Source organism: Ctenopharyngodon idella, chromosome 12 (assembly GCF_019924925.1).
Source record: "Ctenopharyngodon idella isolate HZGC_01 chromosome 12, HZGC01, whole genome shotgun sequence".
NCBI classification, from domain to species: domain Eukaryota; kingdom Metazoa; phylum Chordata; class Actinopteri; order Cypriniformes; family Xenocyprididae; genus Ctenopharyngodon; species Ctenopharyngodon idella.
This window is the reverse complement of record NC_067231.1, coordinates 16,824,650-17,084,517: the sequence shown is the minus strand read 5'-3', so window position 1 is coordinate 17,084,517 and position 259,868 is coordinate 16,824,650. Positions and strand designations below refer to the sequence as shown.

The 259,868-nt window shown below is 37.7% G+C and overlaps 2 protein-coding genes and 1 long non-coding RNA gene across 28 annotated transcripts; all 3 read right to left on the bottom strand.

Moving 5' to 3' along the window:
* Window positions 1–2,551: 2,551 nt before the first annotated feature.
* fshr (follicle stimulating hormone receptor) lies at window positions 2,552–14,164 on the bottom strand. 3 transcript variants are annotated; one of them, XM_051915518.1, is made up of 10 exons: window positions 13,678–14,162; window positions 10,493–10,564; window positions 9,889–9,963; window positions 9,699–9,770; window positions 9,323–9,397; window positions 9,096–9,176; window positions 7,412–7,480; window positions 7,236–7,310; window positions 6,835–7,020; window positions 2,552–4,196 (listed from the first exon to the last, which is right to left on the bottom strand). In XM_051915518.1, the coding sequence occupies exons 1-10, from the start codon at window positions 13,860–13,862 to the stop codon at window positions 3,074–3,076; spliced, it is 2,013 nt and encodes a 670-aa protein (XP_051771478.1). In that variant the 5' UTR covers window positions 13,863–14,162; the 3' UTR covers window positions 2,552–3,073. The 3 variants fall into 3 exon arrangements, with proteins under 3 accessions (XP_051771478.1, XP_051771479.1, XP_051771480.1); XM_051915520.1 differs by lacking the exon at window positions 2,552–4,196 and having other exon boundaries at window positions 6,880–7,020; window positions 7,106–7,310; window positions 13,678–14,164; XM_051915519.1 differs by lacking the exons at window positions 7,412–7,480; window positions 9,096–9,176; window positions 9,323–9,397; ... (2 more) ...; window positions 10,493–10,564; window positions 13,678–14,162 and having other exon boundaries at window positions 7,106–7,304.
* An 18,868-nt stretch (window positions 14,165–33,032) lies between these two features.
* On the bottom strand, window positions 33,033–35,292 carry LOC127523900 (uncharacterized). Its single transcript, XR_007932967.1, has 3 exons — window positions 35,065–35,292; window positions 34,356–34,680; window positions 33,033–34,183 (listed from the first exon to the last, which is right to left on the bottom strand). It is a non-coding gene; the product is annotated as an uncharacterized LOC127523900 (long non-coding RNA).
* Window positions 35,293–54,491: 19,199 nt separating this feature from the next.
* nrxn1a (neurexin 1a) lies at window positions 54,492–247,908 on the bottom strand. 24 transcript variants are annotated; one of them, XM_051914378.1, is made up of 24 exons: window positions 247,528–247,908; window positions 244,009–245,296; window positions 237,443–237,460; window positions 236,349–236,378; window positions 235,579–235,590; window positions 172,185–172,486; window positions 171,269–171,292; window positions 169,898–170,059; window positions 161,705–162,149; window positions 154,851–155,234; window positions 139,965–140,168; window positions 136,731–136,757; window positions 126,380–126,502; window positions 124,288–124,669; window positions 123,992–124,182; window positions 122,670–122,855; window positions 116,871–116,990; window positions 100,429–100,461; window positions 98,614–98,795; window positions 84,028–84,199; window positions 79,325–79,414; window positions 77,734–78,050; window positions 60,421–60,502; window positions 54,492–56,391 (listed from the first exon to the last, which is right to left on the bottom strand). In XM_051914378.1, exons 2-24 carry the CDS (start codon window positions 244,718–244,720, stop codon window positions 56,090–56,092), a joined length of 4,500 nt encoding a protein of 1,499 aa, XP_051770338.1. In that variant the 5' UTR covers window positions 244,721–245,296; window positions 247,528–247,908; the 3' UTR covers window positions 54,492–56,089. The 24 variants fall into 24 exon arrangements, with proteins under 24 accessions (XP_051770338.1, XP_051770339.1, XP_051770340.1 ...); XM_051914379.1 differs by having other exon boundaries at window positions 237,443–237,457; XM_051914380.1 differs by having other exon boundaries at window positions 60,430–60,502; window positions 247,528–247,907.
* Window positions 247,909–259,868: the final 11,960 nt, after the last annotated feature.

Sequence of the window (259,868 nt, the reverse complement as noted above, 5' to 3'; positions counted from 1 at the left end):
TCCAGTCAAACAATGAGTCCAGAAAGAGGTATTAATTACGGCTGATATTATTTCATAAGCATCCATCAGACTGTCATGTCTTGTGGGATGCGTTATTCCACACATTTTGGATAATCTATGTATACAGAATATTCGCACAACAGTGCACAGAATATATTATACATTTTGCAGTAACAGTGAGAGTATTATGAAAGTATACAGTGTTTGTTGCAGTTTTTATGACCTGCTTCGTGCTTTTGGTGGATTACAGCGCCATCCTGTGGTCAGTTGTAGTCACAGACTCTTGAAATTCCCAGAAAACCTGACCTGATTTTAAACACTGTTTTTATGTTTTTAAAGGGATAGTTCACCCAAAAATGAAAAATTTGTCATCATTTACTCACCCTCATGTTGTTCCAAACCTGTATGAGTTTTTTTCTTCTGCTGAACACAAAAGATATTTTAAAGGATGTTGGTAACCAAACAGTTGATGGCATCCACTGACTTCCATTTTTTTTTTTTTCCTACTATGGAAGTCAGTGGGTGCCATTAATTGTCTGGTTACCAACATTCTTTAAAATATCTTCTTTTGTGTTAAACAGAAGAAAGAAACTCATACATATTTGGAACCACATAAGGGTGACTAAATGATGACAAAAATTTAATTTTTGAGTGAAATTAGCCATAGTACTACATTCGTATTATTACGATTTATTATAAAAGCATGTTTTATGTAGAAAGTTGGTCATCATTAAAATGTGGAATGGAGCACACTCAGCACAGGCATTTAAAAAAAAAAAAAAAATGAAAGTAATGATTATGTCTTAAATATCGATTTTTAAAAATGATTTTTAAGTTATAATGGTTGCAGTATCTTCTATCTGTCTTCTCTGTGTGTGGCTTTCTCACTGTCCACTGTTCCCTTGACTTGCGGCATTGAACCCCTGGCCTTGATACATGAGCCATATCTTCATAACAGATTCCTCTTCTTTGTAGACTTCCTCAGCCCATTTGAGGTTTGAGTTCAGGGTGCTGTGTGTAGCGCAGCTGCTGTAACTGCCACACACTCCCATCGCCCCCCTCTAACACCGAGGCAAACATTGCTGCCTAAAAAAACCCCAGCAGAACAACAGCTCTCTGTCTCAGAGCTTAAACATTATTGCAGGTGCAAAGATAAGAACAGAGGCAGGACTTGGACAGAGTGAAACTCACTCCTAACTTGGCGTGTACCTCAGTTTGTGTATAGCAGCCTGCTGTGCTTTACTTTGTTGTGGATGTCCAATGAAGAATTTATTACATGTACTGTAAGTCCATTCGACTTAAAACTCCCATACTCTCTCAGACATCCTCTCTCATACTGCGGGTGGCCAGCGAGGTTATTGTGACCTTGAACAAACCATTCCAGTGCTAAAGTACTGAAATATTTGAGATAAGAGGGGATGATGGCAAGGGCTATAAATGTCTTCTCAGTTTCAACACGCATGAGAACTGAAATAATACAATAGACAAGAAAACTATTTGAATGGACCTGAAGGTTTTTATAATTATGTTGTGTAATTACATTTTTGCGATGATTGTTCTTATTTAAAAAAGTGAACAAATATACAAAACGCACTCCTCATCTTAAAAACTCACTCCTCAGTTCTCAAAAGCTCCTCAAAATTTCATTTTTTTAACATGTTGTTTATTTGCCAGCAGTATCAGCACAAGCCTTAAAGGGTTAGTTCACCCAAAGATGAAAATTCTGTCATTAATTACCCACCCTCATGTCGTTTCACAACTGTAAGACCTTCATTCATCTTCGGAACACAAATTAAGATATTTTTGATAAAATCCAATGGCTCAGCGAGGCCTCTTTTGACAGCAAGATAATTAACACTTTCAGATGCCCAGAAAGTTACTAAAGACATATTTAAAACAGTTAATGTGACTACAGTGGTTTAACCTTAATGTTATGAAGCGACGAGAATACTTTTTGTGCTCCAAAAAAACAAAACAAATTAACGACTTTATTCAACAATATCTAGTGATGACTGATTTTAAAACAATGCTTCATGAAGCTTTGAAGCTTTACGAATCTTTTGTTTCGAATCAGTGGTTCAGTGTATCAAACTGCCAAAGTCATGTGAACCATTAATATTTTGAATCTTTTCGAAACACTTATGACGTAATGAAGCCTCGTTTACTGAAGTTGTGACTTTGGCAGTTTGATACACGCTCCGAACCACTGATTCGAAACAAAAGATTTGTAAAGCTTCGAAGCTTCATGAAGCAGTGTTTTGAAATCGCCCATCACTAGATATTGTTGAATAAAGTCGTTATTTTGTTTTTTTTGGCACACAAAAAGTATTCTCGTCGCTTCATAACATTAAGGTTGAACCACTGTAGTCACATGAACTGTTTTAAATACGTCTTTAGTAGCTTTCTGGGCATTTGAAAGTGTTAATTACCTTGCTGTCAATGGAGGCCTCACTGAGCCATCGGATTTTATCAAAAATATCTTAGTTTGTGTTCTGAAGATGAACGAAGGTCTTACGGGTGTAGAACGACATGAGGGTGAGTAATTAATGACAGAATTTTCATTTTTGGGTGAACTAACCCTTTAATGGGATAGTTCAACCGAAAATGAAAACTCTATCATCATTTATTATCAAACTTGTATGACTTTCTTCCATGGATCACAAAAGATATTCTGTGTTTCAATTACTTTTGTTATTTTTCATTGTATGGAAAAACCACTAAAACATTTTTCAAAATTTCTAAAATATCTATCTTAAATGATTACATTATTCATACTATAGATATAGCCTAATCTCAATTTTTGAACACTAATGCATGCGGAATATGTCAAAAGTCAATCAAGCAGCATTTCGTGAATGGTGTGAATACTTCTAAAGACATCTGAATAGGTTGGCTTGAGAGGTCAAGCACTATAATATCTTTATGAGACGCCTTTACCCAATTTCATGCCGTAGAAACCTTCAAAATTTTTATATCTAGATTGCACATTTTCCTTATTTATCCTCTTTTTTGCCTACAAGCAGCATACGGTTTCAGCTGGTCACACCAGAGTTATGGTGGATTGAGTTAGTGGTCAGTGCACTTGGGCGATGTGCACCAGAGAGTACAGTGTTCCATCACTAATCTTTGGCGAAGGCACCATGGCTCCGTTTTCCCCCAAAGAAATCTCTGTGCGGTAAATGTGTGCACGTGTTTTGAAGCAGCCGAACCGGCTAGTCAGAATGAAGAAATCCCTCTTGAAGGTTTTAGTTAAGAAGGAGTAGAGAAATGGGTTTGAGCAGGAATTTATGGGGTAAAAAAGCACCAGCAAGACTTTGGCGTGAGAAACTGTGATTAGCGGTAGTTTTAAGGCTGCGGAGATGGCGAAAAATGAGATAGGCGCCATACACAGGAAGTCGGTGAAGATGAGCACGGCCATGCGCTTGGCTATACGCATGTCTGCGTTGGCAGGAACGAAGGCAGGATTGTGGACGGTCAGGTAGATGCGCATATAACAGACACACACAACCAGAAAAGCGGCTACGTTGAGTAGGAGCAACAGCACTACGTATCCTTGTGAAAGCATTGTTTCTACATCCATGGGCAGGCAGATGCTCGTCTTCCTGTAGCTGCTCACTCCCAACATGGGCATCAGAGCAGTCAGCAGGGCGAAAATCCACCCCGCTGTCATTACTGCGCAGGCATGGCGCAGGCGCAGCTTGCGTTCCAGATGCATGGCATAAGTGATGGTGTACCAGCGCTCCAGGGTAATGGCAGTCAGGGTGTAGACGGAGAGCTCGCTGGAGAAGACCGTGAAGAAGCCAGCCACATGGCAGCCTGCTCCCGTCTGCCAGTCGATGCCATAGTTGTAGTAGTGGGACTGTGTGTAAATGTCTGCGCCGGCGATAAGCAACAGGTAAATTCCCATGCAAAGGTCTGCGAAAGCCAAGTGGCACATTAGGAACCTGGGAACGGTTAGTTTGTAGTGACTGGTGAGGAGCACCAGGAGGACAACAACATTTCCCACGATGGCCAGTATGCTGATGAACCAGATCAGAACACGTAGGAACGTAAAACCCATGATGTCCTCGCAAGGGTTGAATGCATCTGGTGTGGGGTAGCAGGTCACTTCTATCACATCCTTACAGTGGTCTTCGAAAAAATCTGGCTCCAGGCGGAGGGCACCAGGATCGTTACACATTTGATTCTTCACAGACCTATGTGAACACAAATAATATCTAAATGTAAAATAAGTTTTTAGTGTTAAATGAAGAAAATGAAAAATTCTGTCACCATTTTCTTACTCTCATGTTGTTTCAAACCTGTATGACTTTTTCCCTCAATGTAACAGAAAAGGATATGTTTAGCAGAATGTCCATGCTGCTCTTTTCCATGCAATGAAAGTGAATGGTGACCTTAAAATGACAAAAAGCATCATGTGTGCACTTAAAAAAGCACTTATGTGCAATATGTGCAATATTCCAAGTCTTCTGAAGCTATATGAGTACTTTGTGTGAAGATGTTGTGTGAAGAAATATGTTGAGTCAATATCTTTTTACAGTATTTTGGCCTAAACATTGCTTATTCTTGTTTTTCTTGCAACCAGTTGACATGCCAAATTTGAAAATGTGTCTATTCAAACTGCATGAATGATAAGAGCAAAGATGGAGCAGAAAATATATTTAGTAGAAACATTTGGTCTCTTTAAGATTTAAAAAAAAAAACACTTACAATATAGATCATCAGCTGATAGACTACAGTTATGGTACAGGTATGGCCAATTCACTCTAACATGAAAGTTCAACCTGATCTCATGAGAAAATGTTACTATTTTACGAGGTGGCAGTTTTAGATTAAGGCAGCGGCTATTTGCACTAAGTGAAAATAGCATATTTTCTCAGCAATAGATTCTATTTACACTAAGTGACAATAGCAGCATTTTCTTAGCGATATGCTATTTACACTAGGTGAAAATAGTGATAGATTCTATTTACACCATGTAAAAGTATTAGCAATAAGAGTAAATAGTAATTAGATGCTATCTATACTTTATATTGGCAGATACTATTTGCACCTCAGCATTTTTTGTACATTAACAGGATGCAATAATATCATAGAGTGTAAATGATTATATTTATTAAAATTATTTAATATATGCTGCCTTATTGGGAGAATAAAAACCCTCCCTACACATTCCCCTAATCCTACCCAATAAATACTTTAAATATTATTAAACACTCGTTCGCAGTTTATTTCCACTTTTAGAACATTATTTTCATTTTTATTGAAAATAAATGCGAGCTTGGCAAAAGGCAGATTCGAACCCGCATCGATAGTGTCAAAAGCCAGGTCTGCGACCTTTACTCGATACTGCTGTGCCAGAAGATGTTGAATTATGCCACGTTGGTGGGCGGAGCTAGTGTAAAGAGCATTTGCCAACAAGGGACACTATTTGCACTTAGTGTAAATAGGCACTCTATTTAGGGCAAATATCATTTGTATGATTTTTAGAAAAACAAATCCTCATGTAGACATAATGGCCCAACCCTAACCCTACCTTTAAACCTAACTCAGTGGGTTACACAGATTGTACGGAAATGTAAGAATGAAATTACGAATTCATACGAATTATCCATTAATTTGGTAAAAGGTAAAATAGTTGCGAACTGCCACAAGAGTGCACTGGAACGCACTAGAACATTCGGTCTGATTTTCGCATGTAATTTGTCTGTGACTTAGACCAATGCAAAAAAAAAAAAAATGAAAATGCAAATCCACTTTGTGACAGTAGGTGGCACTTATAGAAAAGCAGAAATTACCCCAATGCACAGAGTGCTGTGCAACTTTTAGTTTCACACCGGTACCCTCTTGTCATAGAGAAGAAAAGAATTCGAACTACTTATCTTCAAACAGCTGTTCAGATTTTTATATTAGCCATACTGTTAATCCGTCAACATCAAATACAAGAGTACAGAGACAAGAGAGCCGGTTCCAGATGTCGCTCAGCAAAAAAACAAATCCTAGTTTTATGTAACCGCAGTAGCTCCAGGCATGTGACCAAAAGTGCATATCTTATTGGTTGGCCAGCTTTATTCGAAGTGCGATGGGAATTACAGTAATAATATTACTTTTTGCAGTAACTAGTAGTGTAACTAATTACTAATAAGATTTCAGTAATAATATTATAGTTACCATCCATGAAACAGCTCATTACTTAGTTACTTTTGATGCCTCAACCCCTACTGATTTGAAACCCAACAATCCAATAGATGAATACAACACTTTTACTTAAAAGCCACTATTAATCACCATTGAGTGTTTGTAAGAACTTCTGACTGCGATCTAATGTGGATTTTGGTCAAACGATGAGGCAAAAAATATGTTGTTAGTAGTAACATTTTAGAAGAATTTTATGGGGAAGATATACAATTCTGTGGGGAGCGAGGGATCAGTAATATAACTAGTAGTGTAACTAATTACTGTTGCCAGAAAGTAATAAGTAAAGTTCTTTTGAAAGGGGTAACTAGTAACGAGTAATAAATTACATTTTTTGAGTAACAAGCCCAACACTGGTCATAATGGACTCATTAACAGCTGCTCATCCAAATTAAAATGTTTATCACACTGTATATTTGTCTAGTTGTGAACAGGCCTTTATGGTGCTTTTTGGTTATTTTGGCAGCTTTTTTGGCACTATCTATTATTTACAGTGTATGGAAAATAGCAGCATACACATCCTGCCTAATAATAACTCTTTTGTAAAGGAAAGAAACCACACAGGTTTATAGCAATTATGAGGATGAGTAAATCATAACAGAATAAACTGTTGTAATTGAATGTAATTTTGTAATTGACTTGTGCTTCTTGAAGTTTTTGAAGGCACAGCAGTGGCTGGGGTAGGTCAGATTGGCCTGCGTGAGCTCAGTAAACAGCTCCAGGCTTGGAAGCCTCCTTAGAGAGTAGACTGAGACGGCTGTCAGAAGCTTAAGGGTCCTCAGCATGCTTTCCGGTAGTGTGTGGACGGCAGTACGTGAGATGTCCCTGTAATGACAGCAGCCATTTCAGTGTCCAATGCAGGATCTGATGTGCATAGATTGAACTAAATGTACACTAATAGTGTACAAACCAGGTAACTGAGGTTAGTGTGAGTGTAACAGGAATTGCTGTGAGAGCTTGTCCTGAGGACATAGAGTGGGTGTGTGGTGCTCCAGCTGGTGAGTTGTGTTGTTGTTGAAAGCAGAGTTGTTCATGCTTACAGAACGATGGGGCCTTCAGCTCCTATAAAGGCGTAACTGTGGATATGATTCAGCTGCTGGTTTCCCATGAGAAAGCTGTGAGAAAGAGAGAGAAAGGGATTAGACCAAAGATTAGAGGTTTTATATGAGATGCTAATTTATAAATATATATATATAAAAAATTTAACTGAACTCACAGTTTCTCAATTTTGGTACCGTTGAATGCATAGATGTCTATCTCACGGATCCCATTCTTTGTTAATCTCCTGCAAGAGTACATTAAGTTAGACCAGTTTCCAAAAGTTTGGGGTCGGTAAGATTTTTTAAACGTTTTTAGAAGAAGTCTCTTATTCTCACAGAGGCTGCATTTATTTAATCAAAAATACAGTAAAACAGTAATATTGTGAAATATTATTACAATTTAAAAATAACTTTTTCTATATTTAAAAAGTAAAAAGTTTCCAGCATCATTACTCCAGTCTTCTTCAGAAATCATTCTAATATGCTGATTTGGTGCTCAAGAAATGTTTCATAATATTATCAATGTCGAAAACAGTTGTGCTGCTTAATTATTATTTTATTTTATTTTATTTATTTTTTTTAATTTTTTGTGGAAACCATAATTAAATTTTTTTTTTGAATTCTTTGATCAATAGAAAGTTCAAAAGAGCAGCATTTATTTTAAATATAAATATTTTGTAACATTACTAACTTTACACTTTTTATCAATTTAATGCATCCTTGCCAAGTAAAAAAAATATTTTAAAAACAATTTAATCTGACCACAAACTTTTAAATGGTAGTGTATATATGTAAGAAATAAGGTACGAGAGGCTGTGCTGTATCGTGAATAAGTCACGGCTGAAGGGCGTTGTTAGGCACGCCGCAAAGCGGAGTGCCTGCAACCCCTTCAGCCATGATTTATTCACGATACAGCACTAGCCTCGATACCTTATTGCTTTTATAAAACGGTTACCACACAATACAAATATTAAAGCCAAGAATATGTAACAATGCAACTTTCATGAAGTAAACTCTTACTAAAAGCCTTACTTCCACCGGAAAAAAATAGTCCCTGACCGTGAACAGCAACAGAAGTTACATTATTATGCCAATAGATGGCGGCAAAGACTGTCTTTACGAGTGTGTCAGTCAGTAGCGAAGACTTTTACATTGAAGAGACCGAATTGTTGTGAACACGGAACAAGACGCAACTGACAAATGCTTTGACTAGCACTGTCAGTCACGGGAAAACCCCTTAACTGTTAAAAGGACAAGATAATACATCGGACATTGAAACAGATTTTTTTATTATGAACATAGGACTGACCTGAAGGAAAATGCTAGATCTAAATGCAGGTAATAAACTCACTCACTCAATCTCTTTCTCACAATACTACATAATACAGTAAGCTTCAATGAACAATATCAATTGAGAAAATACAGTTTATGTTGCTAAGAGTGGTTGCTAAGGGTGTTGTGTAGTGATACACAGAACCGTTGGGTGAAGCGGTCATAGCCGTGTTTTATCATGAATAAAACACAGCTATTGACTAAACAGAATCAAGGACAGGAACTAACCGTTATAAAGTAAAATTAGATTTTCAGGTGCGGTAAAAATTTTAATAGTCAATACATGTAATTTTGTTGTGTAATATTATAAAAAAAAATGTTTGTTTGAACAGTTTAACAGTAGTTTAAGTTGTTTTTGTCATGTACTCCAAGCCTGACTATTCAATTTAAATGTAAGTATAGTGTGATAAATCAATAATAATGCACACTATAACCCTTTACCTCATTCATAATAACCCTTCACATCATTCATTCCTCTTATAAAGAATAACTTTTTGGGAATAATCAATCACGCAACTGCATACTTACAGCTCGGTTATGGTGGCACTGGTCAATCCAAGGAAAGCGTTACTGGGAATCCTCTCTATGTGCATGTTATCTTGTAGATCACTATAACATAGATTTGATATAGCATAGATTTTAACAGTATATAGATAATTTCTTTATATATTTACAGATAGTAAGTTTTGAGAATGAACATACACCTGAACCAAAATATACATTAAGACAGTGGAACAGCATGAGTAGAGACTTACAATAGAAATTCAAGAGCAGCAGAGTTGATTTTTGAAAAATCAGGCAGGATTTTAAGACCAGTGTTTGATATAGTCCTGGAGAAACACACACACACATACGCATTCAGGAAGATCAGATTAATGAATGTAATACGTCAGAGTGACATTTGTATTTTGTCTTTGCATCTGTAGCCTTTGTTTCCTGTGAGAAACATTTGATATGGATATTGACCTGTGTTTAGGTCATTTTGCTTTTACTGAGGTCTTTCAGCACTCTTACCATAACTCAATGCTAGGCTGAAACTCATGTGGGAATATACTCCCTTTAAAGTGCTGAACCACAGCATGAAACCACAATGACTCAGAGTAAGCGTAATGAAGACAGAAAATAACTCACAGATACCGTAGCTTTGGAAGTCTCCAGAAGGCATCTTTGTGCATCATAAGGTTTTTGGATTTTGTAATAGTTCTATCAGAGAAATGGATACGTTATTTTGCGTTTCATAAAATTTACTGCACCATTTGATTCAAATGGGTTGACAAGAATGTGATTGGACGTTATTTCCACACGCAGTGCAGCAACATACATTTCCTGTAGCTCTGTCAGGTTGGAAAAGGCAAAGGCTTCAATTTGCTCAAGAGCACCATTCTCGGACACCACTCTGAGAAGGAGAATAATAATCATGTAGCGATATATATTATTATGTGCAGTTAATATGAATGTCTAAAGCTTTATAAAGCTGATTGCAATACATCAAATTGATACAAAATCTTAATTGCCATGCACAATTTTCACTTATTTGCTCTACTGAAGTGCATAGGGGGAATTTAAATCACTATGCAAATACTGATTTGAGAAATAAAATAGATTACATTCACAATAAAGAATCACACATGTCAATTTCTCTCACAGTGTTTTCCTGTGATACATATGTCCAGTGTTTGGGTCACTGTTAAACATCATGTTCCATATCAAAGTCTAAACATGTTCAATCAAGACTAAATATCATCTGTTTATATGCAGTTTTGCAAAACTAAGCCAAAAGCCAAAAAGAGTTGTGGGCATTCAGTAGCAATGTCTCTGTTTTTTGATTGATTGAATTCTTTCTAATCTCCATGTGCATTCTTGCTGAATATGCACTTCCATGTTTCAATAGTAAACATCTCTGTGTCCTTCACTCTTGCACTTACATTCTCTTCAGCTCATGTAGTTCAGACAGGGCTGCTCGGTGAAACACGCTGATCTGAGTCAGTTTGATCTCCCTGCGCAAAATTAGATAGAAGAGATGTGATTTATCATCCAACAATTCATTATCGTCAATGTGTTACAGTTATAAATATCATAATCTATTCAGAGGTGAATGTTTTATGAGCAATCAGATATAAAAGCTGGCATAGCTATATCAGATATGGCTGTTTTGTTTAGTTTTGCATCCACCAGATCGCCAATTATTTAATTTCAATCTACACTCTAAAAAATGCTGGGTTAAAAACAACCCAAGTTGGGTTGAAAATTGACAAATCCAGCGATATGGGTTAAAAGTTTGCCCAATGTGCTGGCCAGTTTTATTTAACCCAACTATTGTTTAAAAATTATTATAAAACAGTTAGTTCCTGTCCTTAATTCTGATGGGTCAATAGTTGTGTTTTATTCACGATAAAACACGGCTATGACCACTTCACCCAACGGTTCTGTGTATCACTACACAACACCCTTAGCAACCACTCTTAGCAACGTAAACCATTTGTTATCAATTAATATTGTTTATTGAAGCTTACTGTATTAGAGTTTATCACATGCATTCAGATTTAGCATTTTCCTTCAGGTCAGTCCTATGTCCTTAATAAAAAATCTGTTTAAATGTCCGATGTATTATCTTGTCTTTTTAACAGTTAAGGGGTTTTCCCGTGACTAAGAGCGCTAGTCAAAGCATTCGTCAGTTGTGTCTTGTTCCGTGTTCACAACAATTCAGTCGTTTCAATGTAAAAGTCTTTGCTACTGACTGACACACGAAATCTCCCATTTATTTTTTTATGTGTTGTCCATCTCCACCCTATTATTGATACCAGACTGGCTGAAATCACACTCTCATGGCACTTCATAACTATTTTACATTTCACAGAATTGCTGGCTATATAATTCTCATGAATTTGGACCATGACGCTTACTTTTTCCAATGTTTCTGTACAAATCACAATGTACAAATTCATACATTTTCTCATGAGATCAGGCTGGCTCAAATGTTAGAGTATCAGAATGTGTGTGTGCTCTTAAAAACTCTTTCCAAGTGTATTTATGAACTATATATATATGAACTTTATCCTCATGAAAGTTAGTATGAACAGAATGAGTCATAGCAGAAACTAGGTCATTCAAGATGTGAAATGTTATGAGAAATGTGAACACAGTTACCAGTAGCCTATTTACAGACAACTGCAAATGATCTATTTGCTGTCAAGCATTTTGTGTAATTGTTTTTGCACACTGCCATTAGTGTCTGTGTGTTCTTCCTGTGGATATTCATTCCTGTAATCCCTCTGAAATGCAGACAGCCCAATTACACAAAGCACACTGAGTGCCTTTTAAAGTAAATGATGCTGGTAGGAGAGATACAGATGTTAAAGATTAGAAAAATCACTATATGTTTGTTATATCATAGTTTGACTTTTTTGATTCTTGTTATTTTCACTTATTTTGTCCCTGACTGAGTTTGGGGTGGGGTTATCTGTATGGCTGACCAGTGGCGGATGGGGGGGGAGTGTTTGAAAGCGAACATTACATTTATTTTTGTGATTTCATTTGGTCCTGTAAGTGGTGCAGAAAATACACACTGCAGCTTTAAGAACTCGTCACACATTACTGAATCAGGGTTATTATTGTTAACTAAAACTAAAACAATACAAAACGTGAAGTAGTAAAAAACTAAAACTAAATAAACTCAAAATGAGTAAAAACTATATAGCCTAAAGTGAAAACAGATATTTGCAGTTATAAAGAGAGAAAACATCTGCAGAATTCCTATCAAGCACAGGACTGTTCGTTCCCGCGGTGCCAAGTAGAAAGTCTGGCGCGCTAAGACACACAAGCTGAAAAGCTCTTGGTGCTCTTTCCAAAATGGAAAAGTAAAGAAGCCTAAAGTAATGAACCCAAAGCGTAGACAGACATTAGTGTGAAATGTATGATTAAGCTGAGCATCTTGACATAGGTTCAGCTGGGCATCCTTATCCAAACTGAATGACAGTCGGATCAAAACAGAAATACAACCCATGATTAACCTGCTTGAGGAGCCAAAGATAGTTTCATCTTCATGTTTACCTCTCTCTCTCTTTGACTGGCTGAAATGAGTTGACTAAAATAACAAATGACTTCATGCGATACATTTGACATAAAAACAACACTCCCCCATATCAGGGTTGAGAGTTCTTTTGAGGGACGATAGCCTTGAGATTACAAAAAATATTCCGGGACTCACAACAGATTCCTAGTCAATTACATTTTCTCCAAAAGCACAATAACAAGCTCTGGAACAATAACATTGTCATTAAGATTCTCATATTTTTAATAAGGCTGTCAAGCTTTTGACTGGTGTACATTACTTTAATTACTATAAGACATTCATTAAAATGATTATTTATTTGATCATTTTATTTAAAATAAAAGCCTGAAAAGTAATGCATAATCAATTTTCATTAAAAAAATCTTGATTAAAAGTTCCTATATAATCTTTTTAAATAAAAAAAGCTAAATAAATTAATCCAATACGTAAATAAAAAATTGCATATTTCATTTTGTAATTTAATACTATTTTATAGTAACTTTTATTCATAATAATTTTAATAAAAATTTATTATACTGATTTATGCAACTACTTTTTCTACTTGAATTTAACCATAGCAGTTTTATTTTGGTATTATTTACTGTATATAGCATTTATAAATATTTTTAATTATTTTTATTTAAATTAAATTATTTTATTTGATAAGTGCTTTTGTCATTTCTTATTAGTTTTTGTTTTATTTTATATTTTTAGATTTGGTTTATTTTATTTTATTTTTTGTAATTTTAGTACTTTAGCAACTTTTAGTACATTTAGTAACTTTGTTTATTTCAGTTACATTGCTCATTTTCGTTCAAGTTTTTCATTTAATATTTTTTTTTATAGTTTTAGTTTACAATAACAACACATATATACTGTAGCTTCAACATCCAAAACAACTTTATGGAATCAAAATATTTGAAGTGAACATGAAGTTTAAATGTAATAACGTGGAATTTTGTGTCTTTTGATATTTATTACCTTAAATTCTAGATCTAGATGTTTATTACTTTACATGCGTTTTAACATGCATTTGTGTGTGTGTTTGTTTATACTCACACAAATGTGGTATTTTTCGGTATATTTCTTGGCATCTCATGGACCTTGTTGCCCAGACAGAAGAAACTGCAAGTTGTACCATTAAATGAGCAGAAATGAGATCCAGCAAACATGCCTTCTGTGTATGGAATGAACCAGCCGAGACTAAAGCAGAGCATCATAAACAAGACCATCCTCTTTATCATCTTCTCTTTTAGGTGGAAGGGTTTCTACAGTGTTTGTGAACTGAGGCCTTTAGTGTAGCGTCCTGAAGCAGCTCCTGGTCTCCGCTGATGTTCAGGTGAGGGCTGGGCTGTACCGCCCAAATCAGTCTTGGTTAGGAGTCTATTTGCGTGGTGTTTTCTGGTTGTAGTGGTCTGTTCTTGTGAAGCCGCAGGGAGGCTGATCTCTTTCTAAGAGGCGTGTTGGTCAGAAGCTCTACAGCCAGAGCCAAGAGAGACCTTGGGAGAGAGGTCTTCTGATAACAAACAAATGTTTTGTTCATTCCTCCCCTCCAAACCTAATTTCTCTCCTCCTCTCGCCGTTTTCTTCAGAACGTGATTGCGGTCCTCCCCATCTATACTGAGCTCCAAAAGTCCTAGAAAAGCTACATAAAAAACAGTCTTCCTGTGGCAATATTCATTGTGAAGTTACCTTTGTTACTTTTTTGGCAATATAAGAGCAAGCTACTTAGTAAACATCTATTTTCCTTTTTACATCTGTGCTTGTGCACAAATTCCCTTTCTGGAATCAGATAGATATGTAAGGGAAGCACATTATATGAATTATAGCCGGTTTGGTACTGGTTGGCTTGTGAGTGCTGGTCTCCCTCAGGGAATGACCTGAGCTGTTTAGTCTTAGAAACTTTGTTTGAGTCTAACATGTGTAAGTTTGATAGTAGTGAACTACGTGTTCAGACACTGACACCAAACACACATACACACACACAATTTTCATGTTTTATGGGGACATTCCATAGACATAATGATTTTTATACTGTACAAACTGTATATTCTAAACCTACCTATACTTATATTCATTTGCATATACAGTATGGCATTATAGGATGGTATTTTGGTGAGATTGTCGCCTGTTTTTTTATTTAAAGGGATAGTTCACCCAAAAATTAAAATTATCCAATGATTTACTCACCCTCAAGCCATCCTAGGTGTAAATGACTATCTTCTTTAAGACGAACACAATCTTCTGAGATATATTAAAAAATATAATTTTGAATATAATTTTTTTCTGTTTTGAAGCCCAAAATAAATGCATCCATCTATCATAAATATAATTCACATGGCTCCAGGGGGTTAATAAAGGCCTTCTGAAGCGAAGTGATGGGTTTTTGTAAGGAAAATATGCATATTTAAAACTTCAAAACACGCCCCCCCGTTCACTACCATTATAAAGCTTGGAGGAACCAGGATATTTTTAAATATATCTCCGATTGTGTTAATCTGAAAGAGGAGAGTCATATACACCTAGGATGGCTTGAGGGAGAGTAAATAATGGGATAATTTTCATTTTTGGGTGAGCTAACCCTTTAAAGCGGGCCATAAGACTCTTAGGGTGGGTTTCCAGGGTGGGCCATGCCCCTTTCACAGACCCCCTGTGGAGCCAGGCCCAATTTTAATGCCTGTATATTTTTTAGTTTATAAGCACATATTTAATTAAATGATATAATGTTATTGTATCAACCAAATAGAAATTATGGTTTAGGGTTTGTAAATGGAAAGTAGATTATTCACTTTGTAATATACACTCACTTGCCTTTTTATTAGGTACACCTGGCTAGTACTGGAATGGACCCCCTTTTGCCCTTAGAACTGCCTTAATTCTGTGTGTCACAGATTCAGCAAGGTTCTGGAAACATTCCTCAGAGATTTTGGTCCATATTGACATGAAAGCATCACACAGTTGCTGCAGATTTGTCAGCTGCACATCCATGATGTGAATCTCCCGTTCCACCACATCCCAAAGGTGCTCTATTGTATTGAGATCTGGTGACTGTGGAGACCACTTGAGTTCAGTGAACTCAATGTCATGTTCAAGAAACCAGTTTGAGATGATTTGAGCTTTGTGCCAAGGCACATTATCCTGCTGGAAGTAGCCATCAGAAGATGTGTATAGTGGTCATAAAGGGATGGACATGGTCAGCAACAAAACTCAGGCTGTGGCATTGAAACCATACTCAATCGCTACTAAGGGGCCCAAAGTGTTCCAAGAAAATATCCCCCACACAATTGCACCACCACCAGCAACCTAAACTTCTGATAAAAGGCAGCACTAAAAACAAAACAAAAAAACTTTCACTGTTTTTAGTTTCACTCAAACCATCCTTGTTCACATTACTTAAAAACTCATGTAACTACATGAACTTAATTTAAGAGTTGTTTCTACTAAAAAATGAGTATTGTCAGCTTTACTTAATAAGTGTTTGTTCAGTCAACTTAACTTAACTGAGTGAAACGCACAAATGAATTTTGACATAACTAACTGGGCAGTGGATCCATAGTTCCCAGCATGCTTCGCAAGGGACTGCATTAGGAGAGTAAATTTAGGGATTAAAGTGTTATTTTATGTGTTTTTCAGAATGGGAAAGATGATGTTAGTTTATTTTTAATGTTCAGTTATGTACATTTAGAGGAGTTTCTGTAATGTTTTGAATTTGGTGGTTACCATTATGCAGAAGAGTGGCACCTGTGTTTAGGCTATGAGCCTCATATACACATATTTATAGGATGGAATAGGCTACCTGCTCTCAATTAAATTGAGTTTATTCAATGAGTTATTTTTTGAGTGCATTTTGTAGAGCAAATAGTTAATTTAATAATGTAAATTAAGTCAATAAATGTGTTCACCTTACTTAATAAACTTTTATAAATTTAACATAACATTATCAAGTAAACTGCACAAATATTATGTAACAGTGACAAATTCAAATGATTTGAGTTTACTCAAAGAAATTTTTTTAGCTTTACTTTTTCTTAACTAAATTGTTATTTGTACAAAATACTCAATATAGTTGCATGGAACCACTTGACACTGCTTTTTTAAGTAAATCCAACAATTCAAGATCGATCCATGAGCTCATTTTGCTTATGCCAAATTTTGACCCTACAATCTAAATGTCACAGCAGAAATTGAGACTAATTTAGACCAAGCGACGTATTTCCAATCTTTAATTGTCCAGTTTTGTTGAGCCCGTGCAAATTGTAGCCTCAGTTTCCTGTTGTTAGCTGACAGGAGTGGCACCCGGTGTGGTCTTCTGCTGCTACAGACCATCTGCTTCAAGGTTCGACGTTTTGTGCGTTTAGAGATGCTCTTCTGCATACCTCGGCTGTAATGAGTGATTATTTGTTGCCTTTCTATTAGCTCGAAACAGTCTGGCCATTCTCCTTTGACCTCTGGCATCAACAAGCCCACAGAACTGCCACTCACTGGATATTTTCTCTTTTTCTAACCATTCTTTGTAAACCCTAAAGATGGTTGTGAGTGAAAATCCCAGTATAAATCAGCAGTTTCTGAAATACTCAGACCAGCCCGTCTGACACCAACAACCATGTCATATTCAAAGCCATTTAAATCACCTTTCATCCCCATTCTTATGCTCAATTTGAACTTCAGCAGATTGTATTGACCATGCCTGTTTGTATTGACCATTCAGTTGCTGCCATGTGATTTTGCTGATGAGATATTTGTGTCAACTAGCAGTTGAACAGGTGTAAATTTTGATATCTACTCACAAAATGCTCATATACAGTGCTCAGCGTAAATGAGTACACCCCCTTTGAAAAGTAACATTTTAAACAATATCTCACTGAACACAAAAACAATTTCCAAAATGTTGACAGGACTAAGTTTAATATAACATCTGTTTAACTTATAACATGAAAGTAAGGTTAATAATATAACTTAGATTACACATTTTTCAGTTTTACTCAAATTAGGGTGATGCAAAAATGAGTACACCCCACAACAAAAACTACTACATCTAGTACTTTGTATGGCCTCCATGATCTTTAATGACAGCACCAAGTCTTCTAGGCATGGAATGAACAAGTTGGCGACATTTTGCAACATCTATCTTTTTCCATTCTTCAAGAATGACCTCTTTTAGAGACTGGATGCTGGATGGACAGTGATGCTCAACTTGTCTCTTCCCCATAGGTGTTCGATTGGCTTCAGATCAGGAGCCACTGAATCACTTTCACCCTGTTCTTCTTCAGAAATCCAACAGTGGCCTTAGATGTGTGTTTAGGATCATTGTCATGTTGGAAAAGTGCACGACGACCAAGGGCACGGAGTGATGGTAGCATCTTCTCTTTCAGTATAGAGTAGTACATCTGTGAATTCATGATGCCATCAATGAAATGCAGCTCCCCGACACCAGCAGCACTCATGCAGCCCCACATAAGGACACTGCCACCACCATGTTTCACTGTAGGCACCATGCATTTTTCTTTGTATTCCTCATCTTTGCGACGCCACGGGAAATAGTCACCCCAGTTTAGCTTTCTACTTCTTTAGATAACTGCAGTGAACTTGCCTGCCGATTTTCTTCAACCCTTCTCATCAGAAGACACTCCTGTCGAGGTGTTAACTTCCGTGGACGACCTGGACGTCTCTGTGAGATGGTTGCAGTTCCATCTTTTTTACATTTTTGTACCACTTTTGCTACAGTATTCTGACTGATAAGTAAAGCTTTGCTGATCTTCTTGTAGCCGTCACCTTTCTGGTGTAAAGAAATTATTTTCTTTCTCAGGTCTTGTGACATTTCTCTTCCATGTGGTGTCATTGCTGACAGCATGAAATGGGAAGGGGTTTTAACACCCTTTTATAGTCAACTGTCTGCTGGACACCTGTGTAATGAATAATTAGACTCACCTGTGGTTGAATTCTTGTTAAATTAGACATTTGTAGTCTAAAATTTAGCTTTGCTCCAGAGACTTTCAGCGGGGTGTACTCATTTTTGTCTCACTCTACTTTGAGTAAAACTGAAAATTTTGTTCTCTAAGTTATATTATTAACCTTACTTTCATGTTATAAGTTAAACAGATGTTATATAAAACTAAGTCTTGTCAACATTTTGGAAATTGTTTTTGTGTTCATTGAGATATTGTTTAAAATGTTACTTTTCAAAGGGTGTGTACTCATTTACGCTGAGCACTGTATATGATCAGTAAATTATGTGTTAAATAGTTTTCATTTTCAAAACATATTTCTATACATTTTTTCTGTTAGTTCAAATATATTTTTCACACCTTGGCTGGCATTGGAAAAAAACCCTGTTCTATTGGAAAAGAAAAAAAAAAAAATCAATGTTGAGTTTTAATTGCTGTGCACCGCTGCTGTGTGTGTACTTGTATTAAAAAGTGCTGTGAACATGATTGGAATACAGCTATGCCAGAGAGCTTTATAAAACAGTTTGAATAGCTCGATAACCTTGAGGAGTAGTTAGTAGGGGAAGGGTGGTTTTACTCAATGTTAATTTTAAAATTCTGTTTCTTTGGCCTGAACACAGAATTCAGCTGTAGTGACTTCAAGAAAAACATAATATAAATTAATGTTGTTGTTTTTTTTTTTTAATGTGGTTCCCTTTGAGCACCAGTTAAATAATGATTATGAAATTTTAATTTAATATGTAATTCCCACAATACAGCTGAAGCTTTAGATGCTTTTGAACGCACATAGCTTTGTAATGCCGCAATAATTAGAAACGATAGTGAAGCAAAGTGAATATTTAGGTCAATTCCTGTTTCATTACTACAGAGTCCCAAAAGTGAGAGTGAGGGAACGAGGGAAATGAGTCTGTGTCGCTGCATCTGTTTGAAATACGTAATTAAGCCCTCTCAGCAACATTCTTATTTTACCTTGATGATAAGGATGGTGAAGGTGCTAAAAATAGCTGGGTGGGTTAGGCAATCAGAAGACTGTTCCTGTCTTATCAAGCCCAGGTGAAACACAACAGAGCGCACAGGAAATATCTGAGCTACTGTAATAAGAAATGAAGGACGCATAGATGAATAGCTTTGCATACAGTGCAGTTAAACTATTTAAAGGGTTAGTTCACCCAAAAATGAAAATTCTGTCATTAATTACTCACCTTCATGTCGTTCCACATCCGTAAGACCTTCGTTCATCTTCAGAACACAAATGAAGATATTTTTCATAAAATCCGATGGCTCAGTGAGGCCTGCATTGCTAGCAAGACAATTAACACTTTCAATGCCCAGAAAGCTACTGAAGACATATTTAAAACAGTTCATGTGACTACAGTGGTTCAACCTTAATGTTATGAAGCGACGAGAATACTTTTTGTGTGCCAAAAAAACGAAATAACTTTATTCAACAATATCTAGTGATAGGCGATTTCAAAACACTGCTTCATGAACTTCGAAGCTTTACGAATCTTTTGTTTCAAATCAGTGGTTCGGAACGTGTCAAACTGTAAAAATGTAATTACAATTAATATTTAAACATGAAGTAAAAAATATATATTTCAATAATTTTATTTAAAAATATTTTCTCTGAACCCAAGTCTTTTTTTCTTATACAACTTTACTTCTCACGTAAATTAGATATTTTCACTGGAAAGCAAGACAAAAAGACTAAATAATAATAATAATAATAATAACTATTTAATTCCAGTAGAAAAACCTAAAAATCTAGGAACTCTCATTCTGGCGTAATAATCAAGGAAATTTGCTGCCGTACCATGGGTGCAGCAGGCGCAATGATATTACGCAGCGCCTGTGACCCCCTGTTTGCACAGGGAGCGTGCCTTGCAACCATGGAGACATTTGTGAGAGACGCCTGCTGCAGCCATGGTACGACAGCAAATTTCCTTGATTATTACGCCGGAATGAGAGTATAGTTCCTATTCATATTGGCCTAGAAAATCGCAATTTTTCATTTTCCGTCAGTCTTAGTACACGATGTAACTACAGAAGAGTCAAGTTTTAAATAGGAAAAATATCGAAACTCTTTGGTCATTTTTGAGCGAGATGCTAACGGTCTAATCAGATTCAATGAACTATGCTAAGCTATGCTAAAAGTGGTACCGCCAGACCCGGAGATCGGCTGAATGGATTCGAAAACGGTAAAACTCAACTGTTTAACTCTAGGGGAGTTGGAAAATGATCCTATTTTCAAAAAAAGTGGAGTGTTCCTTTAAACTCTGCACAGAATGCTATATTTTAAAGTGATATAGAGGAGATTAGGAGGATAAACAGATATTAAAAGGAAACAGAGGTTTTACTGAGTTTAACGGCTCTGGCCGAGCTGTGATATAAACGAAACGCTATTGGCTATTTTAAAAAAGAGGCAGGGTTGTTCGATATATATCGCCCTGTCTTCCTGTTTCAGTTGAAATTACGTCAACACATTGAATAATGCTGCTTGTTCCAAGACACTTCAGTGGGACTTTAAGCTAAGAGGAATTTACTTAGACTGCATATTAATCTTATAAAAAGGTTTAATTATATAATATTATAAAAAAGTATAAAAATTTACATTTAATAAAAATATGATATGTTAATTGTATATGTAATATAAAATATAAAATATTATATTAATTAAAAATGATTGAAGTTAATGATTATAAGAAAATGGTGTTAAAATGGTGTACAAATTAAATTTATTTTAAGACATTTTCTCAAGTTTTTTATTTATCTTACGCAACTTCTCAAGTAAATTAGATATGTGTACTGGAAAACAAGACAAAAAGACTGATTAATAATGATAATAATAATAATGCTGAAGTATAAGACATGCTAAACTGCATATCATCAGCGCTGCAGATTGACATTGACATTGTTTGCTTTGTATTGTCATTAGCACAACACGTCAGCAGGGGGCAGGAGAGAACCATAAGAGACTAACCAGGCCTAAACATCAACCTTCTGTGTAGTAGCTCATGGCAATGCTGTTCTAACCTATTGCTGTCAACCTACATTTGTGCAACTGTCCATGGGTGCTTACAATCCAGAACCTTGTATGATATGTTTTGATTAGCGTAAGTAAGGTTTCTTATTGATGTTTTACCGACCCTTTAACTAAATATATGTTTTATGTGTATATGTATGAAATGGAATAATCTTTCAGCGTTTGCCCTCACAGACAGTCACCTCTAGATGTTGTATTTAGCTTTGAGCCAGTTGCAGCTGTGATCTGGATGTTCATAGCCTGATGCCTATCTGCCTGGAGCCTTGTGCTGTCTGCCTACACACAGCGTAGGCTACGGCATTCTGCATTCCTAGTGATGTGCTCCCTTGCTGATGAGATCTTCAATTTTGTTCTCGCTTCCGTGGATACTGTAGCCCCAAAAGATGTAGCATCTGATAATGGGGTTGAAAATAAGATCTACATATTTCTGCACAAAAAACAACATCTGCTCGGAACAACAGTGTAAGATAAATGTAAATTAGAATATACAGTACAACAAAACAAGAGTTATTTAATTCATGAGCACACATATACATCCTCTGATCTTGTCCAGACCTTTCTGCGGTTTAAGGAAGAAAAACCTCGCAGATCTCATTCTGTTTTCAAGACCATCAGCAGAGACATATTGTGGCTTTCTGTGGAGACATGATAAGATACGCTCTGACAGCTACCTGATTCTCTTCACACTCTTTCATTGGCAGGAGCAAAAAAGCGCCAAGGGCTCAGGTGTACGGGGGCTTTGGGATAATGAAGGATTTTATAACTTTTTCCCCCTCAAGCATGTCTGAACATAGTGGATCTTGTCCAAAAAGCAGCATGGTAATGTACTGCTATATCTGTTGGCTTTTCAATTTTAAGGAGGTATCTGTTAGTAAAGGTACACTGCAGAGTCTTCTGTAGTTTTAATTCATTTAATGTTACATGACATTGCAAATGTGTGAAATTAGCTCAATAACACATCTTTTTAAAGTTGGCATGAAACGAAAGTTGCGATAGTATTTTCTCTCCTATTGTGACCTATAAGTGAAACGGCTTCTTGAACAAGAATAAAAAACGTAGGGTGGGACTTGATTTTGCCCATTAGTAATTGAATGGATGGCTGGATCGTTGTTGTTTGCTATTGCTGTGATTTAATGTGATTGACAGGTTGTCCTGCCCTCGCGCAGAGAAACATGTCATCATAGAAGAGAATTTAAAAAAAATAAATAAAGATGTGCATGGATATATCATTCACAGTAAACCCTAATGCTCAAAATACTTAATTGGTTTGAGTAGGACAAACTTAAATTGAACAAATTAGTTCAGTTAGAACTTTTTTTTTCTTTTGAGTTCACAGCACTGACACATTTCAAGTAAACTGAACTATTTCATTGTTTTGAGATGTATGAACTAGAGGCAATAAAACAGCAAGCACTTTTAATCGTTTTCATACACAGTTATGATTAGGGTCAGATTATGGATTAATAAAGACATCTTTTTTTTTTTTTTACGTCTCCTTGCACAATATTATGTTGTGATCTCAAAACACTTTTTACGAAAGTGCATGATTTGTAAACAAATACATGTTGGACTTTGCATCGCTTAACCAGCTCCATTTGTTTCGCTTTTCTAACATAACAAGTTTGCTTGGTAGCTCAGCTGGTACGGAATTGTACTTAGGATGCTGAAGTCTTGGGTACGAATCCCATGAAAAATGACTCACGATAAAAGAGCTTAAAGATGAGAGATCAAAAACAAGCTAAAATGGCATGATTACGAATGCTTTTTATGTCACATTTGCTTTTGTTAACACTATCAGGTAGGTTTAGGTATAGCCTAGTGTTGGTGGTACGTTATTTTAAAACGCAATGGAGCATTAAGCAGCGCCAGTCACCGGACATTTCAAATCAGAACTGCAGTGATACGTATAAAACCAACGTAGTAAAAACGAACCATATTCACGTTCGTCTGTTTTGGAAAAAAACTGAACACACTTTTAGCACCACTCAGTAGACATTTCACATTTGAACTGTCACGAAACGTACATGGCGCTACGTATTTTCGTTCTGCAAAAATGTTCTCACAGGTGTTTTTCTTATGAGCCTGGGCTGAAAAAAAAAAACAATTAAGGTGCCGTTCACATATCATGTGTCACTTCTATTATGAGCGCACCTGCCGCGCGGCTACATTTGAAATAACGAATTTGAGTGCGCAAAAGACGCGATATGTGAAAGGCCCGTAAAGCTGCAGTCTGTAAGTTTTGCCTCTTTGTCGCCATCTCTGTTTAAAACCTGCAATTGCAGTTATCATCTTTACGTAGGTTGTGCATTGGCACGGCTCCTCAGCGTAGTCTTGAAAGTATGATCAGAATAAGAATTTTCACCGGAAAATGTCATCTGAACAAGTGAGTAACATGTCTGCCACTTTGTTCTGACCAACTGAGGAAAAAAAGCATTACAATAAACCGCGCTACCAATGGTGATTAAATCTAATGATCGCTTAGCTTGGATCACGTCAAACTGTGCAAATTATTATTATTGTTATACTTTGTCCTCAAATTGTTAATCTTAACAACATCAGCATTGCGTGACTGTGTATTTAGTGTGTATTAGTGTTACCTGTAGATTTCAGTTTATGTAGCCACTCCGCAGTCCGAAGAGTGCTTATGACTACGGGTGAATCTCCAGTTGTCACTGATGATTGTCATTTGGAACTTTCTGGATTACAATCCGCCATCAAAATGATAAGTTTAACTAGAATGTACATTGAATGTACAAGGCTATAAATGATCCGCTACCAGAAGCATCCTCACATGCAGCATCCTCACATATAGCTACTAGCTGGGAATCGTTCTTTATGTAAACAGACCTGACGTTTTGATGCAAAGACAAATGGCTGCACGCTCGAATTTCCCGCAGAAACCTACCAGTACCACCAACATTATTACAAGCTTACCATTGTGAATCGGGCTAAGGTAAGGAGATAGTTTTGAACATTGGCTGGTTATGTACTTGCTCAAAAAATGATTTTGGATCATTTTTAACCAAAAAAAAGTTATGGACTGCAGCTTTAAATTGTCACTCTTGATTTCGTAGTGACTTTAAAATGAAAATAATGACTATGATGTCACCCAGACTGTGAGTCACTGAAAACACAAGGCTTCTTTTCTTAATATCTAAAAACGTCATACTATAACAGGTGGATACTGTTGTGTGTATTGGCATGTGCTGGCAGTGAAGAAGCAGGAAAATTGCATCTGTGGAGTAAAACTTTCTAACAATGGTTGTTTCGGCAGTTGTTGACATCAGCAGATGACATGCAGCAAAACATGTTATGTCTTGGACTGGTGAAGTCAAATAAAGCCAGTTCTTTTTTCCTCGGGTCTATTATTGTATTATGAAAGAAGGGAGCAGTAAATTCTTATGAGCGACATACTCCTTCACGCTCTGGCAGTCCTCTCTTTCTCTGTCCCTCTTTTTCCTCTCTCTCCCATCTCACCTCAATCAAACCCATCAACCTCATTAACATTCCACATCCAGGAGCAAACCAAGCGTTCAGCTTTGAGAAGAGAGGACAAAGTAGCATGCTCTCCTGAGGAAAACACATTGACATTTTGTCAAGTCAGAGTGTCTGTGCAGCTCTCTTCCATTGAACTGGGTTCATTTTAAAATGATGCCGTAAGGAAGATTTTCCCCTGTTATACTCCCACTATTGCTTCTCTTGAATAGTTTTTAAGATTCCTCATATTCTCAATTATTTTGAGATATAGAGTAAGCAGGGCACTGTAGGCCATTTTATTCTAAATGTTAGATCTCTGTCCCACTTTATATTAGGTGTCTACAATGTACTAACATAAACAAACAAAAGGTACAATGTACTTATTGTGTTCATGTTGAGGTGGTTAGGACAGATTTGGTGGTATGGTAAGGTTTAAGGGTGGGTTATGGGTTAAGGGAAGGGTCAACATTGTAATTATAGATAATTATATGCAGGTTTTTAAATATAAGTACAATACAAAAACATGTATTTACACAATACGTGCATTGTATCAAATAATTAAATAGTTAAAGACACTTAATATAAAGTGGGTCCAATAGCTGCCTACCCTCACAGTGTTGTAGATTGATATTAACAATAAAGATAATAAACAATTAAACAGGTTTGAACAAACTAGTCCATGCCAGCTTGAGTGAATTCTGTACATATATACCAAATATTACAATTCTGAAATTGGCTAATATAATATAATATAAAAGTTGTAATATTTGTATAGAAATTATAAATATAATTTGTAATATTGATAATAAGTAGTTAAATGGTTTATTAAATGTTTTATTGAATATTTTTCATTTTTTAAATAATATAATATGTAAGTTGTAATATTTGTATATAAATTATAAATATAATGTGTAGTGATTTTTTTAATGTAAAATTTCACTAAAATGTTTATAATATAAATTGCAATATTTGGTTTAAATGTGAAAAATATATATACGAATATTATATATGCTATATTTGTAAAATAAATGTACTAAATGATCCCAGATGCTTGAAACCCAGTGTATATAGATATTAATTATATACATATATACAGTCAAACCAAAATGTATTTAGACACCTTGAACATTTCATTCATTATTACAGTTTATTCACTATAGTTTCAAAAAATGGTAATAAAATATGACAAGAACGCAGAGTTAAACTGTGTCAGAAAAATTGATCTTAATTATGTCAGATAACACTTAAGCAAAACATGGTCAGGTCAAAGTGAATAATTCTTGGTTCCAAATTTTTATCAATTTTACTGGTAGTCCACTGTATGAAGAATATGTCACAGTTTATTTTGCTTTCCTGACTTATATAAATAGTAAAATACTAGTAAAATATACCAAAAGTATCAAAAACGTCTGAATAATTTTTTGTTTGACTGTATATAATATTAAATTAGATAATATTATTGATATTTACATAGTATTCATCAGCATCAGCCAGTTTCATAGCTTTGCATCGTTTGAGTTATGTATTAGTGACTTGACAACAGCTTTATGAATTCAGCAGAGGCTTAGAGAATCCAAGTCATGGCTGAATGTTTCTGCCATGTCCTTCATTTCATTACACAAGTCCTTCATAGTCATTACCTCTGCCTGAAGGAGGCTTGTGTTACTCTTTGACTGCACTCCAAATAATCCTGTTTGATCAGAGAATAACTATTCTGTGTCATTTAATGAATACTAACTGGGCTGAGTTGAATTCGAATGTCATTACACCTCTGTGTTTGGATTTCATTAGTAAATGACTTAAATATAAGACTGAAGGACTTAAAAGATTTTCAAGCACCTGCTTGTTTAGATGTTATACAAAGTTATTTTAAGTGAGGCCACATGACTAGGTTTTGTCCTTGATTCAGAGCAAACATCAGCATACATGATTGCCTTCGTAAATTTCTGTGTTTTGATTATACGGCATGCATGGCGGGTTGTGTGTCTTGACGAAGCCGGCCGAAGATGTGTGTAAATTTACAGGCGGCAGCTTTAACGCCACTGAGATCAATGACCAGAGGTGAAAACCTCATCAACGCTTACTGGCCAAATGGTGACCTTCTGCAATAATGAACAGCAATCAATTTTACAGCATCCTTTAAACTAGCCATGGGGAAAGGGATATGCTGAAAAAGCCTTTCTCTGTGAAACACGAGGGGTTAAAAGTACCTCAAGACTGCATCCACAGCAGCTGACTTGAATGAATACATAAATCATATAAATCTATGAGGAAGGTTAGGTGGGGTTAAGGCAACTGCTAACATAAAGTGTTCAATATTTCATGACTTCCAAAGTTCTTCTTAGGATTTGTGATGCAAGAATTTGCTTTTGTGAACAGCGAGTTATTATTTTAACCACTAAATGTCTTGGTACACACCTGGCAGCTCAGATTTGAACTCCAGAGGATGCTGTCCACAGTCTGTCACACTGCAGGGATACATCTCATGTGTGTGTTTCTTTGTTTTCCCCTTTATTTACACTGCTCGAATGAAGTGAAAGGTTTTTTTTTTGTCTCTTATTGTTTCCTTTTTGCACTGATGTCGTTTCGCCCCTCTCCCTGAGGAGGATACTAATGTATTTTATTTTTTTTCTACTGAGATGAGTCAGCAAATCACACCATTATTTCACACTAACTTTCCTGGCTGTAAATTCAGCTAGACGTTCATAAACTCTCCCTGTCGGCTATTTATGTCTGAGGTGTTTGGGGTGTAACAATGAGTTGGTGAGGTTTCTTGCTGAATTTATGGTCTGCCATGTCAGAGTCTCACATTGAATTGGCCCCTTGAAGTTTCACTCAAGACTCTGTTCTCCTCTACTTCTAATGGAGAGAGCGAGCTGGAGAGCGTTGTCTGAGTTGTTAGTTGCCGTCTCTGTTGAAGTTTGCTGTGCAAAATCTGTCCTCTCGCACAGAAGTAACACAAAAAGTCTCTCTCAAAGAATTGTCTCTGGAGAGAAGAATCTAAAATTCTCTTTTAGGAAAGTACAGAGTCGTGCTTTTAACCCCCCATACTTAAAAATAGAAATGTGGGGTTTCGTGACTTTATTATGTGTGGGGAAAGCTACGGAAACAAGACATTGACAGCATCATCTTTCCAATTCAATCACCCTTTTGTGTTCTCAAGTCAAACCCAGATGTTTGTATACTTACTCGATGGAAAAAAAAAAAAGTGTTCTCTGTTTGGTCTTAATTTTCTCTGACTTTGTTAGCAAGGCTAGGTCAAATGACCCAGAAATAGGCATCATTGAAAAACAGCAAACATAATAATGCATGTGATATATGCTGTTACTTATATACCTTCAATATTAGTCATTTATGCTGGATGATATGGCAGTCATCTGGTTGTGTGCTATGGATGTTGCTATATTAGATTTTCACTACATGATTATTGTGGCAAAAACAATTCGCAATAGTGATTTTATCGCAATATCTATATAGAAATTTTGAAAAATAAATATCCCTCATCCAGACATTTCTCTCTGTATTTAGCATATTGGCCTGTTCTTAGAACAGTCTGATTATCTAATTTTAATTTGCTAATAATGGTAGGATACTGATATAGTGATAAGACCATAGTTTAAAATGCAGCATTGTGTGAACACACACACACACACACACACACACACACACACACACGCACACGCACACACACAATAATTAAATAAAATAATTCACACTCAAAATACTAGTGTAGGGCGGCAGAGAGCGAGTTCCTGCAGACTAGTGTGTCTAATGTGCAATACTGCCACTTACTGTGTTGGAGTGTAAACCACGTGGCGCTGGATTATTTACAATATTATCATGCGTAGTTTATCATGATATCAATATTTCATTCTGAAGTGCATTATTCAGAATTGAATCAGTTCCAGGATTTGAATTAAATTTGAATTAAGGTGGCAAACAGAATGCAAAACTATAATCTGAATGAGAATGTAAGTAGAATTAAAATACATTTAAATAAAAAAAATTGATAGAAGTGTAATTTTATTTAGAAAAGTAATAGATAAATAGATAGATAGATAGATTGATTGGGGTTGGAGCTTAACTCTGCTGGACAGCGGCCCTCCAGGACCGTGTTTGGACATCACTGTCATAAGAGGAGAGCATCCAATGTTTGTATAGGACTAATGCATCTGTTACGGGTACCTGTGGTCACAATGACGTGCATCTCTGATACTTCTCACATGGTGCTAATATGCTTCCTCACACCCATCTCTGTGTTATTTTAATTCACTAATAATGGTAGGATACTGATAGGGCCTCTTTACACTCTTAAAAGAAAAGTTTCAATATAGAACGTTAAAGGGTTCTTTCAGGTGCTTCATATATAGAACCTTTTAGAAGTTCCCATCATGGGATCATTTTATGGATTTAGTTTTCATTAATTAATTTTAATTAATGTATGAATTAAACAGCTCACAAACATACTTTATCACTAGCAAAAAAATGAAATGAAAGTATTGTGCAGTAATTTAGGACATTTCTCCTTTTACAGAACCTTTTTGGCATACAGAACCATTTTGGTCAAGAAACTTCTCTTTAGTCAAGAGTTCTTTACAGAACCCCATTGAACCTTTTTTCTTTTTGTAGTTTAAAATGTTGCATATTGAAAAGAAACATTATAGAGCTGTTCGTCAATTAAAATATGTAACACATTAGTAGTACATTCTGAGCTATTTCAAGGAAAGAAAAAAAATTCACTATCGACACTCATAGTAAAACATATGTGCTCTTCCTCTGCCTCTTGCAAAAGTGTAAACATGCAAGAATAGAATGAAGCAGTTAAAATATGTATGTCTAAATAAATGCGTTAACTGTGTTAAAAAAACAACATTGTTAAATTCAATTACCTGCATGTGTCATTGTGTTAACTATGATAGCCACTTTGGCATTTTAAAATTTGTATCTCGTCTTCTTATGCAACTGAATCATTATATTCTCACAGCAGGTTTTTCCCTTTACTTTATTCTCAAAATATCTGGCAGTATTGAGGACTGAGAATACTGGTTTATATCTAAAGGACAGTATTCTAGAACTTTACGTCCAACGTACGGTTCCATCCCGACTGATGTTTTCCTTCTGTGTTTCTCATGCATTTGAGGCTCACGGCCCTTTTATTCAAACAAACAACTGCAGAACGTCCCTACCAAGACACACTCAACCCTCTACAGAGAGGCGGACTTCAAAGCACGGCTGTCAGCCACTAGAAACCTCGCACCTTTCCTTTCTAAATGATTCATTCTTTACTCTGTCTCTCTTTTTAATCTGCTCTAGCACAAAACTCCCCGTGGATTCAAGAAGGAGCTGAATTTCACTCAGGCATTCTCTCTGTCACCAGGAGAAAAAGGACCATTCAGATCTGGCGTAACCTTCCAAAAGTGAATTGCCTAAACTCAATAATGCTGGAAAGAAATTTTGGGATGGACAAAAAGTTTTTTTTTTGTTTTGTTTTTTTTGTTTTTTAACACCCATCTCCTCATTTTACATTCAAGGATGCCAACATATCAGTAGTACTGACACTATTATTTATTGAAGGAAATGAATGAATAAAATTTCATGCTGTGACAGACGCACCACATACACACATGCACTCACAACACAAGCCAAAACTGTCAAAGAATTCATTGACATTCAAACCTACCCGCTGAGCCACACGTCCTAACCTGCACGCGTTTAAAAGCACCCGCACACAATCACACTTATTCACCTTGTCTGTTTTTTCCCTGTCTTATTGCTCCCAGAGACCCTTGCATGATGCATTAGAGCGGCTGTCACACAACCGGCTGGTACGGAGAGGGTGGGACCGGCTGTGATTGATGGCATGAGGATAATGCATGATTGGCTCTATGACTAATGATCATGGTGAGTGAGAGTGACACAGTGGAAAAGAAACATGAAGTCAGGAAATGATTATGACGGGCCAAAACAAATGACAGCTACTCTGACATCACCCACTGCCCGATGACACGCAACAGAGCGATGAGGGCAGTCAGAGAGATTGAGCTGTTGCCTGCCTTCTCTACTGTGATGAACAATGCGCCATTTACCCTGGCTTCATAGCTTCACTTCACACTGAATACAAGTGCACAGAAGTATGTCAATACAGAAAAATTTGTTTACCTGAAATGATGCTCTGGGGCTTATGCTGGTGTCATTAGCTTTGCACCAAAACTCTGTGTATCATCTGCATAGCGCTTTGCACAATGCAAGATCTTAAGTAAAAATTGAAGTGAATTACCTCAAAGGGAAAATACTAAAAATGAATCAAAACTCCTTATGATTAATTATAAATATTTGGATCAGTTAATAGAATTAACTTGATGTAGCATAATTCATTTTACGATCAGTTAACCTGTTCATCCAGTGAACACTCAGTTTTGATTGTCTGTCAGCTCTCAGAAAGGATATTTTTCATGGCCACAGAAAAATAATTCTTTCTTAGCATGTAGAGTGCTCAGAGCATGTAACAAGATCAGGAATCGTTAAAGTGACATTAATCTGCAAGCAGAATCAGAACTAGAGAACTCATATGCATTGTGCACAAAGTTTTATTAACCTTTTATGCGGTACGGTCCCACATATGGGATTTAGAACGTTCAGCGACGTCACATAACTGCCAGATTCAAACTGTGCTTTCGCACTTTGGCTGCGAGACGGATGCGCTCAGCGCTTGTCATATATCGCAGTGTTTTCAGCCACATAATGTTTTTTTTTTTTTAAGGTTTCAGACATTTAAATACACATAAATACACATAAGCACCAGTACAATACAAATGTACAAAACAATACATTTAGAGTTTATAAAATACACACTGATATCAGACATCAGTGGAAGCAGCAATAACAATCCATTCAAGTATAATTTGCCGAGGTTTATTCATATCAAACACACATAGTGGGCTGTAAGTAACTATAAAGTTTACTCTATTATTCTCCCAGTTCACCAGCCACTTGTATATATTTCGGGAGAAACTGATGAATTCACTTGCTGTAAATCCGACTGACAGGACTCTGAACTGGGGGGCAAACTAAGATGGCAGCGCCCATCTCGTGTTATAGATCAAGATAAAGATCATTTATAAATGTTTTTAAATGACAAAACACACTCACTCATATTTGAGAATCGGAATATCAGATAGTTGATGACATGGTAAGCAAGTTTGTGAATATTTTAAATAAAAAGGAAAAACAAAATAATAGCGATAAATCTGTCATACAGCGTTATTGTGGCTGCGGTGTGTTACGTGACAAGCATGACGCATCGCCATGGAAACAATAAGGGTTCTAAAATAACGGTTGCTTTAAAAAAAATTCACTCTGCGGGGCCAGCTAGAATATTTTAAACTCACGTGTGAAAGGGTTAACTTAACACACACAGGGTTAGTCTAAACAAACACATACACACAATCACGCATACATTGGGTAAACAGAAAAGTGAAAATGACTGAATAAACCAAAGTGAAGCAGGTGGAGGAATGGACAGTCACAAGTCAGTTTAACCAGCTGAAGGAACCAACAGTTTCTTAGTTCAAAGCAAAGGGGTCTATAGTATGCCAAGCCTCTGTTTAAGTGTACAATATTGCAATGTCTTTGCAGCTGAAGCAGTCTCGTGAAGTCTCTGAAGAAGGTCTTGATGGATCCATTCAAAGGCTAAAGTTGCAATCTCTTGAACTTGCGATGTTATTCTTGACTCTGTTGTGGTTGGGAGAGTCCTCTCTTCTGAGTGAGCACATGGCTGGTTGTAAGTTGGGGTCCACAATCCAGAGACAAAGATGAAGAGAGTGCCGTGAAGTGAAGAGAAGGGAGGAACTTGTTTGGATGCTCTATAGTCTGGGAAAAGTCACACCTCTCAGGGTTGGCTTGACCAATGAGAAAGGTGGAATTTCCAAACGGGAAAATTCCTCTTTTGGGAGGTTTTATGGTCCTTTGTCTGCGAGCGTGGTTAGAATGGGTCTGGCAGTTTTTGTCCATTTACAGGTATACTCTGATTAATATAACACACACTGCATTCTATGAGGAGGTGATATACACCAATGTGCAGGGCGTTTCATAAGGCTTAATTCGATGTGAAGCATGATACCAAGAAAGTTCCATTATCTAGTGGTTCATTTTTTAAATTCATTTAGGCTGCACGTCTTGACTGAATGTTTTTTGCAGGTTTTATTAAAATGTTTGGCAATGTGGACATCTCTGTCCTGTTCTCAGTTTAGCGTACTGGTAACTGGAGAACTGTTACAAGCTTTTGTTGGAATCGACTCTTGATTCGAGAACTTTTGTCAAAGTGTACTGTTGGCTTGAGAACACAGAATCACTTTTGACACATAAGAAAAAAAAGTCATAATACTAAGTCATAATTATGAGGTTAAACATCAAAATTATGACATGAATTATGACCGTACAGTATACTGATTCAAACATTAGCATGTCACACATAAGAAATTATCATCTCTTCCTCTACTAGATGTTGAAAAATATATTAGGACCAACTTACTGAATTGTGTCACATACTTATAATCAACATTTCTCTTATGTGGCCATCTTGATTTATTGTCTTGTCACAATGCATTCTGTTATTGCCTTCTCTATTAAGGATACATGCAATGTTGCCTTGGAATTTGGCCAGAAGCAGGTATCTTAGGAGGCAGCATAATTAAGTTGCATACTATTTGGAACAAGGAGTGTGCCTATGCCTCAAAATTCTGCCTACAGAAACACTATATTTTGTGTTTTGCATATGAGACCTGCGCACATTTCTTTTGATTCTGTCGTTTAACACCCTGATGCACCTTGGATGATTTTTATTGGATGTTTTCAAGGAAACACACACAAACACAGGTAAATACACACTTTAAAGGTTACAGCTGATAGGAAGCCCAATTTATTTTGTGATGGTAGGTGAAGACCGTCTGGGCCTCTCATCCGTCAAGCTCCTTTCAAAATGTCAATGTAGTTCCTCAGTCAATCACCCGCGACGGTAGAGGTGTCCCACATGCCAGTCTGCCAGGTACACTCAATGCATGAGAACAGCCTCTCTCATCTGTTTGACTGGCTGGCCCCTGCGCTACAGAATGTAAGAGTGTTTATTCAAATGTAGCACACAGTCATGCATATCATTGTGTGGACTCAACAGATAACATGAGTGGGGAAGCAGTTTTTTTTGACAGAACTGGCAAAATTCCCAACTATTATCAGTACCAGCCGAGTGCAGAGTAAACTCAAACAGAATAACTTACTGGAGCAACTCTTAGATTCCAAATGTTGAATTTTCTCTGAAAGGGATAGTCCACACACAAAAAAAATTAAGTCATCCATGGATACATTGATTTGGACTTTGAGTGCAAGTCTCAGTCAAAAGGCTTCATTGTCAATCCTCACATGTGCAGGTATTATAATCTAGAACAGTTTCCTGGCACCCTGCCATTCATATTCCATCCAGAGAAATGTCAGGGCTCTGCAGTCTCCTCTAGGGTCAGTGCTCGGGTAGACAGACAGCCCAGAGGCTCAGCTGTGCCATCGCCAGCGGAAATAGAAGAGGTCACTTTCTGACCTGTGAAACACCTGAATGAAGATTTAGAAATCAATAGAACTCTCTCCCTCAATGTTTTGCCATTTTTATTAGGTCTGTTTGAAAATACAATCCTCTCACAGAGACCAAAAAAAGTAATAAAGTTTTCTTCTTGGTGGCTAAGGATAAATTATGGTGACCTGATATATAGCATAAAAATAGCACAAAAATGTAGCTGGGAGCAGTAATTTTTGGTAACACTTTACACAAATTTTAGTAATGCACTGATTGTATGAGAACGTGTACAACATTTATTCATCTAATTGTAATTTATAAATACAGCATTGTTCATTGTTAAAGGCACAACATTTTTTTGCAGTAAAATATCCAAAAACCACTAGGCCAGTGTTATATATTTTGTTCAGTTGAGTACTTACAATATCCCAAATGTTTTCCAACTATTTGTAAATCGTGAGAAAATCGCGATTTTCACCAAGGATATGGGACGTGGCCAGGAGTCGCCTGTCAATAGCGTCATATCTGCGTTACCCCCTGTTTCCGGTTTTATTTTGTAGAAACCATGTAAACACCAAAGACACTTTAATATATTACATGTTTTATTAGACAAGGGAACAACTGTTTGTTTACATTTATAGACAGAAAACGAATTATTGTTAGCTCAACACGTTTAGTCTTATTGTTTAAATCTAGTTTTCTGAGTACTGTGCTTTTACCATGCCTCAGAGAAAAACAATTTTGTCAAATGGCTAAATGACATTTTCTCCATCATACAATACGTTTTAAAATTAATTGCATGCCATTTATTTTTCAACACAAGCCACACAGCATTTATTAATGATATTCTAATATTGATCTAGCGTACTGCAGTGTTCAACAAGTGTCTCACAGCAGCCGCCAAACGACAGAGTAACATTAAACAGAGTAACAAACAGAGTAACATTATAACATCATTTTCAACACAGTCAAATGTCTCTAAAATGATAAACAGCGCTGTGTTACCTCATACGCTTGACCGGAAAAAGCGGAAGCGGCGACTGAGGCATAGCTAATAATAGTTTCGCTGCTCGCGAGGCGTGTGTCGCGTTTATCTCTCATTAGCAATCGCTCCTGCAGCCTCGTTCAGCTCCAACAGCACTCGCCCTGCTCTGCTTCATACCGCAGTAACGCAGTTTTTTTTTTTTTTTTTTTTTTACATATTGTAGCTTTAATTCATAATGCATTAAGTTGCCAATTTATAACTTGAAATGTTAAAAATGTATTGCTAAATGTAGAAAATAACATTGACCTAGAATAATAAATGCTGTAAAATATGTAAAACTGACAAAACTCAAATTGTAACAAACTAAACCTTAGTTCTGAAGCATTCCAAAAAAACAGATGTCACACTTTTGAGCTCATTAGGCACTGAGGAAGCAGGATATTGTAAAATTTCTTACTTATTAGTTTTATAACTATGGATATGAAAATATCTTTACGCCGTATCTCTTTTAATCAGCGTGCAGAATCAATTATAAGCTGATGGCATCACTGCCATGGCTTTAAAGCATGCTATCTTCACCAGAACACCTACACATTGCCTTCTATAAGATTTGGTCGAGCCTCAGGCAAACTTTCCCAATTTACCTTTCAGGTACAGCAGGAGGGATGAGAGGATAAAAAGAGAAGTACTTCAAACTGGAAGGAGTGCTAATAATAAAGATGAAAAGAAAAGGATGGAAGAAATGACAAGCAATAAGAAGAAGATGATGTGTTGTACTTGGTGTCCTGGTTTAGCCATCCCTTTCATGCTTCTGTCTGAGTGATAAGCTTTTTCTTTGCCCCGCAGAGAAAAGAAGCCAGCTCTTTGTGTCTATTTCCACGCTGCAGAGATCACGAGATATGCGTTTATGATTAGTGTTCTACGCAGCAGTGGCACCAGTAACATAACATTAAAAAAACACTGAAAATACAAACACGACCTGCTAGACTAATTGCATTGTGTAAGATGATTATATTCCATACGGCTTTAAACATGTACATTCTGATAATTATGAAACCATCTGGGATGTGGAACCAATCACAAAGTAAACACTATCTTGTTGCTTCTCAGCAAGTGCATCATCACCCCTCCTCAGTACTGGAAGCGTGTGATTTGATGGGAAAGCTTGCCATTCCGTCCTCTGGTTGGAAATCGTCCAACTGCAGTGATAGGGCCATCTCATCAAAGGACAACAGCGGAACCATACAGAGCCCCTGCCGGTAGGCCATCTTGTGAACATAAACTGTATTCTTTTATTTTCTACGGTGGTGTAATAGGTCTATCTTAAGCAGCTTTGGAGATGGGACATCATATGGAAGACAGGCAATGTCATTGACATCCAACCGTGTTTATGATTGCAAGGCCATTGGCATGGTGCAGCCTGTCTTGAAATGAGATTGGTAACTGTGGTTCCAGGTGGAAAATCTCACTGTTTAAGTATTCACAGTACTCAAGGTCATAGGATATGGCTTCTTCACGCTTACATGTTTAGCGTGAAGTTTTAAATTGCATTTTGCTTTTTACTATCTAAGGTAAAGCCATCCTATCACAAGGGTTATCTTCAACAGCAACACATTTAGCAGAATATAACTGGTTGGATATTATGCTCTTGAGAGCAAGACATTTCTGATGGCTAACGCGAGAGATATATCCAGGGCCTAAAACTAACTTTTTGTCACACCTTCCAATGGCTGGTGACTTAAGAAAATTTATCAGCCATAAATATTTTTTTTTACCAGCCATGAAACATGGATTAATCCTTATTAAAGTTACAAAAGTTATTCAGACAAGAGCAATGAGTGATTGTTCTTTGTCTTTTGTTGTTTGATTAACATTAAAAACACAGACAGCAACAGGAATATGAGGCTGCTATCACTTTAAGAGCATGGATCCAATATACTGTTACACTATTTCTCAACTGTTTACTTTCAGTTCAGAGTTCTCAGGCAATTGACACTTCGCTGGGAGTTTGATTGACAGGCGATCTAACCAATCATAATGCCGAATCCACCGTTATGTCCGACAAAGCAGTCAGGAGAGTAAGTAGATTAACGTCGGTGGACTTGAACTTGAAAAATGGTGTGTACTGACGTCTTTCCGTGGTTGAAACAACATTTCTTCTGATGTTAATTCATGTTTATTTGATGCCATAAATGAGCTAGTAGAAAGAGATGATCGGTTCACGAGCCGCTTGAACTGAGGTGCTAGAGGGATCTGTCACTACACATTAAAGAGCCACAAAATGGTATTTGTTTAAATTTATTTAAAAATTACAAAATTTGAAATTTGAGACTCTGTTTCATATCAAAAGTAACCTGCTCTGTCTTGTCTGTCGATGCGTTGTCAGTGTCCTCTTTGCTCCGCAATGTATTTTTCACTGCGTGAGAACATGATGTGTGGCGGGAGTACGCAATGGCTTGTTGGACATAGCAACAGTAACTAAAGGGGGCGGGTCTTTGCGAACGGTCAATTCCATATTCACGTGCTGTCTGAGACGCACTGCATAACAATTTGCATACTATCTGTCTTAAATAATATTCGAAATTAGAATTAGTGTGTCCCAAATTGTAGTATGTTGAAATTAGTGTTTTAAAGATACCGGGATTGCCTACTTTTTTCCGGTTAGAATCCGAAGTGCAGATCCGTGCCCACTCTAATGACTAGTATTGGATTCGATTAGAACTACAAACACGAATAAAAAGTGTTAAAGAACTACAAACATGGCGAGTCCTACGGTTAAGTATAGAGGTTTAGATAAAGGGGTTTGAGTGATTAATAATCAGTATCTAACCTGATGAAAAGATATTCAATGTTATCCACATTATATTTGATTTGCAACAGCACTGTGAACTTTTGTAAAGATATATTTGGTCATTAACTTTTAAATGACACAACTGCAGATCAACGTGCTACCACATTTCTCTCCGAAATGGTAGGAAATGAAATTAAATTGAATGAGATTTTAACTGTGACAAGATGATTGATAGGACAGTTTAAATGGTGACAGGATGCACGTAACTATGACAGAGCATTCGTTAATGATGAAGTATGTCCCAAAGCTTGCCTACTCTTCTGCTACACACTCAAAAGTATGCACTTTTTTCTTCACAAAAACAAACTAATTTCTTCACAAATACATATATATCACCTACTTATGATATAGTAGGAATAGTATAAGTAGGCAAATTGGGACGCAGTCACGCAGTGACAGATTTATGGGCATGCTTCGAATGTTGCGCACAGATAACTTCCCACACAGCGCTCAAGTAACAAATTGAGTTCCCTCTCGCGTCTTCTTGAGCTTGAATATTTAAATTGGCAAACCTTTCGTGAAGATGCAGCGATGTTTATTCATGTTCATGTTTCACAATTTTGCATTGTTAGAATTTTTAAAAATGTTACTGGCCAACTGGCGACTGGTTTCATATGCTCGCCAACACTGATTTCTACTTGCATTTGGTGCTTGACAAGTGTTAATATATCGCTATAGCATCTGTGCTGATACTTTTCATTCCATCTATAGATATAGTTTTTAAAAAACAATTTCTATTATATATATAAATCATATATATTTCATACTGCACTACATTTTAAAGAAATAGTTTGCCCAAAATGACAGCTGTGATAACTATGAACTAGAAAAGTGTCAAGACTCCAAAAAATTCCCTTTGTGTTCCACTAAAAAAATAAATCAATAAATAACAGCACAGCTTGGAACATTTGAGGTTGAGTAAATGACAGATTTTTTTTTTGGAAAACTATCACTTTAAATCACACAAATGAATCATTCATTTCAGTACACTCACAATGCAGTCCTTTAAGTCAGTTCACTTGGCAGCCATCTTGGCAATGCCCCCAGGCAGCTATTTTCTATCTAGGCAACAGGCATGCAGTAAAGCATTATTTACTTGGTAAGATTTAAATCTGTTGGCAAAGCTTATGTTTCAACATGTCAAATCACCAATAAAATCAGACAAATATTTTCATGTAAATTTTGGAGTAAAAGAAGATAACATTTCTATAGCCAAACTACCTGATAGGTCAATGTCACAGTATCTTAAACCTCACATACTGATTTATATGGGATGGACATTTTTTTTTTTTTTTTACTAAATACCTCTGCAATTCTCTCCAAATATAATAAAGTCTTGTGGAGCAAGTGGTCACTTAAATATTTTTCAGAAGACTCCATACTTTTAATCTTAAGAAATTAATTCTCATGGGAGAAACCTCAGGGTTCAACACGGCTGGATTATTTAAAATGTAGTCACTGACATCTTACTGAACACTAACGCTTCCTAATTAGTCCCAGACCCACTGAAAGGAGAAAAAAATCCTGGATTCTCTCCTTTATATTTTGTCACATACACAAAAAGGACAAAATGGTCAAAATAACACACTTGATGGGATTACCTGCATGTAAGAGTAGACAAAAAAACAAGCGAAAACAGATTTTGACCTGTCTTTTCCTGCTTGAAAATGAACTTCTGAAATCTGTCAGTAAAGGAAAACCCACAGTGCTGTAGTACATGTATGTTTGTCATCCTAAAGTACACATATCATGTAGGATATGTGTCTCACAATTCATCTACTCACTTTAAAAATGTACAGTACCCAAGTTCATCATCATCTATCAGAATTCCCTGATAGATGACCATGCTGCTTGAACATTAGTTGAAATATATGAGCTGATTTGACTAAGTTTAAGATGGAGAACGAGGCACGGATCGGTCTGACCGCTGCCGGTGATACCGGAACGCTCGTGCTTCTCCGCTTCCATCGAGACAGCTCTCCCCCGATAAGGACGTCAACCCCACTCCAGTGCACTCCGCCACAGCCATGCATGAAATATGACACTGCAGACTGTAATAACACAATACACAGAGCATTCAATTACAGCACTGCCATCACCAAGGTCCTTCTCCTCGAGCCAGGGGCCAGTATTTACACCGGTCTGCCTATAGCTGTCCCCCCAGGCCTGAGTTATTGCCCCCACCCTGTGCACTAGAGCACAGATGAGTCTTACACTCACATCCTCAAAAGCACACAAAACGTCTGCGCCAAAGCCCAGCATACTGATAGCAACCACCTCACATTTAATTAAAAACACACAATTATTTCATAATGATTTATAGAGCTGTCAGCAAGCTGGGAAGGAGATAGAGGAAGGAAGAAAACCTCTCATTTTTTCTCTTGTTTTGACAGGTAAGGCAAAGCAAAGTCAATTGTTTTTTTCTCTCCCTTTTATAATCTGCCAGGCTCTTGAAGACTTCAGCAAAATGGTGAACCACATCATATTGTGACCTGTTATTTGTATTCATTGGACTTTTTTTTTCTTCTTTTTTTTTTGTATTTAGAACTGTGGAAGAAAGATAAGACAAGCTTGCCTTTGTGGCCCTGAGCATATGATGAGTCAAAGAACATAATTATACAGAGATGGGCTTTTTCACAGTTAATTACACAGCTCTCATATCTAAAATTTGGGAAGATGGTAATATTTTTTGCTACTTTCGGACTCCAATCATTTCAGCAGTCTTTGACAGATTTGACGTGTTGGACCTAAAGGAATTAAAGGGATAGTTCACCCGAAAAATGAAAATTCTGTCTTCATTTACTCACCTTCAAGTAGTTCAAAACCTGTATGAATTTCTTAGTTCTGCTGTACACAAAGGAAGATATTTGGAAAAATGTCCATAACCAAATAGATCTCGCCCCCCATTTACTACCATAGTAGGAAAAATAATGCGCAAGATCTGTTTAGATACTGACATTCTTCCAAATATCTTCCTTTGTGTTCAGCAGAACAAAGAAATTCATACAGGTTTTGAACTACTTGAGGGTAAGTAAATGATGACAGACATTTCATTTTTGGGTGAACTATCCCTTTAACCCAAAGTGTTTCAGGACTCTGTGCCCAAGATGAGTGATCGCCTCAACAAAAAACTCTCCCCGTTCTTTATCCTACCCAGACGGAGCACAGCAATCATTCAGTGGCTGGGACACCTGTAACAAGCTAATGAAAATATGGAAATAAAACTTGCTGAGAGGTTGACAGATGAATCTGGCTGGGTACAGCTAAGAAAAGGTGAAACTCGTTTCAGATAATATCATGGAAGTAAGTGGCACATATCCTTTTTGAAATAGTCCTCTATACCCTCAACCACACTCTCCCTATGGTGAACGTGATTTCACCAAGTACAACATGTTCCTGCATCAACATCTTTGTCGATCCTGGAACAACATTCTAATCAACCAATCAGATTTGAGGGACAAGTTTACCATTTATGTCAAGTTTAGGCTTACAACCTGGGTTAGGTGCTTCCACAACAGTGTTATTCAACTATCATTTCCCTCTGATTTTAGGGATAAGTTATGGGTAGGGTTAGGTTTAGGGGTTGGGAAAAGGTTAGAACTACATTTTCAGATAGGAATGTTGTTCCAGGATCAACAAATTATGTTGATCCAGGAACATGTCTTACTTGGCAAAATCACTGTGACCTCTCCCTATAGTGAGAACATGGAAGTGGAACATAAAGGTGCGGAAATTGTTTTTGTTAATGGGATTTGAGTGACAGATGTAATTGTGTCCTTCCCACTGTTCAAATGAATCTTACCATTGCTTGCTATAGCCGTCCCTGACATTTTTTTCCTATTGAGGGCGACACTGTCATTTTCTTTCTTTTTTTATTGTAATTACTCTGCTGATATCACTCAGAGTGATAACAATCTCTGCTCTACTGATGCAGTGAGCAAGCAACAAAATCTCCAATGATCCCTTTCTCGCTACAGATGTAAACAGTTGTCCGTAGGGTTATCTGTCATTGCTGTCAGATAGCAGATGCAGCCTTTGATAAATCATGCTCGCTACTGAGAGTATCCAAGTTTATCGAACTCAAGAAATCATTGCCTCGGCTTCTGAATAAATAGATTAAATCTCACATAAGGTCACTAAACAGAGCTAAGCAAGGAATTTTAAAAGAGCTAACACTATTTATTCCCTATGTGCGTATATCCACTATAGTTTAAACCAAGTTTGCTATATTACAACGGATAGTTGCTGGATCTCTAATTTGATTGGATAAGCAAGGTGATATAGATCTGTATATGTCCCAATTTGTTTTTGCAAAAACATTTTTTCTTTTTTACAGTTTTGTGTTTTCTATTGTTTTTCAAGTTATTGCAAAATTTATACATGCATGTCTTTTTGAAGCCGTTTAATGTGAGATCGATGCGCCTGCCTCAAGCCCTGTTCACACTGCCAGTTACATGATCCGATTCTGTTTCAATAGAAAGCTGTTCTATATGATTAGTCTGTAAACACCAGGGGCCTCATTTATGAAACGTGTACGCTCAAATCCACACCACCATTCATATTTATAAAAACGTCTTTGACCAATGAGGTTTGTTCTCACGCATCAAGCAAGTACGGTTGAGCTTCTGTTTCTGTTCGCTGATGTTTATATAAAAGCCTAAATTCAAACTGTGTATTCCAGAAAGCAGGTTATGTGACAAACCCGGGTAAGTTTAGAGTAAACGGATAACCTTAACTTTGAGTTCCTTTGAGTTTTGAGGTAACATTCAGGTTATGTAAATAGCCAACATAAATAACTCCAAAGCAGGGTTTGTTTACTTCAGAGGTATTCCCTGATGATATATCACCAGGGCATATATATTTAGCAATATTATAACGTATGCCCCCAGTTTCACAGACAAGGTTTAAGCTAGTCCTAGACTATGGCCCTGTCCCAAATGGCACACTTCATGTGCACTTTCGGTCTTGTGGACTTACAATGGCCGCTGCGTGCGTGTGTTCGTTAAGTCCACTTTGCGGCTGCTATGCGCCCTCGATGCGCACTTCTGCTGAGCACGCAAGACTGTGAGCTACGCAGAGGAATTTACCCAGCAGTCAAAGCGGCATTACGTTGTGAAAGTGCGGACTCAGGGGAAGAGCGTGAGGGTTTAGGGTGCCATTTGGGACAGGGCTAAATGCATGTTTGAGCTATTTTGACTGAAAGCAACTTGCACTGATATGTCTTAAAATTTGTCAGTGCCATTTTTTTGTCTAAAGACACACATCAGTAATGTTTTTTTCTAGGGTATGTTTATAAAAGCAACTTAAATACCCTAATTGAAATAAGGCCTAATCCTGGTTTAGCCTAAGCCCTGTCTGTGAAACCGGGCCTATATGTTATAACATAGGCCTATGCAATGTTTATTTTACTCTTATTTATTGAATTTATTTTAAACCTATTATTGTTTGTTTATTTGTTTTTGTTTTTTTTGAAACAGAACGTTTTCTATAAAATGTATTTCTATAATAAATATACATAATCTCACCTTACAACAAATGTGATCAAGCTAAATGGCTAAACATAAAAATAAACTTATACAGCCTTTGCAGACCTGATTTTTTAGTTCAATCCGTCTTTCTTTTTTAATTTATAATTACCATGAAACAAACAATATTCTTGTTCACAGTGATAAAAATGACTAAAGATTAGATATTAAATAAATAAGATTAAAAAATGATTGCACAACTGCCCCGTAGGTGGCGATATGCACTAAGAATGTAAATCGCCATTAAACAAAACGAAGAAAGGAATATGGCGCGCTTCTTCTTAGCGTCTCTTTTTTGAACAATAAGTTAATTAAGACAGTTAGTGGTAGCTGCGTGGAGTGTCAATGGAGGGACAGAACTCTCAGATTTCATTTAAATATCTTCATTTGTGTTTTGAAGATGAACGATAGTCTTACGAGTTTGGAACGACATGAGGGTGAGTAAATGATGACAATTTGTTTTATTTTTTTGTGAACTTTAATTAGGTGGCGTTTACAAGGCAAAATCTAAAACGTTCAACTGCGCACAATTTCAACATCATTTGCGATTAATAAATTTAACATTTGGAAGAGAAGGGTACGCACGTTTGTTCTTTCTCTGAATCACAACTAATGTTAAGCTTATTTGAGAAATAATCGTAACATCAAATGTAGGACGGTTTCTACGCAACATCCCATGAGGTCCCAGGGGCGTTTCTGACAAATGTTAGAAGATATTTACAAGTTTTGTTTCCTACTTTAGATTGTAGGCAAACATCATCCAGCGCTCTTTTAATTTTCTGGCTTATTAATTATGCTATTTTGGTGTCAGAATAACTGCTAACAAGTCTACTGTCCAATTTTAGGCCTTTTTGCAAACCATGACCAATAAGATCAAAAGAGTGAGTGATTCCTGAATCTGCCATCACTAGTTCTGATTCTAAACAGCTAACAGAAAAGAAAAGAAAAAAACAACAACACGATTGCTGAAATATTGTCAAGGGAAACAGTTTTCAGGTCTGGATACAGTGATCTCCATAATCAGAAAAGGATTTGTCAGTAATATTATAATGGAGCACTGCAGTATTTCACTGGAGCTCTAGAGATGCCTCTGGCAGTATGAGTGAGTTTAAATTGTATATTGATAGTTTGTTCATCTGGTTAATGATTTAATGCACTAGCACTTCTCTAGTGTAATGTAACAATACTGTCCAAGCCTTACCTCCTGCCTTTATTTTCATCAGCATCTCCAGCCTGGTCTCATTGTTAATACGTAGGTATTAATACGTAACTTTCAAAGACACAAAACGTACATTTTTGTACGTTTAGAAAGGTGCTAAAACGTACAATATTGACGTAATTATGGCACTAAAACGTAAAAATACTTACGTTTTTACAGCGAAAAAACGTAAAATATTTACGAATCTTATCATGTCTTAAAGATATATGTATAATTTCCCTTTTATCGTTTTGTAGATAAATGTAAGATCCCTAAACCCCATCCCGAACCTAAACCTACCCATTTTATACAGAATGTTAAAAGAATAAAACATAATGGGCAGAAATGTGTAGGAAAATGACAATTTTAGTAAAAATATAACATTAAAACGATATTTTGAGCCACTAATCCTACACCTATCCCTAAACCTACCCATAACAATTTCTTTAAACTACCTACTAATATAAATAAAAGAGTGACAGACAAACAAGCGTAATCACAATAATTTATTTTTTTTGCGAAAATGTCAAAAGTGGTACCAAAAGTAGTTCAAATGATGATGAGTTCCAGTCAGTCTTCTCTTTTTATAGGGTACAGAGCAGAATTTAGCTTATTAATCCATGAAAATATGATGAATCCGGCTTCTCTCCGTGAAGGCGCGACACTCATTTCAAATGTCAATCCACTGAAACACGGCATGTCGCAATCTGTGACGAAGCAGGTGAGAACCAATGAGCGTTTGATATCAGTGCCGTAAACCATGTCGTAACGCTTCTCGAGGGTGGCGCTACTTTCAATTTGAATCATAACGAGCGCGAGCTTTGACTGTGATGGTCGCTGTTGCTGAGAATGAAGATGAAGATCGGCGGATAAAGGGCTGAATTTGGATCTGTTCCTTACAAACATATGGATTCTAAAGATTGGGAGTACAGCGAACAAATAAAATTGATGTGATTTGTGAATTTATGTTGTGTTTTGGTGTATCTTATGGTTGTATTGTCAGTCACTGCATAGGAGAAAACGCCTTCTGTGTCGCACAGCTAACACACTAAATATTACAAAATGGTTAAACAATTACAGAAAAATTATTCATAAGGTTTTAAATTGTAGTCTTGTTTAACATTATGCAATCCTCTGAAATGAGCAGCACAAGTCACGAACAGAAATGTTATTTCATATTAAGTAGATGAGTAAACTGCTTTCAATAAATTCGACTAAAAACAAAATTAAATCATTAAAGCCACGATTTTAATATTAATACATGGGAATTCATATACATTCACACTTTACGTTACATGATTTACGTTTTTATTGCTGTTAATACGTAAGTATTTTTACGTTTTAGTCCTCTAAATACGTCAATGTTGTACGTTTTTGTGTGTATGAAAACGTAAGTAAATGTACGTGTGGTAGAACCACAATTTACGTAAAAATACACGCGTATTCTCATGAGATCACGTTGGCATCTCGCATGTAGACCGGAATGGTGCTTAAAAACTTCCATTGTGGACATCAAAGCAAGCCAATTTCACCCTTTAATCTAAATCATGGAGTACATGAGACTTCTTTATAGGCTACTTTTGTTTATAGGCTACTTTTGACACATTTGTGCATTAATGCCTGCAGAATCAGAATGAAAGTGACAACAATTAACTTAAAGGGGGGGTATAATGCTATTTCATGTATTCTGACTTATTTACACTGTTAAAGAGTTGGATTCTCATGCTAAACATGACCAAAGTTTCAAAACACAAGTTGGACGTATGACAGAGTATTTCTGTGGCCCAAATCCTCATAAACTTTGCTGTCTTTTTTTCGAGTATGTGCCTGTGTGACATCAGAAAGGTCGGAATTCCTTGTACGGGCACTTCTCCCGGAAGAGAGCACGCGCACACGTCGACCAGAGCGAGAGAGCAAGAGCACGCCCATCAACGCGCGTTCGGCTTTACGGAAGTCGTCGGCAGCGCTGCACAGCTCACAGGACTTCACGAAATCAACAATGTGACCAAACAAGTGTGTTTTTGGTTGTGAGGGAAAGATAACCTTGCTTCCCAAAGAACCCAGTGTTAAGTGGAGCTGAGAGTTTTGTGCTCACGCATTACATTGATGCGCTCTCGATATTTGTTATTAAAATAACCATAGAAACTGATAGTTGCAATTACTTTTTTATTGGTTAAAATTAATGGAGTATATCTCGTGTTTTTCCGTGGCTGCTCGAGCCCTCAGGATCGGCGCTTATGGTTTCATAAACAAGGCCCAGTTCTACGCTGGATTTACAGATCGTTTGAAACTGAAAGATAAAGCGGTCACAGCGGTAATGATCCCGGTCATGAGTCGGAACCACAGGTGGTGAGTAAAACTGCTTCAAATGTCTGTTTTGTTGGCAATAGGTGCCTAAGTGCATATAATGTAAACAACATGAACGTAGTGAATTCATAAATTCATTATTCATCATTCACTATACACTATATTCATTATAGTGATTCAAAAGTTATCCAGGGATAATGCGATGGTGTATTGTGTGTGTTTAAATACATTTGTTTAGCTGACCATTGATAGCTTGCAGACGATTTCTACGCAAAAGCTGCGCGTGCTTGTCACTCTTTAGCTCTGCTCACACGAAACGCCTCCAGGTGCTCGGCTGTTTTCGGAAAGACTCGGTACAGCGTATCTATCTTTTATAAATATGATAAAACTATAGACTTTTTGGAGATATGAAGGATGCACTACTACTCTATAGGTACTCAAGATTAACATGAGATTGGCAGAAACTGTGTGATACCCCCTTTAAGTTTGGTATTTCAGTGTGACATACCATGACACAGAATTGTTAGAAATAAGTACTAGTTACATCATTACGCAGTGGCATAAAAGAACCGCTAAATTGGTGGCTGCATCTGAAATCATATACTCTCTTGAGTAGGTACTTATTTAAAGTATTTTTAAGTATTTTTAACATAAGAGCGGGATATACAAAACGCTGCTTGATATTGCAAACTGGTATTTCTTATATAATTTTCATGTTTTGTCACTGGTTTGTATTGCAAATAGTTTCACCGTTTACTGCACTTTATTCTTCTAGTTATTTAGCCTAACTATATAAGCTAATGAATCGGAAGCCTTGCACAGTCACAGAAAATAGCCTTATCTTACTTTTACATTGCAAAATAAGGTGGATAGCGAGCAAGAGGCGAATTAACGACTAGCTCTTTTGAATTGGAAAATGGCTCAGAGGAGTCGATTCCATTTGATGGAGTAGTTTGGAATCGTCTGAAATGGACTCGATTCCCAAAACCTCAGAATCGATTCCCAAATGGCAGCACAGAACTGATCATTTCTTCCTCTGTTAGCTTCAGCATGAAGTAAAAGCATGCGTGGTGTGTCCCATAAAACAGTAACAATTGCACTTACAGTTTAGAGAATGTTAAGACCGTTTCAAAAATAAGCCAAAGCAATTGAGGAAAAACTGTAAATAAAAGGCAATTTCAGCTCATTTCGAAAAGTACAGAAAAATCTGAGGCAGGCTAGGTCTATCTATGTTTGCTAGTGAGTGTAAAAAATGACCTATAAAAGTAGATTCCCAAGGACCCATAACGCTCCACTATTCCCGGCAGTCCCTCAGGTCAAACCCTGCCGCTGGCATTGTACCAAATTAACAAAAAGCATGTTAAATTAGAGCTATGATCAACTGTGTGTTTTGCTGAATTCCCATGTTAGATTTGGCTCTTGTTCTGACAGCATGATGAAACGCTGACTCACCAGTGGCTCCAAATGAAAATGCTAAATTAATGATTGTCTCAGTACAGATTTTTCATGCCCCTTCTGCCCTGTCCCGTCTGCCTTAGTTTTGATAAAAGGTTGTCCCACCCCTCCCCCAAAGGATTAGAAATCTAGTTAATGTGTCAGTAAATTGGCTAATGACAATAAAGTGTATTTGTCATCGTGTGAGCCACACTGGTCAAAATGTTTAGGCTAGATGTGTTTTTTTTTTTTTTTTTTTTTTTTTTTTGTCAATCATGGAAATATTTGTTGCGTTCTCTACCTTTTTTTTCTCCTTTTTTTTTTTTTTTTTTGCACTGACTACTTTATACAAGAATGTCAGTTTTGCCTAGCTGAATGCTCTTGAATGAGCTTCTTGGATACAGATTTCAACAGTAGGTAAAAATTTACTGGAAACATCAATACTGTAATAGACAAAGAGAAAAGGAACATTTGTATTTACAGCACAGTACATTTATTTTTGTAGAAATGTGTTTAGGGCTGCAACAGTTATTTGATAAAATCGATAATAATCAATAATGAAAATCATCGACAACGATTCTCATTATCGATTAGTCTGGTCTGTCCACCGTGCGTGGAAAACTTCTGTCAGTCGCGTCGAATTACAGCACTGAATAGCGCATTTCTATGTACAAAAATAAATACATCTAAAAATAGTGGAGGAAACAGAGTGAGCTGCTGCGGGAAAGGTACGTCGTGATCCAAGCTGCTCAAAACATGAGAATTCTTTATTTTAAGCTTCATGCTAATGCATTAGCGTAATGGCTTGCCTTTTCAGGCGCTTTGACAGATGCATGTGCGTCCTCAGCGCAAAACGTTCATTCTACGGCTATATCCTTATCTGTAAATGTTACAAATTCACGTGAACATTTCCATTTTTCATAAAGGGTTGTCCAGACAGTCAGCGTTAAACTTTAGACTTTACTGAATGAGCACCGGCGCGCGCACCCGCGTAGACTGGACGCAGTAGAGAGGGAGACGATTTATAATTTATAATCAATTTTTTTTTTTTTTTCCAGATGACCAATTACAGTCAATAACAACAGAGACTGTTAAGTTTTTTGGATATTATGTGTGAATAATGACTATTTAGTTATTATTTTCTGTTTGTTATTTGCCTAGTAAATGGCAATAACATTTTCAATTTTAAACAAGTTTTTGACAGATTCCTAAAATATGTGTGTTCTCTCTTTATTATGACAGGTAGTCTAATAAATTAAGCATTGTATGTTTTCATAGAAATTTAATTGGCACATTTGTTTGAAGTACATTAGGCAGGATGTTCAAATTGTGGTTTTTGTTAAAATAAAAAAATATATATAAGATTTTTATCCGATTAATCGAAAAAAAAGAAAAGAAAAGAAAAATCAGCCAACTAATTGATTATCAAAATAATCGTTAGTTGCAGCCCTAATTGTGTTACATGTAAACTGAAAATTTTATTAAACTGAAAAGACCATTTATCAATTAAGCAGACATCACAAACAGTCCATGTCATAGATATTTATGGATTATACATGCATGTATGACAGATTATGATAATTGAATGGATCATTTTGCATGTAATGGCTCACACGATGAAAGAATAGTTGTGAAGAGTTTGACAATTTCACTGAGGGGCCATTTACACAAGACCATTTTCAACTAAAAATGTTTTTGCCGTTCATTTACTGCATTTTAGCGGCCTGAAAATGCAAGCTTTTGAAATCGGGTTTCAAAGTGCAGGTTTTTTTTTTTTTAAACAATATCGGTATCTCCTACATGTAACAACAAAAATGTGATTTTGTGAAAACAGTGACATCATGCGCATGCGTATTACATGTTCAGTCTATAGGCGTGTAGTGTTTCTTTACAAAGTGACATCGCCATCTACTGGCCTGGCATGAATAATACATATATTTAAATTATTTTCGTGGGAAAATGAAACTTTTCAGTTTTTAGTACATCGTTGTCGTGTAAACACTCTAAAAAGCAACTTGTCCGTTTTGATCAACAAGCCATGTGCTTTTAGTTGTAGTGCAAAGAGGAATTAACAAGACATTAATTGTTCAGAGATCTGAAATTACTGTTTTGAAAAAAAAGTTCTTATTCGGGAATTAAGCCAAAGCGATTGAGAAAAACTGATATCATAGCATTAATGAGGCATTAACGAGGGCTACAGTGACGTAGTAATGTGCTCTGAACACAGACAGCAGTGGGAGTGTTTGGAACAGTGTGTTATGAGCTGAAATGACGTCAGCTCGGCACAAAGACAGTGGTGTGATGAGACTTTTGTAATCACTGCTTTTTTTTTAAACTATTTTTGAGTCAGCAAGAGCTGCTCAAGTACATATGCGTTTGATTTCTTTTCACAGCAGATACTGTTAGAAAAGTACTTGTGCATAAAAGAGCAAGTACAATTTAAGGTGCGGTTTCTGAATTTTTTGGTGCTCTGGGAATTTGCCTGCTCACAGATCTAGAGGAATATAGATCCATCTGTTATGTAAGTCCATCATCAGGTTTATTAAATATTGATGTGTGTATTCTGAAGAATTCCTTTGCTTTAGCCCTTCAGAATGAGAACCGCATCAAGAAGCTTCTGCATCCGCTCAGCCCTTCAGCCATTTTCACACACTCATTTACATATGTCATTATTTTTAGTGAGTGATAATAGTATTATTTACTAGTCGGGTGTTGTGTAAATCATCTTATATTCACATTCGAAGTGTTTTTAAAATTTGTACAGTGTAAAAGAGACACATTTCTCTAACAAATGGGAAATATGCATGTCCAAAGGATAGTACATTTACAATATTATAAATAAAAATATTTGGTTTAAAGGATTAGTTCACTTCAGATTTAAAATTTCCTGATAATTTACTCACCCCCATGTAATCTAAGATGTTCATGTCTTTCTTTCTTTAGTCGAAAAGAAACTAAGGTTTTTTAGGAAAACACTCCAGGATTTTTCTCCATATAGTGGACTTCAATGGGGTACAGCGGTTTGAAGGTCCAAAATTCAGATTCAGTGCAGCTTCAAAGGGATCTACACGATCCCAGCCAATGAATAAGGGTCTTATCTAGCAAAATGATCAGTCATTTTCTAAAAAAAAAAAAAAAAAGTATATACTTTTAACCACAAATGCTCGTCTTGCACTAATTTCCACAACTTTACGCATTGTGTAATCATGTTGGAAAGGTCACGCATGACGTAGGCGTAAGTACCAAAAAAACTCAATCTTATTTTCTCCTCCAACTTCGAAATCATTCAACATTGTTGTTTTACCTTTTTTTGTAAAGGGCATTTGACTTGGTCTTTGCACGTTTGCTTTGTAAACACATTAGATCGGTACTTCTTCCTACGTCTCGCGTGACCTTTCCAACGTGATTACGTAATGTGTGAAGGGGACGCTAGTGCAAGACGAGCATCTGTGGTTAAAAAATATATACATTTTTATTTTATTTATTTATTTTTTGTAGAAAATGGCCAATCGTTTCGCTAGATAAGACCCTTATTCATCGACTGGGATCGTGTAGAGCCCTTTAAAGCTGCACTGAAACTGAATTTTGGACCTTCAACCCGTTGTACCCTGTTGAAGTCCACTATATGGAGAAAAATGCTGAAATGTTTTCCTCAAAAACCTTAATTTCTTTTTGACTGAAGAAAGAAAGACATGGACATCTTGGATGACATGGGGGTGAGTAAATTATCAGGAAATTTTAATTCTGAAATGAACTAATCCTTTAAGCACTCATATATGAGTAATTGTTTCCAAGAAGATGAATTCAGTAATATTTCATCAACGTTATTTTTGCATACTACATGGAAATGAGAAATTAATTCAAGTCCATTTCTGTTACTGAAAACATATGGGAAACTGTCTCTCCATTTTAAGGAATATCTTGGTTTAATTAAATATATTTTTAGACCCAGGTAATGAGAGCCATTCATTAAATTAAGCCCACCATAGAAAAGACTTTTTTTTACGCCACCATTTACAGAATGGTAATGGATTTCTAACTGCTTAATTCATGTTCATATGCCAGGTCGATTTTAGAGGCTGAGGAAAAACATCAAGTTGAGGACAACAGAACAGGGTGTTTAATTCAAGGTGCTATGTCACGAAATCAATCATATAGCACCTTCAAGGTGACGCCACATGATAAATGAAGTCAGTACTGAAAGAGATGCAGTCTTTTTATATTTCATCCAATCTTAAAACCACGTGATCGCTTAAAAAAACGTAAAAAAAACATTTTTAAAGCCCAACGCTACATATGACTTGTATCAATTCTTTTGGTGACAGAATATATTCTTCTACATTTCTGCTCCCCCCCCAACTTTGATTATAACAATTAAATAAAACCATCACAGAGGTTTTCTCAAGGCTGGCCGTGACAAACCTCCAGCCCAGCTGCCCCTCCCTCCCACACTCCCTCTGCAAAGTGTGTTGAAATGAGGCCTGATGAAAAGTCTATGGCGGGTGTGAATAATTCATGAATCATAAATTACAGCGCATGCCTCCCTGTAGGGGTAGTTATTTCACACCAGCTGTTCCGTAGCCTCCTCCTGTGCGGAAAATTAAAGAGAGGCGGTATTCTGAACCGTCCGTCGCCCTGACCGAGTCTCAGAGCAGTCCACCTCTGCCAGAGCTTTTATCATGACATCTTGTTCTTCGATACAAAAGAAACAGAACTGGGTGTTTTCTTTGTTACGCCGGATCGATGGCTTCATTCAATATCTGAACACAGAACGTCTGGCCCCTTAAGGCTCCCTGGGAGATTTTTTTTTATGTGTGAACCATAAAGAAGCACAGTTTTTGTTTATTAACAGGACATTATAATGAAAGAAACAACTAAATAAAACAAAAAAGTGCTGATGCTGAGAAAAAAAGTACATTTCTGATGTAAGTGGTGATTTAAAGATAAAGATTCAGCAAAGTATTTTCTTGCACCGTTGACTGAATATAACATGGCAAAGCTGTTTTCATAAGATTTATTAAAGGGTTAGTTCACCCAAAAATGAAATTTTTGTCATTAATTACTCACCCTCATGTCGTTCCACACCTGTAAAACCTTTGTTCATCTTCAGAACACAAATTAAGATCTTTTTGACAAAATCTGAGTTTTTTCTCCCATAGAAAGCAACGTAATTACCATAATTCAAGGTCCAGAAAAGTAGTAAAAACATTAAGATGGTACAGATGATACACTGTAAGATGATACAGTGGTTTTACAATGTTTTTACTACTTTTCTGGACCTTGTATGACGGTAATTTCGTTGCTTTCAATGGATTTCGGATTTCAGATTTCATCAACATATCCTAATTTGTGTTCCGAAGATGAACGAAGGTCTTAAGGGTGTGGAAAGACACGAGGGTGAGTAATTAATGACAGAATTTTAATTTTTGGGTGAACTAACCCTTTAATGTTTTTAACAAAAAGAAAAGTAAAAAACAAACAAACAAACACCATGGCATTCTATAAAGCCCTGTAATGTGTTTCAAATATAAAGAACAAAGAACAAATGCTTTCATAGGTCTTAATATTTTATTTATTCATTTGATTTTTCAAAACTATTTTTTCATAATAAATCTTCACTTTGAGGTCATCAAAGAATTGTCACAATAAAAACAAAAGAAGGTATTATAGAAAAATTGTACACAAATAAAAAACACACAAAAACAAAAAGCAACATTTTATTCAGAATGTCATATAGTTTATACCTCTTGTACATTCCACACAGTACAAGATAGCAGAGAGAATGTTTGCGAACACTTTTGAAGGGCGGTTTTCTTTAACTTTGTGCTTTTTATTTATAATCCAATACTCAGATTTGGGGGGCTGAATTCATTTGTTACTTTTTGAGATTATGATATTGTCTCTCGTTAGACTCCGAGTCCTAAATACCATGCATAATTTGTTTGGTCACTAAGACAAGCAAGAGGATATTGCTTAAACAGTCCAAAATCTTATTTTCAACATGTCTGTTTGCTTTCCAAAACCTATACTCATACTCTTGTCTTTTAATGTTGACACAACAGCAAAAAAGAAATTTAAAAAAAAAAAAGAAAAAGAAAGGAGTATGTCAAAAAGAACAGATGTTGGAGATGCACATAAAGGAGGGAAAATAAAATCTGTATAGCTAATGGCAGAAACGGTTCTATCGCTATAGCAACACATTAACATTTAATTTTCTGTTTTTCATTTGTTTTCGCCTTGGTTTTTTCTTAAAAAAAAAGTTTGAAGAGCAGGTATACTGTAGTTGGCATCATCTATATAACAGGCTATAAAACACCACTTCAGCCACAGTCCAGAGAGCACACAGATAGTCTTTGCACCGTATATAAACATGTAATAAGATACTTTACGTGCATGGAGTTTTTCCTCAATCTATCCCGAATGGCCCCGGTATTCCTCGCCGTCGTCATCAGCGTCATCTGTCATCGTTTTGACAAACATACAAACAGAAGAAAATCCAACAACCTTTAGACGTGGATTGATATTTAAGGCCTCCACAATTCTCTTTGACACCAAGGGTTCTTTCCACCGAATGGAAATCAGTTCGGATCCTACTAAGGAGCGGTCCTTTCTCATCCAAACGCGCAATACTGCCATCAGAAAAGGGAGTCAAATACTTTGGCTGATTTAACAATCATAGGTAGCATCTCATTTGTAAGTCCTTCGTTCCTTTTCCAATCCGTCCCATCGGTGAATGTCTGTTTGGATTGTTGCAGATGGTTTTTCTGGCTTTTAGAGGGAAAATGTTCCGGCAACACATATACAGGCAACATAATATGAAATACACTTAATTCTAACCAGCGGCCTTGTCTCTCAGCGATCCACAGCTGGAGTGAGTATGTCGAGTCTTCTTGCACAGTACCATTTCATTTTGTACACACTTTTCAGCTTAGTAAAGTTCTGGTGTGCTTGGTTATAAAGTATGTTTTGTTGTTGTTAGTAACAGTATATTGTGTCTTAGGTCAAACTAAGACAGTTTTGTCTTTTTCAATTTTTTTTTTTTTCTCAATTACTATACACAGGTGGATCTCCCCTCCCCTTTTGCGTGTGAGTTCGGAGCACAGGATCTGTGGGTGGGTTGTAAGGGGGAGGGAGAAAGTCTGTGAGATCAGACGTAGTACTCCTTGTCCTTGTTCTTTTTATCTTTTTTATTTTTGGGCACGCCAATGGGCTTTTCTTTGACAGCGGCTCCGTTGGGCTGCGTGGCAGAATTACTAATATAGTTACGGCTCTCGTCCACGTGGTACGAGCCCTCGTCGCGGTTTCGGTATTTGTACATGGCATAGAGCAGGATTAGGATGCAGAGGGCGGCGGCCGCTACAATGCCTACGACCATGCCTGTGGTGCTGCTGGACTCCCGAATCACCTCCGGGCTGGGGTAACCCTTGGCCTCGGGCAGTGGGGGGTGAGCTGTGGACACACAGAATGGGAGAAAGAGAGAGAGGCCGTTCATTAAAGCAACAGGGATATCCATTTAGCTCTTATTATACAGCTCTCTAGAACGCTTGATTCTGATTGATAAATCACAGAATTCAGCGGTCAGATATTTCCTAATATTCAGCATCGTCCATGGCAGCTGTATATTAGTCTGCTCACTTGGGTAACTGAAACAGTTGCTACTTTTGTCTCATATTACGCCTCAGACTCGCTCTCTCATTTCATACAAATGGCTCCATATTGCATCTCAATTATCAATATGTAGTGAAAATGAAATCAGAGGACTTAAGTATTAAAAGCCAAAAATTCACCGTATGCATTTTCTATTCTAAATGCATCTTAAAGATCTTATTGTGAACAGTTTAACATGTTGCATTTTTTTAAATTTGTTTTGACTTCGTAATTCTTAATCAAAATGCCATAACTCAGTCTTCCTGTAAAACGACAGACTTCTCTTTGATGATGTATGCAGGACTTCTCCAATCAAGTTATCATTTAGCTCACATTAAAATTTTCCTCCATCTAATCAACAACTAATGAATAGAACCAAGTCTGCACTCTACATTTTTTTCCTTTTTCGATAATGTTTCACTCTGATGTACTGTATGTCGCAACACTTACATGCCGCTACTTCCATTATATCACAACTTTAATATTACTGTAATATTGTTGCTAGATCAATTTTGTACACTGTAATGGACTTTTTTTTTATTTTCTTTTAAAGGCACACACTGCAAAAAATGCTTTTCTTAGAGTTTTTGTCTTGTTTCCAGAAAAAATAAGTCAAAATTAAGTGAGTTTTTGCTTAAAACAAGCAAAATCTTATTTCAAACAGAAAAACAAGATTATTTAATCAGAAATGCTTCCTGATTTAAGAATTTTTAGCTATTTGGACTGGAAACAAGACAAAAAAATCTAAGTAAGAAAAGTATTTTTTGCAGTGTAATATGTAAGGTTTTAGGATTAAAATATCCAAAAACCACTAGAACAGTGTTATATATTTTGTTGACTTGTGTACTTACATTATCCCAGATGTTTTCAAAATGTTTAATCCAGAGAAATAAGCTATTTTAACCAGGACACGGACCGTATAGCTCAACACGTTTAGTCTTATTGTTTGAATTTTGTTTTCTTGATTATATTAATATGATATTCTAATATCGATCTAGCTTACTGCACTGTGCAACAAGTTTCTCATAGCAGCCGCCAAGCGAACACACAGAGTAATGTTATAACATAATTTTTAACACATTTAAATGTATCCAATATGATAAAACAGTGCTGCGTTATCCCACATATGCTTGACCAGAAGAAGCGGAAGCAGCGACTGTGGTATAATAAAAGTTCAGCTGCTCTCGAGCCGTGTCTCGCGCTTGTCTCTCTCATTAGCAATCGCTCCAGCGGCCTCATTCAGCTCCCACAGCACTTGGCTTTACTCTGCTTCATACTACAGTAATGTTAATAATCTCATCTATGAACATGATTTCTGCCCGAGTCCTGTCGGATTCTTTTCCCCTGGCTGTGAGGTGAAGATGACATCTCCCATGATTCTGCGCTTAATCTCTGCGTCATCAAGCTATGCCTTGAATAGGCGAACTCTAGCGGCGAAAATTTACATATTCTGCCTTTAAGATAAGCAGATTAAATTCTAAAATAATTTCAACTCACAGTATTCATGTGTGTTGGGATAGTTTATAACCTTGTCTGGGTTTATTTTGCAATAACATACAGCTTAGTGAGCATTTACCCCTTTCTTAAAAACCATCTACTGTAAGTAATTGTTCCAATCCGTTGAGTTAATTTAAAAGATTTCACTACTGTAATGTCAACATTGCAGCTTCTTTCACACTAGTAATAATATTATTTAGTTTTGAGTCTACGAGAAATACTAAGAGGAATGAAACTAGAAAGAACTTGAAAGAAACCCAAAAATCAATATTTCTTTGCCAAATTGATTCCTCTCCTGGCGAGATTAGATATCCCACTGAGAAACTGCTTCACAGCACCGTACAGTCACTTCAGTAAACAGAATATAAACCACAATAACGACACTCAACCTTGCAATATATGTATGTACTGCTGCTGAACGGACAAACTTGTACTGTAAGCTTGCGCTAACACACTTTGCTTATCAAACCATTACCAAACACATCTGGCTGACACAGATAGAGCGATCAGAATGGATATGTTGCACATTTTCCATGAGCCGTGACCAGTGAGTGAACCTCGCTTCCTGGCTATTTATTCCTGGCAGAGAGAAGAACGTGGTGGGTGGAATAGTGTGGTATAGTTTGTTCTGATCTATGTCTCTTGGAGAGGGGACAGTGACTGTGAGACAGTGCGACTGCAAGCTGAGTGTAAATGCTCGGCAAAACAACACTTGTGACAAAGCCGTTTACAGCTTAGGCCCGATCCACTGCAACTTGCAGGTGCAGGAAATGAGATGACGACAAAGTACAGCAGGGAATTATGGATGGTGACCTCTGCTCAAACATCTGTTTTTAGAAATGTCGCATGGAAGGAGGACACTTTGAAGAGCCGTAACAATTTATCTGAGACCTTTCAGCTTTGGCCAACATTTTACTTTTCTGCTTTTTTTCTTTGCTTATTAGCAAGATCGTTGCATGATTTGTCAGCGTGTTTTTCCATTATGTCATGGACATGCTTTCATTGCCCTATGTATAATATGACTGCTGCATAGGCCACTAACGGCTGTAACTAAGCCAGCTGAAGGAATCCAGATTGGGTTAACCTTTGTGTTTCATTTTTCATGTCGAAAGTGGTTTGCGCAGTCGACTGAGTAGCCAGGATGCACCCGCTGCGTAGAGAAATAGGAAAAGCAGTATGTGCTACGCTAGCATGCTCGCTGGCCTTTTCTGAAATTATACCTCAACAAAATTCGCCAGGTCTCTTTAACTCGCACACAATCATGAGTAAAATACAGATTTTGCTTAAAAACGGGTAAAAATTAAATCATGTGAGCTGAAATTATACAGAAGCATAAAGAAATTTGATGACAGGCACAAGTTAAAGTTTGTTTAATATAATGACCTATTTAAAAACTCATCTAAGCAATGAGCTCCCTCTGTGCCAGAAAGGAAATTAAAATACTATATTAACAGCACATAAACAGGGTGAAGGATTGAATGTGGTTTAATGAGGTATTAATGTCTGTTTAAAGAGGCAAAGGCAGATTATACAAACATATATTTCAGCACACGCTGCGAACACTTTGATAAATGAGCACATAAGCAACAATACAGCCCAGGTAACAGCGCGTCCTAACCGGCAACAAAACCATAAAAGCCCTTTCAAGTTAATCTGAGCTCCTGTTCGAACCAGCTGCGACAAGCGTTGAACAATCGCTACATTTTGTCAGTCGCTCGGTTTCTATTTCTGCACCGTAGCGCCGGATTATTAAACATCAAACATGGATGAGCCTAGGAGAGGTTGTTTTTGGAAGTTGAGAAACATCGGATATGACAAATCCCTCAAGATCCAGAAGGAACACCATAAAATGGATGCTGCCCAATCATGGAAGTGCCGAAAATACAAGACGTGTTCTAGGTTTTTACGCTCTTCAGCTCGCCCTCGCTGTTCTGATTGGCTGTGGTTTTGTAGGGTTGAATTTTCACATTAAGCATGGGTAGGAAAATGACTTTTTGCTGGAATCTCGACACGCATGACACGGCGGACACATTTCCCAGGCTGTTTTCATTTTTCTGGTTTACAATGTGTGTCCGCTTGGCTGAATATGTGAGAAATTATTCCATTTGATGTTTTAAACACTATTTTTGTACTCATGAAGAAAGTACATTTGGTAAAATGTCAAATATGATGTTTGTTTCACCCCAAATTATAGTGATAGGACACTACACAGAAAATATTTCATTTAACTTGTACTGTAATCAAAAAAACAGAACAGAACAATGAATAAATGGAGAACATTTTTGGAGGAAAAGAACATGTGGACAGTAATAATATAAAAGAAAGATGACTAACCTAACCCACCTGAACTTGGGTCGCAAGGGTCGATGTCCTCATCGTCACTGGGACATTCTGCCGACGCTACCAGAAGATCATCCTGTACCAGAGAGACACAAAAGAGATAGAGGGTTAGTCAGAAACACCTTGTGGCATCATTACAGTTTTATAGGGCTGCTGTGTCATCTAAGGCCTCACGCTGTGAGAGAGAGAGAGAGAGGGGAACGAAAAGGAAATGTCCTTTCCACTGCCACTCTGACATCTCACAGGTCCTCTGAGCTTTGACTCACAGGCGTGATCAAAGGTGTCCTAACTGTAAAAGGTCACAACTTTTCCAGAAAAACGACCCTTTCTGTGGATTATAACATGCCAAATCACCTTATAGTACAGTCTTGAGAGACTTCACATCAAGGCAGTTGGAAATATCGATCAGAGCATCACAAACACACACACAAAGATTTCACAAATCCCCTGACGAATACAATTTTGCCGGCAGTTGCTTTATAAAGACAGGCACGCAGAAACATGTGGTGTGAGAAGCATCAAATCCGCTCACATCCATCCGTCCCGCTGGAAAACAATCTCATCAAACGTGCCTTTTAATCTGAAATAAAACCATAGGAAGCAAATCTACAGACAAGCCCTATCAAGGACAATGCACGGCGCTGAGACGCTCACAACATATACTCAAGAAAATCTTGCCTCTGCTCCAGTGATGGTTCCGAAGGGAAAGAAAGCCATGTTGAGATTTCACGGTTTGAATTCCAAAGATGGTATCCGACTGTGGTTTAATAGCTCAGAACGTCTCTCCGTGCAGGAATTCTCCATCAACTATGCAAAAAGGCAGCAAGCTTGACGTTCCTCTCAGCGCTACAGCAGAAAATTCCATCTGACGATGTCGCTTTGGTGGCATCCATTTAGTGCCAGTCTTCACACTTCTCTCTCTCTCTCTCTGCAATTAGCCAGAGTGTGTATACATTTGCCAGCTGGCCAAACGTGTACATGCATGTGTGCTTGTCCCAATAGAAACGCAGGGCTGGCTGAGTGTGTGCGTGCACGCGCACGGGGAGGAAAGACATCGATTTGTCTCTCTGAGCTCACACAGTCTGCCCACAGGCTGCGGGGCAATGCCCACGCCAATCAGGACCTTTAACCATCATCACAGCCACGCGGACCACACGAAACAACACGGAAAGAGAGAGAGAAAGGGAGAGGAAAGCAGGAGTGGGAGGGCACCCTGCACAGTTGTTTCAAAGTGGTTGCCGTAACCACATGGTTGCCATTTTCCTTGCAGCAATATCTGTTCAACTCCCAGCTCTCAAACACCCTGCAAGTAGGTCAGTGCGGGTGAATAATTTAGATCCCTGACGTTACAGTGCTGGTTTGTGTGCTGCTGCTGGAAGGCTGGGAGACATGGAGGTAATGTGTTGCAGCAGGAGTGCACAACAGAGCCCTTGCTAAAGGCCGGCAGCGGCATCTGTCTGCCCGACTCTAGAGATAGAAAGAACAATAACGCAGAGATCCTGGGAGCCACGGGTCGCTGGGTGAAGTCATTCATGCCGCGCCATCTCTCATTCTGTGAGCTGACATAAGACTGCAACAGTCATGGATATTGAGATTAGAAGTAAACCGAAATGTGGTTACGTCTCTGATAAAAGGCATGGGGGACAGGTACACAAGCTTAATAATGCATAGGCTTGAGCATGAGTCACAACTTAGACTCAGCGTTCTCTTCCTTGACATGACCACCGAGAGAAAGGAAGGAGTTCTAGAAGAGGGATGAAGATGTGGTGTAGTGGTTAAGGTAGTCCACAAGTGGAGATCCTTGAGCTATCACCGTTGTGCCTGAACAATCATCCCAAGTTGTAAGTAAAACTTGGTGGTATATATTGAACATTCACAATGTGTGTTCAAAAGTTTGGGGTTAGAAAGATTTCCAAGTTTTTGAAAGAAGTGTCTTCTCTCACCAAGATTATATATTATATATATATATATATATTTATATATTATATATATATATATATATATATATATATATATATATATATATATATAGCAGACTTTACTCTAGTCTTCAGTGTCACATTAAATCATTCTAATATGCTGATTTGGTGAAATATTTCTTATCAATTTTGAAAACGGTTGTGCTGCTTAATAGTTTTGTGGAAACTGCTACATTTTTTTAGTCTTCTTTGATGTAGAGAAAGTTCAAAAGAACAGCATTTACTTGTAATAGAAATCTTTTGTAACATTTAAAATGTCTTTACTCATTTACTTAACTGTTATAATATACTGTCAATTAAATGCGTCCTTGTTGAATAAAAGTATTAAAGGGTTAGTTCACCCAAAAATGAAAATTCTGTCATTAATTACTCACCCTCATGTCGTTCCAAACCTGTAAGACTTCTGTTCATCTTCGGAACACAAATGAAGATCTGAGAGCTTTGTCTCCATAGACAGCTACGCAACTACCACTTTGTCACTTCAAAAAGTTCATAAAGAGATAGTAAAACTAATCCAGATTTGAGTGGTTTACTCCAAATTGTCCAGACACTCGATCGCTTTATATGATGAACAGATTTAATTTAGGTTTTTATTCACATATAAATATTGATCAGCGAACATAAACAGCTCAACCAAACCCGCTTCACACGTGAAAATGAACCTTATTGGTTCTCGCACGTCAAACCAACATGCTTGAACTTCCGTTTACCATAACTGATGTGCGAGTTGATGAATGTTTATATGTGAATAAAAGCCTAAATTCAACCTGTTCATCGTATAAAGCGATCGTGTCTCTTCAGAAAATTTGAACTAAACTGACTAAAAAAATTACTGCCCCTAAACCTTTGAATGGTAGCGTGATTCCACTGATTCTGTTACATGAAATGTTATGTTTTCCAAATAGCACGTCATTAAACTAGTTTTGAGATCATTGTTTTAATAGCATCTCTAATGAAAACTTCAATAGCAAAGACACAGTAAGAATCGGTTCATTTCTGTAATTTAGTTCAAACTATCCGTTTCGATTAATCAGTTAAATCAAGTCAGTCATATTTGGCTACAATTACTATTTAGGTTGCAAAAATGGTAACAATATATATACACAATATAAATAGAATATGATCAAAAGGCAAAAACTGATATATCATCCAGCTCTAACTGTATGGTGGGGAAAGGAATCTGCTAAATGACTACATGACATTGTGACTGGCTTTACATGAACATGCTCCACCCAAACCTTTGTTAGGATCTCTATTTAAATTCCTCTCACACAGCTGAGCGCCAGAAGCCATTCTTCTCTTTCACTCTCCTTCCTCTTTTGGAAACACTGCCCCTCAGCAAAGTGTCAAAACTCGGATTTAAGTCTTCAGATGTGGCGTTACACAAGCACTTGAGTGTGAGGCTGTTTTCTGCAGAAAAGTCACATATGACTAAGACCGAGCCTTCAGCATCCATCTGCCTGAGCTCGCCGATCTCCTCCATCCACTGCCCACTCAACAGCTGTGCTGAGGCGGATGAGCAGGACAGAAGCGGCCTACATTATGACAGTCCATTTTCCTCCTGCTGAATAACTACAGTGCAGCATGTTAGAGACGGTAGGTGTGCTATCAGAGCATCATTTGCACACACACTCACATTCACAGTATTAGACTCCCTGTTTTGCTTGCTCTTAATTACTGCACTGCCAACAGGCACAATAAGGGATGTGACAGCGCCAAAATGGGCGGGGGAGTGGAGGGAGAGAGAGACAACGATATTCAGTTCACCTGTGAACACAGAGGGGAAACCAGCTGTGCCCTAATGAGAAAGGAGTTACCTCAACTCAAACGCTCTCACAAAACACACTTTTCAAGCTCCACCTCCATTCATCCCTCTCCAATTATCTCTCAGCTGCCAGACTGATCTATAGAGACACAGACTAAAAGTAGGACCTGACTGAGCCAGCTGTACATGCCCTGGATAAGAGAGGCACAGGAAGTGGGTGGATCTGACCTACTGACCTCTCCAACCCGAAACCTTATTACCTTATGTAAGTAGGATCCAAATTAACTTCTTAATTCAGCAAATTCTGCAGCCATGAATTTTTTATAATGGCTATTTTCTCAGAATTGTGAGATATAAACTTGCAATTCTGTGTTATAAAGTAAAATTCTGAGAAAAAAAAAAAAAGACTGACTTTTTCCTCAAAATTACGAGTTTATATCTCACAATTGTGACTATAAGGTTAAGTCTGACGTCACACGGCAGCGCTTCCAGGTCCAAACGCTCTATCTCATACCACAAGAAAACAACAAATGGTGCTAATATACACACACAATGTGGTGTAATACTGTCAAAAAATTATAATCATAACCTTTATCTCCATACCAAATTCCCAGATGGCCAGACAGTGATTCATCTTTTATAAATTGTTAAAATATTAATGTCTGTGATGCTGTGAGCACGGAGACTGTTGTGTAGACTGTAAGTATTTTAAATGTTTAACTTTTTAAAATGTTAAACGTTTAATATGAATAATTAGCGCTCATAAACAGCCGTCCCGATGGCATTCTCAAGTGAAACGAGCCGGGGCTTGGACCCAGAAATGGCGTTACTTACGACACTATCACAAGTGGATATCACAAAATTCGGACTTTATAACTTGCAATTGTTACTGTCACAATTACGACTTTATATCACACAGAATTGCAAGATGTAAATTAAGAGCTTGATTGACAGGCGATTTGACCAATTATAACCCAGAATCTGACAAACAAACCAGACAGGAGAGTTAGTAGATTAACGTCAGTGGACTTGAACTTGAAAAATGGTGTATTGACGTCTTTCCCCGGTAAAAACAACATACTTTCTGATTCTGATGATCATTCATGTTTATTTATTGCAATAACTAAAGAGATGATTGGTTTACTTCGCTTGAACTGAGGTGCTACAGCGATCTGTCACGACCCATTAAAGAGGCAGAAAACGGTATTTATTGTTAGAATTTCTTTAAAAAATTACAAAAATTAAATTTGAAAACCAAGAAAAAGTAACCTCCTCTGTCTTGTCTGTCGGCACGTTGTCAGTTTCGCCTTTACCACGCGATGTATTTTTCACTGCGTGAGAACATGAAGTGTGGCGTGAGAGCGCCATGGCTTGTCGGACATAGCGACAGTAACTAAGGGGGGTGAGTCTTTGCGAAGGGTTATTTGCCAGAAAAAAAAAAAAAGATGTTTTTGTGAGAAGTCGTTTTTTTTTTATTTTTTTTATTCAGTAGTGGAAACAAGGTTCCATAGATAAAACACTTCAAGTCCTTGTTCTTATAACAATTTACGCTCAAAAACCAATATAAATTTCACAGCCAGTCTGAGATGACCAGGCTCAGACACTCACATTCACCTCTATCTTTCCATCTCTATCTCTTTTAGTCATGAAGATGCTAGTATTCCACCAAGAATAAGAATATCTCAGAACAGTGCACCGTCTGTTGTTGTTGCCATGGTGACATGAAGATTCAGCCTGTTCAAAATGATAGGAAATAAAAACCGAATCGCCTCGGTAGCTCAGCTGGGACCTGCAAAGCAAACCATTGATTTCTCGCTGAAATCTCTTTTTCTTCTTCTTTTTCTCCATATTCCTTTCCTCCAGCCAGAGTGAGAGAAAGAAAGGGCGAGAGAAAGCACAAGAACATCAAAGTCTGCCAGCTAACTTAGCAGCCTGCTAATGAAGTGTGAATATTCATAGAGAGGTCCTGGTGCTAAATGCAGCCTCACTTTGCTGAGAGATGTGTGTTTAAAATACCGAGAGCTCATACAATGAATAAAAAATGGCCACTGATGCACTGCAGTATTCTCTAACAAGAACAGTTGAAAAAAAAAAATCACAGGAAACACAATGGAGATACGCCTGCTAGTATACAACTAGCATGCACAGGAATATATGGAGCTGGCCCACAGGGCCTCCATATGTGCTTACTGACATCCTGTACATGAGAATCAACTAGTTAAAGATTCAAAAGATAAACAATCTGAAGTGCAGGTTGAATCTCTCCATTTTTCATCCTCAAATGCCGTACTAAGATGAATAATAGAAAACCCAGACCTTTCAAAGAGGATGGAAATCAAGATGGCTTCCTGTGCAATTATTCACATATGGATCAAGAATTCAAAAGCTTTACAATATCCTGGTTAATTATAACACCTCATTAATAATCTTTCAAAATTTTATGGTTTACTTTTTATTTCATGTTTCTGGTCATATTGTGAACGACACATTGGTGCATTTTATTCCAAAGAAAAAAATAGTTTGTCTTCATATATTTTAATCGAATTGTTTGATAATGTTAACCAATAGTCACATAGTCATTTAGACACTGCTTTAGAAAAAACTCGTTCGGTCTGTTTTATAACTTTTCATGGTCCAATCAATTCCAGATAGATAAGATTAATTCTCGTCCTACTTTTTTTCTCGCTTACTACCATGTTTCACTTAGAAATATACGAAAAATTGCTGAAGAAAAAATGGCAATTCACATTGACTTAAAAAAAATAAATAAAAAAAAATTATTTTATTAAAGCTTTTAATAACCGTAAATAATAATTTGATCAATTTAAGTATAATTGTCTTCTATATTCTGCAAAGAATAAAAAGTGAAATATAAAAAAAAACAGGCAAATGCATCAAGACTGACCGAGAAGTTCTCAAAGTACTCTTGACTCACTCTGAGAAGACATGTGAGTCACAAGTAGCCATTACAAGCAACTCCCAGGGGTCATCCAAGTGGGAATAAATAAATCTGATCATACACGCTGCCCACAGACAGAACACGCTGTTACAGACTGAAGCTCTAGATCTTAAACAAAGAGTGAGAGAGAGGGGGCAACCTGCCAACTTCACGCAACACAATACACACACTTGTTCACAGCACACTGGGTTAAACTTTACTGGAGGACAGCACTTGATCTTCACACACTTTTAATGAGGGGCAAAATGAGATGCAAATCAAAGGACAGTACAAATAACAGCATCAGTGGGCGGTCGAGACGACAGGAGGAAGCGTGTTGTTAAGGATGAGAAGAAACCGGCATGCCATGAATGACTCTGGAAATGCGAACTCGCCGCAACAGATGTGGACATTGGCGACGAATGACGCTCACAAAAGCACTGCAACTTTTCTTTCTTTTCCCGTAACTCCCTCACCGCTGCCCCAATTCTCTTTTCTCTCTGCCTCTCTGCCTCTCTTTCTCTCTCTCTCTCTCTCTCTCTCGCTCTACATGCAGAGCGCTGCAGACAAATGGTGCATGCCTCTTTCGCTGCATGGATATGACAACATCAAAGACTCTGCATGCGATGATGGCTGGATGGAGAAGGACCGTGAGAAAGAGAGACTACCTGGGATGAGGAACAATGCCACCTCGCATCCATGATGGCAGCCTGGCTACACTGTCTGCCTCCTCTATACAGCTTTGCTTTTCTGTTTAGGTGAGAGTTTGTCCTCTCCCCCTCTCTGATCTCCCCGTCCCTGCTCTTAGAGCAACAAAAAAGCCCCACACCAATAAAATAAAGTCCGCTTTGTCAGATCAAAAGTGATGACTGGAGAAGTCCTACTTTGGTAAGCAGATAGGAATGATAAATTGTCTGTGCATCAGGAGAGACTATGAGTGCCTTCTACAGACTAGAAGAGAGAGAGAGAGGGAGGGAAGGCGTAAGCGAGGGAGAAGCGAAAACGAGAAAGATACACACGGAGAGAGGCGGGAGTGAGAGAGGGAAAATACGGTACGACTGCAAGCCGATCACCTGATTCGTTTCAGCCAATCGCCATCGCCGCTGAGCTTGAGGTTGCTAAGGGTTTGCTCAGTTGGAGATATTTTATTATAGCATTCTTTAGAAAGAGATTGATGTGTGTATGTGGAGAGGAGGGGGGTTGCACACCTTATGCCCTGCCATGAAACTCCACAGAGACACAACCCACAATCCAACATCAAACACACATGCACACTCTCAAAATACATCTCTCCACAGCGAGAGAGCGAATGTTACACAACGGATGGCAAAATCTCCATGTTTTCATCTCCACCGGCCCTCCTGCTCCTTTGGGACCTTGGGTTATTCAGCTCCATCTAAATGCCTCCGCCAGCTAAACTAACCAGCGTGAACGCTCATTTCACTCGCATTCAAATGCGTGCTTTGGACACGTAGACGCCTACTGAGAAAGGAGGGGCGGAACAGATAGAGAGAGATACGCGGTAGGCGTCTTTTTTTGCACAGTGGTCAGTCTCAGAGGACTCTATTTGTCCCCTGCGTCTGCAGAATCTGTGCACGGACACCAAACGCAGCCATACATTATGAATGTGACAGAATTTATAAAAAAGGAACAAAAGCGAGCCAAGGTCTCACACATTGGAGATTAGACATGATAGCTTGGAACACAAATATCTAGTCTATCATGAAGACTATACAAGCGACATGAAAAACCCTTTGTGAATTAACAGGGTTGTCATTACCCAAAAGCACACAGATTAATAAACGTTTGCAATATCTACCACCTCCAGAGAGAGAGAGAGATAGAGTGGGGGAGGAAAAAAAAACCCCAGGAAAAGTAGCTGAGCAGCAGTCCATTTTATTACTCGCTTTGTGCCAGCTCAAACAATCGTATTGATTGACTGATTTAAGCGGTCAGTGTAAATGAGCACTGGGACAACAGTGCATGCAGGGCAAGTCACAGAATCCATTTATTGGACAGAAGTTGGAAAAAAAGCACAGGAATCTGGACCAGTTTAAATCTATCTGCTGAACATTGTCCTGCCCTCATGATGCAACAGAATGAAACGAGTTGGTACCTCATTAAAGTACATGTGAATCTTGATGCTGGACTGTTGTATTTTGGGAATTGTGACACATACATCACACAAACATGCATATCTAATTGAGGTCTTTAAATAATAAAGCTAATTATAATTACTACTAGCGCTGGGTAATATTTATCACAATATTCTGGCAATATAAAAATAAGCAACATTATGCAATTTTATTTGAGCATATTTACTACTTTTGCGATTGATTTGATTCATTTTGTTTCAATGAATCAACTCAGAGATACTGTACAGTAAGTTTGCAGTATGGCCTTTTTTAATCTATTAAAATGGTTTAGTACAAAATAAATATTGCTGTTCATTATTATGTACTGACATTATATATATAAATGAAAATGATTAAAATGATAAATGATATCTTCCCTGTGTTCCTTTAGTGAAAACACTGGATCTAGTTGGCAGTAATTGCTGTTTGGTCAAAATGATGGTTCCTCTGATAACAAATAAATAAATAAATACAAAAATAACCCCTATGAACTGTTTCAGAACAACAATCAGAAACAGAGATATTTTTAAGCTCTAAATATTACTGAACTTACCACATTTTATATATATATATATATATATATATATATATATATATATATAATGTATAATATGGTAGTCCACTTTATGAAGAATTTTTGGTTATAATATGTCACAGTTTACTTTATTTTGCTATCCTCACATGAATGAACTATAGTGTCCTGCACCCACTAGTAAAAAAAAAAAAAAAAAAAAATTATATCTAGTGTCTCAATATTTAGTGTGACCTCCTGGAAACTTCTCATCAGACTTTTGAAGGTTTTCTTGGCCTTCCAGTCTTTTTCCATTCCATTTAGGTTTAAGAAAGCCAGGTTCCTGCTATTGCTCAAGTGTAAGGGGAGGTCACTAAATACTTGCCACTTTAGCCTATAAAAGCAGTTTTTTTTCCTGATTTTTGTTTTTTAATACTGCATACAAATTTACTATGTTTTCTGTTTATATTCTAACTAAGAGACTGAGAAATAATTACATATGGTCATTATATCATTGCTAAAACAACATCTAATGGTGGCCTAAGACTTTTGCACAGTACTGTGTGTGTGTGTGTGTGTGTGTGTGTGTGTGTGTGTGTGTGTGTGTGTGTGTGTGTGTATATACACACACACCCACCCACACACATTTATTTATATGCTATATATAAACATTGCTTTCTATTTGACATTTCATACATTATCAACATTTTAGAGACATTTTTCAACCATTTTTATCCCCAAAGTATAGCTAGGTTAGAAAGACACATACACACAATTGAGTGCATCATTTCAAATCACAAAGGTAAAAGAAAACAAATTTAAACACAATTTTCAAATGCAATTTCCATATATATTCCCACTATGTAAGAACTGATTTGTAATGACACCAGGACCACACACTGTAAACACATTACAGTAATTCTCAGTAAATATTTTCATCAAGAGCGAGAGAGAGAAAAAAGAGACCTATTTTGCATCTGATGGAATCAAATCTACTCAGCACCAACACAGGGCATCTATAAATGCATGACACTCACGTGGCACACACCCACGCTGCCATTTTCTAGGCAGAGAAGTGGCGCTTCACTGCCCTCTGCCCATCTCTAGATCTAAAAGATACCCCAGGGTGTTTAATGACATGCACAGCTCACACAGGAAATGCTAATTTATTATTTAAAGCCCAGCACATAGCCCGATGGCCCGCCGCAGCAAGATGTCCCTGTAGATCATAATAAACACACGGGTTCCTGGCATGCCAAATCCCATCGAGCCAAACACCACGGCCACTGATGTGAAGGGATATCAGAAACACAACATCAAAAACAAGACAGAACAGCCACATATCCATAAACATGGTGATGTAACAGGTAAAATGCAGAGAAAGTACACTTTACAGAAGAAAAACCAAAGAGAAAGAGTGGGACAGAGGATAAAGAAGATAATAAAAAAGCTGTCACTTCTGAACATCAGTCATGCGGGTGGTAGTCACAAAGGAAATCAACTTCTGATAGAAATATTAAACATCTCATCTGTCAGTCACAAGCAGACGGTGCATGCATATGTTTTTCTAAGCATGTTGGGATCCTCTGAGACGACCTCAGTTGTTTGTTTGTTGTGGCTGCTGTTTGAACAGAAACGAGTAAAACACGATGCTTGGCTTTCTATCATTAACGCTTCTTTAAAAAGCTTATATGCTGTGAGCCAGTGTCAGACAATAGCAAAACCAGTTTATCTGAGGATAATCCAAGCTCCACACGTCATTTTAAGATTAAGCATGCTCACAGAGCAGATCTGAAGCCATTAAATGAAAAAAAAACTGGTCATGCAAAGTATGCAAAATTATTCCAAAGACTACAGACCTCATTTACACTACACACAAATTTGCTGTATTACAAGGAAATTAATTGATCTGCATGAAATATTATTTCCTTCCGAGCCATTCATTTGTAAACCATTTGTACAATAAAAATCATCTCTATTATCTAGAGCGCCTTTATCTTCAAAGGCCACGCTGACAATCTGGGACTCAAAATCTCATTTAATGCTGGAAATGAACTGAAAGTTTCAGGATTTTGAAATTTAAAACAAAGCAGTTTTATGAAACGAAATAGAACAGTTGGGATTCTGCACTACAGCTCACTAATCAAAAAATAATTACATGGGTCAATGGCAACATTTACTTTTTTGTCTCATCTCTTAGTTTATTCAAAAATATATAAAAAATGCAATTCATACATAAAATGACTTGAATACACATGAGATGAGCACGTTTAATTTCTGAATTAAAATTCATTTTGATCTTTTTTGTTCAGATTGTAAAATATAACATGGTGTGACTCCTCAAAAACAATATTTATTAAAATAACAAATGACATTTATAAATGAATAATTAATGATATTTGAAAAATTATATTGAGAATATATTATTAAAATATATATTTAAAAACATTTGGAAATAATAATGATTAAAAAATATAAATTGGTGTAAAAAAGTTATTTATTTTTATATACCACATTACAACTTTATTAAAGGATTAGTTCACTTTAAAATGAAAATTACCCCAAGCTTTACTCACCCTCAAGCCATCCTAGGTGTATTTGACTTTCTTCTTTCTGATGAACACAATCAGAGTTATATTAATAAATATCCTGATGCGTCCAAGCCTCATAATGGCAGTGAACGGGACCAACGAGTATGAAGCTCAAGAAAGTGCATCCATCCAACATAACTGTACTTCACACGGCTCCGGGGGGTTAATAAAGGCCTTCTGAAGTGAAGCGATATGTTTGTGTAAGAAAAATATCCATATTTAACAAGTTATAAAGTAAAATATCTAGTTTCCACCAGATTGCCTTCCGTATTCCGTACTTAGGAAGAAAGCGTAATGCCTCTCGCAGTTCAAAACGCTTACGCTACGTCCTACGCCTTCCGTATTCAACTTACAGAAAAAAACCTAACTGACGCGACGTCAGTTACGCTTTCTTCCTGTTGAATACGGAAGGCGGTCTGGCGGAAGCTAGATATTTTAATTTATAACTTGTTAAATATGGATACTTTTCTTACATAAACGCATCGCTTCACTTCAGAAGGCCTTTATTAACCCCTGGAGCCGTGTGGAGCACGTTTATGATGGATGGATGCACTTTCTTGAGCTTCATACTCATTGGTCCCATTCACTGCCATTATAAAGCTTGGACGCGTCAGGATATTTATTAATATAACTCCGATTGTGTTCATCAGAAAGAAGAAAGTCATATACACCCAGGATGGCTTGAGGATGAGTAAATCTTGGGCTAATTTTCATTTTAAAGTGAACTAATGCTTTAAATCATTAGTTGATTACATTTAATCTTTTAATTCTTCAAAACCATATAAAAACAAACATAAATACCAAAAATACATTTTGTACAACTTGATTTTTCCTCTCTTTTTAAAAGATTTTCCTTTTCTTTGTGAACACTTGTACGTCACTCACCCATATTATATAATATAATCAAATAATAATTCATGTTAATTTTTCAGCTTGTTCAATTCATAAACTTTTTATACAGATTGAACAATTACGTATCTATATAGCTAACAATTCCTTAGCACACTGCGCAGCAATTTTCACGCTCTCAAGTGACACTTAAATTCCTTTAGCCCTTCTTCCAGATCTCGGCTAATTTGAGGATGTTTAAGGGGGAGACCTCGGCAGACACTCTGGAAAAGTGTTAAGAAGATGGAGAGCCCAAGAAGTTCCATTAGCTCTTATTACAGAGAGCTCTCCGGTCTAATGGCTGCTCCTGTCTAATGGGCATCACAAAGGCCTGTAATCAAAGAACCACAAACTCCTCTTTGATTTCATATCCCTCTCTATCCAGCTTTTATCATTAATTAGATATTAAAAATCCATCTTAAAAAAATGAAGCAGTTGATTTGGACAGCGCAGCTGTGCAGAGAGAGAGAGAAAGAGATTGTAATGGATGATAATGGAGCGCAGATGGCGCAAACTTAGAGAGTGGCATAGACACCGCTGTGCCGAGAAGAGAGGAGTCTCATATTTCCATGGCAACATTTACCATCATTGTCGGTGTGCGGAGGGCGGCAAGCCCACCATTTTGTAATGCAATCCACAGACGAGGCCATGATAAGCCAACATCACGATTGGGCGCTAATAGATCGAAATATCTGTTATTGCACAACTATCGCTTTCACACAACGTGCCTGGAGTGCCCTTGAGCAGGGAGGTAATTTAATATGCAGTGCCAGAATCAGTTTTAACCATATCAAATTACGATTTTATTGTTGTGGAGGCTAAATCACAGTGCGTAAAGTCACGCACGAGGGGACGAGACTGAACTGGCCTTGGCAAGCCTGTCAATCACCCCGCTCAGCCTCCTGCTCTGACATGTAATTACAGTGCCACCGTAATTAGAGCTCACTGTCAGGGCCCTGAATGATGCCTCGCGCTCGCGTCGTAAAGAGAGAGACCGAACGGAGAGAAAAACCTGCAAGTTGTAAAGGAGAAAAGCATGCCCACCTACACGGCGCTCATCTCCCCTACTGATTTCTCCCCTTTATGGCCCTGTTCCATTTGCCTGTGGGTTCTCTCTGTTCACACAGACTTATTGACAGACTCTAGTCTCCCAGCATCCCCCGGCACTCTCTCTCTCATCCTGAGCCACAGCACATCCACAAAAGAAACAGGCCAATCACTTTGTGTCTGAAAGCAATTGAACTGTGCCGGGCCGAAACCCTTTGTCGGTTCGATAATGTGCGATCCAGCCACGGGCACGTCTTTAAGTGCCCTGGTCTTAGTCTCGAGGCCTCTTTTGCTTGAGAGAACATGGAGTTCAGTTTAAACCAGCCTCGTTGCTGTCTGGGTCACTTATTGAAACGCCACTTATAATGTTTGGATGGTAAAAGAGAAACTGAGTGAGTGTGCAAAAGGAATAAAGAGAGAAGCCGAGAGTAATGATGTAGACAGCCAATAACAACACAGAGCTAAAACACAACACACTGACCCAGACAACACACAGCCTGTCTGCTTCAATCTGATCCCACCAATCGGTTCCAACACTTCTCCATGGCCTTTCCAGTTGTTTATGATCACTGGATAAATCATTCAAAGTCAGACCTATTCGCTAATAAATCATTTAGACCAATTTATGAAGTGAAGAAGCATTTGCATAAAGATCGCACAGCATAACTAGCGTGACATGTTTAATGACAACAGAAATTTCAATGACTTTTCCAAGCCTGTAAATCACAATTTTGAAGTTGCACTCAGCATTGTTTACCTCATTAAAAACATTTTATACACAAATAACTAACAAATATTTCTTCGTCTTGGCCCAATACCCATGCTTGCGGTCTTGATGTGGCAAGAAGTAAATGCACAAGACTGTCCCAAGTCGGAAAAATGTCAAAGCTCAGTGCCCTTAATGCACACTAGCTCCACTAAATCCGCTTTGGAGGGGTATTGCCAAAAATGTGTGCCAAAAATGTTAAAAACTTTACAGTGTAAGTTAAATAAGTTAAATTAAAGGGTTATTTCACCCAAAAATGAAAATTCTGTCATTAATTACTCACCATCATGTCGTTCCACACCCGTTAGACCTTTGTTCATCTTCGGAAAACACAAATTAAGATATTTTTGATGAAATCCAAGACTTGTCCATAGACAGCAATTTAACCACCACTTTCAAAGTCCAGAAAGGTAGTAAAGACATCGTTAAAATAGTCCACGTGACTGCAGTGGTTCAACCTTAATGCTATGAAGTGACGAGAATACTTTTTGTGCTCAAAAAACAAACAAAAATTATGACTTTATTCAACAATATCTTCTCTTCTGTGTCATTCTCATAGGTTGCTTAAGTCCAGCGCCTCCAGGTTCTACGTCAGAACGCCGACTCCTGCGTTAGCATCACACGCTTGCATCGTGCTGCTCATGTGTACAGCGTCGGCCAATACTGAGCTGGCGTTCGGACGTAAACACGGAAGCGCTGCACTGAGTTCACTACGTCAGCAGCGTATGACAACAGCTCAAATTGTTAAATAAAGTCATTATTTTTGTTTTGTTTTGCACACAAAAAATATTCTTGTCGCTTCATAGCATTAAGGTTGAACCACTGCAGTCACGTCGACTGTTTTAACGATGTCTTTAGTACCTTTCTGGACCTTGAAAGTGGTGGTTAAATTGCTATCTGTGGAGGAGTCAGAGAGCTCTCGAATTTCATCAAAAATATCTTAATTTGTGTTCCGAAGATGAACAAAGGTCTTGCGGGTTTGGAACGACATGAGGGTGAGTAATTAATGACAGAATTTTCATTTTTGGGTGAACTAACCCTTTAATTAGATAAATTAATTAAAATTTGGTAGTAAATTTTAGTATTGGTACAGGGATGAGTATGTGTATTTTGTAAAACATTTTTACAACTGCAACTGCTTTTGGTCCCACTTTATATTAGGTGGCCTTAACTACTATTTACTTACATTTAAATTAATCATTTGATACAATGCATTTATTGTGTACAAGCATGTTTTTACATTGTACTTACATTTTAAAAATACCTACATGTAATTACATCTGTAATTAATTTCTGTAATTACATTTATAATTACACTGTTGACCCATCCCTTACACCTTAAAGGGATAGTTCACCCCAAAATGAAAATTCTGTCATCATTTACTCCCCCTCACCTGTATAAATTTCTTCATTCTGCTGAACACAAAGGAAGATATTTGGAAGAATGTCAGATCTGTAACTAAACAGATCTCACCCCCCATTGACTACCGTAGTATTTATTTTTCCTAGTATGGTAGTAAATAGGGGGCGAGATCTGTCTGGTTACTGACATTATTCTAATTCCAAATATCTTCTTTTGCGTTCAGCAGAACAAAGAAATTTATACAGGTTTGTAACTACTTGAGGGTGAACTATCCCTTTAACTCACCCTTAAACCTACCCATTCCACCAAACCTGTCCCTAACCTTACCCGTATCCCACCTCAGTAGCAGCAAAAGTGTTTTGCAATACAATATGAACACAATAAGTACATTGTACTTATTCTTTGATGTAAGTACATAGTAGTTAAGGCCACCTAATATAAAGTGGGACCCTGCTTTTTATCACTTAATTAGAAGCACCACAATTAAATGGTGTCATCTGTTAAATAGCCACAACTGAATAGACATTTAGAAGTAGTCCCAAGTATTGAAAATAAAAATGCGTCAACAAACGTCTGTAAAAACTTTTAAATGTAAACTTTAAAATGTATGTTTTTAAAAACACTATGTTCTAAGTGTGTAATCAAAAGTTCTACGCACACTTATGGTCTTCACACCCACTGAACACTCGGGCTAAATACTCAGTAACCCACCTGTTCTCAGACATTTTTACTGGAATTAAGAAATCATAATAACAGTTTACAATAAGGTTCATTTGTTAACATTAGTTAATGTATTAACTAACATGAACTAACAATGAGCAATACATTTGTTACAGTATTTATTAATCTTTGTTAATGTTAATAAAAATCCAGCTGTTCATTTTTTATTCATGTTAGTTCACAGTGCATTAACTGTTGTTAACAAATACAACATTTGATTTGAATAATGTATTAGTATATGTTGAAATTAACATTAACTAACATTAACTAATAAATGCTGTAGAAGTATTGTTAATTCTTAGTTTATGTTACCTAAAGTAATTAACTAATGTTAACTAATGAATACCAGAATCATGTCTGAGTGTTAACAGTGCATTTTTACAATGGCAACGTTAATTGAAAACTTTTGCTGTTCCATGACAAGTCCAAAGCAACTGCCATAAACAATCACTGAGTGCATGTGTACAATTCCCAGTTTGTCATGAACGAAAGAACCCTAGTGTTTTCCAATCCATGTCACATTCTGACAAGGAAGAAAATAAGATATCAAACACTCAGCATCAGCTTTCACAGGATATTGAAGTAGAATAAAGTGGCCGCTGACCTGTGGAGTTGTCGTCTGTTTGCCCTGGCGATTGGATGCAGTTGTAGTGGTGATGTCGGTGATGGAGGGTGACGTTTCTGAGCGGTTGCCCGTTGCGGATGCGCTGGACTGGGGCGTAATAGAAGAGGAGGGCATATCTCCCACCAGCCGGGCACTACCCTCCACACGCACGTTGGGGTCGCCCTCGGCGGCCATGTTGAGCACTTTTAGGCCATTGTAGTAAAGCCCTGAGAGCTGGCCCTGGAAGGGCCGACTGCCCTTCTCCCAGCCTCCAATCTTTATGGTGGTCTGACTGTTGAAGATGGTGAGCTGCCGACCTGCCGGAGAAGAACGTTACAGAAAATACAAGAGGTGTTCAACGGCCCGCTCCCCCACGCCGTAGAGACGCACACATACACATGCACACGCTACAAACATAGACGCGCACACGCACGCACACACACGCACGCACACGAGAAAACAGAACTGATGGAAGTCCTGATGGTAAAACACACAACAACCGTAACCTTATTTTCCCCGGGGATCATGAAGCAATAAATTACACTAATGCTAACAGCAACACTGGTAATTTATCGACTGTAATTTAATGGCTGCTGTTGGCACAAAGTAAATAAATGAAGGGGATGAGAAAGCTGGGTCCCAAAAAAAAAAAAAAAAAAAAAATCAATGGGACTTTGCTAAAAGGACAATCAAATATATACTAAGATGAGAGAAAAAAATATTCTTTATCTGTAAAAACAAATTTCCCCTTTTACGTGAGAAAATTACTGTTAATCTTTCAATAATACAGTAGTTTATAGCAAATTACAAAGCCTGTATGCACAGGTCTAGTAAATTTTATTGAGATTGCCTTTCAGCAAGGGCAATGGCAATTAAAATTAATTAGACTGAAATAAGGTTTATGTGAGAATGGCTTTACAGCTACATGACACATTACAAATGATTCATCATGGTTATAATTCCATTGAAAAGGGAAAGCAAGAAAACAAGCAAACTTGAAAACAAATCACTTTGAACGATTCAATTTGTTACATACATTGCAGCATGCATTCAAGTCTTTTCCCTTCTTGTGTGTTTAACTTGCTTGTTAAAGGGACTTCATATCTGATGCCAATAATCATTGAAGCTATTTAAGAGACATTTGCTTTGGGTTTTTAACTGTCCACTTTAGCAGTTTCCAAAAGAAATATGTTTAGCATGACAAGTACATATGCATATATAAATTAAATAGTGTGTATATCACTATGAATTCAAATGGACATATACTTTAATTAGTCATTTAGATTATTACAGCTGGAAAATAACATTATTTAAATAAGTATTTTAATGATGTAAACATATTTTGTTAATGATTGAACTAACTTCAGTTATCAGTATATTACCAGTCCCTTTAACCTCTGACAGGTTTACAAGTACAGTATAACAACACATTATTGAACTGTACAGTGCAAATATTACAAACTACATTTGTTTAATTTTTAAACTTGGTTATACAGGGGATTTATGTTTTAGATGGTTTATTTGCTGTGCAAAATATCACTTGCTTATGATCAAATTATCTTTTATTTAAAGTTTTAATCAGTGTTTTTACCTTTGTCGAGTAGCCATTCGTCAACTACTCGACCAAGCCGATATGGGATTCGCTGTCTAGCAATCGCCAGGCGTTCGTTATCAATGTTGCCTTTAAAGTTTAAAGAGACATTTCATTGTTAAAAATCTGAAAGGTCAAAGATTAAAACCTACAGTGAAACATATGCCCTAACTGTCTGTTTTTTTCTTTTTCCTCTTCTTTTCTTTCTTTCATTTTTTTTTTATTTGGAACACCAAGGTTGCATACATAAGAATGATGAAGCTTTACAGTCAATTAACTTTAAGCAAACAAATTAAGCCTATTTTAATAGAAGCACTGTGCTATGTTAAATATGCACCTACTCTTCTTGTGTTAAGAGAAACCAACCAAACTCAATCACGTTTAAACAACATATCACTCCTTTACATAATACATTTACAAAATAGTAATCCTTTTAAATCTTTTTAGCAGATTTTTCATCTAGTTATACATGAAAACTAGCTCATTTTAATCTAAATATTTTCATTACAGTACATTCCAGCGTTTTGCAACCAATTTGATTTTAGCTTCACATTTGCTGTCTAATCTAAGGTATTTTCAGTCATTTTTAATATGATAAATCTCACATTATCAGATCACAATACATTTAAAAACATCAAAGTAGCAGAAAAAACACTCAAAGGATTAAAGCAACAGGAAGATTATCAGTTCATCAGTAATGCATGTAAGATCAGTCACTAGTCATGTTCATGCTCCCCATGTGAATTTGAAATTGCTCTGACAAAAGCTTTGACCTCAGAGATGTCCATATGCGCACAGTTAGGTACTAGTTCCCTACGGTGGGCGCCAACTTGAGCGGAAGCTGTGCTTAAATGTAGATATTTATGCAACATGTCCAGGTTGAGCAAACTACAGTAGCTCTATTGAATTGAGATTATTTGAAAACATTTACTCCTCTCCCATTACGGCCCACACATAATTACCACTCCTGACTTCACTGGGAAATGCAACACGAACCTGACTTGCTCAGATTTCCAAAGAGTATAATTACGCCTCACAATTTTTACCCTATGAGCCATTAACTTGTTATTTGTCAATCAAAAAACGAGTCTCGCTCTCTCTATATGCGATTAAAGAACGATTAAAATATGAATGTATGAAAATGTTTCCTCGACGAGACGTAACAAGAGTACCAAGTCAGCCTGAAGGCTATGATGTGAGAAATTCAGCGAGAGAATTACTTGCAAATTTCCATTCTAATGTGTCCTCATTTCCCAAATAAATGATGTGCACGAAAATGTTCACTAACTTTAAACTGACAGAACTTAAAATCTGGTCTTCATCAAACAACCTTCTTCAATGAAACAAGAGAAATTTAATGTTTTTCATTTAATAAAACTGAATATGAAATATTTTTGGTTCTTTTTTGTCATCTGAGCTTATTAGTTGGATCTCTATTTACTTTAATTGTTTTGAAAATAGACATTATTTAAACGTTGTCCTTTTATGTTCTACAGAAGGAATAATGTCATACAGGTTTGGAAAGACATAAAGGTGCGACATTTTGGTGAATTATTTCTTTTAGGCACCAAAGTTGAAGCTTATACCACCTCACATGAGTATGGCTCCAGTCGACTGCACTTTTGAGGTAAAGCTCTTTATTCTGTATCCGACACTGAAATGGCATGACTAAATTGCTTCTCAAACACAGTACAATACTGTTTTTGATAGGTGATTGCAGAAGGAGAACACCCGCGGACAGGGAAATAAGGCTCCCTTAGGGCTGCACATAAGGACGGATGGAGTGCTTGATTCTGGACTTGAGACTGAGAGTTCCGATATTCTGCTGTGAGAATGGAAAGAAGCCCGAAACTCGGTCCATTACTATGATTCCCCCTTTCTTTTTACTTTCATTCATTTGTAATTTTCCCCTTCTTTAATTCTCTCGTTTTCTCTCCCTTACCATGTGCAGTCAGGTCTAACTGTGATTTATGTCTACTTGTGCACTTTACCTAGAGTAATCAAGAGTGAAAGGAGTAATTTGTCTCAAATCATAGCTTAAAAGAAACAAGACAAGAAGGGGAAAAAAAACAAAAAAAACAATAGGAGCTCTTGAAGCGGGATGGACTGGATGACTAAGGGCAAGTTGTGTGCATGATTGCTTGAATGCACATAAACACACACGCATGCCCACCCACTCATATACATACACACGCAGTGGTCATGTTCTGTTTAAATGAGGGGGCAGTTGCCTGGGGGCCTCTCTGTAAAGTGAAAATGACTGCCTAGTTAGCTTAGCATGCTAACAGTCTGAACACTCTGCCTTTGTAAATATTAGGCTAAGACACTTTCCTGTTTCAGCAAAGGCATTTAAATAATTCAAGAAAACATTTCTGTGCTCTTATATCTGTTCTGCATCCATTTGTAATGTTAGAAAATACACAGTGATTTTCAAAGACCGCATCAACACCTCAATTTATCCCTCCCCCCGCCAGTCTAAACCTCATGCTGTGGCCATTTTGTGCCCAGCAGTAGCTGTATGGCAGTAATTCTGTTACGAACATTACAGGAACATTCCACTTTTTCATTTTATTTATTTACTAAATATGGAAAAGGTCCACTTAAGTACTTTTTAGATGGACATGAAGCATAAGTAATTTGCACTTTTCATCAAAATCTGTGATTACCTCAGCTGTCAGAACTCTTCACATTTTTCATCACTTTTGCTGAAAACAGTGACTGTAGTAAAGCTATTTCACTCAATCCATTCCTTACCAGAGTTTAAGACACATTACATTCAAGAGATAGTTCAGTCAAAAATGAATATTCTGCCATCATATACTCACCCTCATGTCGTCTCAAACTTGTATGACTTTTTTTTTTTTTTTGAGCGCGTTTTTTTTTTAATTTGTCTCAGTATTTTTTGTCTATACAACAAAATTCAGTGGGATCATATGTTTGTTTTAGGCTCCACTGACTTCAAAAACAGTCAAATAATTCAAAAGACCTTTTGCATTCTGCTGGTATTATTTTGATTTTTTGCTTTAAGCATTATCCTTCCCACTAGTCAGTGCCGGACCATTCTACTGAAATCATGATGAAAAATGCAATACAAAATGCTCCTGATATGCATTCAATGACATTTAGATTGAATTTAGATTTAATTTAAATTTAAATTTGAGTTCATTTAATTTAAAAAAGTAAATTAGACAAGACCTAAGGGAGATGGGAGTTGAATACATGAGTTTCATTTTGAAAACCCCATCTCTTAGTTTAAAACTTAGATTATTAAGCTACTATATATAATTACTACATATAAATACAGTCGGTTAGGTGAAATATATATCAGTATATTTACATATACTAATATACACATAATCATTAAGATTACAAATTTCTTTGTACGCCAAAGCTATACAAGTTACAGAACTAATTCTTCAAGATAAACAAGCTGCTCTTTTTGTTCTCCCTCGAACTGGTTGTCAATTTAAATTCTATGCATTTATTATCTCGTCTAATGCGGAGCTGAGTCAATCAAGCGCTGATTAAAATGAAGCGGTCATGACTAATTTTCTTTTTTTAAATATTTCAGTGGAAAAGTTTCTTCCACTCTGCCACGGACATAAGATGCATTAGTATTCAGGCAATCACATGCGCACTGCTCACTAAATCCACCGACACAATGGAAACAGAAAGCAGAGAGAAAATGGCACATTACAATGGCTCCATTTTAACAAGCAATTGTCTTCCACTCTAAATGATATACACTGCTGGTATTTGGGTTGTTTGTTTACACTAAAACAATGAGAGGCGCTTGACTAAGGTAAAACAGTTCCTCTCTTTGTCTCTGTTTCTATTTCTATAGTCATGCTTCCAAGAACTATGTCTATTTCTACTATATTTTGTTTCATCGTATGTCCTAGTTTGTCTAAGCTGTTGTAAATACAAAATGTCAACTCTTGGATTTGGATAATCCTGTTAAGAATCATATTCTCCAAATTGAATAATACAAAATGCAACCCATGTATCTACAGCTGAACCGAGCGTGTCTCACGAGTATACATTTGCATTTTCCCTGCACATTTTGAATTTAATGACGAGCCGTATTGAACGCAATGATGAGCAACGGACGACAACGTAGCACTTATGGGAAGCACGAGATTTTCCAAGCTTCATTACCACTTCAGTCGTCGAACACTCAACATTTACCATCAACCATCTCTCACGTCTGCTCCCAAGAAGAAAAGAAGTTTGCGAGAGCAAATAATCTCTGTAATGGAAGAGATGGTTTAAGAAGAGCTTGAAGTAAAATACAAATTAAAAGACTAATACAGCCGCCTCCTTTTCATCATGATTGACAAACGAGAGCAATGGGATTATTTCTCATCTCTGATCTCTTGTCAAGCTTTTGTCAGGGCTTTTCAGGCGACTGAGAGGCTGGTGAATTTGATAACCCTGGCTCTGACATTTTCAGCCTTCTAAAGCCCCAAGAGCAATCATCTCTGCTGACATTTGGAAAGGATACCAGGGTTACTTTTTTTTTAACTGTGAGAAACCACAATCACAGACAAAGGCATTTTGTCCTTAACCCTGTGATTCAGACTCTTTTTCCTGAGCTCTGCCAGCCTTTTATTGTTCCCATTGTGCATAGCTGCATGGCTTAGATTGTGTGTGAATGTGTGTGTCTGAGTGAGAACATGCGTATAAAGGCTTAGGGCTCTTACCTGTTGGGTAGCGCTCAATGACTGGCAGATCATCCACCTGCAAGGTGGCGTTACCACCACTTCTCGTAAAGCGAACTATGTGGTACTTTCCATCATTTACAAACTTTGAGGTTTCTTCAATGTTTATGTCATCGGTGCCCACATTGAACACCACTCTGATATTGCCTTTTTCCTGTAAAGATAGAGAGAGAAAGAAAGAGGGAGATAAAAAAAAAGAGGAATTTAAGATTCTATCACAGTCATTCTGTTCTGATTCTCTCCGCCAAAATAAAGCGGTCAAGTTATATTTTAGCACATAAACATCACACTTTATGAACATCATTCTGTGTTTGCAACCATTCGGAAGACAATTTTTGATTATTAATAAAGGCCCTCATAAAGAGGCAGCTATACTCCATCTTAACTGGCAGAATAACAGATGTACCAAATTTATTGAGGACCAAACAAGGTGATAGTTTATCAGCCTGTGCACAATTTCTCCTGACAGTACAATGCATCAGAAAGATTTACCACCACTTTAATTCGCCAGCGAAAGGCAGCATTCATATTTAATAACAAAAATATCTATAATTTATGTTTTAATGAGGATATTACATGAAGGAAATTAATAGTAACAAAGAAACTGATAATAATTAGTGAGGATAAATTTGTTATGTCTGTGTACATTAAGAGAATGTTACAGTTTTGGTTCAGACATTTAGTAAATATTATATGAAATCCAATTTAGTATGTTTTATTGCATCAGCTATGCAATATGTAAGTGATAATGTACAGTCAGCGACTCGTTATGACAAAATAAATTCTGACAGTTTGATTAGGACACCATTACACAGAGGGAGGGTATTGTTTCATCCTGAAGTAGTTTATTTCGTATTAATGACCGGCTGACTGTACACTGTCCTGCTCATTACATGATTACTTACCAATTAAAGAAATAAATGGACATCAAATATTGATTTTTGCTGAAATTATTTAATCACATGAGAAGAAATGTAATGCTGACTGATGTGAGAGACAGACTGTAGCTGATGCCTGGTATAATGTTAAAAAAAAAAAAAAAAAAACAGCTCAGTGCTGATTATACAAAAACATAATATGGATTTTTTTTTTTTTTAAGAATATTGAGGTCAAAAATGTTTAATAAATGACTGCTAAACTGTGTAACTGCCTGTTGTCGAAGGCAATTGATAGCTGTGCAAGTTTCATGCCTCTCATATCAGCCTCTTTCTTTTCACATCATAAAATAATTTAAACTCAATCCCTTCAGGGTGATACAAAATCCCCCAGCTTTGTGTTGGGATCTGATTTCTTATATATATATATATATATATATATATATATATATATATATTAGACAGACAGATAGATAAATAAATAGATACTGTAGATAGATAGATAGATAGACAGATAAAAAACATTGCAGATGGGAAGACAAACTCACACGCTACATTTAGGGTAAAAGAATATTACCAGCAGCAATCTGTAATTTTAAAGGGGGTGGCACGACTGCTGCAGATGTCAAAATAAAATTTACTGTGTCACACATTAAGCCTTGTAAACTAAATAATACTACTTTTTCATTCCCGTTCATGTTCAAAAGTTTCTCAACAAGCCTGCAGGCAGATAACATAATCGAATCACAGGAAATCGCAGGAAAAAAATAACCTTATAAGATTTTTTCCCCTTGAAATCAGCGCCTCAAGGCAATATGCTGGTCATACAGAATAATGTGTGACAGTCTCAGTGAAACGGAATCTAATCTGTATTCTGATGCAGGGCTTGTCATTTTCAGTGTAAATTCTCATCAATGCATGTTGCTGTCTTATTAATGTGAGCAGTGAGATTGAAATCACTCTGTGTTTCACATCCACACCACTAGATGGCCTCAATCCTTAATGGTTTCGTATTTGATGCAGCTCAGTGGGTGGGATTCACTTTTGCTAATTACAATAAAATGTATTCATGTGCAAACAATCTCTTCTCATGAAAGCACTTGCTAATAATACCAACTCGATCCACGGTGCTCGTCTTATATAAAACAGTAACTATGCCCACTCTGTGCTCTGCTTGATGACCTATGTGCCTACATGCACTACTTAGTTAACTAAAAACTTGTTGCAAACTTGTTATGAAAGCTATTACAAGCCTGCACATGAGTGCAGGCAATCGTGAAAACGGTTATTTGACAAATTTACGACAGATGGAGGCCATTAGCTTAAAAACACTGAAATAGTCTGCTGTGGGAACGTGTGGTCCTTCCGATTGATTTGTTGCAGATTGCAAAAGCTACATGTGGCATTTGAAAATAATGAAATGAGGTGTGTATGAGAAGATCCCTCTGCGAATTCCCCTAATTCACACCTATCTGCAGGAAGAGAGCTAGCAGAGGACAAATCGCAACACCAGACTTCATTATACCCTCCCAGGAGATGTGTGTTTTTGTCTGGATACTCTCAAGCTTTCTTTTTCTGTCACACACACACACACATGTTGTCATCTCCAGCTGGGCCGAAGCTAGATGTTCCTTCCGCCTCTCACACCCCATAATGAAGACAGACTCTGCCCGTTAGCCCCATCCTCTTCCCATCACTGGGAACAATGGGGCAGCGTCTCCTTCACCCTCCTCTGCGCTCTCTAACAGCGTTTCTCCAGGGCCAATCTCTCTCTCTCTCTGCCCATCTTTTAAGCTTTGTGGTCACAGAAGTGATGTGAGAGCTTAGCCTGCACTCCAACGGGCTGTGACACTCCACGCCCCCTTCTAATTGGAGAACGACCTCTCTTTCACCCTTCCGGTAGCTGACCTCATCCTTCATTCTGGGTTCGGTGGCTGGGACCAACACCAAGGGTGGCAGGCCTTTTGAAAACTCGGAAATGACAGAGTTGAATCAACCACATTGTGGCCAGGGGGAACATATACATGCTAATAAAGTCTGTAAGTAAGGCCTAAAATTAACACTTGGCAAGCGCCAAATGCGGGTAAAAATTGCCATTGGCGAGTATATGGAACAGTGTCAATCACCACTTGGCTGGTAACATTTTTATGAATCCTAACAATACAATGATGTAAAAACATGAACGACGCTCGGGACAGCTGATGGGGCAGTGCTGCATCGTAACGAAAGTTTGAGCCTTGCCAATTTAAATATTCAAGTACAAGAAGACACGAAAGGGAACTAGCTTATGGTTTGGGAAGTTTTTAGTGCGCAGACATCCGAAGCGTGCGCCCAGAAAGCCGTGTCTCAGACAGCGTGCGAATACTGAATTGAGTTCTCTTTCACATCATCTTGCGTTTGAACGGACTAATTCACACAAAATTATGTAAAAAATAAAATGCTTGTCTTGGCGAGTGTCCTAGTATGGCTTATGTCAATGTAAACAGTTGAAAACGACAACGCAATTAATACAACTGGATTCTCATTAGACTCAATGTGGGTTGTTATAGCAACACTGTTCTCTAGAGTTCTCTCGTTTCTTGTAGGCAATTAGGTGACAACCACGGCGCCATCCTGATTGACAGAGCATTTCATCTACACTGGAACTGTGATGATCTCTCCTCGCCAGACACAAAATAATCTAGGTTATTCTGAACTTGAGAATATGGATGTAAAATATAAATTAGAAGTAGTTTAGAGGAGCAGTTCTGCTAAATATACTTTACATTTCCTTTTTTTTTTTTTGACTTATTAATGTTTTTTACATAGGGGATATATCTATTTTCATTCACACCATAAATGAAAAACGAAACGAAAATGAAAATACTGTCAACAGCCAGGGAAATAAATAGTTTTCACCATGTTTTTAAGAACAAAATGTTTTATAAATCAGACAAATGATGATATAAACAAAACATTTGGAATATAGATAGGACTAAAACTGAAAAATTTAGTGTAAGTGCTACCGAAGTGGAGATTTCTGGTTCAGTAAATGAGAAAAAGCTCATTTTAAGAAAAAGATATGTACAGTAATTAAAATCTACAAATGCAGATAGATAGAGTGAGTGTAATAAAATAAACATTTAAATGTTTATAGTATTTTGGATGTTTTCTTTCCACTAGTCTGAAAGAAGACAAGTTATGGAAACTAAATAGCTCAAAATATCAAAATTGACCAATGCCTGAAAAAACATCGGTTTTGTGTACAGTATCATTATATTGGATTCGTGCAAGTGACAGCGGCCTAATATTCCCGCTTGTGTGTGTTTTTAGTATTAATCAAACAACAAAAGACAAAGAAAAAAATCTCTCACTGCTCTTGACTGAATAACTTTTGTAACTTTATTACGGATTAATCTATATTTAATTTATACGGTGAAGACTATCCAGTGTTATTTTATATTTGATTACTTTATTCAATTTCTATATCTACCCGAAAAACCTAAAACGCACTGTTTATTTCATTTGTATCCTATTATCTTTATTTTTTTTAATTAATTTTTTTTGCTGACTGTTTACTTGTCTTTAATAATGTTTTCACTTTATATTAGTTAGACTAGCAGTTTTAGCTGTGGTATCAACATTGGAGAATTGTGAATTTTTACTGGTATCTAAAATTTTGGTGTCATTACTGCCTGTTTTTGCAAAAACAGTTTCATGGCAGGTAAAAAAATATTTGATATATGGTAAATTTTCTTAAGTTACCGGCCAATGGCAGGTGTGGCAAAAATTTCTGTCCTTAAGCATTCTTTAAAGTTAGTTCTGACTTGGACGGAGGGGCTCGGACCTTTCCAGAGGGCTTCTTCCTGCAATCTTAAAGTGGGCATGGTTTAAAAGAGACACCCTACGTCCTACATTCAGTCTCGGGTGTAATAATGTCCCAGTTTCACAGAATTTTCTGTTTAAAAAAAAAAGGAAGGCGGCTCTATTATGAATGCCTCAGGGGCTAAACATACGGGAGGGAAAAGCAAAATTGAGCCGTGACACCAAATCCCAGATTACCACAGAATAACAAATGTTTTGGGTGATGTGCTCAGGATTCTGTGTTCGCTAAGTGATCCCTAAAGTGAGCGAAGGATGGGGTGTCATTTAAAAAGAGGGCCCGGTTCCACATGACTGCATCTCGGCCTTCCCTGTCCGTCTCCAGCTTTGTGTCACCTCTCCACCGAGGCCTGCAGTGCTGCTCTAAATATAAAGAACTAATACAACTGGATTCTCATTAGACTCAATGTGGGTTGTTATAGCAACACTGTTCTCTAGAGTTCTCTCGTTTCTTGTAGGCAATTAGGTGACAACCACGGCTCCATCCTGATTGACAGAGCATTTCATCTACACTGGAACTGTGATGATCTCTCCTCGCCAGACAACTTGAGAATATGGATGTAAAATATAAATTAGAAGTAGTTTAGAGGAGTAGTGCTGCTAAATATACTTTACATTTCGTTTTTTTTTTTTTTGACTTATTAATGTTTTTTACTTAGGGGATTTTGGATATCTATTTTCATTCACACCATAAATGAAAAATACTGTCAACAGCCAGGGAAAAAGTAGTTTTCACCATGTTTTTAGGAACAAAATGTTATATAAATCAGACAAATGATGATATAAACAAAACATTTGGAATATAGATAGGACTAAAACTAGAAAATTTAGTGTAAGTGCTACCGAAGTGGAGATTTCAGGTTCAGTAAATGAGAAAAAGCTAATTTTAAGAAAAAGATATGTACAATAATTAAAATCTACAGATGCAGATAGATAAAGAACATTTAAAAAAAATAAACATTTAAATGTTTATAGTATTTTGGATGTTTTCTTTCTACTAGTCTGAAAGAAGACAAGGACTAAATAGCCCAAAATCTCAAAATTGACCAATGCCTGAAAAAACAACGGCTTTGCCTGTAGTGTCTTGCTTTAAAGTGACGGTTTCACCCGAAAATAAAAATTCATCATCACTTGATTTATTCACATATTTTTTTCTCCTCTGTGGAACACAAGCTATGAAGAACATATTTTGGAGAATTAACTGTTTCCGAATCCACTCAATTGACTTCAAAATACCTTCTTTTGTGTTCCAAAAAGAAAGTGCAGGTGCAGGTTTGGAACGACATGAGGGTGAGAATTGAAATTTCTTTTTTGGGTGAACTATCCCTTTAAGCTCTAAATAAATCGATGAAATGATTGTGATAAAGGCAGAATGTTCCATCAAGAGGAGCCAAACACACACACAAAGGGCCCGGGCGGTTGCTCCGGAAACCTGGAGGACAGAAGAGCCACTAATGATGTGTCTTATTTAGGAAAAGGTGCAGGCAGAAGCTTATGGAGTATGACGGAGTGTGTGTGCCACAGCGGGGATGCTGATCTGCCATGGCATTCAGCTTAAATGAGCTGGTGCATCCAGGAAACCTCAGCCACTTTACATAAAGAGCCTCTCAGTAATGCTCAAGCTAATACCAAGGGAATGCGCTTAATTGGATAGAACACCCAGACATGCAATATACGCTCTCATAAATAACTTGTGTTTGATATTAGATCAAAATATCACGCTGTGTGTGACACGCTCCAGAGTGCATGTGCCCTTATGTTTGAGTACTGCAGGTTTGGTGAAACAGATAAATTTGTTGTGTCCGCAGAATAATTCCACTTTGGCAAGCAGTTCTTGCTGTTTCACCCCCTCCTCCTCCTCTCTTTCGTTGTGTCTCTCTCTCGCTCTAGCGTTCGCTTGCTCTCACAATCTCTCTTTATCTTCTGGTAAGGGCTGGATCTGGTGAGATCATGAATCTTTTTGGCAGCAGAGAATTCTTTTCCAAGTTCTCTAAAAACTGAAAATAGCACTATGTCCTAGTTCCTCTCGAACCTGAAAACCACATGCACTCTATGGGCGTTGTCTACACAAGCCATCCAAGAAGTCACGCATATTGTCTCCCTACTGCAGCGCTGAGCTACGATTTCCTGAGGAAAAAATCAAAAAAACAAAAACAAATACAAACAGCGGCCTGAATGCACTATCTCTTGCAGACAATATCATTTCATATTACAATCGACAAATCCAAGACGCACTGAAGTGCTGCTATTTTTGTAGTGATCCTTGTCAACTTGTCACTGGTCTTCAATAGTAACACGTTCTTTCATGCATTGACTATAATCTGAAGATAAAAGCGTGGTAAACATTTTTTTTAAACGCAAAAGGAACGAGTGGGCTGAGTTTGTCACAAAGAGAGCGTTTAAAAGAACACCTGTCTCTTTTATTTTGATGAATAAATTTAAATATTCGGCTTTTACTTCTGCTGCCATCTGTCTGCTTATCCTTTCAGATACTAAAGATAGCAAAGGCACAGTTTGCCATATGGCGCACTTATTCAAGAAAAAATGGCTGACGAAGACCAAACATTAAATCGTCTGTGGCCAGTCAAACTGTTCTCCACGCCACTCGTAAATTGCATAATGACCTGGCATACAGTTTGACGGTACGTAAAAATGACAGCGTGCATGAATGACTTGTACTCAAATTATGCGGGTAAGTGGATGGAGGAAATAAGTGTCGTTGGGTTTCAACTGAGAGAAGCAAAATGGCATTTTTCCAAAGCACTGGCTGTTTGCATCTAAGCTGCTGGGTGGAGACAGGCTTAGTCCGCACTGACGGTATGAGGTCAGCAGACACTTTGCTGTCACTCAGAGCCATGTCACACGTCACTCATGTCTGACCAGGTATGTCCTGCCCACTCAGACACAATTGAAGCAGAAAATCAGCATCTGTCACTCTCTTTCACTTTCACCTTCATCCAAATGCGATTGTGTGTGTGTGTGCATGTGTGAGCATATGAGTCTCTCGGGCTGCCCTGAGTCACTTTGCCTGGGGACATCTAATATATATTCACCTGTATAAAATATATATAACGAAGAAAAAAAAAAAAAAAAAAAAAAACACCCTGATTCAAACATACATATTAACTTTCAATTACCCAATTTTAAAAGGAACAATTCACCTGAAAATAATTTTTCCATCAGTGGAACACAAAAGGTGAATTTGTGAATAATATCCTGGCTGTTCTTTTATTTTTAGAAATAAAAAAAATTGGTAATACTTTAATTTAGGGTCCAAATCTCACAATTAACTGGTTGCTTATTAGCATTTGGCTTGCTGCGATAGTCGGTGTTACCGTTGTTCAGCCGCAACACCGGTTACATCACTTGCCCACCGCAGCACCGCCCCCACCATCGTTTTGATTTTTACAGTAATAAAAATCATTTAGTTTAGTTAGAGAACAGACACTACAATTAAAAACTGAATGTGTCTGCTAAATTAAGCGTGAGCCGAACAAGAGTTGCAGCACAGATCAGCAGCAAGAGTCAGATTTCATTTATTACGATAGTGAGGAGCTGACTGACAAGACGATGGTGGAAGATTTGGTTTCAAAGCGAAATGTAAAAGCGCCTGATTAAGCGAGTTTGTCATTGTACTGTTTTGTTGTTGAGTTTTTAACTAAGAATAATAATGAACCCACCATTCAAGCAGTTGCCACCCCCAAATTGCAGCTAATTCGAAAACGCGCACAGCCGCATGGGCATTCATAATGGTGTGTTTCCACTGGTGCCGAGCGAGTGGAGCAAAGCAAGCATTTTCAGTTCACTCCTATGGAAGCTGAGCCCCCGTTCCCAAACCTCCCCCCATTACGATACCAGTATTACCGGTGTTATCACACGTGGATTAACTGGTAGGAAACTTTCCTCACCATCACATCTCTAATTAGCAGGCATATTACTAGAACATTGGCTGTTTATGAGTACTTATAAAGCACATATTAATGCCTTATTCTGCATGACCATATTCTACATCCCTTAATCCTACCCAATACCTAAAATGAACATCTACCTTACTAACTATTAATAAACAGTAATTAGGAGTTTATTGAGGCCAAAATCATAGTTAATATTTAGTTAATAGTGAGAATATGACCCTAAACTAAAGTGTGACCAAAAAAATTGTACGAATCCCAAGCCCCCTTTAAACAATAGCTTCATATGAACAAGTCGAATGCACTATAAAAATGGCACAATGATGCTATAACTATTAGTATATTACTTTATTAGTATAATACTAATTCTTGGTTATTGGTATTAGTATTACTTTACTATAGAGGTAATGACACCACTACAAAGAAGATGGTGATACGGCTCCAAAACCCTAACACCGTGTCCTAACCAGACGCGACGCCGCGACACGCGATAAAAGGTATCTTTTCCATGTTAATCAGAGTTTTTGTCCTAATTAGCCGCGATGATTCTATTTTAGAAACGGTTCCTATTTTTCTGCGACGTCGCGGCTGGAACAACAACACAAAGTATGGCAATAATAATATTAAGTACTGTTTATGTGCTTTATTTATTGTTAAAAGCGTCTAATGTCCGTTTGAATATCATTTTGTGTTCTCAGCTTTGTAGCTGTATTTAAAGTAACCATGGATAATTCACCTCAGATCGTGAAAATAAATAAATGGTCACAAGAATGCTCAAACTGTCAGCTCATTGTGAACAAACAAACAAATATTGTTTCAGTCATTCAGTATGTACTTTAATGTTTAAATGGTGTAATATTTATGAATTTGATTATGTACTCATCCATTTCATTGTGACTGCCATGTGCTTCCTAAGAGAGCCGTCCTCGCACTCTTCTGATTGGCTGTGGTTTTTGATTGATTTTGTCACGTCGTAGTCGCGTCGTGTTTGGTGTGGACAGACAAACTGCTTGTCGCTAGAATCCTTTTGCATCGCGTTTGGTTTGGACACGGTGTAAGACTATAGTCACATGGGCAACTTTGATGATCATTTTGTGGTGATTTCTTGTCATTATTTAATGCCTATTCACTTCCATTGTATTCTTCAAATATTCACGCTTTGTGTGCTATGGAATCAAGAAAGTACTCTGACATTCAATTTTGGGTGAATTATTCCTTTAACTTGGTCAATGTGCCTGTTCTGCTATCACCAACATATCAGCACAGGTGCTCTCTGAAGGCTGTTTATATTCACCTCCTTTCTCTCCTTCTCTCACACACATTCTCTATCCCCTTGTCAGTACTACTGTTCACACCTCTGTACCTCTCTCTGCTGAGCTAGCTGTGATCGCCACCATTCTTCAATTGGACTGATGTGCTCATTAGACTGCCCACACACTCACACAATCTTTTGGCATCGAGAGTGTGAGAGGTCAGAAAGTGCTAATGATTTGGTCAAAACCCCGGGGGTATAATCACTTGGCTTTGACTCGTTTACAGTCATCATCTATTTCTCCTTTACTCCTGTCCTGCTTGGCAGCTTGCATGGCTGCCACAAATGGCCAGGCCGTCCGCAGGGCATTTGGCCATGGGTTCGAGCAGCTGGCAAGCTCATCCTGAGCAGAAGAAATGTATTTAATAGGCCATTACCCCTAAAATGCAACATTATGGTGAGTGAAAGAATGTATACGAACGTTTTCTTTTCCTGTACAGTGCCTGTCTCACCATTCCTTACAGTTCTCCCTCTCCGTCTTGTTATTTCTCTCTCTCTCTCTCTCTCTCTCTGCATGAGCAAGTGGCTCAATGATTTGGGGTGAACGATGACTAATGATAATCCCCAGTGATGGTGATATGATGAGATTTAAATGAACTCTGTCACAAGTGTTTAGGGTCATAAGCAGAAATGGGGCGTGGGGGGAGGGATGCCACTGTCTGTTTGAAAAATCAGGACATCAAGGTCCGCTCGTTAACATGGTCAATGATCCTAAGTTAATTCACTTTCAGAAAGGCAGTCTCTGGATAATGATATCCTCCCAGTCTACAGACAGGTTTATCAAAACATTCCGTTACATCACCGAACAGTCTCGCCATTAATGTCAATACTGACATGCTTAATCTTGTCAGTGCCTAAATATAATTAACGGAAATGGAAGGGAAAATCTTTTTTTACATTAATTATGGGGTAAAAATGGTACTGGATATCTGTAATGATTTCAACTGCTTTATGGATGGTTAGAGATGTAGGTACAGCTAATTTACCCTCCTACACAACACTGATTCATTTAGTAAATACCTTTTATGCTGGCTTAGCAGTCATCAGTCCAACAAGCATCAAAAATGGCAGACGAAGCACTGCAGAGACTCCACCAGTCACACATTAGAATTAGCCTAGATATCCACCGCTAATCGCATCAAGACATTAAGGGCCTTTAATTTGCTCATAAACATTCCCTGCCATCCCTATGCCAAAAAGCCATATATCAGTCATGGATGCCTGATTAATTGTCATGCCAATATATGGAAATGTATAATCTGTGATAATCTTAATTACAGGCATTACGTAAAGTGTTACATATCTTGGTCTTACGCAACTCCGGCGAGTTCATTTTAAGACGCATTTTCTGAAGACATCATTACTATACCACCTTTAACTCTCAAGCAATGTATCTGAGCCGAAATGCGAGAAACACGATGTTTCAAGTACATGAGAGTATAAATCATAACCACAGTCTACTGGGCATTTGATATCATGCTTGTGCTCTGAGCTGATCGATACACGTACTGAATTCACGTATCCGCGCTGCATATTTACGTACATAGGGCACAGGGTTCAAACTAAACTTACTGTCGATACTTTAGATTTAGTGTGGAACATGTATTTTGTTAAAGAAGAATTCAAGAATTCAAATTCTGTAATTTTCTTTCTTCAGTGAAGCAGACATTTTCATGCAATTAAAAAATGATGGGGACTGGAGCTTTTAAGCATCAAAAAGGACACAAAAACATCATAAAAGTATCATAAAATGACAGATTGCTGTGACAAACATGATATTTTTGTTCTTTTGTGTGTTATTTTGCAGCTTGACAGCACCAGTTTCTCATTTACTTTTATTCATTATATTTAATATATCAGGCAGGCTTAAAAAATTGAGTTTTCTTTATGGAAGAAAGGAAAATCATGCTGATTTGGAACGACATGAGGGAAAGTAAATAATGACAGAGTTTTCATTTTTAGCTGAACTATCCCTTTAAAGAAAAGTGTGAAGTACGTCGGGGCATTGCAGCACTGTAGCTGAAGTCATATACAGACAGCAGCACGCATCGTAAACTCCAGGGCTCAGCTGGAGAAATCATTACCTCACCTCGCTCGGAACGCATTTGCTGAGGCAGTTGTGCAACAGTCACGCCATGATGCCACCCCTGAGAGAGCTCGCTGATTCTTCTGGGAATCAAGTTTGTGATTACAGCAGGAGTGGGCGTAAAAAAAATAGAACGCACAAAAAATAAATAAATAAAAAACATAACTCTTCGAAGCTCAGTGCCAAACACTTTCCTGTCCCCCTTGCCTCCACCTCCTCCACCTCCCACTCCTCCAGCACAGCATGTCATAGGAAATGCGGGTTCTATCAAATAGCATCCTCAGAGCAAGCGTTGGTAGAGCCTTCTATTCTGAACATTATACAGATTTTATTCATGAGGGCGGTCTGAGGCGCTGGAACTTTCTAAAACAGACCAGCACTTTGAGTGTTGGAGGAGGCGTAGAACACTATGATTACCCTAATGATCATTCACAGGGCTCTTCGGGAGCGCGATGATTGGTGAATTTCTACTCTGGGGTTTGAGTGAGAATGAATGAAGAGCGGGCATTCTCAGGAGAGTCTGTGTAGGTTTAAGCAAGTTCAAACAGTTGGGTCCAAAAGTCTGACACCATATTGAAAATCTGGAATTTTTTTTCCAATTAACTCTTTCCCCGCCAGCGTTTTTTTTTTTTTTTTTTTTTTTTTTAAGTTGCCAGCCACCACCAGCGTTTTTGATCATTACCACAAAAATGTCATGGCCCTCAGAATGTTTTGTTGTATGAATATCTGAACATGCAATATATCAAAAGAACGAACAGACCATCTGCTTTTAAACTAAAAAAAACATGTTTTATTCTAGCTTCATGCATTCTTTTTTTATCAACACTTGGATATGGATAAGATTCATAAAAAAAAAGCAGCATTTTGTGCAAAAAGTAGGGCTGAACGATTTTGGAAAATAATCTAATTGCGATTATTTTTACCAATATTGCGATTATTTTTTAAACTCTTGATCCTCTATGTTATTCAACAAAGACAAGCAATAAATCATTGTAGGGGTGGGAATCTTTAGGCACCTCACGATTCGATTTCGATTCCGATTCTGGGAGTCACAGTCCAATTCCAAAATGATTCTTGATCTTTTTTTTTCCTCATTGATTAGTCTTATTAATAACACTTTTTTTTATTATTTAATTACATATGTAATTATTACTTTTTAAAATAATTACAAATTAAAAAATTTTATTAAAACAATTGCATGTTAAGAATTTTAAATAAACTTATATAAGACAGGGCTTAAATTAAGCCAGGATTAGGCCTAGGATCTAAGTAGCTTTTATAAACGTGCCTTAGAAAACACACTGGTGTGCATCTTGAGACAAAACAATGACGCTGATATATTTTAAGACATGTCAGCGCAAGTTGCTTTCAGTTAAGACAGCTCAAACATTTATTTTAGTCTGGGACTAGCTTAAGCCTTGTCTATGAAACCGGGGGAAAAGGTAGTAAATGATAAAGTAAAAAACATTACAAGCAATAGACAGTGCTTTCAGTATTTAAGAATATCTGAATCTTTTCTCCCATCTCTACTGTATAGTATGAACAACACAATATTAGATTAAACATAAACTGTGCTTTTCTGTAGGCCAGGCAAATGCGTAGCATGCCAAGTTGATGCTTCCTCTGCAGACTGCTACTCTCGCATGTCACATGACGAGCGTGTAATCGCAGCTTTTGTGGTTAAAAAAATAAATAAAAAATAATCGCATTTTGTCATATCGCGATATTATCGCAAATGCGATTAATCACTCAGCCCTAGCAAAAAGCTGAGGAAACCGTGTTTTTGGTCAAAGACTCCATCCAGATCGGATTAAGAACAATAATCAAAACACAGATGAAGTAGATTGAGTCCATCAACACCCCCAAAGCTTCACAGTCCTATAGCTCGTCCTGGGTCGATATTTCATTCAGTAACATTAGGCAGTTTTGATTTATATGTTATTTAATGTTGTAGGACACGTTACATATGATTACACATGAGATCGTTTGTTTCTGCGTCTTCTTCGCATGTGCTTTGATCAGGAGATTCAGTACTCTTTCAGAAGATGTGTCATACTGCCCCCTAGCGTATAACAGAAAACACGGAAACACTGAAAATTCTGTGTTTGTGTTAAAATCTGAAATAATGTTTAAACATTTGAACAAATTTAAAACAAAATTATGACTCAATATTTTAGTTCTCTAAACGAGAACATTTGTGGCACTGATCATCTGACTCTTTGTACAGACGGTCAGATGTTCTTTCAGCTCACTGGATAATTCTCAAATCACGCTTGATGATCATCAGGTTTGACACAAACTGGTAGAATTCATACAGCTCATTGCGGTTTTGTTAAAGTGAAAGGAGTTTGTACTAAATACTAAGAAAATCTGAAATTCATGTAATTTATTATTACTTAAATTGCTATGCTGATAATATAATTCATAATGAAAAAACTGTATTAAATTAGTAAAACATTTCCACTTGTGTTCTCAGACTTTGTGACCCAACTGTAAGTGTTTGTTTGTTTGTGTAAGACTCACAATCTGAAGCTGCAGGTAGTCTCCCAGGCCGGAAGAGCTGTCCACCCTAACCAGCACTGCATCCTTCTGCTGGGTGCTAAAGCCGACAGCCAGTCGGTCAGCTCGTGTGCTCGGTCTGTCGTTGGGCGGCCATGTGTACACAATGAGCCCTCCGTCACGTCCGAATATGTATGTGGTTCCCGCTGCAGAATGAGGAAGAGAGAGGAACAGAATATTAAGTGTAAGAACATCAAAGTAAGTGAGAAAACTATTTCCATTTCGCATGTGTGTGCGTGCATATGCACGGCTCTGCTCCATTACACAAAGCGCGGGAGTATCTTGATGAACCCATCAGCGTGCCAGACAGCCCCTGCTGGTCCCTGATTGGCTAAATTATAGCCCTTATATGACCCTCGGAACGCTGATGTCACCAGGAGCACCTGTGTCTGCTGAAGCATGAGCTAAACAGAGTCGCTCTTGCTACAACCACTCAATGCACGCAGCCCCCCATCCGAGCCCGGGGCTGATTGAGCTGATTACAGCCGCTCTCCTCACCCGCCGACACACCGGACAATCAATCCAGCTTCACGGCCCCCAGCCCAGCGACTACTTCTGCATGTATTTATTCTGCCAAAGGTGGGCAAACACGGCACGGACCAGACAGCTATTCCTGCTCAGCGAGACGCATGCTAATGCCTGATGGAGCTAATTACAGTGTCAGAAGCAGGTAGCTTACTGTGAGCGGGGTCACTGTGATTCAACGCCTTCAGGAAGGTTTCTCGGGTATATCGCTGTTGCTTTTTGCAGGGAGAGATAGAGAAAAATTGTACTAATGGAGTTGATCTCATTAACTGGCGGACTGCGCCAGCTCTTTTGATCAGGCGTGACTTCAATAGCAAAACGGGCGAAAGCGCTTCGATTGTGGCAGGTGCAGTCGGGGTAATGTTCGCAGAGCAAAGAGCTCATCAACCTCAAGATAACAGCCTCGGGAGATGCGAGACGCACTTCAACACTCTCCTCTCCGAGGAGCATGACTGCTGCGCTTCTGAGCTCCAGATGCAGATAAGACGGGCGGCGAAGCAGCACAGGGAAAAAACCCAGAGGAGGCCGGAGATGAGTTAGAGGCCCCGAGTTAAAGTGCTGAGAGCGGTTTCAGAAGGGCTGGGTTATTTCCTGGCACGTTTCTCTATTTGCAGAGCCGTGCTCATTAGCTCCACTCTCTGTGATTTTCACCAGCGGGCTCTCGTCAGCCCCCTTGACCGCATCTCAATGAGACTGTTTCACACCGTGTCAGCGATCGGCCTGACCCCCTCCAAAAACAACACCCCCGGGGCAGGCACATTCGCTGACACGGGTACACAAATGTTCACAAGCGCACACGGATTCACGCGCAAACTAACGCCCGGTTAGTGACGACTCCCTTGACGGGCTTGTTCAAAACGTAGGGAAATGAGCTCTGCTCATTAGCGGGGCTCAGATGGTTGAACTTCACACACACATATGTGCACAGGCCATCATAGATGTGAAGCGGATAGGGAGAGCCAACGGATGAGATTTAGGCTCTGTTGAAATCTGTTTCGTGCGAACCGCTACGGCTGCCTGCCTCATATCTGTCGCTCAGTATGACGGCAATTCGCAGCTGTGGGTGAGTGAATGGATTTGCCGGGAATGGAAGCGTAAAGCTGTGCAGAGATTTACGGGCACAAATGGGCAATGCACGGTGCACTGAAAGTTAAAATCAGTGCAATCAACTTTTAAAAATACAAGTTGACATCTGACTCATGAATGTATTTAAAGGGACAGTTCAACCTAAAAATTCTGTCATCATTTACTCACCCTCAAGCTGTTCCAAACTTGTAAGACTTTCATCTGTGAAACACAAAAGATATTTTGAAAAATATTTCACCTTATTTTGTCAATATAGTGGAAGTCAGTGGGGACTTAAACAACCCCATTGACTTTCATTGTATACAGTTGATAAATAAACAAAGACGTAATTCAAAATTTCTTCGGTTACACTTCATTTAGGGTGTCCTTGTTACAGTTATTAGACAAGTAAATCCTTAATAATATTATTAACAACATGTACTTACTAAAGACAAAGAGGGTTTTGTTGAGGTTTAGTTGCTTGCAATTATGCATAATTTACTCTTATTAGTATAGTATATGTGTAAAAAGACACTGTAAAATAAAGTATTACCATGTCTTCTTTTGTGTTTCACACAGGAAAAAAAGTCTTATATGTTTGGAACAGCATAAGAGTGAATAATGACGTTTTTTGGTATGAACTATGCCTTTAAGGGACAATGAACATTGTAAAATAAACCCTAGACAGGGTGATCAGGACTTCATCCAAAGGGGAGTTTATTGTGTGATAATGATAGTTTTACTGAACATTATCTGTTTATGTGGCTACTTAGCAAGTAAGTAATTAAAGTGAAAATTAATTATTGATTGGAGATGAAAAGATTTTATTTTGTTAGAAGAAAGACTGTGCAGTGCTACGGGAGACAAAGAGCTCAAGTATTTCAGAGAGCTGTAAAACAATTCTGTTTAAATACCCGCTGGATACGTGGAGGAATGGCATAGTGACACAAAATATGGTGCACAAGTGGGAAAAACGGGTTTGAATCTGGCCTGCGTCAAGCCTTGATCCTGTTCTCCCTTTTTCTCTTGATAATTTTCTGTCATCTCTCCTCGTTCTGCTGGATTCTGTGTTCGTGCAGTCGGCTCTTATCCCAACTACTTGGGCGCTTCTCCAAGACACCCTCTTTTCTTTCTTTCTTTCTTTTCTTATCTCTCTCAGCCTGACTTTTCACTCCCATCCCTGATGTGGTTAAGGAGCTTGCTGCCCTCCCTCTAACGGGGTTAAACCTCTTCTCTGAAGTCTATTTTCTGATGCTGTTAAATGAGGCAGGCTCTTTGTGCAAGCCAGACCATTAGCCCCTTAAATATGTTCAATCATCTCGGCTGGGTGGGCAGCTGGGTCTGGGTTTTAAAGAAGACCCTCGCTACCTAACAACCGTGCGGGTCTTTCCACTCCACCGCCCTTCTAAGGTCAATCAGCAGGAACAAGGAAAGGAGAGAGGGCCGACTGCCTCCCCATAGAAGAGCTGTGTGTGAATGCTTGGGAGAGCTGTTCTAATGAGATAGATATTACCTGGCCCTCTGGAATCCCATCATAGCTGTAATCTCCTTTATGTGCTGAAGAAATTAAATTACGTACCAGCTTCTTCTTCTGCCAGGGTCTCGGAGCCTCCATACGGATCCCTCTCTACTTTTATACACAAGCAATAATACTATTTTGCTTAAAGGGATAGTTCAGCCAAAATTGAAGCCCTCATGCTGTTAGCATACAGGTTTGGAAAAACATGAGGGTGATTAAATAATGACAGACGTTTCATTTTTTGGTGAATTATCCCTATAAGTCTCTTTATTTGCACAAGGCTATAGAAGTTCCCATGAATGTTTCATCCTTTATTAACCCTCATGTTGCTAGCATACAGGTTTGACATGATTTGTCATTAAATAATGATTAAATATTCATTTTTGGATGAAAGTTTGCCTTTAAGACTCTATATGCAAAAGTTCCCGTAATGGTTATCATATGTGTTCTGACACATTGAGACATAGTGAGTTGGAATCAACATTGTGTAATTTCCCGATCCCCTCGTCCCCTCTTCAAACAATAATTTCATGCGTAAAAACAGTTATGAGAATGGAACAATTCATATTTCATCATCTGATTTCTCAGATCCATGTTTAAATGTAAAATCAATGACATCCAATACTGTCATTGTCTTGGGGGCTTATAAGTAGCAAATCATACTGCTGAAAACACAATATTTATAAGCTGTGCTGAGCTGACTTTCCATCAATAGACATTTCAGAAACACAAAACATTGTGCTCGTGTCTCGGAATGGGGAATGAATTGAGCTCCCACTCTATTCTGCTTCAAGTCCCTAGATGCCTCTTTCCTGAGAACAGACGTATTGTAAGGGCCCTGGCAGTTTGGTCTAAAATTACAGTGCATTGTGTTGGGTTGCCCACCTCCTACTTGCATGCTAGAATGAGGAACATCAGTCAAACTCTGCAGGGTTGGAGTCATTCACCCGGTGGGCAAACACACACACACACACATACAAACACGCAGTTCTGCACATCTAGTGTGTACACACAAATACACAAACACACACGTGCACCCCACTGGTATGAAAATTCTGTCAAAATAAACAGAAGGCAAAGTGAAGACCCCACATAGAGAAGTATACAAAAATCTAAAAGTAACACTTCAAACCACCAAAAACGAAATGACATACTGTACTGTAACCTTCATGAGTTTCAAGATCATTGCACGTGACTTAAGGTTATTCGAACGTATAATCATCGTCAATTGAACCATTTACATACATTTCAAAATGTCTTAATATACGCTTTGTTTCCTCAAAGGAAATTAGACAATACTTGGTTTAATTTTTCTTTTTTTTCCTTTACATTTTGCTAGGTTTAAAAGAAAAAAAAATCCTCAGATTTTTGGACACCACTGTATTTTTATTTTTTATTTTTTTACAGGTATGTGGTTATTGTTTTCTGTGTGTTTTGTTAGCTCATCCACCTGGCACGTTATGGACAGATTTTTTTTTTGTTCAATTATGCTGAAAAGAATAGGTGTGTGTGTGTGTGTGTGTGGGTGGGAGTGAGTGTGTTGATGGTTTTTTATGTGAAGCAATTATAATGTTTACGTGAAATATGAGTCTGTGACATTGTATTTGTTTATTAAACATTCAGCGCGAGCTGTGCTGCAACTACAAAACCGAGGCTTCTGCAATAATAAACAGGCAATTAAAAAGTGAATTACTGCAGCTCCAATTACCAGACTGACACCACAGAGCTCCACACCAACTGGGTAATTACAGGCAACAGCTCGAGCGGAACACTGGCCAACCTAAGAGCGTACGGATGTGTAGATGAATGTGTGTATCTTTGCATATGTGTGTGTTTGATGCTGTTAAACTGGCCGTTATCGTCAGCAGAAACAGCAAGAAAGAAACGTTCATAAATTTGACTGCGGTTTCTCCCTCCCTCACCAGGAATCAACTTAAGGCGCAGGTTTCAAGGCGAGACGTCATGTTTATGACGGGTCTAGAGCAGCGCATGGTTTTATTGTCTGCCCGTGAAGGAATCCTCCGGGTGAATGACAGAGACTCTGTCTCCGGTTGCGAGAGTTTAGGCTCCATGGTGGGTGGGTGGCTGCCTCGGGACGCAGTCGAGAGTCTACACGGACAGCTCTAATACTGTTCAGTTCCTGCACGCCTCATGGGTTTGATTTTTACATGCATCATTGGCACTGTCAAAACATTTTCCTTTCCTTTCTTTAATACTCTCTTCAGTTTTTATTGTCAGACCTGAGGGAGCTGAATGAATCAGATCTAATAAAACAATAAAAATCCATTGTGAAATGTAAAGTCTTCTGAATTATTTCATGTTTAGTGCAACGCAATTCAAGGACAATAGCCTGGCACAAACTGAATTTTCTACAAATCTGGAGAGCATTGCATTATACAGCACATTACGACAATACAATTTACCTCTGAGGATATTCGCCGCAGCCGACTCTATGCTGCTTCGCAGAATCATTCAATACAATGAGGCCTGGCTGGAGAAAAACCAGCAGTTCATACGTGAAAAGAGACCACTGAAGAGTGAAAGAGGCAGGGAGCACTGGGGTTTGTGGTCGTGGTAGAGCTCTGGTATTTCTCCTGCTGACCTTTCCAGGGCCAATTAGGATAGAGCTGAGAATGAGCGGTCAGTGCTGTGCTGGCTGAAAGCCTGTCTGCTGTGGCACTTTAGTGGATGTTGTTTTGATTTGCTTTGTGTTTTTATAACGAGCTTTCGGCTCCTGAGCACCTCCAGGGGGTTTAGGAGACGATGAGGCTTAGGCTGAGGGTGTGTGAGTGTGTCCATTCTCCTGCGAGTGTAAACGTATGTGTTGATCTGTGTGTATGATTTGCATTTTGTGTTTGCAAGAAGAAAAGTAGAAAAAAATAAATAAATCAAAGACGTTATGACAAAAAAGGGAGAAATAACAGTGAGTAAAAAGGAAGGAAGGAGTGTTTAGGAATGAGAAAGGAAGGAAGGAAGGAAGGAAAAGGGGGAGGGAAGGAAAGAAGAAAAAATGAAGAGGAAAAGAATGAAGGAGGAAGGAAAAAAGAAAAAAGGGAGGAGGAAAAACAGGAGAAAAGGAAGGAAGGGGCAAAATAGAAGGAAGGAAGGAAGGAAGGAAAACAGGAGAAAAGGAAGGAAGGGGGAAAATGGAAGGAAGGAAAATAAAGGAATGAAGGAAGGAAGGAAAAGAAAGAAAGAAAGAAAGAAAGAAAGAAAGAAAGAAAGAAAGAAATGAAGGGAGGAAAAGGGGAAGGGAAGGAAAGAAGAAAAATGAAGAGGAAAAGAATGAAGGAGGAAGGAAAAAAGAAAAAAGACAGGGAGGAGGAAAAACAGGAGAAAAGGAAGGAAGGGGCAAAATAGAAGGAAGGAAGGAAGGAAGGAAGGAAAACAGGAGAAAAGGAAGGAAGGGGCAAAATGGAAGGAAGGAAAATAAAGGAATGAAGGAAGGAAGGAAAAGAAAGAAAGAAAGAAAGAAAGAAAGAAATGAAGGGAGGAAAAGGGGAAGGGAAGGAAAGAAGAAAAATGAAGAGGAAAGGAATGAAGGAGGGAAGGAAAAAGGAAAGAAGGCAGGGAGGAGGAAAAACAGGAGAAAAGGAAGGAAGGGGCAAAATAGAAGGAAGGAAGGAAGGAAGGAAGGAAAATAAAGGAATGAAGGAAGGAAAAGGAAAATAAAGCAGAGAAAGAAAGAAAGAAAGAAAGAAAGAAAGAGGAAAAAAGAGGAAGAGGAGGAGGAAAAGAGGAAAGAAAGGAACGAAGGGAAGGAAAGGAGAAAAAAATAAGAGGAAATGAATGAAGAAGGAAAGGAAAAAGGAAAGAAGGGAGGAGGAAAAACAGGAGGAAAGGAAGGAAGGGGCAAAATAGAAGGAAAGAAGGAAGGAAAATAAAGGAAGCAAGGAAGGAAAAGAAAGCAGAGAAAGAAAGAAAGAAAGAAAGAAAGAGAGAAAGAAATGAAGAGAGGTGAAGAGAGGAAAAAAGAGGAAGAGAGGAGGAAAAGAGGAAAGAAAGGAACGAAGGGAGGAAAAGGGGGAGGGAAGGAAAGAAGAAAAAATAAGAGGAAATGAATGAAGAAGGGAAGGAAAAAGGAAAGAAGGAAGGGAGGAGGAAAAACAGGAGGAAAGGAAGAAAGGAGCAAAATAGGAAGAGGGAATAAAGGACGGACAGAAGGAAGGAAAATAGGAAGAGTGAAAGAAGTACAGAAGGAAGCAAGAAAATTAAAGAAAGGAAAAAACGAAAGAAGAAAGAAAGTGCTGTGTTGACGTTGAGGGATGAATTCACAAATAACTCTTTTATTAGACGGAAGCATGTGTAATATTCTTTGCAGGTGTGTGTGTGTGTGTGTGTGTGTGTGTGTGTGTGTCAGTACGTCCAGTCTAAGCCTCCCTGAGCCCCATGTGTGAGCTACAGTGACATAATGAGAAATCTCTCTGGAGGTTTGGCTTGACTGGGTTTAGATTACACACCCCAGCTATTGTTCCTTCTATCTCTCCCTCTCTTTCTCCAGATTCTCTTAGGAGAGTGTATAGCATTTAAAGAATCAATCACCTCCATACTATCAAGGGGATGATATGTCTTTCTCATATAAACTCGCACACACACACACACACAATGCACCCACTATAGAGTGTATCTTGCAGCCCTGTGCAGTCACTCACTGTCTCACTGTGTTTTCTGGTGGAGATGCTGTATTGTTCCCGGTGGAATATCACTGTCAAGTGCACGTAGTCTCTGACCACTCTGCTCATCCCTTTGCCTCTTTTAATTCCCCCTATCTTCCTCTCAGTCAGGACAGCCTACGCTTTAAATTCTCAGCCTCTCAGAGTATCATATTTAACCAAGCACATCACCATTCACCAGCAAATCCACACCATCCTTTCATCACAGCAATTCAGGCCTCTCAAACTATAGCTCTGACATAAAAGAGAGCAAAAAAGATAAAGGGAGATTTACTCAGCCCCATCAGCTCGCTTACTCCAACCCTACTCACATTTGCAATGATGGAGAAGAGAGAAAGCACGCTAACGCAAACTCATTAATAGCCTTCGGAAACATATGCAGGCAAGTATACGCTCACACAAACATGCTTTTTTAAAGAATGAGGGGGAGTGATGTTTAACCTACACTGTTCAATTTTACACTGCAAGTTACATATGATCCATTTTTCTGTAGGTGTGAGAGAACGCAGCGTTCTTCTACTGTAGAACTCCAACTTCTGTTATATTTATCAATGTAACTGTAGAGGAAAGGGGAGATAAAAGTGCAAGACTGCAGCAAAATGAGAGAAAAAAGGGGAAGGGTTTGACTTTAAAAACACTGTGAAGCCCAGGGTAACTTCTGATAATTTGCCTCGCTTTCCACTTTCATTTTCCGTTCCCAACCAATCATTTCGGTGGGAGAGAGGGCACATTTATTGGTGCACACGGACAAGGGCGCCCGCACACACTTTTCTGCACTCCACATAACCTACTGTTAATGGTTTTTAAATGGTAATTTTGCTGCAACAACAGAACTCGTGCTGTTCTCAAACTCCTCGTCGCGGCATACTAAAACAGGGCTGGAAGCAGGTAGGGCTGAACAGATTTGCAGTTTGGCTGAGAAGGTGTCCGCTGGTGCTGTAAATAGCGTAGCAGACACATAGCTGGAAGCGGCTTTGGTTTTAGTTTATTATTATCAGAGCTCGTGAATTATGCTCAGCTGTGAACAATGTCGCCGAATATTCTCGGGCAAAAGAGGTCCGGAGGTTTGAGAGGTTTAGATTAGCTTGGCCGGGAGGGGGGCGGAGGCAGAAGCAATGGACCCTGATGCGCTGCCTCGCCGCCTGGGGGGACGCATACGAGCAGCGGGGCTCTGTGATCTCAGCACACCCTGCCATTAGAGACGCCAGCTGTGTCACACACACACACACAGAAAAGAAGAATATGACAAAGACAGAAGGAAAGAGTGATAGGGAGAGAGGCAAGGAGGTAGAGAAGAAAAACTAAGAGCCTTTCAGAAAGGATGATAAATGACTCGTCTCACTTCACAAGCTTCCGCTCACTTCCTCCTGCCTCTATTCAATAGTGTGTTTTTTTTTTATCAAAGCATAATCTGTGAGGATAATGCTGAGAGGCAGCCAGGTCTCGTTATATAAGTGCAGTGGATCACATACTGACAGCTCAAGCCCCTCTGCACACACAGCGTGGAAATCGCCCTGATAGTTTTAAACAGCCAGCCGCAACGAGACATTACAACACAAACTGGGGGGAAAAATCTGGTGCAATAAAGCAGAAGGTGTTCAATTTATACTGTATACCGGTCTCAGGAGTAGTGGCCAGTGGGGTTTAACGGCAATGTCGAAGTAATAGAGTTTCAAAGGAAGTGTAGGGGAGTGCACCAGTGTAGAAATCGCTGGATGGCCCTGGGGTCTAATAGTCGCATAAAAGCCACTGTCCTTTCTAGACCTAATACATTCAATTTGGCTGGTTCGCTGAATTAAATCCACACATGCACACAGAACATGGTACGGAGACCGTGATGCAATTTGAATATAATTTCATCATGTCAAAGGTCAGCTTGAGTCAGCGTGAACGGATGTGGCCTTTCGAACAGGAGAGGTTAAGGATGTGGCCCCGGTGCTTACATAAACACAGCCCCCTCGATGGCCCCTAGAAATAACACAGAGACGCATGTTTTCAAGCATAGTCAGCGTAAAGGGAGGCTGAATCGCTGGTCGCTAAGTGATTATGGTGCAGCCAACATTATGCTCTCAACATTTGTACTCTGCATAATGCATCTGCATAATGTTCACAAACACCTCTTAAAGATCCCATTTGCATCCTGACCACATAATTGCGCAAGTAGACTTCCACCAGTTACCATGAGATTACAAGAGCATGATATTGTTTCTTATGTGGAAATCTTGACACAGCTCTAGGAATGAAAGGTTACCGAATGCTACATAAGTGAGAGGGTGAATGTGGCAGTCGAAAAAGCTACGCACCATGTCCTGCCCGCAGGGGGGCGTGGGATCTGGCGGCAGGCACGAGGTGATGAGGCATATGTTGAGGGACGTACAGCTCCCCAGGCCCTTCTGCCAGAGCCAGGGCTGACCCCAAAGTCAGCGGTGGCAGCCAGAGAGCCAGGCGCAGGTTGATGCGGAGCAGGGTGGAAGCAAGACCTCCAGGAGCCCCGCTGGGCCACAGACGCAGCATGCTACCGGAGTGCAAGGACTTTAAAGAGGGGCGTCCTCAAACCACCTGGAAACCCATGTCCCGCTCAAGCCTCGGATCCTGACCATGCAAGAGCCCAATCGCTGATGGAGAGGCAGAACGACAGCACGTGCTGAATCCACATGGAGAGGGAACTTCCACAGAGTTCTCCGAGGTATGGATTGAAAAACGATTAGGTGAACTTCAGATAATGATCCTGGATTAAATTCCGCTCCTCATGGTATTCAAAAACACAAAATCCTGCAGGAGAAAAAGGAAAGAAACCACGGAATCCGAGTACTCCAGTAAGGTAGGCGTAGTGGTGTATTGGAGAAGAGGGAGAAGAGAGCGAGCAGCCTTTGTTACAGACCTCCCAGCAGTCCTGGACTTTTCCAGTGCACTCTATCGCCTGAATCCCAGCTGTATCCCATGAAGACAAGGCTGCATCCCTCGTTATCCCCGTGGAGAGAATAGGAGAGGAGCAGGGAGACTACCAGAAGCGATGGCACACACAAGACGAGATCGCCGCTGCAGCATTTAACTCAATACAGAGTGCCTCTCCCCCTCCCCAAACGACAAACACACTCTCTCACACACACCACACAAGAGCTGCTGCTGCTGCTGGCTGGCTGAGACCGCACTGCCTCAGAGGAAACATTAGCAGACACACCAAAGGAGAACAGGAAGAGAGACCCAAGAAAGGGCAAGAGTGGTCAAGTGGTCCTCATGTGAGAAGGGTGGTCAGAGTTTCTGAAAATGTCAGCATGAAGAAAGTCCTTCCTCTTCTCTTACTTGTCACAGCGCCTCTGTAGCGGAAGCGTTCCTAAGCAGCATGCTTAGAGGAAAAGACCCTCTGAATGTAGAGAAGGGGAAACAGAGAACGGTGAGGCTTGGCTGAGTTTTCCTCCCCCTCTTTTTCTCTCTCCCTCCCCCTCGATCATCGGGGAGGCGCGTGCAGCTGTGGAAGGGGGGGTCTCATGTCTCGTCCTCCTAATCGTTGTTTCTCTCTTTCTGTCTTCGTTTCTCCTTGACAGAGGGGTGGCTCGAAGAGAGTGTGGGCTCCCTCTCCCTTCACAAACTAGTCAAACCTTGATATACTCCTCCCTCTTCGGCCATTGTGTAGCTGTATGAGTTCTCTTACTGGAAGGACAGTCATTGGGTGCGTTTCAGTACCACGGACAGCGCCTGCCTTGATTCAATAGCATTCTTTCTTTGCAAAATGCTTCAAGGCTTCAAGTAAGACTTGAGATGTAATTGTAATCTTTTTTTTTTTTTTTATCTAAATCAAAGTGTTTTATAGTTTGTCATTTTGTTTTCAATTAAACTAGCACAATGATTCTCAACTGATTTTGCTTCAGAACCCAAAATTGGTGGTGATTAAAGGGTTAGTTCACCCAAAAATGAAATTTCTGCCATGTATTACTCACCCTTATGTCGTTCCACACCCGTAAGACCTTCGTTCATCTTTGGAACACAAATTAAGATATTTTTGATGAAATCTGAGAGGTTTTTTTTTTATTTCCCATAGAAAGCAACTTAATTACCACATTCAAGGTTCAGAAAAGTAGTAAAAATATTGCTAAAATAGTCCACATGACTACAGTGGTTCAACCTTAATGTTATGAAGCGATGAGAATACTTTCTGTGCGCAAAAACAAAATAAAAATAACGACTTTATTCAACAACATCTTCTCTTCTGTGTCATTCTCCTACATTGTTTATGTTCAGCGCTTCCAGGTTCTACGTCAGAACGCAGACTCAGTATTGGCCGATGCATGCGTGTGATGCTGATGCAGGAGCCGGCCAATAATGAGCCGGCATTCTGACATAGAACCTGGAAGCGCTGAACATAAACAGCGTTGATATTGTTGAATAAAGTCGTTATTTTTATTTTGTTATTGCGCACAAATTTTTTGTTTTCGTCGCTTCATAACATTAAGGTTGAACAACTTTAGTCACGTTGACTATTTTAACGATGTCTTTACAACCTTTCTGGACCTTGAATGTGGTAATTATGTTGCTTTCTGTGGGGGATAAAAAAAAAATTTATCAAAAATATCTTAGGGGCCATTTACACGACTAAAAACTGAAAACTTTTTGTGTGTTTTGGCCATTCATTTACACGACAACAGCGTTTTGGTGGCCTGAAAACGCAAACTTTAAAAAAAAAGGTCTCTGTGTAAAAAAAAAAAAAAAAACGCAAATCTGTGAAAACTATGGCGTCATGCACATGCACATTACATGTTCAGTCTATAGTGTTTCATCGCCATCTAATGGCCTGCCAGCAGATTACAGCGTTTTTTGTCATTTTCATGGATTCGTATGAATGGGGATCGTTTTGTCAATGGTGTTGTCTGTACGCGGAAAAACTCAAAGGAAAAACTTCTCCGTTTTAAGCATATCGTTGTTGTGTAAACGTACCCTTAATTTGTGTGTTCTGAAGATGAATGAAGGTCTTATGGGTTTGGAACGACATGAGGGTGAGTACTTAATGACAGAATTTCCATTTTTGGTTTAATTTTACGGTTTTTGAAAATGAGGGCAAGTCAGGCAACCTGATCATGCTGCCATCTGCCTAATTTGTACGAAGTGACATGCATGATAAGTCAAAATACTGCTTAGATGGATGCCCAGACTTTGACATCTACAACAAAAAGACACAGGAAACATTTTCTTAAAGGTACAGTTAACAAAAAAATTAATAAATTCTGCCATCATTTATTCAACCTCATATAATTCCAAACCTGTATGACTTTATTTCTTCTGTGGAACACAAAAGAAGATATTTAAACTGTATTTTTCCATACAATTAAAGTCAATGGAGTACAAAACAACACTGAACCCCACTGGCTTTCATTGTATGGACAAAAAACACATTTTTCCACAGGTTTGGAATGACTTATTGCCTTTGCACGACCATTGCATGACCAGTCAACAATCCACTAGTTGAGAACCACTGGTCTATTTGAAGACCCAGTCTAGTCTACTAGAAAGTGAAATGGTGTGTGTAAATAAATATCATTAGTCAAAACCCCTAAATCTGTTACTGTGAGTTTTTCACTAACAAATAAAGCAATTAATTAATATGGTGATTATAAAATTCATCCTCTTCCTAATGTGCACCCCATGCTGTGCAAGTGTGGGTTATAGAAGGAAGTCTGCAGGTGTGCTTCTCCATAGAGACTCCAGTTGGAGTGTGAAGAAAGACGCTCTAAAAGTGACACTGGTGTCATCTCCTCTCGCACAAGGAGATCGTTGCTTCTCCCTCCTCTCAGCTTTGAGCATCGTTAGCACTGTATAATTAAAGTTGACAAAGCCGGGTGATCAGAGCCGCCTCGCCAGGGGCTCAAAGACAGACTCCAGCAGGAGCTGAAACTGCTCTATTTGGAAGACAATTTTATCACTGTGACTTTAGCAATACCCAGTGTTGTACATAATGAAACATCACATCACAGCTCCAGAGGTTTACGAAACAATTTGGAAACCAGACTGCTGCATTCATAGTGGGCTAATTGTTCTCTGCGATATTAAAAGAATGTAAGAACCCCGCCTGCAATATGAGCATGTGCTTCATTTTCTGTTTACAAGGCTGCCACCTAATGGTGAAGGCTGGGTGCTGCTTTAAGCAGAGGACCCTTGCCATTCTACGGCAGTCACATGTTTGAGCCAATCCATTTCTTTTTTCAGCTGACCTCAAAAGCAGATTCAAAGGAAGTAGAGCATGTTTTAATACTGCTGCTTCCATTCTGTGGAGGAAAAAAGGTTTCAAGTATTTTAAACAGTAGGGGACACATAAGTGGAAAGGTCTGTTTTTCCTTCCTTCCCTTCCGTTTCGCTCCAGCTTTTGTGTCGAATTGTATTATGTTCTGTTGTTCTGCCCTGCTTTTTTTTAATTTTTTTTTATAAAGAATGGAGGAATGATTCACAATGTGAAAAGAGAACAAATAAATAATAAACCCCACAATCATATTCCTCTCATTTTCCCTCTCTCTATCTGTCCATTGACTACAGGAAGCATGAATCAACCCCCACCCATGATGCTCCAGTAACCGATTGGATGTTGTTTATTAAGAAACAAGATCTTCGATAAGCAAAAAGCTAATTAAAAATGAAGCACGTCTTTAAACACATATTGTTCGGTTAGTGAACAGACGAGTGCGTCGCAGTCATAAATAGCGCGATTCATCAGATTTAATATCGCATTTCTCACGTGAGAATCACGTTATCTCTTCACGTTTTTCCTCTATAGCGGTGGTCATTTTTAATCACGTAATTCTTACACCTATTATCTGTGCTCTGCGTCATTAATAGGATTTACACTGAGCAAATCAGTTTTGCTTTCAGTGAACAACCTGACATTTGTCTCTGCCATTTCTCCTTGCTAGTTACAGTTTTCTGAAGTGTTCTTTGATAACCAGCTCATACCAAACTGCTCGATAGTAGACATACAAATCTGAAATGTGTCCATGTTTGATGAGACTAATGGACAAATGCTCCGACCCAACGCTCAAAATTAACTTTTGCCATAAATGCCAGTGATGAAGAAAATATACCAACCTAATATTACAAGTCATGGTAATATTACTGTTTTTTTAAAAAAAAAAAATAATAATAATAATATTAACAATTAAATATTTCTACATTTGTCATTTTGAAAATTAGATTTCATAATGACAAATTACTTTTTTCCTTGCATAAAAATAGAAAAAAAGAAAATTTACCAGCCTAATATTACAAGTCATGGTAATATTACTGTTTTTTTTTTTTTTTTTTTTTTTTTTTTTTTTTTATAATATTAACAATTAAATATTCCTACATTTGTCATTATGAAAATTAGATTTCATAATGACAAATTACTTTTTTTCTTGCATAAATTCCTAATATTTCCTACAGGCCATGAAACCATATTATCTGTATTTGTATTAAAAATATGAGTATGAATAATTATTAATTAAAATTTGCATACATGTGTCATTATGAAAATTAGATGAGTTAGTTGTTTTTTCCTTGCATAAATATAGAAATTAAGAAAACTTACCAGCCTAAACATTTCTTATGAAATTACAAAAAAATTATAATTAAATGAAATTATATTTTGTGTTATTTCTAATAAAAATATTTATGTTATTAACCAAAAATATTACTAATAATTTTATTAATCTCTCAGTGGAACCAAACAAAAACATGAAGATCATAATTTTGTTAATATTTGGTGGATTAATGCAAAGACTTTTCTTCATATGTGACCCTGGACCACAAAACCAGTCATAAGTCGCACGGGTATATTTGTAGCAATAACCAACAATACACTGTATGGGTCAAAATTATTAATTTTTCTTCTATGCCAAAAATTATTTGGATATTAAGTAAAGATCATGTTCCATGAAGAGATTTAGTACATTTCCTACCATAAATATATCAAAAATTTATTTTTGTGAGTGGATATGCATTGCTAAGGACTTCATTTGGACAACTTTAAAGGCGATTTTCTCAATATTTTGATTTTGAATTTTTGATTTTGCACTCTCAGATTCCAGATTTTCAAATAGTTGTATCTCGGCCAAATATTGTCCTATCATAACAAACCATACATCAATGGAAAGCTTATTTATTCAGCTTTCAGATCATGTATAAATCTCAATTTCAAAAAATTGACCCTTATTACTGATCTTGTGGTCCAGGGTCACATATGTTCTTAAAAAAAAATTACATTTAACCATGTATTATATTTTAATCACATATAAAAAGTCACTGGTGAGTAACTCTCCATTTTCACTTGCATTTGGCGTGTGGCAAGTATTAATTCTGGAATCTGCACCCTCCCCCTGTAGTGACTTGTGTATTGATCAGTGTGTGTGTGTGTGTGTGTGTGTGTGTGTGTGAGAGAGAGCGCGCTTGCATTAGAAATAGGTCTGTAGTATGTGCAGTGCAGGTCTTAAGGTGAAATGGTGTGTTTATGTTCAGAGTTTGTGAGCCTCAAACCCAGGCTTTACTCTCTGCCACTATACTCAGACAAAGCCTCTTTTTCTTTGCACTGCCTTCACGGCCTGATGATCACTGGGCTTGGGCTTCTACTCATCTAAATGAGCCTATGTATGTGTGTGCGTATGGGCACATGACCGCGCAGGAACATTAATATTGTGTGCACATATACTGTCTGTTCATTGCACAAATAAGTGCACAGTAAAAGACTGATTCAGTCTGTAATCATTAACCCATGGGCTTACATACAATAACAAATGTGAAACGTGAAAATCCACCAATTTATTTCATTTATCAATCTGAATATCACTGTATATATGAGGGGGGGGGGGAAGAAAATGTGTTTCTCTTTATAATTCTAATTAGGTAGCAAAAGCGATCCTATCTTCCTCTCTCGTTCTCATCTAAAAACACACACTGAATAGATTCCAGCGAGGTGTGGGGATGCGGATGATGTAATGCAAGCCGTCTATGTGGTTTCTTCCTCCTGAACAAAGGCGGGCTCTTATCAGTTTGGCAAACCCGCAGAATGGATTAGCTGTGCATGGCTTGAGCCTGTAATAGATCTTCTCCGTAAACCATCTCAAGGACTTTCACTCTGCTTCAGATTCCTGGCACTCAGCACTTTCACAGGCAACAAGCACTGGGGCTTTTCACACCAAATTCAGTCAATGCTCTTCTTGAGATACAGCTCAATATTACAAACCCATTCATAAATGCCCACGCACACAAATCCAAGAACACTTGTTTCCTCTAGATATAATTTAGATCCATGAAAACAGTCTATTAAGTCTATTTTTTTCCTCATTGCAGTATATTGCAATGTATAACATGGCGCAGATCCCACCTATGCACTGTCCACTAACCCCCTCTAGTGGTGTAGCAGAAGAATGCACTATTTTGGCAGTATGCATGCAGTAAGTACAATATAACTTTGTTCAGAAAAGAATACTACACCTACTAATGCATACATTTCTTAAAAAAAAAAAAATGAAACATTAGTCTTTGGTAACAACATTGTCACATAATCTCATCCATGTTGCATCTTGAATAAGTTATCATCTTGAAATAAAAATGACTTCACCTTTTTAATTCAACTATGTTTAAAAACATCTTTTTTTCAGTCCAATCAAAAAATGAGTCAAAAAGTAGGTCAAGTCATGCACAGTGCATTGAGGGATACAGTTTTCTGTGCAGTATGATCACTACATGTATCATGTATAGTGAGAATATTATGGTAGATATGAATTTTACTGCATTCATAAAACAGGATGATCTTTTATATTTGCTAATGTGTATATTGGCTGCAACATTGAGTGTGACAAATAAATCATAGGTAATATAAGCCATAATTTTTATCTTAAAAGCAAAATAAATACCCTTTTTTATGCAACACAAACATTATAAATGCAAAATAACCGATTTTACTTCAGAGATGATAACTGCACTTACTCTCTGAATAAAACAGGTTATGTGACAACAATGTAGCATACTACTTTTCAAAATGCTTATTGTTCAAAACGCATAAACGCTGTTGCACAGTATTGTGCTGGGAGCATGTGGTGTATTCTGTGCAGTACACAGTAAGCTAGTATTCTGTTCCAAAAATAGCCACTTTCTAAGGGTCAGTGAGATTTCATTTTAATTCAATGTGACATGTCACATCTGAAGCATCAGTAGAATCTCACATCTTTTGATCTTTGTCTTTGTATTAAGTATAGTGTATGAGGTCTGAATATAAATTTGTGTTTATTTTTCAAATTTTACATATTCAATACCATTTTCCAAAAATATAATAGTCATCAAACTGGTTGATGTTTTTAGAATACAATAAATAATAGTAGCACAAGTGCTCTCATCCACTGACAAACCAATTTGGGTGGTTCTGGATCAGTGCGTTGGGTTTTTCTACAGTATTTGAAAAGCAAGAGAGCTAATAGACTCACGGTCATTGCAGAGCGGCCCTCCAAATGATGTCATGCTGCAGTCGCAACTGAACCCCTCCCACTGCTGCAGACACACGCCCTGATTGGAGCAAGAATCCTCTTGACAGGTAGTGCTGGGGCCTGAAGAGACCGATGACAGAGTAGAGAGAGAGAGAGAGAGAAACAAACAGACAGAAAGAAAAAGAGACGGGTATATAAATTCACAAGCCCCTTACAACATAAAATCCAGAGTAGTGAAAGGCTTTTATTGCAGCAGAAACAGCCACACAGAACCGTCCCATCTGCTCACTCCCCATAGTGAGGACAAAATCTTCTTGTTTTAACTACACTCTTTAGGGATCTAAATTGGGCGAAGAAAATACAATATAAATATATTCAAAATGCACAAAAGTGTGTTACATTCAAATATTACTTCTGTAAAAGAAGATTCATGAACCATGGTGATCATTGAATAAAGTCCTGTGCAAAACAGAGCTTATAAGGTACACTCAGTCATTTTTTTGTTTATGTTGCACAGGCTAATAATAAGACTGCATCCGAAATCACATACTGTCTGAGTTTGTACTGCATTTGATGAAGAACTTACTTCATGAACGTTAAAAAGTACATCCTAAAATTATGCATATGTTTAGTATTAATAGAATCAGGACACACTTTAGCGAGTATGGTGACAATGACATATGATGTTACAGTAGCTGTGTCGCTGTTTTCTTCCATTTACGAACAGTAAAGTGTCCACTAGATGCACACCAGGCAGTTTTATGAATACCATTAGGACATACTCCTCATTCGACCAACTGCTTTTTGCATAATACTGGATATTAGTAGGGAAGCAGCCATATTTAGATGCCCTGTTAGACTTATACTGACTCCTAGTGGTTTAGATGTACACTACCGTGTAAGAGTTTGGGGTCAGTAAGGTTTTTTTAAAGGGTTAGTTCACCCAAAAATGAAAAATTCAAACCCGTAAGACTTTCGTTCATCTTCAGAATACAAATGAAGATCTTTTTGATGAAATCTGAGAGCTTTCTGTCCCTCCATAGACAGCTATATAACTACCACTTTGATGCTCCAAAAAGTTCATAAAGAGATCGTAAAACGAAATATGAATTGAGTGGTTTAGTCCAAATTTTCTGAAGAGACTCGATCGCTTTATATGATGAACAGATTTAATTTAGGATTTTATTCACATATAAACATCGAACTTTTTCTCTCTATGGAGGGACAAAGTGCTCAGATTTCATCAAAAAGATCTTCATTTGTGTTTTGAAGATGAACAAAGGTCTTAGGGGTGTGGAACGAAATGAGGGAGAGTAATTAATGACAGAATTTTCATTTTTGGGTGAACTAACCTAACCTAATGTAATAAAATAAAAAATAAAAAAATGTTTTATGTTTTAATATATTTCAAAAGGTAATTTATTCCTGTGATCGCAAAGCTCAATTTTTAGCCATTACAGTCTTCAGTGTCACATGATCCTTTAGAAATCACTCTAATATGCTGTGCTCAACAAATATTTCTTATTTGAAAACAGTTGTGCTGCTTAAAATTTTGGTGAAACTGTAATTTTTTTCCAGGATTCTTTGATGAATAGAAAGTTAAAAAGAACAGCATTTCTTTGAAATAGAAATATATTGTAACATTATAAACATCTTTACTGTCACTTTTAAACAATTTAATCTTTCCTTGCTGAATTTTAATATCAATTTCTTAAAAATTACACAAAAAAAAAAGTATTATTTTGTTACTGACCCCAAACTTTTGAACGGTACTTTAACATTACACAAAAAACAAATATCTGTAGTAGATGTCATTGCAGAAATGTGCTATTTGTCAGTCATGATTAACTTATTCCACAAGAAAACATATATAATAATAATAATAATAATAATAGGTAGGCTGCCAAGATAAATGGATCTCAACATGTCTGCCCCTTATGAGGTGACCTGCACCATGCAAAATAAATGAGCTTGTATTAGACTGATATGACTGGAGTGTGTGTCTCATGTAAGTATACATGATTTTTAAAAAGTACTATTCATTTCATTAAGTGTAAAACTTTTTTAACAACAGTGTTAAAGAAAAAAATCACTGAGTGCGCCTTTAATCAGTCTCATTACTCAAGAAGACATTAAATGTGGACAAGTGACTTGATTTTAAAGTGCAATCCAAGCATTGCACCAGAGGCTGTATTGGCGGTAATGTGCAGTGTATTGGCTGCAGTAATAATACAGGCCCCCGTGTGATAATAACATCTGCTCCTAGTATTGCTGAGGTGAGTTTAAAGCAGCAGCACTCCCTGGGGGCTCGGGGCTGTAAGATAAATGGGGGCCGTCTGGAACAGCTCATTTTGTGTTCGGTCTACAGAAGCGAAGCGACGGGGCGACGGGCCAGGCATATTACAGCCTGCGGAAACACTTCTGTTCTCATTTCTCTCATTACTTCAGCCGGCATGTAAAACAGGCCCCTGGCCCTCAAACGCTCCCTCCTCTCCATCACTCAGCCATTTGGCCAATCAGTCGCACATTTGCGGCTTGGCCACTTGACTCGGAAGTGAAGCGAGTCTGGCAGGGAGAAGGAGGAGGAGAGAGAGAAACGCTACGACAGCCGCCGGTGCGATCCAGATGAGCGCCGCTCCTCCTGTCTCACCTGATCTGTCTGAGCGAAGCTCATTTAAAGTCTCAGGCAGAGAAACAGAGGGTTGGCTCGTTCCCTCGACAAGATTCTCTCAAACCAAGTGTTATATATCTGAGCGGAGTAATCTGGCTTCGAACTCACGGGAGAGATTCCCTAATCACTTGGGAAATTCCATCTAGTTTTAAGGCCCTTATCGGGGGTAAAGGCTACAGACTATTTCCGTCGCATTTTTGTGTGGAAGGAGTTGAGACTGCATGCAGTGGGTGGGGGGGGGGAGGCACTGTCAGAAGAGGAAAGGGGGGACGCATGCCTCCAGTAAACAACAGAACAGATGTACGCTCCAATGAAAAGAGAAGTGACGGGTAAGTGAGGGACACAGGACACTCTGAGACATTTTAAGACCGGGGGGCTGTAAATACAAGGTGTGCGGACGGTGCTTGTATTTACGGTGATGGAGTTACTAGAGCGGCTGCTGGGCAAACGTGATCTACGACATCAGACGGTTACACTGGAGGAGGGGAGGAGGGGGCATCGGTTAAGACACACATACTGTATGGCTATCTACCTTGCAAGTCAGCTTTCAGCAATGCAACTTTTGTCAGCCAAACGAAAAAGAAAAACAAAACAAAATATATAAGATGTTAGTAGAGGCACTGGAATGTCTGTGATTATAACAAATTAAGTTGTTAAAATGTAAGGGAACAGAGAGAGGAAATTAAGAAAGTAGACAAAAGTAGACAGAGACCCAGGGGAAAAGAGAGGTGGAATTAGAGATGACAAAAAAAAAGAGTCAGTCAGGAACAGACATGATAAAAGCCAGTAAGCGTAGGTTTGGTTTGAACAGAAGGACATTTTTCAGCCATGATTATACCCTAAATGTGATCCCAAAAAGGTTTTACTAAAAATGAATATATGTATTCATAATCAAAGGTTTATATGAATTTTTAAAGTTGTGGTTCTTAGGAAATATCAGACACTCCTTTACAGTTGAATACTTTGATGGATATAAACACTATATGTGTGTGTATTTTGACTAAAATGCTGAAAAATTTTCCTGGAAATGTAACAAATAGGTTTTCTTTTAGCAGTAGGGTTATGGTTAGTCTGTAGTTTAGATTGATTTAAAAGATTTATTTGAAAATAATATCAGTCTACGGATAGCAAAAGCTGCTGCTTTTTTTTATTTGATAAATTATTTTAATTAAAGGCACAATATGTAAGATTTTTAGATTAAAATATCCAAAAATCACTAGAACAATGTTATATATTTTGTTGACTTGTGTACTTACATTCTCCCAGATGTTTCCGACAATGTGTAAATCCAGAGAAATCAGCAATTTTAACCAGGACACGGACTGTGTCATTGCGTCGCCTGTCAATGACGTCATATCCGTGTTACCCTTGATTTCCGCTTTTATTTCCATAGAAACCATGGAAATGCCAAAGGCGCTTTAATATACTATGTGTTTTATTAGTCAAGTGAGTAACTGTTTGGATACATTTATCAACAGAAAACTAATCATCGTTATATAGCTCAACATGATTAGTCTTATTGTTTGAATCGCTTGTTTCCTTGATTTACCATGAGTACCATGTTTTTACCATGCCTCTGAGACAACACTATTTTGTCAAGTGGCTAACATAGCATGATCAGAGAGAACTTTATATATATATTATATATATTTTATAATCAATTGCATGTCATTTAGCAACACAAGTCATCCAGTTTTTATTAATATGATATTCTAATATCAATCGTGATTACTGCAAAGTGCAACAAGTCTCTCATACCAGCCACCTAGCGAACGCACCGAGTAACATTATAACATAACTTTCAACACACTGTATTTAATATGATGCATAAGCATAATAAAAGCTCCGCTGGTCTCGAGACTGGTGTATCGTGCAGGTATCTCTCAGCATTCGCTTCAGTGACCTTGTTCCGCTCCTACGGCTCTCGGCCTGCCCTGCTTCACAGCAACGTTAATAAAACTTTAATACATTAGTTCATTTATGAACATTATTTCTGCCTTTTCTTTCTATGATTTCCTTTCCATCATTTGTGGAGGTAAAGACGACAACTCCCATGAATCCACGCTCATTCACAGCGTCATCAAGTTATGCCTTTGTTTCGAATAAGTGACCTCTATTGGTGAAAATTACATATTGTGCCTTTAATGTTTTTGAAAGAAGTCTCGTGCTCACCAAGGCTGCATTTATTTGATCAAAAATGCAAAAAACTGAAATATTGTGAAATATTATTACAATTTAAATGAACTTTTCTCTATTTGAATATGTTTTATATTTTATTTTATTTCTGTGATGTCAAAGCTGAATTTTCAGCAGCCATTACTCCAGTCTTCAATGTCACATGATTGTTCAGAATATCATGCAGATTTGGTGCTCAATAATCATTTCTTATTATTATCAATGTTGAAAACATGTAGTGCTGCTTAATATTTTTGTGGAAACCCCGATTTTTTTCTTTTTTCAGGATTCTTTGATGAATTGAAAGTTCACAGAAGCCTGAAACCGGTTAAAAATGTCACTTTCAATAAGCACAATATCTCTATCAGTAAATCTAATGATTATTCTTATATTCCCAGTTTGTCCTTTTAATAATGAATAAACTGTATTCAGTTTAACACATTCAATTAACCTTTTTAAGGCCAGAAAACAAAATAGCCTACTTTTGCTAGCCTCCCGCAGCAGTCCAATGGGCCATTCTCAGTTATGTTAGTACCACTGATGCTTCGCTTTTATATCTTTCAGAGCTTTGATGAAAAAAGGATTACTGTTAACTTTGGTAGCTCTAATTAATATGCTACTAACAAACTGGCAGTAATCAGTCTCTTTCCTCTCATATATTCAACTTCATCACAGTTATAGCTTGGGAAAAAACACAAGGTCTCTTGACATTGATAGGGACATGTCCGTATCGTTCACCCCTAATCTACACCCGTTTCCAACAGAGGAAAAGAACACAGAAGCCTGAAACCCATTAAAACGGGCCCAGCATGAAGAAAACACAAAACAGATAGTGAAGAGAACAAGAAGCAGAGAGGATGGACAGGAGTGCATGAGATGAGACAAGGATTGGAGATTGCAGTCATTAAGCGAAGGACCGCACTAAGCCGATCTGGTGTCTGTGCCATTCATACCGTTTTCCTCACCTTCGCATCCTCTCTCCACCTGGCCGGCGTTGGACAGTGCGTCTGACAGCAGGTCTGGCAAACGGCCGTTCAGGTCCACAGATGCCAAGCAGCCCTGGAAGCCCTCTTTAGAATGCACCAGCTTTGGCAAGTCCTTATACATCTCTTTGGCCACACCTCCCACATACAAATCACCTGTAGAGACAGGAAATATTATGCTCTGACTGAAAATGTCTTTTCATTTCAACTATCAGGGGAGCATGTTATGTAAACACCCATGGAAAAAGTGCACCACTTCCCCCTGCTGGTCCATTTGTTTATTGCAATACACAACATGTGAATACAACTTGGACCTAAGGTAAAGAACACGTATACACTGCTGTTCAAAGGTTTGGGGTCAGTAAGGTTTTCTTTTTTTTTTCATACTTTCATTCAGCAAGGATGCATTACATTGATCAAACATGACAGTAATGACATAAGCTAGTATAACATTATAAATTATTTCTATTTCAAAAAATGCTGTTCTTTTGAATTTTGAAAACTTTCTATTCATCAAAAAATCCCCAAAAAAACTATCATGGTTTCCACAAAAATATTAAGCATTATAAGGGTTTTTTACATTTAAAAAAAGAGGGAAAAAAAGTTCTAAAATAGTGTTGTCAAAAGTACCGACTTCGATACCACGTTGGTACTAAACTTTTAAAAATATGACGCTTTTAGCGCTGTGTTGAGAGGACCAGTCCGCTGCTTTTAAACGCTCCCGTGTGTATCTGTGTAAGCGCTCGGTGAAGAGCATCATTGATGTCTATTTACAACATGTTTTTGAAGCGCTGATCATTGTCACAGACATATCTGATGAGTGTGTGAACAACGGCCAATCAGAGGTGTTTACAAATCTGCTCAACAGCGCTCAAAGCATCACATTTTTAAAATTTCAGTACTGACTTGGTACCGAAGTTGGTACTTCTGACAACACTATTCTAAAAGATCATATGACACTGATCATATGAATGCTGAAAATTCAGCTTTGCCATTACATGATTAAAATTATTTTTTAAATTAAATTATTAAAACACTTGAAATTGTAATAATATTTCACAATATTTACATTTACATATTACATTTACTGCATTTTTGATCTAGTAAATGCAGCCTTGGTGAGCAAAAGAGACTTTGTTAAAAAACACTGAAAATGTTTGAATGGTAGTGTACACCCAATAAAATAATATAATATAATATAATATAATATAATATAATATAATATAATATAATATCTAGTTCAGCTTAAATGATCAGAGAATTCATTCTCATGAAGAAAATATCAAAAGTACCTTTCAGATCCAGGTTCTTAGCTCCCATGGTAGTCTGTGTGGTGATTTTGGTATCTATTTTGACAGTGTGAAGGTTGTTTGTATCTCTTGAGATCATCACATTGTGCCAGTGATTGTCATTCAGAGGTGTGTTGGAATTTCCTTTGATGAGATGAGCTCCATTTCCCAGATCTGACACATAATGGAGATATCTGCATGCAAACAGTCATGAAAACAATTAGTGAATGAATTATTCAAATAATAATATTCTATGCATTCAAATCAAACGTGGCACATTAAAAATGAATGAATCTCACCCTTTTACCAGCTCTACTACTATAAAGTCATTGCCATCTCCTCGGTTGTACAGGATGAGCCCATCTGGTGAAGTGGTTTTAAACTGGAAGAACAAGTGCATGGAGTAATAGGCCTGCAGGGTGGGCAGGGTCACATAGCTAGAGCGAGACTTGAAGGTCACCGGATCTGCCACGATGCTCCTGTAGCCGATCATGGCGTTCAGTTCACAGTAGTCAATGTCGCCATTCTTGCACAGGTCAATGTAGGACATGCCATTGAAGGACAGACCCTGCAGGTGTCCAATGAAGTTGGAGGGCACGGCGGGCATGTACCGCTTCTCTGTAACGATGCCTGTTTCCACATTGTGGAACTCCAGCTGCGTGTGGTCCCCCGTGATTTGACCTTACCAAGGCGAATAATCGAAAACAGATTAATGCAGGAAGGGTAGGGTGTCAAAACACAGGCCCTGTCCCCACTGCCACCCAAAGGGTGATGTAATGTTGCACACAGTATATACTGTCTTGTAGTAGACAAATGGGACAACATACGGTCTTGTGGATTTCACAGACAAGTACAAGCCAGTGTAAGACTACATAAAGTGCGCTATTCAGGACAGGGCCACAGTGTTCATCTCAAATTTACTGCAGCAAAATGAGATTTTTAACAAACATTGAAGACTAGAAAACACGAAAGCATAAAGAGTTGGAAGAATGTCAGAAGTATTTTAGGGAAATTGAAGGAAAAAAGGTTAACTTCATATTTCTGCAATCCAGTGGGAGAGAAAGAAGTCCTTAAATATTTTAAAAACCTCTTTTAAAGCTTCCCAAGAGAAAGCTCTTTCACTCTAAAATCAGTAAGGTTATGTGAGTATAATGTATTCCCTCAGTGGTTTGGCCTCCAAATGCATCAGCATTAAGTGAAATACCAGTCTATTTCAAAGTGTCGAGTACACACTAGTAGGTTCAGCAAGAAACTAAAGTTGATTGTACTGCACTGTGGGAAAGCACTAACTTTGTCATATTGCGCTTCATTCAATGGGCAAATTGCAAAAGGTGTTTTAGCCCCTTGAGGAGCACTGGGGGAAGGCTATTGGAAAGTGAGACACTCAATCCCTTCATGAATGGCTCTTCCACAAGACCATTAACAAAGTAGCAAAGTGCGAAGATTACTTAAAGGAAATGATTATGATCATGTGCTACCGGGTGGCGCGTCCGATTCATTCATCTACAGGTGATTTTTTTTTTTTATCTTACATGGGATTTTAAAACTCTCTCTTACACCCAGTAACTATATCAACAAAAATGTATATACATTTATATTTATATATCAATTTATTTACATATAAAATACCTGTGGTTTCATATTTTGAAATTATACCTAGTATTTACACTACTGTTCAAAAGTTTGGGTTTTTAATTAGGAATAAATACTTCTGTTTATCAAAGATGCATTCAATTTATCAAAAGTGACAGTAAAGACTTACATATTGTTACAAATTTTTTTTTTTATAAGATTGTTACAAGAACAGTTTGAACTTTCTATTCAAAGAATCCTGAAAAATTGTATCACTGTTTCTAAAAAGTATTAAGCAGCTCAGCTGTTTTCAACATTGATATTACTAATAATAATTGTTTCTTGAGCAGCAAATCAGCATATTAGAATGATTTCGGAAGGATCATGTGACACTGAAGACTGGAAAATTCAGCTTTGCTGTCACATGAGTAAACTACATTTTAAAATATATATTTTTCATCAAATAAATCTTATCGACCCCAAACTTTTGAATGGTAGTGTATATACATTTTTATACATACATACAGCAAGAAATATTTACATATTTTCATAAAGCAAGTTAAAAACAAATACATATCAGAGACACAGAAGAGGTCATATTTGAATCATATTTTTTGGGTCTTTTTTTGCCATAGCAACCTTGAATTTTTTTATGTAATGTAAGTTAACGTTTTAATTTAAAATAAATTATCGGTGACTTAAATGTAGGTATAGGGTCAGACAATAATAATAACTATTCACTTCACATGCTCTACACTTCAGAGCAGGGCACAGGATGCTCACTATCAAAGCTGAAGAATATTTGAGAATATGATATACCTTCAGATGGCTGGAGGTCATCCACCGTTAGCTTCAGACTTTTGCCTCTTCTGACAACACGAACTGTGTGCCATTCGTTGTCATTCAAGTTCTGGCCCGCAAATATGGTCTCTGGACCTTTACCTATAACATGTCCCACACAGCGGTTAACAGAGGGTAGAACGACAGAGAGTGATAGAGAGACAGAGGAAGAAAGGGGTTGTGAAACGGGATAAACTAAAAAAAAGGGGGTGTAGAGAGGTGACTGATATCCATGTAGAGAAAAAAGAAAAAAAGAAGGTTCATAGAGAAACAGCGGAGGAAATGATACTGTCACACATCACACTCACACATTTAAATCTATCTACTATATGTCCTGTGGTCTCGCCCTAAAAAAAAAAAAAAAAACAACAAAAAATGATTTGTTAGCATACATAAAGTGCTCTCAACTGATTTATCCCACTTCCGCCACCAGATGGAGCCATTCAACTGTTTTTATGACGGCCCTCCTTGAGGAAACCGGCCTGCGTCTGTTATTTCAGTCGAGTGATGTTCGGCTGCATATGCGTCTCACGTCCTTACAATTCCTGAGCGGTTTGGGAAGCACATCCAAAAACCTACAGACTGTAAACTCTATTCGAGAAAGCAATTTCTCGCCTGTAGAGCCTCCCCTTATCCCGTTCGCTTGGCGGCGAGTTCGACGGGGCCCCCGGACCTCCAGGCTCCAATCGAGCTTCCACTAGATGATCAGAGCGCGCGAAGAGGAGCCTGCAGGCTTTGTGATTTCAGCCGCTCTGGCTCTCTTTGACACGTCGTTGTCTCTCCTAATCAGTCAGACTGCCGCTAAGAGGGCAGCGTGTCATTGTCAGGGGCCCCTGCAGCCCATCTCACTTGATAACAGGTAAAAAGAGTTGCCATTAAAGAACTGCCAGGCTCCCAATCGATTTTCTATCCCTCCCTGCTCTCAATTACTATGAATCCAGATCAGCCGGCCATGAGCCAGCTCTGAAGGAAAGAAAAGCAGCAGCACGTAAGGTTTCAGACTGCGCAACAACGCCCCCTAAAGGAATCTTTGTAGATCTAAGAAAAAGAAAAAGCCACCACTGAGAGGAAACACTAAGGGGCAGTACCCATTAAGCCTCCGGCGATATACAAGACATGACATGTGCTTTTTTTAGGCCTCTGACCATCGCTGCAAAAGGATATATGTGAAAAGGTGACAGCGTGTGATTGGACAGCTGGAGAGACAGCTAAAGGTCCACGGCTGCTATGCCTTTATTAGGAAGTCATGTTCAGACAAACTCACAAGCAGCAAAGACAAAAAGCCTTTCCCTCTGTCTGGGAGGGCAGCTTGTTGCCATGGAACTGGGGCAGATGGTTGCGTGTGTCCGGTCACTTTGATTCTCATCTCCCAGGGTAGAGAGAGAGGGCAGAGTTAAATAAGACAGAGGCGGGCAGGGGCTGGCTAGAGAGCTCTGACAGGACAGGGCTAGCAGGAGAACACATACTAGACGCGCACACATATACACGCACAATCGTCTAGGCCAGGAGAGATGAGATGCATTGATATCTAGCTCATCCAGCTGAGAACGATACCCATGTGAAACAAGTGCAGGCAGCCATTTTGAGACAGGACGATCTTCATATTGAGGACACAGTAATTCAGCTCTACTGGGACTGACTAATCAGCAATGCTAAAAGCGTTTTACAAACTCTTTGATCGACTGGCATTTTTAAAATATGCATGTGTTACAGCTCAATTTTTCTTTTTTTTCACAATGTATTGGCCAGAGTTAGAAATTAACCAGGGCAAAAAAAACTATCAAAAGGGACAGAAATGCTGTAGATGTTTTAAATGTGAGGGTAAAAAATACAATAATAAAAATAATTATAATATAATATAATATAATATAATATAATATAATATAATATAATATATGCTGCAGAAAGTGACAAAAATGCCATATTTAAAAAAAATTAAGATATAAGATAGAGTAATTATATATATAAAAAATTGAAATTTTTATATATATATATATATATATATATATATATATATATATATAGGTAATTACTCTTTATCTTATATTTTTATATAATTTTATTCTTAATATTTATATAATTTTATTCTTAATATTTATTATTAATTGTTTTATTTTAAGTTTTTTTTTTTGTTTTTTTTTTGCATAAATAGACTATATACTGTAGGTTTAGAAAAAATATAGAAGGTAACGGTAGGTAAAAAGGTATAAGTAAAAAATAAAGGTTAAAAAAAAAAAAAAAAAAAAAAAAAAGATCAATTCCAGGAGGCAAATATTGACCCTTCCCTTTATAATAAAATTAATTTCTGACACTGGTGTCCTGTGTCCTACACACATGTCCACGCCCACCCATGTGTGAGGGGTTTAATTTATTAGGAATTATGGTTACTGATAATAAAAAAAATGTGAAATTATAATTCAAACAGGAGGAAACTCTGTCTGTTTTTCTGTTCATCAATGGAGCAGAGCAGGTTAAAACATTAACTTCAAATCACAGCATGATAAATAACCACAACATAAAACTACAACCTTAAACCAATACACCTCACATTTCATTCTGTCGTATGAAGCAGTTTTTATAGAAAATAATTTAAAGGTCATCAAAATCCGAACAGCCGAACCATTTCGACGGTGCAACTGTAAATGTCAGAGACCCAAGGTGAAAATATGGATCCCCGAAGTGCAAACCTCTAACTAGCCAAAATGCTGCTCTCAACCTATAGCCTGATTTAGCCAAGAGCGTATAGTGACCCCACTAGTTTCTAAATATACATCTTTCATCCTGCTGACACTCAGACCATATTAACAACCCATGAGCTGATGTGACAGCACTCTCTTAGTTGAACACACTGTCACCCTGGGGGAGGCAGAGTCCCTAATTGGCAACGGCTTGTTCTTCGTGTCAGAAGAAGAACAACGCTCATAAACACACACACACACACGAACCAATGACAGGAGTAGCTATGGCTGACACAGATAATTAATGAGGATACAAAAACAGAGAGATGAGACTGCACAATAGCAGGCTGTTCAAACATGTAAAGCCCCTGCTTCTGTTTCTCCACGGGAGCTTAAATAAAACATCTCCTTTTGCTCAGAATCCCTGATTCTGTCTTTTTGTTATAGACTCAGACAATTAGAAACCGTGTCCTTGAGCACAGAAAAAGATGCAGCAAGACAGATATCACCATACATTTTGAGGGTTGAATTGACTTAAAAATCTATGAACACCCACATGTGCTAGAAAAAACAAAATGGCCACCATCCATGGCCTGTTTCTTAAATTTACCAAAAAGAAAAAGGCTTCCTTTTTACTTCCTAAGTAGGATGAATGACTTGACAGAAAACATGCAGAAACAAAAACAAACAATTTTAGAAAGAATAAAAAAATAAATAAAATAAATAAATAAAAAAAAAAGAACGAAAAATATTACCACAGAAGCACATATATTTTAAAGGTAGAATTAACATCCACATTTGCTACAGGTAAAAAACAAAATGGCTGCCATCAATGTCCTGTTTTTAATGCTTAATATCTTTTATGCTCACCAAGGCTGCATTAATTTGATCAAAAATACTGTAAAACTATAATATTGTGAATTATTTTATCATTACAGTTTAAAAGAACTGTTTTCTATTTTAATACATTTTCAAATAAAATGTACGAGGAGTACAAAGCTGAATTTTCAGCATCATTACTACAGTTATTTGAAATAGGATCTTTTGTAACATTATACATGTCTTTACTGTCACTTTTGATCAATTTAATGCATCCTTGCTGAATAAAATATTAATTTCTTTAAAGAAATATATATATAAAAAAATGGCCACCCTGTTTCTGATGCACACATTTATCAAACACATACTGTTTCTCTTTCAGTTCCTCTGCGGGAAAAAAAATGCAATAAACCCAACAAAATGAATAAAACTGTTCATAATAGTTCTGGGGGAAGAAATCTTACTGAATTTGCTTCCTGAGTGACTTGTAAATTGATATAACAGAATGTAAACAAGCAGCACACAGCAGAGTCAGACTCTTTTTCTGTGTGTTGTGTTAAAAGGTAAACTCTCTGCAGGGGACTACTGTGTGAAACTTTTCCATTTCTGATTTGTTTATGAGACCTCTTACCCAACTGTATCGACGGGTGACAGACCACTTGTCGGAAATATCCGAACTTCCTTCTTCACTATCGATGTGGAATTGGTTCCTGTGATTTTCATGGGACCATTCACACCTTTTCCAACTTCCTCTCTGTTCATATGTAGTTGTGTATAATTATCTCCCAAGGCTCCTTACTGTGTGGGTAGATGCCCAACTGTGAGGGAGATGTGGAGAATCCTGACAGCTCCCGGCAACTTTGTGTTTTCGCACATCGTCAAGCTAGAGCTGTTTTGCTTCTTCAATGCCAAAACACCCAGCACAATCAGCAAGACACTGTGCTTCGTGAAGGTGAGTGCTTGATGGCTTGGGCCCATTTCAACTGTTCCCCCTGCAACCATTTCCCTCTAAGGAATAGATGCAGGTGAGGATGTTCTGGTAACTTTATTTAACGTCACCAGAATGCAGTCCCACTGGGGTAAAATCACATACATTTTGTACACAAATGAGATGTTGAGAGGACAGAGTATCCACTCGAACTCCTGGGACTCCTGATGGCTTGCTTTTGGAGACAAAATTGGGCCTTCATCAGGAAGCAACAAATCAGTTAAAGAGCCAATCATGTGGGATAAAAGGATTTGGGTCCGATGCCCAGTGGTTCAAACAAAGTCATCTGTCTTGCCCAGATCTGAACATCACTGCAGCGAACTGGGATACTGAGGCTGCGATGGAATGGGGGGCATCGTGATGTGACCATCTGCTCTATCACTCAGAAATTAGGCCAGGTTAGGGCTGAGATTGTGGGACCTTAATAAGTAAATGGCCTTTTAATACTATTCTCATAGGACAGACTCACAATGTGAGACTTATACAGTCAGCCACACCATGTAAAGATCAGTAAATACAGACAAACAAACACTCACACTGAGATCAGGCTCGGAGGCTAGCATTGCTTTTCACCCTGTCCGCCATTCTATCTGCATCACAAATGAAACCGGAGCATCACCACTGCATATTTATGAACACGGCCGCTTCAGTAAATGGCAACGCTGCTGCATATTTATAGAGGAGGTTGTTTCAGAGAAATGAGGTCCTTTTGAATTCACATGAATCTCTTGATTCTGGTAAAGAATGTTCTGAAAGCATCAAAATGTCTTCCCCTTGTCGACGGTAAATGCGTTTCTGCACAAGGTGTTATTAAATAATCAGTCTGGAGTTTGTTCATGAGATCTTCTGTTAGGGGACATGCGAATGTGCAAGGATTTGTTCACACAGGATGTGTTCTTGCATTCCACCTGTGCTATTTTGAAACATATAATTCAAATTTTGATATGCTGCTTGTCAAATCAATGTCCATTTTAAAAACGTAGACCAGATCAGATAATTCTGGGGGTGGCATAAGCATCTCAAATGTATTCAGTCCATCTATGGTGTATGGAAGTTAACGCACCTACACTGCAAAAAAGAATTGTTGGTTTAACTTAAAAAAGTAAGTTACCTGGTTTCCTTAAAATTTTGAGTTCATTGAAATTAAAAATTTGAGTTAATCTAATGAAGGCGATTGATTTAATCAACAGAAACTCAAAATATTATGTTATCTGAACTACATTAATTATCGAAGTTGATTTGACAAAAGAAAAAGTGTTGTGATAACAAATCAGGCCCTATTTGAATGATCTAAGCGCATGCCGCAGGTGCACTTAGAGCGTGTCCGAATCCTCTTTTGCTAGTTTAACTACGGAAAAAATGGTCAGCGCGCCAGGCGCATGGTCCAAAAGGGTTGTACCAAGTCTCTTAATGAGTCATGGGTGTGTTTTGGCTGAACATGCAATAAACCAATCAAGAGTCTCATCTCCCATTCCCTTTAAAAGCCAGTTCCGCTTGCACCATGGCGGATTCGCTATTTACATGGCGGAATTTGTCAGCGGAAAGACTGAACGTTTCTCCAGAGAGGAATCCTTTTATTTTCAATATTTAAAAATGTTTGTGTGCTGCTGCGCATCCCTGTTTGTGTAACAAGCAGAGTGTACGCGTGCTGTGCACTAGCCTATAGGCACATATTACTAACGCGCCTTTTAAATAACAAAAAAATAATAATATTGTGCCATTGACTTTTGACCAGGTTTCTGTTGGTCAATGGAGCAGTCATTTTCTGTTGCCTCAAAATAGCAACACGCCAACAATGCACCTGAACATACCTCGTTTTCAGACCAGCACGCCCATGGGCGAAAAGATGGGCGCGAGTGCATTTGCTATTTAATCAACTTGGAGCTGGATGTGAAAAAGAACTGTGCAGGGCTGAAACTAGCAAAAAACACTTGCGTTGAGTCTGCCGTCGCATTGCGCCGGGTGTATGATAGGGCCCTCTCTTTTCCATTCCGCTGTGCTGTCAAGCCATTTTTTAATCAAGAATCCATCCTGTGTGATTCTCTCCTATGTGCAGTCAATCTCTCTGTAAGAACATTTACATTCACAGTTATAATTGAGCTACAGCAGGTTATTGCATAGTCGAGCTAGTCTTTATCTGTCTAAGCATACATGACACAATGTGTAATCAAATATTTGAAGGATTAAGTACACACTGTGAGTCACCTCTGTCTTTCAGAACAAGAGCAGAATGAAGAGGCCAATTGTAGTGTGTTTTATGTGCACAGACTACTTTTCAAAAGTTTGGGGTCAGTAATATCAAACTAGATCAAAACTGATAAACAAAATGAATGCTATTCCTTATAAATTTCTTTTCATCGAAGAATCCTAAAAACTGTATCAGAGATTCCACAAAAATACAAAGTTGCACAACTATTTTCAACTTAAGAAATGTTTCTTGAGCACCAAATCAGCATATTAGAATGATTTCTGATCATGTGACACTCAAGACTGAAGTAATTGCTGATGAAAATTCAGCTCTGCCATAACAGGAATAAATTACACTTTAAAATATATTAAAATAGAAAACAGTTCATTTAAATGTCATAATAGTTCACAATTCTACTGTTTTGAGAGCCTTGGTGAGCATAAGTGGCTTCTTTAAAAACATTTGAAAAATCTTATCAAACTCAAACTTTTTAACAGTAATGTACATGCTAGACGAAGCCAAGCAACGATCACAAAAAAAACAGCATGATTTCAGTTAGTCTAAAGCGTTAACATGACATTAAAAATAATGGAATTATTGATTCAGTCAAACTGAATTTTTTTCAAGTTCATGGAAATGCTTTGTAGCTACAAATGCAGCTTGTCAGATTGCATGATATGAGCCAAGTGAGAAAAGCCAAGACAGACTGTGTGACTGTGTGACAACAGATTTTACGATATACATCATTGACTGGGCAGTCTGCGTCCGATCTGACATCCTTATTTGAGGACAAGCATGTCACACTATGAGATTCAAGACTGCTGAATTTGCCCTACGATGAAAGAACTAGAAAATAAATATTTCACAATCCCTAAAATTTGTCTCAGACAGCAGAATCGAGGCAAAAATCTAACAACGTGCACCCTAATTTGTCACTGGCCTGTTTACAAGACTACTGTGTCTGGGAGTGTGTTGTGCTCCCATTATGCAGAGGGAGTAGACGAAAGGATGTGGCAAAGCCCCCCGAGGAAGCTCAGGTGCTTTGTTATCTTGGGCATTCAGGTTAACACAGACAACTGCCTCATTGTCAAATTAGCCAATATACTGAGCTCAAGGTTGTGATGAAATAAAAAACAATAATATGTTCACAATAGCCCGTTAAGATGCACACGCAGAATACATTTAGTAAGACCATGGAACAAAGCACTTTATCAGATGATTTGATGACAGGTAAAATCCTTGAAATCTCTGGATGCGTTTGATTGGACGAGAAACTCTGCGGATTAACAAATTCACTGTTGTTACTATGCAACAGCACAAAGCAAATATTTCTGAAGGCCAAATTTGGATGCAGAGCCATATTAAGTTTGATAATGAGGGAACTGATCATTACGTTCATTCTTTGAATATGAATGAGCAATGGCAGTTTGGGGACATAAGAATCTACGATGAGTCACTCAAAGAGATACGTACCGGAAACAAGCAAACACAAAAACAAACAAAGACTCCTTTGAAAGAACCTTTAGAGACTGCTATTAATTACCCTGAGGCTTTTGGAGAATCAATGCCAGGGAAGGCTGGAGTTCTCAAATTAAAAAAAAAGAAAAAAAAAAAAAAGAGGAAAAAATAGATTGGCAAAGCCTGCAGAGATGGAGAACACCTATTTTTCTCCTCACATCACTTTTTTCTACTTCCAGTAAGTTCCTAAACACAAAACATCTATTTCCTGTTAAAGGGATAGTTCAAACAAACAGTAGAAATCTCTTATTTATTTTTGAAAAATATATTAGTGATAGTTTATAGTGACTATGTTAGAATGCACAAGTAGCCAGGTGTGTACAAAAAATGTATATAGTACAAAAGGGTAGGTTTAATTCACATTCACATTCACTATTAACTATGACTTTTCCCTCAATAAACTCCAAATTTACTGCTTATTAATAGTTAGTAAGGTAGTTGTTGTAGTGGTTAAGTTCAGGTGTTGGGTAGGATTAAAGGCCTGTTCACACTAAGAACAATAACTATAAAGATACTGATAAAGATATAGTTCTAAAAATCATTTTAAATATAAAAGAATAGCACTGTCCACACAACAGCTATAACGATAACGATATAGAGAAACGATATCGTTGGGATCACTTTCAGAATGATTTATTTCCAGCTGTTGAACGATAAAACACTGACAACCAATCAGAATCCCTTCTAATTTAAGAGCTCACGCATTTAAAATGGCAAATTAATCGCCGAGGTGCAGAAAAAGCCACCAATGTTTGACAAGTCAACCCTGCCTATTCAAGGATACTTTAAAGAAAATGGATATATGGAAAACAAACGGTTATACCCTTGTAATAAATGGTGATAAGTATTAACGATTATTCCAGGCTAGCAAACAGTGTAACATAAAATTACCTCAGGTATCCAGCGCTAGTTTCGACATTATCTTGCTTCCTTTGAAGTTGCAGTGGAAAAAGGTGTTGTTTTTATTTTATATTGACTTCGTCAGCTAAATTCACTGTTAGATTACATCGATTACACTAGCTAGATTCACTCGAAACATAGCATGCTGAGGACATCTGCTGGTTAAAGCAGTGTAAATGCAACAAGAACAACAAAAACATGTAGTCTACACACTTTGAAACAGCAGCGCGAGCTTAGAATAAACACAGTTATCGTTTGTTCGTTGGTGTGGACGCAAATAGAGTTATCATTATAGTTATCTTTACAGTTACATTTCTTAGTGTGAACGGGCCTTAAAGGATGTAGAATATGGTGATGCAGAATAAGGCATTAATATGTGCTTTATAAGTACTAATAAACAGCCAATTTGCAGGCTAATAAGCAACTAGTTAAAAGTGATAATTGTTCCCCATACTGAAGTGTTACCAAGTGTCCCAATTATCCTGAATTCACCCCTACCATAAAGAGTTTAATACTGCATAAATAATTAGCACAATAAACAACTTATTTTGTGACAGATCACACCTTTTAAGCTCCAAAAAGAAAGAAAGAAAGAATAACTATGACTAGATCACTGAATCAGTAAGATGAACTTAAAAACCAAATCAGTGCTCTTTTAAAAGAGTTTCTTTCAACCGGCTGAGTGGTTTACTAATAAGACTGATTCACATTTTTCTCTTCCCACCGGAAAACAAACACTTCCTGATGGTCTCTGCAGGGACCAGGAAGCAGCAAAAAGACGATGGAAAGAAAATAAGAGGCAGTCATTGGCTGTCAAGCTCGGGGCTGAGGAGGGATTTGAGGAGAGGCTCTCTGAGGAAATGATCTTTGCGAGGGTTATTGGAAACGGCGTGAGCTGGAGTGTGATCTGTGAGTGAGAAACTTAATCGCCTCTCCTCTCATTCCAGTCAGCTCCATTTCTCACATTCCTAGAAAATGGCTGCCAGGGAGCCTGAAGGCTCCTGCAGCCCACAGGCAAAAACTAGCCGTACCTGACAGCTCGCTCGCACTTTGGAAACACCACTCAAAGCCCTGCTGGCCGCAACACAGAGGCTTCGTAACCACAATGTTTTACACTTCTGAGAGCATACACACGCACGCACGCACATACATACAAATGAACAGTGCACATACAGAGGGCGCTTTGGTTCAGTATCATAGAGGCAGAGAGAAGAGGAAGAGAGGGGAAGAGTCACTTACTGGTAGTACAGTTTATCCTGATACAGTCTAGATGGGGGAGAACAGACAAGATGTAAATTCAGCCTTCAAGGTTATGACTGCAGACATCCATTACAACACATCGCCCACAAACTGGGGACGGACACGCAAACCAAGTGGAGTGGAGAGGCGCTGTTTCGCTGACCAGATACGCACCCTTTCTTTTCTACCTCCTGCGTGCCGATAATGAACCCCAGGTGGAGTGGATACAGACTCGCTGCCTGCGCTAATGAATATTCATGCCTTCACTGTGCCATAATACATTTAGAATTAGGGAAATTTGGCATGTATTGAAATGTGATTATACCCAGTTCCATACGAGTCTCGGGACTACTGAGTATTCAGAGGTAATTGATTAATTTGCTCTCTGGGTTAGCTCAGAAAGCGGCACAGGAAGCAGAAAAGAGAGAGAATCTTGCCAGAGAAACAGCCTGTCCTCGCCAATGGCGCTGCTGATGCTCTCATATGCACATTTTAAAACCATTTCCCTTTAATGAGTAAAAACAGACGAATTAAAGAACGACTCATATTTGAAGAATTTGGAAATGGGAAAAGGGCCGATGAGATGAGAGGGAGAGGAAAAACTTGTGTTTATAGACATGTCGCAGCAGAGCACCAGAGCGTGTCCACGGTAAGCCTTAGCCTCCTGGGAGAAGAGCTGAATTCAGAATGCTCCTGTAGATAAAAACACTCCAAAAAACCCACAGCCCTTGACTTGGAAGTTCACTTTTCCTGCTTGCATGTGAGAAGAACTGTAGGAATAACACGTTGTATGGAGGTTTGAGTGTGCACGAAAATAAAGAACACATCTCTCGGTAATTTCCCTAAAGGCAGTATACTGTCAGGATCATTATTAATGCTACTAATACTGCTTTTAAATAAATTCTATTCAGGTCTCAACAACAAGGGGTTTTTTTTTTTTTCTGCTGTAGTTTTTATTTTTGCTGCCAACATCTTCACTGGCCCCACCCACAAAAGAAAGATCACTTAAAATTTTTATATATTTTTCACATTTATTCAGACACCTTGAACATTTCATTCATTAATACAGTTTATTCACTATAATTAAAAAAATGGTAATAAAATATGACAAGATCTCAGAGTTAAACTGTGTCAGAAAAAATTAATCTTAATTATGTCAGATAACAAGCAAAATATGGTTAGGTCAAAGTGTCTGAATAATTTTTGGTTCCAAATTTTTATCAATTTTACTGGTAGTCCACTGTATGAAGAATAATAGATAATATGTCAGTTTACTTTATTTTGCTATACTCACTTACATTAATGAACTATAATGTTATAAAAATCATAAACCTTTGCTGATGATATACTAAAACATGATGAAAAACATTATTGATTGTGTTGTAGTTTTCACACTCCCTTAATGGGGCATTTTTGCTATTTCAACAAAACCTCATCTATGTTAGCCAGCTAGATGGCATTATGTTAGTGACATATTAGCAGAATTTACTACAACAATGTTGACTACAAGTTTTCAAGGCATAAAAATGGATGTACAAGAACAATAAATGTAAAGTTTTGTCAAATTGGCCAAAACTCTCGCACTTACATTCCTTATTGTTGAGCCCTGATATCACTTATTAACATTCAGGATGTTTAGCCTACAGCTACTTTTCCAAACCCCATGTTCCCATGTGAATCTGCCTTAACACTAAAACCTAAATCTTAGGTTAAAAAAAAAAAAAAAACTCAAGGTGAACGTTCTTTAAACACTAAAAAGTACAGTACCGCTGAGACTCCTTACTGAACAGCACAACACAACAGCTTTTGTTCTGGTTGGTACTGTATAATATAAAACCTTGCTTGAATCCTGTGAGAGGGCCCCGTTTCCCATTACTATCTTTTGCAAAACGTACTCCTGGAATGGAGAATCGATATTTCTCGTGCACAGCCCGGGCTGTCCCATGCTTCAGTGTGTGCTATGATGGAGTGCAGGGCCGAGAGGAATTCAGAGCATTACACAAATCCAGCTCTATCTTTTTCCCATGAGGCTGCAGCCCGTCGCGTGTCGTCAACCACAGTGAAAATCGTGGCCGCTAACAGCCAGAGAGCAACGTGTGTCCACCCTAACAGGGAGTGCAGTACCCTCAGGGGCAGAAGAAATGACTGGTGTGTGTGTGGGTGCATCTCTGTTTGTGCATGCGGAGGTGTGCAAGTTTAAACCTGCTGGGACTACTGGGAGTTTTTAGACATGCTATTGCTATATGTAAGCGGACATGTTAAATGGCACAGTGTATGTCACACTGCCAAATGGGAATGGATGACATTCATCCTAGTGAGAGTTCTGCACATTTCAGCCGAGGAACTTTTTAGCTCAGTTTTGCATGAGAAACACCTGACATGATGTGGGAGGACAGTTAAACGACTGATGTTCACATTTACTTACTGTGAACTAGCTTGAACTTGCGAACAGCAGAGGTGGTGCTTTATGAGTGGAGCAAGACTGTATAATATTAAGCTGTGAGAACGAGGGAGGAAAAGTGTAGTGGCTTCTGTGGAAATGTAAATGAAACGTACCGGGTGGAACAATGGCTTGTCAGTACTCCTGACACGTGTTACGCTGTAGTGGGGAGTCTATAGTATGCAGGTGTAGGACTATTGTGTATCAGTACAAGGCAGGGACTGTGCACTCTCTGGTAGGGAAAGTCTACAGCGTGCTCATCTGGGAGTGAGCGCTTGGCCGCAGACTCTGGCCGTTGAAGGTTCTACATCCTTCTCTTCAACACACAAAGATTTTAAAATGTTTAATGTCTGAGAGAGAAAGTGTGTGTACTGTATATACTCAGCTATGCTCTGGGGACAAATTTGTCCCCAGAAATGGGCTAAATCTCAGTTTAGGGACATCCAGGAAAACATATGAATATTACATATTAATACATAACTATATAATATAATACAATTAGTCTATAGCGTATATTATATTATATATATATATATATATATATATAAAAACAAAAGAAGTAAATATGTCCCCATAGCAAAGTTATTGTGTGGGTGTTACCTGAATATTAAAAGGAAGATACTGGCAAAAATTAATCTGAATAGTAAAACTCATTAACATAGACAATAGATAAACTGAACTGAAAATTAAAAAAATAAAATAAAAACAATTGAAAACAAATTATTCCATGCTATGTGTGTATTTCTATGTGTGGTGTTAGCCATTAAGATGAGCACTCCGATTGGCTGATGTACCTAGATTGACAGTGAGTCGGACACGCCCTCCGTCCAGCTCCAGCCTCAGAGTGTCAGCTGAGTTCCGGGAGGTGGTTGCCATGAGAACACCATAGGCACGCTGGGAACGGAAGCGCAGCGACACATCTTCTGCCTCTGTGTGCATCACTACTGGCAACTGGATCTTCATGAACTTACTGCCATCATAACTGAGGATGGTGGCATCTGAAAGAGAGAGAAGAGAGAATTTAGGAAACACTATAAAAGGAGAGTGCTGGGCAGTGACAGCAGCTCGGTGGCTGATCATAAACCCCAGTGTTAATGGCGACAGATGAATGACTGGTTACTAAAATGTTTTACAGCCAGACACTGAAATTCTCTACTGCATTTCACAACAGTAGCACACAACAGCTCAGTCTAACCAGAAGATAAATGCCATAAAAAGACTCATTATACACCACATTTTATTTCTTCATTTTATTGCAAAGCAGTGTTTATGAAGACACCACATAATGTATTTCTGCTGAGGGGCTTTCGAAGAGCCGTTTACCGCCGTCCGTTGCTTTAATCTGTTTATTCATATCGCAATTATTTTATTGAGCAATTCAATTTAGTGAGCCGGATCTCAAGACATCTCATTTGCAATGGGAGATAGTCGAAGTCTCAGAGCGACTGGCATAATCTCACCAGCTGCTCAATCAGAGATATACAGTCCAGAAAGAGAAGAGGAGACACACATGCCAACAGACAGGGTGTCGTTGCCTGATCTGCAACTGCTTCGCACGTTTCCGCTAAATAAAAGCTGGTTCCAGGCTGGAATCAATTGGAAACAAAAATAGATTCACAAAACTCCCCCCATTCACAACCATTATTTTGTTTACACCGTGTCAACTTCAATTTTTAGGGTAAAAACCAGGTAAAAAAATATATATATTAAGAGGAATAAAAAAGAAAACATTAACATTAAGACCAACCAAAAATAATTTAAGATTTTTAAAACCTACATAAAATCTCTAATACTAAATGTGGTCTGACTTTGTTAAAAAAAATTCAAAAATGTCAGCTAAATAAAAAAAATCCTCAAGGAGTTAAAACAGTCCAATCAAATGTTTAAAAAAAACAGCTCCAATATAAATCAATGGAAATGAAAATGAGAATTCAATGTGCATTACATACTGTACATTATGGAAGCTTGTTTCCGTCACTAAATAAAAAATAAAAAAAAGGTAATTGCAATTTTTTTCATCTCACAATTCAGACTTTTTTTTTCCTCACAATGGTGAGATATAATTTTTTTTCTCGCAATTCTGACTTCTTTTTTCAGAAATGTGAGATATAAAAAGTCCAATTCTAAGGAAAAAATGACTTACTTCTTTATAACAATTCTGACTACATAACTCGCAATTGCTTGTTATAAAGTAATTGCTTGTTAAAAACTCGCAATTTCGAGTTATAAATAACTCATTTTCAATTCGGAGAAAAAAAAAAAGTCAATCATAATTCTGACTTTATAACTAGCAGTTGTGAGTTTATATCTTGAATAACTTGAAATATAACTTGAAATTGCAAGTTTATATCATGCAATTCTGAGAAAAAGTCAGAATTGCGAGATAAGTCGCAATTACCTTTTTTTATTTTTTATTCAGTGGTGGAAACAAGCTTCCATCACTGTACGACACATTACACAGTTGCTCCTAATATTTACAAAAATAATAAATAATATGTTCATAGCAATATAACTGATTGCTATGAATTTTATTTGCTAAATAATATCTCATGCTTGCATTAGAATCAGCTTGTGATGGCATAAAGACACTGAAATGGCTTAAGAATTGATATTATCTTATATATTATATTATATTATATTATATTATATTATATAAGATTTGGGATGTGGGTAACCAAACAGTAGACGGTAGCAACTTGAGGTAACAACTTGAGGGTGAGTAAATGATAAAAGAATTTTCATTTTTGGGTGAACTATCCGTTTAATATATTAAAATGTAATTTTTACCTGTTATGGCAAAGCTGAATTTTCAGCATCATTACTCCAGTCTTTAGTGTCACATAATCCTGCAGAAATCATTCTAATATGCTGATTTGATGCTCAAGAAACATTTCTATTTATTATTAATGTTGAAATCTGTTGTGGTGTTTAATATTTTTTGGAAACCATGGTACTTTTTTTTTTTTCGAAAAGCATTTATTTAAAAAAAGAAATCTTTTGTAACATTATAAATCGCCACCTTGAAATTATAAGGTTCTATCTGCATCCTGAACAGTTTTAACTATTGAGTTTCAAAGTTTTTGAATTACAGACTTCTTTGTGGATAGACCCTTTTTGTTTTCTAAAAAAAAAAAAAAAAGCCCCAAAATTTACACAACTTAAAAATAAATAAATAAAAAATGTGGACACAAAATAAGAATGTGAATAACTCAATTTAGACAAAAATGTCAGACAGAACCTTATAATTCCGAGGTGACGAAATGTCTAAAATAACAGGCTATTATTTACAAATTTTGTGTCAGTTGTTAATTGGTAAGTATTGTGTATATAATGCAGCAAGTTAGCCATTGTGAAGTAACTTTGAGAAGTTTTCAGATCACTAGCCTCCATTTCAGTGGAAAGGGGTACAGGACACTTAAAAACACAGAAGTGCTGAGTATGAGAGTTTTCCTTGAAAAAATATAGAGAAAGGTGGCAGAAAAAAAGCCAAAATAGGTCTGATGTGGAACACAGTACTGTGTATATGCCTAGATAATTTAGCACGATAATGGAGGCCGGACACATCTGCTTCTGTGCAAAGACCGGCCTCTCAGCCAGAGGACAACATCTGGCATGGAACCAGTACAGAGACATCACTCGCTTGTGAGAGAGCTCTGGAGATGATGAGGCTGCAGGCTATCACCAATTAGGCTGCCCTCTTCCTCACACACCCACAGACACACACACTCCTCCTGCAATTTTGATGCCTGTCTCGTCTCGGCATCCTCTGTTTCTGTTACACCATTGCCGAGCCCGAGAGCACCACACAGAGAGCGAGGCAGCGGAAAACAAGACGAAGACAGGAACACAAGTACGGCAGCATGCATACTAATCAGCGCAGTGATGTGATGTACATTCAACCCCCAAGGAAGAGAGAGTGCGTGAGAATGTAGCCACTGAAAAAAGGTACCGTAGTCATGTTGAATGAGTATTATGTCTCAACTCTTGCAAAACATTGATTTACCTAACAAGCCACACCTTACAACAGCTTGTCATTGTAACTGTACTCAATTTTTGAGGCCCGTAGGAATGCGTAATGCTATCTTTTTGTGCCATAGCAGAGATCAGTATGTTATGAAGCTCAGTAATGGTGCACGTGAGCATATGCAGTTCTATTCTCGTCCAATGTGCAATGCTTTATATGATTTAATTGGGCTGCAACTAATGATTAATTTTGATAATCAATTAATTTGTTTAATTTTTTCCCCCGATTAATCGGTCAAAAATATCTTCCCAATGTTGTCCTCCAAACAAACTGCAGAATATGACAAAAATATGGTAATTACATCTATAAATTATGTGCAAAAAAACATTACAGTATAACAAATAACAGCTTGTCAGCTGTTTCGAAGCAGAACACAAATTTAAATCACTTTATTAAAAATGATAATAAAGAAAAACATGCTAAGAAGTCAAATGTACTGCGGGAACATACAAATTCACTTCTCTGATCATAGTAATGCAGTGGTTCCCAAACTGGGGTATGCGTACCCCTGGGGGTACGTGAGGTGACAGAGGGGGTACGAGATAAAATGCTGAGCTTTGCCATTTATTTAATTCTACCACATCTTAAAATAACATTAAAACCAAGCATAACAGGCAAAATGCCATGTCTAGTGTAAAAACAGGAAAAAGGTAGTGCTGTAAATGGTCAAATAAATGACATCCAATCAAATTACCTCATCTTTTGCGGTCAAAACTGACTGCATCCACACAAGCAGCGTGTATATGATAGGTTGTCTGCAGAGTATGCTTCCTTAGCAAATCGCACTACATTACTGTCCTTAATGTACCTTAATGTAAAAAGTGGGGTTTTAGCACTTACTAGCATGAAGAACAAATATAGACACAGAGGGCCCTATTATGGTCTGAAGCGCATGACACAGGTGCACTTAGGGCGTGTCCAAATCCACTTTTGCTAGTTTAACGATGAAGAAAAAAATTAAACAATGTGGGCGTTGGATGTGAAAATGATAACTGCATTGGGCTAAAACTAGCAAAAAACACTTCGCGCCTGGCGTCGCATTGCGTCGGGTGTATGATAAAGCCCAGAGTGTACATAGAGATCGATTTAAAACTCAAACTCTCTTCGATGCAGTAACAGCCTGTGTGAGTTCTTGTTTTTAATACGAGCAAGAATGCGATTTTTCCCAAATATATCCACACAACTGCATATGTGGCATTGATTTTATACAACAGTTCAACAAACAAAAAAGTAATATTTAGTGACGTAGCCTACATTTTAAACAAAGCATTGTCAATATAATAGTATAATAGTTCCAACAAAAGCCACAGCAGTGGTTAGTGAATGAATCTGAGGCTTTGAACGAATCGTGAGAGTCAATGATTCAATGACCCATTCATAAATACAGCCACTTGATTCATTACTGAATGAATGAACGATTCAATGACTCACTCATTAAAACAGTGACTTGTTGCCACCTACTAGCCATTTTAGTTTAATATATTTCAAAGCATCACTTTAATTTTACCATAATTTATTGCTTTATTATATTAATAATACAATAATTTTATTATTAAATGACATGTATTATTAAATGACACATATTTTATAGGGTTAGAAAAGCTTTGCCTTTATAAAGGTAAAAATGCACCTGTAAATCAATTTAAGGGATAAAATATTGTCCCTTAATGGAAAAGGTGTGAATGCAGTTTAAGTGGATGAGTACAGAAGGATGTTAAATGCCTCAGGGGGTACACCACTCTGAAAGTATTGGGAACCACTGTAGTAACGCATTACTGTTATGTCTTTTTCCTGTAAATGTACTTCTTACATTTATATTGACTAAATTAGTTATTATCCCTTTTATGTTACTACTCTCATAAAAATACAATTACTTCCATTACATTTAGAATGTTAAACCTAAATTTAACATCAAACAACAAATATTTTAGTGTTAGTCAGAATTATTGTGCTTCATTTCACTTTTGCTCTGTTTTATGCACATGGTGCTCATTCAGTGAAGTGTGTGAAGCTTAGCTTGCTTGCTTTCAAGCCTGCAAAATTTCATTCACAGATAAGAATATAACCATAAAGTGTAAGTTATGCGTTCATTGAGTTGGGGAAAACTTGTCTCAAATGCATTAAACAGAATACATTTTGACACATCTGACAGGACAAATCAAAACTGCAAAATGTATGATTATGAGTTTAAAGCACTTAATATAAAGCATTCTCATGTTTTTGGGCAGCTTGAATCACTCTCGAAGGTGATGCTGACCTGAACCTCCAAGTTTCACAACCAAACTTCAAGCTTGCATTCGGGTTTGGCTCCATTTAGGTATTTAACCCCACTTTACATTATCCAATCGATTTCCTTTTAAAGGATTAGTTCACTTTAAAATGAAATTACCCCAAGATTTATTCACCCTCAAGCCAGTGTATATGACTTTCGTCTTTCTGATGAACACAATCGGAGTTATATTAATAAATATCCAAGCTTTATAATGGCAGTGAATGGGATCAATTAGTACGAAGGCTGAAGGTATGAAGAAAGTGCATCCATCCATCATAAACGTACTCCAAATGGATCCGGGGTGTAAATAAAGGCCTTCTGAAGTGAAGCGATGCTTTGTGTAAGAAAAATATCCATATTTTACAAGTTATAAAGTAAAATATCTAGCTTCCGCCAGACTGCCTTCTGTATTCAACTTACACTTAGAAAGTGTAACGCCTCTCGCAGTTCAAAACACACTACGTCCTATGCCTTCCCTATTCAACTTACAGAAAAACTTTTTTCGTAAGTTGAATATGGAAGGCGGGCTTCATAGACCAAGGAGCTTGATACTCGTTGGTCCTGTTCACTGCCATTATAAAGCTTGGATGCGTCAGGATATATATTAATATAACTCAGACTGTGTTCATCAGAAAGAATAAGGTCAAATACACCTAGGATGGCTTGAGGGTGAGTAAATCTTGGGCTAATTTTCATTTTAAAGTTAACTAATCCTTTAAGTCCCACCCTAAATTACAGAGGTTCAATCTAAAAAAACAGAAGGGTAACAAATATTGTATCATGTAGACTTTAACAACCACAAAGCAGATGCCCACCTACTCTGGAGCTGGAGCTCCCACTGTAGCCTTTAACCCTAAACCCCAATCTTTAGCCCTCCCCACTGAGACCCGCTCCAGAGAGGAGGCAGCCTCAAAACAATGACAGCTTGACAAACGAGCCCCCCTCTCGTCTCCAGTGCACTAGTCTCACGCCAGGGGAGAGGATAATGAAAAGAGAGGTATGGCCAGTGGTTCAGAAAGACCCTCATTGCCTCCTCAAATAGTGCTATGCAGTCACACAGCAGGAGAGCGCAGCGGTATGGCATCTGCACCGCTCGACAGCCCACACATCACATCCAATCTGGACAAGATGGAAGCGAAGCTATCTGTGCCTCGGAGAGGTCTGCAGAGGTTTCAAATGAAGAAACATGCTAGGAAAACAGCATGGAGACGGAACAGAGGGAAGTCGGGAAATGACAGAATTGAAGGAGTGATGGACAGACCTCAGCTGTCCACAAATTTAGACACTATAAAGGGTGTTTCTTCAATTATATAGGCACTTTTGGACCCTGTGGGCTTACAATAACACACTTTGACTAGTTTAATATATCTGCTAACAATGCCCAACAGTGTTCAAACATGCATGAAAGGAAGAGTATGCATTTTTTGTCAATTTTCTGAAACAAATATATTTCAATCATAATGTCACTTCCACCACATATAAAATTATATATTGTATTGTGTTTAATAGCATTCTTATAGAAATGATCGTCATGGAAATGTCATTTTAAACATTTTTAGAATAAAATAGTTGATTTTACACCTAGCATTTTATAAATCATCAATACACAATTAAATAATATATCAGCACAATAAAAATGTTCTGTTCACAATAGATATTTAAAGTGATTGTTTTATGTTTCATATTTCATATCTGACATCATAACCAATTTGATAACCAAGCACAAAAAGTTTTGAAAAAAAGAATGGCTTTATGTTTTTATTATATTTAAATATATTTATGGAAATGATGTCACTCGCAACTGGACAGCTAAAATTTGTGTAAAACTTATATTAATATAAAAAATTTACATACAATAAACATTACAACTGTTAACTATTTTACTCTTTGTTTAGATCATAATAGTTTTTCATATTTAGTTTTGAAAGTCAATGTAAAATAACAAAATCTATACATACGGCATTTGTAAAGTAGTAAACATAACTGATAAAGGAATGGATTTAATGTAACCTTCATATAACAAAAAGAAAAAGAAATAAAATCTTAGTATTATACTGCCTATAGTTGCAGAATGGCTTCAGTTTATCATTTCGAATGACACAGATCTCTCAATTAAGGACAATCTTGTCACAACAAGCGCTGACCAGTCACGAAAGCTCCTCAAACTGCCGCTCTCCTGGTCTGTAATGAGAAAGACGGAACTGGAGGACCGCAGGTAGAAAGGAGTGTACATGGCTGGTCACTCTCTCCATCTGCCCCGCCATCTGTTGCTACTTTCATTTAGTGCTCGGTGCTGTCCAACTCCTCTGATATGCAGGATCAGCCGAACACATGCAAATGGAGACACTGTTATGCAGGAATAAGTACCTCATCCGTCTCTGTCTTTCCCTTTCCATCAGGCTACCACATAATCTCACATAAAGCACTTTTTCTACTCTCTCAGACAGACAATAAATAAATAAATAAATAAATAAAACAGGGCTGTCGATCCATTAAATAATTTAATCTAATAAATTAGATGATGTGCAAATCAATTAATCGGCCTAATCATAATTCATAGTGTGTACTAGTGTTTAGTATCATTGCTATGCTATAGTTTTTGTTAATATTTTACATTAGATTTTATTTTTATATTTTGTGTTTTTTATATTTGATTTTATTTCAGTTAATGTTTAATTTATTTTAGTAATGCAAATGTTTTGGTTATTTTTCCCCGCCGATAGTCCACTTTAGTTATTATACTAACTATACGTAACTTTGCAACTACATGTCAACTAACTACTTAAACTCTAATGACTGGCAGTTGACATGTCGTTGCAAAGTTACTTATAGTTAGTAGAATGTCTAAAGTGGATTACCAAAAGAAAGTGTTACCATTGTTTTTTATGGCCGTTTTAGTTAACAATAATAATCCTGTCACATACTGTACAGCAATATTTACAGAAAAAAAAAAAAAGAAAAATGTAGAAAATTTGTACAAATTCAAAAGACATTACTGTGAACATTTTATTTTTAGAAAATAAATGGTCACTTCCTAAGGCTAATTTCTAGCATTTTATGTATTCTTTATATGCACAATTAAATAATATTTTCAAATGGAAATTACATGCAATAGAAATGTTCCATTCACAAGTGCTATTTACCTAGATTTTAGTAAAGTTACTTTTAAAAGTAATGCATTATAATATTGCGTTACTCCCTAAAGAAGTAACTAATTGCGTTATTTACTTTTTGTGGATATATAAATTTGAGCTATTCAGTTACATCAAAATGTTAAGTTAAGAAATTCAAAGGTTTAGGAACAGGACTGGCAGATTATTATTTTGTACTCATTCATTTTAATTGCTCTTAACTTGAAGTATTTGAGTAAACTAATTCATACATTTAACCTGGCTAGTTTAACTAGCTGATTCAGTAAAAAATAACTTGCTAATTGGTAACACAATGCTTTGAAAGCATTAGCATAGCAAAGCAATTTCTGAATGAGCACGGCAATATAGAACATTTAACACTATCTGTTCTCAAACTAAGCTCATGCTCCACTCAAAATCATGATGGTAATCAAATCCAGTTTCAGTTAAATTTAAGTTTAAATTAAACTTGTCTAAATGTCTAAATTAAAAGAAACAAGTTCATAAAACTCAAAACAATGAAACATAGTTCAGATTACTTAATATGTGTCAGTTTTGTGAAAGAAATGTGTCAGTTTTGAAAGAAAAAAAAGTTCTAAATATTCATAAAAGTAAATTGGATTGAACTAATTTGTTTAAATTAAGTTTACCCTACTCAAACCGATTAATTATTTTAAGCATTAGGGTGGGTTTACAGTGGGAGAACAAAGTAACTTGTGTTACTTATTTGAAAAAGTAACTTAGATATTTTGTTGTAAATTTAAAAGTAATGTGTTACTTTACTAGTTACCTGAAAAAAGTAATCTGATTACTTACTGTAACTTGCGTTATTTTAATGAGTTACCCCCAACACAGAAACTGATAGCCCTAAAAATAAGCTTTTTCTAATTCATTTTTGGCCTTTTGCCATTTTATTCATAGTGATAGCAGAAAAAGAACTAGAAATGGTGCAGACAAGGGAGAACAGGATTGGGAAATGATACAAAACTTGCATCACCACCTGCATGAGTGCTCGACATGTCAAAGTGCATTTTAATTTTTAGGCCATGCCTTCATCTTACATTCACAAACATGCACAAGGCCTAATCTGCCTTCATCTGAATACACACTCCCTGAATTGCGATGTTTTTTGAGTTTAGCTCACTAGGTGACATCCAGAGAGTCAGCAATCACATGGTGGAGCCGAAGGCCCTCCCCACCAGAATACTGCAGCGCACAGGAGCTATAGTTGCTACAGGGATTAGGGAAATGTATGTTCAACAATCATGATAAACAGGATGAGTTGGCTCAGAGGCATCATACATTATTCAGGTTTGCTCGTGGTGAGTTCCCGCATGCCGATGGAACCTTCACCGTAAATGCATGTTACAATTTTTCTGCACGCAACACGACACCTCATGAAGTCTAAAAGCACGCAGGGGCCGGGGCAATGAAACAAATACTGACTTGGGAATCAACATGAACGACCTGCCAACCGTGCAATCAAGCAGGTGTGGCTGAGGGAAATAAAAGTCAAGTCTATTATGGCTCGGCTGTTTGAACCTGCTTGTAGTACATCCTTTTGCCTCTCTAAACAAAACGAGTGCTGTAGGGTAAAACTCTGTTTGCGGAACTATCAGGTACTGAGGAATGAGCAGAGGTTACCCGCTAAGTTTAGTCACTGTAAGTGCCCATTAGGAACCTTGGAGAAATGACAGGAAATTAGGGCAGATGTTATTCTGGGGCATTTGGTTTTCTTTGATGCTTTGTTCAAGTAAATCAAGCACTGAGAGCAGCTGGATGGTTATGGATTCATGCACTGAGTTTATTTCACCTCACACAGCTGGGCAGGGCCAACTGTGAATGTAACCACACGCTCCGAGAACTTTTTTTGCATGAATTTTTATTTATTTATTTATTTATTTTGCTCACCCTAACTCACCCTGTCTCCATCTGTCAGTGGTGTTCATTTTCATAGTTTTTTTTCTTCTTCTTTTTTGACACAAACATCCATTTCATATTCATTAATTTTGTCAGTTTTACTCTGACTGAAATAAACAGTACATAACAGAATTATGATATAATAATTTGATATTAAATGTAATTAAACTGAGCTGGATGATGACATCACTGTTTCTCCAGAGCTGTTTTATATGGGAATTGAACTCATTTCATAACTGAATGAACTTTACAGTTATTGAACCGAAATGAATCAACTTTTTACAATTGTCTTTTTAGAGCTACTTTACAGCAGAATTAAATTCTGTTTGCATCACTGAATCATTATTTTACTGTTTATCACTGTAAAGCTGCTTTGAAACAATCTGTATTGTATAAAGTGCTATATAAATAAAGGTGACTTGACTTGATATAATAAAAAAATCTATTAATTTTAGTAGACCTCATTAAAAAACCCAAATTCCTTTAAATTTAAAAACAATCGCTGAAAACAGATATCACAGGCTCATCCAGGTAACTGAAGTCTTTAGCGCTATACTCTTGCTAGGAATGTTTTTTCCTCATGGAAGTTTTGCATTTGGTGAGCTAATAAAATATTAAAACGCAGTCAAATCAATATTCTGTGTACAGTTATTTAATTATGTCATCCGGTATCACGGCCTCGCTCTCTCGTTTCATACAAACACAGCTGCTGCCATTTTGCGACTATTGTTTTCTTCACTGTAATGGATTATAAGATAACAAACAGGTAGGATTTTAAATCAGTTTAATCTCAGATCAATATCTCTTATCTCCATAATTATTTATGTGGCGAAATGCCATGTAATATGTGGTATGACTGTACCATATCTCTTAAATGTCCATCCAGTTTGAACTTGCCGCGCTAGCAACTGCTCTCTTCACGGAAGCTTTGCGTTTAAAGAGATAATAAAATATTTAGACTCAGACCAATATTTCATGTCTAATTATTTACTTATGTGGCAAGCAGCCGTGTAATAAGCGGGATAATGTACACCCAGCTGGTTGTTATCGCAGAATAAACCCCTTCAGGCTGATGCAAGATCCTGATCACCCTGTCGGGGTTTATTCTGCGGTAACAACTGGCTGGATGTACATTATCCCTTACGTATAATTATATACAATAAAAATAACATTTAATTAGTTTTAGCAAATTAACAAGATTTTGTACATTTTGAAAAAAGTATAAACATTTAAGCATTAATCAAATCAAATTAGTTTTAAAAAATTAACAAAATTTTGCACATTTCAAAAAAAGTATAAACATTTATTTATTTAAACATTTATCAATTCATATAAGCAAAAATGGGGGGAAAAGCATTATAATGAATATTCTAAAGTGTTAGCTACCTTTCAGAAGTTACTGTGCTGTAAACTCTCCATGCTTTAGCGACTGTTAGTCCTTTTTCTACATTTTAGAAATTGTTCAGGATATTGCTTTAGTGTAGCATGTTAGTAACACATTCTGACTAGCATTTAAGATCATCTGTGTAATTGGATCACTATCTGTGCAGTTGTTATAGTATCTAGTGTATATACTGATTTATTTGTTCAGCTCTTTCAGTTGAAGCAGATCAATCCATAACATGCTGTGATAGATCATTTCAATAAATTCTTTCTGCATTTATTTTCTTCTAAAACCATTTTACTGCATTAATATCTTAGTTATTTTTGCCTCATATTTTAAGCATGTTTTAATTAAAATTGCTTAATTATTGTCATTAAGCATCTTTGTCATCTCTTCTTCATTATCATTTACACATTAAAAAACCCTTTGTTAACAAACATTTCCATTAGTAATTTTGCTGACAAGATTAACACTGTCGCCTGTCTCTTTTTGTCTTCCTGTCTCTTTCTCTGTGTGTCTCATCTAATTTCTCCATTTTAGCCTTTCACAAAGAACTGTTTTCTGTGACTGGAATCTTATAAATGTGCATCTGGAGGAAGCCGGCAACACCCAATAAAACTGCACCAGACTGCACCATTCTCTTTCTGATGGCTGTTTGTGGTGAAATTTGCTTGGGCGATGACAAAGCAACCCATCTTTGATGGGTTAATTGACTGAATCATTTCCATAATTCCTGCACAGAGCTTCAACAATGCGCATGTAATTGATTGTTATTTTCCCACAGCAGCATCTTTGCTGCAGGGTGATATCAGTGTCCAGACAACAGCAACAAGCTTAAGAGATGCTCTTCCATTAAAGAATTAGCCACTATAGCTTAAACCACTTCACGTAGGCCTGCCAGAATATAAGGAGGCATCTATGAGGGGTGGAAATGCATAACTGGATGTGGACTTTGAGCTATCGCTGACTCCCTTTTTGACAGGGAGTCGGAGAACGCTGGTCGCTTTGTTCATCTGGAAAAACAACAGAATTAAAATTCTGCTAGGGATGGAGACAAAAGGCAAAAACATAATCCATGCTTGAGTGGCTCTCTCTGAAGATGACATGGACTGAAGAGAAACACAATTACCACGGTAACAGTAACGTCAGCTCAGCTGCACTTTCTGCCTCACTGTCAAGGATGAGCTGACAAAGAGATATTTTTCTATGCTAAGGCCGAGGCAACAAAGCGGTGAATGTCGCCCTACTCTACGCAACATAATGGACAGAATATCTCTGAATGAGTGCCACGTCTTTACACGTCATGAGAGAAAAAATGAGTGTATAGATCTTTCATAGAAGCAGGGATGCTTTCTAACACCTCATCCTATTACTTCGGTCCTCTCTGAAAACGGAACAATGTGCTAAGCAACAAAATCACAGATAATGAGAACATATGTGACGTTTGTCCCCAAAAAGTATTTGGATTTTTAAGTCACACTTCATTATGAATGAATGTCTTATATTTAAAAACAAAATATCAAACCAAGTGGCATTTATTTGATAGAAATATGGTGCACTTTTAAAGTATTAAAAAAAAAGAAAGGCTTATTAGTTTTTTAAAAGAAAGCAAGAAATAGAAATGAAATCACTCACAAAAAAAGCAGAAAAACTATCAGCATTTGTTTGCAGATCACACTTATCTCATTTTTTTTTGACATAATACAATGAAATTCATACATTTTAAGTGTGGCTTAGGTGGCCAAATATGGTCATATACTTTTGGTGGCCATAGAGTGATGACATCAGGACCTGGAAGACTAATTCGCCACTGGTAATAAAGTGAGATTAAATACATAAAGTATATTAGCTTAATTTAAAATATTAAATTATTGCAGTTGTGTGCAATATTCTGAGATTGCATTTCACTGTTTTTATTCATTTTGAGGAATATTGAATACAGTTTTTGTGCAAGTGAGATGCATAAATACTCACATTTAGTCTAGAACTACAGTAACCTATCATGTTTACACAGCGCACAATGCTTCTGCACTTACTCTCGATTTCTCTGAACATGGCGATAGGACGGCTGTCAGTCAATACATGGGAAAACATAACATTATCTCACGACCAATTTGTACATATTTTACGAAGTGGCTACGATTTGGGTGACGGGTAGGTTTAAGGACGGGGTTAGGGGTAGGTCATCGTACGAATTCATACAAATTGGGCAACTCATAAAATATGTACGATTTAGCAAAAAACGTACAAATTCATACGAGTTAGGTTGTACGAATTAGCCACCTCGTCAAATATGTATGAATTGCCGTGAGATCGGGTTGGAAAACAAAGTAACTTGCTTATTTGAAAAAGTAACTCAGATATTTTGTTGTAAATTTAAAAGTAATGTGTTACTTTACTAGTTACTTGAAAAAGTAATCTGATTACATAACTCAAGTTACTTGTAATGCGTTACCGCCAACACTGGTGGTAAACATAACTTAAAGATACCTTGACATTTTGTTCTACAACGTTAAACTGAACACACTCACTGTCTTATCTAGTTACTTATTAGAAACATATGTTTTCAAAAATAAACATAACTGCTTCAAAGTATGCTTCGGTATGTGTGATTTACTTTGTAGAACAAAAGTATCATCATTTTATGTTTACCACAGGCTTTCATAAATTGAAAAAAACCCATATTAAAACCCCATGGGAAAATCTTGAGGAAACCGGGGGCGAATTAGTCTTCCGGGTTTTGACATCATCCCTGCACCACTCTATTATTATGTGAAGCTGGATTTTAGACCAATGAGATTTCACTGTGGGCGGGACTACCCAGCACAATACAGCAAAAATAGAAGCCAAGCTTGCATCAAAACTGTTGACAGTCATGGCCATCATGGAAAAGATTATCAAGTGACACAATGTAAGACCAAACTCTAGATGCAAAATACTGGTACTCACCTCTCTCACAGGAGCGACCTAGATAGCCCGTCCCTGAGCAGTCACACACATATCGGTTCCAGCCCTCTCTGCAGGTGCCGCTATTAAGGCAGGGGTTGCTTAGACACTGTTTGGGAGGTTCCTTAGAACAGGATGGCTTCACCCCGACCGCTCTCTGAGCCTCCGCTATCCGCCGGATGTCCTTGCTCTGGCCGTCCATGAACAGATCTCGCACACAGCCCACATAGCCGTAGTTAAGGAGAGCGGTCCACACCTCCGTGGGGAAGATCAGACCGGCGCGGTCCTCTGGCAGGCCGCCCAGGTAGAGTATGTCGTCCAAGTCCAGGATCTCACTCTCACCGGGAGCGTTGTAGGGAGTACGGATCGAGTTGACGGAAATGGTGCCTGTCACAAAACCACGAGGAGCAAATTTAATTATGTTAACTTGATGTTTAGATGCCATTTCAGCAACTTCTAAAAAGTTTGATTCAGTTTTAATGAGAAATTATATATGCAAATTATGGACTATGCAAATGAAACTCTTTAAGGCTATTGAAATTATCCTTCATTCTTTCCTCTGTAAATAAAACCCCCTTTGCTTTCAGAGCACACAATGTAGACGAACATCTCTGGGTTTCAGTCTCCTCAAAGTAAATTTGAAATTATGTAGCTACTGTATATTCACGCTTATGCTTGGAAGTGTGAAAGATGATTCCAGAACAACACTTTGTCACCATTTGTCAGAACAGCGCCTATAGCATTGATTTGTCAGTTTTGCATTTGTAGGTATGTGTCGAGTATGAAAATTGCTCTGCAGATGATCAAATAAGCTTGATGTAGATGTCAATAGCAAAAGTATGAGTTATGAACAAGATTGGTTCTAAAAAAAAAAAAAAAGGAAGCCCGTAACAAAATGTGGGCCCTTGGCATAATGATAAGTCTTTTGCATAATTTCTGGTTAAGGTAAAAGCACTTTTCATATATTATATTATATTATATTATATTATATTATATATCAATAAAGGGAATCGTAAGTAATAAAGTTCTCTGCGCAGTACAGAACTTTTACTGGATGTATATAGTAATAATTTACATTTTACATATTCTTGGAAATGGGGATTAAAACCCATATGTGCAATCAATATGCTTTCATATTATCATCTGTTTTTGGGCTGTCTTGATATGACAGTGCAAACCCTTATACAAAGATTCAAAAAGCAGTCTCCATAGCAACAGTAGACAATATGTACCAGATTCACTGGATAGTCATCACTATCAAAAGGGCATATAACAGAATGAAAGCTCAGCCCTATTCATATTTATTTTATTGGTTGTGACTGATTCAGTTCTCACAAATTATTTGTGAACCCTTTCAAAGCTTGTTTCTGTCCGCCCTCCTGTTTTATGGTTTACGTCTAAATACCGCTTTTACAACAGTGGTTAATATAAAGAACGAAAACACAGTGCTCTCAGGTGTGGCGAGCCTTTCATTCACTCTAATAATGTTAAAACACTTTCACGAGTTCCATAATCACCCTCATTGTTTTCCTGGCGACTCCAACAAACAGGCATTTATACTCAGGCGGCAATTCAGAATTTTCCTTCTCATTTTCCACCACTGTGCACTGCCATTATTCACGCCTTGAAGGCAGTTACAAAAGAAAAGCCATTACTGGCAAGATAGGAGAGAACAGGCAGGGATTAACGCAAAGCGCTGGCCACTGCTGAATCCTGTTTATTAGTGTCCAACACTCAGTCCAAACTCAATAAAAGGCGGCTTAGAATTAAAGATGCCGCCCTTTCAGTGCCAAAACCTTCATTCTTTAGTGACAAAAATGCAGCTTCTGTTATAAAGGCAAAATTAGTGTGACTGTAATCGAAGGGTCAGCTGGAGGCGGTACTGTAGGCATGCAACATGTTAAAGGGACCGTTCACCCAAAAAAGAAAATTCTCTCATCAACTACTCACCCTCATGTCATCCCAAACCTGTATTACTTTTTTTTTTGTGGAACGCAAACACACACACACACCTTGGGTTTCCATGTTTTATTGGGATATTCAAAGTGTGCCGCACAAGTCCTCATTGTAAAAAATGACAGTGATTTTAACTGTAAAAGACTGTAAAAATGCTACGGTGAAAAAACGTTAATTGGTTTACAGAAAGTTTCAGTACTATATACGGTGAATAACTGTAATAGATCTAACAGTACGTTTAATGTAATTTTACGGTAAAATACCATTCAATTTACAGTTTTTGGAAGTGAAAAATAACGTCATTGTATAATTAACAGTAAAAACCGTAAATTGATATTCCCACAATTGATTCCCACATGATTGGCAGCTGTGATTGACACCTTCATGCTCACTACTGCGCAGACTCGGATCCCAAATTGAAGAGAGTAGAGATGTGTCATCCATATTTTTTTTTTTTTACAGTCTATGGGATATTCCATAGACAATGTTTTTTCAGAAAAAACTGTATATTCTATCCTCTAACTCTAAACCTACCCATCACAGAAAACGTTCTACATTTTTACATTTTCAAAAAACATCACTTATGATTTCTAAGCTGTTTTCCTCATGGGGACCAAAAAATGTCCCCACATGGTTAAAGATTTTGGATATTACCATCTTTGTAAGGACATTTTGTCCCCATAATGTAGGGTTTACCAGGGAGGACCACACACACACACACACACACACACAATTATATATTGAAAATGTATGTTTTGGACCCATTTGACTTTCATTATATGGACAAAAACAACTCTTCAAAATATCCTTTTTGTGTGTTCTGCAGAAGAAAGTAAGTCATTCAAGTTTCGAACTGGTTTTGGAGGGTGAGTTAATTATGACAGACCTTTTATTTTTGGGTGAACAGTTACTTAAGTCAGTTTGCAAATGCTAACTAGGACTTTAAATGCCTCAAGAAATCCAAACAAACATTGGCTGAAAATGTATGGATTTTCATTATAAATCATCTGTGAATAGATGACAGAAAAAACAGCAGGAGCGTTAGTGAGTATGTGCATTTAAATGTGTGCCAAGCTCCAGTAAAGGATGTATTTGTTCTCAGATCTGTGATTTATTTTCATCATTAATGGCTATTGTGGGAATTGAATGAATGGCTGCAGTATCGTTCTACTATGCTTTCCGGTCCATGATGTAGAGCTCTGGGCCTGAGCTTAGATTTGCGTCACATACCTCGAGAGGGAGAAAAATTCTCTTCGAGATTAAATGTGATTCAATAGACTGATTACAGCCTCCTGTATCTGACTCATTATTCACTGGCACACCCAAAGAAATGGGTGAAACATTAAACGGCTAGACATGGTGGCACAGTAAATTATAATTATGCTCCATGTAACTCATTCCCTGCCAAGTGTTTCAACGAATACGGAAAAATAGTGCTTTCCGTTCTATTCCGCTTGATACATTACTGCAGAGATGCCACTTGTAACATGCTAACAGTGTTAGTAAATAAGAATTTCATTTTCCTCTAAGCCTGTAATAAGTCTGTATGGATTTGATGAGGCATAGCGGCACTATTTCTCCTCCTCTCGCACTCTACCCGCACACACACACACGCACATGCACACATTATCTTGTCCTGTGTTGCGCACTTGGCGACTGTACCCCTAAACAGCAGCCAAACATCTCCCCCGGGTCATCAGTAATGAGCATTCTCCATCATCTCGACTTCCATTCACTCTGCTCAGTGATTACATAGCACGGCCTAATGCTGGGCCCGGCATTACTTTATGTACACATGCACAAATACACACACACTAGTGGAGTAGAGTGGATTTCTGAAAAAGGAGGTAAAGTCCCATTTGGTTTTTTCAGTCCAATGTAAATTCATGTTCTAGTTTCATTTGATGTTTACATGGTTTCTGCTTGAAATGTTTATGGAAATGCATTTATCTTACATTATCAATCAATTCTATCATTTTTTTTGTATGCATTATATTTACATACTATTTACTAGGGATGTACATGAAGCCAAATATCTTATTCAGAAAGGCACAAAAATAGCTTCAAAATGAATACCGAATTCAATAATATTAAAAATATTTGTTAAACTGAACTAAAATTGCATTGGTGAGTAACATTTAACTTAAGACTATAATTTCCATTTTTTGCTATATCCATGCTAATGTTTTAAACCTTCTCAGCAAAATATATACAATATATTTTTTTTAGAATTATTATTCATAAATGTTGTTTACAAAAATAGTATACAAAGCATATTTGCTATATAGAAGCTACACTACCATTTAAAAGTTTGAGTCAATATTTTTATTTATTTATTTTTTTTTTCAAGAAATTAGTACTTTTATTCAGCAAAGGTCGTAATGTTACAAAAGATTTTGGTCATACTTTATTTTAGGGTCTTTTAACTAGTTGCTTATTAGCTTGAATATTACTAGAATATTGGCTGTTTATAAGTACTTATTAAACACAAATTAATGCCTTATTCTGCATGACCTTATTCTACATTCTTAATCCTACCCAATACCTACACTTAACAACTATCTTACTAACTATTAATAAGCAGTAAATTAGGAGTTTATTGAGGGAAAAGTCATAGTCAATAGTGAATATTCCCTATACTACAGCTACCAAGATTTTGATATAAATGCTACTTTTAAAATAAATTCTGCTCTTATCAACTTTCTATTCATCAAAAATCCTGAAAAAAATATTTCCACAAAAATATGAAGCAGTACAAGTGTTCTCAACATTGATAATAAATAATAATTGAGCACCAAATCACCATATTAGAATGATTTCTGAAAGATTATGTGACACTGAAAATCCATCTGTTTTCACAGGAATAAATAACATTTTAAAATATATTAAAATCATTTAAAATCATAATAATATGTCACATATATTTACTGTAGTTTTGATTAAATAAATGCAGCCTTACTGAGCATAAGACTCGATAACCTCCTTCAAAAACACTAAGAAATATATACTGGTGAAATGCTAGTGTATAAATTGAATGGAGGTTTTTTTTTTGTTTTTTTACAACTTTTTATTTAGCACTTTATTTAGTTTTGACACACTTCTGGTTTCAGCCCCGCCCACATCCAATTGTATTTGAATACAAATCCAGAACAGATCATTTGTCATTGCATCATACAGATAGAGATAATGGCTTCAATGCACACCCCTTCTATTTATTTACTATTTTAAAACCAAATCACATTAAAATCTCATCAAGTTTAGGATTTTTAACTTGCATCGCTTCAAAAATAACTAAAGAATTACAGTATAAAAAACATAATTCATGTAGCTTGTTACTGGTAACTGATGTTTGGCTATTATTTTTAATAGTCACCTTTTTGGACCATTAGTCAACAAATCCTTTGTAAAAAAAAACAAAAAAACATGGGTCTTATGTCGGCCGCAGGCACGGACATGCATCTTTCATTTAACTGAGTTGAGTGGTCACTAAAACCTCACTCATAGATCATCACTTCCAGTTCATTTCAATTCAGAAGTGACTGAAAGTGGTGATGCCTGAGTGGGTGTGTTTACTTTGTACTTAGCCTGTCCATTTCCACCAGTTTGACCCATTCATTCAGGCCAATTTGTGGCCTGGCTGACTGCTGGACACTGTCACTTTAGAAAAATAAGTGGTTTATCCACTATACTTCATCTCATATTTCAGAATATCTCTGTATTGTCAATTATTCTCTCATCCTACTTTTTTTGTGGAGGCACATAAACGGCCCTGACGCACATATATACGTGTACATATGTATGTTCTCATTAATAGATGCATATGCAGAAGCACAAATGTACATGTTTGCATACATGCCCGCAAAAACACCAGCATGCCCACACACGCGCGCACCCTGCACCAGGACGGCTGCCCATATATGATCAAACGGCTTGCGTAGGCAGCCAATACACGCAGGCGGGAGGGTGACACAGCTCATTCTGTGGGCCTGAAATTCAAGGCCCCATCTGTCAATGGTGTTTCAGATTCCCATGAAATGCCACTAAGAGAAAAGGTTTGTTCTCTCTTTCAAAATGTGCCTGAACTCACAATGACAGCTAGTGGATTGTGCAATGATAAAGCCTGGAGAATACGATTAAACCGAGCCCTGTGAAAGAAAACGATGATTTGATGAAAAATACAATTTAAAACCGTGGGGAAAAAGACCCGCTCTCTTAACAAAACCGTATCCAATCTCAATTGAATACTGTATTGGCATGAAACAAAAATAACACTCTTGCTTTAGAAATCTGATTTCATAATTGCTTCAAAAGCTATTTAATTTTCTCCTTATAACTTTCACCATTTAATCTCACTGTGTATGTCAGAACTAATGCAGGTTACTGGCGTTTCTATATCCGGAAAAAGAGAAGATGAGAGATTCGCAATAACCACGGATCAATAGAGCCTTTTCCCACTTTTTCACAGAAACGAGAAAACGAACGAGTACCAAAGGCCGTTCTTTCGACTCCAGGCAAACGGCATTGATGTGCGAGAAAAAGGGGAATAGTGGGAGAGTTAGGGATGAATGTCTTTGCTTGGCAGAGCTTGCTCTCTCCTTTGGGAAACCAAATCTGGTTTCCATGGCAACTCCGGTGGAGAAGACAGAGCTCGAAAGGAGGAGAAAGACAGGAAAGACTGCGGGTCCTGTTCATATTCAAATGCCTGCCTGACAGTGCGCTCCGGAAGGCACGGTTACGACCGTGTTCACGCGAGCGTGAGAGAACACTGCTGTCTCGGCTATGTCAATATTTTTGTAGACCTTGAATACCAGCCAACATCTAACCATACATTGAATATATCAAAAATACATCAGCAGAACAAAGGAACATCTGTAAGATTAAGAAACAAAGCCATATTCTACCTGATCTTCCGTCTCTCTGGAAGTCCACGTGGTACCATTCTCCGTCGTTGACTTTTTTGTTGACGGCACGGGTTTTGGTGGTGCCCGAGCCCATGTCCAGTAGAAGGTATAGGTGGCCGTCCAGCATCTCTATGGCGAAGAAATCCACCTTCAATGTTTTGGGACTCTTGGGGTCTTTCTGCTGCTGCGGTTTGGGTTTTCCATGGCTGAAGAGGAGCAGGCCGTTGGGCTCAGTGGTGCGGAAGTCGAAGGAGATGGAACCGGCTTTTTTGGCAGTCCACTTGTCAAGGGTAATGAATGACTCTGGTGTCTCGAAGGTGACAGGATCTAGGGTAGCGACGTTTTCACATTTGAAGGCCACCACACCGCTCACCTTCATTTTGGGGTCGCCTAGCTTGGCCAGTCGAGATAGCTCGAGCCTTACATCATTGTTCTTGTACACAACCTTTATGTGAAAAGAGAAGAAAAACAGATTTCCAGTGAACAAAAACTCAGACTTTATATCACATTATGTTACTGTGTATAGAGCTGGGGGCGTTGGACAGGGGGTAGAAATCACGTTAATAGTCTTAAACTCTGTTCCACTATTAATAAAGTTCAAAAGAAGCCAAGAAACAATAAAAATGTCTTTGACCGGAGCTGCTGGTAAATATAATTTGTTAGTATTATTTTAATTAATTATATTTAATACTTGCATACGTAATAAACCAAAATGGTAACACTTAAAGTACTTACAAATCATTAATGAACTATTAGTTTATAGTTAAATCATAGTTAATATATTGTAGTCTCTACATTGTTGATATATTAATAGGCTATATACAAATAGTGAGTTCCTCATTCATTGTCACTGTAATTAACCAACCTGATCTCACAGCAATTCGTACGTATTTTACGAGGTGGCTAACTGGCCTCACTCTTACGAATTTGTACGTTTTTTGCTAAATCGTACATATTTTAAGAGTTTGTATGAATATGTACGAATGACCAACCCCAACCCGCCCCTAAACCTACCAGTCACTGGGGTTTAGACAAATCATATGAAGGCATACAAGTGATGTTGTATGAATTCATGCGAATTAGCCACCTCGAATTAGGAGTAAATGGTTCTCTTCAGGCATCTTGAACTTAAAGCGGCGCTACACAGACTGATGACATGTATGACATCAGAGTAGTAAAGTACCGCGAGAGCGAATAGAGATCAGACAGCAGACTGTACACCGATCATACACCGATCAGTCTGTGTAGCGCCGCTTCAAGTTCAACAAGTCTTTTATGAATGGTCCACTGAATCATTGATTTCACTCGGTTCTTTCAAAACACAGATTCAGAAATGAAACACTGCTGTGTATTGCGCGGAGACGAACAGTTCTGCTTTGTCTTTACATTTTCGTTGGCAAAACTGAACAAAATAGACAATATTTTGTCTAAAATAACAATTTTAACTTCTTAAAAACAGCCCTTGTGTAATATTGCACACGATCGTTATCCTGTGATATTGCTTAACTCATATGATCTAAATATGAGACAAACTCAAACATGGGCATTTTTGCCCCAATATCTTTAATTTTATGGACTTTCTGACAGCATTCTATAAGCTTCATTGCACAGTGAGTTGTTGCCCTGCATCATATTCGTCATCAATCAACTGTATGAAATGTCAGATGAACTACATAGCTGCATTAAATATTTGAACGCGTTATTTTTCACCGTAACTAATTAATCTAATTAACGGGTTAAATCAACAGCCCTAATATATATATATATATATATATATATATATTTTTTGTTTTTTTTAAGGAACACTTAATACTAATGCAATTTATGTCTAATAAAGGTTGGTTTAAAGCACTTAACATTTTCCCATTTTCCATGAACTATTTACTATTAATAAGTTGTTAACAAAGCATCTTTACATATGAGCTAATTAAACAACTAAGTCACTATTTGTATATATAAATATATTAACAATGTAGAGACTACAATATATTAACTATAAATTAATTATAAACTAATAGCTTGCACATGATTTGTACTTTATTACTATATACTTATTATAAAGTGCTACAAATAATAATAAAAAAAAAACTAAAATAAAATAAAATAATGAACTCCATTCTTTCTAACGTGTACTATGGTATTGATGAACTCCTTCCTCCACTCGTTAATTGTTGTTAAATCGTTAAAAAATTCAATAATCAATATTTCGGCTAAATGTGACAGCCTATCTTTCACTCTTTCACATGTTTCATTAACCACAAACAGACTCAATGACGCACTAAAGTAACACTAAAAGCTTGAGAGGCTAATGATTGGTTATTTATGCAAGTCTTCTCCCTTTTGTCTTTTTCAGGTGCATTTTTGACAGGAACCAATAGCTGTCAATCTCCTCTGGCATCTGTGCAGTGATTAAAACTCATGACACAGTAAGTAAAAATAAGACAATACTATATCTTTATAGATATAAAGCAAATAAATTGTCTCTTCAGTTGCTAATTTGAAATACATTTTTGAGGAGGCTAAACCTCCTTTTTGTGAAGACTTTGTCAAAGAAACTTTGACATTCACACTTTCAGTTCCCGGTGTCATTTTACTATTCAATCCGAATGGCATCAAATAGCAGAGCATTTTCTGCCCTCTCAAAATGTGGGGCACAACACTTTCCCCCTATCCTCTTCAAGGCCAAAACCCAGTGAAATAAACCCGAGCACCAGACTGTGAAGTGTTCACGATAACCCTCTTTTAATTCAGTTTCGATTTCATTTGAGCCCTTGCCAGGAAGAAGATAATGGTATGCGGATGCAATAAAAGCTTATTGATGATGCTTCAGAAATGCCAATCACAGGCAGGCACAAGAGCCTTTCCAGCCATTAACGTGCCACAGGAGTGAACCCCCCTCCTCCTTCCTGCTTCATAAACTCATACGGGAGGAAAAACACAAGCGATCTGTGATAAAACACTGCACAACATGGCCGCCGGAGAAGAGCGCATTACAGATGAGAGGTTAGGGGCAGGGACAGCAGGTGGAGGACGACACATCTGTCTGTGCCACCTGATCTGAACAATCAAGAGCCTGGAAAGCACTGACCAAATGCCCCTGAGAGGTGGGGCGCATTAAAACTAATGCACTAATGATGAATGGGCTTCTTGAGAACCCTGCTCTAAACGCCTGAATAAATCAACCTCGGCATAAATAACTACTCGCGCACGGTAACAAACACACACCTAAAGGTCCTCAATGTACCTCACACACACTCAAAATGCACATCTTGCATAAAAATAATAAAAATGACCTTTGCAAAACAAAATAATGACAAAATAAAATGTTAAAAGGTCCCCTTTACCACCTACGCATAGTCGTCCTTTTAATGCCAGTAACGCTTGTGAATGAACCAAGAAGAGGATCCATTCAGAATCCTTTTAATATGAATTCCCGTTCATGAGTTCAAAGCAGTAGAGTGTTTGTTAACACAGGTCAATGACCTCAGGCCTGCTGCTAATCTGTGGAAATGATAGCACTAAAGCACAGACAAGAGACACCAAACGCCTACATGCGGCAGCAGACCACAGCTTACACGAGTCTGCACTTTCATGTTTTGACACTGATTGATTGCTTGTGGATTGGTTTTGAAATGAAGGCTGGAGGCTGGCAGGGGAAAGTGGAGAGTCTGCACCGTTTCAATGCTCCGTGCATCCATATATTTGACAAAATATGTGATCTTTTGTCATCTTTAGGCCTCTTGTAAGAATTTGTGTGCAATGAAAGTATTACATTTGCATTAAGAAAGGCACTAGTATTACTATCTATTTGACGTCTCTGTCTAAAACCATGATTTACATTTAAACTACTGTTCTCAGAACAGGACTGTTCTCATAGAGTTGCAGACAGCCAGCAAAATCAATGCTTAATACAAATGATAAAATAAAATAAATAATATATATAAAAAATGCAAATAATAAAACTTTGATACACTATTGTTTTTACAAAAAGTAGGAATTCACTGCTATTAAAATTCTGGCTGATACTAATAAGCAGATAATTAATTTCATGCTATGATCAATGAAAAATAAAAATAAAACTGAACTAAAACTACTTTCAACCACAACATTAGAATGTATGGTTACAAAAAAATTTAGTATTTATTTTGAGATTTGCAAAATTTATTGATTTATTTATTGAAAGGTTACATTTTTACAATGTTATTAAATTATTAGTGTTTTAAAAGTTTTAAAGGGTTAGTTCACCCAAAAATGAAAATTCTGTCATTAATTACTCACCCTCATGTCGTTCTACACCCGTAAGACCTTCATTCATCTTTGGAACGCAAATTAAGATATTTTTGATGAAATCCGATGGCTCAGTGGGGCCTGCATTGACAGCAAGTTAATTTACACTTTCAAATCCCCGGAAAGGTACAAAAGACATATTTAAAACAGTTCATGTGACTACAGTGGTTTAACCTTAATGTTATGAAGCGACGAGAATACTTTGTGCACCGAAAAAACAAAATAACGCCTTTATTCAACAATATCTAGTGAAGCAGTGTTTTGAAATTGCCCATGTTGAATAAAGTCGTTATTTAGTTTTTTTTGGCGCACAAAAAGTATTCTCGTCGCTTCATAACATTAAGGTTGAACCACTGTACTCACATGAACTGTTTTAAATATATCTTTAGTACCTTTCTGGGTATTTGAAAGTGTAAATTAACTTGCTGTCAATGCAGGCTTCATTGAGCCATCGGATTTTATCAAAAATATCTTCATTTGTGTTCCGAAGATGAACGAAGGTCTTACGGGTGTGGAACGACATGAGTGTGAGTAATTAATGACAGAAATTTCATTTTTGGGTGAACTAACCCTTAAAGTGAGGGTTTGATGACAGCAAAGGTAATCTTAATGTATGTAAATAAAAGGAAATTAGCATGAAAATAAATATTTTATTTAAAAATAACTTAATTTTGCAGGTAAAAATATTGACATTTGATAAACAATTTTGCCTCTGTGTTGTGGGTCACATAGTGACCAAAGTAAAATCTATTCCTGAGGAAAATCCAGTTGAGAACCGCTGACCTAGACTGTGTAAGACTGGACATGATAAATAGACTAACAAGGTAAATGCCAGTGAACATTTGTCACTAATTGTGGGTCTAGAGGTTAATGAATGAATCACCAAGAGCTATAGCACCTTAAGTTCAACCAACACCATCATTGTCTCCCTGTTTCATAATTCAAATCACAATCAACTCAATTTAACAGCTCTTCACAAGCATACTGAAGTTAGCTAAATATGCATTTTTCTCCATATAAAACAAAATGGCTGGCATTTTATTTCTGTTCATAACATCAAACACATTTCCGACTTCCTGGCAGTCAGAACAGCTCTTTACTTCACCAGCTGGCGTATCAGAGGACATCCCATTCCACAGGGATGCAAGTCTAACATGGAGGATGGAAGCTGATGGATGAGACAACATGTTCTCCACAGTTTTCCTCTCAGGAGTGTTACGATCACAGATAGCTCATGTCAAGAGCATGTGAGGTAGTGGACTAGAGATCTGTCGCAGAGATCCATCAAATATTGCTGGAAACTGAGTGATTCTAATGTATTACATTAGGCTGGCTTTTCAATTCCACATGAACTTAAATGTATTATTTACTTATTTATCCAATTTGTCGCACTCTTGTTTATTTGTTAGTTCTGTCACTGTTGACGATCTGTGACCTATTTTCAAATTAACAGTCTTCAGATGTGAGGAAACCTCATCAGCAATGTTAATTAGAGAATGCATTTCAACTCTGTCGCTGTGTTTCGGCTCCTGAGTCCGTGGCGACTGATAAATAATTCCTTCAGTTGTTGGTGTACGTGACGCGTTATGAGTTTTTACAGGCCAGAGACAGCACCCATCAGCACAATGATGACGTCAGTCAAATGCAAAAAAAAAAAAAAAAAGTATCTAATACAAATAATAAAACCAACAGACGTATACGTGAATGCTGCATTGGTGTAAGGTGATTTTCTCCCAACTAATGACATAAACTACGCAGGGACAGGAACCCTCTCATTTGGTACATTAGTATTATATTACAATTTTACAATTTTAACAACCTCTAAGTCCAAACTATAATATTCAACTGCAATTTTTTTCAGATATAATAATTACTTCCAAATAATATAAATATTAACATATTCATAAACACTTGTCTTCATGACAAATGTATTCAAACATACAAATATAATTAACAGTAAATAAGCTCCTCTATAGTGACTTTTGTGACTAACTAATGAACTTTGAATATTACATAACTTTCCAGAGGTAAATGCAACATTAAAGGGATTGTTGGCCCAAAAATTTAAATTATCCCATGATTTACTCTCCCTCAAGCCATCCTTGGTGTATATGACAATAACAATTGGAGATATAATTAAAAATATCCTAGCTCTACCAAGCTTTACAATGGTAGTGAATGGGGTGTGTGTTTTGAAACCCCAAAAAATGCATACATCCATATTATAATCCATACTGCTCCAGTGGATTAATAAAGGCCTTCTAAAGCAAAGTGATGTTTTTTTGTGAAAAATATCCATATTTAAAACTTTATTAATTAAAATAACTAGCACCTGCCAGATGACCATACGTATTGATTTGCAGGCAGAAAAGTAACCCCTGACCCAATGCATGACGCAATGACGAACATGGAAGCTCAGAGGATAGAGCAAAACAAAATACCCGTCACGAATTAGAAGTCTAAAACGAGCAATTTTAAAGAGAAATGTCGAAGGATTTCGATATAAGAGAAGAGGAGCTTCAGTATGTTGCACAGCCCTATTTTTTTAAACTGCGAGAGGTGTCTAAGCTTACAGCACTCCTACATCCTGCGTCATTCATCGCGTCAGGGGTTACTCTAGTGGCGCGAGTCGACTTGTGCAGTATGCGTATGATCATCTGGAGGAAGCTAGTTATTTTAATTTATAAAGTTTTAAACATGGATATTTTTCTTACAAAAACCCATCACCTCACTTCAAAAGGCCTTTATTAACCCACTGGAGCTGTATGGATTATATTTATTATGGATGGATGTATTTTTTTGTGGGGCTTCAAAACATGCCCCCCGTTCACTGTCATTATAAAGCTTGGTAGAGCCAGGATTTTTTTTTAAATGTATCTCTGATTGTGTTCATCTGAAAGAAGATAGACATATACACCTAGGATGGCTTGAGGGTGAGTAAATCATGGGATTATTTTCATTTTTGGGTGAACTATCGCTTTAAGTGACATATTGTTCAAAAGCTGTTATATTGACTCTTACCAAAATATATCATGTCTCATGTAATCGCTCAGTCTTTCACCTGAGGAAAGTTGTACTGTATAAAAGGTATAAAACATACCTTTTGATGTTCATGCATGTTTTTCGTGATATAACTTGTATTGAAGTAGAAGAAAAGACCTGCGCTCCTCCGTGCTGCCGCTTGAACTGAGGCGCTAAAGCAATCTGTCACTTCATTGTTTGAATTTTGTGATAAAATTGACAGAATTTGAAAGCTGAGACTTTGTTTCTTATCAGAAGTAACAAAGCACAATTCTCTTTGTGATTACTGGATGGGAGGCGCTACAAATAATGTTTGGTATAGGAAAAAAACACGGACCTGGCAACCCTGGCTTGAACTACGGGTGATTCACAGGGTCAAATAGAGTCTGCTTTAACATCGCTATTTTTTTAAACTGTACATGCATTATTGTTGCATTAAATTCGACAACACAAGAGACATTTTCTTCACAGTATGAGCTGCAGTCGGACATGTTTTTCTGCTCTCTTAACTGGATATAATCAGCCCTGATCATTGGCTGTTTTTAAATACTAAATTCAGCCAATACTAATTATATATAAAATTTTTTTAATAAAAATTAGACTAGCTGTATTCATTTACTACTTAATGTCAGAGAGATGTAAATTAGCTTCAAGGTCACATCTTTCATTCAATATATACAGTACATAGGACTTTTCTATAAAAAGAAACTAGTTCAATATACCCCAATTCGGCTTTTTTTAAATCAATTTTTGTGGATTAAATGCAAGGGTGTACCATTCAAAAAGTAAATGAATAAATGTAATACAATATCAATTGAAGGTGATTAATTTACAGGGAAATTTCTGGGTGGAATTCCTTTCAATGAACAATTTCAGAGCGCTTACCTCTTTCAGGCAGCCCATAAAGTTGTTGCTAACAGGGGATCCGGGCAGATCCGCAGTGCTGGGACTACCCCCGACATAGAAAAAGTCGTCCGAGCCTAGCATGGTGTAGTCCTCTTGTGTATATCCAGTGGTGGTCAGAATTCCATCCACGGATATTGTAACCTAGACAACAAAGCACAGGGAAAGGACACGCTATACTCACATATAACTTGAATACTGTTACAGGGCTTTGGTCCCCCTCATAAGGATTTGGATGCTTGGTTTTGTTTTGTTTTTGTCTTTAATGCTTCTTATTTATGTATTTATTTATTGCTTTTCTCTTTTTATTGATTTAATGTGAACCCATTTTCATGTCTGTTTCAGGAATTCTTATTTATTGTTTAACTTTTTTTTTGTCCTTCTAGATTTACATTTTTCTAGTATGCCTTAGGTGAGCTGAGGAAGTCTGCGGCACATTAGCCCAGGATCAATGTTAGCGGTGCCACTAATAGAGCACAAAAAGTAAATCAGCAGACACAAAAATGGTGTTAGTAGTATGTGTGTTTCTGAGAGTTAGTATCGCTTGAATCCAGTGCGTGTGAGTAGTTTCAGCAGTTTTCAATGTATTTATATGAGGTAAAACAAAGAACACGGCGTGCTAAGAGGTTAGAAATGAAAGCACAGGCAATTAGAGGCACATCTCTCACAGATCTGGTTGAATGGATGCATGCTTCATTATCCCTCCCTCTCCACATGCAAACAATGGTTGGTTAGAGAGAATAATTCTTCTCACAGATTAGATTGAACAGGAATGAGTAAAGAGAGAAGGGGAGGGAGAAGGACACAAATACGACGGAGCTCATGAGACCAATCACAGCAGAGGTGTCTGCATGCATAAGCGTGTTCACATGAAGAAAGAAAGCAAACAATACAACAGACGAGATGACCGGCCACCCATGCCAGCCTCAAATGTACGGATGGAGCAGAGGTGTTAGTACACGGGGTGGCCAGGATACACACCATGCTGAACAACAGGCCTCAAAGCTAGCTGGACCAATGAAAAGGCTCAGAGCCAGCCAGCCGAGACCGATCGGTGAGCAAAACCTTATGCAAAAGAACCCAAAGAAGGAAAAGATGCAAGATAACCTAACAAAAAAAAAAAAAAGATGGACGGGACAGAAAGAGCTGAGGAAACCGAACTAATGAGAAGAAAAAGAAAAGGGGAATTTGGGCAGGGCAGGGGAAGTAAGCGTAAAGAGTACCAACCGCATTTTCCCCCTTTTTTTGTTTAGTATTGATGTCTACGATTCAAAAAAAGGAAAATAGACACACGGCAAACCCAAACTAAGAAACAATTAGAATGATATCTACCGAACAATGTAGTTTGTTTACCATAGCGTGTCCAATGCCTGAGTGCTTTGTGGAAAAGGGGGGAGAAAGGAAATTAAAAAACTGTGAACAGAACACCGTTCCTTAATCAAAAAAGATGGTCTCTTGCCAAGGTTAGTACATCAGCGTTGCACGTTAGTAAGAGGTAACAGGTTAGTAAATGACACATTCCATGGATGAAAGGTTAGTTTCTTTCCCCAAAAGCAGGTTAGTAAACATTTAAAAAGGGCAAAAGAAGAGAAGGAAAGGAGAAGCAGACGAGATCTGCACCGTGGAGTTCCTCTGGGACGCATCTAGTCTACTCTGTTCCAAACACTGTCTCTTCCTATTCCTGGCGCTCCGCTAACTTTACTGGTGACAGAACGCACCACTGAGCTTTTTATGTTTACTGCCTGTCCTATCCAACTTCGTGCCACACATCTCGGATCTTTTCTGAGTCTTGACACTTCAAAAGTGTTCTGCGTTGACAAGTGACGTACTCATGTAATGTAGTGAGAGGTGGCGCTATCAAATAGTGACAGTAAAATATGGATGCCGTAGCGTCTGAGGTTGAATTTAAATATTAGTCAAGGGGAAGAGGGTTAAGGGAATGTTCACTCATGTCTAAAAGCTGAATTAATGGCTGCTACATGAATACTTCAATATCAGGAGCGTCTTTTTTTTTTTACATTACCTCTGCTCAATGCTACATAAATGAATGCTAGAGCTCATTTAAAAATGCTAAAAGTGCATCAGAAGCCTAGAACTTTCTCTCTAGTTGTGGACTTTTAGTAGCAACTTTCAAACACAAACTATTTTAAATGGGTACATGTCTTGGTTAAAGTGTTTATGGTTAAATCTAGTCCGAGGGTTAGTTTGATGCTACTAATCTGAATCTGAATGTATCCAATCTCGACCTCTGCCTTTTCTGCGCGGTTACCTGACGAAGGTTCCTGGTAACCTTCACATCATGCCAGGCATTGTCATTAAATTTCCCATTGACGGGCTCCACCAGGGCCTCGAAGGCCCCAGAGCCCAGGTTGATGACCAGCGAGACAGCACCATTCTTCAGCGCCAGGTTGACGTAGTCTGCCGATTTTCCGGTGTGGAGCATCAGTCCATTGCGCTGCAGGGTCTTGAAGGAGAGCGTAATTTCATCGCTACTGCTCTGGATGGGGTTCGGGGACAGGTCGTAACAGAAATACTCTGAACCCTTGAAGGTGGCCACATACTCTTCTCTCTCTGTAAGAACATGGAGAAACATACAGCAGGTGAACTAGGAGCAGACCAGCATTTTACATGAAAAGGTTATTCAGATGCATTAGTACCAAACTAGCAAGGCAATGCAGTGCAACATAAACGTTTAATCGGAAAGATGAGCAAATATAGGGGTCAATGACACAATGACTTTTTTTTGGCCTATCTATTATTTAATTCAAAAATACATTAAAATGCAATTCACAAATACAATGAAGACTTGATCAAACCTCTTTTATGCTAAGAAAATAAAATGAAATAAAATAAAATGTAATATTTTATTGTAAGATTTAATTACAATAGTGTAAATAGCAATTAGATGCTATTTACACTAAGTGAAAGTAGCAATATATTATATTTACACTAAGTGACAATAGCAGCATTTTCTTAGCAATATTCTATTTACACTAGGTGAAAATAGCGATAGATTCTATTTACACCATGTAAAAGTTTCAGTTCTTTGCAATAGGAGTAAATAGTAATTAGATGCTATCTATACTTTATATTGGCAGACACTATTTGCACCTCAGTATTTTCTGTACATTAACAGGATGCAATAATATCATAGAGTGTAAATGATTGTATTTATTAAAATTATTAAATGGATGCTGCCTCATTGGGAGAATAAAAACCCTCCCTACATCTTCCTCTAACCCTACCCAATAAATACTTTTAATATTATTAAAAAAAAAAAAAAATGCGAGCTTGGCAAAAGGCAGATTCGAACCTGTGTCAGTTGCATTCAAAGCCAGGTCTGCAAGCATTACTTGCTACTGCTATGCCACTGAAGACATTGAATTCTATGTGTCATTTTTAAAACTTGAGTGGTCCAACAAGACATTGGTGGGCGGAGCTAGTGTAAATAGCATTTGCCATTAAGGGACGCTATTTGCAGTTAGTGTAAATAGACACTCCGATATTTTAAACCTTTAGTCTGCCAAATCAACAGTAATGTGGTCCAACCAACATGCAAGGGGAAAAAAAAAAGGAAATGACATCATAGAGAGAGGACCTCTGCAGACCCTCATGACTGTCTGTCTAGATCAGTAAGTCTCTTAAAATATCAGATCACTTGAACTTTTTATTATAAGGCAAGGTTAGTTCAGGTTGTAAAATGCCATGTGGTGTGACTGCCCATAACCTTGATATTTATGATATTATTAAATAATAATTCATGACATTTAAAAAATAAATAAATAAAATAAAAACACTTTTTAGATTGAAAAACATTTTAAAAAATGCTGATACTCAAACATGTATTCAAGATTTAAGCACAATGTTAATACTTTTTACTTTGTTGCACTACATTAAGAACCTTTCTTGAGATTGGTATAAAAGGTTTTTTTTTTTCAAAACCATATAAAGCCAACATTAATGCAAAGCACATATGTGTTAAACCTTTTCTTTGTCATGGATGCATTTATATGTCATTGGCCCCTTAGACGTGAGCACGTGTATCCCTCCGTCACATAGTAATACAGAGCAGATCACTTACCGTCCATCTACAGGCTTCCATGCTTACTGGACACAAGACTTACTATTTTTAAATTACCAACCTGCACAAAGCCAAAGGCCAGTCAAAAGTCATACTAAAGGGGTCAAACGTTGTAGAAACTCACCACAGTCAATCTGAGAGTGATTGGTTGCTGTCAGTACGCCCACACACACACCTGAGATTGAGGTCAGAGCCATCTTGCTCATAAATGAGAACCAAGGTCCTTGATAATGGTGACCATAAATAAAGCAGCCACACATATCAGGACATAATTACCAAATCAGTCAGCGAGAGCCATTACTGTACGCGTGCTGGCACAGAACCCAGGCACACACACTCTCACTCCTCTTCCCATTTGCGCAAACAGCTCTGACTGTCACCCAGATCCGAGTGTATTTTGGGAACTTGGTTAAAATATTAACTGAAGAGCGCCCATTAATAAAGCTTGAGGTTCTATCTCCACAGTTACCTTCTTACCGGTAAATACAATTATATTATTACAGAGCAGAGCTGAGTCTACTTCTCATCAGGAATATTAATGACTTTAACAGGCAATTTACAGCAAGACTGAACCAAATTACCATAAATCCAGGAATCTGCAACACAATTAGCCTAACACACCATAAGACCAGCTCATTTGCTCTGGAATTATCTGGAATATTCTTAAGATAAACCCTGGAGATATCAACAAGGCTCATTTACTCCATCTCTTTCTCCATCCTTCATCACCCTTCCTGTGTCCACTGCGAGTTAAATAAGCTTTTTGCCTCGGCTGATGAAGTGTGTGTGTGTGTGTGTTTGTGCACAAAGAGCCAAAGGGTGGTGCTGTATCTGGCTCTCTTCCACCTCCTCTATATACCACTGAGTCAGCTATAATGTGACTCAGTGCAGGAAGGCGCCCACAGAGTCGCACCAGCAAAACATGCTTTTGCACCAACACACACACACTGGGCCATGCACACAACGTTTCACACAGGTATATATATTGGATGCCCAGAATAACTACAAAATGGCCTTCAGATCCCCATTCCGATACAAGTAACAGAGTGTGTTATGAGTCTTTCCTCTGAATTCGTCTCCGTTGTGACTCTGCTGTCCTATCTCTCATCAGATTTGTCTCTGCAAATACTCTTAAAGGAAATAAAATCTTCATTTTCAAGAACAAATAACCAGGAAAGCTCAACTAAATACAGTATTAAAATATATGTCATCATACGTAATACATATATATACACATCATACGTAACATCTTATGTATTTTATGTTTCTGTTTTAAGCCATATCCTACCTGCTATTTATTTTTGACAGTGTCTATTTACGCCAACCTTGGTAATGGCTATTTTCTCTAACCACCAATGCTCACACAATTTACCCTTAGTACAAACAGCACATTACTTCCATTTGCACTATTCGCACTTAATGTAAACAACATGCTATTTGTGGCCATTTACGCTTGGTGGAACCTACTTCTATTTACACAATGTACTGTACCTTTTTCCCACTAGTCCATATTCATGTTAGACAATTTTCTTGCTCCACCATTTCACTTATAGGATTAAACAGAATGTTTTTGATACTGTGCCTTTAAGACAATATGTATTGGGTGTCCGCTATGATTGGTTAGGCTTCTTTCATCTGAAATGAGCAAGATCGCTTGCGTATTTACTGTCAGGTCCAATTTAACTGCCACTGCCTCATCTTTGAATAACGGACTCTTTGTAAATCCACGCCCAAATGTGCCATACATTTTTTATTTCTTTGAAAGCTCTTAGTACAATCTATGACATCAAATGTGTTTTAATTTGTCTATCAATCTGCCGACATCACATTTGAAAAATTCATGCCATTTGTGATGACCTATTCCATTTGGAATAATTCTGCTTTCTCTGTTAAAGGGATAGTTCACTCAAAAATGAAAATTCTGTCATCGTTTACTCATCCCCAAGGTGTTCCAAACCTGTATATATTTCTTTGTTCTAATGTACACAAAGGAAGATATTTGGAAGAATGTATGTAACCAAGCAGATCTCGCCCCCCCATTGACTACCATAGGGGGTGGGATCTGCTTGGTTACAAACATTCTTCCAAATATCTTCCTTTGTGTACAGCAGGACAAAGACATTTATACAGGTTTGGAACACCTTGAGGGTGAGTAAACGATGACAGAATTTTCATTTTTGGGTGAACTATCCCTTTAATACAAACAGTTAATTTATGATGTTCATAAACAGAGATGTAGCTGGTATCATTGTCTCAACCCAAATCTGCTGTTTTAGCACTACTAATTTGGTGTAGCTACCTTCTGCCATATTTTGAAGCAGCAGCAGCACAATTCTGATGTTTATACATTTAGAAAATTGCCAATTTTCCAATTCAGTCAGTATTAAAGTGCCCCTGTTATGCTTTTTCAAATATTACCTTTCATACAGAATCTTCAAACAAACCATTTTCAGACTCATTGAGAAATTGGATGCATGTAAACCAGGGGTGTCAAACTCAGTTCCTGGAGGGCCACAGTTCTACAAAGTTTAGTTCCAACCCTGCCCAAACACACATACCCGTAGTTTTCAAATTAGCCTCATGGACTTGATTAACTGGATCAGGTGCATGTAATTAAGGTTGAAGCTAAACTCTGCAGGACTGTGGCCCTTCCAAGATACTTTAATGAATCAAAAGTTTGTTTATTTGAAATAGAAATGTTTTCTAACATTATAAATGTCTTTACTGCCTGACCACAAAATCAGCCATAAGGGTCAATTTTTTGAAATTGAGATTTAAACAACATCTGAAAGCTGAATAAATAAGCTTTCCATTGATATATGGTTTGTTAGGATAGGACAATATTTGGCCGAGATAAAACTATTTGAAAATCTAGAATCTGAGGGTGCAAAAAAAAAAAAAAAAAAAAAAAAAAAAAATCAAAATATTGAGAAATTTGCCTTTTAAGTTGTCCAAAAGAAATCCTTAGCAATGCACATCTACTCACAAAAATACATTTTTGATATATTTACAGTTTGATAAATTTACAAAATATCTTCATGGAACATGATCTTTACTGTTTTTTTGCATAAAAGAAAAATCGATAATCTTGACCCATACAATGTATTGTTGGCTATTGCTACAAATATACCCGTGCGACTTATGACTGGTTTTGTGGTCTAGGGTCACATATGTCCTTGCTGAATAAAGGTATTCAGTTCTTTAAAAAAAAAATGACCCCAAACTTTTGAACAGTAGTGTCCATTTTGTACAATTATTGTGTAGGGTCTCCAAATGATGGCCAAAGCAAAAATCAGTTGAGAACCACTCAAATGCTATAGCTTCTGTTCGCACTTGTGGAGTAATTCCTGGTACGCTGCTGACTGAGCAATTATCTCTTCATCAGCTTAAATTTAGACAGGAACGTTGGGGGCAGCATGTCTGTGGGCTCGTTACCTCAAAGCTGCTACAGGCGACAGCCTGTGAACGCTGAACACAGTCACTCAACCATTGAGAACTCCCATGCTACAGGAAGACAAGCTGTAGTTTGTTTTCCTGTATGGTTTCCCTCTCACCATGACACCGTCTGAAAAAAGAGCTTTATGAAAGATGAAATTTGATGCTTCCCCAGTAACGGTGGGATATTAAAAAAACAATTAAACCCCCACCAAAAAAAGTAGTGTCAACTTTAATTATCTGTATTGTACTGCATGCAATAAACGCAATATGACAGAATCTGTCTAATTAGCAGTACTGCAGGGGTAGTAATACATTAATACATTTTTATATTCAACAACAGACATTTCATAAACTCATTTTGACATGCCCATATCTTATTCCATAAGCATGATTTTTTTTAAATGTGATATTTAAGAATAAGAACACAATAAAATATTAATTTTGTAATTAAATCTCTTTAACAATTATACAACGGCACAATCTCCAGGGGCCTCAGCAGCAGCAAAGCCAATAATGCTTCACAAAACAGACAACATTAATAACTGACGCTGAACATAAAACTCATTAATTTGGGGCTTTTAAGATCTTCTTATAAAACTACAACAAAATGACACCACTAAATAAAATCAGAACATGTCTAGTTAAGAAAAAAAAATTAAAATCACAGTAGCTTCTCTGATAGTATAGGCTGATCTCAGTGAACGTTTGGTGTCAGACTGAACAGGGACTAAGCGCCAGATAAACTGTCAAAGCTGTCTACATTGATTTTTCATAAGGTGCAAGTTCACTCACAGTTATGTAATATGTAAAAAAAAGTAAAGCTATTTGAACAGTCGCTCATGGACTATGCATTTGTAATCTGTAGAGAAATGCTGCACTGTCATTGACTAAAGCGTAAATAATACACCTGTCTACCTTGTACCTCAGTGGCCACAGTTAGCTTGTGCATTCATTTTATCTGTATGCTTTGATTCTTCCTCTCTTTGTGTTTTAGCCAAATGTCTTTTATAGACTCTCTAGAGGTATGTTATGGCGAATCACGTATAGCTTTACCACCATGGCCCCATTCACGCTGTAGGGAATACAAGAGCGGAGATAAACGACAGTGGGGCTGAAAAGGAGACTGAGGCTCTGGGCACAGATAAATCTAGTGGGAGGATACACTTCTTCAAGCTTGTCCACTAGATCAAGATTACTTACAAACCCATTCAAGTGATAGCTTAGCCACTTGTATCTGTGCCTGCTGTGGGGGTAACAGCATACTGTTAAACATATGCTATTGGTGTTTTATTTAAAAGTGATGTCTAAATAAACCACAGTATAAAATCAGGCATCTCAAGACAACATTCCATAGCCTAACTGTTTGATGATTATATTTAGCAGAATCCAAGCTGCTGTTTCCATATAATGAAAGTGAATATTGACCACTCCGTCTGCTCAAAATTCACTTTCACTGTATGGAAAATACAAGCAGCTTGGACATTCTGATAAATATCTTATTTTTTCTTTCATGCAAGAAAGAATGGGTTTGGGATGACATGAGCCTGAGTACGTTTTTGGTTGAATTATCCCTTTAAGTCATTTTTGAAACACTTCTGTTTTGACCTGCTTAAAAATCAGCATGATCTTTTTCTAAATACAAATCTTGCTGATTTGTCATAGAGAAGTGAGGAAACTCCCTTCAAAGCTCTAGGAAATATTGAAATTGCAAGGCATTCTGGGGGAAGCAGAAGCAATTAAGCAAGCTCATTTTACATGCATGTGCATTCACACATTTTCTTCTCTCTCTTCCATAACACATCCACCCTTTCTATCATTTATCACCAGCCTTCACTTCGCCTCTCTCTATTTTTCACACCTTCCTTCCCTGAGCCTCCAGCCTTAAAATTCGAGCAAAATATTGTCCTCCTTTCTAATTGAAAGTAGGAGCAGTACATCCCCAAACAATTTGCACTCACTATGTGTGTGTGTGTGTGTGTGTGTGGTTTGTATGATAATTGTGTGTAGACACTCACCTCACCTCAACAGGTTTAAATGTAATCCAAAGACACTGACTCAATGTGGCATGAGGTATACATTAGGCATACAGTTCTGCATATAAGTTTACATACCCTTTGCAGAATCTGAAAGATGTTTATAATTTGTTACAATGATGATCATTTTATTTATATTGCAAAACTTTTGAACAGAATAATTAAATAGTTGACAAAATAGCTGAAATGTAAAAATGTAATGTAATATATGCAGAATATAGATATATATATATATATAGCGCAAATTGATCAAAAGTGACAATAAGTAAATTTATAATGTTACAAAAGTTTTCTATTTCAAATACATGCGATTCTTTGAAATGTTCAATAAAAAAAAAAAAAAAAAAAAAATTCTGAAAAAAAAAAAAAACATTTACGGTTTCCAAATAAATAAATAAATAAATAATAAGCAGCACAATGACCCTGGACCACAAAACCAGTCATAAGTCACATGGGAATATTTGTAGCAATAGCCAACAATACAATGTATGGGTCAAAATTATTGATTTTTCTTTTATGCCAAAAATCATTAGGATATTAAGTAAAGATCATGTTCCATGAAGATATTTTGTAAATTTCCTACCGTAAATATATCGAAAATGTATTTTTGTGAGTGGATATGCACTGCAAAGGACTTCATTTGGACAACAGGCGATTTTCTCAATATTTTGATTTTTTTTGCACCCTCAGATTACAGATTTTCAAATAGTTTTCTCTCAGCCAAATATTGTCCTATCCTAACAAACCATATATCAATGGAAAGCTTATTTATTCAGCTTCAGCGGATGATGTATAAATCTCAATTTCAAAAAATTTACCCTTATGACTGGTTCTGTGGTCCAGGGTCATATATATATTTCTGAACACCAAAACAGCAAATTAGAATGATTTCTGAAGGATCATGTGACACTGAAGTAATGGCTGACGAAAATGGCTGACGAAAATTCAATTCTGTTTTAATGTAAATTTTAAAATACATTAAAACAGAAAACTGTTACAATTTAAATCGTAATAATATTTCACTATATTACCGTTTTAACTTTGTTTATTTTTTGTATATTTTTGTTGTTGTTTTTTAATCAAAGAAAAGCAGCCCTTGTGAGCAAAGAAACTTCTTTCAAAAACATTAACTTTTTTTTATTATTAAATAAATATTTTTTTAAATTATTCTTATTAAAATGTTAAAACACCTTGCAGTCTATGATAGAGGTATGTAAGTTTATGTGGAAAGAGGGGTATGTTAAAGGACAAACAACCTCACTGCACATACAGTATGTATAGGGGCTATAAGAGTAAAGAAGAGGAGAGGTCTAAGTGGCTTCCAGTGAGCAGTACACTCACTCAGGCAGCTTGTTTTGCCACTGGAGATGATAGCACAGTGAGTTAATGAGAGCAGCTCCAAAGCCGCAGCAGAGTCTCAATCTAACAACGGCAAGAAAAACAACAGGAGTGACAACAACAGAAGATAATAACACCGCAATTACCCAAGCTAAATATATACCGGGGGCTATGGACCGTGGACAGCAACGATACCATTAAACTGACTCTGAGGTCTAGTTACGTTGCCAATGAGCTCTTTCAGCCTCTAAGAAGTGCCTCAAGTACATTCACTGCATCGACTGACATAATATAAATACATATTGTCGGACAGCAAGGAACTATTACGTCCATAATTCCAATTAATTTCCCTGCGTGATGCTTTCCCCCCAAAACATTCAGACAGAGCACTATATTATGTGTGACAAGTTTATTCAGTCTGCTTAGCCGCTCCGACCTTGATAAGGCCGGTTATCAACATTTCTCCATCTCAGAGCACAGCCGAGACCCGTCAAGCTATTCTAAGCCGGCGCTACCGAGGAGCGTTTCACACTTGACTGGCCACAGATGTGTTTTGTTGAATATTGATTTATTGTTTGATTGATTATTCCTCACATCATAAGTCTGCCAGTGAATGGGATCAGACGTCGAAAGATACAAAAAGCACAAAAGACTGGCTGGCTCATTATTCCGGATGTCGAGGCGGCTACATTGTGGATGCTGTTCAATCTGAAATTACAATTTCTCCAAATGGCAGTATTATCCATTTTGGGGGGGAGAAATGATATTTGATTGTTTTTTTGCAAAAATAAGAGCTCATATCTGGTAAAAATAAAAGGGTTTGAAATAACATTCTAATGATTCAGTATTGAAGAGGCTGAAAGCACAAAATCAGGGGATGGAACGTGCAAATATGTGTTTCTCCACCTTTAAACATGAAATACAAAATATATTTTGGCAACTGATCTTCCATAAACATCATTCATAAAGACTTTCAATAAAAAATGACAAGGCTGGGTGCTTTTTTTTTTTTAAAAAAGGGCTGAAAATGCATTTATGCATGAGATTCACCGAAAAAAAAAAAAAAAAAAAATCACTGAAAATTTCATAGCTGCAGTGTTTGTGAACAAGGAGTCCGATTATCATTCTAAGAAATGGCACTATTAAATGTCTTCCTATATTCAGCTGTGACCAGACACCTTTGGCTAAACGCTCCAAACACATATCTCTCAAAAAATAGCTGTGAAGCATGGAGCGCGAAGTCACAATTCACTTCAAAATGCTCTATCCACCTCCACAGCACCTCATTACAGCCTTTCTTATGCAAATGTGAGGAGACAAACTGGCGTCATACAGACACGCAGCCTGCCGTCCTACAGGCATCTCTGCCTCTCCTAACGAATCCGTCTAAACTTTTGAACTCCCTCTCTCTCTCTCTTTCTTCCAGGTGTGGAGGCTCAGCATTTTTAAATGCTGGAATTTTCTAGGACACCACATTAAATCGAGAAGCCCGTGGTTGAGTGACGTAAAATCCTCAGATCTCATCTCAATTTCACAGAGAAGATTCAGTTCATACAGCATCTGGAAACCAGCCAAGAAGATGAGAGAAAACAGATTCTTTCACTAATGTTATTTATTTCACAGCTCTTCTTGAGAAACCCATGCGGACACTTTTATTTTGGAAAGTCCTCCTCCATGCGTTGGGACCTGTCCGACCTGTCAGAGCCAGCTACCTCTCTGGAGCATCAAACCAGCAGCCAACCCTCGCACTCAGTCCCTGCCATATGTCCCAGTGTTCTGCCAATTCCTTGCACACAAGACCTCAGAGCACCCCATTAGCGAAAGTGAGAGAGAGAGAGAGAGAGAGAGAGAGAGGGAGGGGGGGAGAGGGTGAGTGAGATGTGGAAATAAACATACTTCAAGAAAAACAGAGGTGGGGAGATGGAGAGATCAGCAGAAAAAGACCATCAGAGAAGAAAAAGTAGAACAAAAACAAGATGAACTGGGAAACAGAAAAGATCAATCAGGAAAGAAAGAGAGATATAGTGAGAAAGATAAAAGGTAAAAGGTACCAGGTGAATTGTAATAGTTCAAAAGAAAATTAAATAAATTCTCATCAGTTAATAATTTGTAGAAGTGGCATAGCTGCAGCTTAAATATTATTTTACAAAATATATAGTTGGGTCAATCACTATTAATGATTTACCTAACTATATATTTATAAAATAAATAATATTGGCAAAACTCATAATGCTTATCTTTAAATATGCGTATAGTTGTGAGCTGTATTTGTTTGATTTACTACAAAGAACTGACTCAGTCATTAGTTCAGGAATCATACTATGTTGTGCTTTGTTTTTGATTCATTAGAAAAACTGACTCAAGGTCATTTGTTCAGGAATCAGAGTGCACTGGTTGTGAAAAAGAAAATCATTTAAAGTCATTTGTTTGTGAATCAGACTTGGTTGTGCTGCTTGGTTTTGTATGTTTTTGATTCACCAAAAAGAACCAGTTAATGAGAGTCATTTAATTGGAAATCAGACTGTGTTAGTTGCGCTGTATGTTTTTGATTCATTAAAAAGAACTGACTCAAGGTCATTTGTTCAGGAATCAGAGTGCACTGGCTGTGTTGTAGGGTATTGATTCACTAAAAAGAACCAGTTTTTGTAATTTAAAGTCATTTGTTTGTGAATCAGACTATACTGGTTGTGCTACTGTATGTTTTTGATTCACTAAAAAGAGCCAGCTTATATATAAGAATCATTCCTTCGGGAATCGGAATATACTGGTTGTGCTGTTGTATGTTTTTGATTCACCAAAAAGAACCAGTTAATGAGAGTCATTTAATTGGAAATCAGACTGTACTGGCTGCACTGTATGTTTCTGATTCACTAAAAAGAACTGGCTCATAAGAGTCATTGATTTGGGAATCAGACTATACTGGTTGTGCTGTATGTTTTTGATTCATTAAAAAGAACTGACTCAAGGTCATTTGTTCAGGAATCAGAGTGCACTGGCTGTGTTGTAGGGTTTTGATTCACTAAAAAGAACCAGCTTTTGTCATTTAAAGCCATATGTTTGTGAATCGGACTATACTGGTTGTGCTGTTGTATGTTTTTGATTCACTAAAAAGAGCCGGCTCATAAGAGTCATTCCTTCAGTAATCGGAATATACTGGTTGTGCTTTTGTATGTTTTTGATTCACCAAAAAGAACCAGTTAATGAGAGTCATTTAATTGGAAATCGGACTGTACTGGTTGCTCTGTATGTTTTTGATTCACTAAAAAGAGCTGGCTCATAGAAGTCATTCCTTCGGGAATCGGAATATACTGGTTGTGCTGTATGTTTTTGATTCACTAAAAAGAACTGGCTCGTAAGAGTCCTTTGTTTCAACTGTTTGTGCTGTAGATTCAGTAATGCAGGAAACTCTGTTGGAATTCAGTATGTTGTTTCGTCAGCATCAGCAGAAGAACACACAAGAACCGTTCACAAAAAGTCACTTAATTATTGAAAAGAGAGCTATTGAAATTCTTATATAAACAAACAAACAAAAATGCAGTTTTTGTGCAAGGTTGAGAAAATGACAGAATTTTCATTTTGGGTGAAGTGTTCCTAAAAGAAAAACAGGAGGTGGGTGTGTACAGACTGTCAAGATTCCCACAGACAGAAAGAGAGAGTATGAGAGAGGTGTTCTTTGTAAACTCAGTCAGAGCTCTGTGCTGGATGAGTGTAATTTGATGTTATCGTCAGACCGTGAATGTGGATCCATGGGTCTGTGCTGATATTGAATAACAGCAGGGAGGAAAGCTCAGAATCTCAGCACTCAGAGCACTACCCTCTCTGCTGAAGCTCTCCAGCATGGACGCAATATGGCATACAGTCTATACGTGCCAGAACAGCCTCGTAACTGATCAATGTACATACGTACACATACAAAAGCATTCATTATAGACCTTCCCATCACAGCAGAGACATCCTATAGAGCCAGCATGCAGAGCTTTCTCATCCCTACTGCATATCAATGGCATTATCTCAGACCTGTATTTCCACCATTCTCCAGATCGCTAAAGTAAGCTCTGTTTGACGCTGTGTGGAAAGCTGTCCTCTCAGCACTGGTGTATTTTTAGAAGCTTGAATATGACAACGTAACACAGCTCTCTGCTAGAATCTGTCTTTAAATGCATTTCTCTGCTTTCGTCAGTCAGACTGTAGGTTATTGATCCTCTATATTTATGCTCTTTGACAAACAGATCTGTGTAAGGTAACCACTAATGGAGTGACCACATCGTTTGTACTGTTTCTCGCAGGTGTGACCCTCAAAGAGCTGCCACCATTTCCTCTCTCCTTTCATTCATGAAGCTGACTGAACTCCATAGTATCAGTCTACTTTAAAGTAAGCCTAGTGCGCTAACAGACACTAACAAAAGGCTAGTTGTGAAAATGACAGTTATGTTTGCCAATATTCTATTAATAAACATAACATAAGTAAGAGTGCTGGTGTTGCTGTGGTGATGTTAAGGCCAACAGCATGATTATGATGTTACTTTTATATAATAAATGAATAAACTTGAAGTTAATATTGAGTAACTAGCATTTTAGGCATAATACTGCCAGTTGCTTTGCCAATTTTTGCTTGGCCAATGAAGCACAGTAGTGGTGTTGTGTTCCTGAACACATTGGTTGAGTAAATTCAATGATTCATTTATAAAGAAAGCGATCTGTTTAGTTCCCAAATGAATGTGTGTTTTTGAACAAATCGGTTAAGTGAATGAATCAATGGCTCACTTGTTTGGTTCCCGAATGAATCAGTGTTTTTGTAAACAGTTCATTGATTCACTCTCAAAGATAGTCACTTGTCTTTCTCAATAATCTGTATTTATATCTTGCTTTCCAATTAAAATATATCTAAAACGTCTAAAATAAGACAAACTGACTTGATAAGCAAAATTGTGTAAGAGCCAAACATTAGCCAAACCCAGTAATTTATATAGGAATCCACACGATCGAGAATGGCACATAAGATTTCAAGTTGGTCAAGCGAATTTGATGCATAGAGCAACAGAAAGCTGCTTGGTTTGAAAGTTCTGCTTCATATATCACTACACTATTAATAATAGACCTTTTTTGCCAGTGAAATTTCACTGAAATTATACTAATGGGAATGCACCTTAAGACAGCAAGACTTGTGTAGAGAATATAACTTGAATTAAGTTTAAAAGGGTCCTTGATTATGATTTCACTTTTTTAACTTTAGTTAGTATGTAATGTTGCTGTTTGAGCATAAACAACATCTGCACAGTTACAACGCTCACAGCTGGTAGGAATACAACAAGCTTCTTCCCGGGTTGGCGACATAACAAACCCTAAAATTTACATAAACCCTGCCCCCGGGAACACGCAACAAAGGGGGTGAGGCCATGTTGGGCTGCTTTAGAGAAGAGGAAGATTTATTGTAGTACAGTGTTGTTCCAATGCCATCATTTTACGCTGGACTGCTTTACAAACGAGAGTTAATTCAACGCTGGATTTGCACAAAAGATTAACATGACGGCACATGCTAGTCGATAAGTTGAATCAACTCCACAGCAACTACATAAATGTATCCATTAACCATTCAGAAACGTCTAGATGCATTCTAAAAAATGGTTACTTCTTCCTGAGTCTCTCCATCAGTGTCCGACTCAGGTTTGAACAATGTAAGTCTGAACACCGTTACTGACAATCGTCATTTTGGCTGCATGAGATTCTCCAGCTTTGTTGTTGTTGAGCACAGAAGAGTGAGCTGTTAAAGATCTGCCCTCTTCTGGAAAGGGGGCCGGGAGCAGCAGCTCATTTGCATTTAAATGGACACACACAAAAACAATGTTTTTGCTTACACACAAATAATTTGACAAGCTATAATAAATGATCTGTGGGGTATTTTGAACTGAAACTTCACAGACACATTCTGGGGACACCAGAGAATTATATTACATCTTGTAGGTCCCCTTCAGGTTATTTCCCCTTATATAGTTTTTCTTATTGTTTTTCTTGTTGTAAATTTAGTTAAATTTATGCTTAAAACGAGGGGGAAAAGCCAGTGGTGTAGGGAAAATAAACTAAGAAAAATAAACATTCAAGACATTCTCAAAATCTTATGCAATTTGCTTCTCAAGTAAATTTCAGTAAATCTTGTTATAAGGATATAAAATTTCACTGAATCACAAAACAAAAATTCTGATTAATAACTGATTATGAACTAGCCCTTCTTAATGAAAGCATAGCTGTGCTTGCTCCCTCATTTCTTTCCTCTCACAGAAAGTGTGCTCACTACTGTTGCTCCAGTAGCCATTTTACAATCCATGATGGAAGACTAAATGGTTAGCGCTGCAGCGCTGCACACTGCTTCACAGCGAGACGGAACTACCCGAACACATAGCAAAATGTGATTAACACATCTGTGTGCTTTACACATGCGCCCTTCTCCTCCCATTCTCCAGAGAAACTACCGAATGGGGAGGGAGGGAGGGAGGGTGTCGGCAAGCCCCGATGGTAATTGTTGGTGCAGGGGAAAACAAGAGCAGGTTGAGACAGTTGGGAAGGGAGACGCAACTGCTCATTTTCTGCGCAAAAGCTCCCCTCCGTGCTTACCAGATCAAAGAAGGGAATTTAATGGACCACCCATTGAGGCGGATGACAGCGAAGACAGGACATGGGACAGCTCCGCTTCAGAACAACCGAGTCATTGCATAGCAAACGCAACAGAACATTCTCCCAACTGAAGACATCAAAGTGTTCTTGTACCTTATGGTGGATATGAAACACTTAGAGCACAGAACTACCTTTCATATCCAAACACCAGCCGAGACAAACAAGACGATTACGCTCGGGTCTGCATCTCCTCCTCCTGAACGCCATGGTAATCAAATTCTCCACAGCGTGAAGACCGAAAGCAACAAAACGCCAAAGCTACTGGAATGATAAATAGGGGACGGTGTAGCTTGGCAGGAAGACTAAACGATGGAATGAGGCAGTTGAAAGCTACACCGTCCTCAGGTAGAGGTTCAGAGTCACTCCGGGCCCCAGCTTCCTCCATCTCTATATACACAGACGTAAATGCCCGTAAACACCTCAGCTAGGGCTTTATGAATGACTCCTGATCCATAAACACACACACCCAGAGACGAGCTGAGGGAGCAGCCCTGCCGCTCTCTGATAAGCTTCCCTTCCTTCTACCTTCACTTCATCTACATAATTCTGCCTCGGTAAAATATGCATTTGTTCATTTCATGCCTCAAGTGTTTACGTGCTTATATAAGTTAAAGAGAGACTGGAGCTTCTCTGTCTTTACTTCTCTCAATCTCCTCGTCTTTAATTTTCTCTCAGCCACTTCATTTCATTTTTTATATTGCTCGATGGAATAAATCACAGTGCATCTGAGCACGGTAGTCAACCAGGTTTGGGGAGTGACAGAATATTCAGTGTTACGTAATCAGGATACAAAAAAGGTATCTGTATTTTGTTAAAATTACTTTAAAATGGCATAATCAGATTATAGTTATTATTACCATGTTTAATGTATAATGAAAAAAAGTAATGTACCCTGGCTCTTAGAAGCACACTCCACTTCTCTTGGCTCCAACCATATACTGTAAAAAAAGATGGAGGACGCACCTTCACTCTCTTCCATTGTAGTAAGTGAAGCCGCCAATGTGCCAATATGCCGCTGACATCTTGAGTCTCGAGTCTGCGCATAGCAAAGTTGGAATCCGAGTCTGCACAGTAGTGAGCGCAACACCCCCTCAAATTCAGTTAATACTGCAGAACAACTCATTATATCGGTGTGAAATAAACAGTTCTGGAAATGTACAAATTAAGTTAAAGGGTAAGTTCACCCAAAAATGAAAATTATGTCATTTATTACTCACCCTCATGTCGTTCTACACCCATAAGACCTTCGGAACACAAATTAAGATATTTTTGATGAAATCCGATGGCTCAGTGAGGCCTCTATTGCCAGCAATGTCACTGAACCTCTCAAGATCCAGAAAGGTACTAAAGACATATTTAAAACAGTTCATGTGACTACAATCAGTGGTTCAGATTGCACAAACGAAGCCTCGTTTTCTGAAATCACGTGACTTTGGCACTCAAAGTGGTTTTCAAACCACTGATTTGAAACAAAAGATTGGTAAAGCTTCAAAGCAGTGTTTTGAAATCGTCCATTAGATATTGTTGAAAAGTCATTATTTTGTTTTTTTTGGTGCACAAAAAGTATTCTCGTCGCTTTATAATATTAAGGTAGAACCACTGTAGTCACATGAACTGTTTTAAATATGTCTTTAGTACCTTTCTGAATCTTGAGAGGTTCAGTGATATTGCTGGCAATAGAGGCCTCACTGAGCCATCGGATTTCATCAAAAATATATTAATTTGTGTTCCAAAGATGAATGAAGGTCTTAGGGGTGTGGAACGACATGAGGGTGAGTAATACATGACATTATTTTCTTTTTTGGGTGAACTAAACCTTTAAAGCTCCAATCTCCTCTTGAAGATCCAAAAAAAAATGTCTGTTGGTGCTTCAGTGACTACTTCGCTCAGAGAAGCTGTCAATCTCAGCTGTCAATCATGACGTCAAAGCCCGCGTTTTTATAGCATCAAATATCTAACTAAAAACAAACTTATTTAAAGAACGAAGACTTTAACATCAGCGTGATAAAAACTGCCTAAAATGACAGAAAACATCTTTGGAAAAAACATATTTGACGTGTAATTTGACTGTTTAGTTTGTCTCATGTCCCATTTTATTACATGGAGAGGGCGGGGTTTATGACCTATACTGCATCCAGACACCTGGGGGCGATCGAGACACTTTGGCTTCACTTTTCAGGACTCGTGTGGCACGCTTGGCTCCAACTCTCCTTTCTGCCCTCCACCCTCAACTGTGACCTAATAGGTAACTGATTTGGCTCCAAGACCATCATGCCCTTCCCAACACCACTCTAGCCAAACATGCTTAAATTGTTTTAAATTCGTTTTTATAACAACAGATAATTCTGGCCCTTGATTATGATTGGCCGTTGGCGTTGTAAAATACTCTAAACATACATCTGTGACCTCATTACATAAGTATTACAGCGCCACTGCGTCTGTGTGTTGCTTGCCAATAAATTATCAACAAATGATTATGTTTTTGTTGCTGTGTGTTTATTTTATGAAACCTTGCCAGGCATATGTAGTAACTACTCCGCATCATGCCTAACAACACCCCCTTAGCTGTTCTAAAATCACTGTAAACAATGGCTTTAATCCTTAAAACAGGTGCAAAATATGCCTTTGCAGTAAGACAAAATACACTGGTAGAGACATATTCTCTCAAAACATGTTTTATATCTTATGCAGGATTGCTTCTCATGTAAATTTGTCTTGCTTTAAGGATTTTAAACTTGAAAGATGGACTTTTTGCAGTGCAGAAATACATTTATGAAACAACCCTCCCATCACCGCGGTCATCTGGGAACGTTACCTGAACAGCATGGCTCTCCGGTTGGATGGAAGGTGACCCGGCTTGTAGCCCAGCGACGCACGCGTTTCTAAAGTGACTACTGGCTGTGCTAACACATGCTTCACTGCTCAATGTACACACACGAGCACGGCCCCCGTCACTTATCTCATCCCGCATGGCTGCTCTGCTAACAAAATCGCTCTCCTCTGTCACAGTTTTCAAGCTGCTCCATTCTCTCCTGTCTACTCCGTCTAAAAGAAATAAATAAATAAATACAACACAACCAAAGCCATGCATTTACAGATAGAACAGAGTCGAAAGACATCAGTGGCTTCGATTGGATGGACATGCGATTGGGCTTTGACGAAGAGAAAGTAGAAATCTGACATTCATCTTGGTCGACCTGCCTTCACAGAAACCGGTTTCTGATTTCAGGGCACAAGAAATAAAAGTTATCTCTCACAGCACGCGTCAAATAGTATCCAATAACAGCGAAAATGTAATTCGTACCCCAGTCCCTGTAGGTCTGTGGTGAGTTTGCAGTCTTACAAATATTGGTGTATTTGTAATGGGAAAGCCATTATCTTGGTTCGGCTCCTGAGGCGAGTTTTTACTGCCAAGATCGGGGGTGGAGGGGTGGGGTGTCGGGTAAGGGGCTGATTTAATGGCATCCACTGTGAGTAACACTCGGTGTGGAAATCTCAACAGATGTCATTCCCTCGACAGCAATCATCACAGACGTGCGAACCATGCAACGGCAAGTGTAATTCCATGACAGGCTGTCAGTCAAATATCACTGTGCTAATATGAGAACGGGGAGGGAATGAGCAACTCAGTCATTTATCACTGTATGTTATCAAAGATCAACACTGTCCTTCTGAGAACAAAAGAGAGAGATGGAAAGATCTAAGATATACAATTTACATCCTACCGGAGGCGATAACAGATGTTTATCGCTATTCTGAAAAACAATGAGTTCTGGTGCTACTTTGTTTGTACATTAATCCAAAATAATTTAAGAAAATTTTACATAAAAATGAATAAGACGACATGATAATTTAGAGCTAATTTAACTGAAATTACAGAAATCTATTCACAATTTGTCATTCAAATTAAAAAAAATTGCCAAATAAAAGTATTTAGTTTAAAATTTAAATAAAAATCTTATTGAACTTTTGAACAGTAGTGAATATATTATATTTATCAGAAATATAAAATGCTGTGGCAAAAATTACTAATTCATGTGTTTGAACTGAATCTGTCCGATAAGAATCACCTTCATTTGCCTCAAAATAAAAATTCTGTCATCATCTAACCACCCTCAAGTCACTCAAAAGTCATGATTTTGGCTCATAAAACACATAACAAGCTTTCAACGAAATGCTAAAGTGTCTCTTTTCCATATATCAAAACTACATGGTGTTTACTGATTGTCAACCAGGTACACTTAAGGTCCTTGCACACTGAGTATGAAATTTTGCATGCATATGTGTTTTTTCGTTTTCATCATCCTAAAACATTGTCACACACAGAAACCTTGCACACTGAGTCCAATGTGTATTAATTAATCTGTTGCGAAAAAATTCGCAAAATAATACAAAATCGAGTCTTTGAAGTGAGGATGATTTTGTTGTCCTCTCTCTTATTAAAAAGAGAAAAAGAAAGGAAATATTGGGTCCATCCAATCCTGAGATTGCGTAGAGAGGAAGGAGAGTTCCACCTCCTTATCAAGGAGCTGTGGGATTCAAAGTTTACTTCAGGATGTCAGTGGCTCAGTTTGATGCTTTGTTAGAGATACTGGAGCCACGTATTAAAAAGAAGACCACCAATTTCCGTAAACCAACTGATCCACAATCTGTCTTTATATTCCATTATATATAGTGCTTTGTGCTGCGAGACAAAGTGGATCAACTTGTCAGACGTCATTCTGGATTTTGGCGTTCGCTTGTACGGTGGCTCTGAATTGTCAAAACACTTCTCAAAATGCAAAAATGCAGAAAATTTAATTTTTTCTATGATGGATAATAGTTTCGGAGGCAGTTCGTAAACGTGATTGACAACATGAGGTCGTATTTATTTTTTAACATGCAAAAATTTCGGACGAGAATTTCAGATTCAGTGTATAAGGACCTTTAAGGTGCTAAACAAGAACTGTACTACTTGACCATTTCATCACTTATATGGAAATACAAATAAAAAAGTTTGGTAACACTTTACAATAAGGTTCATTAGTTAAACATTAGTTAATGTAACATGAGCTAACTATGAACAATACATTTGTTACTGTATTTACTAATCTTCATTAACATTAGCTAATGAAAATACAGTTGTTCATTGTTTGTTCATGTTAGTTCACAGTGCATTAACTAATATTAATAAGATTTTAATAATGTATTAGTAAATGTTGAAATTAACATTAACAAAGATGAATAAATGCTGTATAAGTGCATTTCATTATTAGTTCATGTTAACTAATGTAGTTAACTAATGTTAAATAATGAACCTTATTGTAAAGTGTTACCACAAGTTCTTTTTTCTTTGGTCACTTGACTTTGGTCACCAAGTGAACCTGGACCACCACTTGGACCAAACTCCAATAAATAAATAAATAATAGGCGCATGACACAAAATCCTACAGCGTTCATTGCAAAGATGCTAAAGTAGTAGGTAAGTCTTAACAGAAACGCAGCAATGAAGGAGAGAAGGAGGGTGGGAGATGTGACTGACACACTTGCTCTATTATCAGGCTCTCCAGATTCAGACCCAGACTGCGCCGTAGTGCGTGAGTCACACGGCCCCGCTGCCCAAATTGGCAGTTCTTTGAGAGGGATTGGGGTTATGACAGTGAACCAGTTTCATAGAGAAATGGAAAAGAGATTGTATTTCACCCCACCTATCGAAGCTCTCAGCACCAAACAGAAGACAATTTACAGACATTCACACAAACACAGACACACTCGAAACATGTGTCTGACAGACCGACACACTCATTCCTGCGGCTGTCTGTCATTGTGATTTCAGACACCCACTCGTGTTCTCTCTCTGACACATATAGACACACACATAGACAGTTAAGATAATTTATGTGTGTTTTAGTCGGTTCCCTGTAGAGAGTGAGCTAAGTGTGGGGGAAAAAAAGTACATCAGCTGTCTGTGCATGACATTCACTAACAGAAGTGTTAAACGGGTCCCAATAAGAAGCATGGCGCGGTATAGTAAACAGATGTGAGGTTGAACCCAGCATGGGAGAACAAACTTCACAAAGCCACTATAGGCGCTGCAACCGTGGCACTTCCATGCTGGGAATTTACAGCCGTGTCATTAGATCAGACTGCCGGACATAAAGCATCACTGAATCAATCTCGGCGAGCTGTCGGCAGCCTGGTAAACACTGCGGACGCTGGCGGACGCTCCCTATTATGCTGGGGATTAATGGTGTTGACAGAGTATTAACTCACATTGAAAGGTAAACAGGAACACTATGGAGAAATGCCGAGGCTGACACTGAGCCAGGCTTCCCGGAGGATAAATTCTCTCCTGAACTCAGCAGGTCATGGAGGAGAAAGGAAAGAGAGGGAGAGAGAGTTGGGAAAATCTCAAAACCCCAATCTTTGGCAAAACAATGATACTATGGTACAAAAAAAGAAGAGTGGAAATAGAATGAAAGATGTAAAGGGTAAAAAATGCTCTCTTTTGTATGGATATCTCATCTCGCTCTCCCTGGCCATCTCAATGGGCAAGCCCAAGGTCACTTAGACCACTCTGTATGCGAGCCAAGATCAGCCTCGGCTCTCTAAAGCCAATTGACCAGCTGTCAGCACTGCTAGGAGGAGGAGCAGCCCCAGTGGTCACCCCGAACCGCTTGCACAGAGACGGCCCAGCGCAGGGCCAGTGCGGATGACCAACGTGACTGGCAGGTCAGGGCAGAGACTTCACAAGGGACGTCTGCTCAACGTGCTGCGTTCGGTTCCGGTTGAATATCAGCTGCATTCGCTGATTTTAGCACTCTCTAGAAACAAACCGTGCTTTGCCACCCATTCTTCTGAAGTTATGCAGTCTGTTTGATCGCTATGCTGTGTTTTAGCAGCGCCGAATGGACACAGTGCAGATTTTGTGTCAATGGCCACAGGTTTTAATGAGCTGTGCAACTGAAAGGCTGAGATGTTGCAGAAGCCGGCCAAAAACTCCCTAATTACCTGGCACTGTGTTTGCCTTATTCAACAGCAAAGAATGCTGAGAGAAAAAGCACAAAACACTGATAATATGATCGCTTAACAAGAGGTAAACAGTCCTATAAGCTAATGAACTGTTTGGCTGTTTGAAAAACTGCTATAATGAAACAGCCTTTTTTTCCCCCCAGTATATATGCATTTTATTTTATTATCCTACTTTTGGAGAAACCAGACTCAAGCAGACCTATAGTAAGTAGGAAACATACTGTAGGTATGAGCAGTCAGTTGAAGGTCGTTCACCCCAAGAACAATAATCATAACAATAACTACTATAACTACAGAATCAAGTATTCCAGAGAGCTGTATAATAATTTTCAGTAGTTTATAGCATAGCTAACTATGTACCCTAGTGAAAAAAATATATATACTAAAATGTATTTGAAACACATTCATTTTGGGCTAAGTATACTACAAATACATTTACAAATTTATGTGCTAAATAAAAATACCCTGGAATTGTACTTTTGGTATACTAAACACTGTACGTAATGCACTTTAATTGTGTGGAAGTAGTGCTGAAGTAGTGCCTATAATTTTATATCAATAAGTCTTAAAGGTTTAGTTCATCCAAAAATGAAAATAATGTCATTAATTACTCACCCTCATGTCGTTCTACACCCGTAAGACCTTCATTCATCTTCGGAACACAAATTAAGATATTGTTGATGAAATCCGATGGCTCAGTGAGGCCTCCATTGCCAGCAATGTTACTGAACCTCTCAAGATCCATAAAGGTACTAAAAACATATTTGAAACAGTTCATGTGAGTTCAGTGGTTCTATCTTAATATTATAAAGTGACAAGAATACTTTTTGTGTGCAAAAAAACAAAATAACGACTTTTCAACAATATCTATATGGGCCGATTTCAAAACACTGCTTCAGAGCTTTACAAATTGAATCAGTGAATTGGAGCCCCAAAGTCACATGATTTCAGCAGTTTAGCCGTTCGATAGGAGATCCGAATCACTAATTCGAAACAAAAGATTCACAGCTCAGAAGCTTCATGAAGCAGTGTTTTGAAATCGGCCCATATAGATATCGTTGAAAATTCGTTATTGTTTTTTTGGCGCACAAAAAGTATTCTTATCGCTTTATAATATTAAGATAGAACCACTGAAGTCATATGAACTGTTCCAAATATGTTTTTAGTACCTTTATGGATCTTGAGAGGTGCAGTAACATTGCTGTCAATGCAGGCCTCACTGAGCCATCGGATTTCATCAACAATACCTTAATTTTTGTTCCGAAGATGAACGAAGGTCTTACGGGTGTAGAACGACATGAGGGTGAGTAATAAATAACATTATTTTCATTTTTGGGTGAACTAACCCTTTAAGTGATATGTGATGATAAATATGTTAATGGATTTGAAGTATACTTCAAGTGTACTTGTAAAATGTATTTTAAATAGATTTTGGTAGAGTATATATATATATTTTTTTTCTTTTACTAGTGTAGCTATCTAAGCTAACTAAGAAAAGGGTGACTACTTAACTACAAAGGCATTATAACACTGGATATCAGAAAAATTGGCTTATGGGTTTATTTGACTGATTTTAATTAATTTGATAATTTTCACACCTGCCTTCTCTGACAGGTTTGGCTCAACTGCGCTCAGATTTAGTCACATGACGGCTCATAGTCTTAAAGTGATAGTCCCCCCCTTATTTAATATATTTTTTCATGAGTTCACACTTACATATAATTAAGTACAGTAAAGGTTATGCAAATTTGGCATGCTCTCCGGGGGGAGGGGTTCATATTATGACTTTCATATTATGGGAAAAAAAGAGTGGAAACACTCTTCGAAACATCTTTTATGTTCTTTAGAAGAATGAAAGTCACAGGTTTGGAACGACACAAAAGTGAGTAAATGATGACAGATTTTTCCTTTTAGGATGAATTATCCCTTTAAAAACTAGCTCTTTTTGACAAAATTATTCATTACCGTTTTGCCTTTTTTGTGTGACAGTCTCATTTAACTATTTTAAACTGTGCATTGTTCATAGCTTAGCAAGTATCTTCCCCAACACAGTAAACAGCAGCCACATTGATGCATTACTGGACATGCGCAAGATAACATGCACTATGCATATGAATGTACACTGCTCTACTTTGCTACATTCGCCTCCAGATATACCTTCACAGCAGCCACTTCCTCTCACTAACAAGTGCGTCAACACACAGTGGAGCCAACCAGGCCAAAAGCGCTTCAAAAAAGATCAGCACGAGTGATAATGACACTTTGCTTCCAAAAAAGGAAAAATAAAACAACGACTTGAGTCACCAGCGGGCCACATAAACTAATTAGAAAGTGTTGCCTTGGGCTTATCGTGTTCAAGGGAAAGTGTTTGAATCTAATGAGAGGTTTAATATCAGCAAACAGCGCACACAGCACAGGAGAGGATAACAGCCTTTGCTTTAGATCTAAAACCATAATACCAGAGTTTATCTCTCGTTTTCCCTTCTAGACTAACTGCACTCTTTGATTGCATGTGTTGCCGAGGTACGGGGTTGCAGAAGGTGGCCCCATTTTGGAAAGAATCAGTTTTGTCTCCATGTGAGTCATGAATCTTAAATAGACTCGAGCATTGTGTGAATACAGATATCAGCTCATCGCTGTTCTAAAGTGTGAAGGCAAATATATTTATCCAAAGCGCACACACTCTCACACATATCACACTGGGGGCCTACGCAGCGCATGGCGCACCAAAGATAAAGGGTTTAACATATCCAGAGAGTTCCAGCAGGGATGAAGTGGCTTTCCTTTTTTTTACGCCATGTTTGGGTCACATTCACATTCGTCAAGACTTTTATCTGTGTTAGCTCACTCTCCATTCCAGGGAAACAGCATTGCTTTCTCCACACACACTTGCAGAAATGCGTGTGCTTCTAGGGGTTAAATCGTTACATTTCGCCACCTCGGAATCGATAAAGAAATAGTTGTTTTGCAAAGCCATTCCATTACCTGCGAGATTCCGTTTTTGTCCAAGTCAAAAATCTCCAAAAAGGGAGAATATTCACTCTAAAAATCTTACTTTAAGTTACTTCAAGTATTATCCTTCCCTCTATTCAGTGGCAACTCATCCGTAAACTTTTTTACCGGCACATTTTTTGTTTTGGATTGTGGTGAGATTTTGGTATTAATTGTTTATTCTGTATGAATGTGTAGTTCAATTTGAACTGATCTTCTGGGGTTTCTTTTTTTCTTTCTTTTTTTTTTTTTTTGGATCAAGACATTTATCAGCAGGGTTCCCCATCTCCACAATCCCAATGTAACTGCATAAGGCACACATTCCCTCCAAAAACTCAGGTAAGACAGTATGCAAAATATATTATGGTCACATATACAGTGCAAAAGGCTGGACTTTCATCTGTCTGCCAGTTTTGTGGACCAAAACAGATGGACTTGAGGAAGAGGTCAGGAATGAAATGTGTCCACAACACACCCAAGGAGGACTTCAACGACTAATTCATTTCTCGGTTGCTCAGCAACCTCCCCCTCTAGTGAACCCGAAGGAATGCGTCCAGCTGGGAAATTTGCCTGCATGCTAATTGACTTATTTGATTTCCCTCGCCCCGGTTTTCAGCAGGTGTGACATTCCTTGGCCCATGACAAGCCATTGACATGTATGGATCAATTTCCGTGATTGTGTTTCCTGAGACGTGGGGGTCTATTAATACTTCAACCAATAATGGAACACACTTTAGCCTAATACGAAAGCAGACAAAATCTTTTAGCGGTTCCTTAGCATTGATGGCTTGGGTTAAATGTCTCTCTCTCCTAAATAACAAGCCTTTAGTAGGCTCGAAGTGAGTTGTTCGGTGTTCACAATGGTGCTTGTGCGGCAGGGGAAGTTTGTTTGCATGTAATCCCCGCTGTATTTTCTGGTCTGATTAGTGTGTGGTGTGCTGTAGGGCTAATCTGACCGTAGGCTTGTAATAAGCTTTCCGAGTTCTGAACATTCATGTTTTCATGCCTCCGCTGATGTCAGCGCCGCCACCTCGGAGTGACCTTTAAAGATGGAGTGTGTTCAACGACAACCTAATCTCTGCCTTCATATGTCGTCTTGACACGTTGTATACTGTATCAAATCACGAGGCTTTGTTCTGTCTCTTTCATTCTTCTGTCCCCCATCACATCTGTCTATCACCTGCTGGAATCATCTTCTGCTTTCCATTTCTCTCAGCCTAAACCCCTCCTGTCTCGCTCTAGTGTTTCATTCCATTTGTATGTTCTTTCGCTAACCTCCTCTGCTCAGTCCTCCCCTCCTCCCTTCTTTCTTTCACCCTCCCAGGTGGGAGACCATCTACGCTTGGCTGCTGGAAAACTAATTTGGGTCATCTTCGAAAGTACTGGTGTTTCTATAGCAACCCAATGCTAAGGGGCTCCATCAGACCGTCAGTCTAAGCATTCATTTGTGATGATGAAGAAAAAGACAGTGTGTGTCTTCACAACGGCTCTGCTCCAAAACCGAATGTTGCAAGAGAGCAATTCTGAACACTACATAAACTCATTAGTGTCATAGATTATAGAGCTCTACACACGAAGCACAACAGAATCTCATTTCACAATGAATTTCAATAGAATTTGGTATTAGCATGTTGCTAAGTTGTGACATTCATTATTCATTTATAATTACTGTATATAGGAAAAGACTATTTGTGTCTCCACATTGGCTCTTTTCCAAAACCTAGCATGCTACCTTGCTTTCTGCTGCCTACACAGGCAGTTGTGTACTAATGTAGCAAGCTAACTGAAATAGAACCTCACAAGTGACCAATTTGGAGTATTGCACATAGGCAGCAATTCACTAACTGTGTGTCACAAAAATAGCACTCCTCAAACAAAGCACACAAAGACTTTACTGACAAAACATATATTTTCAATTAGGCCTGGGCAATATGGACAAAATAATATCACAATATTTTTCCCCACATCATTCATTGTCGATATTTATCATGATATTTATTTCATTATTGGGAAGGAAATGCATTTCACATGTTTAGACCTTCAAAATCAATGTAAACATAACTTGTTTGTTTACAAGTAAACTCCAGCTAAAGCTATCTTTTAATTGAAATTGAAATACGTATTAGTTTCTCCCAAATTCTGTTTTTCTTTTTTCCCCTGTATTGTTTTTTATTATTTAATACAAATGAAAATAAAAAAAATAAAATTGTGTCTAATGAAATATATTTTATCAATTTAATCAATATTTTAAAATGTAATCAAATGAAAGCATAATTAGTTTATTTTTTGTCAAATAAAGTGCTGCACAACAGAACTTGTACAGTGCAAAAATTAAAACATGGATAAAAAAAAAAATCCTGGTTGTATGATATTTCTTAAAACAATAAACGATAGAATAGAAAACTATAGATTAATAGAATAGAGAACTATACAATACTATAGAAATATATTTGTCATAATTTGTTCAAGTTAAACCAAACTTTTACTTTGGCAGTTGGTTTGAGTTCTAGTGTGTATTCGACAATAGATTTTCCAAATTAAATGGTGCAATGCTCATGGAGTGAACTCTCAGAGCAGCTCTGGAGATGAAGTTCATGTGGAGTGTCCTCATATGGTGAGAAAGCATACGAAAAAAACATCATAAGCATCATGCGTGCTTGAGTATGTGTAGTATACAAAACTGCTCATTAAAACAGAACATGCAGGCTTTTTAGTGTCATGCACCTGATAATCAATATGTAGGCTAAATAGTGTCAAAAGTAACAGTACTTCGGTACCAAGTCGGTATGGAAATTTTAAAAATGTGTCTCTACCAGCATACCGGGTATATTTGGCCCCCGCTGATAGGCAGCTATTCACAATGTGTTTTTGAAGCGTTGATCATTGTAGCCAATCACAGACATATCTGTTGAGTGCGTGAACGCAATGGCCAGTCAGGGGTGTTTAAGTTAGTCAGAATCTGATCTTTTTGATAAACAATGATCTTTTTATAAACAATGTTTGAAGGCTACATGCTGTTCAATCTATTTACGTATAATATTTATCATCATAAATAAACTCATTTAATTTAATTACTATTTTCAAATAGTTAAATAAAATAGTTCCAGCAGTTTTTGCTAAGGTACAGAGAATCGTGAAATTTTACTGGTATTGGTACCGACTACTGGAATTTTGGTACCGTGACAACCCTAAGTTTATTATCAGTTACATTTTTTTCCTGTAAATATTGATATTTACATGACATGCAGGATAAATAAATCGTGCACGCGATTGACTAATTCGTTCCCTAGATTTACTAAATCGTTTGCACGATTTACTATTTCATTCCCTCGATTTTCTAAATTGTGCACATGATTTACTATTTTGCTCCCTCGATTTGCTACATCGTGCGCATGATTTACTATTTCGTTCCCTCAATTTATAAATCGCGCATGATTTAGCAAATCAAGGGAACGAATTAGTAAATTGTGCGCATGACTTATAAATTGAGGGAATGACATATGCCCCGTTTAGACTAGTGCGTTTTTGTTTTTAAACACATACGTTTTGGTACGGTTACACCTGTCATTTACACTATGCCGACATTTTCGAACCTCGAAAACAGAATTTTGATAACGCTGCAGAGGCCGTTTTAGTTTGAAAATGCCGGGCTTGCGTTTCAGAATAAACGGACCAAAACAGAGACAACGATGGCATGGCTGCCCAAATTCGCTCACTGTATCCTTGACGAACATATAAACAATAACATGGAGACTGAACTGCAATCTTTGCTTGCTTTGTTGTCATTTTTAGCAGCCATTGTGCAGTTAAACATTTTTTTTTTTAATACTGCAGCTACCTAGATGCACAAGAGGCAACTGTTTACACTTGTAATGCATGCCCAGTGTGCATGAACGGTCATGTGACAAGCGTTTTTGGTCGTGTAGTATAGACGGAGATCGTTTCTGAAACACTGTGGAAACGCCGTTTTAAAACAAAAATGCACTAGTGTAAACGGGGCCTTAGTTAAGCATGCACACGATTTAGCCTACCATTTTCTTCCTGCATGTCATGTGCTGGGCTCCATAGATATTGATTTATTGCCCAACCCTAATTTCAATAGAGTTTGATGTTAGAATGTTGCTAAGCTAACGAAGCAGGTTTGAATAAGAATATAGTGCACAACATACAAATATTAGGGGTTTTATTAGAAAGATATTGTCAAAAAAAAAAAAAAAAAAATTTTTCCCTGCGTCATTTCCGATTTTTATTTCCTTGAGCATGCCGACTATGTAGGCAGCACACTAGGTTTTGGAACAGAGCCATCCACACCATCTTCCTCCATGTGTGAGCACATGAATGAGTGTTTACGTCTCCCTCCATTATTTCAAGGATGACTTTGCCTGAGCCTTTATGAGAAAGACTGAAAGACATTCAAACTTGCTTGACAACCACTGCACCTTGGATTGTGTGTGCGCACTGCTATAGTCACAGGAGTGTGTCGGTGTGCATGCCTCAGCGCATATCTGCGTGGACAGCTCCACTGAATCAAAATGGAGGACGCAGGAAACGGAGGCAGCACGCTGCTTTATCACTGCTGGCTCTCATCCTGCCTAGACTCAGCAATACATCATTTAGTGATAGTCAAGAGACGGACACGAAGAGAGGAGAGATAGATAAATGGATAGGTAAAATGCAAACAAGAAAGAAGAGGAGTGAGGAACAGAGAGAGAGATAGAAGCTAAAAGATTTGGGCGAGACAGCAAGTGCGAAAAACCGAAAGTAAAGAGGAGAGAAAATGGGAGGATATTCAGAGCTGTGGTGCACAAACTCTTGAGGGATGCTTCTCTCAGTCTCGACCATCATAACTAATTGATGTGTCTCTTGAATACACAATTCAGTTTGATGCACTTGCGCCTCTTCTGAGCTTATTTTTAGAGGTAACAGAGATGGCATGCCTTTGGCACATATTTAAGATGCACTGCTACCAGTACGCTAACTGACATCAATTGTAGCAAGTTGTGAAAAAAAGTAGTGCAAATGCTCACTCTTAAAGGGATAGTGCACCCAACATTATTTTTTGTATTATTTATATACTAAAAAGCATACGCTTTATATAAAAGTATTTATTAATATTTTAAAAAAGATTTATTTATAGCTTATATTTAGCTTTAATTTATTATTTCGGTTTTAAAGGGTTAGTTCATCCAAAAAAATAAAAATAATGTCATTTATTACTCACCCTCATGTCGTTCTAGAACCGTAAGACCTTCGTTCGAATCTTTTGTTTTGAATCAGTGATTCGGATCGCATATCAAACTGCTGAAATCACGTCATTTTGGCACTCTGAACAACTGATTCGAAACAAATCATTCGTTAAGCTTCAAAGCAGTGGTTTGAAATCGGCCATCACTAGATATTGTTAAAAAAAAAAGTCATTATTTAGTTTTTTTGGCACACAAAAAGTATTCTCGTCGCTTTATAATATTAAGATAGAACCACTGTACTCACATAAATGGATTTAAATATGTTACCTTTCTGGATCTTGAGAGGTTAGGTGACATTACTGGTAATAGAGGCCTCACTGAGCCATCAGATTTCATCAAAAATATTTTAATTCGTGTTCTGAAGAAGAACGAAGGTCTTACAAGTTTTAAAATGAAGGGCCCTTTCGATTATCATTTTTGTTTCGATTAAACATACAGCCCTACTTCAAAACATCTCCTTTTGCATTCTAGAAAGTCAAACATGTTTGAAATGACATGCGGATGAGTAAACGAAGACAGAATCCCTTTAAAAAAAGGAATGCATGGCTTATTCAGTGTTTGGAAGCCCAGCAGGCAAGCAATAATCATTTTAGTGGTGTGCTAGCATTTAAGGTAAAGTAACATATGATTTTATGTACAAGAGAGCAAAATTCCAACCAGTAAACAAACCCTGAATCCAGTGATAAAAAATAAAGTAATCCACTAGCATCAGACGCTCTACCACACTCGCAGCGGGCAACAAACGCATAGCCGCACATACAGACGTCGAGCTGTCAGCGACTGGGTGACAGTAATGCATTGAAATCTCATCAGCCACCATGTTGAGGACACAGTATAAACAGATAACAGGATTAGGATCAAAAGCAACCGCTGTCTGTCAGAGAGCAAAATCGATTGAGTATGGAATGGAAAGGGGGGGAAGAGGGGAAGATGTGAAAGAGGGAGAGCGAAGGCACAGAGAGATATAAAGACAGAGGCGGATGGAGGAATGGAACAGGCATAGTCACACACCCACATCGTATCTAAACCCAAAATTAAAAAAAAGAGACTTCAATCTTTGCAGACCCGTCACCATGTGGATTGCTGGTCGCAAATACGTTCACACACACACACACACACACACCCTCCATCACAGAGCGTTTTTTCAGGGATTCATTTCCGCCCACAATGCATTTTTCATATCTTGGCTGGTCTCAAGCCTTCACATCTTCCTTCCGCAGTCAGCTTAAGAAATCCCACAAAGCCAGGTACGAGCGCTCCATAATTTTCACTCTAAACAAGAGAAAATTGATGCTCTGGCAAAAATGCCTCAAACACAATTATGACTTAAAAGGTGCAACATCTGTGTAAGAGATGAAGCTCCAGTAACCTTAACCTATAATAGCTGTTTTCCATTCATGTTAGCACCTCAAAGACAATGTTGTATACCAATACTTCTGCATATGGGCCTGAAATGCATATTTAATAAGCAAAGCAAATGCTGTTTTTGATATGCGCACATGCTCCCACTCATATCTTAGCTGAACTATGAAACGCAATTACACAACGTTGTAAATGCCAGAATTCCCACCCCACGCGCTTAATATGATATGTGATCACATGCTTGCATGTTTATATCAAAATACTAATGTCATAAGGGGACTGTTATAAAACGGTTAGTTCCTGTCCCTAATTCTGATCAATAACTGTGTTTTATTCACGATAAAACATGGCTATGACCGCTTCACCCAACAGTTCTGTGTATCACTACACAACAACCTTAGCAACCACTCTTAGCAATGTAAACTGTATGTTCTCAATTGATATTGTTCATTGAAGCTTACTGTATTATGTATTGTGAGAAAGAGATCGATTAAGTGAGTGTATTACCTGCAATCAGATTTAGCATTTTCCTTCAGGTCAGTTCTATGTTCATAATAAAAAAATCTGTTTAAATGTCTGATGTATTATCTTGTCCTTTTAACAGTTGAGGGGTTTTCCTGTGACTGACAGCGCTAGTCAACGCATTTGTCAGTTGTTCCATGTTCACAACAGTTCAGTCTTTTCAGTGTAAAAGTCTTCGCTACTGACTGACACACTCAAAAAGAGTCTTTGCCACCATCTAATGGCGTAATAATGTAACTTCTGTTGCTGTTCACGGTCAGGGACTATTATTTCCAGCGGAAGGAAGGCTTTTAGTGACAGTTTACTTCATGAAAGTTGCATTGATACATATTTTTGGCTTTAATATTTGTATTGTGTGGTAATACAAATATATATCGAGGCTAGTGCTGTATCGTGAATAAGTCACGTGACTTATTCACGATACAGCACAGCCTCTCGTACCTTATTGCTTACTTATATATTTCATATACATCTCAAACCGCCAGGTGTACTGCTTAAGACATCTCACTGCCAGCTGTTTGCAATGTTTGTTAGAGTCTGTTTGCACTTGAATGTAGGTCTGATTGCGCCATATGTGTGAAAGCGCCACTTTCTCGCTTTGTGTGCGTGCAAGTTTGTAAACTGTCAACGTGTGTTCCATGTGCACAGTGTTATGCATATGCTGTGTATAAATGTGTTAATGGGGAAGGATATGCATAGCTGTTGCTGAGTACACATATACAGTTAACAAGCTGCGAGAGAGAGAAAAGGAGGTGAACACCGTGTGTCACATATATGGTGAGTAATAAAGGAAGTATGATGGTAAAATGGAGCAGGATCTACAGCTTAGATTAGTATGAATTTCAATGCTGATTCAGACTGGTTGATGCTGATTCAGTGCATAATATTTGCAGTGAAGCTGGTTGGCAACTAAAAATGAATAAATAAATAAATGAATAAATAAATAAATAAATACTGATTTCTCTCTTACAATATACCTAAAATATTTAATTTTGATTGCATTACTTAAAATATATAAGCAGATAATACTAATTTGTGGACATAATTTAAATGTGTGAATAAATTTAAGTAGAATGAAAGTTTTTCTCTGATGCTAGCTGGTTTTCTTACTTGCGCTTGGCGGACATCACCGCGCTTGAACCCCTGAGCGGTGAGTTCAGCGGATGATTTCACAGCCCTCTTAATGACAGACTATCTTGTTTTGTGTTGCAGGTCAAGAAGAGATGTTTTGGAAGTTATTGCCCTCACAACTGTGAAAAGATACAGCTATTTAAACATTATAGGCATTACATTATTAAACATAATTTTTTTCTGACTGATTTATGCCCTGCACCTGGACTACCCTAAGTGTATGTAAAACACTTTATATTTTATCCAGCAAGTAATGGAGCTGGCACCCAAAATTTACTACTGCTAATATTGTGGACTCAGTAGTGTAAACAAACCATATAGTTTTGATGCACATTGTTATTCCGAGACTCATGTGATTAAAAATAAGCTCATTTGTTAAAACAAACTTTTTTTTTTTTTTTTACTTGTTTTATGAGGAAAATGTTGTCAGGATGTTGTATTTTCAATGAAAATTTGGAATTTAATTGAAATAAAAGAGAATTGTAAGAATATATTTTGAGTTTGTTCGCTTTTTCTTATTTTTCTAGTTTAACAAATTAAAAAAAAATAACAATTGCAAATTTAATTTATTTAGTACATTGAACTTAAATATTGTATGAGTAATTGACATTACAAAACATTTTAAGTTAAATGAACTCAAATTTTTAGTTCACATTACTTTTTATTTTAGGGCAACCAGTTTCCTCATTAAAAAAAAAAAAAGTAAATTCAACTTATCCAGGTTAACAGTGTACAATATGGACCCCTTTTATGATATAATGTTTGCTAGTAACTAGTTACAGTAATAATATTACTTGCAGTAACTAGTAGTGTAACTTCAAAACTGTGAAATCTTACTAATAAGATTTCAGTGATAATATTAGTTACCATCCATAAAACAGCCCGTTACTTAGTTAGTTTTGATGCCTCTCCCTTACTGATTTGAAATCCAACAATCCAATAATTCCTTGATTTATTTTCATAATTTTCACAGCTCGCACAGGCACAAGAAGTCACTAGTGCAGCAGGCAAGCTTGGAATATGGAAAAGCTTACATTCAGCAGATGGTAATATTGCCATTACATTTTGTCAGGAGACAATTTAGATTAATACAACATTTTTACTTAAAAGTCATTATCAATCACCATTGAGTGTTTGTAATAACTTCTAACTGCGATCCAATGTGGATTTTGGCCAAATGATGAGGAAGAAATATGTTACTAACATTTTAGAAGAATTTTATGGGGAAGATACACAATTACAAGTGGGTCTGTGGGTCGTGAAGGAAAAGTAATATAACTAGTAGTGTAACTAATTACTGTTGCCAGAAAGCAATAAGTAAAGTAATAATATTACGTTTGAAATTAGCAACAAGTAATAAATTACATTTTTTTGAGGAACGAGCCCAACACTGGAAATTGGCCAGGATATTCCTGTTACATGGAAACAAGAATATCACAAAGTGGACAGGATATTATTCAAAAATTGTGTTACACAGAAACAAGAAAATCATGTATTTATAGAACGACATAAGGATGTCATTTCACAATTTAAATTTTTGTGTACACTATCCCTTTAAGTAACTTAAACTGACTGCACCGTCTCACAGTTATGTAGAGATATGTATGGAACTCTGCTATAATCCTACACATAATCTGTATGGATATGTATTACAATCAATGTCTCCCTGTCCTTTTCACCCAGTGTGGCCTCGACAGTTTGTAACTCTTTCTTTCTCCCTCCCTCCATTCTTTCTCTCTTTCGTGCTCCCTCTCCAATTTTCTTCATTGACTCCCCCCTCCCTCCCTTCTAATATAATTTATTTATACCCTTTCAATTTCCCAGAGAAGAGGCCGTAATATTTTCTCTTCCCATCAGTAAAAGCAATCTTACGCTTCTATCAGTCAGGGTGATTTGTCATTATTTAAACCCACATTTTTCCTCTCTCTATTTTCTCTCCGAACCCCTCCCCACCTCCCACCTCGAACATGGCACCTCCCCAAATGTGATTCAATAGCTCATTAGTCCCAGTCACAGGCCAGGGTTAAAGTAATAACCAAACAAATAAATAAATTGGATGGGAATGGGCTGTTATTTTTCTGCTATATTTCGTGTCTAATTTATCTTAATTAAAGAGTACCATCTCATCAAAGGGTTAGACTGCTGCAAATAGAAATAGCAAAAAAAAAAGACCTAGCAAACATTTCTAACCAAGATTGACTTGATTGAAGTTTGTAATTAAATACACTCTCAAATCAATTTCGACCTCTTCCCAGCACCCGTACGCCACCTACACAATTGTTCCATGTTCTATTCTGAACCACAACACACTCATTTCACATCCTGAGCATCCTTTCTCCCCATCCAATTACTCCTGAGGGCTTCTCTCCTCCCCAACCATGCCTTCTTCCCACTTCACCTGGTTCTCCAGCAACCTTTACCACTTCCTCCTCATGGCTGCATGCCCATTCAATAGACACCTTGATGAATGAAGTTCAACCAGAAGCATGAAATTCTATATTCTGCAGCAATGAATTTCCCTCCCTCTCTCTCTCCCTCTCACACACTCACTCTCTGGCTGTGACCTTGCAACCTGATTACGGTGTAATCCTCTCCCCCATGACATGTCCTGGGCTATTTCAGTGGGTTGCCAGGCGACAGGGCCTGCCTTGGACCCCCATCGGAGGCGAAGGAGGGCGGCGTGACCGCGAGCTCTGCAAACCTCACGCTCACGGTTGCTCACTCTCACTCGTTCACAGCAGCTGCATCAGACTCCACATCTGCCATTCACTACTTTGTGATGGTCTGCAGTAACCCGAAACTCTATGAGATCACACCCTTACACACTCACATACACAATCGATCACCGGTGAGGTCATGCTTCGCAACGTTCACAGATTCATTCACTCATCTGCTGTCTCTCTCACACATCACTTATTGCTCTCTCACTTGAACCGTACCCAGATGGATGGCCCGTTACTGTCAATGGATGCAAATGCATGCAAATGAATGCACGCTTCTGATATTAACCTTCAGTCCAATTTGGTCCTATAGCAGAGTTCACAAAAAAAAAGAAAAAAGAGAGGTTTGGGTGGGTGTCAAAGTTAATCTTGCTTTCTTTTGAAGAAAATATCCAAGTTTCATTCAGTTACGTTACTGTGACGTATTGCCAGGTTGTCTGGAATTGATCCATGGATGCGCACAAGGCATTGTGGGTATGATAACAAACAAAGAACACAGATGTACGAACAACAGTGAACAAAAGTCGATTTCATCTGCATCCCTTATTACACAGAGTAATTATTGAGGAGGAAAAGATTAGTGTACTGGTGTACTGGTAATTCATGGTTGTAAAGACCAACTACTCTAAGCAATAAAAACTTCACATACATAAACAGCCTTTAACATTCAATCAATACAGTACAGTTGCCATATAATGTATATCAGCCAATTATTCAAAGTTGCGATATTTTTTAAACAGCAATTGGTTATTTGATCAAAAATAATAAAAAAACTGACACCTTTGATGAATATAATGCATGCTTTTGAATAAAAGTAGTCTTTTCCTACTAAAGGCAAGTTTTTGAATGATTTATGCAACAAAGTTTTTTAGCATTACAGCTTTTTTAATTATATAAACTAATGTTTATTTGCATTAACTGATGTTAAAGTATAGAGCATTGCTGTGAGGTTTCACCAATGTTTCATTTAGTTATTTTGGATAAGAATGGCAAATGTATTGTAATGCACCAATGATGCAATCTCTTTGTATGCCTGATCCATTCCTGGCGATCCTCTGCAAATGTATCTGGATATCCTGCATTCATTGCATCTAGGAGGGACATCTGATCATATGAATGGTGGTCTTATACTTTTCACCTCAATGAGGAAAAATTCCTCGGATTACGGAATGCAGATTGAGGTTGAAAGTCACATTATGCTGACATTCTGTGACTGCAGGACAGTGGTGAAATGCCGAATTTTCTTCACTTGCTCTGTTCTTCATCAGACACAAGTCTTGTATGAAGGTCATCCTAGAAGTAAAGGATGCATTCTGTATTGTGACTAGGTGTGTAATGGTTCTCTGTAAAAAAACGAACTGTACCATTCTCCACAAATGGTTCGGCACACATTTGCACCACGGTTAATCTCAAATCTGATGACGCATCTATATGGTTTGGTGAAAAAAATCATGTGTTAAACAGATGAGACAAAGTTTCGTTAAAGTACGTTTCTGTCTATGGATATGCTCCGCATGTGTTTCAGCACTCCAATCAACTGTTAGTATACAAATCTTTAGATGACATTACAGTTTCTCACATGTTGGTGTGTTGCCATTCAGCATGGCAAGCGAAGGATCGGGCCAGTGCTGCATCACCATGAAAGTTTATCATTTGCATGTGTTTTAAGCCTTACCAATTTAAACATTCAAGCGAAAGAAGACGGGAAAGAGATCTTGCGCGAGTTTTGTGATAAGTTTTCTGTGCACACACATCCACATCGTGCACACAGAAAGCTGCTTCTCAGACAACGTCCGAATACTGAATTGAGTTCTCTTTCACAACTTCTTGCGCTTGAACAGACATGCCCATCTTGGCGAGTATCTTAGCAAACATAGTCAGTTATGTCTCAAGTGAATGTAAACAGTCAAGAAAGGCAAGACGTGTACGAGTATCAGTATATTGGATCTGTGTGTTATGTCTACGACTCTGTCTGTGTTTTTAATGGTAATCAAACAACAAAAGTAAAAAAAAAACAACAAAAAAAAAACATCATTTTCATTTGTATCTTTGCTTTATTGTATTTATTTGTGCTATTGCTTGTAGTTTGATTATTTGTTCTAATTTTCTTTATTTTTAATTGATAGTAGTCTTTTTTTCCTGAACATAGCACATACTCTAAAACCGTGATACAAACCAACCCGTAAGTAATTTGAACAGTTACACCCCTAACTGTGACCCAATTAAACATGTGCCCAATCACTACTTTCTCTGGCAGCCATAATTTAAATAACAGAATCAATATAAAAAGTATTACATCTTTTTAAGTAGATGGTTACAAAATTTTCCACAAAAAGAGGAATCAGCTGTGACAGATCTAATTGCACTTTAACACTTTACAATAAAGTCTCATTTGTTAACATTAGCTAATGCATAAGTGAACAATAAACAATACATTTTTACAGCATTAATATATTTTCATGCAAGTTAATAAAATTACAACTGTTCATTGTTCATAGTGCATTAACTAATGTTAACATTCAAATTTTGTTTAACAATGATTTGTATAAAAACACTTTGCAATAAGGTTCCATTAGTTAACTACTTTAGTTAACACTTCTAAAGCATTTATTAATCTTAGTTGATGTTAATTTTAACATTTACTAAAAAAAAAAAATGGCAACACTTTAGTATAGGGAACATGTATTCACTATTAACTACAACTTTTGCCTCAATTAACTCCTAATTTACTGCTTATTAATGGTAATAAGGTAGATTTTATAGCATTTGAATTTAGGTATTGGGTAGGATTAAGGGATATAAGGTCATGCAGAATAAGGCATTAATGTGTGCTCTATAAGTACTAACAAACAACCAATATACTACTAATATGCAAGCTAATAAGCAACTAGTTTAAAGTGAGTACTTGAACCCTAAAATAAAGTGTAAAAAACTAAAATCAAATGCTGTATCTATTAACATTAGTTAACGGACATCAGCTAACATTAATAATGAACAGTGGTATTTTTATGAACTGTAACGAATGTATTGCTCATTGTTAATTAATGTTAGATAATGTATTAACTAACACTAATGGGACCTTATTTTTGTATAAATGCTGAATTTAGTATAAGATTAATTAATGCTGTAGAAGCATTCTTCATTGTTAGTTGTATATTAAATAATGTAGTTAACTAATGTTAACAAACGAAAACGTATTACGTGTTTTTGTAGATCTAGAACATTCTTCAATAAGGTGCTGCTGTACAAAAAAAAAGCACTCTGATTCAAAAACATGAATATAGCAATTTTGAAGAGTACGGAAATACAGAGTGCAGATTCGAACATAGTGGATGAGTTGGTTCAGGAAAAAATTTTTACTGATAGAGTCAATAAATGCATTTTGTATGAAAGCAATTGAAAAGCAATTAGCAAGTTTAGACCACAGACACAGCTGTTGCACAGTGTGAAGAGCTTTGAAGACATGTACTCAGTATTGAGCAAAGCACAATCAATTGTAAAAAACTAATCTGCACAGAGAACACAACTCTTTGCACATTCATGGTTTTTAAGTCACTTTTTATATTAGAACAAAGAACCTTGCAAAATGAAGCGTGACTTGACTTTCCATCACGTCCCTGAAAATTTAGATCACACTTCAGTTTTAATCGCACAGGCTTTAGTAGGACCGTGAACCGCTCCATCACGACAAGGTCCAGATATAAACATGACTGTGAAGCAACTATGCCCACTGCATTTTCAAAAGTACCGGCAATTAATCATCACTCAGCCTGCTGGATCCCTATAATGCACTGCCTATTCTTGAATTACCGGAATGAGTAATCCTTTGAAATGTATGTGCAAAACAATACTTCCTCCGAGAGTGGATGGAGATTTATACCTCCTTCTGAGAGAAGTGGGTGATATGATATAATTGCAGTCTCCTGCCATCCACTTCACCATGAGCCGCCCTGGTCATCCTGGCGTGCAGGCCCACGCTAGCAAACAGTAGCTGTGCTAATTGGCACGGTTGCATATTGTAAAATCAGATAGAAACAGTCGCACAGAACGCATCACATTTCACGGAAACAGCAGCTTGAATAATCGTTAAAATGTAAATTCTCGCCTAAACGGTTTTCTTTTTTGCGAGGAACATCTACTGTTCCCGAGAAGGGTAATAAATGCGTTACTGGGAGGCTTAATTTTAATGACGAGCCATAAAGGTAGGAAATTAAAGCTAATTACCGGGTCTGGTGTAGAAATGTGTCTGCACAGCCCTCCCCTCGCACACCAGGGTTGCCTAAAATTTATCGAGGTCAATCACCATTTACGCGACACTGCCCTACTTCTCGCCAGGTTCAATTAACCGAACCGGGAACGAGGACTGGATTGCTCGGCTAAATATTATGACTTGCCTGACACAATGTACAGACAAAAGCCCAACCGTACGCACACCAAGAACTGACGTACTAAACGCTCGTGCTTAATTACGCACCCTTGCGGGTCACAAGTCTGGCCTTATCAAAAAGCGTTCTACTCGGCGCTCTATAATGAAGCAGCGTGAAGCCGGTGCTCTGTAGAGAGATAGCGCCGTTGGCATATCTACCAGCTTTCAGTCTAATTTCCTGTCAATCTGGCAGATCATCTGTCTCTGCCTCGGGCTCTCCGTGGCCTCTTTGCGCATTCTATCACCCCGAGTCTTCTCACCGTGCTGCCCACTGGACCGGTCAGCCCCTCCCTCTCTCCTGACCTCCTCTCCGAGTGTGCCTATGGTCCTTGGGGGTGCGGCCACAGCCGGGAGGGACATTAATAACAGGCAGTGCTCTTCGTTACGCCTCCCTGTCGCCCCAGCAACAAATTAATTCCACTTATTTATCTCTCTCGCCAAGGTCGGTGCGGATGGAACAACTGTTTATGGAGCAAAAAGGACGAGGAATTATGGGTGATGTGCTGCGGCTGACAGCGCCGTTTGTTTTCTCTGGCGCACTGCGAGCGAGATAAAGCTTATAATGATCAATTTGATAACAAAAACTCTGCAGTCTCACTTTTCCCTGCTCGTTTTGATGAACATTTTTTTGTAAGCTCACTAACTGCATAAAATGAGAATATAGAGTTAACGGCGAATGATAAAGAGGCAGCCATTTTGAGAGCATTTATCATGATCATTGTCATCGTCTTGCGAGAAAATTCTCGTCAGGCACTTTTGTCTAGGCAACAAAAGTAGGAGTCAGGACTGATGAAATCCTTTTCCCCGACCACAGCGGCCCACAGACCCTCTCCCTCCTGCTGACACGAACAGTCCGCCTATATGAAAAATCATACGAACCGTCTTTATACATCACACCACACCGCTCTCATGATTCACCTTCGGAGTGAGAAGGACAGCAAGGTCTTTAAACAAGAAAATCTTGGCGAGTCAGGATCTTTTCCTGTAACTTGCCCATGACAGCATAAAACAACGCTGCACATAGAAAAGAAACTTGTGAGGCACGGGATAAGCGTTCAAGAGGATTTAAGGAGTTAATAACGAGAGAGTACGAGAGATCGGAGATCTTCAAAGCAACAGCGCTCCTTGTCATCTATAAGTGGCTTCACCAGATGTTGTGACTGCGATATATATAGCATGACATTTTCTACAGACTTGAATCTGTGAAGAGAATCTCTGAAGTAGCTATCCAAGGTGAATTGTGACCTGCTCCATCATACTGAATTTGTTTTGACCCAGAAATATATTTTGAGATATATTACTGAATGAAAAAGACATAAAAATCTAATTTTGTTTCTACTCATTTCAATGGTGGTTGCTGAAAAATGTGTTTTTAAGAAAATGGGCTCTAAAGACTAATTTTTTATAGACAGTTTTCAGACTTTTTGTCAGAATTAGGAGATTTGTTCAAAATGCATTACATAAGGCAACAGTAATGCATTTATAATATAGTGCATAACAATATATTTATGATTTTAGCTACATGTTTTCTAGCTACAAATTATGGACACTGAATGACTTTCCTGAGGCAAATGTAACATGAGCTGTAAATAACTTTCATATTTTAATATACTTTAAAATGTAATTTATTCCTGTGATGGCAAAGCTGAATTTTCAGCAGCCACAACTCTAGTATTCAGTGTCACATGATCCTTCAGAAATCATTCCAATATGCTGATTTGCTGCACAAGAAACAATTATTATCGACAGTTGTGCTGCTTAATATTTTTTGTAAAAAAAATTCTGGATTTTTTGATGAATAGAAGATTTGAAAAAGCAGCATTTATTTGAAATAGAAATCTGTTGTAGCATTATGCATGTCTTTACTATCACTTTTGATCAATTTAATGCATTCTTGCTAAATTAAAGTACTTTCATTGTAGTGTACAGTATATGCAATTACATATTACGTATCTCCAAAAACAGCAGCTTCTGATTCAAAATTATAGAGTGCCTCACATTTAGACATTTTCTACAGATTTGGATCTATAGAGGGAACTGCTAAGCTAGCTGTCGAAGGTAAATTATTTACCAAACCTTCCCTACAGATTCCCTATTGTACTTTGCTAAACCACAGTTCGAAATGGTTGAAAGCGAGACAAACAATGAGACCCCAGGTCTTCCTTTCACAAGGAAGCTTCCAGCAATCATTTTCCACATTGATTTTCTTCGCTGCAGCTTCAGTTTAAGCAATTTGAGTCCTCTATTATTAATGTGGCTGACAGGCCTCTCTGTAAGCTCGGGCCTCGCATACCCGGCCACTCACACAGACCATTTGAGTCAGGAAATGAGCTTGCAGCTCCACGCTATTATAACAAAGCTAGTGAGGACAGTAAAGTGAGACAACATCCCAAAGCCTTGGATTACATCCTTGGCTGTTAAAAGAAAAGAATGGACAGTTCAGTGACCTCACCCTCCCATCTCTCCCATGGTATTGACAGCGGCGAGGTGAAGATGAGTCAATCACAGAACCATTAAATATTGAGGCATTGTGTACACGACCGCTATAATGAACAGCTGGACGAATAGGCAAGTGCCTGGACACACACACACTCTACACACACACAGTGTTTTGGCTGCAGGCTGTGTCTGGGTGTAGTGTTTTTTCCCTTAGGCTCAGTGGTTGCCCAGGTCCCTAATGGTCTCGAACATAGGCATCTCTGCTCCGCATCCTGTGGCTCCTGCAGCCGCAGTGGCAGTGAGAAATGGCTGCAATATCCCAGTCGCCACAGCAGAGTCTGTCAGCGGTAACGGCGCCACCTTAACGGATCTCTCGCTGCTCTTCAACCTCTGTTCCTCCCCGCTTTCAATTTAGTTAAAGCCCTGACAAACTAAATCCATTGGAGAAGACAAATTAGCCCCCTTCCCCAATGAAGTATCAGGCGTGGGTCATGTTGAACTGTACCAGCACTTATTCACGTTGCAAGCGGCGCGGGATTAGACCGCCACCCTGAGATGTATGTACTCCCGTGAATGGCACATTCGCCAAAGCAAATTCCTGGACTCAATGGGTATGTTTCTTAGAAATGTACATCCTTGAGTTCTGCTGAAAGGGTTAGTTCACCCAAAAATGAAAATTATGTAATTTATTACTCACCCTCATGTTGTTCCACACCCGTAAGACCTTTGTTCATCTCATTCATCAGAACACAAATTAAGATATTTTTGATAAAATCCGATGGCTCAGTAAGGCCTCTATTGCCAGCAAGATAATTAACACTTTCAGATGCCCAGAAAGGTACTAAAAACATATTTAAAACAGTTCATGTGAGTACAGTGGTTCAACCTTAATATTATAAAGCGACGTGAATACTTTTTGTGCACCAACAAAACAAAATAACGACTTTTCAACAATATCTAGTGATGGGCGATCTCAAAACACTGCTTCATGAAGCTTCGAAGCTTTACGAATCTTTTGTTTCGAATCAGTGGTTCGGAGCATGTATCAAACTGCCAAAGTCACGTGATTTCAGTAAATGAGGCTTTATGATGTCATAAGTGTTTCGAAATTTAAATAGTTCACGTGACTTTGGCAGTTTGTTACATGATCCGAACCACTGATTCGAAACAAAAGATTTGTAAAGCTTCGAAGCTTCATGAAGCAGTGTTTTGAAATCGCCCATCACTAGGATATAAGTCATTATTTTGTGGGGGTTTTTTTGTTGGCGCACAAAAAGTATTCTCTTCGCTTTATAATATTAAGGTTGAACCACTGTAATCACATGAACTGTTTTAAATATGTTTTTAGTAGCTTTCTGGGCATCTGAAAGTGTTAATTGTCTTGCTGGCAATGCAGGCCTCACTGAACCATCGGATTTCATCAAAAATATCTTAATTTGTGTTCCGAAGATGAACGAAGGTCTTACGGGTGTAGAACGACATGAGGGTGAGTAATTAATGACAGAATTTTCATTTTTTTGGTGAACTAACCCTTTAATGAGTAAGAAGTGTTGGATTATGACTGCTAAATAACCAAAAACTCACCAAAAACAGCCCACAAACTCTAACAATGAAGAGAAAACATCAATTTGAGAGATAAAACCACTGCTTTTATTGGCCATGTGATCCATGCAATCATGTGACTTCTCATATTAAGACAGCTCCTGCATTAAGCATGGTTAAACTAGGCATTGAGGAAGGTCACATGTTTGCCACTTTTTTTTTTTTTGTTCAATAAAGCAGTGGTTTTATCTCACAATTGATGTTTTCACTTCATTGTTAGAGTGTGTGGGATTATAACTGCTGAATGAGGTTTGAAAGTTTTGACAAGCATTGCGGTTTTGATGTTAAAAGGAAAGTTCACACCAAAAATGACAATTCTGTCATTTACTCACTCTAATGTTGTTCCAAATCTGTATGACTATGTGTCTTTCTTCAGTAGGGTTCAAAACAAACATGGGATCCCATTGACTTTTATTGTATGAACAAAAAAACACAAAGAAATGTTAAAAACAGTAAAGAAATAGTATTGCACAGAAGAAAGTCAGTCGTACAGGTTTGGAACGACATGAGGGTGAGTAAATGACAGCTTTTTCATTTTTGGGTGAATTATCCTTTTGAAGTCACTCTGAGTGGGAGAGTAGAGGCAAAACTTCAGTTTTTAGGAGCATGAGGTATGATCCATGACATAAAAGGTAAAAAAAGGATAGCATTTACAGAGAAGAGCACACAACATGAACCCTGTCGGTGTGCCCTTGTTACATTAGAAAGAGGCCTGCTCTGTTTCAGCACAGGCTACAGAGCAAAGTTGCTCTTTTGACATCGGTTCCATTTGCTCTTCTCAGTTCGCTGAGTGCTTTCTCTATGAGGTATTATGCTTTTTGCCATATGCTGCAGATGCCAGCCTGCTCTCTTCTCTCTCTTTTCCTGTTTCTCACTCAAATCATCCTATAAATGCACACATGCACATCTGAAAACAGAATGAGCAGAAAAGAAATCAGAATCAAGGCTGTTTTTGCCAGGCTTGGCACAGGCACGATTTGTATAATTGCTTTTGACAAAAATGCTTTGCCTATCAAATATCATTCTTCATTAAATTGCCTAGGATTCAATAAGCTGTCATATTTCCATATTTCCAATTTGACAGGTTGTTCTTGTGGTGGGAATCTAAATGTATTCCAGAGCTCGCTCTCCACTCGAGCGCGGCGTGGCTCGCACTTATCACGAGGAGCGAAGAGGAGAGGGGGAACTCATTTCTACCCAGCGTAAAGAGCTCCAATTCATTAACATAACACCATACCAGACATGAATATGGATTATTGGAAATCTTATGAAAGAAAACAGCCTCGCTTATCCAATCTTTGCCCTCCATTTTAAAAAGCATTAATCGGAGATACGGATTCAAAGGAAGAAAGACTCAATTAAAAAGCAATTAGAACCCAGACGGACCAATGCAGCCAGAACATGTTAGACCTTTCAGCAATCACCTTTTAATCAATTAGCAAAAGCATTATGAAATTGTATTAATAAAGATCGCTCCGTGCTTCATTGTCAGCAAATGCATGAAGAACAAAAAGACTGAGCATGAGATGCAGCGTTCATTGTATCCATCGCCCATTTAGATCCCTGGAACTCTAAATCTCGAAGATCCAAAAGTGCTTTTCATTTGAATATGACTAGATATCTATTCTGTGTAGCACAAACCGAACAACTACTCTTCCGGCATTGCTAGGCAACCCTTCTCATTGTGACGCTAGTCTTCTCTTCGGTCCCAAGGAGAACATCAGCTATTGTTTAAGACCTTTTCTGGTAACCACGACAACTCCTCTCACTTAAAATCTTTTGTTTTTACGTCATTCAAGCATCATACGGCTCTTTTATAGTTTCACACAACCCACACCAAAAGCACTCTTTGCATCTTCCCACTACTGTGGACGCTCCCACCCAAATTAAAAAAAGGGATCTCAGAAAGAAAACAAGCTATTGGATGAATATTCAATAGATCTTGGTACTGCACATGGATGCTGAGCAGTCTTAAATTGGAAGAAAAGACTAAACAACAAATTTAAACCATTTCTAAGGATGAAATAAGCATACATATACACACACAGAGGTGTATTATATCCTTCCTGTCTGTATAAAGAAGGCCAGCAGGAGAGAGCAGTTGTAAAGGGTAAAGTGACATGGTAGAGGAATCTCTCTCTCACCAGTAAGTATAAAGTTCAAGGTGAAAATGAGAGAAAAGAACAAAAGCAGGGCAAAAAGATACACAAAAGCCGACTGAATTATTCGGAAAGGCACAAATAAAGAAAAAAATTTCTACCAAATTCTACTGAGACAAAAAATTAAACATTGCCCAACAAGGACAAGGATAAAGCAATATTTTAGTGAACTTGTATAAATATTAATAATAATAATTTAATTATTTGACAAAAAAATGAAGCTTTTTAACTACATATAATTAATATATTATTATGGTAATACACTGCTTTTTTAAATAATTGAGACCTTTTTAGGGTTTTTTGAAAGAAATCTTTTATGCTCACCAAGGTTGCATTTATTTGATAACAATGCACTAAAAATTGTGAAATAATATTAAAATTTAAAAAAAGAAAAAATTGCTGAATTTTCAGCAGTCCTTACTCCAGTCTTCAGCATCACATGATTCTTTAGAAATCATTCAAATATGTTGATTTGGTGCTCAAGAAACATTTATTATTATCAATGTTAAAAACTTTTTTGCTGCTTAATATTTTTATGGAAAACATGATATACTACCATTTAAAAGTTTGGGGTAAGTTTTTTTTTTTTTAATGAATACTTTTATTCAGCAAGGACAAAACTGATCAAAAGTGACAGTAAAGCCATTTATAATGTTACAAAAGACAAAGATTTCTATTTCAAATAAATTTTGATCTTGTGAACTTTCTATTCATCTAACAAAACTTTCTATTCATCCACAAAAATAAAGCAGCAGACATTGATAATTATTATTAATTGAGTACAAAATCAGCATATTAGAATGATTTCTGAAGGATCATGTGACACTAAAGACTGAAGTAATGGCTGCCCAATGTAGTTGTGATGTATTTCCAGTTTAAGCTCTGCCCTATCTCTATTCAACTATAGATACAAAAACAGAGCATTTCTTCATTGTAAGAGGTACATATACAAATAACAGCTTGACTGAACACTCTTATCTGGCATTTCATCATCAAATTACGCTCCAAGACCATAAAGACCAAGCTCCAAGAGTATAAAATATAAAGGCAGCAATGAGCTTCTAAACAACAATGTACATGCAAAGTACTCCCAATTCCCCTCAAACAAAGATGCATGATCATACCCACTCACACTGCTCCAATAATGTGCTGCAAGACAATGTGAAAAAACCTGTGCCATTCCACCATCCTTCACAGACAGTTTGTCATATTTCATTAAAATAAACTTCAACTGAAAACCACCACATAGAAGTCTTTAAGAACTCCTTCTTGAAAGTTTGTTGCTCAAGGAAAATTACCAGCTAAACCAGCCCAGGAAGTCATTTAACAGAGCACAGTGTTTCCATTTCCAGTCTTGACTCAGGGTTCTGTTTTTGTGTTTCCTGTTCTTTTACATTTACATCCGTCTTTGGCATGATTTATGGCCTAATGATCTCCGGCCCAGTTTCTCCAGAACAGAATGAGCACAAATTATCCCCGTCCAAGGCGTCACATCCCCAGCCAGGGCTGATTTACTGCCCCCCTCTCCACACGAGACGAATGATCAGCCCCAGAGCCACTGTGGCGGTAAGCCCATCTTGTGTTTGCTATTAAAGATGTGATGGGCCATACGTTTAGATTGAGACAGCCAATCCAAGAGGTCTCTCTGTTAAGTCAACTTAAATGAATTGGCTGGGCAGCAACACTTTGGTGGCTTCAATTGACGATCACAGGAAAACAGCCCTTTGTTATAAAACTTAGCCAGCATAGTTTGCTACTGAAGTCAACTTCACAGCCTTCCTGTAGCTCAAACAATAGAGTATGGCACTAGTAATGCCAAGGTCATGGGTTTGATTCTCAGGGAAAACAGGAACTAATAAAACGTGTATACCTTAAAGGGGACCTATTATGCAAAATTCACTTTTATATTGTTTTTGAACATAATTATGTGTCCGCAGTGTGTGAACTATTGTGGTAAAAAAAAAAAAAGTTCATCCACTCCGTTTGTTATTTTCCTTATAAATCTGAAACAGTGTCTCAAAATGAGCCATTCAGGAATGTGCACTATTAGCCCCCACATACAACTGGCACGGAATCTGCCCTATTAGCTTAGCTCCTCCCCTTTAGTAAGCTGTACACAGTCTGCCATGTTTATCTCCTCAGCAGAGCATTTAACAGCAGCATTCAAGTAAGAAATGTATTCTAGCTACTAAAATTATTCAGTCAAGAGCAGTGAGTGATTTTCTGTTTTTCTTTTGTTTAATCCATATTAACAGCATATAAAGCAGTAGGTACTGTATATTATGCTGCTTTCACTTCCATACACAGATTTAATATACACATGTGATTTCGTTTTCCTTCTGTTTACGTTCACAGACATAACTGTTTATGTGAACTTTGTGTGTTTTTAACATAACCTTGTGTGTATTTGACAGCTTAAGCAAATAAGATGTGAAAGAGAACTTAGTTTAATACTCACACAATGCGCCGTTTGACAACTCACTTTGCTTGCGCATGCTTTGGATGTGTGCGCTCAGAAAACCATGGAGCTTTTTGTTAGTTTTTGGCAGAGTATCTGAGGCACAGTGCTATTCTGGATAGGGGGCGGGGAGCAGGCAGCTCATTTGCATTTAAATATACACGCACGAAAACAGCATGTTTTTGCTTCAACTCAAAAATAGGCATTTTCAGCATGGTATAATAAATGATCTGTGGGGTATTTTGAACTGAAACTTCACAGACACATTCTGGGGACACCTGAGACTTATATTACATCTTGTAAAAAGAGGCAAAATAGGACCCCTTTAAAAGAAATGTAAGTCACTTTGGATAAAAGCACCTGCCAACTGCATAAATGCCTAAAATGTATTCACTTTCGATCATTTTTGACATGACATGCATGTGCTTCCAGAACTAACAGTTCACCAAAGATTAAAAAAGGTTTGGAATTACATAAAATGATGACAAAATTGTAATTTGAGATTCTGACTATATCCATTCATCGATTGAAGAGGACATGGGAAAACCATCCCAACAAAAAGCCTGAAGATTAATCAGCTCACATAAACATTCTTTCCTGGCTTAATTGGCCTGGAAGGTTTTAATGACAAGAGGTTTCAATTTTAATAAGGGGTTAACTACAGCCAGTCCGTGGCCCGAAATCAATTATTTCCTAATATATATATATATATATAGCAATCCACGCTCATTAAAATTCAGAGAGCTCATCGCCCCTGTGTCAGAAATATAAATGGCAACATATTTTTAGAGTTGACATATAGAGTGGCAAGCATTATGCCATTACATGATAATTAGCAAAACAATTAAGCAAACAGAAGGAATAACAGCAAGGGCAAGACACGCAACGCTTTCCATGTGAAATGTCATTGTGGTTTGCTATTAAAACACACACAATGTCAATCACAGCCCATCATTATATTGGTGATATAATTGCGTCGTTCAGTAAATTACACACATTAGAAATGTCACGCTGATACTCTTCTTATGAAAAGCTGGCCATGCGGTTCGCCGGATATCCGTAAAGCCCATTTTATCGGCCGTGTCGTGTGAATAAATATGTTTATTAATGTAGAGAGACACTGATGACCTCATAAATGTCAAACCGAGAGAATCATGATCTCTCAGTATCTACTATTAAACAATTACTCTGCCCCCTTTGGGACAGCGAGCCGGAGATTAATGAGTACCCGCACACCCCCAGGGAGGCCGACTGGTGCCGGCCGCCACAGATTTGGCAGGTCAAGAGGAATGGGGAAATGGCAGAGCTCATTCTCCCGCGGGGGCGCTCCCCGTCCCTTCAGTGCGAGAAATTTGAAATTCATCAAAGTGGGCTAAACGGAAGGATTTAAATACGTATTTTCCCTTCTGAGGCCTTTATGCATTCATGTGTTCTGTTAATTAAGGTATTACAATTATCTCGAGAGGATGGCTTGAATTTGCACTTGAATCTGCGCGGGGCAAAACAGCCTCATTTATGGTTTCATTAAAATACCCGTCAATCTATCATGCCGAAGCTGTCTGTCTGTTTATCTTTATGCATCGGAAACCTTTAAGGGCAACTAACCGCAGGGATCCGACTGTTTTTTTTTTTCTTGCCGTATTCAGCCTGAATCTGAAGTTCACATATGGCACTTAAAGGAGCGACTATGAATGCATAAGCTTTATGACTCATGAGAAATGAATCACACAATTCACATCTTTTTTCACAATCCACCGACTGTGAAGAGGAAAATGCTTAGCAGCCTTTCTCATGCATATTTACTGCTTTTCAATACACAAGCTGTCATCACGCATCACTTCAGCTTTAAAAAAAATTATTTGTGTGTGTGTGTGTGTGTGTGTATTTAAGGTTCATTTTCGAATGCGCATGTTTGTATATTTAATCGCTTTAAAGGTCGCGGTAGCTACAGTGCTTTATTGTAGGTGCTCTATCAGAAATTAGAATACAGATAAGCGTCCTGTTTATTCCTGGCATCAACCTGCTGAAACAACAATAAATCACGATATCACATCTGCTACCAAGGTATAAAAGAATAAATAAAGTAAAAAATAATCTCTTGACAATTTGGCTGCTAGCAAACGATGCTCTATGAAGATAAGTGGCACAACAGGGAGTGAGTTGCTGCCAGCTCTACTCAAGGGAGATTTATGCTGATCTTAAATAACCAAGGTCGGACGTATTCCCGCTGAAAATGAAACGGTCGTGCAAGCTCAGCTTAGGGCCCCCACCCCCTCGCCTCGGGGACTGTGCTCTCGCTCGTCTGCCCAGGATATAGTTTTCCATCACCTCAGTCACTCTCCTCTATTGACTGCAGGCTATCGATTCAATGTCTGATCTCCATCTTGCTCACCTGGGGAGCTTGTGTGTCCGTTGTGTATTGATCTGTGTTGCCAATGATTTCTCTTTTTGTTTTCTTTCGTTCTTTTTTCCGCTTTTTGGAGGGCTGTCACGACTTTCTATTTCTGTTTAATGTAAAGCTCAAAAGCACAGTTCTATCTTTTGGTCAGTGAATCATAGCTGCAGGATCCAAGGACATTTATAATACCTGGAGGAAACTATCAGTTAACATTTCCATTCATCTTGCTCGGGTGTCGTCTAGTTTTTAGCTGTATTTGGCAGGGTTGCGCAAAATTTAGAATCAAGGTTTTAGCTCCCTTTCAAATCATGAGACAGAATTTGAATTGAATTGGTAGCGCCCCACAGGAAGTTGACTTGGAATTTTAATTGGAATGAGAAATTTACTGAATACAATGCGGGTTAAACATTCTGGGAAATGAAGATTTGTTCCACTCTGGTCCACAAAAGATACATTTTTAAATATGATGAAAAATATCAACTAAATAAACTTAGATTACCAGAAATGTGTCACAGATAAAAGTATCTATCCATCCATCCATCCATCCATCTCTCTTCAAAGGCTTGTTGAAAATGTTTTAAAACTTTCAATCTTTGCTTTTGTAAAACCAACAAAAATTGTCTTCACAAACTTTCTAGTTAAAAAGTTAACACCCAAAAAAGTTCCACCTAAAAAAAATAGTTATATAATTTTTTATTTTTTTTTATTTTACAAATTCAAATTCAGGAACTGAACTGGGCAACATGTCCTCCAACCAATACGCCAATATAGGTCGTTTGTCACTTCCCTGAAATACGACCCCTAGGAGCGTTTACTAAAGTTGCGCCCCTATCGACAACAGGACACTTTCATTTTAATGCATTGTACCCTATTATCTGCGTCATATTTTGGGTTTCGTGTAGCTCAGTTGGTAGAGCATTGCAATATACAACAATATACAATCATGCGATCGTGGGTTTGATCCTAGGGAACGCATGTGCTCATGAACACTGTATTTGCATTATTGTAAGGGTAGGTTTAGGGTTGGGGTAGGTGTAGTCGTTAATAAAAAATGAGTTTTGCTAATTGGAAATAGGACAAATGGCGGGTAAGGGACTGTGTAAAAAGTCCACACATTGCATTTAAACGAACACGCATTATGATTGCTAATGACGTTCATACACTGTAAAAAATTATTTTTATGATTTATCATCACATTTTTTCTTTTGTCAAATCAACTTAGATAATTAATGTGGTTCAGATAACATAATATTTTGAGTTTCTGTTGATTAAATCAATCGCCTTCATTGTATTAACTCAAATTTGTAATTTCAATGAACTCAAAATTTTAAGGCAACCAGGTAACTTATTTTTTTAAGTTAAACCAACAACTCTTTTTTACAGTGTACGTCATTTCATTACGACAGACGTAACACGACACTGTCATTATTTGTACGCCAGCTAGAGGGCGCATGACTTTAAAACGTAAATATAGGTCATAATAAGGTGCTTGAAAAATGACCTAAAGGGTCGTTCTTTGGAGGAAGACAGTCTTGAACTGGGATATAAATTCTCAATTAAAATCTGAATGGTGCACAACCCTAGTATTTAGTGTAAATTTACATGTGCAATGTTCGTTAATTAAAAAAAAAAGTTTAAAGGCCCACTCACACCAAGGATGATAACTGTAAAGATGAAGATATAGTTCTAAAACTCATTCTAAATATAAAAGAATAGCAGAGTTCACACCACAACTATAATAATAACAGCAAAGAGAAACAATATCGTTGAAATCCCTTTTTTTTCCAGCTGATGAATGCTAAAAACACTGACAGCCAATCAAATTCCATCTTGCTTTAAAGAACTCAAGCATTTAAAATGGCAGACGACAAAACTGCAGCACATGCTTAGAATAAACAGAACTATATCGTTCGCTGGTTTGGATGCTAACATGATCGTTATCTTTATAGTTATTGTTCTTGGTGTGAACAGGCCTTTAGTCTCCAATTAAAATATAAATGATATTAGATAAGTATACAGTACATATGTAGTTGAACTAACTTCAATTATGAGTTGCTTGCAGCTTGGAAAGCATCCGTTTATTCAGCAAGTATCTTCCACAACACTGTATGCAAGTTAGTATCAAAAGCAAGCGATAAACTTTAATTTATGATGTTTACAGGCCAATATTGCTAAATCTCCTCCAAAAGGTTATATCAGCTGTATCACCCCAGCACGCATGTGAACGTGCAGTGCATTGGATGAGGATAGCACCCACCTACCAATGCTGGTAATGACATTCTGGCAGGCACACCACAACAATGAGTCCAAGCACTATCACACCTTGAGGGTATTTCAAAATAGCTTGACCTGATGGAAAAATACTGCCAGCGAGCATTGCTCCAGCAAATTAGTCTCAGCATGTTCCTCTCCTTCAACAAGATAAAAGTGTTGCTTCAACTCCAAAGGAGAGAAAGACAGAGCCTCTCATTACGTAGACTTTTCTGTCCTATTTTTGCCTCAATGATTGCAACATAACACTTTGCAGCATGACGTGTATGGCTATAATATCTGGTAATATCACACTGTTTCGATGAGGGTCATTTAGATCTTAATGTAATACTTGAAATAAATATGCTATTAAACATAATTATACACATAATTATGTATAATAATCTAATGTCGCTAGCTATTACTTGATGACGATGACATGGCTCTCAGCAAATATAAATGGCACTGTTAAATAATATTGCATAATATTGCTTCACATCTCCCTGGAATAGAGAAAAAAAAAAAAAAATTCTATCCAACTTTAACCTGCATAAAGAGAAAAACACGGAGGAAAAGCTCTTAACTCAATTAAGAAAATACTGCACCACATAAATGAAATACCATCTACACTATATTGTGGCTTGATTCTTAAGTATCAACGGTGAACATTATATTTCTAGATTTCAGTACACTGCATAGCAAGCTGGCAAATTGGGGCCACTGATGTCAGTGTTCAGTTTAAATCCATTTAGAAGAGGTGGGTAATACATTTTGAATTGGTCTGGCATAGTGGCATTTGAGATTAAAGTGTTTCTCAGTGGCTAGACTGACCTATCAAGAAATCCTTCCGCCTCCCCGAAGATAAACCCCCCATTCCAAAAACGCATGAATGACATCTGCTGATTACTTTTTAATTTCATTATGGGAATTTAATGAGAAAATCATCTTATTAACAATGATCGGCTCTACATAAATGGCGACAGTGAACTCATTGCAGTCCCCTGACTGTCTGAGTATTCAGCACCTTTAGCCCAGACACAATCCTAAAATGTCTGCTGCTCTGATGGGGTTAGCCATGCATCTGAACCCCATGAAATGAGCTGTCCTCCATTACAGACTGCTCCAATTGAATAAATGTTGGGAAATAACCACTGCCATAAATCGTTTGTATTATCTGCAGAAAACACCAGCATAGGTGTAGGAAGAATCAAGTGTGAATCTTGGGCTTAATCATCTATCATTTTACAGTAAGGCTCAATTTGTTAACATTAGTTAATGTGTTAGGCATTCTAACAACAAACGACAATTTTTTACAGCATTTACCAATTAATTTATGAATATTAAATCATGCTTGTTCTAAAGTTATTACACAACTCTATGGAATGCTTGATTCTGATTGGTCAATCATTCAGCGGCCAGATATTTACTAATAGTCAGCATTGTCCATAACACCACTAATATTAGATGCTCATCCATTAACTGCATTATGTTCATGTTTTGGGTAGGCTGATAAATACATTTTCATGAAAAGATTGCTGCAGGTTTTATTTTTATATATTTGCTGATAATAATGTTCACAAACCCAAATAATATTCCCTCTCTGAACACCAACGCAGCACTTGTCTGTACAGCAAATCAACCAAATATATCGTGCAGCAACAAATACAGAACTGTTACAAACATTTACACATGAATGGAGAGCCTCATTCCATCTTTACTGTATCCATTTATTTATGGGCTTGTCATTCAATCTCACTTGGTTTTAGATCCTTCGTTAAAGGATTATTTCACTTCAGAATTAAAATTTCCTGATAATTTACTCAACCATGTCATCCAAGATGTTTATGTCTTTAGTTTCTTCAGTCGAAAAGAAATTAAGGTTTTTGAGGAAAACATTCCAGGATTTTTCTCCATTTAGTAGACTTCACTGGGGTACAACAGGCAGAAGGTTCAAATTTCAGTTTCAATGCAGCTTCAAAGGGCTCTACACAATCCCAGCCGAAGAATAATGATCTTATCTAGCAAAACGATTTGTCCTTTTCTAAAAAAAAAATAAAATGTATATACTTATTAACCACAAATGCTCGTCTTGCACTACCTCTGTGATCCGCCACACATTACGTAATCACGTTGGATAGGTCACGGGTGACGTAGGAGGATGTACCACTTTAGAAAAACTCCATCTCATTTTCTCTTACAACTTAAAAATCGTCCGACATCATTGTTTTACCTTTTTTTAGTAAAGGGCATTTGACTTAGTTTTTGCACATTCGCTTTGTAGACACTGGACCAGTACTCTCGCCTACGTCACTTTCCACCATCGCAGAGCTAGTGCAAGACGAGCATTTGTGGTTAAAAAGTATATAAATTTGTTGGGTTTTTTTTTTTTTTTTTTTGAGAAAATGACCGATCGTTTCACTAGACAAGATCCTTATTCATCAGCTGGGATTGTATAGAGACCTTCAACCCGTTGTACCCTAGTGAAGTCCACTATATGGAGAAAAATCCTGGAATATTTTCCTCAGAAACTTTAATTTCTTTTCGGCTCAAGAAAGGAAGACAAACATCTTGGATGACATGAGGGTGAGTAAATTATCAGGAAACTTTAATTCTGAAGTGAACTAATCCTTTAATTTGTATTTCATCGATATTCAGGTTAAATGGGAAAGTTTCTCTGACACATGTAAATTATGCACATTCACATAAATTGATTAAAACAAAAGTTAATTTTAATCAGCTTCACTGTCATGTTCATTTTGTTTGTTTCACCTTTAACCAGAATTCTTATTCTTATTACAATTACAGCCTGATTTTAATACATTTTTGAGAAGTAACTGAAACCGCACTACTTTCATGTCTCTTGTATCATACAACAAACTCACTCTCACTCTGTATTGCAAATGCTGCAATCGTGCATCTCAATTGTAATTAAAATAACATCAGAGGACAGTATTAATATTAATGTAATATTGTTGCAGTCTTGCTGCCATATCGATTGCTTTGTAATGGACTTTTTTTTCCATACAGGCAAAATGCTAAACATTTTAACTCAAATCAATCAAAATTTTAATATAAATCAATAATAGCCATGTAATAAGTGTGATAATGTTCAGCCAACCGATCACTGCAAAACGAACCTCAACAAGATAATCAGAACTCCAATGCAAAGAAATGCTTAATCTTAAAGGGTTAGTTCACCCAAAAACAAAAATTCTGTCATTAATTACTCACCCTCATGTCGTTCCAAACCTGTAAGACCTTTGTTTATCTTCAGAACACAAATTAAGATATTTTTGATGAAATCCAAGAGGTATATGACTCGTCCATAGACAGCAATTTAACCACCACTTTCAAGATCCAGAAAGTTAGTAAAGACATTGTTAAAACAGTTGACGTGACTGCAGTGGTTCAACCTTAATGTTATGAAGTGACGGAGAATACTTTTTGTGCGCAAAAATAACAACTTTATTCAACAATCTCTTCTCTTCCCTGTCATTATCCTTACATAGTTGCAGCAGTAAGCACAGTGAAGGCTTCCGTGTTCAGTCACGTCGACTGTTTTGAATGTCTTTTGTACCTTTCTGGACCTTGAAAGTGTCAGTTAAATTGCTGTCTATGAACAAGAATACATCTCTTGGATTTCATCAAAAATATCTTAATTTGTGTTCAGAAGATGAACGAAGGTCTTACGAGTGTGGAACAACATGAAGGTTAGTAATTAATGAAAAAAATTTCATTTTTCGGTGAACTAACCCTTTATTGTTAACGTACTGGTATTTCTAGAATCTAACATGAACACAGATTAATAAAAATAGTGCATTGTTAGTTTGTGATACCTATTGCCTAACTGCATTAACATTAACAAAGTGAACATTATTGCAAAGTGTTGTTATTTTTTACAAGTAGTAATATATTGAAGAAGCCATTTGGGTCACATTTTAAAAACAACACCAATGACAAATGATCAGATTGTGTCTCACTTCACCTGTAATTGTTTCTGCTTTGTGCTTCTTGTTTGCAGTCTGAAGTGGTTTGAAAAGCACGTGTGGAGAGTGCTTCAGAAATGATCAAGAAACAATGACCCTCCATCATTTAAATGACTGCTAGTCAGCAGAGGAAATGCCTACAAACAAAATTCTTCTGTTACAAAAAATATGACATTAGACCACTTGACATTGATGTTCTAATGGTTTCCCCATTTATTTGTATCTTTTGAGTGAAATATCATCTGAAATGATTCCAACTGAAACTGTGTGATTGAAATGTGCACCCAATTTAAGATAAGGTCTAGCATAAGACTGGTGTCTTGTAGATATGAAGACTGGGAGTCTGGAGGCAGTATTAAATCCATAAATAACACAACATACTCTTCCTCCAGTAAAAGAAAAAAAAGTTCTTTTCTTTCCTTTTTTTTACTTCAAGCAACATAACATCAGTTCCAACTGGCAGCATGCCTGAAACACTGCCTCTCTTTCTTATAAAAAAGTCTTTGAAGTTTTGTGTCAAAGAGTGTTGAATGAGAACAGAGTATAAGGTGATGGGATTTGTGATGGATGAACGGCTGTTAGATTGCAGGAAGTGCTTATAACTGGAATGTGTGACCTTGTGTGACTTACGCTACAATTAAGATAAAAAGTTGGTCAGTTTGTACTTCCTTTTTAGTCTGTACACATAAGAGGTCTGGAAAGGTCATTGTACAGAGTAGATTAGCATCTTTTAATCTTTAATCACCTGTGTATGTGAGGTAGTGCTATTGATTTATTTCTAAATATTGACATTGTGGTTTAGCTAGCAGGTTAGTGAGATTTATTTTTCACAACAGAAACCCAGTGGTGTGTTTTCCATTTTATTTTCTCTGTGTTTCATCTAATACATCACAGTGTATGAATGAATGCGACAGTGGCAAGTCAGCAAAGGTACGGTTGTAGTAATTTAAGAGGCCGTTCCACTTTTGTAATTACATTAACGAGGCATCCGATGTGCAACGGCAGGCGTAATGGGATTTTAAATACGTATTGATCAACACGTCACAGCAGGCTTTCTTCTTCCTATCACACTCAGGGTCATCTGTGACAATGACACAAGTGAGTGATGGTATCTGAGGTGCGTTTCCTGGCTGCTAGCACAGCATTTTTTTTTTTTTTTTTTAGATTATAGCAAAAGCGAAACATGCTAAAAGGAACATGCTGGCTGGATGTTTTTTGCAACAAAAAAGACTTTTCAGGAATAGAACAAATTTTACACCTCTACCACAACATTGCTCATTTAAACAGGTGCAGGAGGTTTCAATTCAGAGGATTTACTATAAATACCCAAACTGTTGGCATTCTTTATGCCGCCATGTCAATTAGACTTAAAGAATTGTAATTTGGAGTCAGTGTAGTCCCACCTGTGAACCGGGCTTTACTGCGCCTGGAGCAACGATTCAGCTTCACAGGCTCTCTCCGAGTGAAATGACAGCAATTAGACCCACCGGCCTTCTGCGCACCACCCGCATTACCGCACATCTTTTATCCTCCCCAAAGCAACTTAGCATAAGAACGACGGTAATACGGCTGCAAAGAGAAGACAAGCACAATCTCACAGACGCACATTTCATCTATGCTGTACGGCACGTATTTAAATAAGATATTTGCACTTGTCTTCGATCCAGCTAATGTCAAGTAAAAATGGGTTTATGCATTCCCAGAGGGAAGCACACATATAAACATAAAAAAAAAAAAAAAAAAAAAAAATCTATGTAAGGGCTTAGAGTTCACTCATGCTGAAAGCAAGGACACTGCTCAAAGGACCCTTGATCTTCAAATGTCCCTAAACAAATGACCTAGTATCACATTAAAGGGATATGGATTGCAATTACAGAGAGAACTAGAGTTTTTTTTTTAAAGGATATATACAAAGTTCTGCCATGAAACTCTAGATGGCACAGGCTAATAGGTCCTTAACTCATTGGTAGTGATCACATCATTATCTACATACCGCATCTGATTGGTTACTGTGGTATCAGCGGCCAATGAGCTTGCTGCTCAACATTCAAATACTTGCCATTGTTTGCTGTTAGCAGTCTGCAGCGCACTTTCAGAAAACCTTCAACTTCCCCAGCTCCACCTGTATAGATCTGCTACGGGATTTATTTAATGTATGTTATATGTGCAGCAGCAGCATGTCTTACATGCTCATAGCAATGCCTGTGAATGTATTGGCAGTAGCAAGGCTCTGTACTTGCTCTGCAGCAGCAGCAGCGTAGCAGATCTATTTCGCCAAATACATTACATTGTCATATCCATTATCATGCCAATCTCTCAGAGAATTGTCATGATAGAAAAGCAGTTATGTCTACGTGATCTGGCCTTTAAAAATTACTTTATTTGTTGTGAAAATTTAGCAGGTTGAGTCAGTCATATAAAATATTAATAAAAAAAAAAAAAAATTATACAATAATATTATTGCAAATTTTCAACTTGAATAAAACCAGTTACCACATGAATTACATTTTAGGTTACTTGGCAATACATTTAAAGTAACAGTGTAACTAATGACCTTAAAGGATTAGTTCACTTTCAAATGAAAATTAGCCCAAGCTTTGCTCACCCTCAAGCCATCCTAGGTGTATATGACTTTCTTCTTTCTGATGAACACAATCGAAGATATTTTAATAAATATCCTGACGCATCCAAGCTTTATAATGGCAGTGAGCGCGGGTCACGAGTATGAGCTGAAGAAAGTGCTTCCATCTACATCCGGTGGGGTAAAAAAGGCCTTCTGAAGTGAAGTGATGTGTTTGTGTAAAAAAAAAAAAGAAGAAAAAAATCCATATTTAACAAGTTATGAAGACCGCCTTCCGTATTCAAGTTATGAAGAAAGTGTAAACTGGCGTCACGTCAGTTACACTTTTTCCGTAAGTTGAATAGGGAAGGCGTAGGACGTAGCGTAAGCTTTTTGAACTGCAAGAGTTTTACACTTTCTTCATAAGTTGAATACAGAAGGCGGTCTGACGAAAGCTAGATATTTTACTTCATAACTTGTTAAATATGGATTTTTTTTTTTTTTTTACACAAACGCATCGCTTCCCTTCAGAAGGCCTTTATTAACCCTCTGGAGCCGTGTGGAGTGCGTTTATGATGGATGGATGCAGATGGAAACAATTTCTTCAGCTTATACTTGTGACCCCTGTTCACTGCCATTATAAAGCTTGGATGCGTCAGGATATTTATTAAAATATCTTTGATTGTGTTCATCAGAAAGAAGAAAGTCATATACACTTAGGATGGCTTGAGGGTGAGTAAAGCATGGGGTAATTTTCATTTGAAAGTGAACTAATCCTTTAATCAAAGAAATGAACAGTTATTTATATACAGTTATTTAACATTACAACTTTTTATTCTGCATTTTAAATTTTCAAGCTTTTTCTCTTTAGTGTTTAATAACTAAACTGCTCTTCAGTAAAAAAAAAAAGATGCTTAGGAACTTTGCATGGACTGTTTATGTAACATTTCAAATCTTGCAGGGTTTTTTGTGAAAACCAGCCCTAACTTTCATTACGAATGCTAAGACGACAAGCATTTGAAATCGCACACTTTTCATATTTTTTCCACTTAAGAACTTTATCTCAAGTTTAAACACTCCTTTAGGAGAAACAGAATAGCTTCTAAAACCTTTTATCATAACTTCAGTTATCATATTCAGTCATATCCTAATCAAAATTTAAAACTACTCTTTTGCAAGTAAACATATTTACTGTTATTTAGTTCTGGCACTCTCTGACTACCTTCTAAGCATATAACATGCACATAAAAGTGATATAATAATAAGAGTAGAGATTTATAAATACATATACTGAATCATAATAAATATCCAACATGCTGGTAATTTATATTCTTAACCATGCACAGCTCAACTGAAGATCTAAATAATAGAATTGAGATGGAACAGAAGTTTACTGAATCTTTAATTATATCATGTGCTGCCTTGTAATTAATTAGGCTGCAATTATTTGCAAATTTGTTTTGATTTAATTGCAGGACTTCACTGAAACACGAAAACGGAAGCTGTTACGCAAACAATAAACAGAATATAAATTAACAAGAATTGCAAATTTCAATTCATTCAATTTCTCTGTAACAACTGTGGTCCTCTCTCTCACACACACACACAAAGATATACCCACAGAAAAATATCACAATGCAAAATTCATTTGATAATGCCAGCGTGACCCAACTGGCAAGGTCAGCCGCCACACGCACCATTTCATTCAATTTTACAGACAGATGAAAACCAATTTTCTATAAGAAAATGGAATGAGAGAAAATATAAATGCCTCTGAAAATGTATTCAAATGTGCTAAGAGAAGCCTTGAAGCCCCCACATCTCCTGTGGGCATTAGCCCATTAAGGATAGTATGATGGCCTGGGTGTCAATGCCTTACAGAGCACAATCAAGATCCCCGCCAAAGACAGAAAGCACACCTACCTGCTCCACCTATCACGGATCCCTCACATTTCAAACCAAGGTGCATAACCCCATCAGTCTATGTGTGGAGCCCTTTTGTTGTGTTTAAATTTCAGTGGATAAACCAGCATGCAGTGGTCTGTGAGCCGGATGCAGGATGTGAGTGGCTGCAGTTGTGACAGTGCTGGGTGCCGTCCACTTACCTTAGCTGGATCTCACCAAGCTCTTCAAAAATTGTAATTTAACATCAAAGAGCAGTAAAGTGCTACTAAATTAATATACATTTGTGCATACAGGCTGTATGGAATGTTCTACAAGGAATCAATGTCTGCAGAATATGAAAATTTGAATATCATGAAGAGCTCTTACCTGATTTTTGTGATGATCTGACAACACATGTTTATTTTAACAACATATTCTTTTAAATGTGTCCCAAATCTGCATGTGTTCTCGTCGACTACTCCTTGTGGTCAATATTATGCAGATTTTATTTTAATATTTCTAAAATAATGGAGATAAACCTGTCTATCGAGGCAATTACTATATATTATTATTACTTTTATTGTATTTTTTTGTGATAAATTATACAAAGCAAACTGTTAGTTGCCTTTAGGTATTAATACATATCTACACATTCTGTGCAACTGATTTTCTAGTACCAGGCTAATTTTAATGTGCTGTTTTCCTTCATAACCCTACATTACATTTGTTGACACATCGTACAATGATGCATTACTCATGTTCATGACATCGCACCTACCTTCCAGTCCCTCGTCATATTTGTAGAAAGTGACACAGAAAAATCAGTGTGACTTCAGTACCACAAACACACAAATAAACAGATGTATGTGTAAAGCCACAGATACAGGAATATACATGAAGAGCTTAAAGAGCTCAAGTTAAACTATATCATTACATAGTATGAAAGAAGCATTATATACCTTTTCTTTTCCCTATGATATTGATATAATGGTTCCATGAAGAGAAAGTCCAGAGAGATACAGGAAAATACAAAGGAGAGGAAAGAGGCAACAGTCAGAATCATGACCGTGTGTTAGATTCAGAGACAGAAAAATGAAAGGTTACGTTTAGAAGAGACTCCATGCATTGCGGACAAAAAGAGAAAGGGCAGGCAAGAGGAGATGGAAGCTTCCTATCGCGATACATGCCAGAACATGACGATGAAAGAGATGAGGGAGAATGCATGAATATCGAACAGATGGCTAATGCTTTCCAGTTTCAGAGCCTGAAAATTCAGACTATCACACATTTACAAAGAACGAACAAACCCCTGAGAGAAGTCCCTGTAACTCACATCATCCACTGGGTTGAAAGTATTTTTCCCCCTCTATATGAAAATGAAGCTGGCAAGCAGCAATGGAATAGTGGGGCTGTTGACAGAATGACGGAGAGAAAAACTAAAGCGTAAAAGAAGCGGCATGATGAGTTGAAGGGACGTTAAAGCGGAAAGAGAGAGAGAGAGAGAAAGCGAGGGAGAGACAGAGGAGAGGGTGGGGGGAAAAAATGGAAGAGACCAAACCATCCATTGACTCAGCGCCAAGCCAGAAAGAAAGCAGCCCCAGTAAATCCCTACCAGCAGTGAAGGGAGATGAGGAGGATTCAGCACAAGGCAGTGAGAGAGAAAGGCAGAGAGATGGAGGAGGGAGTGGCTGATGGAGGCAAAAAGGTGAGTAAGAAATTAAACCCATACCTTGGTCGCCCATCATCAGGTGCGCAAGACCTTAAGGGAAGACAAGAGCACAGTCAGCACAGAGAACGGGATCATGGGAAGGTTTTTTTGTCACATTGACACGCGGGCATCGTCTGAACGGAGGATGCCCGCGGTGCGGGGTGGGGGGGAGGGGGGTTGGGGTGGGGTCAAGAGGTGAGGGACAGAGTGGGTGTGAGGGAACATTCAAAAAGCATTTCCTCAACCCAGCGGTTGCAATGCTTTATCGGTCACACTCGAAAGAGACACATCTAGATTAGAAAAGAAAAAATAAATCACTTTTCAGTCGCCAAACATCAAACTTCTTGTCCGCCTGGTCAACCTTCCACAGGAAGATGATGACAAATACATAGATTGGATCTTAACAAAGTTAAGTTAGGTTGCAAATAATGGTTTGCCACAAAAATGTGTCAATACAAAAACAAAATATCTACAGCTTATATTGGGATAAATCAATATTACCCATTTCATCGTTCATAGGATGTCTGTTTAGGTTCCTGTGAGCCACAGCCAAAATATATAAATATATACCTCCAAAAGAATAAGTCTGAATGGAGAGTGTATGTTTTTTTCTCAAATATAAACTCTGTAAGTAAGAAATAGCAGATTTTGACATTTGTCTATAGTACTTACCCACCAGATTGTCCAGATTTTCCATTATAGTGAACACTTCCTATGTATGTATGTGAGTTTCTATGTCATTTATTCATTATATGAGCTCATAATAGGATCTACAGTCACGTGTCTGTATCTTTAGACATAATTTAAACAGGATGGCATCCATTTTGCTCCAGCCTCTGGTTTCTGCTTAGCAGAGCACACCGATTTGAGTGAACCATGTGTTTACTGCCAACCTCTAATTAAGGAAGTGCTCTCAATAATAATGCGGAATGAAGTTGCATACCTTTTACCTGTGCTGTACACCAGTTCCACTTACTGTTTGTGTACCGTATTCGAATAAAATTGGAAATACAGAATATTTCTAAAAGAACGAGTTGAAATATGAAGACAGAGAGAAGTACATGAGTAGGGACAGGGGTTGGATGAAAAGAAAATAGGAAAAAACATCTACCCACCTCCTACATAGGCCTCTTCTGGAGGGGCGGCCGAGGCGTGAAGAGAGAGAAGGAGACATTGATTAAGAAGCATGCAGACTGGAAGGTGGCCCAGCCTTGAGGATTACCGTGGTTACCATGCGTCTTATCATCCTGTGCCCAGGCCAAACATTCATTACCATGGAAAATGCAGAGACCAGAGGGTTTATTTGACTTTAAGTGTCCTCTGTCCTCCTCAAGATCTAATCTCATTGAGTCTATAGTACTCTGAAAGAGTGTTGCTCCATGGTGAGATGATAACACATTATTAAGTCATTCAAAAGCTGATAAAACACATGGTGATATTGACTCTTCACAGTATATCAATGAACATGCGCAAACATGCAAATCGTAATTAAAAGTAAACAAAGACGGAGAGAAATGGGTGGGAGCTCTAGTTGTAAGTTGTTTTATACAAAGCAAAGCAAAATATGCTGTTTTCCCTCAGGAAAAATTAAAATAGCACATTGTAAGATTGTTTTTTTGATGGGCTTTGAAGGACTGTTCAAAACAATTTGTATCTTCTGTATGAATATTTATCGTTTTGAATGGCGTTCATGGTGCTTGAGGGGAATTTACAGGGGCTAGATGCGAAGCATGCACGTGTTCGGAAATAAAAATGCCGATAGATGATGCAACATGAACCTACTAAGAGAAAACAACATCATTCAGTCAGGTCAGTAATAAAGAAATGTACAATACCTGAATATGCATATGCTTGTCATGTAATTACCCAATTTACACTGAAATTTTACCTTTTTATAAAAATGCAAATGACCTTTTTTTCCTGTTCTTAAACAAAAAGGGTACATTACCTTCATTCATGCATTTATTCAACACACCTTTTACTTCTGGTGACACTTTCAGTCTCTGGATCAACTCACCCAAGACTCCCTAAAAAATGGACTTGTCTACCTTAAAGTTAAAGCATCCAATCCTACCTCCGTGTTTTGCATCTTGAGGAGGAGAATAATGACCCGGGACTTACCGCAGCCGGTTCCTCCACCCGACCAAACACAAATTGCATGCACCACTACTGCCACAAAAAATGCTGATGAATGTATGAATAAACAAAACAAAGGAGAGAAAAAAAATCATAAACAGAAAAGCGTGCCATGCCAGAAAATATGACAAAGAAATATTTTGCTGTTAGTGTTGCAGTGATAAATGACAGGTGATTTTCTATCCTCTCTTATCAGCTTATAAAGAGACTGACAAACCCTAATTGCTTTGACAAATGTGCAAACTCATCCCACTGACAAAAAAGACAGCTTGGAAGGAAAAAAATGATGCTTAAAAAACTAACCCTGAACAGTTTAGTTAGCATAAACCATCACAAAACACTAACTAGCCATCTACACTGACTCTACAGCAGACCCACTCTATTGATTTTGTGCTTCAACATATCCTGCGCACTGCAGAGACATGTGTGTCACGTTCTCGCTTACAAAACCTACCAGGACAAGGCCGAAAATTAGATATACAAATGTGTGTGTGGATGCAGCAGCCATTTTGGAAGAAGAACACACACACACATACGCACAACCTGGTCTTCTCAGAGTCTGGCTGACCGAACAGCGGCTGTATTTACATTTCACTGACTGACAGATCAGGATCATGTAGCCTCTCCTTAGCACTGCAGAGCTCACACGGAGCCAGCGACATGCAGGCTTTCATCGAGCTGACAGCTTCTTTTAAGTGCTGGCCTTGCATACTGCCCCGAATTTGGCAGAGAATAAGAGATAGAAATTGAGGATGACCTACACGCACACACGCTTGCCCTTCTCCAGCATGGGCCGGCGCAAGCAGGGGGCAAACACGATGTGACGCCCGCACTCATGCAGCCCTTTACAAACAGGACTGCAGCTCCAGATGCTCGTTTAAAGCAGTTTTCAGTAAGTCAGAGCATGTTACTCTCAAACGCACACGCGCTGATCTGCCGTGGAACTCGCCCAAAGGGATCATATGACGAGCGTACGCTCCGCATAGCGCAGCGGCAAAGTCACTAAAGATGTAGCTGTCTAAAACATCAAAAAACTGAGATCATGACCATTCAGTTGGAATGGGGTGAATGTCCATTACAGGTTCCACTGCATTTGATAACACCTAATTCACATTAGAGTTAATTAAATATAAGGGTATATTTGCCTATAGTCCAGCAGAAACCACTGGTAAATATACGCAAAACAAGAGTATTCAATGTAAAAGCTATTAAAAAAAACAGCACTACGTCATTGATGTATTGTCACTGTGCCAGTGATGGGGATTTTAATCCTCTTCACCAAATCTAGTTTAACATTTCCCCCACAGGGAGCAATGTGCAGCATGTTCCATATTGCAGTCATCTACAGTACAGAGAGATTAGTGAGCTTAGTCCATCTGGAAAGGGTTCATCCGCCACTGATAGGGGAATTCTCAATATACAGTGTATTTGACACGGGCTCCCCCTCCATTCAAGATTATCAAGCGATGTTACAGGATCAAGGAAGGTGAAAGTCGATTGCAAGACACAGGGAGAGCCCATAGGTATTATAATAGTTAGAGGATTTTATACTGAAGCGCCTGAATTAATCCATTTCCGGTTTTTGACCTACATTGTTAGAATTTATGTAGGTATTGTAAAGTACAGATTATACAAATGTCTTTTGACTTAAATGGACAGTTTACCCATAATAAAAATTATTTACTCAAACCAATTTGACTTTTTCGTTCTGTGGAGCACAAAAGAAGTTTTTGTCCATACACTGAGAGTCAACGGGGTCAAATAGTCAAGAGATTTCATACCGGAGTGCCTTAGTGAATTAAGCCATTTCCAGGTTTTGACCGACATTGTTAGTATTTACTTAATTTGTGTAGGTTTTTTAATGTACAGATTATGTATAATATACAGACTTTCTGTTCTGTGTAAAACAAACTAAGTTTGTGAAAATCAGTGTGGTCCAAATGTTGTTTTTGACCCCTATTGTTTTTATTGTATGGACAAAAACGGTTCAAACATTCTTCAAAATATCTTATTCTGTGTTTCACAGAAGAAAGAAAGTCAGATGGGTTTGGAATAATACGCTGGAAAAAAAAAAACCATTTTATTTTAGGGTCTTTTAACCAGTTGCTTACTAGCTTGCATATTACTAGAATATTGGCTGTTTATTAGTACTTATCAAAGTGATAGTTCACCCAAAAATGAAAATTCTGTCATCATTTATTCACCCTCAAGTTGTTCCAAACGTGTATGAATTTCTTTGTTCTGCTGAACACAAAGAAAGATATTTGGAAGAACATCAGGAACTAACAGATCTCGCCCCCCATTTACTACCATAGCAGGTTTGAAGAATGTTTGGTTACTGACATTCTTCCAAATATCTTCCTTTGTGTTCAGCAGAACAAAGAAATGTATACAGGTTTGGAACAACTTGAGGGTGAATAAATGATGACAAAATTTTCATTTTCAAAAAATGGTAACGATTAAATTAACTGGTTTTATTCAAGTCAAAAATATTATTTCATATTGCTTAATCAACCTAAATACACCAATTTATCAGTTACTACTTTTACAGTGCATTAGGGGAAGTAAATAGCAGAATTTTCAATTTTTGGGTGAATTATCCCTTTAAAATCTTTCTTTTGTCAACTTCAAAACAGGCCCCTAATGACAAGATTAAATGAGTCACTAAAATTGATATGCTGATGTATCCAATTAAAGCAGGCCTTTTATTTCATTAGCAAGAGGTTAATAGGCGTACACTACACTACACACCCTCATTCATCTACATAGATCCAATAGCGGAGGCAAAAAAAAATTACATTTAAAATATGACTGCATCATTAAATGACACAGTGTACAGCCAGGAACCGGCCCTTACAACGTTAGCTCCACCACAAAAGATAAGAGATGAGGTGAAACAATCTAATCGCTGTTGTAAACAAGCCCTCCAACACAATCCAATTCTCCAACCAAAGTCTCCTAGCATATGAAACCGCATGGACGTCAATTGCAGATCCCTTACAGCCATCTTTAACCAGGGAGACGGAGCACATTATACAGTTAATAGAGCATAAAGATAAGGTATCAATGGCTGCAAGCTGATACAGAGTAGACTCTTTTGGCTTTCCAATTCAGACTTGTAAGAGCATTAACCATAATAACACAAAATAAGGCCCTTTCTCTAACCCCAGCAGGGCAAAAATATCTCATTACCCGTAGCACTGTTATTCTTTGCAGTGCGGACTGCCTTTCCCGCTGAGAGCCCCACACCTGCTTTGCTAAAGAAGGTTATTACCACAACTGCCTGTCGAGAGAATGACGGAGTGGACGTGCGGAGAGAAAGGACATATTTAATCCACATACCACCCTTTCCTGCCTGAGATCTGCAAACACGTACACACGCTCCCAAGGCACTGCACATTTTTCCATGACGACAGAGGAAAGCAAGCAGCACATATATCTAAAGCAAAAAAGCTAGCAATTCATTAACGAACCATTTAATATGCAGCTATCTGTTTTTTAGCCACATAAAATACGAGTCGGGGTGTTTTATTGGCAATGGCAGTTGGTGGTCAGCTGACAGATCACCTCAGTCATGAAGCTGACAACACACAAAATGACTGAATGGAAGTAGAATGAGTCAAAGTGGCCTGCTTTCTCCTCAGCAGGAGCTGCATGGGCCAGATTTGCATTAATAACCTAAGTAAGGACAGATTTAGGCTAAGAGGAGTTTAAAATGATGCTGCTGTTTTAATGAACGAACACAGGCCCTATATCTATTTCATTTGAGGAATTAAGCCTTCATAATGGCTGTCCAGTCCTCCATGGTGCCATTTGGAGGTTTGGCATTGTAAAAAAAGACCTAACGGAAGGTTATCTGCACAGAAAAAGGAGGGATCATATACTCTAAAAAATTAATTGGCATCTATGGTTCCCATCAAGAACCTTTAACATCCATTGCACCTTCATCTTCAGATTATTTAAATATTCTTTGCACTAAGAAAAAATGGTTCTTTGGGGAAGCCAAAATGGTTCTTCTATGGCATAGCTGTGAAAAACCCCTTTTGGAACCTTATTTTTAAGAGTGTAGTTCATTTACCACAATGATTTCCATAAAAAACAACTTAATACATGGTATATTTCTAAATCTAACTGAGCTGATAATGTTTGAGCATGCAGCGCCAACGCCTAACACCGCTAGCCTCAAGATCCTCCAATATTGAATAAATAACGCTAATGATTCAGAGCAACACGTCCTGTGGCCTCCACCATCTCCACATATCCTCATGTGTCATCCCAAAGCGCATGACGGAGGCCACTCAAAACTGCGTGGGCAGGTCTGTTCTGACTCACCCGGCAAAGATGCGCATTTCTACCAGCGCAGGGGCTGGAGAGCGGCACATCTTGCTTTTAAGTAAGCTGCCGAGCATCTGCGGGCCCTGCCCTTTTGTCATAATCTCATCAAATACACTAGACTCTCCATTTCGCCGAGAGCCCAGCAAACACCGTACCACAACGCGACTGCTATTCTAGTTTGAACATTTGTCAGTGAAACGTACTGTCTCTCTGTTGTGCTTTAGGAGGGCAAAATTTACTCAGTGGGTATGTAGTTTCCTTGGCAACATGGTGCCTCTTCGGCTTACGGCCTAACCCAGACAATATCCATCAACATCAAGATCAGTCCACAGAGACGGTTGTAAAAATGAAGAAAAAGATGGAAAGAACATAAAAACAGTGAAATCGGACACCAAGGGAGTAAGTCAAACTAGGAAACCAACCAGAACATACATATTCAAAAAGGAACAGACTTTACATGAAAATTGGAATTGTTGTGATATGCGTACAACCATCCTTTTTCAAAAGATATAAGCAGAAACAGCCTCCCCCTATTTAGTTACATCATCAATCTGTAATTACAATAATTATGTAAGTGCAGTAGTGGAGGTTTACTAGTAAAGCTGGATTAATAAATGCTATGTGACGGTTGCTGAATGCTGTATTGAGAATGTCATTATTTTTCCTGTGATATTGAAATTGCAACTTTGGCTAAGTCATTTCAGTGACTCTATGAAACATCTGGCTAATTACGTAATTAGAGCATCCAACCCCTTCAATTCAGAGGGAGAATAATATTCAAATCATCATACTTCAATCATGTTCTTGTGTGCATGTATTCAACTCATTTTCATACTTAATTGTAATGCCAGTGCAGTGTCAAGAGTATATTAAGTTAATTTAGCACAAAAAAGAGCGAGGAGCCTCTGTTGACGTCATGTTATCAAAAACACAGGCTTTTGTGGATGCTCTGGAACTGACATAGATGGCATTAAAGCCAATTTAAATGATCGCCTCCTTCAGAACAATGGCTTTCTCTGACCGAAATCAGTGGTAATCTAATCATGTAATGTACTGGGCCTGTAGTGGAGGCCAGGAACAGACATGATGTAGCATGCACTGCCTTTGAGGAACTAGTGCAATGTTGAAACGAAAAAAGAAGTGAAAGGGCTGTGTTTGAAAAGACATTTCAACACCTCAACAACGGAGACGACGAATCCAGGCCTCTTACCTTCACTGCAGTCTTTTCCCTGGAATCCCGTTTCGGAGCAGTCGCAAATCGGCTCGTCGTTGACGATGCTGCAGACTCCACCGTTCAGGCAAACGTGGTCGGCTTCGCAAATGTCGCTGTTGATTCCCTCGCTATTGATAAGCGGCGGCTCGGAACCGTTCACCCTCAGATTGGTTATCCATCCTTTGTAGGGAACCTGATCTTTGATGGCTGAAGACGTGAGGCGTAATGCTACAGATCGCAGTTCAGGAGGTATTCCTCCTAAGAATAAATGGCTGAAGACCGTCATGTCCCTCCTTTTCGACTTAACCTCCACCCACTTGATCTCTTCGTCCACAACTAACGTAGTGTTTTTGAAATTCCTGCGCAAGGTCACGGCGTGCCAGCGGCTGTCGTTGACGGCGGTGTCGGAGAGCACCGTCGCCGGCTCGGCGCAGAAGATGGAGAACCGCAAACTGAGTCTACCGTTGTGGATGAGCAGTTCCAAGAAGTCACAGAATCCCTCGTCGTCAAAGTACACTAAAAGTCCATGAGCGCTTTTGGTCTTCATGTTGAAACTCATTTCGCTCTCGCAGCAGGCGTTCCACATAGGAAACCTGGCCCACTGGCCTTCTGCGCCGGTGAACTCCATGCTGGCCCCCATGTCGACAAGGCAACAAACCAGTAAGCCCATCCAGATTAGATGTGCGCCGTTCCGCATTGAGAAGCTCATTGTGAATGGTAAAGGAAGTTAGAACTAACAATAGAACTAATCAAAACTAAAAAATGATTCAGCTCTTCTAGTGATGTGCTCCTAAAGTGTAACAGAGCTCCCAATGGCATACAGGACTGCTATGCATTTGGGCTAATTTACTCATTGTTCACTGAGAGAGGGAGAAGGCCTGTATTACGGCCAACTCTTTTTCAATTTCTAGATATACAAATCTGAATAAAGGGAGTCGCTAAGGCCCAACTAGTGGTCTTCTAAAAAAAAATAAGGCTACTGCTTTGCTTAAAAAACCTTCAGTGGGATCCAGGTGTGCTACAGTGGGGCCAAGTCATCAAAGTATCTATATAAATCGTAGCCATGTGTAGTGCTGTACAGCAGAGAGTTCATTAGGGGTGTAAAGGGTCATTAATGTCAGGGTCATTTAAGTCTACTTAAAAGTCATTGTGTAGGCCCTTAAGTCAGCACTAATCACAAGTAGACAAAAGGTACACTTTGCAGTGTTAACGTGCAGGCCCGAATAGGGCCCTCAGTGTTCACAAACCTTCAATTCACATCCGTTTTGACATATTGATCCATAATCTGAAAAAAATAGAAAAGAATTTCTTAATTTCTTCATAGGAAAAGAAAGAAAAGATGGGCTCTTTTAAAAAGATAGATAGCATACACACAATACAATCATTCATACACAAAACCACAATTTCATAGTGATATTGATATTGAAACCACTAATTTCACGCTGATATTGATTGCATTAATCTTCAATTACAACAGTACTTTTTATTTGCTTTTCTCTGTTTTTTTTTCTTTTCCTCACTATAATTCTCAATGATTACAATTTATGTCTTATGAACCAGAAAACTCCAGAGCATTTCATTATGTGCTGCACTGATGCTTTTGTCTCTAAATACTTATTTTAAAACAGTACCAAATACTCTGCTTTAATGATCAAAGAAGGGGGGAAAACATCATCTACTGTATAATATTCAGATGTATGTTGGGATAAAGCAGAGAAAAAAAGCTTGAAAACTAAAATAAAATGAGATAAAAATGGTTTCCAATGATCTACACATACAAATTATTTTAAATTAGACTATGCCTATTCTATTTTATACCATTTTATTTTCAAGGGATTCTCTCTCATGACATTCACTCTTTAATAACGTGAAATGTTACTGCCACTGCAAAACTGGGTAGTTACAGTATTTTGTATTAAATGTACAGTAAAAACCGTATTGTAAAAAATACAGTGATGATGTTACAATCATTACAGGAAGCATTCTGGTCATTATATATTTTACACTTCCAAACTATTTATATATATTAATATACCAACCTATTTTAATATCAGTTTCTTTCTGTAAATAGAAAATCTAATAAAACAATGAAAGACCACAAGATGGCTTAAACATCATCAAAATTGGTCTCTTCAGCAATTGTGGCATTAATAATATAAAGATAGAACACAATGTTCTCACACAAAAATAAACACTAAAATAATGCACAAAAAAATATTAATATGACATACAACATAAACCCCTCCAATGTGCACACCTGATAACAAAAAATCATTTCCCCATAAATAAAGTAATTCATATTTTAACGTTATAAAAAAAGTATTTTTATAATTATATATGAGAATTATTGGACATATTGTAATTTGTCTCCATAAATTATTATTTTATACTTTTTTTTTTTTTTTTATACATATAAATGTTTTACAATATTTGACTATTGTACTGTATTTAAAAACATAAAATAATAAATTCTAACAATTTATCATATGGGAAGGTAACTAGTTAAGTTTTACTGTGGTATTTTGCATTCTTTTCCTTTACAATTACTAAAATGTTTACATCTTATATAGAAGAGTCAGACGTATAGGCAAACACATTTTACAGTCAGCAGGAGGACCTGTGCAGACTGACGAAAGGTGCAAACGATCGGCAGCATCGAAACTGAGTAATGGGGAAAATCTCGTTTGATTCAGTGAACCTCGTTCAGTTCAAGTCCTGCATCCCAAAATGAGCCCAGGGCGGGGGCTTATCGCGCGCCTCTTAAGCATTAATGACACTGCAATTGTCTGGCCTCTGGGCTGTCTGTCAACTGATCTCAACCAATCATTTCATGCTTGAATTCCTATGTGTTTACTGTCAGGTTTACACGGGGCTACTTAGCAAGATAACAACCGACCCCTTTCACAGATGGATCTTACACAACATATCATAAGCGATTAATGTACAGAAGGCAGTCTTATTTACCGTATTCGCGAAACGATTACGGTAATGTCTCGCTCTCAGTAGCTACTGTAGATGGGGTCTGGAACAATACACAATCATCCTAATAGCCTCGCGCATCAGATTTACAATCTCTCAATAATGGGATACTACAATACATCTGAGCTTTTAAATCTAAACTTCAAAACAGTCGCAATTTTTATCTTTTTTACTTTCCCTTGATTAATGTTGGCGATGACTCAGATGCGCAAAACATAGCCAACAATCAACCACCATCTGCTCAAACTGAGCGAGAAAGACACCTTTAACACGCCTCTACCTCGCTCACTTTCAGATGCCTAGGACAGGAAATACAGGGAGTCATCAAATATCGCTTAAGATGAAGCGAAGGCCAGCAGTAAACACGAATGAACCGGCTGTAAAGCATAATTAAACAGAAATAAAGCCCAGCTGCATCATCTCACCTGCGCGTGACTGCATTGAGCGCGTGAAACGCAACCATAACTCGCACAGAAAACGGCACATAACCTCAAATACGCCTTCAAATTACACTTACACAATTCTTAATTATTTTACCTTGAGAAATGGACCATTGTGCGCCCCTTGACAGCTCAACCTCACCGATGAACCTGGTTGATTTCCTCCACATCGATTAAAAAAAAAAAAAAAAAAAAAAAAATCACTGCATCGGTGTCGAATGAGCAGAAGAAATGGGAGCGATAAAATTGCGTATGCGGATCTCCAAAGTCCCAATAGATTTTTAAAAAATTCAAAATGGAGCCAAACAACCAATTAAGATTAAGTACAAAACGGTTCAAGATTAAGAAATTTTCCAATATATGTGTTATTATTTTTTTTCTCGGTGTATATAAAATAGAAGATATCGCTCCCTGTTCTGTGTGCAAGACAAGGTGCGATGTGTTTCTCAGGCGAGCTTTGCCAGGGACTGTCAGCACATCGCGTCACGTGTCTCCCGGTTAGTGTGTGATGGAGACGGGCGGGGCGAGAGCGCTGCAGCACCTTGGACAGCGCTCACCGTTATTAGCAACTCCACATACAGATGAGGGAACAGCTTTATCCGTGATCGCGTCCGCCACAAATAAGAGCATTTGGTCACACTGTACATTACAGTAAGCATGCTGATAGGCAATATCGTAGGTAAAGGAGTAATTTCACTGCATGCGGTTTATTTGTAATTTATTTTGATAATAAAAATAGGTTACTGCTATGTAACTAAACATGTAGGCCTAATTATACTTGCACCATATACACGTAACATGGACACTGTAATGTAAACTGTCACTGTGCATTTATATATTAAGTAATTTAATAATAAATGTAAGAATAATATCATAATGACTGGCACGAGCCCACAGGTAATCACAACCGTGCTGATTTTAAGTGCTACTGTAATGCTTATATATATATAACTCTTAAGTACAGCAATTAATTTCCAGTAACTTACGTTCCAGACAAAAATGGCTTTTTAGTTTGTATATATCTTCTCCAGTAATTTCATTAGTTCCAAAAGAAATGTCAAGCTGTGAGTGTCGCCAAGCAACGCACAGACTGAAAGACGGTCTGGAGCAGTGTATATGAGTGGAGCAGAGTGACAGATTTCTGCTCCCTGCTCAAAGCGTTATCATCACACGGCTCCAGCTCCACTCCAGGTTTTTTCTTTTCCAGCTCCCTACACACTAATGAGAGAAACTCCGGCCTGAGCGATATTGGAGCGTTTGAGCCGCTAGCTGCAGATACAAAAATAAAGTCTAATGATTAAAGAGAAGATAAGTAGGATTCATAAGAAAGTCACCATTAAAATTAACATTTTTTAAAGGAATACTGCAGTATTTATTATAAATGATTTATCCGTGCACGTCTTTTTTTTTTTTTTTTTTTTTCCCAATTCATATGCCCTAACCACCTTTGATCAAAATTTCCCCTCCCTCCTGCAGCAACATCTCTTCTCTGATGTGTGACGTGTTTACCGGTGCAAGGGCGGGACAACCTGTCACTCATATGAGATCACATCAACAGCAAACGACAACAATCCAACGATCCATTCAGTTCCCGACGGATAAAATCAAGTTCCATCCTACATTTATTTTTTCTTGTTCAGTAGCAGTTTCACTCAGATTTGCGTCACAATAGGGAAGGCTACTGCAACTTCTATTTCATGGCGACTTTTAAGTAGCTTTACAGTAAAATAGAAATCTGGGTTACAGTGATGCATTTGCAAGACAGAAGTGAATGGGGCCAATCTGTAAATGTTACACTCTAAAAATGCTGGGTTAAAAAACAACCCAAGTTGGGTTGAAAATGGACAAACCCAGAGATTGTTTTGTTTTAACCCAGCGGTTGGGTTAAATATTTGCCCAAAGTGCTGGACAGTTTTATTTAACCCAACTATTGTTTAAAAATTACTATATGGCTGGCTTAAAATGAACCCAAAATAGGTTGGAAATTAAAAATCAGAACGATAATTACTAGAGGCAATAATAATAATAATAATAATAATAATAATAATAATAATAATAATAAGGTGAACATTTAATAATAAGCAATTAAATAAATGTTTATTGTTTAATTATTATTCATTAAACTTATTGATACATGTTAATTTATTAAACATTAATAAATGTTAATTTATTAATATATTAATTTTAAGCAACATGCAATATACAGCAATTTTTAAACAATAGTTGAGTTAAATAAAATTATGTCCATTTTCAACCCAACTTGTTTGTTGTTGGTTGTTTTTAACCCAGCATTTTTTAGGACGTAAAATAATATGCATGTTCTCTGTGAAAATGACAGTGTCATGACAATGCAAAGCCATATAAATGCTAAAACCATAAAACAAGTGTAAAAAATATTATATAAACAACATTACATACCAAATAATACACACGTTTTAAGAGAAAAATAATACGCTGTTATAAGTGCTGTTTTAAAATAATAAGCTTCACACTTTTACATTAAACCTGAAATATTCTTTTAAAGCATTTGATTTATAGTAATACACTCATTGTGAAAATGTTGTTCTGCACAACTATCACTAGATTCATATTTGCTTCTACAAAGGTTAAGGTTAGCATCATGTGTAGGATCTCCACAGGACTCCAAATAAAAATAGTGTATGAATATTGCATGCAGAGCAAGCGTTGCAAGCATTTGCAAGTGTTTTGCTACCATTTGCTATGTACAGTAACATGTACTGTACATAGCAGTTAAAGACACCTAATATTAGTTGGGACCAAGTGGATTTATTCAAATTTATCTGTGAATAGCAGTTTGGGCACCATCTTGTGGGTATAGGATTGTTCAGAGAGGATGTTCAGAGACTAATCTGTTCAATGTCCCCTCTTCTGCTCAGTTAGCTATTATCTTTTGACAAGAAAAGTGGGCCAAAGCTCCCATGGGAACCTCCAGCTTTGTACTCAATAGTTGCATGGTTCAATGACTCGTCCCTCCACGTCAAAACATTGCATTGGTAACAGGCCCAATCGCTACACGTGTGAAACCGGAGGTGTTTTAATACATGAGGTGTGAGATCCTCAGGCACTTATGCTGAGGCGTGAGATGACATGCATGCTTTCTGGGAAAAGCTTTGCTTTTATGTTTACGTGTCTTCATCAGCACGGTTGTTGTTTGAGATAAGAATAAAATCTCATTTAGAGTACCTGTCTCCCCTGAAAGGAGCTAGAATGAATCAGCTGTTTGGTCTTCTTTGGCATCTGGAGAAAAAAAAAAAAAAAAAAAAAAAAAAACACAAAAAGATTTTTTTTTTTTTTTTTTCGCTGAAACATCATTATTATTGTATATAATTAACATCTACCAATTTTGTGTTACATTTTTTTTTTTATTCCATTCTTTTTTGATGGACCTGTATCTTGATTCCATTTTATGAGTTCCCCAGAGTTCTTTCTAATTTCAGCAAAGTAATTATTTCCTCATTTAGACTTTGAAAATTCAAAGTCATTACTCAATACAAGATTATGTTAAGACAGCATTTTAATGGGACTTCCCATCACATATCATAACATCATTTTCAGTTATGCATTTATATCTCAAATGTTTACTTACAAGATTACTATTTTAGTCACAGATGTGCAGTGTATTCAGTCTGAGCATTATGATTCCTCTTCCAAAGCCTCATGCTCTGTTCACTCTTGGGCTTTTAAAGGTACATGAGAGAGAATTCATGAAAGTCTGATTACTGTAAACACAATCATATGCAAAAGATGAGTCTTCAGACGTGTTCACAATGGGCCTCACTAAATTGCTGTTGTTCATTTGTCTTTGGAAAGCACGGTTTAAAGAATTCTGCATCCTAATACTAGCTTATGGACCTCATTTAGAATCAAGGTATTAATCATTTATGAGGAATATGCGTTTTAACATTGCTTCCTTGATGACATGGCCAGGTTTGGACCACAGAGTAAAATAAAGTCAAGAAAAAGCTTGATTTAAGAGCTAATATCCACTCTAAATACACAGTTATTGAAAATGCAAATGAATAATGAGGTATTGTATCTAATCCTCTGTTATAAGATAATACATTTCTAATAAGGTGCAATACAATCATGTCTGTTTGCACCCTGAAATGTATGGTTTTGCACAGTTCACGACATAATTTTCATGATTACTTTGAGTAGGCACTAATTATGTCATGATGTTTACAGACTGCAAATTATTCTTTATTGCAATAGAGCCCTTCAGTTATGATATTAATTTGTAGGCCAACCGGAAGGATAATAATTCGCAATAGTTTCCCTTCAGGAATTTCTAATGGGTTTTTAAAATAGTGGTTTTGGATATATAAGTATAATAAGATCTGTGGTTAACATTACTTGTGTAGCGAAATTAGCTCAAAAGGGAAATATATATATAATTAATCATAACATGTTATGATCAATGATAAATGCTCTGACGAATTAATCAGTAAAATAGTTTAGCAACTTAAAAGCTACATGACATTTCTCACCAGAGAGGTAATAACGGTGCAGTTCGTGAGGTAGATAAACTTACAGTCCCGCACACAAGAGTGTTTTAAGGACAAAAACCTGACAAATGTCATGAAATACAACATCTGAACAGTGTCTTGAGGTGTGGTAACTATAGTACAAGCGGAATAATTGACTCCAGACCGTTGAATTATTAGCTTTCAGAATTAGTCTTAGCAAAATTATTTCTAAAGAGACTGATCGGTTTGTCCACCAAACTTACAGTACTTCTTATCAACTCTTAAAGGATTAGTTCACTTTAAAATGAAAATTACCTCATGATTTACTCACCCTCAAGCCATCTTAGGTGTATATGACTTTCTTCTTTCAGACGAATACAATCAGAGTTATATGAATATAGACCCTGATGCTCCTAAGCTTTATAATGGCAGTGCACAGAAACCACCTGTTCGAAACTCAAAAAAGTGCATCCATCCATCATAAACGTACTCCACACGGCTCCGGAGGGTTAATAAAGGCCTTCTGAAATGAAGAAATGCATTTGTGTAAGAAAATATCCATATTTAACACGTTATAAAGTAAAACATCTAGCTTCTGCCAGACCACCTTCTGTAGGGCATAGCTTAAGCATTTTGAACTGTGAGATGCATTACACTTTCTTCCTAAGTTGAATACAGTAGGTGGTCTGGGCTTCCGTATCCAGGCCTGTCATCGCCAGGTTTGTGATTTACATGAAGAAGTCAAAAGGCTAAAAGCATCTTTGGGATTAACCCACACGATCATCAGTGATCTTATGCAGATGCTACACTTGAGACTTTCTCCTTGTGTTCCACAATATGATTGAGTCCTACCTCAAATGTGGATTTTTAAACCATTGTACATAAAATTGTGCTTCTGTGGTTTTATACAATTTGTATAATAATATAATAATTATTAGTAGTAGTAAAAGAAAACATCTAAAACCTCTTCAAGTAATGGTAATACAGACCTTATTTTACTCCTAAAATAAAATTACAAATTATTAATAATAATTATTTAACTACAACTAAAAACTACAAACTGGACATCTCTATTTCAATTAATTATGAGCATAAAGTGGACACTGTAAATTGATATTGAAATTATGAAGGGGATTTCTAAGCAGGTGCAACACAGCCTTACCTTGGTTTGAATCCTGAAACATAAGATTCTTTTCAGATTAGGAAATCATTTCTATGTTGATGTAAACATATGTTGAGAAGACTATACTAATCGTGCCATACTGTTCTTTTTACCACCATCAGTTCCTGATAAGGAATGTCAGACTGTTAAGATCCTTTCACTGGAGAGTATTACAAGACATATTGGTATAAACCCAAGTCCAGGCTTCGGGAACTTTAGTCAGCAATCACTCTTGAATTGAGCCTTTAGGAACCAGCAATAAAACAAAGTGAAAAATAAATAGCTGGGACAGTCTTGTAATAGGAAAATCCAGAAACACTGAACTATAGTTGCAGCCTTTCAGGGCAGCCACTAGGGCATGACCAGAAGACTTTTGAGGATGTGGCATGTGTAATGCAATGCATTAGAGCTTGATTGTAATGTAGACCTTTGTCTACTGTCCATCAGATAAACAGAACTGAAAGCACTCTGGCTATTTTCCAATTGTTTCCTGTGTGCATTAGGTTGTATATGGGGGGATGGGTACATTTACATTCGAGTGGAATTGTCTCGAGCAGCGTTGAAGGAGTCGGCAGGGTCTTATCTGGTGTTGGCTTTGTTTACTTGCAGAACAGGGTGGCAGGTTGACAAATGCAGTAATCAGATTGGGCAGAGATCCCTCGGTGACTGCAGTGGGGAGATGTTTCTTGTTCCTCCAAGACTGGCATCCTGTCGACTACGCCAACTCCCTCACAACCATACGGCCTGTGCTGGTACTGTGAACAAGAGCAAAAAGTTATTCTTTACTAAACTCAACAGATATTCATGTTCTTTTTTCAGTCAAACTTTTTTCTGGCTTTTAACACCGTGTCTACACCGGACGCGAGCGGCACGACGCGTCAAAAGATATTAGAACCCATTATAATCAGTGATATTGTCTACACAAATTCCCGACAGTAAACGGATTCCCTGTTCTATTTCTGATGTAGTCCAAGTGCTTTGCAATGGTTGGTTTGTCGCGTTCAGTGTAGACAGCTTTTAGCTGTTGCGGCGTGGTGTGACGTGAAAAAAGATGTGCCTGGTGTAGACACAGTGTTAGGGTCTTCAAAAAGATACTTTTGTGTTTTTCAAATGTTCTATTTTTTTCCCCATCGATAATGATATCAGCATAACAATATGAACTAGATAGAAAAGTTTGTTTTAAAGTTGGCTTGAGAAAGCTGGACCAGCAAGTTTGAAGTAGATTGAAGTCAGAAGGTTTCAAGTTTTAAGTAACTTTAAGTAGTTTTGATAGAAAATATAACACACATGGTCAGAACAGTCTAAATCTGACCTTAGTTTGGTGGTTGTAGAGTTAATGCTCTAGGAGGAGTTAGAGTCAGAAATTTTAGTCTCAGAAGTAGAAGAAGAAGAAGAAGTTTAAATAGCATTTCAGTAAGTTGGCTTTCTCAAGCCAACTTAATAAATATATAGAAAATTTGAAAATTTCAACAAAACATTCACAAGTGTATTTTTGGAACACAGAGTAGATATAGTAAGGTATCTTGATTTGACATGGGCAAACAAGAGCTTGCTTTTATCGCTTTAAAAGGCCGGTTAGGTTAGGACACATAAAGGTGCCTCCAACAAGCATGTCTTCGACCATTACTTAACATTTAAAATATTTTGTGTGGGGGCTCTAAACTACTGTCAGCCACAAGTGGCATTCAAGAGCAGCCTGCTGGATCAGCTGTGTTCATATAGAACCTTGAGACTCACGCTAAGGGACAGTTGAGCGAATTGATTTAACTCTCTGAGTCAGTCGCATTCACTGTTGAAGGCTGGATCAGTGCTCGAACGTCCCCTCAGGGATGTGTGTGCATGTGATGGGTTGGTTTAGGGATGCGCACTGGATGGGTCGGTTGCGCTGACTGGTTGTGGGGTGTTTAACAGGCCAAGTGTGTCTAGTCTGCTATGTGTTGCATGCAGGACTGGCGCGCATTCCCAGGGAGGATAAAAAAGGGAGGGTTTTGTCAGCGGTGAAGGCCATGGAGGAGCGCTGCTGTCAGTGATTAATGGCTGGCAGGGTTTACTGTTCTCTGGGTTATGGATTTCCTGTCTCTCTCTCTCTGTGGTGGCTGCCTCTCATTAAACACCGCAATCAAAGAGGCCCCGGCAAGACCCGCAGCTCAAGGAGGGGAAGAGAGTTCACAAACAGACCGAGTGTAGGTGCCGGACAGATGAGGCGAGCGTAATGACCGGAGGACAGGAGAGGAATGGGTTAATAAGAGTTATAAATCAAATCGCCCACGAAACCCAGATGATCCATGTCCTGAGAGAAGCCGGAGATTATGTCAGAAGATGGATATATTTTAGCAGAACAAAACAGGGAGGGAGTGGCTCTGCACTCAGTCTTGACATGTCCGTATGGTGTTTTGATTGAGAGAGCATGCCCAAATCTAATGAAGTCATCAGAGACGGAGAGGAAAAACCAGCTATGGAGAGAGGAAATGAGTCAAAGCACATTTGAGTGACAGATAGTGTCTCATGACAGCCAAAGGCCCACACCTCATAGTCTTGTCAACATTAGACAGCAAATGAAGGATGCTCGCACTGTACGCATGCAGGCCGAAAGTGATGGAAACAAGATCCATTTCCAAGCTACTGAAATTCCAAGGTCAAAGATGGTGGATGCTGGTCGCTGGTGTCAGACACTAAAGTGATGACTTACATACTTCAGTACTGGACACCGCAATATCAAATCCATCTGGCAAACCCCCCATCATCAGCAGATACTGAATAATCAAATGTGCATGCTTTGTGCATGACTTGCAATGTAAGATATGAGTGACAAGAGAGTGACAGAGCAACTACAGTGGGGTTCAAAAGGCCACACTGAAAATCACAGATTCAAAATTCAATCTAAAAATAGCTGGAAAATAAACTAATAGCAAACAATAAACATTGACATGAGATAAATAATATAGTAAATAAAAAAAATAAATAAATAATATATATATATATATATATATCGTTCCACCATATCCCAAAGGTGCTCTATTGGATTGAGATCCGTTGACTGTGGGGGCTATTTGAGAATAGTGAACTCATTATCATGTTCAAGAAACCAGTTTGAGATGATTTGAGCTTTGCGACATGGCAGGTTATCTTGCTGGAAGTAGCCATCAGAAAAGCTGGATATACTGTGGTCATAAAGGGCCCAAAGTGTGCCAATATCTCCCACACCATTACACCACCACCATCAGCATGAACCGTTGATTCAAGTCAGGATGGATCCATGCTTTCATGTTGTTTACTCCAAATTCTGACCCTTCCATCTGAATGTCGCAGCAGAAATTGAGACTCTTCAGACCAGGCAACATTTTTCCAATCTTCTATTGTCCAGTTTTGGTGAGCCTGTGCGAATTGTAGCCTCAGGTTCCTGTTGTTAGCTGACAGGAGTGGCAGTGGTGTGGTCTTCTGCTGCTGTAGCCCATCTGCTTCAAGGTTCGACGTGTTGTGCGTTCAGAGATGCTCTTCTGCATACCTCGGTTAAAACAAGTGGTTAATTGAGTTACCGTTGCCTTTCGAACCAGTCTGGCCATTCTCCTCTGACCTCTAGCATCAACAACGCATTTTTGGCACACAGAACTGCCGCTCACTGGATATTTTCTCTTTTTCGTACCATTCTTTGTAAACCTTAGAGATGGTTGTCAATGAAAATCCCAGTAGATCAACAACTTCTGAAATACTAAGACCAGCCCATCTGGAGCCAACAACAACTATCCCACATTCAAAGTCCCTTAAATCACCTTTATTCCCCTTTCTCAGTTTGAAATTCAGCAGGTCGTCTTGACCATAGCTGCGTCTGAAATCGCATACTGTATAGTAGGTACTATATTTGGTTTTTAACAGTGAACAGAATGTGAGCAGCTGCAATGAAAGTAGGGAAAATCTGCCTAGAGATTTAGGCAGGTGGTGCTAGGGAAGGTGGAGGGCTAGGAAAATCCCATGGTGCGCTGCATATGTAAGGAAGAGTTGAGCCGGTTTGGGATGGAAATAAATAGGTTACTTAGAACAAACAGATCGACTGCCCAAAGCGGTCAGCTTTAAGAGAACCAATCAGCTGCTTGAAATTCATGACTGAAACATATATGTATATACAATATATACCCAATATATTGTGTATGTTTAATATTTTTAATTGACAACCATACATACACCCTATATTGGTGCCTTATGAGTTACATGACTGATATTGGGTATTGTCAGATTGATTTGAAATTTTGTATTTTTGCCATCATCTATCACTTACTTCAAGTTAATATTTAAAGTGCCCCTATTATGGCATTTGAAAGGTTCCTATTTTTGTTTTAGGAGTCCCCAACAACAGGTTTACAAGCATGCAAGGTCAAAAAACACTTTAATTGTCTTATAATATGCATTTATTTTTACCTTATTTGCTCAATGACTCCCAAACAATTCGCTTAATGATTCATTTTCCAAACCCCTCATTTGCGTGACGCTAATCTGCGGTGATTGGTCAGATGACCCAGTCAGTTGTATACAGGAGTACAGTATACAGTGCTTGCATCACTTAGATTGTATTATAATTATGATGATCCGCTCTGTTCTAAAAATAAAGACTCAAAGAGGAAATAAGTTGTTTTATGTTTATGTTAGTGAACCTAGCCCACAGATCAGCGGTAAATACCCAAACAGTCATAGTATACTCGTTAGCCCAACGCAGAAATGTATTGATAAAGTACTGCAGTTGTACACCAACGTATTGTTCTATTCTTAATCATAACTCCAAGTAATAACAACAAAAAACATTTGACACATTTCTAGACAATTGTAAGCGAACACATATTGCTGTTAGCTGGTTAGCCGGAGACCTACAAGCTGCGCGGAGCATACACAACTAAATACGTATTGTGCATGCTACAGGGAACATACAAGCAACAATTAATAATCATACTTACAGGTTGTGATTCGGAGGAGGAAGAAGCTGGTCCGAATAAACTGGGTACTGCCCCATCTTTCAATAACAACCGGCTTGCGAATCCCTCATTGAACACATTTTGAGAGACAATAACTTTTTATATACGGTGCACTTTCAGATTTAAAACTTTGCAGGATGTTTTCATTCACTTAGAGCTATGTTACACACTACATGAAAGGTAATTTTCAAAAATCCATAATAGGGGCACTTTAACACTCTTAGGAAATGACAAAATATATATTTGTATTAAATAATATTAACAGAAATTAATATTTTTTATACTGTACATCACATTTTTAGCATTTATTCTTTTATTTTTAAACTATTTAGAAAATAGTATAGAATTTCCAGATATAACATCAACACATCCCTAGACATTTTGTGATGTTCATTAGTTTGCAACACAGCATTTTGTAAAAAAACAACAACAAAAAAAACAAACAAAACAACAACAACAACAACAACAACATGCAAACGCCTATAAATATAAACTGTAAACGAGCAAATTGGCAGCAATATCTGTGGATTGCACTTTGAAGTCAGACAAAATAGCATCCCTGACATTTTAACAAAGCTATTCAGATTACAGAGAATTTACACATCAGTAAACATGAATTAGAGGCATCCCGGTGTTGCTGTGCTCCCTGGCAGTAATAATTGCTAATAAAAATGTGAGCAGCAAATAGAATCTCATGGTTAAACATGCAGGGTGCTTGTCTATTATTCAAATAGCAGTCAATCATTCCTCCCCATCTAGCAGCATGATGCAAAGCATCTGAGTAGGTAGTACAGTCTATGTATATCTGGACAATGACCTGGGAAGAGAATCACACTGGTGTTGTACTAATCATGAGTAAAACTGAATTTTTAGGGCCAGAGGATAAACTGAAACACAAAAGACCTCAATAATCTCCTCTGCCTGACTACTATCCATCTCTCTCACTTTCCAGAACAAGTGTTTTTTACACCACAAACCGAGAATCAAGTCAATGTTTGGCCATAGGCAATGAGTCAACATGCGTAGGCAGTTCTAAGGGAAAGACGGCGCTAGTTCAGGGTCTTAAGAAGAAAATAACCCGAAAGTTAAAAAAGACAAACTGGAAACACACAAATCTAGGCTGAGCTGTGTTACTGTATACCCCATGACATCTCAGTAACCAGCTTTATGATACTCATCGTCACTAGAATGCTGTTTTCTGTGTAGCCACCTCGTTTTTCTCCTGTTTATCCTCCTTTTTTAAGTGTGCATTGATTACTGAACATGCCTGCGGGCTCTGGAGAAGCCTAGCCATCTTCTCCATCAGCCCAGAATCCCATCGCTCAATGGCTATAAATGCCTGCCACCTTCCCTCACAGAAACTGACACGTTCTTTAACGCTCAGACAGACTCGCTCTGCCTTCATGTCGCAACAATACCTCAACGCTAATGTTTTTGACGCCAGCACAGCTGGAATCCCAGCATTTGCAGTCTACCAAGCTATATGTACGAGTAGTTATATAATTATACATTAGTAAAATCATACGGTGTGTGGTTTGCGTCACACAGTTGGGCAAGCATTTAGGCGCCAGGCAGTTGACAACTATGTGAATAATCGAGCGCACTTTCAGAGACTGTATAGCGTGCCATTCGTATCAATGCTATTAGACCCAATTCCTTTTATGAGTGCAGACCTCATCTAATGGAACTGGATGTCGTGGGACATAAAGACATCACGAGTGAGTAATGTCTTCACGGCTCTTTCGCATAGTGAGCACACTTGTCACTGTTTCGTGTCAATTTCATGAGCTGTTACATCAAAAAAATATGTTAAAGGGTGGGTCGTTTT

What these genes read in the sequence shown, in the direction of transcription:
- nrxn1a (XM_051914378.1), bottom strand. Translation starts at nt 244,720, where the DNA reads ATGAGCTTCTCAATGCGGAACGGCGCACATCTAATCTGGATGGGCTTA. An exon ending in TTACCAGGAACCTTCGTCAG is followed by an intron (nt 171,293 to 172,184) that starts GTAACCGCGCAG and finishes TTTTCCACAAAG; the next exon opens with CACTCAGGCATTGGACACGC. An exon ending in CATTGAGCGCTACCCAACAG is followed by an intron (nt 79,415 to 84,027) that starts GTAAGAGCCCTA and finishes TAAACTTTAAAG; the next exon opens with GCAACATTGATAACGAACGC.
- fshr (XM_051915518.1), bottom strand. Translation starts at nt 13,862, where the DNA reads ATGATAAAGAGGATGGTCTTGTTTATGATGCTCTGCTTTAGTCTCGGC. An exon ending in CTACATGAGCTGAAGAGAAT is followed by an intron (nt 9,964 to 10,492) that starts GTAAGTGCAAGA and finishes TCTCCTTCTCAG; the next exon opens with AGTGGTGTCCGAGAATGGTG. An exon ending in GCTGAAGGCCCCATCGTTCT is followed by an intron (nt 7,021 to 7,235) that starts GTAAGCATGAAC and finishes CTGTCATTACAG; the next exon opens with GGACATCTCACGTACTGCCG.